This window comes from Camelus dromedarius, chromosome 16, assembly GCF_036321535.1.
Source record: "Camelus dromedarius isolate mCamDro1 chromosome 16, mCamDro1.pat, whole genome shotgun sequence".
Lineage (NCBI taxonomy): Eukaryota > Metazoa > Chordata > Mammalia > Artiodactyla > Camelidae > Camelus > Camelus dromedarius.
Genome location: NC_087451.1, coordinates 57,288,049 through 57,576,406, shown reverse-complemented (window position 1 = coordinate 57,576,406; position 288,358 = coordinate 57,288,049). Strand labels below are relative to the sequence as shown.

Genomic DNA, 288,358 nt, shown 5'->3' with positions numbered 1-288,358 from the left:
TATTAATCAAGTGACCTCAAGTAAATGTGAAATTACAATTGTGGGCATGGTGAGGGTGAAATCCACAATAATGGGAAAGCCTGGAAAGCAGTCAAGAAAGGTCTCCCTGAAGGCTGGGTGTTTTGAGCTGGCATCTGAAGGATGAGTAGGCTTAAATAGATCCAGAGGGTGGAGAGGGAGAAGAGCTTTCCACGTCTCGGGAACAGCAGAAGGCTCTGTCTGTGTGAGGAGGCAGTGGCTCTTTAGAAGAAAGAAAAGCAATGCAGCATGGCTGCAGGCGGAGAGCAGGGAGGGACAAGATTGTGGGGTTATCCACCAACCTGTGCTACCCAGTTCAACCGCTGATCACATGAAATGAGATACACTCTAAGTGGAAAATACACACTGGATTTCAAAGACTTAGGAAAAGTAAAGTATTTCCTTAATTTCTAATATTGTTTATATGTTGAAATGATAGTTTTGATATATTCGATGAAGTATACATATTAAATTTAATTTCACCTTTTTAAAAAATGTGGTTACTAGAAAACTTTTAATTACATATGTGGCTTACATAATATTTTAATTGCACAGCGCTGGTATGGGTGAAAGGTCTTTGCTCTAGAACAACACCAAGTCATTAGACAGTGTTAAGGAGGCTGTCACAATCAGATTTGCATTTTGGGGGAAAAAAAACCACCAGAAACCACTGTCGTCACAAGAATTATATGGACTGTAGTTTTCAGACTACAGTCTGAAAAAGTTGAGGCTGAAAGGTGAAGTAACTTGCTTGAGTTTGCTCCATTAGGAAATGGCAGGACTTGGACGGGACCTACTAATGTAGTGGAGCCCAGTGCAAAATGGCTTCCCAGGGAACTGCAGCCTCCCCACCGGAATACTCTGGAACCCGGGGGCAGCTGGGGGACCCCTGCCCCTTCCCTGCCAGGGACCTCAGAGCATGCCCTGTCTTGCCTGCCTTTTGCTTGAGTCTGCCAGGGACCAAAGGTGACAGCAGAATGAGGGACGTGCTCATTGTCCCATCTGATTTCACTTACAAAACAAACTCAAAGATAAAGCTATTAAAAATTTCGAGCCAATGACCACAGAGCCTTTAATCCCAAGCGTGAGGACTTTCTGTATGCCAGGCCCTGCACAACTGCTCTGATCTCAGGCCCACAAAGCCAGTCCTGCTTAGGGCTCAAACTGCTTTTCCACACTGCTAAATATTTCCCCAGAAATGAGATGCTCCCACCCAGTGCAGCTCTCTCCCAGGACAGAAATAATGGCCCCCGACCCCCACTCCAGACAGGGACCAGCAGTCTAGTCCTTGTCCTTCCACTCTGGGCCTGGAGACTGAGTCCCGCTCCCAGGCGGCCCTTGCAACAGCTGGGCCTCACCCTCCCAGAGACACCTAACCTGGAACGACACCCCCTCGCCGACTCCACGACTCACTCAACACAGAACACGAGAACGAACGTCCCCCAACTTGGCCTGCCATGTGTAAAACATTTTATTCTCCCATGAATCTGTCAGATTAAGATGCCCTGTAGATGAACAGGGTTTCTTAGAGGTCAGAAAGGATGTTCTTTTGAAGTCAAGCAGATTTGGGTCTGAATTTTTCCTGTGCTATTTAGTAGCATTGACACCTTGGACAAATTACTTAACCTCTCTGAGTCTGTTTTCTGATCTGGAAAATGGGATTAATAATCTCTACCTCACAAGGTTGTAAGAAGCAAATGAGAAGGTGCACCGGACGTACAACCACCCCTGGCGCGTAGGGAGCATCAGGAGCTGCCGGCTGCTGCTTTTGATGGTAGCTATTGACACCTGCCTCCTCTTGAAAGGACCCTTGGTCCACTTGCTGTCCCTTGACCACCCCATTGGCAGAGTGGGGAAGGACACCCCGCCCTTCCCTTCCTCAGGCCCCTCCCCTATCCTCCTTGAGGACCATGTTTGAAACAGGACTTCCAGACTCACCTACAGGCTTCTCCCTCATGTCCTGTTGGGGTCCAGCCATGGGTCAGCTCTGTGGTCTGTCGGATCAGCAGTCCCTCTTGAATTTACGCCCAAGCTCCCAATCAAAAAACACCTTCTAAAGCCTCAGTGCATCTATCTGCAGTGGAAAAATAATCTGTTCTTGTCATTGGCTGGTGAGATAGAGCAGGGGTTGGCCTATTTTACAGACAGGCAAACTAAGGTCCAGGTGTGTTGTATGACTTGCACAGGATGCTGCAAGTGAAGGACTGAGATTCAAGGCTCCCTGCTCCCTCCTCTGGCTGTGTCCACTGGGAAGCAGTGCAGGCTAACAGAGCCCACCCACAGGCATGGCGCCCTGAGAGAGGAGGCCTTCAGAGGCACAACCCTCCTTGGAAAAAGTTAGCAGCTACTACTTCAAGGGATAAGAAAAGCCAAACAGTATCTTGGACTGAACAGGCTCACCCAGGCCCAGAGTGTGAGAATTTTATATTTTGCCACACATGAATTCTTTTTTATTGCTCTAGCTTTATCAGTAGGCCTTTTTAATTGTTGAGAGATAATTCTTTACAGGTCTCTTGCATGCAGTTAGTAGAGCATAGGCACTGGCTCTCTGTCTGCATTTGTTCAAGAATGTTTGTATAGTGAAGACCCTTGAAAATTAGAGTTAGTGTCTTTCTTCAGAGCAAAGGGCAGGATTCTTTACTGTCCAGTATAATGAAGATAATGTCTCCCTCTGGAACAAAGGTCAGACAGGCCTACTGCCCATTAGAAAAGATTCTGGTTCCCTAAATGTGGGATTCCTCCTCTGTAAGCTTTCTTTTTTTGGGGGGGGTAAGCTTTTTTATTATTTAAAAAAAACTATTTGCATAGTTTACTTTGAAAAAAAATAGTTTTCATGGCTGAGTGAAGTATTGGGCAAGTGGTCCATAAGGCAGCCTCACAGAGCCTCCTACACACACCTGTGCAGTATGGGGAAGATGGCTGCGAGCTCCTGGTACCCTGGAAAGCCCAGGGGTGTTACATCACTGCTGGGCCTGAATAGCCCTGAGGTTGCAATGAGTGCTCAGAGTGGGACTGAAACCAACAAATATTCCTGTTTCTGTGACTAGCCATTCAGGGACCAGGCAAAAATGACTTGGCTGCTTGCTCCAGGAAATACTTACTCCTGGGAGATAAGACTGTGGACCACTAAATAGTACTGAGCAGACCCTCATGAGTACGCGCTGAGGCAATAAAGAAAAATCCATACTGGCTTCTAGGATTGGAGGCCTAGCTGAAAATTCAGTTTGGGTCTATAAAAAAGATGGCAGCTCTGAGAAGAGAGGGCTGGCAGGTGGTGGGGGTGGGGGTGGGGGACGAGGAATCCTGCTGGGTTGCTTACTTGTGGGTATCGGGTCACAGGCGATTAGCTTAGCTCTCTCTGAACCTCGGTTTCTTCATCGATACCTTGGGTGACAATAATGATTCCATCTATTCTGCTTGTAGGGACAATTCATGGATAGAATATACAAAAACACGTTCTGTGGATGAGAGCTGTGTGTCAGTTTTTGTCATTGCTGGATGGAATCCTGGTGGCCTTAAGAGAAGCCGATTCAGATGAAGGCCTTGAGTGACCACTAGGGGGCGGGAGAGGACGGGGCCGCGGCACCTTCAGGGACAGTTCTGTTTACCAAAGACCCTTCACTCGCGAGCCCCCCTTCCCTCAGCTGTCTCGTTTTCTTCTTGGCGGGGGATGGGTGGGAGGCACTATTGGAGCCATATAATTTTTTTCTTTTGGTCTTGGAATCAACAAGAAGTCTCCCTTGAGAAGGACGTTGACTTTATCTTAGACGGAACTTCCGGTGGTTGAACTACAAGGGTGGGTGAAGAGCAGAGTCCTGGGGCGTTGCACGAGCCGGGGACTGGAGTTTAGGATGAGGGGGACAAGGGCCAGTCCAAGAGCCTAACTTGTTGGGGTTTGTCTCTCCAGCGCCACTACACCACAGAATTCAAGCTGGTGAGAATGCTGAGTGTCTGGGAAGGGGGTGGGGGGGGGCGCCTCCCTGTGGCCTGGCTGCTGCCTTTGTTTCTCTCGTGGTGCGGGTCTTCCTCACTTCAGCAGATCCAGGCCTACTGGCGGCTGAGGAGAGCGCGCCTGAGCGTCCTGCCCCAGCCCAGCCCAGCCCACCTGCTGCCTTAAACTGTGGGGCTCTCCCCGCCCTGATTCATTTCTTCCCCTCTGTATCTATGTGCTGGTTGGTTTCTAGGGTACTTGTTGTTTTTCATTTACAAAGTAATATAATGCTTCTGGTTAAAAAAAAAAAAAAAGTTGAAACCTTATAAGCCTGGAATGTAGAGAATTCATTTTTCCTAGGCACCTCCCGGGAATCCCCAGGGATCTCACAAAGGCAGGGGCTTCTGCCTTGTTCTCTGCCGTGTGCCCAGCACCTGTGACAGACCAGCGCCTGGCCCCTTGGGGGACCCCTCTTTTGGTGAATGGATGAAAAAATTATGAGTGAATGAGCAGTTTGGTATGAATTTTCCAACATTTTTTTCTGTGTATACCAGCATAAATATATTTAGCCAAAAAATGGGCTCATAGCATAAATGTGGTTCTGAACTTCCTTTTTAATTGGACAGTTCCTCGTGGATCCTTCTTCATGTTACTTTCTATCAGGTTTTCTCAGCTTTGGCATGACTGATGTTTGGGGCAGGATCATTCTGTGCTGGGTGCAGCCCTGGGCGCTGTAGGATGTTGAGCAGTATCCCTGGCCTTTACCTGCCAGATGCCAGTAGCACCCTTCCACCTATGATAAAATAAAGGCCTCTAGATGTTGTCCAGATGTCCCCTGCCTGGGGGGAAAAATTGCCCCTGCTGAAGAACAACAGATTTATACAGATCTATCTCGTTTTTTTTGTTTGTTTGTTTGTTTTTTTGGCTGCCTCAGAGTATTCCAGAATGTCACTGTGGAATTTTTTTAGCTAATTTCTCATTGATGCACAGTTGTTTCCAGACCCTTGTAAGGTGCCTACCTGAACACCTGTGTAAGTGTTTCTGCAGGAAGCTTCTAGAAGTAGGGTTGCCAGACTAAAGCAAGGACATGCTTATACCAATCTGTGTCCCTCCTGACAGGGCACCACGAAGCCCACCTCACTCCATGTTTTATGGTGATAGGAACTAAATATTCAGTCTTTGCCAATCTGATGCTATTTATAAGCGATGGCACTTACTTTGTTCTCTGGCCATTCCTTCCAGGAAAATGTTAACAACAGTAGTGACCAAAAGGAACCCCTTCTTGGCTCTGACTTTAGGAGTGAAGTTGGAAAATGTTATCCCATAGATGCAAATGCATACATTTTATATACATATATAAAGTAACTTTCCACATACTCTGCACTGGGGTGTTAGTGTTCTTTTTGATCATAAGGTTGTTTATGTGAGCGCTTTAAAGTTTCCAATTGATGGGACGATTTCGTTTCTACTTTTATTATTTATTTCTAATTTTTTTCCATTGTGGTAAAAAAAATGGGGTTTGTATGTACTTTTTCTTTTGGAATTTATTGAGATTTCCTTTGCAGCTCAAGTCGATTTTTGTATACGTTTATAAACATTCCATTACCCCTAGAACTACACGGAGCAGAGACTCCCCCCAGCTGCATACTCAGGACTTTGAACAATACCTGGTGCAGGGTCGGTGCTCAATGTAAATTTGTTGAATAAGGGAGTGGATGAAGCACCCGTGTAAAGGTGTATTCCTTGCTTGTAACATAACTTCCAATAAACATGATTGTTTTCTTTGTTTTTCAACTATCTGATCTGTTAAGGGCTGAGAGGTAGTTCCACTTGTCTTTTTCCATGCATTTTCAAAAGTTTATGCTTTACATATGTTTTTGAAAATAATAGCTTTATTAAAATATGGCTCACACACCGTAAAATTTACCCCTTTTAAAGTGTACAATTTAGTGGTTTTTAGTGTATCCACAGGGTCGTGCATGCATCTCCACTGTCACATTTCAGAACACTTTCGTCACTACAAAGGGGAGTCTCACGCCCATTAACAGTCACTCTTCATCTCCCCTTGCCTAACCCCTGGCAACCGCTAATTTATTTTCTCTCTCTATGGATTTGCCTATTCTGAACATGTCTTATAAATGGGATGCAATATGTGGCCTTTTGTGTCTGGCTGTTCACACTTGGCATAACATTTTCAAGGTTCATCCATGTGGTAACGTGTGTCACACTTCATTCCTTTTTATTGCTGAATGATAGTCCGTTGTGTGGATGTGTTATATTTGATTTACCCATTCATCAGTTGATGGACATTTGGGTTGTTTCCATCTTTTGGCTATTATGAATTATGCTGCTATGAAGATTCTTGTACAAGTTTTTGTGCAGACATATGATTTTGTTTCTTGAGCAGAGATGTGGAATTGCCGGGTCACAGGACAACTGTATGTTTAACATTTTGAGGAACCACCAAAATGTTCTCCAGAAAGCTGAACCATTTTTACAACCCTACTAACAATGTAAATGGGTTCCAATTTATCTACATCCTTTTCCATACTTGTTATTACCTGTCTTTTAAGTTTAGTCATCCTTGTCAGTGTGAGGAACTCCTGCCTGAGTTCCTGCCTGTGGTTTTGTATTTCCCTAATCACTAATCAGGCTGAGCATGTTTTCATGTGCTCTTTGGCCATTTGTGTATCTTCTTTGGAAAAATGTCTATTCAAATACTTTGCCCATTTTACAATTGGGTTGTCTTTATTGTTGCACTATAAGAGGTTTTTTCCTTTTTTTTCCTTTTCTTTTTTTTAACATATTCTGACACAGGTCCCTTATCAAACATGATTTGCAAATATTTTCTGTTATCCTGTGGGTTGTCTTTTCACTTTCGTGATGCACCTATGTTTTATGTTGTTATTTGGTGCACATTTTATCCCCCTTAGCATTATAAAGAGATCTGCTTTTGCAAGAGTTGATTACACAGGCTTACTGACCCTGGCTAGCTACCAACAAGGGAAAGAAAATGCCAGGCTGTTGAAGAACAGGACATTTTTTTCTTATCCCGCAGCTGGCTTCTTGGTTCCAAGGACACAGCCATACAACAGGGTGTTTTATGTCCCACAACTGCTGCATTGATCCTAAGGACATACCCAGTATCTCTTTCTTTGTTCTCTTTCTCCCGCTGAAGCTTCTGCTTTAGGCCTGAGCACGACATGAGGGAAGAGCCAGTAATAGAAATGACTGACACCACCTAATTGAAGATACCGATGGCAGAGCCTTCCAATGAACGACCCCGTGGCCTGGTCAGGGGCTGGGGCTGTCTCCACTGGCTTCCTGGCCAACAGCTCCCACTCCAGTGTTTTTTTTTCTCCCCTTCTCTCTCTGAGCAATAAAACAGCTCTCTTTCTCTCTCTTTTTTTTTTTTTCACTTTGTCCCTCTGCCTCTACTGATTATTCTTTCTCAGTCAGGGGCAAGAACCCACATGTTGAGGGGGGGCCTGCCCATCCATTTGGTGGGCTTTCTAATTTGGGGTCCCTCTGTCTGCTAACACTTTGTCCCATGTATTTCTTTCTGAGGGGAGCTCAGCTTCGATTTTCAGGTCATGACCTTGGCTTTCTTTTGGTTTGCACATGCCTGTGTATCTTTGCTCATTTCTGATGTGTATACCATTGTTTTCAGCATGTCTCTTCTAAGCAGATGGTCGGCGCTCAGCCAAGGTTTGGTTCCTTCCTTCTCTCTGTCCTCACAAATGTCCCCCCCAAGACCACGCCTCCCTGGAGTAGCCACTGCTGTCACCGGGCTGAGCTCCAGAGTCCAGACCCCACAGAAAGACATGTGTCCTCTCTCAGCACTGCTTCGGAGCCTCACAGCCCTTTCCCTTCCCCCTACTCTCATCGATGGCCCTTGGTGGGGCAGCCACTGAGCTGCCATTCTCCTCAGGTCCATCAGGGGCCGCCCCACTCCAGCCTGAATTCCCTCCAAGAATTTAAGTTTTAATTAATCTGTTCCTCCCAGTCCTCCCAGTCCTCCCAACACCACCTTCGGGCTTAAAGCCCACAGCAGCATTCTCAGTTACTCAAAGAGCCCATCTTTGCAATCACCACTATTTAAGCTGTCCTGTGAGAAACCAGCTGAATGCATTCCACACCTCTGTGCTGAAGTTTCCTCATCTGTAAAATGGGAATAATTTCCCACCTCGCACAGAAATAACATATGCAGTGTTTAGCATGGGGCCTGGCACACAGTATGTGCTAATAAAAGCAAGTCGCTTTACCAAGTCTTCAAAGTCCTACTAATGTCTCTCTCCACAACTCTCCCGAAAGCTCTCCGGGTCATCTGTCCTTTGCTCTCCTGGGCAGTGATGGTGGCGGGGTTCCTTGGGCTGGGATGCCTTTGAAGCAGGTACAAACTTCCCAGGCCACAAAGTCAGGTGTGGGAACATTTTAATTTTCTGTAACCAACTTTAATTTCCATCTCAGTTTTCCATGTTGTATGGTGTGGAAGCATTTTCTTAAAGAATTCAGAGTTTCCTCAAGTCAGTCTTCTTTTTGCCTCCCTTTCTCCCTGGGGTTCCAGCTAGTACTGACAGTAGACAGAGGGCTTCTGATGTTGGTCTCTCTCATTTTCTCTGCTGGTATCTGAAAAGATGGACTCTGGCCCCACAGGCCATCATTTGTTGGTGTCGGTCCTCACTGGCGTCCATCCCTGCTGGTGCCCACACCTGCCAGCATTCACCAAGAGGGCCCATGGTCCATCCAGCCTCCTCTGTCATTGTTTCATCCTGACCTTCAGCCTCTTCTGGACCCAGAGCCCTTTCTCAGCCCCTCCCGTGGGAAACTTGGGGGAGGGGGCTGTCTCAGGCCCTCTCTGTGCTGACACTTCCACCACCAGGTCTACTTACATGTAAATACATGTAGGGTATTCTGTCTGAGAAGGTGCTATCTCCACACCCTCACCCAGGAAGCAAGCCCCCTCCTCCCTGAGCTCTGGCTGCCCCCATTCCAACCCATTCTCTGGGTGGGAAGAGAATGCTCCTTCATGGTTAGTGTTTTTTACTGAGGCAGGGACCTCAGAATTCAAGGCTTAGCTCCATTTTTTTCTGGAACAGCCCTGCCCTGGGGACACCCTCACTGCCATCTGCTTTTGGGCAGGGTGGTAGACATACTAGGAAAGAAGCCTGGATGATATTTCCAAATAGCAGCCAGTCACACCTTTACCCTGGCTTCTGGGTTCTCTGAGTACAGGCTGACGCATGGCCCGCAGCCTCCTAGGAAGTCTTGAGCGCGTGGTGACGTGTAGGGTGGAACCAAAGGTCAGGGCTGGCCCAGGTTTTCTGAAGTTGGTACTCAGCCCTTTTGGAGGGTAGACGAGCCAAAATTCCTGGTCTCAAACAACAGAAAACTTAGTTAACTACAGCCTGAAAGGAATTTTCTGGAAGGATGATGGTGAACCACGGTATCACAAGGGAGGCTGGAGAACCAGGCTTATCAGTTGGGGCTGGGAGGTAAAACCACCGACAGGAGCGCATGAGGATGGGCCCACTGACATCACGGTCACCATTGCCCCCAACGCCAGAGGAGGAACATCTCAGTGGTCCCCACTTCTCCGTGACCCTCGGTCACTGTCCAGGTCCTGGTCAGGAGGGTGCTCTCAGACTGAGTGGCCAGGAGCCCTCTGCGGGGATCTGGGTGAGGGAGTTTGGCCCCACTGGGCTTCCGTAGGGACACCCTGCCTCCTGCCCGTCTAGGGATCCCCACCCCCGGGTTTGAATGCTAAGCAACCAAAAACAACACACGCCATACATCTCTTTTGCATTTGCCAAGAGGCAGTTTCAAACCTGCCTCACCTAGGCAGTCTGATACCTGGAGCGCTGCTTATTTGTACCACTGGGAGAGCGTGCCAAATCTGGTTAAGTCATGTAAACAAACGAAGTGCTTCCAGAGAGTTCCTCCACCAGTCTGTTACCATGGCTAGCGTAGTGGCTAACATTTACTGACCAAGGTCCCAGGCACTGAGCTAAGACCTACGTCCAAGATCTCTTTGGGTCTTAGTTACCGCCATCCTTCCAAGGAGGAAACCATGAGGCCGCGTGGTTTAGTAGCTTTCCCACATTCAAGAAGGAAGACTTGAATGCAGGCAGCCTGTCTTCAGAGCTTGGCTGGGAAGGAGCCCTGCCTTCCACGATCCACTGGAGATAGACATTAAAGCAGTAAACACAGGATTATGTGCATGATTACAGTGAGCCCTGGAAAGGGAAAGAGCAGGGTGGTGGGAGAAAGCAAGACAGAACCCAACAGCTGTGCAGTGGGATGGGGTCGGCAGGGTCCCAGGAAGGTCTCTGTGAAGTGCTTTCAAGCCATGACCCCAAGGACGAAGATTAGCCAAGCAACACAAGGGAAAAGTGGCGACAGTGAGTGCCAAAGGCCTGAGGCAAGAGAGACCTGAATGTGTTTGAGGAATGAAAAGAGGGTCAGTACAGCTGGAAGGGAGAGAGCGGGGCCTCTGGGCAGGAGGCCAAGGCAGCAGGCAGGGTCTCCGTGCTGTCTTCAGCTCCTCCCTCCTCCTCCCTCCTCTGAGGGACTCACCCCCACCTCCAGTCCTCAAGCAAATCCTCCAGTTCTAACCTCCCAGCACGCCCAGAATCTGACTGCTTCTCCCATCTCCACGGTGGCCGCCCTGGTCTCAGTGCTGCAGGGTCCCAGGGCCCCTGTCTCCCTGCTTCTGCCACATTCCTGTATCTATTCTCACCAGCACGAAAGTGATCCTTTTAATCTGTGAGTCAGATCACACCCACCTCGCTTCTCATTTCACACAGAGGAAAAGCCTGAGTTTCACAAAGGTCTGCAAAGCCCTCCATGGTCTGGCCCCTGTGGCCTCCCCGCCGCTCATGGGGCTGCAGTGCGCCAGCCCTGCTGTCTCTCAAGCACCTCAGGCAAGTTCCTGCCTTTGGGCCTTTGCACTGGCTGCTCCCTCAGCCCAGAATGTTCTCCACACACATATCCGTGAGTCTCTCATCATCCAGCAGCCTTGCCCGGGCATGTTCACCTGGTGAACTGGACGGCGAGAGCAGAGATGCACAGCCCTCTACCTGTGTCTCACTTGCTAACAGCCAGCTGGCCCCAGTGAGTCACAGGACAGAGCCTAGAGTAGCAGGAGGGGCACCGGGACCTGAGACAGTGAGGAGGAGGGGAGGGCCAAGAACCAGGGCCCTTGTGCACCTGACCGAGACCCTGTAACTGTTTATATTCAACAAATATTTATTGAGCATTTGCCATGTGGCAAGCCCTGTTCTAGACACTGGGGACACAGCGGCACATAAAGTGACAAGGTCCCTGTCCTTTGGGAGCTTACAGTGTAGAAGCAATGACAACGAACTGGCACAAAGCGCTGTGAAGAAGCAGGAGGCAGGTTAGGGCCTGTCTGAGGCTGAGCGGGCAGGGAGGTCCTTGCTAGTGACAGGTCTGAGTGGAGCCAGGATGGTGGAGAGAGTGAGCCACGTGGATATGTGGGGAAAAAGGTTCAGGGTCAGAGCAACAGCAAGTACAGAGGCTCTGGGGCAGGAGGTGCTGGGTTTGCCTTCAGAGCAGCGGAAGGCCCGGCTCCCAGAGAGTGAGGAAGGAAGTGAGCTTGTGACCATGACCTGGCTGCCATGGGGCTCTCTGGGTCTGATGAGCACCTTGGATTCTACTCCAGGTGTGAAGGGAACTGTCGGAGGGTGGCAAGCAGAGGGCTGAATACATTGTCTAATGGCCACCCTGGAAGGGAGGTGGGGAGCCCCGGGGGGAGGCTGCTGCCATTGTCAAGGAGAGAGTTGGTGGTGTGATGGGGGCCATGACAGGTGGATTTACTGACACATTGGAAGAAAGGGAGGCAGGAGTCAAGGAGGGCTTATGCTTTGGTCTGAACAAGTGGGTAAATGGAGCTGCTATTTGCTTAGATGGGGAGTTCCAGGTAGGGACTCAGTTTTAGCCATAAAATGTCCTCTGGGGGGAGATGATCTTTGGAACCTGGACACAGTGACTGAGGGAGATGTGGGGTCATGGGGGCTCCCATCTTCCCCCATGTGGGGGGAAGCAAGAGGCCGTTAGAGTGTTAGTAGCCACTTTATTCATTTGGCAAAAACTTATTGAGGTGGGGAGGGTATAGCTCAGTGGTAAAGTGCATGCTTAGCATGCACGAGGTCCTGGGTTCAAGCCCCAGTACCTCCATCAAAAATAAATAAATAAACCTAATTACCTCCCCCTGGGAAGAAGGAAAACAAAACCCAAAAAACTTATTGAACACCAAGGATAAGCCAGAGGCTTTTCTGGATGCTGGGGAGACAGCAGAGAAGAGAGACAGTGTTGTCTCTCTGATTTGGTACCTTGCTTTCCAGTGGGGGAGACAGGCAATGAGTAAGCCAACACCTGTAAAAGGTAAGATGGTTTCAGAGAAGGATGCGTGTGACAAGGAAGCTCTGGACAGTGGTGGGCAGTGACTAGGGGAGTCACACCTGGGCAGGATGGTCACCCAGGCAGCCTCAAGGACCAAACCCAGACTCCCCAGGAGGACCCCTTCTCTGCTTGTCTTCTCTGTGTCCCCCAAAGAGGCTGTCGTGTCATGAGGAGGGGAGGAGGGTGCGCAGTGATCCTCAGGGGTCTTTGGGAAGGACTTCTTCCTGCAGGAGGTGTCTCCTGAGGCAGGCTGCCCCTGTGGGAAGGTCCTGGTTATCAGGCTCTGGGAATCCGGAATCTCTGATGGACAGACAGGTAGATGTGGAGGGACATGAGGGCAGAGAACCCGTGAGAGGTGCATGACTGTGACCCCGCAGAGCAGAACTGCCCAGCCCACAGCAAAACTCTTCTCTGTGAGTGTGGAAAGGGGGCTGCTCCCTCTGTACTGGCTTGAGAGTTTCTGCTATGCAAAGAATTTTCTTTGTGTTTCCCGGAGCTTTATCCTGCAAAGAATAGGGGAGTGGAGCATGGCATCTTTGAAGGCTCATAAAACACAGTTTCCATGTCAGTCCTGCCGCTGCAGAGACAGGGGGACCTCAGGGGAGATGTCTGTGTCCTTTGGGAACAGCAAGAAGTTCATACAGGGGAGTGATTTAGGCTGACTAGATTTTGAAGACGCTGACTCAGACAACTGTATGCAAGCTTCAGGGGTGGTTGGGGTCCCTGCAGCAAGTTGGGAGGCTAATATGAGAGCCATGGCAGGGTGCAGAGAAGAGGGGGCAAGATCTGGGAGACATAAGTTCAAATGCACGTGGAGAGCGTGGATCTGGGGCTGAGGGATTGGGGAGATCATGGCCAGTTCTGAGATTTCTAGTTTAAGAGCTTGAGTGAATGACAGATGATGAACTAAATTGCAAACCACAGAAGGAAAAATGATTTGAGGGAGAAAGGATCAGGTTCTGTGTGAGAAGTCTGCCACATGGCTAGAAATATGGATCTGATGTTTAGGAAAGAAGCTGTAGCCATAAATGCTGAGTCAGAAGTTACCAGGGCCTGGAGGGTGTTTGTGGCAGAGACTGCCCAGATGATAACTCTGCCTCTGTACCTTACCTTCTGGGGCCACATGAAAGCACACACAGCTGAGGGGACACACAGCTAGGTCTGGCCAATGGAATGTGAGTGAAGCCGTGAGGCCACTTCCAGCCATGGCCTGGCCACTTCCAGCCATGGCCTGGCCACCTTGGCTGCCAGCCCCCTCCTGGAGGGGTTGGCAGACTTTTCCTGTAAAGGGCCAGATGGTAACTATTTTAGGCCTTGTGAGCCACACAGCCTCCACTGCAACTGCTCAACTCTGCCCTCGTAGCATGAACACAGCTGTGGCAACGTGTAAATGAACAGGTCTGACTGTGTTCCAACACGACACTGTCTACAAAGATGGGCCGAGCCCCACTCTGCCTGCCTCCACTTGCTGCCTGGGTTCTGGTGTCCAGGTCTCCCTCAGAAGCCGTGTGTTGAAAATAGCGCTACCTCGATCTAAGTCCCTGGATGACTGGAAGGAACAGAGGTCCTGAACCCTTCGCACCCTATCCTGCCTTTTATATGAGTGAAAAATAAACTGATAGTGTGTTTAGCAACTGAAATTTGGAGGATTTGTCTCTTACACAAGTTCGTGTTACTTTAAGACAGAAATTGGTCCCAGAAACATGGTTTTGCCGTGATGAAAATCTTCAATGCATGGCATTGGTTTGTGGTCGGGGCAGATGGCGAGGAGCCATCGTCAGGAGCTGGAAAGATGGAGACACAGGCTATGCGATGGCAAAACCTTCGGTGGGACAGTCGCCGGAGGTGAGCAGGCCGGCTGTCCATGGAGCCTGTCCTTCCTGGGAAGAGGCTGTAGAGCAGATGGTCACGGGGAACCTTGGTTGTTACAGGCAGTATTCAGCAAGGTAGCAGAAGATGAGCCCAGGCAAGAATTGGCTGATTTGCAAGCAAAACCGAAATGAAACAGAAAGACTCCAGAAATCTGGGGCCTTGGTTGAAAAGCTGACTGCTTCTAGATGCAAACAGAAGGAAATTCTATTCAACAACCCTTGGAGCAGCCAAGGCCAAGGAAGCCTCAGCCCTGCGCCAGGCAGGTCTGAGTAAGGGGGCGTCCTTCCTGCTGGCCTGAGAGCCTCTGGGACTCTGTCTGTACATTCAAGGAGATGGCCTGAGGGCAGGAAACAAAAAAACCAGTCTGGAAAGCTGTCTCTCAAAATGAATTTTGCCTGTGGTCCCTGGCACCTGAAACTGACCAGAAGCAGAAAGCTAAGGAGCCTTACAGCTTTTGAGAGTCTGTCCTGGCAAATAAGTCAGAAGCCTGACCTAAAAAGAAGTCTCTGACCCTTTGGGCCTTAAAACCACCTTCGGGCCTCAACACTTTCAGCAGTGGAAGCTGCAGGGTGCAGAAGAGAAGCAGTGACCAAGGAGAGTCACTTCCCCCACACCCTCTCCAAATGTGGCCCCCGAGCCTCTGGAGAGGGAGCCAGGGCCGTGGACAATGGGATAGGGCAGACTCTCCCACAGGGCTTTCCTGCGCCTGCCCGTGGGATCTCACAGTTACTGTGATCACAGCCTGCTCTCTGCATCTTCCCTGCTTCTCCTTTTTTTTTTTTTTTTTTTTTTCAGCTGAAATACAGTTAGTTACAGTGTGTCAACTTCTGGAGTACAGCATCATGTTTCAGTCATACATGTATCTACACATACTCATTTTATATTTTTTTCCATTGAAGGTTATTACAAGATATTGAATATAATTCCCTGTGCTGTACAGAAGAAATTTGGTTTTTTAATCTACTTTTATATATAGCAGTTAATATTTGCAAATCTCGAACTCCCAATTTATCCCTTCTCACCTGCTTTCCCCTGGTAACCATAAGATTGTTTACTATGTCTGCGAATCTGTTTCTGTTTTGTAGATGAGTTTATTTGTGTCTTCTTTTTTTCTTTTTCCAGATTCCACATATAAGTGATATCATATGGTATTTTTCTTTCTCTGTCTGGCTTACTTCACTTAGAATAACGATCTCCAGGTCCGTCTATGTTGCTGCAAATGGCTTCCCTGATTCTCCTGATGGTGATGTTGTGTTGTGGATATGCTGGCTGGGCCCTGCCACTGAATTGTGTGTGTGTGTGCGCGCGCGCGTGCTGGGGGCAGGGGAGGGAAGAACACAGATAACTTGTTCTTTTATTTAATTCATTGGTTCCGGATCACAAGGAACCACATGGACCTGGAGAGAGAACTGTGCATCTTCTGGGGGTCCCAGCCTGTGGCCGAGGTTCCCGGAGACAATGAGGCCTGGGGCTCAGCTGTCTCCTGGGAGTGAAAGTGTGCTCCAGGCAGAAGAGGAAGACTGCAATGGCGCTTCAATGACCAGAGGGGCAGCCTGTGCTGGAGACTAGTTATCCGCTCACCCAACCTAACCCCTCTGCTGCCAGGAGCACCCTTAGACCACATCTCCCTCCTTCCCTGCAGTTGGACGTGACTATGGGTGGTGCTATGGACTGAATGTTTGGGTCCCCCCCAAATTCACATGTGGAGATCCTCACCCCCATTGTGATGGTATCAGAAGGTGGGGGCCTTTGGGAAGTGGTTGGGTCATGAGAGTGAAGCCCTCATGAATGGGATTCCTGCCCTTGTAAAAGAGGCCCCAGGGGAGGTTCCCCTGCCCCCACCACCACGTGAGGACAAGCAGGAAGAACCTTCTGTGAACAGGGCAGTGGGTTTTCGCCAGACATCCAATCTGCAGGTGCCTTGATCTTGGACTTGCCAACCTTGAGAACTGTGAGAAATAAGTGTTTCTTGTGTATGAGCCACCCAGTCTGTGGACAAACACAGGTGGAGCTCTGGCCAATGGAAGGCGGTGGAAATGACATCCGTGTCTGTCATAAGAACCCAAGAAACCCTCCACGCCATTCTCCCTGTTCTCTCAGGCCCCTGCCAGGATGTAGATGTCCAAGGCCACCATGGAAGCCACATGGTAAAAAGGAAGGGACTGATCCCTTGGTGACTTTGTGGAAAACAATGCCAGCTGGACTGTATTTGAAGAAAGATACCACTATTGCATTAGGCCCCTGAAACCTTGGGCTTGCGTGTCGGAGCGGCTGGTATCACTGTCACTGACATCGTGTGGGAGCCGTGGGGGCAGAGGAGCCGGTGAAGGGGGAGGGGTGGCATGAGGCAGGACCTTGGGCATCATTGCTGCTCCAAGGGCAGGCGAAGGGGATGTGGCAGCAAAGGAGGCTGAGAGGGAGGTAAGGGGGGAACGACTAGTGGGGCTCCTGGATGAAGAGTAGAGAAGGAGCCTGTTAAGACCCTGTTTTGCAGACGACTCCTGGGTCAGGCACGGGGTTCAAGGATGGCCCTGCATGAGTCCTGGTGTGGGAGATGGGTCACCACAATGCCACATGGTAAATGCTGCCAGAGCAAGATGCAAGGTGGTGGGAGCCCAGGAGAGTGGCTCAGCCCAAGGTGGGGAGAGTGCAGGGCTCTGGGTGAGGGACTTACGTGGAGGTCTTGACTTCTTGGGGTCGTGGGCTCCTCTGAGAACCAGACAAAAGCTAAGGACCTTCTCTCCAGAGCGACTCAGGCCTCAGGCACACACCATGTTGCCCCGGCCTCAGTGCTTGGCCTCAGTGCTTCCATAGACCCCTGGAGGCGGCCAGGAGCCCAGGAAGGAACCCCTGCTAACCTTGATGGACTGCCTCCCGCAGCCCTGCAGGGATCTGTACTTTAAAAGGAGGGAACCGAGATGCCGCGTGGCACCAGCTCAGAGTCACGCAGCGGAAGTGGCAGCACCTGTGATTCTCCTCCTGTTCTTTTTATACGACACGCGGGGCCCTCTTCAGTGATCTGGAGGCGTTGCCACAACAGAAGACACCTGTAGCAAACACGGGAGAGAAACCCACAGCTGCAGACGGGCCAGGCTTTGCTCAGGAGTGGCGCAGACCTGGCTGCATCCGAAGCCCACGGGGCGGGGGAGAGGGGTGGCAGTCCCTGAGGGAGAAGCAGGTCGCTGGGTGACTGGAGCCGAGTCAGCCCGGCAGCTGCGGGTGGCAGGACCCAAGTGTGAGAAGATGCTGCACGTGGCGTGCTCCCTGATGACTCCCCCTCTCCCTGGGCCAAGGGTGGTCAGGGTCCTGGGCTCTGCTGGGCTCTCGGCTGCCCGGTAATTCCATCACTTAGCTTTTGCTCCTGCTGGCTGCACAGGAAGAACAACTCGGGACAGGAAGGACAATGACAGAGGTTCCAAAAGTCACGGAGGGAACTGGAGACAGTTTCCCCCAGCCTGGGGCCTCCCCCTTTGCCCTGTGTGTTCATGTCTAGTTCTCCTGTAACGAAGCACCCCAAACTGGGTGGCTTAACACAGTAGACGTTTATGTCTCACTCTTCTGGAGGCCAGAGTCCTGGATCAAGGGGTCACAGGGCTGAGCTCGCTCTGAACCCTGCGAGACTTGGCTCGTGGCAGCGTCACGCCGGTCTTTCCCTGTGTGTCTATATCACTCTCCTCTTCTTAATGGGACACCAGTCACATCGGAGTACGGGCCCACCTTACTCCAGCGTGACCTCATCCGAGCTAATTACACCTGCAACAAACCTATTTCCAAATGAGGTCACAGTCCGAGGTACTGGGAGTCAGGACTCCAACACGTGATTTGGGGAGCCGCAGTCCAGCCCCACACGCAGTGAGTGAGCTTGTTACCCAAAAACTGGGTCCACCTCTTGGGGGGTGACACAACCAAGCCAAAGACCAGGAGAGGAATTTATTACTTGCAGCAAGTGAGGAGAACATCGGGGTTCGTTCCTAAAGCCGTGTCCCCCTGAACAGCAGAAACTGGGGAAGTTTAAGCTCAGGGTACATGCATATTCATGAAGGGGCTTGGGCGGTCAACAGAGTCCAAGCTTTGGTTGATTGAAGTCACAATGGTCAGAGAGGTCAAGTCATCATCCCTTAGTTTCCAGCTGATCTGGGGGTTGAGCGCTTGAGGCTAGCATTTACCATTGGGACAGAACTGGGAGTCTTTACAACTGACACGTTATCTTTGCTATAGTTACTTCTCCTGCCTGGTAACAGTTGTCTGTTTCTGGATTCTTTTGTCTCCTTGAGATCATTAATTACTAAGGCCTGTTCAGGAACAGCATTGTGGCCAAGCTTGGATCAAAAAATGACTCGGGGCAAAAATGGCTTCTCTTATGTCAAGAAAGTGATGCCTGGTTCTCTTTCTCCAGGGACCCCCTACCCTATCTACTTACAAGTTCACCTTCCTTAACAAGTCCCCACCCTGAACACCCACCCCCAATGCTCATACCCAGAGCCTCCAGTGACAGCAGACCTGGCTGAGATGGGAACCATGGGCGCTTTCACAGCCCATGACTATGCAACACCAGACTGTCCCTTTCAGGATGTTGCTGTGAATACGAGGGAAATGACCTTCCCCCTCAACTCCCCGCCACCCAACCTCAGCAAGATTGCAGTGGTGGCAGGAATCCCATCTCAGGGTCTCAGGATGGTGAAAGGGTGGCACTGGTGCTTTCCTTTCTGGTGGAGAAGGTAAGGAGGGAGCCAGAGCTCCTGGCCAGCTGGGCTCAGCCCTGGGGAGGCAGCAGCAGATCTGGGTGGGGAAGGGGTGCAAAGCTCTTTCAGCCCCAGGGGGGCTCTATCAGGACAACTTAAGACAGGCACTGGGTCTCCTCATGACCACCTCAGGGGCAGGCTCTGCTGGGTCACTCAAGTACCAGTGTTACCATGTGCCACATGCACAAAGCTCTGGTTAGAAACACTCATGGGAGGCAGGGCCCAGGGAGTGGCCCCAACTGGTCTGGGAGAGGTGGGAGCTGTCATTTGGGATGACTATTGAGGAATGAGTTGGGGTCTTGGGGGAAATGTATTCCAGGCAGAGGGGACTGCAAGTCAAAAGAGCGGAGACCTGGAGACTCCTTCAAGGATGCAAATCACTCAGCGGGGCAGGAGGAACGGAGGTGTAGGCTGCGCCGATGAGGCAGAGGAGATAAGTAGGACCAGATGGCAAGAAGTCTTGGACGCAGGAGTCTGGACTGAGTCCTCTAAGCAATGGTGTTGATGGGTTTTAAGCAGCAGAAAGATTCGATCCAATTTATGAATTAGATCGTCCTGGCTGCAGTGGGCAAGCTGGGCACTGGGAGTGATCTGGGATCATCGGCGTGTCCATGGTCATCAGCCACATGAGACGGGAGTGTGGCCATCTGGAGAAGAGAAGAGGCCCAAGGATGCATCTTTAGGAATGTCAGTGCAGAAAGGGAGGGCAGAGGAGGAGGAGCTGGCCAAAGAGAGCACATAAGTGTCTGGAAGCCATAGAAAGTGGTACTCAGAAAGCAGGAAGGCAAACATTTAGGGAAGATGGAGTTGTCACCTGCCTGGGATGCCATACCCAGGAAGTCAAGTGAGGTGAGGACTGAACATATTGTGTGACTTGGCAATGAGGAGATGGTGTGGGTGACAGAACAGTGAGGGAGCCAAAGCTGCCCGCCTGTCGCAGGCCAGGAGGTGGCTGGAATCCTGTCCTTCCTGTGCACTTGCATGGCAGTTATGAGCTGAGAGTGGCCTTCCTGGAGGAGAAGGAAGAGCTACCAGGGTCCAGCTCTCAGCCTGAGCAGGAGCCACAGCTGCTTTGGGACAGTTAGTGCCTCTGAATTCTAAGATGCTGCTCTGTAGCAGCAAAGAGCCTCCAATTGTAACAGTGACTGGTGGCCTACTGCGCACCAGGCACCATGCAGCTTTGTCTGCACAATCTCATCCGGCTCTCGGACTCCTGCACAGAGGTATTATTACCCCCATTTTGCTGAGGTTCGGAGAGGTAAGCGAGTTGAGCAGGAACTGCAGCTGGCTGGGGCTGGCGGGGGTTGGGAGGGTCAAGGGTCAAGGTAGAGAATGGAGGATGTCATCTCACGAGGGGTCCAGTGCTCTGAGAGTGGTAGCAGAGCCATGGCGGTGGGGGAGTGCAGATGGGGGCTCATCTGCAAATCCTTGCCACGGTGGCCTAGACGGCTGTCAGTCAAGGGCCCCAAGTGCTAGACTGGGTCCTATGTGAAGGGTGAGGCATTCAGAATTCGGCACTGAGGAGGCAGCCTTGCCTAGAGGGTGAGGCGGAGGGGGTGCAGCTGGTGGAATCTGTAGCCTGTCGCTCCCTCAGAGCCACCCCCTTGGGGGCTGCCAGCGCGGCTCTGGAACTCGGGGGCATGGACACAGGTGACCTCACACCTGCAAACAACCACAGGGATCACTAACTGCTCTCTACACGGGTATCCTTTTCATCCGGGTGCACAGCCAGGCCACATTCCCAGCTTCCCTTGCAGGTAGGTGAAGCCGTGTGGCTGAGTTCTAGCCCAAGAAATACGACCATTTTCCTGGGACTGCTGCAACTGTAAAGAACGTCCTCATTTGCGTGGATGTCCACACCAAGGCGATCTTGGAAGCCATGTGTTGAAGGTGACAGAGCCCAAGAATTTGAAGAACTTTACCACGGAGAGCTCTGTCCTCAACAGCCAGAACTGGACCCGCCTAGGACTGTGTACGTGAATAAGAAATAAATTCAACTGTGTTTATGTCATTATCATTCCGGCTTGTCTACTGCAGCTTTAACGTTGTCCGCCGAGAATAAGCCAGCCACAAAGCCCTCAGGCCACTGGCTCTCTCCGATTCCATCTCTAGTTCTTCTGACACCTGTTCAGCAGCTCTGGAACTTGAACCTCTTGAAGAGCAGTGCCTACCTCTCTAGTCATAAGCCAAGTCACTTGCCTCGGACAATGGGGCTGTGGTGGTCTGAGGTGCTACCTTGGGGAACCAGGCTCCTGTAAAGCGGTTTGTCCACCCTTGAAGGATGTCTTAATTGCTTCTGCCTGGGATGTGGATCTCGGCTAGGACCAGCTTTCTCCAAAGAGGTGGTACTCTTTGTTTGGATCCTGTTGTGGTCCTATGCCCCAACCAACGCACAAAAGGCACCATAATAGACTCAGAGGTTCAGAGGAGACCGAGGGGGCAGCTCCTGGAGGCCTGTGGCTGCCACGTGAGGCTGGACCTTTCTCCCTGTTGAGGGGCTGGCTACTGTGATGTAAGGATGAGAAGACAGTGATGGAGTTTCCCTCGTCTCTGGAGAACCCTGGGAATATTGGGTATCTTTGACAGTAAGTCTACTCAAACTAGTTAAAACAGAACAAGAAGCCTCTGTTGGAATGACACTGAGGAAAGTCCCAGATAGTGGCAGCAACCAGGGTGTCTCCGAAGACCTCAGAAGCCAGAGTCAGGGGTGCAGTCCCACTGGGCATCCCTCCTTCAGCTGCTCCACCCTCAGCTTCCAGCCCCATCACCTGAGAGAGGACAGCCTCAGCAGAGAAGCCCCAGGAAGGAAGGGGTCTTACCGGTCTGGCTTGACAGTCATGTAGCCAGGAGAATAGGGCTCAGCCTGAGTCAGTCTGACTCTGCAGCCTCGGGCAGGATCTGTGTGGAAGAAATAAAGCTTTGCTTTCATTAAAATTCAGAAATAGCCAGAGGCACCTTTATTCTAAAACCAAAATCTGCAGAGAAGAATAGCGGACTGAATTATTTTCTGCTTAAGCTTTTTTTTCTTAGTGCAACTGACCCTTGAACAACTGGAGTGGAGGTTAGGGGCACCAACCATCTACGAAGTCAAAATTCTTACAGTCGGCCCTCTGTAACTACCGTTCCTCATCTGCGGATTCCACCAACAGCAGATCGCACGGTGCCATGGTTTTTACTATTGAAAAAACCCGAGTATAAGTGGACTAGCACAGTTCAAAGCTATGTTATTCAAGGGTCAACTGTATGTAAAACAAAGGAGTCTAGTATATGGAAAACTATAGCAGGAAAAGAATCTAGCGAGTTTACTGTTTATGTCTGAAGTGATTGACAACCGGGTAATTCATGGACCAGCATTGCATCCTGTACATTCACATTTTATGATTTAACTTGATTATCTAAAAATGCATTTTACAACCTTGATATTTGTAATGATGATGATAGGAATGACATTTTATTGCTTCTAAGTGCCAGGTACAATTCTTAAGTGATTTATAGTTCTTAAATTTTCAAAATAGTCCCATGGGGTAATTATTATCCCATTGTACAGATGAGGAAACTGAGGTACAGAGATATTAAGGATTCTTTTTTATATGGGAAAGACAGATCATGTTTAAAAAAAATAACAACAAGAAATGCTCATCTTTTTTATGTGGCTTGGCCAGACAACACTCAGAGAAAAATCTCTTCTGATGGTGGCCAGAGAAGAGTGTTCTTTAATTGTACTTGGGACCTTGGCCTGATAAGTCAGCTTATTAGGGCTGTGTGGAGTCCATGAGTTCATTAACATGCTTCAGCTTCTCTCATTAGCGCAGAGCAAGCACACTGCTTTCATAAACACAAAACTTCCTTTTTAGGTGAAGAAATTGCTTCATCCATTGTTCCCTTTTAAAGAAGACTAAACAAAAGAGAGTTCTGTAATTGTCATTCTGCACCTCCCATCTCCAGAGGGAAGGCGTACACGTTCTGATTTCACAACTTGTTGTAAGGAAGAGGTGGCGAGGGTTGCTGATCAAAGACAAATGCACCTGGCAGGGAATCCAGCTTGGAAGTTTTAATACCCAGTTCAACACAGCAGCTCCTGGGAGGCCTACATTTGGGAAACACAGGTGTAAGGATAGGCTGGCTCAGAGGCGATGCTGCTCAGGCCAGTGGCTCCTTTGAGGCCACAATGGGCGGCACCCAAGGATGTTCCCCAGGCAGCTGGTGGCCCCTTGCAGGATCCCATTAAATGACTGGAGTGAGATGGGGGCATCTCCCAGCTAAGGGCCAATTACCAGCTACCAACTCAACCAAGGAGTAACTAGAAAACCTTCTTGTATGACCTCCAAGATCCTGACAAGGCTGCGCATGCCCCTAATCTCCCAGTTTACAAAGATTTGAGCTCCATGCAGGTTGTCCCGAAAGTATGAAGTTCAACAAAACACCTGGGATCCCACAGTCACTACACCGAGGTGATGGCAGCCCAGGCAAAGGTGGAGCGCCCCATTTTCTCCACTTGAGAGAGCACCAGGCCTTGTGGCGGCAGAGCACTGAGGGTGCCTCATCAGGATTCTTTGGTTGAAAGCAACAGAAATCCAACATGATGTAACTTAGGCAAAGAAAGAAATTTACTGGAATCCACCAAAAAACTGCAGGGAAGACTTGCTGTCATGCACAGTGGCATGGGGACCCCTCTTCTGTCTTCTCTCAGCTCTGCTGCTCTCTCCCCACATGGTTCCTTCTCTCCCCCTGTAGACTCGGCTCTTCTGCTCATAGGAAACACCCAGAGCTGTGGAGCCCTGTGTCAGCGAGGACTCCAGGATGGCATGGTAGCGGCACTAGGACCACAGGGCTGGAAGAAGAGGAGCAGGAGTCTCCCAGAGAAGGCAGACCAGCAGGTGGATGTGCACCTCACTAAGGAAGCTGTTTTACCAGGGCCACACTCTCTCCTTTGCTGGATTAAGGTCAAGCCCTGCTTGGTTTGACTGAAGCTCATGACTCACAGGCAGCACTACTGCCCCAAGCAAGGGGGAGGGATACAGGGTCTAGTGGGCTCTGGGGCTCCAGCTGGGAGTAGCTGAAAGTAGAAAACAACCCAGATGCCCATCAACTGAAGAATAACAAAATGTAGGCTAAACAACTGAAGGATAAACAAAATGTAGTGCATACAAACAACAAGAATATTGTCCAGCTATAAAAAGGAATGAAGGACCAATACATGCTACAATGTGGAGGAATCTTGGAAACATGGTAAGTGAAAGAAACCAGGCACAAAAGGCCAACATTGTACGATTCCTTCTATAGGAAGTATCCAGAACAGGCAAACCCACTGAGACAGAAAGCAAATCAGTGGTTGCCAGGGGCTCGGGGAGGGAGGTCCAGGGAGTGACTGGAACTAGACAATGATGATGGTTGCACAGCATTGTGAAGGAAACCTGATGTCACTGAGCTGTGCGTTTTAAACTGGTTAAAATGGTAAATGTCATGTGTGTATCAGCACAGTAAGAATAGTAAGAGTAATGGGGGAGGGTATAGCTCAGTGGTAGAGTGAGTGCTTAGCATGCATGAGGTCCTGTGTTGATCCTCAGTACCTCCATTAAAACAAACAAACCTAATTACCCCCCACGCCAAAAAAAAAAAAATAGTAAAAATAAATAGGCCTCCTTCAGACAAATGCCTACAGCATCAAGTATCTGGTGAGGATGTGAGTAGGACTCCAAATGGATTCCCCGCCTGGGGAAGTCGAGGTCCGCAATCCACCAGCCCTGGGACCTGCCACGGGGTGAGTGTGGGGTGGGGGTGCTGGAGGGCCATTTGGCTTGGCTCTCATGTTTCCAGAAGGCCTCACGTGAAGATGTTGGATGTTCCCTCTAAGCAAGGCTGTCCCATGCAGAAGCAGAGAGAGGCACCCGCAAGACTGGAAGGTTCTCACACAGCTTTAAACTGATGCCTGGTTCCTGGACCATCACACTTGCAGGATCTAATACCATTTACAAGTCCTGTCATTACCTGTGCAGAGCACTATTCTAGTGGAGAATATTTTTTCCCCTTAATATATTATAAAAATTTTCAAACATACAGAAATGTTCAGTGAATACCCATCTGGTAGGATATTTTTAAAAGATCCAAGTCTGTATGTTATCAGCGTGTGGTGGGCTGAATGATGGTTCCCAAAGAAGTCAGGTCCTTCACCCTGGATCTGTAGATGTTATCTTCTTTGGCATGAGATTTGATTAAGCTAAGGATTTGGAGATGAGGAGATTATCCTGGATTATTTGGTATTTCGACAAGAGGGAAGCTTTGGGGGATGTTCCCGGAGGAGAAGAGATCGGAGTGATGCTGCTGGGGGCTAGAAGCCCACAGAAGCTGGAAAATGTGAGGAGTGGATTCTCCTGGTAAAAACCAATTTCAGACTTCTGGCCTCCAGAGTGTGAGAGAGAATAAATTTATGTTGTTTTAAGCCACCCAGCTGGTGGTAATTTGTCGCAGCAACCGCAGGAAACTAACACACAATGACAGAGCTATCACTAAACCACAAGTTAAATATTCTACCTTACTGAAAATGAAAAATTAATGTGATTCTTTTGCAAAGCTTCTGACATTTTACAGCACTCAAAACTACATCAATCTTTTTACTTTGGGGGGCAGAGAAGTAAATATTTCATTCCTTGTGTGTGTATGCATCAAATGTAGTCATTTAACAAAAGTAGCATTTAAAACATGATACAGTCTTAGAATCCTATTCTGATATTTGTTGATTTAAAAAAAAACACACTGGGGGCTTTAGAGAAGGAACGTGGTCCTGGGTCCACAGGCCCTGGCTGGTCACTACCTTGTGAGCCTCCTCCAAGCATTCAACTTTGATGCACTGATGGCCATTGCTGGGTGGCCTGTGCGCCACAGGGCCTGGCCAGGCTCCTCCTGCCACATCTGCACCAGTAGCCCAATAAGGACTCTTTCCAGCCGCAGGAGTCACCTACCCTCTGGCCAGCTCTCTCTTGCTCCTCTTGCCCACCACACCTGACTCTCCAGCTCTGCCTCTGCCACCCCCTGGGCAGCAGAGATTGTAGGGTGGAGAGGAGAATCTGGGACACTGCAGGGAAAACCTCCTGCACACTCAAGAGCCAGAACTTCTGCCTTGGGTACATGTTGTTGTCTCCAGCAGATCCTCATGCCCAGAGACTGTTGCAGAAAAATGCGTTACAGCTCAGTTGGGACGGCAACCTAAACCTGGACAATAAACCAAAAAGCACTCAGAGAGGTGGAGAACTCAGGCTTACTACGTTGAGTGAGCACCAAAAAGTTAACACTCCAACCTGTGGAGCCTCTCTATACGTTTACACGGGCCTTTATAGGCTGCCAGTTTTACACTTTGCAACATCATCTGCAAATAAAGTATAACAGAAGTTGACCAACCAGGAACAAGCTTTTAGAAATAGACCAATCAGGAGTGAACTCCATGCAAATAAAGTACTACAAATGGACCAATCAGAAGTGAGAGTAATAACCAATCAGAAGTGAGTGTAATAACCAATCAGAAGTGAAGGAAATAACCAATCAGAAGTGAGCTCAGGGAACCAATAGAATTCTAGGTGTAAGTTAGCCGCTTTAGAGGCAGAAAGGGAGGTAGAGCTTTCTGGCAAATGGAAGTGGACGGTGCTGGGAGGAGAGCAGCGGCCCTGCCTAGGGGTCCTGCCGGTATTTTTATGGGGCTTCCTGCGTCACTAGCAGGAATTTGGAAACCAGGAAAGTGAGTCAAGTCTGGTGGTTTAGAATGGAAACGGAAAGTGCCAGCTCTGCAGAAGCCTGTTTACCAGCCTCGCCTGATGGGCAGCCTCCCAAGCCCCCGGGCATGGTGGGGTTCGCTGGAGGACTCCGCGGGTCTGACTAGCGCTCCAGGTGGTCCTAGTGTATGCCTAAAGGGTGTGTGTGTGTGTGTGTGTGTGTGTGTTTGTGTACACGTACAAGTGTATTGGGTATTTAAGCACATGTGTGTTTGTGTTTAAGTGTGTATGTGTATTTGTGTGTGGGTGTTTTCCTAGGTGGACTGGGGAGCTGGTGACTGGCTAGAAGGTGGAGCGAGGGAAGAGAGTGGGCAGGGATACCTGAAGATGCTTGCCTGGGGACTTGGCACCCGTGATTCTGGGAGAATGATGGACCCGTACTTTGTGATACTGCACAGCTGAGCAGATGTGCCCGCTGTGGTAGTCACACGACTTCAAGTAATCAGGAGGGAAGTCTGGGGCTGACCTCCAAGCTTTCCAAGGAAAAGACCATCACGGCTCAGCAAAGGAGCAAGAGTGTACTGCCCCGTCCAGTCCTGATCTTTGGGGCCCTCTTTGTCCTTGGGTATCCTGGTCCTGGTAACTCACAGACCCTTTTCTATTCCTTGCTGGTCACACTAGGCCCAGAGCAGACACGGTTTCCTGGCATTGATCTCTTACAATCCAGATATTTTCACCTGTGGAGTCCCATCACTGCACTTCTGAAGCCTTGGGGTTGCTCTTCCTAACCCATCTGGGTGGGCTCGGGAAACATTTTCTCTCCTCCAGGCCCTGCTGTGGCCTCCAGCGCCCTGGGGTGGGGGAGGGGTGCTTTCACAGTACCACTTCTAGCATTAGGAGGGCTGTGTGGACCATCCTGATTTTCAGCAGGAGGAAGAGAACTTTCCAGTTGAGTGACAATTAGAAAGGTCTCCCCATTGTGCAGGTAGCCACCAGTGCCGAGTTAATCCCCCTCCCAGCCCCTACTCAGCAGCAGCCCATGTTTAACCACTTCAGGACCAGTGTCTACACCTGGTGACTCTGCTCCATGGAGCTTCAATGTGCTCCCCCGCCCCCCACCCTGACTCTGTTGGAGTCAAAAACAGAGGGGTGACTGACACTAAAACCAGCGTGGGGTGAGGGTCTTTAAACAGCAATGAGGACCAGAAGCTGCTGCAAGGCTGCACAGGGGCCACAGGGATGTGAAGGCAACGGGTCAGGAGTGATAGAGCAAAGGGGATCAGAAACCACCAGCAGTGTGTCAATGAGGGCCTTGCTCAAGAGGGGATGACGAAGTGGGAGCCCAGCAGGAGGGCAGGTCCAGGGCTGGTGAGTTCACAGCCCTTCGACACATGCTGGATGCCCTCCCAAGACACAGGTTGGTTGCTGGTCTCCTCTGTCCGCACCCCCTTTTCCTGGCTCCCCTGGACTCACAAGACAGACTGTAGGTCCATGCATCGGACCATCACACTCAGAAGCAGGGTGATGCAACTTCCTTATCTTTTGCCTCTTTTTTAAAAATGAAACAAACATACAAACAAATAAACAAAAACCCAAGCCAACTTCTTTTGATGTTTTGTTGGCTGAAATTGCTTCATCTGCCCACCATGCTTAACCAATCGTTTGGCAAGAGAATGGAGCCACCACCATTACTTTGGAGTGATTAAAATTCATGCCCACGGGGCTTGGCATGCCCAGCCTTCCTGAAGGTGGTGGCTGCTTCCCTGAAGAGTAGGGTGAACCAACTGGAGTCTATCCAGCAGGAAGAAGTAGGGGGCAGTGGCGTTAGTCAGGCAGCAGCTCCTGCCATAGAGAGAAAGCGGAGGCCTGGGTGTTTAGGAACCACAAGAGCACGAACCAGGGCAACACTTGATGCTGTGGCAGAGTCCCTCATTCACTGGACATTGCTTTGACCACAGCCAACTGTGGCCGAAGGAGACAGGGCCATGTTGATAGTCCTGTCCTAGGTTATTCCATGGACAGAGGACCACTAACACCCTCACGGTGTCACCCCTGGACATGGTTCTGAGTGAGCTTTGTAGAATCATAGTAGGAGGCCAAGGTGTGTAGACCCTGCGCTGGCTGCAGTTTGGGGGAAATTAGACTGTGATAGTGAAGGTGCTGAGGAAGGGTCGAAGGGGGTAGCCAGGGTGGGGGGCTCTCAGGGCTGTGGGTTCCAGGGATTAGGGGCAGCAGCTAGAGGGTTCATGAGCATCTCTGCCACCCACCTCAAAGGTGCCTTCCCAGAGCAGGGGCGGAGGGAAGAGAGAACACCAGCACAGATCTGGGGACCCCCTCAGATGCCAATGGGGACCCCTGGAGACAAATGCTCAGAAAGCACATTGAAGCTGGGTACTGAGTGTGGTTCACTCAGATGAATAATGCTCCCCCCGCCAGATGTTTGTGTCCTGATCCCTGGATCCTGTGAATGTGTTACTTCATACAGTAAAAAGGTCTTTGCAGATGAGATCAAGTTAAAGATCTTGAGATGGGGACAGTGCCTGGATTATCAGGTGGGCCTAGTGGAATCACAAGCATTCTTATTAGAGGGAGGCAGAGGTCAGAGAGGAGAGCAGATGCTGGGCTGCTGGCTTTGAGGATGGAGGAAGGGGACATGAGCCATGGCAGGTAGGTGGCCTCTAGACACTGGAAGACAAGGCAGAGAGGCTCACTGCCTTTGTTTCCTGTGGCTGCTGTAACAGATCACCTCAAATCTCGTGGCCAAAAGAAATTTATTTCTTCCAGTTCTGGAGGCCAGAAGTCTGAAATCAAGGTGTTTCCTACCCAAGGGATAGCTTCAGGATAGGGGCTGAGGGCCAGAAAGACAAAAGTATGACTAGAAGTTTGGACTTTCAGCCCCAACCCGACCTCCCAGGAGGGGAGAGGGGCTGCAGATTGAGTTAATCAGCAGTGGACAATGATTTAGTCAATCATGCCTACATAAAGAACTCTCTGTAAAAACCTATGGGAGATTGTGGAGGGCAGTGCAGGGAGGGGTATGGAAGCCCCTCACACATTCTCTATGCATCTCTCCCATTTGTCCCTGAGATGTATCCTTTATGATAAATTGGTAATATTAAGAAAACTTTCATTGGAAGTCCTAGCCATAGCAATTAGACAAGAAGAAGAAATAAAAGTAATCTAAATTGGAAGAGAAGAAGTAAAATTGTCATTGTGTGGATGACATGAAACCATATATACAAAACCCTAAAGACTCCATACAGAAACTATTAGAGCTGATAAAAGAATTCAGCAGGGTAGCAGGATACAAGGTTAAAATAAAGAAATCAGTTGCATTTCCTTACACTAACAATGAAATAACAGAAAAGGAAAGTAAAGAAACAATCCCTTTTAAAATTGTATCCAAAAAAAAAAAAAACAAAAAAAACTTAGGAATAAATCTGACCAAGGAAGTGAAAGACTTATATGCAGAGAACTCCAAAATATTGACTAAGGGAATTAAAGATGACTTAAAGAAATGGAAAGCTATCCCATGTTCTTGGATTGGAAGAATCAATATTGTTCAAATGACCATACTAACCCAAAGCAATCTACAGATTTAATGCAATCTCTATCAAATTACCCAGGACATATTTCACAGAACTAGAACAAACAATCCTAAAATTTATATGGAATCACAGAAGACCCAGAATTGCCAAAGCATTACTGAAGAAAAAAAAAAAAAAAAGATGAAGCTGGATGAATAACTCTCCTAGACTTCAGACAATACTACAGAGCTACAGTAATCAAAACAGCATGGTACTGGTACAAAAATAGACATATGGATCAATGGAACAGAAAAGAGAGCCCAGAAATAAACCCACAAACTTTTGGTCAATTAATCTTTCACAAAGTAGGCAAGAACATACAATGTAGTAAAGACAGTCTCTTCAGCAAATGGTGTTGGGATAACTGGACAGCTGCATTTAAATCAATGAAGTTAGAACACTGCCTCACACCATACACAAAAATAAAGTCAAAATTGTTTAAAGACTTAAACATAAGACAAGACACTATAAAAAAAAAAAAAACCTCTTAGAAGAAAACATAGGCAAAACATTCTCTGACATAAATTTTAGCAATGTTCTCCTGGGGCAGTCTACCCAGGCAATAGAAATAAAAGCAAAAGTAAACAAGTGGGACCTAATTAAACACACAAGCTTTTGCACAGCAAAGGAAACAATAAGCAAAACAAAATGACAACCTACGGAATGGGAGAAAATAGTTGCAAAAGATGATACTGACAAAGGCTTGATCTTTGTCAGAATATATAAGCAGCTCATGTGACTTAATAATAATAAAAAAAAACCCAATCCAAAAATGAGCAAAAGACCTAACTAAGCAATTTTCCAATGAAGACATACAAATGGCCAATAGGTACATGAAAAATGCACAGTATTGCTTAATTATCTGAGAAATGCAAATCAAAACTACAATGAGGTATCACCTCACACCAGTCAGAGTGGCCATTATTTAAAAGTCCACAAATGATAAATGCTGGAGAGGGTGTGGAAAAAAGGGAACCCTCCTACACTTTTGGTAAGAATGTAGTTTGGTGCAGCCATTATGGAAAACAGTATGGAGATTCCTCAAAAGACTAAAAATAGATTTACCATATGATCCAGCAATCCCACTCCTGGGCATATATCCAGAGGGAAACTTAATTCAAAAAGACACCTGCACCCCAATGTTCATAGCAGCACTATTTACAATAGCCAAGACATGGAAACAACTTAAATGTCCATCAACAGATGACTGGATAAAGAAGTTGAGGTATATTTATACAATGAAATACTACTTTGCCATAAAAAATAATAAAATAATGCCATTTGCAGCAACATGGATGGACCTGGAGATTGTTATTGTAAGTGAAGTAAGCCAGAAAAAGAAAGAAAAATGCTATATGATATCACTTATATGTGAAATCTAAAAAAAAAAAAAAAAGACAAACGAACTTATTTACAAAACAGAAACAGACTCAGAGACATAGAAAACAAACTTATGCCCAGGGACACAAGAGTGGTTCAACATACACAAATCAATCAATGTAATACATCACATCAACAAGAGAAAGGACAAAAACCACATGATCATCTCAATGGATGCAGAAAAAGCATTTGATAAAATTCAACACCCATTTATGGTAAAAACTCACATCAAAGCAGGTATAAAGGGAACATATCTCAGCATAATAAAAGCTATATATGACAAACCTACAGCCAGCATAGTACTCAATGGTGAAAAACTCAAAAGTTTCCCACTAAAATCTGGTACAAGACAAGGCTGCCCACTGTCACCACTCCTATTCAACATAGTCCTGGAAGTCCTAGCCACAGCAATCAGGCAAGAGAGAGAAATAAAAGGCATCCAAATTGGAAAAGAAGAGGTGAAAGTGTCACTATATGCCGATGACATGATACTATATATATAAAACCCTAAAAGGTCCACACAAAAACTACTAGAGCTGATCAAAGAATTCAGCAAGGTAGCAGGTTACAAGATTAATGTTCAAAAATCAGTTGCATTTCTTTACACTAATGATGAATCAACAGAAAAAGAAAGTAAAGAAACAATCCCCTTTAAAATAACACCCAAAGTAATAAAATACCTAGGAATAAATCTAAGCAAGGAGGTGAAAGACTTATATACAGAAAACTATAAAACACTGATTAAGGAAATTAAAGAACTGAAAAAAATGGAAAGATATCCCATGCTCCTGGATTGGAAGAATCAATATTGTTAAAATGGTCATACTGCCCAAGCAAATCTACAGATTTAATGCAATCCCTATCAAATTACCCAGGACATATTTCACAGAACTAGAACAAATCATAATAGAATTTATATGGAACCATCAAAGACCTAGAATTGCCAAAGCATTACTGAAGAAGAAGAAAGAGGCTGGAGGAATAACTCTCCCAGACTTCTATACTATAGAGCTACAGTCATCAAGACAGCATGGTATTGGTACAAAAACAGACATATGGACCTATGGAACAGAATAGATAGCCCAGAAATAAACCTGCAAACTTTTGGTCAACTAATCTTCAACAAAGGAGGCAAGAATATACAATGGAATAAAGACAGTCTCTTCAGCAAATGGTGTTGGGAAAACTGGACAGCAGCATGTAAATCAGTGAAGCTAGAACACTCCCTTACACCGTACACAAAAATAAACTCAAAATGGATCAAAGACTTAAACATAAGACAAGATACAATAAACCTCCTAGAAGAAAACATAGGCAAAACATTATCTGACATACATCTCAAAAATGTTCTTTGAGGGCAGTTGACCCAAACAATAGAAATAAAAGCAAGAATAAACGAATGGGACCTAATGAAACTTACAAGCTTCTGCACAGCAAAGGAAACCATAAGTAAAACAAAACGACAACCTACGGAATGGGAGAAAATATTTGCAAATGAAACTGACAAAGGCTTGATCTCCAGAATATATAAACAGCTCATATGACTTGGTAAGGAAAAACAAACAACCCAATCCAAAAATGGGCAGAAGATCTAAACAAGCAATTCTCCAAGGAAGAAATACAAATGATCAATAGGCACATGAAAAAATGCTAAATATCACTAATTATCAGAGAAATGCAAATCAAAACTATGATGAGGTATCACCTCACACCAGTCAGAATGGCCATTATTCAAAAGTCCACAAATGATAAACGCTGGAGAGGCTATGGAGAAAAGGGAATCCTCCTACACTGCTGGTGGGAATTCAGTTTGGTGCAGCCACTGTGGAAAACAGTATGGAGATTCCTCAAAAGACTAGGAATAGACTTACCGTATGACCCAAGAATCCCACTCCTGGGCATATATCCAGAAGGAACCCTACTTCAAAAAGACACCTGCACCCCAATGTTCATAGCAGCACTATTTACAATAGGCAAGACATGGAAACAGCCTAAATGTCCATCAGCAGATGACTGGATAAAGAGGAAGTGGTATATTTATACAATGGAATACTATTCAGCCATAAAAACCGACAACATAACGCCATTTGCAGTAACATGGATGTCCCTGGAGAATGTCATTCTAAGTGAAGTAAGCCAGAAAGAGAAAGAAAAATACCATATGAGATTGCTCATATGTGGAATCTAAAAAAAAAAAAAAAGAACATAAATACAAAACAGAAACAGGCTCATAGACATAGAATACAAACTTGTGGTTGCCAAGGGGGAGGGGGGTGGGAGGGGACAGACTGGGATTTCAAAATTTGTAGATACTGACAGGCATATGCAGAATAGATAAATAAGATTATACTGTATAGCACAGGGAAATATATACAAGATCTTGTGGTAGCTCACACAACATTGTAAAATGACTATAACTGAATAAAAAAATGTTAAAAAAAAAGAAAACAAACTTATGGCTACTGGGGCAGGGGGGGAAGGGATAAACTGGGAGTTTGAGATTTGCAGATACTAACTAACACATATAAAATAGATAAACAACATGTTCATATTGTACAGCACAGGGAACTATATTCAATATCTTTTAATAACTATGGTGAAAAAGAATATGAAAACGAATATATGCATGTTCATGTATGACTGAAGCGTTATGCTGTACACCAGAAATTGATACAACATTGTAAACTGACTGTATTTCAATAAAAAATACATATATATATATATAAAAGAAAGCTTTCCCTGAGTTCTGTGAATTGTTCTGTTCTAGCAAATTATCCAACCTGAATAAGGGGTTATGGGAACCCCCTGAGTTTGTAGCTGGTTGGTCAGAAGTCCTGGTGGTCCAAGGCTTGTGACTGGCCTCCAAGGTGGTGCCAGTCTGATGGGACTGAGCCCTTACTGTGTGGTACTAACTCCAGGTACTTAGTGTCAGAATGGAATTAAATTGTAGGACCCTCTGCTGGGGTTGGAAGATTAGTTGATGTCGGGAGAAAAACTCACATTTGTGTCAGAAGTGTTCTGTGGGTAGAAACAGATCATAGTCCAGGGTGACTGGGAGGCACAGTGGTGCCTCTTTCTTCTGAGGGTGCTGGCTGCTGCCCTGGTTTGGAGAACCAGACCAGTTCCTGGGCTCGGCTCCCATGCCTTTGAACTGCCCACTGGCGCCCAGTCCATGGAGGTCCTCACAGAACCAGAAGGTGTCCAGTTCAAATCTGAGCAGCCACGTGTTTTAATTTTTAAAATTGTGGTCAGAGACACATAACATAAAATTTACCACTTTAACCATTTTAAACTATACAATTCAGTGACATTTTGTTCATTCATGTTGTCAAGCAACCACCATGACTGTCTGGTTCCAGACCATTTTCATCAGCCTGAAAGGAAACTTCACACCCACTAGCAGTCACTCTCCCATTCCTCCCACTAGTCTGCTTTTTGTCTCTATGCATTTGTTCTGGACTTTCATATAAATGGAAACATATAATATTATGTCTGGCTTCTTTCACTTAGCATAATGTTTTCAAGGTCTATCCGTGTTATAGCATAGACCAATACTTCATCCTGTTTTGTGGCTAATACTGTACCTCATGAATAGATCACAATTTCATATCTGTTCTTGGAGGAACTGGAACAGAGAAGAGCCTCCACACAGGGCAGCTGTATGCCGGGGCTGGGTGAAGACAGCCAGGAGCACAAATGATGCAGAGCTTCAGGGCTGAAGGACAGGGATGGGGGCACTGCAGGGTTCACGCAGCATTGTGCTCTCCCACCCACGGTGAGGGACTGAGGTGCTACAGGGCACTGGGCAGGCAGGCACCAACAGCCGCAGGTGATCGTGGGTGAGGTGACTCATTGTCCAGAGCCCCACATACTCCGTCACTCTCCGTCGCTCGGAAGGATGCTCCATCACCCAGGGAGACAGGCGGTCTCCATCCCATAAGGGAGGCTGCCAGATTGGTGAGCCCCTGTATACCATCTCTAGCATTGAGTCTGCACCCTCTGGGGCTTCCCCACCCCAACAAGGGGCACTAGGACAAGTCTGGCTGCAGAAAGTTGTCTCCTACCTGTGTTACTTGTGAATTCCTTGCCTCAATGTTTTTTCCCTTAGTTGACTTCTCAAATATAAAGTGAAGGACACTTTGCCCTTGGGGAGTACCAGACTGTCTCCCGATTCTGGTCTGTGGTTAGTGGAAGTGTGTGAAAAGACAGGTTCCTTTTGCGAGGGTGGGACAGGCTTCACCAGCCCTCCAAGAGATTCTCATGTGTCCCAGGCTCTGGATTCTCCACAAGACCCTCCTTCAAGTTCATGTCCAGAGGAGGAACATACACTTTCTGCAGACAGGACAAGTCTGCCTTCCAATTATAGCTCCTAAGCTGAGAGTTTATGTCTCCTTCTTATGAACCTATTCAGGAGAACCAACAAGAGTAGTGACTTATTCTGTGAACATTTCATTCATTCATTCAAAGCCTTACCCTCTGCTGCGCACCACAGTAGGCATGGGAGATACAGTAGTGACTGAGACATGGTCCGTGCCCTCAAAGGCCCTGGATTCTGGTTGGAAGACATCTGATCACATTTATGATGAATGAGACTGGTGGGCTGAGCAGGACAGTTTCCCAGGTCAGGGAGTGACTCTTTCTTATTTTTTTGAGAGAAGCAGAGAACTGAACCAAAGCATCATGATTTGGTTACAGACATTTTATCACTCTAGTTTTTTTTTTTTTTTTCATTCATGAGTCAAGAGATAAAAATAATAAACCTGTTTCTGGATATGCTATTGAGGTCTTCCTTCGGTCAGAAGAAAATGTCTTCCCTCGTTAGTCTGTTACGGAAAAGTGTATGCAGATTATATACGGGTGAAAGGAAGAAGTCTATGACTGTGGCGTTATAATAAGCGTGTTGGACTCTGGAATGGTTTCTACAAAAGTTAAGAAGAAACTGCTGAATCGATCGGTATGTGATGACGGCTGGCCTGCTGCCTTTGGGACTATTTTTAGATGTCTCCAGAGAGGGCTTTGAAGGCTGCTGGTGTGCAGATGGTCATGAAGTATGAAGTCCTGGGTGTGAAAGAGGTCGCCTGGGGCAATAGCTTGAAACCCTGGCTGCACCTTCAGAATCACTTGGGAGCTTTTAAAGCTACCACATCTGGCCCCGCTCTGGCGACTCTGATTTAATTAGTGGCATTCAGGTGCTGGTGCTGCTTAAACGTTCCCCAGGTGACTCTAGCATGCAGCCAGTGCTGAAAAAAAAAAAACCCTGGCTGTGGGGGTGGGGGAGCACGGGGGCAGGCTTGACACATCCCTGTGCACAAAATCTGGGGAAAGGAGATGGGGGAGAAGCTGCCAGAGAAGTGGGTGGAAACCAGGACAGTCATATCACAGGAGCCGTGGTCAATAGGGCACATGCTGCAGAGATGGAGAAAAGCGGGGCTTTGTATGTCCTGTAGGGCCATGCCCACCACTGGCAGCTCTAGCCACAGCTTTGTGGGCAGTGATGAGTGGGAAGCTGGATCAGTGTGCTAAGGGTGAGATGTGAATCAGGACTCAGAAGGTGAGAAATTGGACACAGAGAATGCAGACTGACTTTGGAGGTGAGTGCCGTCCGTGGAGGGGAACATGGGGCCGAGGGAATGATTTCGTTGTCTGTCTAGGATGGGAGAGACCTGAGTGTGTCCAGATGCTAACGGAGACGACCCAGTTAAGAGGAGATGGTGAGTGTATGGAGGTGTATTTGGTGGTACCAAGTTCCTTAGGAGAGATGAGGGGAGAGAAGGGTGGGGTCACAACACACCAGTGGCCGCACTGACCTTCAATCCCCGTTGTAACAGGATGGAAGAGGCAGAATACGGGGCTGGGTATGGGGGCGTCTACTCTCAAAGGCCTCGACACATGCCCTCTGGTCACCTCCTCTCTCCCACGAAAGCAGCCTGGTTTTTCTCCGTCTTCTCTCTCCTCCACACAGCAGCCAGCAATGGGCAAACTGGTAGAGGCCTGACCGTCCCCTCTTCCTGGTCCACCGTCTCTCTGTGTGGCTGGGTGTTGGGTCAGGAAGCAGCTTTGACCCCACAGCTGGAAACCTGGGGAGGGAAGACGGGAGGTAGACTGTGCTGAGGCTTCTGGCCTGAGCCGCCTCCTTTTTCTTTTTTTTAATTATTGAATTTTATTTTTTTATTTATCCTTTTTTTGGTGTGGGGGTGTAATTAGGTTTGTTTGTTTGTTTGTTTGTTTTTAGAGGAGATACTGGGGATTGAACCCAGGACCTTGTGCATGCTAAGCATGTGTTTAGTGCTTGAGCTGTATCCTGCCCCTGAGCCTCCTTATTACTGGAGAGTCTGTGTGGTGGCTCAGCACTAAGAATGTGCTAGTCCTGTCGGCCCTTGTCCTTGCATGTGCCCACTCCCTCTTCGGGAATCTGTCATATGGAGAGGGCGAGTCACAGAGTTCGGGCATCAAAACTTCATCCCAACATCCTGGTGCCCTCTGCCCTCTCTCCTGATCCTTGTGTACCTGAGGCCACACTGGGCACTGCCTGGTGGGTGAAACCTGAAGGTATGGAGGGCTGGTCCCCTTGACAGATGTCTCATGCCCCCTCTCCATCTTCCTGCTCACTCCCACTTCCCTGTGCTGCCATGCGGTTGGGAACAGCACCTCCCTGCCCTCAGCCACGAAGCCTGCCCTCTGGGCTCAGCATTAGAGAGGCACCTTCTCCCGGACCCCTCACTGGCAGCAGTCCTCCTAGTGGCTCCTGACAAATGAGCCCTGCCCGTTTTCTGCCCCTGCTCCCTGTCTAGCTGTGTCCCCAACCATTCTGTCATAAAATGGGCAGTAGCTTCCTCCCACCCCTCACCTCAGCTCCTAGGAGGTGTCCAAATACTGACAGTATGTTTTCAGTCTGTGGCAGGTGAAGGCCATGCCCCACCAACAGCTCTCCTCTGGTCTCCCCTTCACTTAGTGCGCCCTGGGCTTATTTCATGTTTTTTTTCTCACATCCCCACCCAACACCTGCCCCAAAGAGAATCCAAAGTGCAAAGGAAACACGTGTTTAAATGGAAGGTAAGATCAGGGCCGCCTTCCTGGTGGTGGTGTAGGCATGGGCCAGAGAGTCTCCCCTCCGAGTCAAGTCCCTCTTGGACTTGTGTGCACCGGCTCCTCTCCAGCCACCCTGGCTCTCTTCCAGGGCCTCAGTTGTTCCATGCTACCTCCCACGTGCTACAGCCTTTGCATGTGCCGTTCCCTCTGGCCCAGCTGCACGATCCACCCTTCATGCTCTGCATCAGCATCACTTCCTCTGGAGGCCCTCCCCTGAACGCTGCTTTAAAGTGGAAACAGGGCTCCTAACCCCCGACGCTCTTTCCTGAATTCGGAACCAGCCAGGTGTTCACAGTCCACTCCAGCTGACTCGCCACCCTTCACAGGTGGAGAGAATGGGCCAGCAAAAGGAAGTTGCCTGGCCCTACTGCCTGCAGTCACGCATCCTGTGTAATCTGTCATTTATATTCCTTTGTGTATTTGTCTGGTATCTGTAACCTACATCAAAATTTCAAATCCATGAAGACAGAGGCCACAACTGTCTTGTTGTCTCCCCGGGTCTAAGTGTGGCAAGGGTCACATACAATAGCATCTTAAAAATATTTGCTGAGTAAATCGTAAATAATCAATCCCCACTTGCTTTGGGTCTGTTGGCCTAAGGTCTGTGGTTGGTGCTTTCCTCCAAGCCCACATTCCGGGACCCTCTGGTGACATCACTGCAGACACAGACTCCAACAGTCCCAGGTGTTCCATCCCAGACTCTACAGGGAACTCTGGCAGCATCCTTTTTTCTGACTCCTGACTTGTCATGAGCTGAGCAGCTGAAACTGGCCCCTACACTGTCCCTGCATGCCTATTCCATTTGTAAATTACTATAACTATCCTCAAAGTTAGTGGCTTCAAATCTTTTATTTGCTCGTGGTTCTGTGGCTCAGGAGTTTGGGCAGGGCACAGCTGGTCTGTTCTTCTGCTCTGTTGTCTGGGATATTCACTCAACCACATTCAGCTGGTAGCTAGGCTGGGCTGGAAGGTCCAAGAAAAGGCATTCACAAGCCTGGTACCATGATGCTTCTCCATGTATCCACGTGCTTCTCTCCAAGCAACTAGCATCTGTTTAATTTCAAATTCCAAATGTTCACTGACGGGATAAAGGAACACAATTGACTTGTGTATGTTAACCTTGTATCCGGCAGCCTGGAGCCTTCTGATAGAGAAGACAGAAGTCCTCACATCCCTGGTCTTTTGTTGTTCCCAACCTTCCCAAATGATCTTCACCTCTTAGAACACTGAAGAGTGCATCACATGTAGAAGGGGTAACTTCTATTTTGTAAAACTTCTGTTTCAGCTGTGCATATGAACATGTGCACTGCATCAAGGAAGAAGAACGCCTTTCTTAGTAGGTGTTGCAGTCAAGGCGTTTGGAAGCCTCTACAGTAGAGGAGTTTTCTTCCCCAAGGATCAGAGATTAGAGTTGGGCTTGGTTCAGCTCAGCCCCTTCTTCAGCACCTGCCTCCTGAAAGCTCGTTCAGTGTCACCAGCCCTTGTCAGTGTCACCAGCCGTCGTGCCCTGCGGGGCAGAGCAAGGCTTCGAGCTGCTGGGTTCAGTTCTCAACTGCTCTGGCCACCCAAAGCCCACTGGGCGTCTTTACGTTGAAACCATCTTGACCCTCAGCTTCTGTCAAAGAGTAAAACAACAAAGAGAACACTCTCCAGGGAAGCAACTGAGTGAGTAGTTTAGGAGGAACTGCAAGGGGCAGGTCATGGTGGCTGTGCTAATTAGGCACTGACCTCTGGCTTTCTGGATCAGGCAGAATGAGCCCACAGGTCTGTACAGAGCTGATTAAAGCAAGTCCCACTGTTCACTGGGCAGGGAAGTCTGCAACGAGGTCCAGCAAGCATCTGGCGTCTGAGTCACTCAAAGCCTGTGGTCCTTTACCAGCCGCAGCGGATCGGAGGAAGTTGTGATGAAAACCGACAGTCAGCTGTATTCTCCTCGGCAAGTTTCCTACGTGGAAAATTTCTCTTTTGGGGCAGCTACCTATTCCTCCTTTCCCCCTACCTTCCCCTCTATACCCTTTCCCACATAACTTTCATTGACTGAAAAAAGGCAGAGGACCATCCCTAGCTCATCCATCAAAGCTCCCACAGAGCCATTTCCCTGCCAGCCAGCAGTCACTTCCAGGAGACAGGCATGGCCCTCATGTCCTCAGGTGTCCATTTCCCTCTCCAGCCTCGGCCCACGAGCAGAGAGCCCGCCGCCCTCTCCCCTGTGTGACAGTAACCTGGGGCCACGTGAGAGTGCTCGGGCTTCTCACCCTCCTGCCCATCATCTTTTTTCCACATCTGATGATCGCCACCTTTCAGAGTCCCATTGCCATGGTCCAGGCTTAAAATTAAGTCCAAACTCCTCACCTCAGCCTATAAGCCCACTAGGGTCCAAGCCCTGCCCACCTTGGCAACCCAGGCCCACCAGCCACTTCTCTCTCTTTCTGGGCTCCAGCCACACCAGCCTTGCCACTGACCTAAGACTCTCCTCACCTCAGTTAGACTCTGATTCTTCTGTTTGACCCACTCCTCCCCTCCTCAGAAGCCTCCTGGCCTCCTGGACTTCTCCCCAGCATGCATCAGCTGTAATTGGGTCCTTGAGCAGACAATGAGCTGTTCTGCACCCTTCTCTCCACCTAGACTGTAAACCTCCTGAGGTCAAAGATTATACCTGGTTTGGATCCTACTGCCTCATACACAGCCTGCCACATAGCAGGCAAGAAATCAATTTTTACTGAGTAAATGATTATTGAATGACACTTGTCTTTCCCTGGGACTGGCCCAGCACCCCCTAAAATTGTCTCAATGTTTAACATGTTGTGAATTGTACAACAATTTACTTTACCACCTAAACCACCTTCCCACCACTGGCCTCAGCATCTGGGGCTCAGTCTTGATCCACACTGGGGGCTGTAGACTTCAACTCATCCCCAAAGCTCTGGCATCACCTGACACCAGCCTCCCTTCCTTCCTTAGGGCTCAGTTTGTGAGATGCTCGCTGTCAAGTTAGGTGAGTTAAAGATCCTCTCCCAGAGACCCCCTTGCCCAGATTCTCCCTGGGGATTGCAGTCATCAGCAAGCCCTATGCAACGAAGCTGGTCACATCTGCCACTGTGCAGAGCACCCTGCCAGCTTCTAAGTACTCATGGAGCCAGTTCAGTCCAGCTTTATCATAGCTCAGTGGTGTCCCACAGAACTGCAGGGATCTCTCAGAATCCTTATCCATCTTTACCTTACATCACACCATCCTGCACATCAACTGACTCTAATTCTAAAAGCAGAAACTAGTTTACAGTGCAGACAAGAACAGGGGCTGCAAAAATAAGACCCCTCACCAGCCAATGGGTCCTGGGAAAGGCCACTGTGGCAGATGCTGTGGATTGCCCTCCCAGAGCCAATCACAAGCCCTTTCTCCCTGGCTGCAAAGCTAGAACCCTCACCTTCCCAGACTCCCTTGTAGCTAGAGGCATGTGGCACAGTCCTGGCCAAAGGGCTGTGGCCAGGAAGCTCTTAGGAAGTCTTCCTTGCCTGAATAAACAGACACTGTTCCAGGGGTTTTGGCCCTTCCCCTCAATTTGGGTCAGGAAGGAGGAAGTATCTAAGGGAGCAGCCATCATCAGATGTTAAGGACAGAAGCCACATGCTGAGGGTGAGAGAAGAGAAAATCTAGGAACCTGGACCCTGAGAATTAGCCAAGCTCCCTTGGACTTCTCACTCTGAGAGAAAATTAAACTCCAATTATTTTAGCCACAGCTGCTCAGGGTTTGTTACCTGCTGCCAAATGCACTCCGAGTTGACCGTTATCTTGACTGCTTATCTTTAACCTTCAAGATCATTGGATTCCACCCACCAAGATGTCCATGCCTGTGCCGGTGCCCCCGTTTATCCAGCAGCTGTGCAGTGATCCACCCACAGTCACCTCCTCTGGACCACTGCCTCAGTTCACCCTCACCGGTGCCAACTGTGGCACTCCCACTGGGGCTTGAGCCCCACGCGGGCTGCCAACCCACGCCAGGCCTTCGTCACCCCCACTGCTGCTGGTGCCTGAGGCTCTGTCGCCAGCTGACTCTGGGTCGCCTGCAAGAGAAATGTGGCCTTCCTGGTTCACAGGGTGGTCCAGGCTTCGGCTCCCCGAGGTGGAGATGGCCCACCCCTCACCTCTGGACTGCCCTGCTAGCACTTTTCTTGGTCTTGTCCCGCAGTAGATTTTCTTGGACATTTTAGTCAGAAAGAATGGCCTGAACAAAGATACACACAGCATGGTACAAAGGGTGACAAACTGTTCTGGTTTGCCCAGGACTAAGGAGCTCCTGGGATGTGGGAGTTTCAGCACTAAAACCAGGCCAGTCCCAGGCAAATCAGGACTACAGGCTGGTCACCCCCATGGGGTGTTTGGAGAACAGCAGTAGTTTGTATCGCTGGGACATGCAAGGTGAGCAGCCAGGCTAGAGAGGAGGTGGGGGCAGATCTTGAGGGCCCCACGGGCCCTTCAGCCCTGGCCAAGAAGGGCTGCTGAAGAGGTTGAGGCAGACGGATAATTTTCGGGGCTTCAGTAACAAAGCATCACAAACTTGGTGGCTTAAGGCAACAGACATTTATTCTGTCTGTTCTGGAGGCCAGAAGTCCTAAATCAAGGTGTCAACGGGGCTGCTTTTTCTCCAAAGGCTTTCTTGCCTCTTGGCCAGGCAGCCCTGGACTCGTGGCAGCATTGCTCCAATCTTCTGCTTCCAGCCTCACATGGCCTTCCCCTCTTCTGTGTCCCAGTCTCCCTCTGCCTTTCTCTGACAAGGACACCTGTCACTGGATTTCTGGCCCTCTTGGATAATCCAGGATGGTCTCATTTCAAGACCCTTAATTCTATCTGTAAAGACCCTTTTCCTAACCAAGGTCACATTCATAGGTTCTGGGCATATCTTTTTTTTTTGTGTGGGGAGGGTGGTGCACCATTCAACCTACTTCAGCAGGGAAGCAACACGTTCAAGTTTGGAATTTGAAAGGGTCACTCTGGAAGCAGAGAAGAGCAAAGTTGAAAGGGGGCTCTTCAGTGGTTAAATGTGACATGGTGGGGGTCTGGGGAGAAGCCAAGGGGTGCATACGTGCAGAGAAGCGTGGTAGCTGTACTGGAGCCCACAGGGCACCTTCCTTCTGCCCCTAAGGCTGCCCACTCGATGCCCATGCATTCTTCAACTGCCACTGTCCAGGTCCCCTTGCATACTCCAGGCCAGAGTTGGCTGATGGGCCCAGGGATGGGTGTGCCCTCCCTTGCCTGTCCTGGGACTAACTGGCCTCCCCCAGGTGTGACTGACACCAGGATGCTCACCCTGCCCTGCAAGCACATGGTCTGCTTGATGGAACCAACTATTCGTTCCTCCAATGTACGTTGGTTGAGTGCAGGCTCTCTGCTGGAACCATGGACCAGACAAAGCCCCTGCCTGCCAGGAGTTCACACACCAGACTGGGTGACAGACGAGGAATAAGTGATTTCAGTACCACATACACTGCACTCGGGTGTTTCACAGGCAATCCCAGGAGGGCCGTGGGCCAGGCTGTACTCACAAAGGGCCTCAAATGTGGACTTTTGACATTATCACCCAAACCAATTTATCACTTACACAGGCACAGACATGCATCCTGACAGGGCTGAATATTTCAACTTTGCCACAGGTTTGGTAACCCAAGCTTTGCTTTTTTTTTTTTTTTGGCTTTGCTTTTTCATTTAAAAAGTTATACCAGGAATCCCCAAAGTGGTTTGGCCTCCCTCAACCTGAGGCCAGGAAGGCCTCTTCAAAGCTAAAAGAATTCAGCACCACCAAACCAGCTTTACAATAAATGTTAAAGGAACTTCTCTAGTCATCAAACCACAAGAAAAGAGAACAAAAAGAAGAAAGGGAAAAAAAAAAAAAAAAGACCTACAAAAGATTGTCTTGGCAGTTTGGGGTCTTTTATGGTTCCAAATAAATTTTGAAGTTGTTTGTTCTAGTTCTGTGAAAAATGTCCTGAGTGTTTTGACAGGGGTTGGATCTGTGGATTGCTTTGGGTAGTACGGCCATTTTGATAATGTTGATTCTTCCAATCCAGAAGCACAGGATATCTTTCCATTTCTTTGTGTCATCTTCAATTTCCTTCATCAATGTTTCACAGTTTTCAGAGTGTAGGTAACCTCCTTGATTAAGTTTATTTCTCGGTATTTTGTTGTCTTTGATGCAATGGAAATATTTATGCCAGTTATAAAAATCTGGCCTTTGAAGTGAAAAAAAAAAAGTGAATGAAGGCAAATGGCAAAATATCCTTCTTTCTTATGGGTGAATTGTATTCCATTACATATATATGCTGCATCTTCTTTACCCATTCATCTATTGATGTGCACTTAGGATGCTTCCATATCTTGGCAATTATAAACAATAATGTTGCTGTTAATAGCAGGGTGTGTGTATCATTTTAAATTAATTCTTATTTTGTGGTTGGCTTTATTCCTTTAATAACTATGTAAGTTTAAAAAACTAAAGCTCTAAATGTTCTTAGAAACAATGAACAGCACATATATGTAAATTTTTAAAAATACGTGCAGTAAAAAAAAAAAAAAGATGCAGCTTCTGAGTCGGACTGGGAAGCAGTGGGCCGGGAGAAGATGGGACCGGCCAGCAGAAGGGAGGGCATCCGTGGCGAGGACATCTGTGAGGGGATAAAGGGAAAGACTGTGGGAAGCTTTTAAAGATCTAAAAAAGCAGTGTGGCCATGACCAGAGTCTGAGAGAAGGAGGAGCAAACGTTAAGACTGGAGAAGTAAACTGAGGAGGAAGTTTGTGGTGGTCCAGGTTAAATCGTCCTGAAGGCGTGGGGAGGCCATCTTTAAGCCATATGTCTTGAAATATTGGTCATTTGGGAAAAGGCCTGTTTCTCAGTCATTGCGCACTTTGTGCTGTTGGAACGGGTAGCAGGGCTGCACCTGGTTCTAGAGATGACGGGCCCCTTGGCTCAGCAGTGCGCAGGTGAACAGGGACTCAGGAGTCCGAGACCTCTTCATTCCCCTCTCATCCAAGAGGAGGAAACAGCGAGGCAGAGGGCTTGGGAGTGTGGAGAGTGGAGCAGCCAGAGGAAGCTTCTAGGGTCAGGGAGGGAGGCCATGTCCCTGCTTGTAGCATTCCTGCTGGACCCCCAGGCCCTTACTCTCCCTTGGCAGAGTGGAGAGGTGGAGCCCCGCAGCCTCCTGTCTTCTTCCCTCCCATGTTTGTCTTGGCTGAGAGCTGCTTGAGGATTTTTGAAGGCTCTTAGGTCAAGGCAGAGCTGGAGGAGTCAGGACATTGGATCACAGAAGAGGGAGCGGGAAGGGGCCGCAGGTCGGGCAGTGGGGGTGCTCAGCCTCAGCACCAAGGCACCTCCCAGTGGGTGAGGGGCTGCCATGGGGCTGAAATCCCTGAGCCCCTCCATACCCACCCACTTCAGGAGGGCACTTGAGGCTCCCAGGTGCCCAGGATTGAGCTGTACCATATGTGTCCCCTGCTCTTGCTGCACGGCACACCCGTGCTTCTGGACACTGGGTCTCACAGCAGGCCCCTTAGGGCCCAGGCAGGGGTGTCAAGGAGGCCTGGCTGGCCCAGAGCACCGGCCAGGCCCCGCCACGGCCAATCCCGTAATTCTCAGACCTTGATTCAGTGCTGCCTCCCCTGAGGCCCAGCGTGGACCCTCTCATGTCCTGCTCTGCACAGATGCTGACAGGTCACGTGTCCCACAGCTGAAGGCCTCCCCCATCCGCCTCCACCATCTGCTGAGGCCCCATAATTATTCCAAAGCCTGATGCAGTCTCACTCCAAGGGGAGAGTTCACACAGCCCTGTAATGTAACCCAGGCCCTAGGTGGCTCGGGCTGGGGGTCCCCAGCTGGGTAATGAACCACCGGCTTTATTGAATTCCCTGACTTGGCTCTGTCTAATCACTGCCTTTAGCCAAGGCAGCCTGGCCTTCTGAGAACCCATCTGAGCACCCTTGCTGAGGACTTCTTTCTCCCCAGCACCCCAATTCCTGCTCCTCAAATCTTCCCTCCCCCACCCAGGTATGTTTAAATGACAAGGGTCAGGTCAGGGAGGCACCCAGGGTTTGGCCTCCCCCTCCATCTTGGAGAAGGCGTGGTTGCCTCAGGTCTGGGGCCCAAGCAGGATAGAACAGAGCGGGCTGCTGGTTTGCCTTTGCTAGGCTGCCCCCGTGGAAGCAGGACTTACAGCTCCCACCATGCAGGGTGGGCGTACCTCCCCTTCCTGAGGTCTGGGCCCCAAGGAGGGAAGGCCTTGGCCAAGGAGGCTGTGCTATGGGCCAGGCCTTTCCAAGGAGAGCTTAGGAAACAGCCTCCTGCTCAGGCTTCAAGACCCAGCCCACATCACATGTGCACAGCAGCAGCCCAGGCATCTCCCTTCCCCTGCCCCCAGCACGTGTAAGGACCCTCAAGACAGCGAGTACTGTTCGTATACTTCTTCACGTCTGTTTTCTGACCAAGATGGTGCCCTCTCTGTGGACAAGGACTGCTGTCCATCTCTATGTATCCAGAAACTAGCACTTAGTAGGAGCTTTAAAAATCGTCAAGTAGGGAGAGAGAGAGGAGACGCTTCAAGAGGTAAGAGGTTTAGTCTGTGCATGAGGGACGTGGCATCTGAGATGCTGGCTTGGTGTCCCCACCACGTGGATGGCCAGTCTCTGGAGGAGAGAGACCCGGCCCATTTGGGAAACCGTGTCAGTCGTGTTGATCTGTCAAGGGTCTAGTGGCTGGGGAGAAGTTCTGCTAAGGGCGAACCTGAGGTCAAGGGCCACCCAGAGTTCATTGTCAGGGCGGCTTCCTGCCAGCTGCACCTAGGGTAGGCCCTGAGCCCATCCTGGAGGGTGTGAAGGGCCGGTCCACGGTCCCTCCACCTTCTGACAGTGGCGGGGCTTCTCTGAGACTAAGTCGGGGCCCAGCCTGCTGTCCTGGGGGGAGGGTGAAAGGCAGGAGACCCTCCCAGGGTCGGCCGACCCAGCCCATCTCTGTGGGCCAATGGTGGGAATGGGCAGTTGAGCCCTTCTTTGTCCCTGGGAAGTTGGTGAGCGTGGGGTCCACTCCACCCTCCAGAGAGGAGTGGGAGGGGGGACAGAGTCAGAGAAGCCAGATCCAGGGATGATTGGGAGGAGGGGCCCAAGAAGGAGGAGACTTCAAAGCGCTCCCAGAACAGCTTATAAACCAGCTGGGCTGGTGGGGCAGCCAGCGGGGGCCTTCCTGGGGAGGCTGGAAGCTTGCATGGGTTGTGCAAAGAGCACTGGACGGGGGTCCGGGAGGGGAGGGCGTGGGCCTCAGGACCCCTGGCGGGCCCTGCCTGGCCTCTCTGTGACTCGGTTTCCTCTCTTGAGTGGCTGAGCTCACAGCAACACCCGGGCTCCCTCCAGGCTGGCCTGAGGGTCAGCCTGACGGTGTGGGCGAAAGTGCTGTGTAGGCGCCAGCCCTGATCAGATGTTATTTATTATTCTGAGCTGTGTTTTGGTGGGAGACTTGGACTGGCTGAGGAGAGCCGAGTGTTCTAGGGCCCTTTCTCCCCAGTGCTGTTTTGAGAGTTCTCAGTGCAGAGTGGCCGGGAGCAGGGGCCCTCGGAGGGAAAGGCCCACGGCTCTTGACGGAGCTGGGCGGAGGTGCAGATACGGTGGACAAGCTCCCCTTGCTTTTCTCACCACCCCTTTCCCCTCCCGACTCTGTGCCCCTGCCCCTCCCCCTCTTCATGGTCTCAAGTGACTCCCCAGAAATCAACCTCTTCTCCCTGGATACTTGTCCTCATGTAATGGGGCTGTGACAATTCCCCCAAGTCCCACTCAGAAATATGTCACTGTCCATTTCCCTTTGTGATATCAAAGGAGGCTGCACAAACCACGTTCATCAAGCCCTGTACTGGGGCCTGGCTCTGAGCAGCTGGAACATGGGTTTATGAAATTACAGGGAATTCAAAGCAGCCGGCGTCGCCCGCTGTCTGGCTTCATTACAGGGACCAGCCTCCGGAGGGAAGTTTATTCCAATAATTTAAAGGATTAGGATCTGACATCCTTCATTAGCTCTTTGACATAAGCAGAAAAGACAAATCTTGCAGAATGACCCACACGACAAGAAGGAATTGGCTCGGGTGGGGAGGAGGCAACACACCGCTGGTGAGGAAGAGGACAAGTCTGCAGGGGGAGAAAGGGGCTGGCTTTTCACCATCGAGCTAGAGGGTCATGTTTACCCTGAAGGGGAGAGTAGGGTAGGGCTCAGCACTTAGTTTCCCCCTCTGTGCAGTGAGAGCACTGTTGGGGGCCCCCCTGGCCCCACCCCATCTACTACCCTTGGGACACAGCGACTCAGTTACCGCTCCCCAAATCCTTTGTGGCTTGGCCTTGAAAAGTTACCTCTCTCTTCTGGGGCTCTGTCTCCCCCCACCTCTCACCCCCTGGAGACTGAGTGACCGACACAAAACCCCAGCCTGCTCACTTTTCCGTGGCATTTTGGATATGAGCCATTTCCTGCCAAGCAAGAGAGAAATTGCCCCCACCCCTTGGCAGCTTCTGGCTCTTTTCCTGGCCCCTCCACAAGTACTGCCTCTGATGTTTCACAAACTTCTTGTCCAGCCTGTAAAGACCAGAGCTGGGCCGCACCTCGACAGCAGTTCTGACAGCTGGGTTTCCAAAGGCCCCCGCAGGCTGGTGTCCCAGATTTAACGGTGGGGTCATGTAGCTGTGTGACACAGGGTGAGTTGCTTAGCCTCTCTGTGTGTCTTTTCCTCAAATCCAAAATGAAGGCCCAGTTTGTTGTGGGGATTAAGTGAGACGATGCACACAGCCTGGCACATGTGACGAGCCCCGTAAATATCAGCAACAAGTGGCCCTGCCCCTGCTCACCGTGGGTGACCTTCTCCTGCGTAGGCGGGGGATGAGAGCTGTCTGGAAGGTGCCTGGCTCTCCCTCAATGCAGCCTTCATGGTCGTTAGCGAGGGCGGCTCGGCTGCCCAGCACCGTCCTGAAACACTGACCACGTAGGTCCTCTTGGAGCCGGGAGTGTGTCAGTCGAGGAGCAGGAATGTGATCCGTCCCGGAGCCGGGGGAGCCGGAGCATATCTGGTATGTGTCTCTGGAATGATTTGGGGAAAATTCACCGAAGTTGGAACTTGAGACGCAAAATTGCCCGGGACATAGAGATAGGAGCTGTCCGTACGCCCCCCACCCAGGGACCTGGTGCTGGGGTGGGAGTTGGCTGACACAGCACAGGCTGCTCAGGCCCGCCCTGGAATGGCCGTGAACTTGTTGTTTTTCCACGTCATTTGCTCTCAGATGTACTATCAGGCCGGGCGATGCTAACCCTGCGGCTGCAGGTCCCTCCTCGTAACAAGCGAGTATGTGTTCTTTGGAGGTGGCAAGGGGAGGAGGGGGCCCCGGCAGAGAGGTGGGGGGAAGGGAAACACGCCTCTCCGTACAGTGAGCTTGCGTGTCCTGGAGCCAGCTCCCCCCAAAGCACATGCCATTTCTGGCCCTTGAAGGGGTTAAAGGCCTCCTGGAGTCAAAAACAAGCAGGTGTCCCACCGTGCCAGATACGCCGCCTAAACTGCTTCCAGCTTTTTTTTTCCTCTTCTGCAACAAGTCTGTGATCAGCCACAGGACAGAGGAGCCAGCAGCCTGCCTGTGACAGGCATCAGGTTAGCTCGCTCCCACTCGGGTGGCGCGCCCAGGACATAAATCCAGGCTCGGGCCCCTGTGCGGCTTCTCTCCCTGCACACTCCGGAGAGGGAGTTCCCGCATCAGAGGCCGCGCAGCCCAGCGGGCTCCACTGACTCGGTGGAGGCAGCCTCGGCAGCGGCAGCCCCAGCGCGGCGAGCAGGCCTGCCGGGTGGGAAGGGCAGGTGTCTGCAGCCCCCAAGGAGCAGGAGGCCCTGGGGGCCCTGGCCCTGGCATCGTCTCAGGGGAGGTCTCTGGCTGCCTCAGACCGCACCATGCGGGCCCCAGGGTGCCGCTGGTTTTGGTCCCTCTGGGGGCAGGTGGCAGTGTTGCTGCTGCTGCTCAGGGTGCCCCCACGAGGCCTGGCACTGCCGCCCATCCGATACTCTCACGCGGGCATCTGCCCCAACGACATGAACCCCAACCTCTGGGTGGATGCCCAGAGCACCTGCAAGCGGGAGTGTGAGATGGACCAGGTGAGTGTGAATCTGGAAGCCTGAGACAAATGGACCACGTGGGTTGTTAGTGAGGGAGAGAGAAAGCTGTGTGGTGGGGACACTCGGGAGTGCCCTGCAGGGCGCAGGCCACATGGAGATAAACAGAGCGTGATGTCCGTCTGACTTTGAGGCCAGGAATAAGAGGAGGGTGTGATGTCCTAGTTTTTTGGGGTCTGGGAATCCTCAGATTCCTGATGCGTGTCGGCTGGGGGCTGCTCTGAGCCAGCACTATGCCGGGCACATCACAGAGACTGGCATGGCTTCTCCACAGCCCGTTGACAGGTGAGAGTGGACTCAGCCACAGCAGTGAGCAGCCTGAGGCTCCACGTCAGGGAGCAGAGCGTGGGCCTGGACACGGCACCTGCCTGACCACAAAGCTGAGGCTTCATCCGGCCTCCAGGCCACCTCCCTGGTGGTTTGGACCCTGCTACTGAGATCAGACCAGGCTGATGGGGAGGGTGGGCAGGACCGGATCTGAATGGACTCTCTGCGGGTCCCTGGGAGGGAAGGGGATTAAGCTTCAACCTGCCAGATTCCTCAGTCCTCCTCGTCAGAGCACCCTGCAGCATTCAGGGCAGACCTGGTTCTAGGACAACTCTCTCCCAGCTCCGGAGGCCAAGAGCCAGCCCTGCCACTTCCCCCAGGGGTGAAGAGCCTGCTAGTACCTGGCATTGCCAGTCTGGCAGCTCCTGGGGCTCAGGCTGGGCTGGGCATTACCAGGGAACATGAAAGACCCTGGTACTCCCTCTGCCAAACACATGTAACCTATGGGAGCACACGCTCGCCCTGGAGAGAGTGGCCTCTACCTCCCACTGGAGTGAGCAACAGGACGCGGAGGGAAGGGGAGGTGAGGGCAGGGAGGGGTGGCAGAGCGTCCCCACCTGGCTGAGGTCAGTTGACTACATTTGCCAGGAAGGCTGTTTCACTGGCACAGCCTGGCCTCATAAATCAGGTGGGGCTCGGGGACAGTGAGACTCTAGCCAATTTCTTATGTCTTGGGAAGAAGGCACCTCTATGGGGCTGGGGATTTAGACATCCAAGGGCACGTTCTGAGCACTGAAGCAAAAACTGTTCCACAGATTCCCTTTAGGTTTCCTGTGCCCAGAAACACCTGCCCCAGCCCCTGCCCCCAAGGTCCCCGCCTCTCATGGACCTCCAAGTTCTGAAGGAGCTTCCCAGCCCAGAGTCTTTAAGGAATTGAAGGACCCTTCGGTAGAGGAGCAGGTTCCCCTGCTGCTCAGCCCCTCCTGCCCTCACCCCTCGCCCCCAGTGGGTCTCTCCCTCTCAGATTGTAGCTCTGAGATCTGTCCTTCCCTGTCCTAGGGCCTCCCTGGTGTGGCCTCAAAGCCTATGCCAAGCAAGGGATGCAAAACAAAGTCCCCATTCTGAGCCACGAGGGGAAAACAGTAAACAAGTTGAACAGGCGGGCTCCACACAGCCCTTAGCTGATGTGGAATGTCAGAGAGGCTGAAGGAAAGTTGGAGCCGCCCGAGGCCAGCCCTGGTGGGAGCAGTGCACAGAGCCACAACCGGGGCGGAGGATTAGGGGCACTGCCCGCCGGCTTGACCAAAACACCGCGTGAAACTCTTGTTTCACGGCCCAGAGCAAGTTGCTAATTTTGAGGAATTAAACTAATGCCTTACGCAGCTCCACAAAAAATTAGAGGGAATTACAGCCTGGTAAGTCCTCACTGACGGCCGTGCTGACCTTTGCCACACAAGGGGACTTTTTTCCTTGTTGATTTCCTTGTGTGACATCCCACGCTTTGGAACTAAGCGCCTGGGTCCAGCACAGCTTACAGTGGCACGACCTGGCATCCAGGGCCTGGCCCTTCCTCTAGGCTTCGGACGAATGTTGCCATCATCAGAGCCGCTGTTCATTATGTCTGTGTGGACAGCCTCGAATAGCTGTCCTACCAGTGTCTGACTTCTCCTTCTTAGCATTTGGGTGACCTCTTCAGAGCCAGGGCATCCCCAGTAGAGAAAAGGCCAAAAGGCAGGCTCATTCATTCCAGCCTAGACCACACTGTGGTAATTATATGATATAACAGAAAAAAATCTCCTTTCAGAACCCCATCCACATGGGGCTTGAAGCCCTCTCCCAGCACCTCCCAGCTCTGTGGACTTAGGGTCGCCTCTCTTAGTCTCTGCATTCTATCTCATCTCATCTCATGGTGGCAGGGAAACTTTCCCTCTTGCAGGATGTGGGCTGCCTCTCCCCACACTAGTGCTGTGTGACCTTGGGCAAGTTACCTAAAATCTCTGTGCCTCAGTTATCATCACCTGTGAAGTAAGGATGATGGTTGTACCCACCTCAGAGACTTGTGATGAGCATTAGATAAGCTGACAGATGTAAGCATTCTTAGAAGAGGGCCTGGCAAGTAGTAAGTGTTATGGATACATTAGCTATTATTATTATCAAAACGTTTTGCTCACGGTGCGTGAGAACATTTTCCTTCCCCTCCCCGGACACCGTGGGGTGGGGTGGGGAAAGCCTGTGCTCTCTTCCTCTCCTCCTCACTCAGGCCTCTCCGTGTGGCTCTCCGCAGGAGTGTGAGACCTATGAGAAGTGCTGCCCCAACGTGTGTGGGACCAAGAGCTGTGTGGCGGCCCGCTACATGGACGTGAAAGGGAAGAAGGGCCCGGTGGGCATGCCCAAGGAGGCCACGTGCGACCACTTCATGTGTCTGCAACAGGGCTCTGAATGTGACATCTGGGACGGCCAGCCCGTGTGCAAGTGCAGAGACCGCTGCGAGAAGGAGCCCAGTTTTACCTGCGCCTCTGACGGCCTCACCTACTATAACCGCTGCTACATGGACGCCGAGGCCTGCTCCAAGGGCATCACCCTGGCCGTTGTCACCTGCCGCTATCACTTCACCTGGCCCAACACCAGCCCCCCACCACCAGAGACCACGGTGCACCCCACCACGGCCTCCCCGGAGACCCCTGGGCTGGACCTGGCGGCCCCAGCTCTGCTCAACCACCCTGCGCACCAGTCGGTCACTGTGGGCGAGACAGTGAGCTTCCTGTGTGACGTGGTGGGTCGGCCCCGGCCTGAGATCACCTGGGAGAAGCAGCTGGAGGATCGGGAGAACGTGGTCATGAGGCCCAACCACGTGCGAGGCAACGTGGTGGTCACCAACATCGCCCAGCTGGTCATTTACAACGCCCAGCTCCAGGACGCCGGCATCTACACGTGCACCGCCCGCAACGCCGCTGGCGTCCTGCGGGCCGACTTCCCGCTGTCGGTGGTCAGGGGGGGTCAGGTTTCGGCCACCGCAGAGAGCAGCCCCAACAGCACGGCTTTCCCCGCAGCCGAGTGCCTGAAGCCCCCTGACAGTGAGGACTGTGGCGAGGAGCAGACCCGCTGGCACTTCGACGCACAGGCCAACAACTGCCTGACCTTCACTTTCGGCCACTGCCACCGCAACCGCAACCACTTTGAGACCTACGAGGCCTGTGTGCTGGCCTGCATGAGCGGGCCGCTGGCCGTGTGCAGCCTGCCCGCCCTGCAGGGGCCCTGCAAGGCCTACACGCCCCGCTGGGCCTACAACAGCCAGTCGGGCCAGTGCCAGTCCTTCGTCTACGGCGGCTGTGAGGGCAACGGCAACAACTTTGAGAGCCGCGAGGCCTGCGAGGAGTCCTGCCCCTTCCCCCGGGGGAACCAGCGCTGCCGGGCCTGTAAGCCCAGGCAGAAGCTCGTCACCAGCTTCTGTCGGAGTGACTTTGTCATCTTGGGCCGAATCTCCGAGCTGACAGAGGAGCCTGACGCGGGGCGCGCCCTGGTGACGGTGGACGAGGTCCTGAAGGACGAGAAGATGGGCCTCAAGTTCCTGGGCCGGGAGCCACTGGAGGTCACTCTGCTCCACGTGGACTGGACCTGCCCCTGCCCCAACGTGACCGTAGGCGAGACACCACTCATCATCATGGGCGAGGTGGACGGCGGCATGGCCACACTGCGGCCCGACAGCTTCGTGGGCGCATCCAGCAGCCGGCGGGTCCGGAAGCTGCGTGAGGTCATGCACAAGAAAACCTGCGATGTCCTCAAGGAATTCCTGGGCTTGCAGTGAAGCCCCCACCCCTCCAGGCCCCTCCCTGACCCTCTCCCACCTACCCACCCATCATGCCCCTCAGTCAGCAAACTGGGCAAGGTCACACTAGACAGTCTTAGGCCAGCAGGGGAATAGCAATCAACGTGTGAGAAAAAGGCCACAGAGAGTCTTAGATCAACTTTTGTTCTTTGGGTTCAGTAACAGTAGGGGCCTGTGTCTTTTTCAGCTGAGGGAGACGAAAGGAGAAGTCAGCAGATGCTTGGGCCTTATAATCTTCTCTTGACTGCCCCCCACCCCCGGCTCTGCCCCTAGCCAGCCTCCAGCCAGGATTCTAGAGGTGGCAGCTGCATGATGGTCACAGGAATAATTGAAGCAGTTGGTTTACAGAAGGGGTAGGTGGGGATAGAAAGGAGGGCCCAGAAATTCACTGGACAAGTTCCCCACAGCCCCCCGGAGCACTGTGAGCAGAACCATCCTTCGTGGTGGGCAGGAAGCAGGAGGCATGGTCCAACCCAGCTCACAGCTTCCCCTGAGTGGAGGGTGCTGGGCTGGTGTCTTCGGGCAGCGTCCAGCCTGTGCTTCTGTCAAGATGGCCCGACAGTGTCCGAGGCCACCTGAGCACCAGCAGAATACATGTTTCTCCTGTTTCTTTCTGGCTTTGTTAATTGGTTTATCGATGATTTATTGATTCAATTCTGTTCAGTCCAACTCAGTGGACATTTTCTGAACACTTACTGGTGCTAAGACCACAGGGAGGTGTTGGTCACTGCCCAGCTCCTAGTGACTGAGCACAAATGTCCAGATCCCAGGGTTCCCCCAGAAGCCGACCCATGGCTGGCCCTCCCAGCTTCAAGAGGTCCCATTCACAGTGTGCTTTCCACTACCACTGGCTTCCTCGAACATAAAGCAGATAGAAGCCCCAGGATCTGTTCTGGTGGGAAGAGAGAGGAAGAGGAAAAGCAGGCAGGGAAGAGGGTTGGTGAAGGAATAAGAAGGGAGGCAGGCCAAGAGGCAGGCTTGGGAAGGAAAAGGAATGTTGCTCGATGCTCCCATCTGGTGGCGGCCTCAGGAGCTGCAGGGACCTGGAGGGAGGCTCTAGGTGTGGCCTGGGATAGCCAGCCGGTTTGGGGATGTGGCAGCTTGTTGATTTCTGTTTCTGGACTTCCTGTGCAGGTCCCGCCACCCCACCACTAGGTAAAGGATTTGGGAAGCCCACAGTCAGCTTTCATCTCCCCCATTCCCTCCTTAGCCCTTCACTCGGTCCATGCCCCTCCGATGCTGAAGAAGGTCGTTGTGGGGCGTTCTCTTTTCTTCCTCAAATGTAGGGGGAAGATACCAATTAAAACCTTGTAGTATCAACAGCCCTTCTTGTGTTTGGGCTAGTGTGTGTGTGTGTGTGTGTGTGTGTGTGTGTGTGTGTGTGTGTAGGGGGTAGTGTCATTTGCTTTGGTGACCTTGCAGGAAGGAAGCCGCCAATGGGAACTTCTTGGGGTGGTGGAGGGACACTGCTAATATTTGGCCCACATTGCAGGTGCTTGCAGCAGCTCTGTGGCTTAGGCACAGGAGAGCTGAGGCCACAGAGGCCAGGTGACTTACCCAAGAACACGGAGGTAGGGAGGTGCGGGCTCAGGCCCAGGTGCTCTAACTTGTATCTCAGTCCCCTATCCTATCATGACAGCATGGTGGGCCAGGGAACACTCCAGGCCCCACTGCTGATGGTGAGTTCAGAGGCACAAAGGTGAAGGAGACGGGGTGGGGGGGGTGGCGTGTCATGGCCAGCCGTGACTCCTTAGGGGGTCTCTGGGGGAGGCTAGGTCCCAAAGCCCTGGGTGCTCGGAGCACATGGCTTGGTTCACAGGCTAGGGCAGCAGCACTTTTGGTCCCTGGGTCTTGTGACTGCTCTCCTCCCTGGAGATGTGTTCAGGAGCCTGCAGCCGGGGAAAGCCCCCAGCTTGTCCATCCCTGAGGCTGTGAGCCAGATGAGCACACACCTGTCCCCTGTTCTCTTCCCTGGCCACAACCCTGAGAAGGAAGCCAGGTCCGGACTGGCTCAGCCCGGCCAATCCCTCCTCAGAGATAATTCCCTGCAGTAAGGAGGGGCCAGGATTGGGAAGACAAGCTGCTCCTTGAAAGAGAAGAGAGGCCAGAGGCGAGGGAGCTTCTCAAATCACCACTGGGAAAAGGCTGAGCACAGAACTTAACCAAGAAGGTGTGAGCACTGGCCACAGGCCCCACCCTGTTCAGGTCAGAGAACCAGGGCGTGAAGACTCAGCTCCTCACCCCACCCCTCAGAGGCCTGGGGACATTCTGTGGCACCTGCTTCTAGGCTGAGGTGCCCCAGTAAATAGCACATCACCTTAGAGCTCCAGGGAGCAAGTGTCCACATGCCAGCACCTGTCACCTCCCCCATCCCCACACTCGCACAGATGTGGGGCTGAGCCCTGTGGCTACCTGGTGGAAGTGTGAGGTTCAGGGGGTCCGATCTCAGGGCTCCCTCTCACCAGCTCACTGCTCACACACAGCCCCAGACTTGGGGTCCCTGTCGCAACTGGCCCCAGCTTGGCAGAGTAGGAAGGCCTCACCCGTGGAGCCTAGGTCTGAATCTGGGCTCTGACAGGTATCTGCTGTCTGTCTGAGCCTTAGTTCCTGCATCTGTAAGACAGAGGGTAAGAAGAACACTTCATGGAGACTGGGGGAGCTCAACCCTATTAACAGTGTCAAACTGAAAAGCCTAGGAAACAGAACCCGGCCCAGATGGCTGCCCCTGGGCCCCCTCTTGGCCCTCAGCAGCTCCCTGGTAGAGAGCAGGGCCTCGGCACCTAAAGCCCTCCCCTGGCCCTCCCTTCTGGGCCTCGGGTTTCATGGGCGCAGTGATCACACAGCTCCAAATATTGTCTCCTGTTGCTCACAGAGTACACCCAAAACTGGCCACCCCACATAGGCTGATTTGGGTTTGGAAAATATGAGGAATGGGTGATACAGAATCCATTATACTTTGGGACCCACCACATGGTATTTATTTTCTGTCCTTGAAACAAAGCCTGCGTCTCTCTCCCTCTCTCTCTCTCTCTCTCTCTCTCTCTCTCTCTCTCTCTCTCTCTCTCTCTCTCTCTCTGTGTCACCCAGACCTTACACAGTAACTAACTTCTGGGAGGTGCTCAGTGCAGGATGAACTGAATTCCCAGGGCCTTGGTTGCCAGGTGACCTAGAGAGGCCACCACACCAGTCTGGGAGATTTGGCCCTGGCTTCGGCCCCAGGACATAGGGGATTGAGCCTTCTTCCAGGTCTGAGGTCAGACTCTCACCTGCTTTCCTGTCTACACTGGACACTCACTCCTCCCCGGCTTGCATCTGTAGGCTCCCTCTCCATCCTCCTCCCCATTCTGGTTCATCTCTCTGTTTGCTTCCAGACCAGGCCTGAGGCCTCCAGGGCAGGACAGCTTGGCTTTTTCCACCCTCTGCCTCCCCCAGCACCTCCAGCCTAGAACACTCCTCTCCATTGTCTGGCCAGCTGCTCCATAGTCTGATGTCACCCTGTGGACAGTGGGGCCAGAGAGCAGGGATCAGGGGCGGAACCTGATGAGGGAATGGGGCTGAATAAATACATAGCCACATGGCGATTTCCTCAGGCTGGGGAGAACGCCCTTGTCCAACTGTCCTATTAGAACATCAGCACTGAGTGGGGGCTACAGCACTATCACCTCTCATCTCCACCACAACTGTGGGAGACAGAATGCTATTTTGTAGGTGAGAAAACTGAGGCTAGAGGGGATAAGAAACTTGCCCAAGATCCCAGAGCAAAGATTTGAACCTAGGCAGTCTGACTTCAAGGCCATTACTGCTCACGCTATGCTGTTTCTCCCAGCATGTGACACATGTGCGCGCACGCGCACACGACTCTGGGCTGAGCAGTGTGGCATCCCATCCCGACCTGAGATATCTCCAAAGAGCCTACCTCCCATCAGCCAAGTGCCTCCCACCCCAGCGCTGACTTCCGATCTTGCGTGTCACACGGTATCTCTATCACACACATGAGCAGTCATGGCCTAGATTCCTGAGCCTACCCGTCCTCCAAGACTCAGCTCCTTGGGGAGCCTCTGCTATCCCCAGGCTGCACAAACACTCCTCTGTGAGTCTGTCTTCCTCTGCACTTGCCCTGATTGCCGGCCAGAGTCACTGCTTAGGGCTCCGGGAGGTCTGTGGGCCCAGCTTACAGAGCTCAAGTGGGATTCGCTGAATGAACAAAGGGTCCTGGCACCCCAGGCCACATGGTGCACTGGACAGCCACAAGGCTGGTAAGGTGCTTCTCTGGGGTGCCCCCTCCTTTTCCCCAGCTCCACTTCCTTCCTGATACCGTCTCCTCCTCCCACCTCCCCAAGGACTCTGAAGTCTCCCTCCTGCTCTGGGAATGTGTGATTAATATAGGCAGGATGGAGGGCAGGGTTCCTGGGTCCTATTCTTGGAGGTGGACTCATTCTGGAATGTGCCCTGAGGTCAAGTGACACTCCTCGATCAAGCTGCGTCAGGAGGAAGGAAGAATAACCCTCCAGCTGGCGTTGCCCTGAGGGGGTGGGTAGGGCAGGCAGGTGGGCAAGTCTACCACCCTCTCCTTCCCACCTCTCTGGCTCCTGAGCCCCCAGGCACTTCTGTTTCAGGTCTGGGTTGGAATCTGTGTCTACACCCCAAATTACCCCAGGACGTGGAACTCCGGCATCCGGGTCTCCAGCAACACCCTGGCCCCCTCAGCCCCACTCAGGTGAGGGGGAAACAGGCCTCACCCCCAGTGCTTCCTGGACTGGACCCTCCCGGGGTGGGGCCTCGTCCCAGAGTGCCTCTTGGGGTGCGGCGAGGTGCCTGGGTATTTTGTGCCCTTTTCAAGTCTTGCGGGCGCTGCAAGAGACCTGACAGGATGAAGCTATACCCATCCTGATCATTTGTTTTCTGTCCTGGTGTGAGGGACGCACCCAGTTCTGTTCCCTTTCTGTGTGCGCAGCCAGGTGGTGGAGACAGGGCTGGGGTACTGGCAAGAACCCTCGGCAGGAGAAAAACATGCTGTCAGAGAGAAGGATGGACATCTGGGTGCCAACAGCTCTGCTCAGGCTCTGTGCGCACTTGTCCTGTTTAATCCTCACAAGGCTCCAGGCTGGATCTTTTACTATCTCGCCATCTGATGGAGCCCGCCCTGGGCTGCAGCGTTCCCGAGGGCTTTGCTCCCCTCTCTACGCCCTGACTGTGCAGGGTGTTTGACGAATACTTGTGGAATGAATGGGTGACTGAATGAAGCCAGCCCAACAGGCCTTATGGAGGTAGAGACGCCCTCGCAGGCATCATTGTACCTGTTTTGCAGAGGCTGGATCTGAATTTAAGTGTTTCAAGGAAATTTGCCCAAGGTGCTAAGGCTGATAAACGGAAGCCAGGATTGAAACCCAGGTCTGACTCCAGTCCCCATATTCTCTCCAGACTGACACATATATTTTAACCATATCAGCTAAAGTCTGCAGACCCCAAATGGCAGTTCTTCTAAGCTTCCATGACTGCCACTTCGGACCGCCCCCTGCCCCCTGGGGGTGCCGAGGCTCTGCAGCCAGCTTATAGAGCTGCACCCCTCATGGTTGTGTAAATGAATTCACATGAAATAAACTATTTTAAAATTCAGTTCCTCAGCTTCACATTTCACGTGGTTAGTGGCACCAAACTGAACAACACAGACACAGACTTTTCCCATCATCACAGAAAATTCTACTGGAAAGCCCTGTTACAAAGGACTAACACGTAATTCTTGTGTTCTCTGGTGAGATCTTGTGCATCTGTTGGGGGCCTGTCGGCAGTGCCCCTGACTCTAAGCTCCTGCCCTACCAGGGACCCTAGGGATTCCTGCTTTTTTCAGGCAGCTGCTGGGTTTGGTCTCATTGATCCTATTGCCACAAGGGCTTTCGGAATTTTGTCTCCAGACTCTGATCTCAGCCTCAAAATCCCCTTACCTTTTCTCCCAGAAGGCTTCTGTAAGCCTTCTTGCAAATAAAGTTCTTAATGTCCTTTCTCAGTGTCCCGGAGTTTCTGACAAGGTATGCAAATGAGTACACACACACCAAGCCCCAGCGCTCGTGGCCCTCAGGGGAAGATGAGTTCACCAAACTTTAAGCTAAACATGATGGAGAGGGGCTGCTGATAGGAAGGCGACAGTAGGGACTATAGGCTATATCCTCCCGTGCCTCAGCACAGTGCTCTGAGGACCACTGCAGAGCTCTGCCACGGGTTATAGCCTACTGGCTGGTCACTTACTCAGAGACACCCGTGCTGCAGCGGCCGTCTTGCTTCTTACATGGAACTGCTGACCAAAGGTCTAAGAATTAGTTATTTTGGCATGGTCATTGCTGTTATAATTAAATTGCATAAGCCTTTTAAAAAAGGCACCAGATATTTTAGGCCTTAGGGTCCCCAAATATCCTTGGTACAGAGGGTAGGGGGCCATGAGGAAAGGCTGGAGTCATGGCAGAGTATATGGGCCCTTGAGTCAAACTATCTGGGCTCAAATACTAGCTATGTGACTGTGGGTAAGTTAACCTTTCATGCCTCAGTATCTTCATCTATAAAATATAGTACCCAGAGTGCCTCCCCAGGAGTGGTCAGCCCTGGGCCTGGTTGCTCCGGTTGGCTGGGGATAATGGCTTTGCATATTTCTGCCCATGGCTGGACAGAACTAGGACATGAGAACAGGTCCCCTCCCCAAAGCTGCCCTTGGACAGCAAAGTAAGAACAGATGCAGTCTCCTCTGCTGACAAAGGCAGAGTCCAGGACAAGGGGAGCCAAGGGGAGAGGAGAGAAGGAGAGAGACACACCCTGGGTTGTGTAGTGGGAAGCAAGCAGAGACAAGTGTAGTGATGGGGTAGAGACGGGGAACCTCTGGGACCTCCATGGAGGCCCCAAGAGCATTTCCCCACCATTCCTTTCTCTAACACCTCACAGCACAGAACTGAGTTCTTACCGATCCCTTTTTTTTCAAGCACTTCTCCCCATCTCAACACACCAAAAAGGGCAACAGAGTAAAAGAGGAAACAGCCTCAGGGTCTTGGTATGAGCAATAACTCAGACCCAAAGGACTCCTCTTAAATCATCACAACCAATCACTTCACCCTGGGACCCTAATAAGAGGAAAAGCCGGTGTTTGTGGATGAGCAGAATGCAGCTTCAGTGAGTCTTACACAGACAGCAACCCATCCCCACCTGAGGCCTCATGGAGGGGGGTACCCTTTACCAATTAGATGCCCTGATGGCAGAGTTAATAATTTCCATCACTAATATCAAACAGCACCTAATATGTGCTCAACATACATTATCTTGTTAAATATTTACCACCCTGTGGGTGTATATTAGTCACCTCCATTTAATATTCTCTGTATTTCAGAGAGGATGAAACTGAGGCTCAGGGAAATTGAATATTTTGCCCAAGGCCCCTGGCCAAGCAGAAAACCAAGCCTAGGTCGGTCTATGTGACCCCAAAGCTCACACATTTAACCACATGTATAATATATTCCACTGCAGATTCAGGAATAGTGAAGTACAATTTTTCTCTCTTTTTCGCTTCCTTCCTTCTCCTTGCTAATCCACCAGGAAGTTTCACTGCCCAGGTTCCTCATGAAAAGGCATTTTTTTTTTGTTTGTTTGTTTGTTTTTTAAAATATGGAACGCTTCACGAATTTGCGTGTCATCCTTGCGCAGGGGCCATGCTAATCTTCTCTGTATCGTTCCAATTTTAGTATATGTGCTGCCGAAGCGAGCACTGAAAAGGCATGTTTAAGGCCAGCTGACCTCCCCTGAGTAAGGCTGATCACATGCGCTTGAGGCTAAGCCACAGGCAGAGAGACAGAAAGTTGGGGGGTGCAAGCCCCTCTCACAGAAGAGGAGAGAGAATTCAAGTTATTCCACGTGGGGAAGAGGATTATGCTTAATGCTTTATGTATTTTATATAATCCTCACACTAACCATAACAAGTAAGATTTCTCAGATAGGAAATCTCAGGCTGAATAGGTTTAACAGGGCACAGCTATTCAAGGGTGAGTTTGGGATTCAGTTTGAAGTCTGACCTCAAGGCCCATATTCTTCTCTTGTTCAGAGCTACTAGGAGTCTTATAGTTGGAGGCTTCATGAAGCCCCTACACTCCTATAGAACATTCTTACTTAGTTCTTAGCAGTTACCAAGGAGTCTGGAGGGAAAATTATAGGGCCTAGACCTCCATCCCTACTGGTGAATTTGGGGTGAGACATGGATCAGACACTGGTGTTTTCTGTTCCAGAGAAAGAGCCATGCTTCATTCAAAGCAGTGATGTTTTCTGAACAGTCTCAGGTCACATGAAGGGGCTTGGCCAGCTTGTGGCAGTATTTTCAGTGGATGACTGAGTGCTCAGCCACAAAGGAAACTTAGGGGAGACTAAGGAAGGGCATTGTCCAGGGAAAGTGACCCGAGGGAAAGTTACTTGTGGCTGCTAATTTCTTGCTTGGATATTATAAAGCTTACCTGCCAAAGCCTCTTTCTTTGATTTATGCTCAAACTGGAAGATATGATAAGCATCCAAAAAGCCAGACTGGAAAACAGAATAGTTGAATTCTGAAAAGACTAGTTACCTTGGCCAGGAGTAGAACATGGTGATGGGGACAGCAGGTGGGAGTGAGCTGGGGGTGCCTGAGTTTGTGCGGTGAACACACACATTCCACTGGACACCAGTTTCTGGGAGGGTACTACTTGCTGTGAATCCTGATAATTATAAAAACAAAAAGAGGTTTTGTCTCTAAAAGTAGGAAAACAAATGACATGACCCCTAGGGGGAGCTTCCGGCCTGAGGAGGATTTCAGGAGAAGCATTAAACCAAAACCATGATGAGAATTAGAGCCGCGCCTGCTGTTCAGCCCCTCCCTCACTACCACTGCTTCTGCCCTGGACTTCTCACCTGCCCTCCCCATCCTACCCCTGGGTCTGAAGAATAAAGAAGTTCTCTCTTTCACAATATTGCTGTGGAAAGCTTGGAACAATGAAAAAAATTACAATGTCCAAAGTCATAGCAGCTTCTCCAAGGAGTAATGGGCTGGCATTAGGGCTTCTAGTTCTGATTTCCACAGCTTTTTTTCCCCAAAAGTTAGCACAGATTCTCCCACTGTGGCCTTACTAGATGAAGAGAAAGGACCAGGACCAAACTTTTCCTCCATCAGGGCTGGGAGTCTGAGGGAGCCCATGCTTCCCCAGGTGACGCATCCTTCATGACTTGATAACTCCTCCTTAATCCGGAATCCCTCAGAGGGACGTGATCTCTCCCCTTTCCTCATACCTCCACATTCTCCTGTGTGTGATTATTTGGGCATGTGTGTTATCTTTTGCTAGAGCATAAGCGCTTGGAAAGACCCTAAATGTTTATATATATCATCAGTTCCTAATGTAGTAGTTGCTCAAAAAATTGTTGAGTGGGTGAACACGGGGCTGTTTTAAATGCTATCTCACTTTGCTTGAGACGGCTCAGCCTGACCCTTTTGCTATCATAAGGACTAGTAGAGCCCAGGACCCAAGACTTCAGGTATATGAAAGGCCTAGAGTTCCTTCTCAGAGGACCTGAGCACCCAGACAGCAGTAGGATGTGGGTACATTAAACTAGCCCATGACCCGCAAACTCATAACCTACTCCCTGCATTTCTGCAGCAGACTCCCTTGCCTAACTGTGCCTGGCAAAGGCTGATAGTAACCTAAGTTTGGGGCTGCTGAGCAAATGACCACTTACAGGACCAGGCCAGTTGTACAGGGAGGAAAGTGGCACAAAGTGCAGTTTATGTAACATCCCTGCGTGATCCTGTGTGGTTCTTTCCTCTTGAGGTCAAGCAAAGGAGCAGTGTAATGTAATGGTTAAGGATGAGGGACTTTGGAAACAGAATTCCACAGTTCAAATCCTGGCTCTACTGGCAGTAACTGTCACAGACTCTGCTTCCCTCTGTAAATGAAATTACAGAGGGTTCTTAGGAAATTTAAGTGAGTTAAAATGTATACATGTTTAGAACAACGTTTTGCACAGAGTAAATACTATAAAATCATGACTTTTTTCATTTTTCAGTTTTATTAGGTAGAATTATTACAGTCTGACTGCACATATACAATATATTGCATGTAAATACATATACACAATATACTGCATGTATTTTTTAAATTTACATTTATGTACTGTTCATTGTTTCTAAGAACATTTAGAGTTTTAGCTTTTTAAACTTACATAGTCATCAAATGAATAAAGCCAACCACAAAATAAGAATGAATTTAAAAAGATACACACACCCTGCTGTTAAAAGCAACATTCTTTATAATTGCCAACATGTAAAGCATCCTAGATGCACATCAATAGATAAATGGATAAAGAAGGTGCAGCATATATATGTAATGGAATACAACTCACCCCTAAGAAAGAAGGATACTTTGCCATTTGTGGCCTTTTGTTCTCTTTTTTTTTCTTTTCACTTCAAAAACCAGAATTTTATAACTGGCATAAACATTTCCATTGCATCAAAAACAGCAAAATACCTAGGAATAAACTTAACCAACGTGGTTACCTACACTCTAAAAACTGTAAAACACTGGTGAAGGAAAATGAAGATGATACAAAGAAATGGAAAGATATCTTGTGCTCTTGGATTGGAAGACTCAAAAATGTTGACTATTATTGTTGAGCTTCTGAGGTTTATTATTTCCTCTGGACTCCTTAAGACTTTTGATGATATCAAAATCATCATCATTCAAATACGTAGCATGCAAGGCACTGGTACCACCACCTACCCTCCTTTAAAGTCTGGAAGGAAGCGCGTAGTCCTCAGGGAAGTGTGATACACCTGGATTAGGGGACTTGTCCTAAGTGTCCAAACTTCTGCAAATCCTCCATCAAGGGGAAGTGATCTCCAAGACGAGTCCCAGGGCAGCATACACACCAGCTCCCTCTTTACCACTCTTTCACCTTTCCCAAACCTGGAGGGGCAGATAGAGGAGACACACCCTAACCCCTTCTCTACCTGCTACCTGACTCTTCTCTGGCAGAGGCTCCTGGGGAGATAAGATCTCGCCTCTGACTCTCTATTCCTTTGTATACAGAACCCAGAAAGTTCTTTGAACTTTTGTGGCTCAGATAATAAATGAGTCTCCTTCCAAAAAACATTTCTTCCTAAGTTACCAAAAAAAAAAAAAGTTTCTTTCGTTTCTTCCAAGCTATTGTAAGATTTGAAAAGATGAAACTTCTCTAGGAAAAACCCTTTGTAGCTATGGGAAAGCTGGGTTGTTCTCAAAGTCTTTAGTTAAAGGGCTTCTAGTGACACCTTAATTTCTAGAAAGGCTGTCCAGGGATTGCAGCTATCTTAAGCATTGGATTGAAATGGTTTAGAGATTCCAATCATGTTTCCTGGAAATAGAAAGGAGTTAGCAGAAAGTAAGTCACCAGGGTTCTACAGAACTTTAGAATGGCAGGTAGTTAACAAAACAAGAAGTGCTCTTTTTGAAAAAAGAGCTCTGAGGTCAGTAGACAGATCTGGATAATCAGAGTGAAAAAACAACAGACATGCTCTTTACAAAACAAACCAAAATCCAATCTTCATCCTTGCCAGAAATGAATCAATAGATAGTGAAGGGGCGGCAAGGAAAAGCCATCTGAAAGGAATACCTGCATTTAGTTCAAAACAGGAAAAGGGACTGTGCCTAGAACTACTGCCCCATGTCACAGGGCATCTGGACTCTGGATTAAATGGACATTTGTAGGGTCCTGTGATTCCATGTCTTGAACCATACTGATTGAAGGAATATCCAGTATTCCCTTCTGTCAGTATCCAGAACTCATCAATTTATACCCCTCTGCTAGACACCAAGCTAGACGGATGCCATGTCTATGTTTGTCCTATTACTTTCTAGCCTAAAGGAAGTACAAAATCAGAATTGTTTTGAATCAGAATTGAGTTTGGGGGAATATCACAACCCAGCTTTCATGCTTGGAAAGAGGCTGTGGTGCCATATTGTCCCAGCTCTCTCATCAGCTCTGAGGAAGGAAGAGAAAAGGAGACTCAGGAGCTGTCAAAGGACATTCGGAGAACCAGTGTTTAAAAATAGCTACAACCTGATGGCTGGGAAGGAAGTTTATGTTTGGCTTTAAGATTTAGTCCAAAAACCATAAAGGCAGTGTCTAGCTTATTTTGTAAGAGTGGTTTTTCCACAATTATTTTTGAAACACTTGAGTGTATAGACAGAAGGGATGCGACCTACAGTATATGCCAAGTTTTGTCTAAAAATATTTTACACCTGTTCTCTGTTCTGCACACTGGTCATATTTTATCAGTGAAGTAAAGTGCTCATAATGCCAGATGAGGAATGTGTTTTTCCTTCCAAGTCCTCAATGTTTTTCCCTTCTGTAAAGCAACCTCCTCTTTTTTTCTACCTGCACTAAAATAAAGCGAGCACCATTATCCAGATAAGATACCTGCCACCAGAGCTACATTTTAACTACTCCTATTCCTGAGCCAGTACTATTTAGGAACAGTCATTTCAGTACTTTCCACAACAGCATGGACACTTTACCAAACATTTTTGGCTGCTTCCAAAAGGCCAGCCAGATTGTATACTGGGTTTAAATCAACTTGCTGATTGTATGAAAAAGAATGCTGAAACACTGGTTTCCCTATCAGCAACTCAAAACTAGAAATACAAACTCAGTGGCATTTATTACTGAAAAATGAATAGAATAGCCTTTAGGATATTACCGTAGAATTTTTACTCAATTTTCTGTTGATGCGAATAACAGACTGGACAACAAAATGTTGAATATAATAAAGACAATTATGGTCTTCATTTACTTTTTTTTTATTTCAAAGGGCAATAAGTGTGGGTAAAATTTTGGACTTCATGGCTTCTAAATACTATAATGCCCTAAAGAACACAATACAATTCTTCATAGCAAGGTGATTAGTTCCTCATAACTCCCTGAGAAAGTGTTTTGATACTGCTGTACCTACTCTTGCAGATGAAGAAACTGTGCCATCAGAGTCAAATGACTTAATATGCTTAAGGAAGGAATTAGACCCATAATTTCCAGTAGCCTCTAGATACAAGCTGTTTCCTGATTAAACGGGTTTTTTCCCCATAAGGTTTGCCTAATTGTAAGAGGATCTCAAAGCTCCACTTACAGACTATATGTATAAAGCAAGTCTTCTAAAATGTAAATCTTAAAACTCAAGTATTTTAAAATGGGTTTTTGTTTACTGTGCAGTTTAAACATGCTCAAAACTAATAGCGACACTAAAGGGAATATAAGTTCATTCATAATAGCTTATGCTTCTAAAATGTGACCACTTCTTATGTTAAACCAAAATATGGTGATCTCTTTCAAGAAAGGCTTTCAGAATCAGGTTGAAATAAGGTCATTTGGTTTCCTTAATGTTTTAAAATAAAAGCAAAAAGACCATTTATCACAACATCTATATATATAGAAATCATGTATTATAAAGACAGTTTTTCAAAGTAACTTAAATCATAGGTACTGGAAACGTGTTGTCGAAGACTATTTTGGTAGCTTACTTGGCCTTTCCTTATCATGTTTATCAATAGCACAGATAAGGAGTGTGTATGAAAATAGCTCCAGGAGGTCAGTGTTTACAATTTTACCTACAAATACTGGGCCCACTGAATCTACAGCCCTTACTCAATCTGAAGGAATCATCCAGTGGTTCCAAAACAAGAGAAGTAATTGACACAACTGAATTAAGGAAATCAACAAAATTAGAGCATTGATATAATGTAATGATTTCTAAAAGCATTTCCAGATAGCCCATGATCATAGTTTATGGCCACCGGAAATATAAAATCTCTCTCTTAAAATACCATCATGACTTCAGAGACGGCTGAGAGTCTTCCACTAGATTCTTTGACACTCTCGTAGAGATTCTACAAATCACGTAGCTGATAACATCAAAAATGGTCTTATTCCAGACTTCAAATAAGATTAGCAACCAATTGAAGGGAATAAAGCATAGAGCTTAAGGCATTAACACTGGAAGCCGACTAAGTTTGAATCCCAAGTCTGCCACTTATTGGCCATGCAATATTAAGCTGTGTCTCAGTCCCCCTTCTTTAAACTAGGTTAGAACTGTGCGTGGCTCATAGTAAGTGATAGATGAGTATTTGTTTCCTGAATGATTTAGAATATTAACACCAAAAAAAGGTTTCAACACAAGTATTGTACAAATTTTCCAATTGTATGCAAACACAGATAGTGATCCTAGGTTCTTTAAACATGAAGATATCTTCATATTTATATATATATATAACACAAAAACTGAAGAACTCTGATCTAGAATGATGTCCTGGGCCAAATTGATTAAGCCTCAGCTCATTGGCATATTAAACAATATAATGGGTTTTATTCAGCAATGTCAATTTTACATCCTTATCTTCTGATACGGCTTTCCCCCTCTTATCTTGCACTAGAACATTGTTATGCTGCTTCTAACAAATTCATGTGTTCTAGTCAAACAAGGATATACATTTGATGTGCCATGCCTATGCTATCTTGTGTAGGGAAACTGCAGAGGAAGGTCTCCAATCAGCATTTTACTTCATTAGCTTAAGTATATGCAAAGAGAGGTACAGTTGACCCTCAGACAACACGGGCTTAAATTGTGTGGGTCCACTTATATGTGGATTTTTTTCAATAGCAAATACTACACTACTGCATGATCTGCAGTTGGTTGAGCCCCCGGTGAAGAACCACAGGCATGGAGGGCGCTCTAAGTCACACGTGGATTTCTTGCTGAGTGAGGGGTCAGCTCCCCTAACCCCTGTGCTGTTCAAGGCTCAACCGTACTTTATTTTCTCTGTATGTTACACAAATTCTTAAATTTAAAAATAACCTAAGTCCTGAAAATTCGTTAAGATTCAATCTCTCAATTAAAATGCAGGTACATAAAACATCTATATGAAAATGAAATTAATACCAATACACATTAGAAAAACACTTTAAACTCAGGGAATCTTTAGTTTCACTTTCGAAAGCTAAGAAGTTAATCACAGTAAATAAAGCTTGTTGTTATCTTAAAGGGAGCATTTTGACCAAAGGCCTGCATTTGCCATCTAATATAGGTTAAAGCTATTCAAAAGAGATTTAACAATACACTTGATTTTAGAAAAGATGGGCAGGAAAGGAATATTCTAAACCCAGAGAGCTATTTTTGGCATCATCTTCTTCACTTATCATTGAGCTATGCAGTTGTAAAGCAGCATTTTGGACACCAGGATAGGGCCATTCAGAGGCTGCTACAATATCCTTAGTTGTAGAAGACACAAAGATGGGTAAGACCTATTAAGGTAATTAACTCATCAGTCAACCAAAAGTCTCCACACAGAGGGTCAAAAGTGTGATGGCACAGTGAGGGAGAAAGATTTGGGACTGAGATGTAAGCTTCTCTAAGATTTTCTAAGGTGTGTTAGACAAAAGCACCTTTAAAAACTTTCCATTCCTAATGAGAAAAAAAGGCACGAAAACAGAGCCTTTGTTCATGCTTTAAAAAAATGAAAAACAATAAAGTCCTCAAGGATACCAACCTCAAATCAACTTTAAATCAACTAATTTTCTTGAAACCAATCAAGATAAAATTGAGTTAAATTTTTTTCAGGCACCAAACTAACGTATGTACCAATATGAAATTTCCCTAAGATTTTTTTTTTTGCACACACATCCCTAAGATTTGAAAGATATTCATACTTACATTAAGCTTAATTATTTAAAATCTGAATTATTAGTTTTAGATTGTTACAAACTCTATTGTGTAGCTATTAGCCAGTTGCCTAATTCTGATTTTCAGGAAAAGTATGTTTACTTGAGACTTTATTTATAAAAAGGCAGTTTTCTCCCAAAGTTAAGCCTGTGATAACTTCACCCAAATCTCCGGCAGAAACTAGTGCTTAAAATCATTATTCTGATGGTTCTCTTACAGCTTTTCGAACTTTGTGATCACAAAAGCATGTAATTGATAGCATACACAGACCAGTCTCTTCCAGTCACTACCCCAATACTTCTTCATAACCTCATTCTGTCCACTAAAGGACAAAGGCCTCACCATGGAGCTGACAGAACAGCTTAGCTGTTACTTCCAGTGCTTGTTTCCTTTAAACTTTTTATTGCTCTAAACTGCATGGGTAACAGACAAAAGGCTTTTGTACACTAGTGTCCAAAAAACCCATTTGAGACCAAATTTATTTCACAAATAACCCAGTGGTTTCTTACTACAAGAGTACAGAGAAAGTTATTTTTTCTTCCAGTTTAAGACAACTTTCTCCCCAATACTATGTCAACAGTGTTATCAATGGACATTTAAAAGTGTAATGATTATTTTACTTTTAAAACTAGTCTCTCCCTTCCAACTCATTTTTCAAAAATTTCTATCCTTAACGACCCACTACAATTGGACACATTATATATTATTAGATGACTAATCTTTGAATGCCCCAAACCAGCAGGTTGGCTATCCACTTGCAAAGACAAAACCAACCAAAAAACGGTATGTAAACTTTTTTTTGCTGGGAAAATGCACACAAATAGTAACATTAGCAACCTGTCCAACTAATCTTGAATTGATTTTAATCAAATTCTCATTACATACAATGACTAAACAAGTGTAAGAATTAGTAAAAACAGACCTAAATCTTCTTTTTAAATAGTTAGATCAGTTGCTTTGTCCAGGCAAGTTTTCTGAGCTATTCATCTCCCACGCAGAAACAGAAAACTGATCTAATGGTCTCTCTCTCCATGTACCTTTCGAATAAATGCTCTCAGTTTACATGAGTGAATTTCATTTCAACACCTCACTCTGTCTTAGATGTCAACATGCTACCACATTTTAAAACTTGCTATAAAATAGAGTTGACTAGCCTTATTTAGCATACCGCCCCTATCATGGGGAGACAAGATGAGGATTGAAGAGAGTTGCTAAAAACAATAAAGCCATCCCAAGCATTGGTCAGGCTAAGGAGTTTTGATAGGACAAGTTTTTATATGGCAAAGTACTATCTGTGCACTGCTTTCTATTATTTTCTGATTCAGTGAGTCAGAACTTTCTGCCTATCAGCATTTACAATTCTCAAATTAGATCTTTGGCAAAGGCTTAAAAACAAAGACCACCATAAACATTTTTAATTTTAAAGAATTTTAATACAAACTTAATATAAACTATTTCAGTCCCTCTTAACATGTAAGACACTGACTCAAAATACTTTTATACCGTTTTTTCAAGTATTGCACAATATAGGTACAAAATTAATATTTACGATTACATTTTCTTCCATAATATATAGCAAAAATCTTTAAACCTTTAACAGAAAATACATTTTTTTGAAAAAGCAAATATTCGTACATTTTAATTCCACCACTAAAGGAATATCCTGTACACAATTTTTAGAATAGTTGATGTCTGTAAGATGGATATTTTACAATTTCAGTAAAAAAAATACAACATGAAGCTGCTGCTGTCACAGATCACTGTAGTAAAAAGATATAAATGCAATACCATGTCGTAGAAACAATATATATATCCTCTGATATTTTACAAACTTTGTACTAAATTAAATTATACAATTAGAAAAGACCAATAAACCCACTTATTAGTGCCAATTTTTTATTAAAAAAAAATCAGCCATGTCCTTGCTATATCTTAAATACTGTAAGAGGCCATATCTGAGAGTATACTTTAAAATATACAGTCAGTATAAAATAACTTTGTGCTTGGTTGGCAATGAAAAACGATGCATGTTTTATTTTTGTAACCAAGCTTGAATGTATCCTGACTATAAGCTTTAAAAAAAATCTCAAGGAGGTTATTTAAAAAAAAAAAAATCCCCCTTGGGCCCGAGCATTTTAACTGGTACGGTACATCTTTCTCTTTTTTTAGTTAGCCATAACAGGCTGGAATTGCTGGTTAGAATACTGCATGTTATTTAAGCTAAAATTCAAGCCATCCACAAAAGACTTCTCGTTGAGGCCTCCGTAGGCCGCAAACACATCAAAGGCATTACTGTACTGGAGAGGACTGAGGTTAAGGGGGCTGTCGCCTGGGAACATTCCACTGGTACTACTACCTTGACCCTGCATGTTAGGAAAAACAAACTCCTTGGCGTTGGGAGAAAGAGCAGAGGTTTTCTGCTGCAGCGGCGGCGGTGGAGGTGGCGGCGGCCGGGAGGGCTGCTGCTGTGGCTGCAGCGGCTGCTGGCTACCCAGGCCAAGCCCATACAGAGAGTGCACTGAGGAGGAGATGGCTTTCTGCTTCAAGAGGTCATTCACGTTCAAGCCGAGGTTGACAGGAGAAGTGCGTGCAACCTTGCTGCGGCCACTATTCTTCATTTTGGTAGAGCCGAACTTGGTGGCAGCAAAAGTGGCAGTGGTAAAGGTTAAAGGCTGAGTGGACCGGGGCATGAAGGTAGGGCTTACAGCAGCAGAGTGACCAAAGGGAGGCGATGGAGAGCTGGACACAGAGGAGGCTGGGTCACTTATGGGCATAAAAACCTGGGCCTCTGGGTTAAAGCTGTTTTTGATCTCCTTATCCAACTCACATCCATTTTCATTATTATCATCCACATAAAGCACTTTCACTGGTCCCTTTTCACCAATTTGGTAGGAAACCTCAAATGGGTCGATCCAAACACTAAGATCCTGCGGCAGATTGCCACGAACATCATCAATGTCCAAACCACTCTCTTTGGATGCTTGTTCAATCACTGGGTCCACTTTTTCCCCTATGTGTATACATCTAAACCCTGATCCTTTGTATGGCTTTTCAGGATACCAGTGCCCTTCATATTTCTTCTTAAGAAGTCTTTCAAGCTCTTCACCAAAAATGTTGACACGTCTCCTGGGAAGCTTATTGTACAGATATGAAATAATAAAATTTAGTGCTACTTGGATTTCAAGCTGCATAGCTGCTATGCCACAAAATTAGGTTTGTGTTTCAATTCCCCTAGACACACACAAAAGTGTTCAGTTTGTGGCAGAGAAACAAATTTTCATTCAAAGTGCTGGTAGTAGATATCCTTCACGTTGAGCGGTCTTGTTCCTTAAAGGAAAAAAAAAAAAAAGCAAACATGTCCAAATAAGATAAATGTAAGTCTCAAAACTTTGTTTTTACCCCCAGATTAATTTCATTTTTGAAAAAGTCTAATAGGCTAGAAAGTCTGAAAAATACAATCAGCACAAAATAAAGGAACATACAATGGAAAATTATTTATTGAAGATCAAAATCTCAAGGGAAAACTTAAGATTTACAGTTAAAACAACTAAAAGAAAACTCTTTTACTTTGTTTCTTGTTAAGAGTTCTAAATAGGAAAAATATTTCCAGAATATACAGAGTATTCCTTTTTTTCTTCCCTCAATTCTTACAAAACTATTTACTGGAAACTACTCATTATCCACACATGTATAAGCTAGTTTTAGAAGTTGGTCTTATTCACCGACTGAGAAGTGAATTCTGTATTTTGGCTCATTTTGTATATATACTGCTTAAATCTACTTTATTGTTAAACATTTCGAAATTTGAGAAGAAAATTTTAATTTTCAAAGTACATTACACTAAAATTAAAGGTACTTAAATACTGAATGAATTGCCATCCTAGTGAACGATAATCATGAACCAAATTATTCTATATAGTTGCCGTTTTAAATATACGAAGAGCACAAAATGTAATAACCGAGCTTCCCTGTGCTTTTCTTTTCAATGTGTATTTTTTCTAAATATGAAAATACCTCCTGAGCACCAAGTATAACAAAAGAATTAACTTTAAAATTCTATTGATTATTCTGTTTAAAGGGCAGTGTTTCTGAGTTTTATCCTGATCTTCAAAACCACCTCCCTCCCTCATGAAAGAGACAGCCGGAGAGGCATGTACGATAAGGTCGACCTTTAAACGTTTGCTGGATCAGCACTGGGTGGGGATAAGAAAAGATCAAGGGCAAACAGAAGGTATTTGCAAAGGGGATCTATGTGTACACTGAGGCTGATTTAAAAGGACATTTAAAAATCAGGTTGGTATTAATCTATTTGTTCCATTTTCCACATTCATGGTGACAAAGGGAAAAGAATACCTGGCTGTCGCCAAACTACAAACACTTTCCAAGCCAAAAGCCTGAGTGCTGGCAAAGGCAGCTAATTAAGCCAAACTGCTTGAAGGTGCAGCCAAGCGAAATTCAGGCTCGGCAGAAGGTAGTTTCAAAGCAACGCCTTAAGATAGGAGCGTGAAGAATTACATAAACAGCCAGTTGGGTCTCATTAGATTTCTGCTCACAGCCCTCGGAGCCCAAGCGCTACAGCAGCAGCAGCAAGAGGAGGAGAAAAAGAGTACAAGTCACCTCCTCCAAGGAGAAGGCGGCCACGAGAAATGGAAAAGCGACCATTCGGGGCCCGGGGGCCCGCGGGGCGTCCGCCGCACCGGGTCAGCCGCTCCCCTCCCCCCGCCGTAACCTGACCCGCCGCTCCCCGCCCCCCCAAGGCTCCTGGGACCCGGCCAGAGCCGGGGGAGCACGGGTTCCCCCGCACCATTTTCGGGCCCGGAGCCACCGGCCCCGCGGAACCCAGCGTTCCCCTCGAGCTTGCCGATACTCCCGGGCGTCCCAACCCCCAAATTCGGTCAGCTAGCCTCGAGCCGTCCTTCCCCGGTCACCCTGCCCGGCCGAGCCCGACGCACCGGCGGGCCCCGCCTCCGGTTCCCAGGCGCGCCGGGGCCCCTCGGAGCCTCCTCGGGCCGGGTGTCAGAAGCCGCTCCCCTCCGCGCCCAGGCCGCGACGCCGCGGTCCCAACCCCAGGGGGCCGACACTCGACGCCGCTGCAGCCCCTCCTCCTCCTAACCCCGCCCGCCGCCCCTCAATACTTACGGGCTGCTTCCACCACAGATCCGGCGGCTGGGCGGAGGAGAAGGGGCGGCAGGGCGGGGACACTGGAGGGTCGGCGGCGGCGAGCGGGCCGGTCCGAGTGCACGTCGACGCCGCCGCGCGGAGGTTGCGGAGGACGAGGGCCTGAGGAGCTCGCCCCTTCTGGCTCGGGTGGCGAGGACGGGGTCAGGCGAGCGCGCTCTCTTTTCCACACAGCCCGGTGCCCAGCCCAGCGACCCCGTAATGTGCCCACTCCACACCGGGCCAGAGCTTTGCTCCTTCTGCCGCGGCGCGCGCCCCGCCTCTCGTTTTATATTCTCCTCCCCGCCCCCATTCCCCTCCCGTAGGGGCGCGCGCGCCCGCCCCGCGTCACACAGCTCCAGGCGCCGTCACCATTCCCCGCCCTCCCACCCCGCACCCGGACCCTCTCCGGCTGGCTCCGCCCCTGCCCTGCCCCCGGACGCCATTGGCCAAGTCTTGCCTGCCCATGTCCTGACGGGAGGTGGAGGGCCGGGTGGTCACGGCCACACCCCTCGGACTCCAGGATGGCCAGTGAACCGACGACCTGGAGTCACTGTGGGCGGGTTAACAGAAAATTTTGGACAGGGATTGGGGGAGAGACGCGCCGGTGAGGGCGACAGAGGTGGGTTGGGGCGGCTGACTCCATCTAGGCGGAGAGCTCCCGGGAGAGGGGCCGGGAGCAAAGCTGGTTGGGGAGAAAGCGGCAGGGGAGAACTGGGAGGAGAGCCCAGGGCTCCGAGAGGGAGGGGAGAGTTTACAAAAGAGTGCCCCAACGGCGTGGGATTGTGGCCGAGGAAATTCCCACTCGTGAACGACCTACCAAGTCGGCCTCCAGTGTGCCCAGGAGAGCCTAGAAAAAGAGCGAACTGTGACAGGGACTCGTGCACCCGATTAATTGAATATTAATCACCTCAAGGGCCTAGGCCAACTGCCATCCGGAGAGAGGCAACTGCAGAACCAAAGCTGCCTGCCAGGCTGGGGGTGGGGAAGGGAGACAACCTGGCCACACCTCCCTCCCAGGTGACAGTTTAACTGCCTCCGCTTCCCACATCAGACCTCCCCGTGCTACCCGGCATCATCTCGGACCTAGGGGTGGCTTAAGACGTTAAGAAGAATCATGTTTTATTCCGAATGTCCCCGTTCAGGCCTCCATGCCAAACTGCGTACGTACCTAAGTATGCATATGCATGTGTGCGTTTCAGGTGCCTACTTTAACATACACATAATAAACACCGTGTCTTGCTGTATTGTACATTTAAGACAATGTTCAATTGAAATATAGACGAGTAAATAGGGAGTGGGGAAAGAGACTCAGAGGAGGCGGGTAAGCACCCTTTTTCACAACCTGCGGCAGAGAAATACAGGAATTTACATTGGGAGTGGAACCCAATGTCAGTCTCAGGCTAAAAATATTACTCACAGGTAGCAACGACGCCTGATTGGCCACGCTTCTCCCTTAGCAACCAGGTGATTGGCTTTCTGGTATCCAGGAGACCGACGTCAAACTCTCACAGGGAAACGCGGAGAGAAAGTCTAGGGGGAGGGAAAGGTAGGAGAGGGAGAAAGAGGAGCAATGAATGAAACGCCGACTGCCTGGCCTTCCCCTCTCCCCTCTCCTCCGCACTCAAGGAGTGCTTCCTGGAAAAACACCGGTTGGGGCGCCGCCTTCCCCTCAAAACGGAGGGGCCTGCGTTCTCAACTTGTTATAAGGATGTTAAACCGCAATTCACCGAGGAGGCGGGTATCTGAGGAGACGGCTCTGTAGACCAGCTGTGCTCCTTGGGCACAAACCCGCTTCATGGGTGCGAAAATCTCGTAGCTTTTTTTTTCCCTCCAACCTGACTCGCTCTCCCTTCCTCCCCCTTTAGAAGGAACCGAACTGAAGAAGGGTATTTCTAAAGTCCCGAAGTGTGTGAGAGAGGGAGGGAAGATGAGTTTGTGAAATAGGCTGAGGGTGGGAGTGGTCAGGTGACCGATTTCTTGTTTATAGTACAGATTCCTAAAACTCAGGCAGCGTTTTTTTTGTTTTTTTAAGGACACAGAAGTTTTACTCAATGACTCTTAAGTTCTGGTTTTTCGGTTGTAAAGGAAGAATGAGATTTGGTTGTGAAAGTATTGAAGCATTTTAAATTAAAATGCCCCTTCATAAAAATTTTTTATATTATTCTGTTCTGTTGTCCTCTTTTTGCTCATTGTGGTTTTTGTTTTCTATAATGAACATTAATTTCATTTGTTTTTAAGAAATGAGTTATTTTTAATTTTATAATTATTTGAGCACAGAAATTGCAAGGATATAGAATATTTGGGGAATGGTTTACCCAGAGAAACACGATTTTTTGTGTGATCCAGAGAATAATTTCTCTTACTATTAAGTAAATAATATTCTGTACCAAACATTCAGAATTGCAGGACCATGAATCAGGCCATGTGTCTTGATTGTAATTTGGAAAATATATCACTATAATTAGAGGATCATATTATGCTTGGCTGAGATTAATGTCTTAACTAAAGATAGATGAATTGTAATTTTGTCAAGCTTATCTATACTTTTCAAGAATTCTTTAAAGGGAAGGCACAAATTCTTTTTCTGAATGCCCCCAATCTATAATCTCAGGTTTAAAATCTGAGAGCTGTCATCTCATAGGTGTTGATTAAATATTAGTAGCAGTAAATAGAATTTTTAAAACAGAAATTTGGATACAAAGCATTTAATGGGTTATTGTTGCTCAGCCCAAGGGTGTGAGAGGGCTTCAAACCAAATATAAACACACACATACACAATGAGGACCCATGACATACTGGAAAACTGAAGAGCAGGTCTTGGGAAATCTGAATTTCACCTGTTTCTATCAACTTTCAGCTCATCTATAAATAGGGCTAGATTCAGTTATCTCCAACAATTCTTTCAATTAAAAAAAATTCCACATTTAAAGCTCAATGCCCCTTAAGTAAATAATTTAGTTCTTTTCATATATAGATTGCAAATAAAAAGAAAAGCAGATTCATATCCTTCCAACATTGCTGGTCACAAGGTATAAAATTCCTGTTATTCAAGTTTTGCTCTTTAAAGGACACTTCATATGACTTATTGCTATTTAACATTTACTTTGGGTTTTTTAAAATATTTTTTTGGTGGGGGTGGGGGCAGGTAATTAGATTTGTTTATTCATTTTCAGAGGAGGTACTGAGGATTGATATTAAGCTTCAGGTGTTATCTTGATCAACAGGTATTTCTCTTTCTGGGCAGGTGATAGTCACTGAAAATCACAGTCCTTGCCTTTCAAGTCCTCCCATTCCACACAGTTTCTAGGGCAGTGCCTTACAATGAAGGTAATGATTGGTAAATGAATAAGTTCCAATATCATGGGAAAACACAGTTCTTGAACGTGTCCTGAATTTTTACATTATTCACCCATATAAACACACACACACCTCACCTGGATTTCTGGGGGAGATGTGTCCTAAACTTTCTAATTCTCATGCTGTTTCCTTGTAAACTGAGACAGGATTATGGAAGAATCATTACCACACAGTGTGTATTTGCTAAGGCTTATTTCAATTCTAGGGAATCAACCTTTTACCTTTATTTGAAAATTAGGCAACATACAAATGTAATGTTATTCATACCATTATGGTTATTCATTTCTTTTAGACAGTCATGCAACATAAACCATAGCATGCACATTTTAAAAATTGTTAATAAGAAACAATTATAAACTAAGCATTGAGTTATTAAAAACCATGGGTGGGGTATAGCTTGGTGGTAGAATGCATGTGCATGAGGTCCTGGGTTCAATACCCAGTACCTCCATTAAATAAATAAATAAACCTAATTACATACCCCCCCAAAAATTTTAAAAGAAAAACAGACTGACAGGTCTTTTAAAAAAAAAAAAAAAACAAGTATACCAATTCTTTCCTAAACCTTTCTCAAAAGAAGGCATGCTCTTAGGACTGAGGAAACCTTTAGTGTAGTTTCCTGCTGCTTCTCATATGGATTAGTAGAGGAGGGTCATACATTCTCCAAGAGTTGGGAATACAGACATTTGTAATTGCAAGATAACTGGATAACACTGAACAAACCCATTTATCTTTGGAACAGGCAATCCACTGAAGCAATTTGATCTGATAGAATATTTTCTTCTTTTTTTTTAAAGTTTTTTTCTTTTTAATATATATTTTTAATGAAGTATAGTCAGTTTACAATGTTGTGTCAATTTCTGGTGTATTAAAGTTTAAGAACAAGGGAAAGTTTAATAGTTACACTGCCATAGACAACAGTGGGCCACACCGGTGAAAGCCTAGAATGTCTTCTTATGACTTGCTTACTCCTTATGATCTTGATGAACAAAAATCCAAACAAAATCTTGAAATTTCTTTCCATTAGCCAAGGATGAGGATTTTGATCTGAGCTAGAGATTATAGTTGCAAATTCTAGGAGTGATACAGTATTCACCACACTCTAAGTACAAAGAACATTTATTAACGTCTCTACAGGGGAGGGTATAGCTCAGTGGTAGAGCGCATGCCTAGCAAGCACAAGGTCCTGGGTTCAATCCCTAGTACCTCTATCCAAAACAAAGTAAATAAATGAAAACCTAATAACCTCCCCCCAAAATAAAAAATGATAAATATTTAAAGTCTGTGAGTTAGTGTTATTACTTTAAATATATGAATTCTAGATTTCATCCATTGCCTACTTTGTAAGGAAAATTGAAAATACCCTATTGTAGTGATACATAAATTTAAACCATAGATTGCATCCGTTATTATGCAGCTCTGCTTAAAATAGAATTTTATAGATAGATAGATAGATAGATAGATAGATAGATAGATAGATAGATAGATATAGATAGATAGATATAAGATAGATAACATGGTCCTGCAATTCTAGATACACATGCACGCACGCGCACACAATTGTAGCAGACACTGTTGCTAGTTCACCCATTTCCCATGCCCTATTCTGTTCCCCTAGTCCGCCTGACTAAAGAGGCCATAGAGCTAAACAGGTATCTTCCCAGCCTTCATTGCAGGGGTGACATTGTGACACTGTTGTGCCAATGAGTCATAAACAAGAATCAGCTGGGATGGTTTCTGAGCAAGCTTTGCTTTGCTTTTCAAAGGAGCTTATTCCAGTTACTACTGCTGCATAACAAACTATCCAAAGCTTGGTGGAATAAAATACCTATTTTACTGTGCTCTTGGATCCTTTAGGTCGGGAAATTCTGACAGGGCACAGGGGGATGGCTTGCCTCTGCTCCGCAATGTCTGAAACTTCAGCTGGCAAGTCTCAAACAATAATAATAATCTGGAGCAGGTTTTTCTAGTAGAACTTTTTCCAGTGATAGAAAGATGCTCTATCTGTTCTGTGTGGTATAGCCACCATCCTGAGTTGGATAGCGTGGATCTGGAAGCTTCTTCGCTTACATGTCTAGCACTTGGGCTGGGATGACCCAAAGGCTAGGCTCAGTTGGCGCTGCTGATTGGGGCTTCTACACATGGCCTCTGAACTCTCCCTGTGGCTTGGGCTTCTCACTGTGTGGCAGCTGGATCTGAGAGGAAGCATCCCAGGAGGACGTTTCTGGAGAGTGAACATTCTAAGGGAGCCACATGGATGCTGTATGACCTTTTATGAACCAGCCTCAGAAGTCATAAAGCACCAATTTTGCCATAGTCTATTGGTTGAAGTAATCATAAGCCTGCCTAGATTCAAGAAGAAAGCCTATAGACCCTCACCTCTCAAGGGAGGAATGTCAGAGAATTTGAGATCATTTTTTAAAAAATCACCTCTAGGACACTTCCACCTTTTCCCTGCCTTAACATGGGTCTGATGCAGGAGCTACAGCAGCCTTCTAATAACCATGAAGAGAACTCAAGATAAACATAGAGATAAGGGCTCTGACTAAATCTAGTAACTACCTAGGTTAGATTTACTTTTTATAAGCCATATTAAACCATTACATCTGAGCATATTCTGAATGAAAATACCAACTTAACACCTTTTAAGGAAATCTGAACTTAGTCCTTAAAAACAAGATATCTTCAAGTCTAAAATGTTGGACTTCTTTATTATTATTAAACCTGGAGATGCTCATTGTAGAAAATTTGGAAAATAGATATAAAGAAAATAGGAATCATTTTTAATGTTACCACACAGTGGTAAGCCATTGAAAGCATCCTGCTGCATTTCTTTTTGAATGAGATTCTGCTGCATATGCAGTTTTGCATCTGCAGTTCACTTAGCATTACACTGTGCCTGTTGTCCCCTGACACTAAGTATTGTCATAATCATCATTGTTAGTGACTGCATCCTATGATTTCGAATAATTTCTTTAATCATTGCTCAGCAATTAGTGAGACTTTTTTTTTTTGTATTGAAAAACAATCATTTAACCAAACATTTCTATATATGAGTCTTTGCATCCTTGATTATTTTCTTGGGATAGTTCTATAAGTGAATTTACTGGGTCAGAGAGAAGGGTTTTTGGTTTTTTTTAATGCATAATACATAATGATCCACTTTCCTGAAAGATTATATTCCTTAATATTCCCAGTGTATAATCATGTCTGTCTCACTACATTTTTTTCTATTCTTGGATAATTTGATAAGTAAAATGTTATCTCCTTGTTTTAATTTGCATTTCTTTGAATATATATGTAGGATAAGCGTATTTTCCCATGTTTATCAGCTCCTTGTATTACTCTTTCAATCAATTTTCTAGCCATGCCTTTTCTCCATGTTTCTATTAGAGAGAGATCTTTGTGTTTTTCTCTTCAATTTGTGTGAGCATCTTGTGTATTATGTGCCAAATATGTGGCTGAACATGATTCTGATCTTAAATTTCACTCTAGAACTTGCTCAGATGTTTTAAACACATGATTTTGATGCCTGTAACCTTGATTTCCAGTCTATTATTTAACTTTTTAACATTCAGCCTGACTCAAAGATTACCAATGAATTTTTTTTTTGAAAAAATGTCAAAACAAAACAGTTCAAGTCATCTTTCCTTGGGGCTCTTTCTCCTTGATCTTTCTGCCACTTTTCATACTGTTTACTGGTAACTCCTTGAAACATTCCCTTTGGACTCTGCATGTTCTTGTATTGACATAGGACGTATCCACCATGGCTCCGATTTCTTAACTATGTCAGCTGTCATCCAGCATAGTGGAAAAATTATGAACATGAAACCAGAGGATATGTATTTGAGTCCTGCTCTGCCAGATATAAGTTGAATCTTAGCCCTCATGTAATAAATAGATGCAATAATTACCCTCTGAGCTGTGAGAACCAAATGAGATGATGCTTGTCAAAGTTCTTTGTGAACTGTAAAACCCTACATAGATGTTCATGTTTTCTTGCTTCCTTCCTCCATCCCTGTCCCCTCCCCACTCCTCTCCTGACCTCTCACTTCTTCCCCTCCTCCTCTTCCTTTGTTTGCTTCTTATGATTGATGAGAATTTGATTCAGCTCAAGTGAGAAAATAAGTGAAATTACTTTTAAACTATAAATAAGTATTATTAACACCCTCTTTTCTCATAAATAACGTCCCCAACCTTCAAAATGTCTCTCAGAATCTCATGCTTTGGTGTTATTTAATTCTTAGGTTACCTAAGTTTCTGTGGTTCTCCTATATTGGATTAATTCCAAGCTTTTTTAGGGCAGGCATCTTGTCGTACGCTTTTTTGTATCTTTGCACGTGAGTTCCATCGTGCCTTGTAGTCAGTCATATAGATTGATTGATAGCTTTGCTATGCACAGTTGCCTAATCCAAAGAAACAACACAGAATATTTGAGAAAGGATAAGTGGTTCCGACTGGCTGGTGTATGGGTTCAGAAAGTGAGAGGAAGCTGAGTGGGCAGAAGACATTACCGAGGGTCTTGTGTTAAGAAATTGAGATTTTGGCCTTTAGTAGATGGGATGATATTGAGTGACTTTTTCCAGCTGGGAAAGGACGTTACTGGAATCCTGTTTGGAACATATCTTATTCAGCTCTGTACCTGAAAGCCTAGTGCAGGGCTTGGCACTCAGGAGTCACCCTGTTACTGTGTATGCAATTGCTTTTATCACTCAATGGGGTATTCTTCAATTTTTTGGTTCTTCTGAAGATAAAATATTTTGTCTTTTAGGGAGGAAATAGACCCTGCCTGTAGTCCAGTATTTCTATCCACTTTGGAACAAAAGAATTCTATGGCAGAGTATAGGCCAAAATCTTTTGGTTTCTGATAAGCCTAAAAACTTTCTGTGGAGAATTCTACTGGGGCTCCAGGAAAGTTGGTTTCTTCTACCTCCACCTTTCCTGTGCTGGGTATTTGTTGTTACTTTAAACAATGTCCACTCACCTTCCTCCAGCACAGTCCTGAGTTTTGTTTGAGCATCCATCCCTCTCCCACTCTCTGTCCATGATCCATGTATTTCCTTTGGGCCCTGCAGTCTAGGCTGAAGACAACTAGAACATGGCATTCTCCTGGCCACTGAGATGGGTTCAAGGATGGCTACTGACTCGTTAGGCCAATCAGAGCCAATAACTCTCAGTTCTGATACTTCTGTTTGAGGTTTTGGAGACAAGTACTCTTTCCCATGAAATAGGTGCCTGAAAGGCTCATATCTGAGTCTTCTGGGGCCATCTTAGTACTATCAGGAGAGAGCTGCCAGAGAATACAACTAGCCTAGGCAAAACATGGAGAAAAATCAGGTCTTGGAAACAGCCTTTGAGCCCCTGTATCACCTCTACGTTTCAGCTACAGGATGTCTAAGCATGAGTTCTCCCAAATTGCAGGGCTTTGTGCTACCACTTTAATTGGGAATGAAAGCCCAGGGAGCAGGAGTGAGGGACAAGGGGAATAAGACAGGGAGGAGGGAAAACAAATCAAGTTTTGCGTTACTGAGCCAGCTGTTGTGAAGAACAATTGTCTTGGATCCCATGGGCCAGTCCCCCAAGAAGCGACATAAACAGTATCCCAGGGTAGTCCATCTGAGAAATAAAAGGGTGAAGAATTGCTACACTGCTTGCTGTCTCCCACTGATCAAAAAATTCATATCATGGCACCCTAATTCTCCCATATTTCCAGGTTTTGTACATTGGAGGCCAAGGAAGGGTCTTGCACCCCAGTATCAACTGGGAGGTCCCTGGACAGGAGGCAAGTGACACAGTATGAGGTGAGGAGCTGTCAAATTGTGTGATGTTAGTTGGAGCCTGTGCAGATCTGGTCACAGCAGTGACAGCTGGAAGGAGAGAAGGTAAGGCCAAGAGAAACTGAGGTGGTGCCTAAGAGGTATCAGATACTCATGAGCTAATAATAAGTTCCTTTTTGGCTAAAACCAGTTGGGGTCAGGTTTGTACATAGGCAATCTTGTGTCCACAACCCCCATCTCCCTATTCCCTGGACTACAGTGGCTCTCACTGTCTAGGGCATTCATTGTGGCATGAAAGTGTGTGCTGCCTTTTTTGTTACTTAACAATCTTGCCTCGGTGGGTGTCCTGTCCTATCTCTCGGAGAGATCTGCGTTGCCAGGAGAGCAGGGAGGTAGGTTCTACTGCCCTGCACCTACGCCGTTCACAGGATGCTTACTAAATATTTGGCTGAACTGACTTTTCAAGTTTTGTAAAATTCAGCATTCTGCTCTTTGATTATTTGCATCCCAATGTGCTTTTCCCAATATACGCTGTTCTTTTAACCTGTTTGGTTAAATTTGGTTAATTTGGTCAGTACTTACACAATGAATCACCAGATGATTTCACATGCTCTGTGGCATTTGGATTCTAAAGTTAAAGTTCTTCTATTCTAAAGGTGGTTAATATGAAAAAAATGTTAAGTAACATGTAGAATAGCTCTAGGAGCTTTGATATTGACCAAAGTAGGAATTCCAGAAGTTGAGAATTGAGAGAATAACCTGAAGGGAATAATTAAATCATAGGGAAAAACTGATACATTAATTAGATGAAAGGTAAAAGTTTGGATAATAAGCTTGATTTAATAGATATCTGTATTCTTGTAGGACTTTCCAAGGATAGATATTCTCAAATGTCCACGGAATAATTTTAAATTGCTTATGTAAAATTGCAAAGAAAATTTCCAAAAGAAGAAAGTTTATGCCACAAGTTGTCTGTAGAACATTAACACTAGAAATTAACAACAAATATAGCAAAAAATCTATTCCCTTGCAATTTAAAAGCACTTTTTGAAATAGCTTTTACATTAAAAAGGAAATCAAAACTGAAATTTCATGTAATTTGTAGTTAAATAGGAAATTTAATCTGAAACGATGATTAAAGTGATGACAATATAATGTGGACACTATATCCCGAATTCTACAGAATGCAGAAAAAGTGATAATTGGAGGAAAATTTATTAACCTAAACACATTTATTAGGACATAAGAAAAACTGAAATGAAGTTATTGAGGCATTCAACTCAGGATGCTAGAAAAAGAGAAGCAAAATAGACTTAAGTAAAGTAGAATTTAAGAATTGCTATTCATTCTTGACAGATACAACAGAAATTGATGAAATAAAAAATAAGCATCAGATGTCTAAAACCAAAAGCTGACGATTGACCAGTAAAACAGATAAAAATTTTACAAGACTGCTTAAGGGAAAAGGACTCAAACTGACAATATTAGAAATAAGAAGAAAACATGATTATAGAAACACAGGTTATTAAAGAATTAAGAGAATATTACATACAACTGGATTAAATCTGGATTAAATTTACAGTTCTCAGGGAAAATATAAATTATCTCTTATCAAACCTAAATGGACCACCAGTAGGAAAAAATTGGAGAAAAAATACGTTAAGATCTACTCACAAAAAGAAAAGAGGCCGGAGTGGCTTTATGGTCTAACAAACTCATGCCATGAAGCTGGCATGAGGCCGATACCATAGCAGACAAGCACCGAACAATAACAAAAAAAGAAAACTGAAGGCTAGATTTGCTTATGAACACAAACTTTAAAAATTTGAAGTGAAATAATAGCAAATTGAATCATTGTATTAAAAGTAATACAAGGATGATTCAACATTAAGATATCTGTTAATACAATTCACTACATTGATACACCAAAGAAGTGGGGAATGATCATTTCAATGGCTACCAAAAAATTTTTTTAAAAAGACTTTGATAAAATCCAGTATCTTTTCATTATCAGAAAAAAAAAAAACCTTTTTTTCCTAAACCAAACTTTTTAAAAGTGAAGTAGAAAGGAAACATCCTTAACTTGATAAAATCTCCACCAGAAACTGACAGCAAATATTACTTAATGATAAAGTATTAAAAGCATTTTCTTGAAAGTCAGGATTGAGCCAAACCGAGTTGGTGCCACCGTTATTATTAAACAACCTGGAGAACCTAGTCATTGTAATAAGATGAGAAAAGGAAATGAGAGGTATACATCAACATGTGAAGAGAGAATATGGCATTGTTTTCCAATGATATGATTATTTATCCAAAACATCTAAGACCAACACCTTAAAAAAATGATTGTGGACTATGAAAGAGTTTAACAAGGTGGTAAATTAGAAAATAAACATCGGGGGAAAAAAATCAATAGCTTTCTTATACAACAGCTATAATAAATTAGGAAATATAACAGAAAAAGAATATAATTTACATTAATTAAAAAACTATAAGTCACTTAGAAACACATTATCGAAAATATGCAGTATTTATAGTGAAGAAAACTATGAAACTTTATTGAAGGACATACAAATATTGAATATGGAGAAACAGTTTATATTCCTGGATGAAATGATTCAGTAATAAAAACATGTTGGTTATTCTTCAAATTAATCCCTATTGACTTCCCTGCAGGACTTTTTGTGAATATACTAATTAAAATCCATCTGGATGAATAAATATACAAAAATCATCAAGAACATTTTGAAATAGAAGAATGATGAAGGGAGTACCTCCTTTTATATTTCAAGACATATAACAAAGATATCAAAGATTTAATAATAAAAACTGTGGTACTGATGTAGGAATAACCAAATGGTTAAGGAAACAAAACAGAGTCCTGAAGGATATCCTATTTAAATAGGAATTTAGTTTATAGTAATGATTGCAATTATAATTTATGGGGGAAAGTAAAATGGGGACAACTGGCTCTCAATTTAAGGGGAAGAAGTTATAATACATCATACATAAAAATTCCAAGTGATTTAAAGATTAAAACATTTTTAAAGTCTATAAATAAGAAACAAATATACAAACCTGTATAAAATCTTGAGTTTGGGAGAAGGCCTGAATCCTAAAAGCCATAAAGAAAAGGTTAACAGATAGACTACAGATAAACAGATTTATCTCTCCATAAAAAGCTTAACAGATAAACATTAAAATCTTTGGTATAACTATAAAAATCATAAACAACGTCAAAAGAGAAATGACCAATTGAGAGAAATTATTTGCACTTTAAGCAAAGAACAAAAGATTAACAATTGTAATATATAAAAAAACTTCTATAAATCAACAACTGAAAGATATATAAACCCATTGGAAATTGACTACAGTAAAATGGAACTAATTCATTGAAGAAAAAAAATACAACTTATTAATAAACAGATAAAATGACACAATCTCACTTATTATTCCATATTATTATATGTAAAACAAAAATGAAAACAATGAGGTATTTTATTTTGTCCACTGGTTTGCTAGAACTTACTAAAAATTCCTAATTGTTAGTGTTGACCAAAGAGTGAGGGAAAGGGCACTCTAATAGGCATTCAAATTGGTTAGATGGATGTGAAATTGAAGCTATTTGTAGTGAGAACAAAAATGCACATGTGTGGTCACTTCACACCAGTCAGAATGGACAGCATTAAAACATCTACAAATAATTAAAGTTGGAGAGGGTGTGGAGAAAAAGGAACCCTTCTACACTGTTGGTCGGAATGTAAATTGGTGCAGCCACTATGAAGAAAAGTATGGAGGTTCTTAAAAAACTAAAAACTGACTTACCATATGATCCAGCAATCCCATTCCTGGGCATGTATCTAGAGAAAAATATAATTTAGAAAGACACATGCAGTGAGGAGGGTATAGCTTAGCAGTAGAGCTCATGCTTAGGGTGCACCAGGCCCTGGATTCAATCCCCTGTACCTCCATTAAAAATAAATAAATAAACCTAATTACCTCCTCCCCTCAAAAAAAAGAAACATGCACTGCAATGTTTATAGCAGCACCATTTACAGCAGCCAAGACACAGAAACAACCCAAATGTCCATTGACAGATGACTTGATAAAAAAGATGTGATATATATACACAATGGAATACTACTCGGCCATAAAAAAGAATAAAATGATGCCATTTGCAGCAACATAAATCGACCTGAAGAACGCCATTCTAAGTGAAGTTAAGCCAGAAAGAGAAGGAAAAATGCCATATGATATCACTTATATGTGGAATCTGAAAAAAGGACACAAATGAACTTATCTACAAAACAGAAACAGACTCACAGACACAAACTCACAGAGAACAAACTTATGGTTACCAGGGGCTAAAGGGGGTGGGAAGGTTTAAATTGGGAACTCAAAAATTGCACCTCTTGGGGAGTGATGGAAATGTTAGCTAACTTGATTGTGGTGGTGGTTTCATGGGTGTGTACATCTATCAAAATTCATCAAATTGTACATCTGAAATACATGTAGTTTACTATACAGGAACCATACCACAATAAAGGTGTTAAAAAATGCACACACTTGTGAGAAAGATGTATCTTTAAAGATACTTACAGCTTAGAATTGCAAAGAAAATGGAAGTAACTTGTGTCTATCAGTTACGGATAGTTGAATCATTCTGACACATCATGTATTTTAAAACTGTTGATGAGGTGGGTCTATAACTGATAACGTACCAGGTATTGGTCTCCATACTTTACATCCACTCAATCCCTACAGAAACCCTATGAGGAACACAGCATCATTTGTGCTGCTTCACAGATAAGGGAGCTGAGGCCCAGTGGGGCAAGTCATTCATCTAAGATCACACAGCTGGTAAGTGGCAGAGCTGGGATTTGAACACCAGTGGTCTGGCTCCAGAGCCTGTGATTTGACTGTAACCCTAAATCAAGCTTCCATATGACTATCTTACACTGGGAAGATAAGCAATCCTCAGAAAAATAATTGAATAAGCTCATCTTTATTGAAAGTGGAAAACATGCTTTGGTGCAGAGGAAAAAGTGGTTATATTTAGTGAGGGGTAGCTATAGGGTGGGGTGAAGGGGCTCTTCACTTAGATTCCATTCTTTATATATTGCTTGAATTTTTCACAGTAAGCAGTTACTTTTGCAATTAAAAATAATATATTAAATATATTTTGACATTATATATTATATGTGATTTATACACTTAAATTGTCTTTATATTTGGGGCTTACTTCTTTATATAGTGTTTGTTTCCAGAAGCCTCAATTCAAACTATTAACTTGCAAAAATGAGAACAGAATGTTCACGCCTCATCTATCTGCCTGCATTCCAAAAGCATTAATTTATCACTTTGGAAGAGGTCAAATTTTATGCATTTTCAAATACCTATTTGTTACAAGAATTTTGTAAATGGTCTGGCTAACAATTTAATGCCTAACATAATCCCTAAAAGAGAGTTTGCCTTTTTGTTCCCAGCATCTGGAGTTCCCTTCCGCAAGCCCTTTGTGAGATGCCATGCTGGTTGCGAGGGGCCACAAGACTAAGCCCCAGGCTAGTTGGGGCTACAGACACATCCCAAGTCAGAAACTGGAGCGCCGTCTTGAGTACCCCTTTTTGCTCATCACGTCCCTATTGCCACCTGCCACGGAGCCCATCTAGTCCATCCAACCGTTCTCCAAGCCCTTCACTGTGCAGCTCTTCCCTGGACCGCTGCACCAGCGTCCTGCTGGCCCTCTTGCCTTCAGCCCTGCCCCCATTGTCAACCTCAGCACAGCTGAGGGATGATGCGTCTTTACAAATACAAAGAGGACATGTTCCCATCCTCCCCACCCAGAGCAGAGTGAACCCAGCAGCGTCTCCCATTTCTCTTAGGAAGAGGACCAAAACCCTCACTGCAGTCTACAAGGCCCTTGGGGGACCTGGTTCCTGCCCGCCCATCCAGCCACAGCCCAGAGCTTGCACAACCTTCCTCCACCCTCTTTTACTTCCTCAAATACGCCAAGTTCTCTCCCACTTTGCTCAGAGCCCTTCTGCCCGGGGCCTCTCACACCCGCCTCCCCTGGCCCTGACCTCATTAGCCTCTACTTAGCTTTCAGCTGTGGCTTCTCTTCTTCAGGGGAAGCTGTCCCAACCATCACTATTAAAGCAAACCCCCTGCTCCTTACCCCCACAACTCCCATGTAGTTATTTACTCACTAGCTGTCTGTAAAACTGTAAGGTCCACAAGGGTAGGAACTGTGTCTATTTTGTTCCCTGTGGTATCCTTGGAAACAAGCATAAGCCTGACTCAAACAGGTGCTCAGTGAGCACTTGAGTGAATGAATGAATGAGTGCGTGAATGAGTAAATGAATGAGTGTGAGGGGAGAGGGTATAGCTCGGTGGTAGAGCACATGCTTAGCATGCACAAGGTCCTGGGTTCAATCCCCAGTGCTTCCATTAAAATAACTAACTAAATAAACCTAATGACCTGCCAAATAAATAAATAAATAAATAAATAAATAAGTGAGCGTGTGGTCCTGCCACCTCTCCAGACAGACTGTGATAAGGCCAAAGTTGCTGTTGGGGCCTGTTGAGACTGTCTTTGTTTGGGAGGTGGGGAAGGCATCACAGAGCAGAAGGAGGCCTTGAAGGGTGGGTATCACTTCGAGGGAAGGGAAGGGTGGGGAAGGGAAAAGGACATTGCAGACTTAGAACCTGCAGAAGCCTGATATAAATGCCACTGTGGTTGTCAGGTCAGAGAAGGGAGAGGCAGAGATAAGGCTGCAATTGTGGGTGAGCTCAGCCTGGGAAGGGCTCCACATACCAAAAAAGGACTTGACCTTTATTCTGCAGGTGACGGGGGAAACTGGGAAGGTTGTTAGGCCATCTTTTCCTGACTCCCTTCCTTTTTCCATCCCTCCTTCCCTGCTCTTCTTCCCTCTGAACACAGGGAACCTCCAAGTGCCAGATAGTAAGCTTTTGGATGGAAATAAAGTAACAAGGAGTTGTCAGGCAATTTCGAACAGACCTCTTTTCCTGGTCCTGTCCCCAGATGTACAAAGCAGAGCTAGAGTAGTAGAAAGAGGGAAAGTCACTCTTCATGGCAACCACCTCTCTAGGTGCCTGGGAGCCCCTGAAGCACCCAGGACCCTAAGCCCCAAGGGTAGAGGCTAGAGGGAGGAGTCGAGAGGGCAGGTGCCCAGCGGTGAGAGTGACAAAGTGATGGGGCCACTGACAAGTGTCTGGGGAGGGTCCCTGAGGGTGTGTCACTTTCCAGTGTTTCTTCTGCACCAGGGCTTTGCCTTAGACAATTGAAGGGTTGAAAGCTGCAACTCCAGGGCTCTGGCCCTGGGGCACAAATAGGTCCCCCCTTGCCCAAAGCTAGGCAAAGCACCTCTCTGAATAAAGCTGGTGAGTAAGGGACATCACGGTGCCACACCTGCCAAATCGGAGGATTTGCAGCCTCAACTTAAAGTTACCTGTGTCCCAGGTAAGGGCATGAGCTCCATCCTGCCTGAGGGGGGTTGGAGAGACAACGTTTCCGAGGGTTCAGACCCCTGCCCTCCTGGCTTTTCCGCAGACATTTCAAATCTTTCAAGATTTCAAAATCATGGGACCTCTTGGCTTCAAAGTTCCCCACCCTGCTGTTTGGGCTTGAATTTATACTTCAGTTCAACAGCATTCATTGAATGCTTGCTGTGAGGAAAGCCCTGTGCTCGGCTCACAGTCATAAAGATGAGTAATTCATGATTCTTACTCTCAGGAGGCTTCCAGTCTAGTGAGGGAAACAGATACAAACAAACTTTTAGAACAATGTAAAGACCTCAGAAGAGGTCAAAAATCTATGGAATCCACCTGACTTTTTACTGTCTTTATGTAACTGCCATATGTGATGCATGACCCAACATTTTATCTTCTGTGCAATCCTTGGGTTTTTCCCTCCAGCACTCTTTTTGAGGTTTTGGGATTGTTTTGCTTTGTTTGACTGCAAAGAAGGTTAGATGTGCTTTAGAGTCGCCTCAAAATTTCCTCTGCATCATCAACAGCTCAGTTTCCCCTGAGTTAGCGAAGCCCTGTGTCCTCCTTACCTGGGAAAGGCAGACCTTTACCAGGTGAGCTGGAAACTGCTGAAGGAAGCAGCCAAGATGTGGCTTCCAAAGAGCAGGCAAGAGGGTCCCTGGCCATAAATATGTCTTTGATAAGGGCCCACAATTTCACTGTTAGAATTTTATTCCTTTGAAGATGCATGAGCCCTGGGAGCAATGATGCCTTAAGTAAATCCTGACCTCTTATCAGCTCTAGTGGGAATGCAGGGAGAGGCAGCCAGCTTTCCAGGCCCACTGTGTTCTCTAGATTTTGAGGTTGTTTCAGTTAGCTACTACTGTGTAATGAACCACAACAAAACTTGGTGCCTTAAAACAATGATTTATTGCATCTCACAGTGCTGTGGGTTGGCCAGTTGGATGGTTCTGTTAGTCTTTCTGGTGATCACTCATGTGACTTTCATCATCTGTCTTGGGCTGGAAGGTCCCACATGGCCTTATTCACAGGTCTGGCAGTTGGTGCTTGTTGTCAGTCCTCCAAGTGGCCTCTCATCCCCCAGTAGATTGACTGAACTTCATCAAGGCATGGTGGTCTCAAGATTATGAGAAGGTGATAGTAGACACTGGAAGATCCCTTTAGGCCTAGGCTCCCAAATTTGCACAACATTATTTCCACCATATTCTATTGGTCAAAAAAGTCATGAGGCCACTCCACATTCAAGGAGATGTCAAAATAGACTTGACCTCTTGGTGGGGAAGCAGAAATATCACATTGTACAGGGGTATAGACAAGGAGGTGTGATTCATGGGGACCATTGTTCTAAACTCTACCAAGAGATCTAAAAGAAGTAAGGTGTAAAGCATTTCCTCAGGACAGCAGGATAGAGGAGCTGTAAGATCTCCTATTCTATTTCCATGATCTTGACTAGAGTTCTGCTATCTTTTGCCAGAAAGGACATAGCCTATAAATCCAGTTCAATTGACTCCATCCAACAACATAGCGCTATTGGACTGACCCTCTTGAGTTGTTAAAGTATGTTCTTTACCACCTCCAGCAATTTGCTGGTAAACTGGATGGGAAGGGTGGGGGAGCCCTGGTTTGTAGCATTTGCCAGTTTCTGTGGTGTAAATACACCTGCCGTGGCTGATTTCAAGCTACTAACGTGACATCACTGAATGAAGAGTTTGGAGTAGATATGCATAATTGATTCTCTGCCCTGTACAAGCCAGGACCACACCTGTTCATTATCTCTGGAATTTTCTAGAAAAAGTGAATACATATTTTAAAAAACCACATACAAAAAACCAAAAAGCATAAACCATTCCTGATGCCAAAATGATAAAATGTATTTAGAAGATGGAGTCTTGTCTTGGAAAGCCGGGAATTCCACAGCTATTAGGCAGGCTGTGGCAACCTTGGCAACTCGATGGGATCTAAACACATCAACACAAAGTGATAACTCTGTGTGGGCATAATAATTTCTGGAAGGGTACACACCTAAGTAGAGTGGTTATTTCTGGAGGTGATGGTGGGTGGAGATGAGGGACCTATCCTGATATATTTCTATACCATTCTCACTTTTTTTTTTAACAGTGAATTGCATCCAATTTATCAACAAACAATTAAAACTGAATAAGCATACATAGACTCACTGAGCTTTACAGACTCTCTGATTCAGGGAAACACAAACCCAGATAAATTAGGGAATTTGCCATGGTCGAGACCAGGACCCGGATCGGCTGACTTCTGACTCAAAATTCTTTTTCGAAAATTTCAGCTGCCCTACTCCAGTTATACGTCAGGAAGAAACTGATAATTCTACCAAAGTTTTGGAGAGCCTTCCCCTGGAATACTGGGCACAGATGGGAAGGCAGACCACTGGGAGTAGCTTCCAGGCTTGGCAGGCCACCACAGGGCAACAGCACAGACCCCCTTGGAGATGCACGTATCGTGTGGCCCCCATAGGAAGTGACTCACTGCTAGTGTCATTTAACAATGAAGTACAGCAAGTTAATAGAAATCCCTGAATCTGTATCATTTGCCTAAAAGATACTTCTGCTCAATTTTGGACTCTCTTCTTGGGAAACTTCATCACTGGTACCAAATCAGTTGTTTGAAAATTCTTTTTTTTTTTTTTTTTTTTTTGAGAGTTTAGTGTTTTTTTTATTTTCTTCCCCCCTTCCTTGTGCCCATTTGCTTAAACGACCTTTAGGCTTCAAGTAAGTAAGTACAAGCCAATCAACTGCAGTATGAAAACAAGCATCAATAAATTCGTGAAAATAACACATAAAGGGCACCCTTATCTTGCAATGGGAGGAGGAGACATTGGCTTTTAAGAAAAGGTCTTGTCTTGTTTGGACGAGTGTGGGAGGAAAGTCAGGGAGGAGGAGTGCTGGCCGACCAAGGCAAATGGGGAACCAAAGGGAAAAAACTCTCTTGGAACAACAACAAAAAAATTCACTGTGATTCAGGCTCTCAGCTCAGAGTCGTGTTCAGGGCCGACTGGGACACAGTTGGATCCCCAGTGGGGAGATTTCTTTTCCCAGGCTGAGCTGGTGCAGAGGGGCCAAACCACCCAAGCACTTGGAGGTGAACCCAGTTCAGCTCAGCATTCATCCTTTTCTGGAAACATTCTGTATTTCCTGCTTCATTTTTAGCCCTGTGGGTGTACACCCTCCTCCTTGTTAGGCTTAAGGCGGGAAGCCCCAGGCAGGGACACTACCCTCCTGCCAGCACCATCCGGGTCCCTGACCCAGAAGTTCTATCTCACTTTTTGCCTCTGAAACTGCTTACTTACCCCTAAAATTCTATTGGTTCCCTGAGCTCACTCCTGATTGGTCCATTTCCCTCACTCCTGATTGGTTATTTCTCTCCCTCCTGATTGGTCCATTTCTACAAAGCTTGTTTCTAATTAGTCAACTTTTGTTAAACCCTATTTGCAGATGATTTTGCAAAGTGTAAATTGGCAGCCTATAAAAGCCTGTGTAAACCTACAGATGGGGTATAGAGTTTGGAGTGTTAACCTGTCTGAGCCTGGTGGCGTAATAAACCTGAGTTTTCCAACTCTCTGAGTGCTGCTTGGTCCCTCCCTGGGATCCAGGTTGCTGTCACAACTGAGCTGTAACACTGAGCTGTAACATATTTTTTCTGCAACAGGCTGAAAGCTCCCTGAGGGTGTTGTCCACTTTTTGTTCATCTTAGTATCTCTTCAAGTGCCTATCCTAGCAGCTCATTCCTGGCAAGCAATCAGTAAAACATGTGCCAGATGAAGGAATCAAATTCAAGATAAGCAATATGTTGGGGATGGACTTGGCTCATTGGTTTTTCAGGGAGCAGTGAGCATGGAGGTTTGGGAGTGGGTAAAAAATAAAAGATTAAAGATGATCAGAAAAGAATGAAATAATGCGATTTGCAGCAACTTGGATGGACCTAGAGATTATCATACTAAATGAAGTAAGTCAAACTGAAAGACAAATATATACCACTTATATGTGCAATCTAAAAAAATGACCCAAATGAACTTATTTAGAAAACAGAAATGGACTCACAAATATGGAAAACAAACATGGTTATCAAAGGGAAAAGGAAGAGTGATAAATGAGGCGTTTGGGAATAGCAGATACAAACTGCTATGTATAAAATTGATAAACAACAAGGTCCTAGGGGTAGTATATTCAATAGCTTGTAATAACCTGTAGTAGAAAAGAATCTGAAAAAGAATATATATATATATATATATATATATATATATATATATATACTGAATCTCTTTGCTGTACACCTGAAACTAACACGACATTGTAAATCAACTATACTTCAATTAAAAAAGAAAAAGAAAAAAGATAATCAGGCTACGTCTCTGCCTCCAAGAGCTCACAAATAAATCCAAGGGACAGACTTCGACATGGATGTGGATTAAGTATCCATTTAGCTCCTTGCCCTGGGACCTATTAATTTCTACAGTTGTGACCAAACTTGAGACTCAGTCTTCTCCTCCTGTCCCTCACTTCCATGGGGCCTCTCCAGCCCAAACAGAGGAGAACAGGGGAATATGGGTGGAAGAAGTGCTGGGTCCACATTGCAGTGGCTGCAAGGGCTGATCTAAGCTCGAACATTCCGTGGAGGTCCCCAGCAACTGAGGACAAGGGCGAAGGCTGAGGCCCAGGGGTAGGGATGGGGCAGGGTGTCCACTCAGAGGTGGGCAGGAGCAGGAGAAGGCAGAAGGTGGGTTCCAGCCAAGGCCCTTGAAGAGTGCCAAAGGTCAGACTGGGGAAATCAAGTTCAGGTGTTGGGTCCAAAGGACAAGAGGAAGGCTGTAAGTGGGAGAGGACCCAGGTGGCCCTGGAATGGAGTGGGAGCAGGCTGGGCAGGAAGTGAGTGTCCTGGAGTGTCTGCACAGGACTTCAGAGGTGCCAGCTGTGAAGACGTGGAAGGCTTAGTCAGCGTGAAGGCTCAGGGCCAGGGCAGACACCTTGTATGTGGCCACAGAGACATTGTCATGTTCCTTGCAACCAAGCCCTCAGAGTAGCCCAGGCCACAGGTAGGGGCGCCCTGGGCCTGGATGGATTCTAAACTTTGCTCTGACCATCAGTCCTGCTCTTTCTTTCCAACAGCTGCATACTGAGAAAAAGACAATGTAAGTGAGCATTTTGTAAAGTTAGTTTTCATTTCCACTTGAAATAGCTGTCTATTCCAAAATTATGTCTGTGTTACCTTTGATGGTAAGATAGATTTTCTTCTATGGAATCATGGTGATGGTTGGAGATAAGTTTTTTGGTTGTTTGAATGGCTTCACTGTGCTAAATTTAAAAGTTGGCAATATTGGTCCCAGATTTATGTAGGAAAATCATAAAGCATCAAATCCCAGGCTGGTTACTTCTGTTCTAAGGAACTGAAATCCTGACCCTGAACCCCAGATCCTGACCACCAAGATACCATCACCATCATCACTGTCATCCTCAGTCTCATTATTAACAACAACATTTGCATAAAACACTGTCCCAACCCTTTGCATAATCCAGTTAACCCCTTCCCTTGTTTTGACATCTTGCCCACCTGCATCTGCCTAATTAATCTGGCTTTGGCCCTCCCTGCTCTGACCTTGGCCGCTGTCAGCTGAACCCTGATGGCTCCCTGACTACAGGTTCATAATCTCTTCCCTGACCAAACTGGAGACTCAGAACCTTGTACTGACTATGTGGTTGGGCTCCTACCAGCCACTGTCAGACCCTCTGAATACTGAGCATCCATCCTGCCGCCCAACTCTGGGACCCCCAAACTAATCCCTCTCCAACTGGACCCTTCCCCACTTACCTACATCTGACCCTCTTGGGCCCTCATTCCACCCTCCCAGCTCTACTGCTTATTTCCGGCTAGAAATGTCCCACCAATGTGTGAATCTTCTGGGTATAACCCTTATCATGCCTCCTCTAAGGAAAGCAAACTTTCAGTCAAATACTACACTTTTGTCCCAGACCTGGAGGTGTTGCTTCACTAACCATCGAGAGGGTATGAAGTGGCACTGCTCTGTGCTTCATCATGTGCACATTTCTGTAACTCTACGAGGTAGATACAATTGTGATCTCCATTTTACAGTTGAGTAAACCAAAGCCCAGAGAGGTAAAGTCACTTGCCCAAAGTCACATGGCTAGTAAGTGGGAGGAATGGGCATTGAATCCAGGTTCTAGAGACCCAGGCTTTAACTGCCACATTGCCTAGCTTTCTCTAAAAGCCTAAAAAGCCCTGGGCTAGAAAGTTTGGAATCAGACAAGTCAAAGAGACTTACGAGTTCCAAGTCTGTGGAAGTCACTAGTGCTCCCAGTCTCTGCTCCTGCATCTCCCATGGTTTTATTAGAATCAACACAAGCTACTTAATATCCAGTGGACACAATTATCACCCCTATCCTTTCCTGCATTAAAAACCCCAGCAACCACAAACGTGTCTCGGTGGGGTCTAGGTGTTTAATTCAGCACTCTGAAAATGTCAGTCACAACAAAGAAGAATAAACCTGCATTACTTGGAAAGCATTTTGCAGCTGATGGAGGAGGTGAATGCAGTGGTTTGAAGCATGGAATCTCACTGCCCAGGTTGAAGTCTGGACTCCCAACAGTGTGTGACTTCAGGCACATTCCTTAACTTCCCCATGCTTGGTTATCTCATCTTTAAGGGGGATGACAATCATAATAGTACCCAACTCATGTGGGATTTTTGGTAATTATAGTTTATCTATCTGTCTATCTGTCTGTCTGTCTATCTATTTATCTATCTATATGTAAAGCCCTTAGAAAAGTGCCACACACACATAAGCTCGTCACAAGGGCGCACTGTTACTAGTCTCTGAGCTAGGAGAACTGGGACATCACCACCCTTCACAGTCAAGGAAATTGACACTCCAGCGAAATGCTCAGTGTCACACGGCTTTTGTGGAGTGGACCCAGAAATGAAGTTCAGAACCTCTGAACCTTGCAAGCTCCTTTATTTCTTCCAGTAATTTCTTATTTCCATTTCTGATGTGATGGCAGTTGGCCCTGATTCCCAGACCACCAATTTCCAACCTCATTAATTAACTCCTGTAAGAGTCAGGCTCCTCCTAACAGGCCATGCTGCCATTCGGAGCAGACGAGACCCCTTCAGCGGCTATCCATCTACTCCTGTGCCCGAGTGCTGCAGAATACGGCAGTCAGTGGGGAGGGCATTTACCTCCATCAGGGGCCTAATTATGCAAATCCCAAACACGGGAAATGAAGGGGAGATTGTGGCCTGACCAGGTCTGATGGGTGAGCTGGCTGGTGTCATCTTTCCTCTGGTACAGACCAGAGGTTTTATCCTGGGAGCAGCTCAGCCACCGTATCTCAGCTGCTGGGTTGCAGGTGCTGGGGCAAAGAAGGCTGAGCGGGGTTAATATCATTCTCAGTGACTCATCCCAGGAGAGGACCTGTGATGGATCATTAAGCTGTCTTGGAACTTATTTCAGGCCCACGCCCCCAGGATGAACGCTCTCAATTTGTTTATCGGGTCTCCAACAATAAGCCACTATTCTCCTTCCCCACAACGCAGTTACACAATCTTTCCCCTCGTGTCTTTCAGCCACCTACTGAAAATCTGTCTGCACTGAGCACACTCCCCACCCCTCTCCCAGATGCCTGCCGGGCGCGTCATGCCCCGTGTCTGACGGGCAGCTCACTGCCTTCTGCCGAGCTTAACTCTGCTCGCCAGGACCCCACCCCACCACCCGCCACCCAGCAACGCAGGCACTTCTCCTGTTTGAGCAGATTTTACTCTTCCCCTACTAAATCTTATCTCCCTCAGTGACTCCACACTGAATTATCCATCTTCCAGTGCCTAAGGAATGTCCTGGGTCTTCCAGTTCCCTTTTGATCTAAGGTTCTTGGGTTGATGTTTTCAAATTATTTAATTTACACACACACACACATAATTCATGTTTCTTATAGAAGAAAGAATACAAATCACTCAAAATTCTGCCACCCAGAAATAATCTCTATAAATATTTTGGGAGTACATTCTTTTCGACCTACCTCCTCACATTCCAAAGTTTACCTCTGTGCCCTTCCTTGCTGGGCACCTCTGATTCGTCCCCTGCCCTGGAAGCATATAGATGCCATTTCTTAATAAGCATCCATGACAGGATAGGATATATCTGTCAACTTGTATGTGGATCTAGATGGTGGAGTCACCTTCCTCGTGGCGTGGGCACAGGTCCAGGTGAGACAGTCCTGCCTGCGTTTCTGCAACAGGCCCTCCTGGTCTCCTGTCCCCTGGGCCCCCCTCCACAGGGCCTCCAGAATGAGCAGACCAAGACACGATCCACATCAGGTCATTCATCTGCTTGCAGCCTTCTGTGGCTTTCCATCACATTCAGTGTGGAATTGGGACTCCTTAGCCTGGTACCAGTGGCTTCTCGTGACACGAGGCTGGCTTGCTCTCCCTGTCTTGTCACTTGCCTCCCCACTGAGCTGTTCCTGCTCCACCTTTGTAGGGCAGTTTGCTCTCCCTAGAGTGGGACTGCTCCTTGCATCCCAGGATCTCTGTATCCGTGGCTTTCTCTGCCTGGAACAAGCTTCCCTTCCCCTTCCTCTGCCTGCATGATTTCAGCCCTTCCTTCAAGACTTAGTTCGAGCACCATCTCCCCAAGAAGACTTCCTTAACCATCTCCTTGCAATCTTGTCCCATCTCAGTTCCTCTGTGAGGACACATCATGTAACCTATAGAACTTGACTCCTGACTGAAAATCTACTGTCCTGTCTGTCTCCCACACTAGACCATAAGTTACATGAAGGCAGGGACTAACCACTGGCCACTAACAAAATGTCTGACTCATAGTCTGTATTCAGTTCAATTTTTTTTTTCCTGACTAGAATGTAGGAGTGAGAAATACACGTGTGGCTGTCCAATGATATTCTTGCTCAGGAGGTGAGCATTTTCACTAGATCCAGGTATAGCATATATTTCAAAATGGATTCAGATACACACACCTAGGATCACAGTGCTTCACATTATATGTAAATTATTCCATATAATCTCATTTCAACCTCACAACAACCACAAGAGACAAGAATTATTTCCATGTTATAGATCAGCAAGATTTAGGGATATGTCAGCATCTTACAAATAGTAAATACAGGATCAGAATTTGAATCAAGATCAAAATCATCCTCATTCTCTGAAGAAATGATTGAGATTCAATTGTCTTTAAGGTTTCTTGGGAGCAGAAATTTGTTTCCCCATCTGGTTCCTTATAATTTAGCTGCCAAGTGATCACAGGTTCACATCCTTCCCGAAGGTAACGAGGGAATTTATGGATAAATCATGGATTGATGGATTATGGCAATGACTTCAGTATCACCACAGGTTGCTCAAGCCTGTCCCTTCCTGTCCTTCATCTCACAAGTTTGATAAAACTTTCTCCAGTTATCTTTCCTTAACCAAACATTGTTGACTCAACTTGAAGAAGTGGAGAATTGTTACCCCACAATGAGCTACCACCAATCCAGGTGACCTAGTTGGTACCTTGACCTGTCTTTAAGATTTTAACAGAAGAACTCTGATACTAAGTGTTCTTTATGGGTGGAAAAGTGCTGTGTTAGACTCTGATTCATTCATTCACTCAAAAAACATTTACAGAGAGCCTAATAATCACAGTTAATAACAGTAGCTAACATTTATTGACGGCTTAATGTGTGAGAGGCACTGCTCTATGCCCTTCACATGTAGTAACTCATTTAATCCTCATTGTTGAAGACTCCCTCAGGTGGGATCTATTATTTTGACAGTTTTATAAGTGAGCAAACCGAAAGACAGAGAGTGTAAGTAACTTGCCGAAGGACACACAGCCTATGGTATATTGCCTCTCTTACCATATACAAGACTCTCTCCCGGCTTTGGGAACATGGAGGTGAGTGTGACAGGCCCTGCCCTCCAGGAACTTATGTGCTCATGCAAAAAAGATATGGAGCAGAGAACTGCAATCCTCTGTGGTCTTCCATGTGTGAGATGAAAAGAGGCATCAGAAAGGGATGTTTGCTGGCTAGCTGAGGACCTCAGAAGTGTCACAGAGGAGGTGACATTTCAGCTGAGTCTTGAAGGACTAGCATCAGTTAAGGAGATCAGAAAGGACGGGGTTTGTTGCAAAGAGCAACGTCTGCAGCAGGGATAGAAGCAGCAAAGCGTGGAGGTAGCAGACAGCGAGATGTTCTGAGGGGCTGGCTCACAGGATCCACAGGGGACTATGGCAAGAAATGGGCCAGAATGGCTGGGTCATGGAGGGTCAAAGGAATCATACTTTATTTTGCAAGAAGCGGAGAGTTATGGGAGGCATTTAAACAAAGGAATGGCATGCTTAGATCTGTGTTATACATATAAGCAATAGGGAAGATGGACAAGTGGGAGAGTCAAAAAAGGAAGCCAGGAAATCAGTCCACCAATTCTTGGTTGGAATCACCCAGGCAAGAAACACAACCCCCAGAAGCAGGCATTGGTTGGAGAAGTATTTTAAGAAGCAGAATCGACAGGACTTGATGGCATCATGCGTCTTGCTTGGGCCTTATGTGAATAGGCTGACATTACCCATGGCAGGAATAAAGGAGGAAGCGCTCACTCATTCATCTGCTTCTTTGTTCAACAGACGACTTGGTCAGAGAGCCAGAACCTAGACCAGGCAGTGGAGATCCAGCAGCCAATCAGCAAAAGCCCGCCCTCGCAAAGTCCACAGTCTACTGGATGAGGTAGACAGGTAAACAGACTGATGACAATACAGAGGGGTGAGAGGGCCACCCACAGAGTTGAGTCCTTGAAGTCTGATGGGGAAGTCTGGACATCAGCCCCACCCCGGACATGACCCAGCCTGGAGGCAGCACTAGTTTCTTCTCTGCCCCTGTGCTGGTCACTCTACCTCCCCTTCACTCGGGTTGTCCAGCCTGGCTTCCCCCGGGGCAAAGGCCAAGGGTCCAGTGGAAATATTTGGGGTTGGCAGGGCTGGAGTCAGGGCACAGCTCCTACTAAGGCAATGCAAAAACAGGGCATCCCAGCATATGAGCCATGTCAATGCCCATCTGGGAAATCCAACAGCCAGATGCCAGTAGGACTAGGTAGAGACCCTTAGTCCAAAGGGTCAGGAAGGGGGAGGCAGAGCCAAGAATTCAGAGTTAGGCAGACATGAGGCCAGAATAAGCCAGAACTCCCAGGATGATTGCCACACACTGGGGAGATTTGCTGTTGGCTGGTAAGCACATGGTGCATGGGTTCTGGGGGCTGGCAGAAGGGTCAGAGGTAGGACACCAAGCAGCATGCCTTTCCTACATGCTGCAGAGAAGTGGCCCAGTCCCCACATGCCGCCCAGCCTCCCAGGTAACCCAGGCCAATTCCTCTGGGCCTGCTGTGGATGCAGTGCGGGAGGCCTGCCGCAGGGGACAGGAGCCTGGAGACAGGCGCCCACTGCACAGACAGCAGGGCCTGTGAGGAAGCTCGTCCCCCCACCTCCTCTCCAATTCCCTCTTCACAAAGGAAAAGGAATGAACAGGGTCAGCAAAAGCCAGAGGCAGCGGTTAAGCTGCCTGTGCAAAGCGGACAGTGCCGGCTCGCCCATTTGGGACATCCCTGGAATCCAGGCCCTGCTCTGAACACTCAGGGCACCTGGACAAGATCAGCCACAGGGTGATAGAGGCGGATAGAGAGGAAAGGAATGGGAGATGAGAGATGCCACCAACAGGACAGGGAGCAGCAAAGGAGAACAAAAGAGATTTGGGAAGGAGGACAGACGTCGTCGAGGCCCTGTTTCCTGTCTCTGCGTCTTCCAGCATGAGTACAGCAGCCTTGTTCCCAACAACGTGGCCCCTTGGCAGGGCAGGGGACTCACAGCCCACCAGCCCCTGCCGGGAGATGACAGCAGGTTGCTGAGCAGGGGAAGCAGAAATCCTGGGGGAAGAGGGCACAGTGAGGGACCAGGCAGCTGGGGCCTGATCAGCGTGGGCTCCTCTTCCATTGATCATGCCTCTTGGCAGCATTTGCATTGATTGATTGTTGCCGTCTCTTCATTTTATTAACTTTAATTTGTAATTGGGTTGGTCAGCAATTGTTCTTCCTGGAGGGTGTAATTAGGATTATAAATAGAGCCAAGTGGAGAGTCTGGACGATCAACAGCGGTGCCCGGGGCCCCCCACCTCCCACCCCTCACCCCCTCCCTCGAGAACCCATCTTCCAACAGTAAGTTTGTTGCTTCATTGTCTCAGGTGGAAAGTGGAGGTCTCAGAGGATCCTCACACTTCACTGGAAGGACTCAGGGCTGATGTTCTGGGGACAAACGAGCCTGGGTATTTGCTGTAGGAGCCTCTTGAATTCAGCGCCCATAGCAGTAAGTCAGTTCCAGAAGTCACATGTCCTGCAGGAAACCTCCCCAGCTGTGGCCTGTGTTCCTTCCCACCTACTTCGTCCAGGCTGGGTCCAATATCCTCAAATCTGCCCTCTCTGTGCCCGTTGTCCAGGCTTCAATTCAGGACAACTTAGTTTTCACAGAGATTATTCCATAGTCCTCTTGCCTGGTCTCTCCAGGTTATGCGTCTCACTTTCTCTAAAGTGTAAGTCTCTCCATGTGTTGCCCCTGCTCACAGGCCTTCCAGGATTCCCCTTAGCAGAGCACAGAGCCTTCCATAATCTGGCCCATCTGACCCCCACACTCCTGCCTGTCTCCAAGACAATCCCAAACATGGCCAGCCCCTCACACCCCTGGGCTTTACACAGGTAGTTCCCTTTTCTTTGACTATCCCTCTGCCTCCTTCACATGGAAAAGTTCTAGCCACCCTGCAAGCCCCAGTTCAAATACCTTCTCCTCAAATGAGTCTCATTGGTCTCCTCCCAACAGAACCCCCCCGGCCCCGCCCCCCGGTCGGCGGAACTCCCACAGGGCCCTATACTCTCTTCTCTAATTGCTCTCTCTCTCTCATCCTTATATGTCCATCATTGTTTGGTCTAATATTTGTCCTCTACTGTCTCGACTCCTATATGTCATTGCGTCCTTCTGGAATTGCAGCTGCATTTTGGGCAGAGATTGTAACTCTGAGATTTTTTTTCTTTAAGGCCCGGATAAGGGCCCGACGTAGATGGTACAGAAAATGTTCTAGTTGATACAGCTGCTCCCGTGCGCATGGGTAAGTGTTCAAACCAGCCCTGTCCACTGGGATTTTCTGTGATGCTGGACATGTCCTATATCTACATTGCCTAACACAGTAGCCACTAAACCACGTGTGTCCATTGAGTACTTGAAATGTGTTTGGTTCAATTAAGAAACTAAAAGTTTAATTTAATTTTATTTTATTAATTTTAATTTAAATAGCCACACATGGTAGACAGTACAGGTTTGGATTAAGCTGATTTAGAGTAAAAGCTAGCCTGAAGAGTCCAACTTGGCACTGCTGTATTACAATCTCTAAATAAAATAAGTGCTAACAGTAATAATAGTAAAGGGTTAACTGGTATTTTGATAGCTCACATTGGGGTGATACTGAGGAGGGAAGCCCCATAAAAAGACCTGCAGGACTCCCAGGCAGGGCCACCACTCTCCTCCCACCACCATCCGGTTCCCTGGCCCAGAGGCTCTATCTCACTTTTTGCCTCTGAAACGACTTACTTACCCCTAAAATTCTATTGGTTTCCTGAACTCACTCCTGATTGGTTATTTCCTTCACTCCTGATTGGTTCATTTCCCTAATTTCTGATTGGTCCATTTGTAGTACTTCATCTGCATGGAGCTCACTCCTGATTGGTTATTTCTCTCCCTCCTGATTGGTCCATTTCTACAAAGTTGTTTCTAATTAGTCAACTTTTGTTATGCCTCATTTGCATATGATGTTGCAAAGTGTAAACTGGCAGCCTATAAAAGCCAGTGTAAACCTACAGAGAAGTGTTACGACCTTGGAGTGTTAACTCTGTAAGGCCAGGTGGTGTAATAAACTTGAGTTTTCCTACTCTCAAAGTGCTGCTGGGTCTCTTTTTGGGATTCAGGTTGCTGTCACAACTGAGCTGTAACACTGGCAATATCTCAGGGTCATCATCCCCCGGTCAAACTTTTGATGGTCTGGGGCCATATCATCTGTGGACTTGATTAAAGCATGCTGAGACTGGCGGGCCTTTGCCAGCAAGTGCGTTCTAAAAATTCAGAACGTTAAAGCGACTAACTGACTCCTAAAATAGTGGTATTTCCCAAGCAGGAGAATGGTTTCTTAGGTATCCTGAGGTCTGAGAGGCATTACAGCCTGAGAGTCTTATGAAGAACTTAATATATGCTGAAGGTGCCGTTTATTGGCTTGGGCCTAAAAACTTCAAAAAGAGCAGAAATAGGACCAGTGTAGCAGATGTGCAGAGGTTGCCTTAAACTCTTGCTCCTGTGGAAGATACTTCTTTTGCATGTACTTTCTTACCTCTTGGCAATTAGCAAAGCATCTGAAAACAAAAAGAAAACTTTATCCTTTCTCTTTGGGCAGCTGCATCATTTGGAGTTAGGGGAGTCCAAAGCTCTCTGGTGACTGATGGCCAGGTGGGACAATGTGACCAGGAGGTGAGAGCTGGGGAGGGACACTGACAGCAAAAAAGCAAAGTTCTCCAACTACATGCTGCCTCCTCCAGCTGTCAGCCCACACCGGTGAAAAGGGAGGACTCGGGAACAGAAGCACCCACCCGCCCCCAGCCTTGGAGAGAAATGTTTTTTTTCCCTGGGCGGGTGGCAGGCAGGGAAATCAGGGTGAGGCTGCCAGTGTGGCAGTAGCTCTGTTTAAAAACATTTTTCATGGGATAGTAAGAGCGGGCAGAGGGAAAATAATTACAGCATTGTAGCCAACAATGCATCTGCTTAAACGCAGGTATAAATAGATCCTTAAGCCCTCCTCTGCTCAGCACAGCCCATTAATCTCAGCCAGGAGCAGCCGCTTTGAGGGGGCAGGGGAATGTTTTCTGGTGAGGCAAGGGGCTCCCTCCCCCTCCCTGGTGCACCAAACCACCTTACAAAAGCTGCTCAGTCCCTAGGGAGGAGAAAAAGCCAATGTAGAACAGGGGAGGGCTGCATTCAAAATCCCTTCTCATTCGTACACTATAAAATGGTACAATCACTTTGGGGAACCATTTGGCCATTTCTTGAAGAGTTAAACATACGCTTATCATGACGACCGAGCAATCCCACTTTTAGGCACTAGTGCAAGAGAAATGAAAACACACAACCACAAAAAGACAAATATACTCGTGTTCATTGCAGCTTTGTTCATGTAGCTGCAACCCACAAACAACCCACATGTCCGAAAACCAAAGAATGGATAAACAGTGTATGATATATCCATATAATGGAATATTAGCAATGTAAGGAATGAACTGCTAATAAACATGATGACATGGATGATTCTCAAACTATTTTGCTAGACGAGAAAAGTCAGACACAAGAGTGCAAGTGGCATAGTAATGTGTGTGACACAGGCACATCTAATCTAGAGGAACAGAAAGTGCGTCAGTGTATGCCTGGGGCCAGTGCAGGGGGGTGATTGACTGGGAAGGGATTGCCGGGGAATCCTAGAGTAATGGAAGTGTACTACACCCCGATTATTGTGGTAGATACACAAGCATATGCATTTATCAACTCATTGACTGGTAGATCTGAAATGAATACATTTTATTGTATATAAAGTGGGTATATTTAATTGTATGTAAATTAGACCTCAGTAGATTTGCAAATATTAACTACTATATATAAAAATCAATGAAAAAAACAAATTTCTTCTGCATAGCACAGGGAGCTATATTCAGTATCTTATAATAACCTTCAATGGAAAAGGAATATGAAAATGAATATATGTATGTGTATGCATGACTGGGACATTATGCTGTACCCTATAAATTGACACATTGTAACTGACAGTACTTCAATAAAAAAATTTTTAAATAAATAAATAATAAATTAGGCCTCAATAAAGTTGATTAAAAAAATAATTCCTTTCCAAGAGCCTTGATGAGGGCCTGGAAGCCCCCATCCTGTCAGAAGTGGCCAGAGGCCAGCCAGCTTTTCCTACGACAGTCTTACTACGAGCAGGCAAGTGTCTTTCCAGAAAGCCCAAAGATCAGGGAAGTCTCCCTCAAGGCCTGGTGATACTGCCAAGCTGGAAAAACGGCTCCCTGGTGCCTTGGAGAAGGCTCCTCTTTGGCCCTTGATCCTTAGAAGGCTGGAATTTCTGGCTGAACAAGAAGGCCTGGGCCCAGTCCCCAGCAGCTTCTTCTCAGCTCCAGGCAGGACGCCTGGCCACTCCTCACACAGGTGACGGCCTGCGCCTGGGGCCCGAGGGCCCTGGCAGGTCCCCGCAGCCTTGCTGGAGGCAGAGGAGGGAAGCGGCAGATGCCCAGCCCATCCTCTGCCCCACTGCCTGTGACCTGTGATGGCAGGGTCTCTGGCTACAGAGCAAGCTCACAGGGGAAGGAAGCAGTGCCCCAGCACTCACCTGACTCTCCAGCCAAGCTCTGGGCCAGGAAGCCTGAGAGTCAGAACTTTACTCTGAGTGGGGATGGTCTAACAGCCCTCAGAGAGGGTCAAGGAGTCGTGGCAGGACAGGGCCTGGAGCTGTGGACTTTGACCTCTTGGTCCAGTGCCCTATCCCCACCTCAGACTGGGCTCCCAGTTACTTGCTGGGGTCGGGTTTTTAAATGGGGCTTGTTCTGAATAAGCGTTCTCCAGGGCAAGGCCTACAAAACAAAGGGACTGTCTGCTGCGCTGGCTGGTGCCCTCGGGGAGCGGGGGCCACTGCTGGCTTGTCAAAGGCAGCTGGCCCCCAGGTGTACACGTTGCCTTTGCCCAGCTGCTGAGCTCAAGGTTCTCCCTTCAGGCCCTCCCAATTGTGCAGTTCAGGGCCCTTGGCGCCCAGCTAATCCTCCATGGGAATCACAGAGACGGTGGGCCTGGCACCTGATTCTGTTCGCTGTGGGATCTGGCCTTCTGGTCCACACGAGGACCTCAGGGGTCCGGGAGCCCCACCTCCTCTGCTCTGTCTGGTTCCATGTCTCTCTCCTTGTCTCTGTCTCTCTGTCGTTCTCTGCCTTTGCCTCCCCTCCCCCATTCCCTGTTGTCACCTGCACCTGTTTTTCCTGCCTTGCTCAGTCTCGCCAATCCACAGGCTGTTTATTCCCAGGGGTCCCCTCCCCTTATCTTCCTGGCAGCTGTTGGCCTTGGCCTGGAGGTACAGAATTAGTTAACTCTTCCTCTCCTCCCACCCCCAGGACTTCCAGTGAACCACCAGCAGCAGAGCACCGAGGACAGCCCAGGGTCAGAGCTTAGGAGGTCTGGGGTCTGGCTTTCACTGCTGTGTGACCCCTGCCACATCATGTGACCATGAGCTGGGCCCTTGCCTCCTGCACCTCAGTTTTATCATCTGTAAAATGAAAGCATCTTACCTTTTTACTATCCCAGCTCTGCACCACCCTCCAATACACATACAAACACACACACACACACTCCATTTTTTTAAAAGTTTAGGGCTATCAAATCATGTTTTTTAGTAGCTGTTAATACAGGAGTAGATTTTGTATGAAACAAAACCAACCAAATCTTCTGAGCAGCATGTCATGTTTTTCATATAAAACAGAATCCCAAATTAGTAATTACTGAATAAATGTGCATTTATCATGTTCTCCATTATAATTCCAGCAAAGAAACTTGACATTTTAGTTAAGCCTGTGTAGCCTTCACACAGACAAATGTTCTATTTCTGCTTGGCTTTTTGAAAAATAAAAATCAGCTCCAGGTCTCTTCCTCCCCTCTCTTTTCAGATCTGGGGTGGAAAGTGGGGAGCCAAGGGTAGGTATCTTTAAGACCCCTTGTATTGCTGGAGTAGGAGGCCCAACTGTGTCTCATTGGCTAGCACATCAGTCACTCATTAGGCACCAGTCCCATTGGTCCTGCCTACCAATGCCTGGCCTCCCATCAGATAACAAAGAAAATGGCCAACAGGACAGGGCTTGGGCCCCAAGACCCGCCTCCACCAACAAGCCCCTCTGCTCCTCACCTGCCAGCCCAACCCACAGGTAAACCTAGAATTCAGAGGAGTGACAGTGGAAGCAGGAAAAAGCCACAGTCATCAGGATTTTCCCAAGGGAAAGAGTCCAGGTGCCTCATCAAGGAGACTACACTTTGGACCTGAGGCTGTTCCCCAGACCATACCAAGGAGTTTAAAGCAAAGATGCAAGGAGAGCCGGTTCCCTTGGCCCTCCTCTCATTCCACCCATGGGCAAACTGAGGACCTGGAGTACTACTTCCTTGTCATTCTCTTTTTCCCTCTGCCCCCCACCTACACCTGCATCCTGGACTCCTATGGAATAGGTCAAAGGGGCTGAGCTGGATGGGGTAAGTCTGGGCCCCATCTAGTGACTTCTGGGTCTATAGCACCTGCTCCTAACTCTGTCCCTAGTGGACCCTCCACCTGATGTCTTAGAGGTGCCTCAAATTCAACCTGCTCACCCCAACCCACTAATCCCCCTTTGATAGGAGGGTTGCTCCTCTGGCTGGGCTCCACAGCTGTGCACCTGGCCACCACTCACCCAAGGCTCTGCCTTCTGACCCAAAGAACCCACCAGCCAGCTGCTCATCACCTCCCTCAGCCCAGGCCTCATGGTAGCCCTCCTAGACCACAGGGGTGGTCCTCCCAGCCTCCCCTAGCCCGACACTGGAGGCAGAGGGTGCCCATTCACTTCATCTGTGACTGATCACTCACTACCTTGAGTGATTTGGTCATACAAAGACTCTGCTTATGTGCAGGAGGCAGAACAGGGAGAAGTGAAAGGGAAAACTAAACTTCTTGGAGGGGGATGGGAAGCCATTCATCAGACTCAGAGATGAGGAGGACCTGGCTCAAGGTCCCTCAGCCGGGCAGAGGCAGAGTGGCATGTTCAGGGGACAGTAACGTTCTCTCTCACCAGGGAAGCTGACCACCACCCCTCCCCACTGGCCCCACTGGATACGGGAGCTTCCATGTGCCCTAACCTTGCACAGTCTTTGACACCTCTGTTTCCTTCCTCATGCAGTCGTGCCCTTCTTCTCTTCCCCCACTTCGAGTTAGCCAGCTGCCCAAGCCCAGCTGAAATGCTGCCTCCTCCAGGAAGCCTTCCCTGAATGCCAGCCCTGGCATACTTCTCTCCATGTCACTCAGTACTCTCAGACTTAGGTTAGAATTATTCCTTTGTGTGTCTCCTTGGAGGAGTGGGACTCAATTTCCTACCTTCATATCCCTAAGAGCACCCTGCACAGTGCCTGGACTGTTGCAGGTGCTCAACAGGTATTTCTGGAATGAATTGTCATGATATTTATATTGCCATTGTAAATGGCTGATGTTGACAGAGCCTTTATTTGAATAAGCCACTGGGCTCAGCATACGAGCCAGGGCACATACGTCCTCAGAATGATTATCTCCAAAATTAGTCCCATTTCACAGGTGGGGACACCAAGCCTCAGGAGACACATAAGGGACTTGTCCTGGTTCTCACTGCTGGAAGGTGGCAGCACTGGAACTCAACCCCTGTGTAGCTGATTCGAAGGCTGAGGTGCAGCCCCATGACTCTTGGTCTCTGTGCTCCGTCTGCCGCCCAGATGATGGTGCACCTGGGCCAGATAAGAAACTGTTGAGGGCCCCAGGTGGCCTTCCAAGCTTCAGTGACACCTGTGGTCCAGGGCCTGGGGACGGAGGCCCCACCAATGTCACAACAGGCTCCACTCAGGCCTGCTTTGCGGATGACCCTGGTGGTTCAGATCCTGCCCTGGAATCCTCAGCCCAGCCAGGTGACAAGAGTTCCCCGCTGGCCCCCTGCCACAGGAACACAAAGTTCTTTTACACACAACCTCTCTTTGTCCCCTGCTGGTGACGGCAAATAGCACAGGCCCAGGGGGAAATGGTAAGGTGGCAGAAGTTTGTCTTGGACGGTGTTTGCAGCCTCTCTGTTCTATTCTCTTTCCACTTGGGGTTTCCTGCTGGCTGAACCCCTCCCCTTGCTGCAGACTGGATGCTGGGGTTTAACTCTTTTATAACCTGGAGTGGCTTAGGGAACGTGAGGCTTTTGGGGAGACTGGGAGCGAAGGTGGGCTTTCTGCTCTGCCCCAGGAACCCGGGCTGACCTACAGCTCATTCCAAACAGAGCCTGTGACTTTTTTTGCCCCTCCAGGGCCCCCAGTCACAAAGTTCAGTGGGACGGTGTTCTCTGTCTCTTGTCTCCCTCACTGGCTCCGAGGCTCTGTGCCAAGGTTCCCAGATACAGGGCTGCACAGCCTCCTGTCCCTGCCACCAGCCCTGTGGCCCCCAGGACAGGCTTGTTCACTTTCACCCCCTCCTGTGCGCTGGGCCTGCCCCAGGCCTTCACGGACATCGGCTCTCTTGATTGGCACAGGAGCCCTGAACTCTCCTCCCTGTTTGATGGATGAAAACTCTGAGGTGCAGAGGGGCTCAGTGAACTGCTGGGGTTTGAACTTTGGTCCCCGTGGCTTCCTTGACCCCCTTTCCACATGCTGCAGCCTGGAGATCAGGCTGCATCCCCCTGAGCAGACACAGAGCCCGACACTTCTGCGGCCCTCAACTGCCCAGCACGCGATGTCCCCAGGGAGCGGAGGCCAGCCAGGCACGAGGGTGAGGGGCTGTCCAGCACTGTGGCTTCGCTCCAGGAACGAGGGCACACCACCCGGGCCGGCTCATCCCTGCTTCTGTGACCAGCCTGAACCTCCACTTTCTCTCTTATGAACCTGTTTCTGGGGATTCTTCTGAGGATTAAACAAGGTAATCCAAGCTGAGTGCTTTGCACAGTGGTCCATGGTAGGTGCTCCAGAAAACCTTGTTGTCACCTGTGACCTGGGTGGGGGCGGGGTGAGGAGGGGACAGTGACGAAACGGCACCGAAACCCACAGGAAGCTTCATCACAGAGACTGACAGCATAGGCAAGGGAAGTAACAAAACAAGAAGAAAAAACTTAGAAATTTTGGCTGAGTAAAAGCAACAGTATAATTACCATCATTTATAAAAAGTTCTTCCCATTAAGGCCTAATTCCCACCAAGCGCAACAATGATTATCTCATTAACTCTGTGTCACATTAACTTTGTTGTAGGTTTTATTTGATTAAAACAGTGAACTCTCCACATGTATGCTCATTCTTCATAGTCTGTGGTTCCTGGAGCACAGTCCTCTGCTGACAACTTTTTCTAAATTAAAAAAGGCACATTTCCAGGGAAGCGTCTTATAAAATTCAGTTACTTTGACTCCCCAGAGCGCAGTGGGGCAGGGTAGAGGGAGAGTTCCAGCTTCCCATCAGCGCCCACCTCGGGATCTGCAAGGGTTGGTGGTGAAAGGTGAATTATGTGTCAATGTTTTAAAACCTCTGGGGGCTTTTGTATTATTTGAATATTCTACTATGTGCATTTGTATTATTTTGTAGTAGTGGAGGGTGCTATTTTTCCCAATACATTGAAAACTCCAATGTTGTTACAGTCAGGATTCTATTTCCCCCACAGGGAGAAAAGCTTGCTCTGTCATATGCACTTAAGCACCTGACATTTTTCTCATTTTCGGATTGGCGTTGCAGCACCCTCCCGCTACTCCTCACCCCTACCTCAACAGAGAAAATCTGCTGGCTGACAGCTCCCAGCTACACCGGGTGATAGCTGAAAATTTCCAACAGGGAAGTGTCATGCTTTGCCAACTCTGGGAAAGGCAGAGTAATTGGCTGGGATCACAGACCTGGGCGATGGTGCAAGAGAAGACAGAGCTGGTTGGGGGAAGGCTCCCCAGAGGCGGGCTGGGCGTCTTCCACGATGTCAGACCAGCGGCATTGCATCAGGCCCTTCAGCCACCCCTCTTACCTCCGAGAGCCCTAGCGTGTGCCTGCTGACCCATAGGAGAGTCTCTGCACCCCACACCGGACCCAAAGTCCCCTTCTCCCAAGGTCAGGTTGTATGTTTGTGGTGGAGGGAGTGCAGGAAGAAAAGCCAGGCCTCCGCCCTCGACTCCAGTGCAGGTGTGGGTGGGGCAGCAAAGGCTCCTGTCGTCATTACAGAAAAGGGAGGCCAGAAGTTCAGGAGAGGGTGCTTCTGCTGTCCTGCCTCCCTGGGGTCTGTGCACACCAGGGACCTGCAGGTGGAGGATGAAACGCCAGGTGGAGATGGATTACTCTGATTCAGACTTGGTCTTCAAGACCAGAGACGAGGGCAAACTTGGATCCTGGAGGACCAGGGTGGGAGGGCCTCAGAGAGAGGAGCCCCTGACAATCGGGTAAGGGAGGCATCTGCCTGTTTCATCCCCTCCCCACTAGCACCCAGATGTAGCCCATGAAAGAGCCCCCAGCCCCCTGCTCCTGGACACCATCCTCCTCCAGGCCTGGCCTCACTCTTGTGATCTTGTGGCTCTGCCTTTTGCTGCTGAACATGGGCCTCGGACAGCTCTGTCCAGCAGAAATATGCCAGCACACATATAACTTAGAATTTTTCTAAAGCCACATCTGGGAAAGTGCAAAAGAAACAGGTAAAATTAATTTTAGGAATAGATTTGCTTAACCCAACAGAGCCAGAATGTTACAGTTTCTGTGTGTAATCAACATAAAAATGAATGAGATTTTATGAATCCTTTTTCTGTAATGTCTCCAAAATCAAGTGTGTAGTTCACTCTTGCAGCACCTCTTGGTGTGGACTAGCTCCATCCCAGGGCCCAGGGGCCATGGGGGCTCGTGCCTGCCACGCTGGGCAGCCCTGGCCTAGGGCTCTCCTTGTGCCCTGCCACTCCCCTCAGGGTTGGTAGCTTGGCCTCCTCAGAGTCCCCAGCTCCAGGCCCTTTTACCTTTCCCTGATCCAGGAGCAAATCAGCCTTTGGGTCTGGGCGCACATCTCTCTTTCCTTTGTTTAACAAGGGAAGGTGGCAGGGAAGCCGAGAGCCCTGGCCTGGGCATCAGAAGGTTCTGCCACTCAGTCTGCTGGGTCGCCTTCCCTCTCTGATCCTCTGTCAGGTGGGGGTTTCCATTAGACTCTCGACTTTCAAGCAGTGGGTTTTCCAAAGTTAATTTTATGCAGGAGCCCAGTGTATACACAGAGGAGAGAGCCACTGGACTGCTCTCTCTGTTTGAAGAGGATGTGGGGTTTGGGCCGTTTCCTCCCGGCTTCGCCCTGGAGGTAACTCCTTGGCCAGGCCCCAGAGTACCAAGGAGGAAAACTCTACCAACAGTCTGCCACTCACATGTCACACAGCATCTTATAAACATGTAAAACTACCCTGTAGGTTGCTTGTGGTCCCATCTATACAGTAAAAATATAAAAACACACATGGGAAAATGCATATCTCTAGTCAGTGGCTTCCTCTGAAGCAGGAGGAAGGAGATGGGCTAGGAATGGCACTTCGGTTCTATTGTCAACATTTAACTTTTTGACCAAAGGAGATCTAAAGAAAATAAAATACAGCAAAATGTTAACATTTGTTCAAGCTTAGTAGTGGATTGTGGCTATCAAAAATATTACCCTGTACTTCTCTGTTGGAAATATTTTATAATTTAAATTTATTTAAAAATTTAAGGAGGGTAAAAATATATAATCTAATGTTATTAAAGCAAATAATTTTTTTCAAATAGTAAAGTAAAATGTAAGTCCCTCCACCCCCCCCCCCATTATCCCTAAGACCCCCTCCACCCTTCCTGCTCAGACAACCCAGGAATCCAGGTGCTGAATTGACCAAGGGTTGGGGTCCTGGAAAGGAGGACCAGAGCCAAGCAGTTATTCAATAAGCAATGAGTGTACCTATGGATATCAGATATGTGGAGGCTCTTGGGGTGATTAAGACCTGACCCCGGTTCAAGAGGAGCCTGAGAGACCTGGCCTAGGTGCTGGAGGTGGGATGGCTGAGGGAAGAGGCCGGAATCTGCCCCCTCCCTGGCTCCCGTGGTTCCCAGTCTAGATTTGGGGGAGCCCCCTCTCCAGTTCTCACTGAAACTCCCCCTCCAATCGCAGCTGGCCACTCCAGTGCACTGTGGATTTCTCTGGACTCATCCAGTCAACTCTGGGGGACACCCCTGGCTCAATCCTTTGAATATCTGTGTTCTCCCCTAAAGCCTGCGCTCCGGCTCCTCCCAGCAGCCCCTCCCCCCTCCAAGTGGGTTAGGAAACTTGCCAAGATCACCTGGCTGGGCTGCGCCTGGGGGAGGCAGAGGGTTGTGGGAGGGCAGCCATGTACCCGGGCCTGTGGGGTTATTTCATTCCAGCAAACAGGTCCTGCTGGTTTGCCATTTGGAGAGTTTGGCCCCAATTCCCATGGGCTGGTTAAATGGTAACTTGTCTTTGGCTGTTTGAGGAAAAGTAACAGAGAAGGAGCCTCCAGCTCGGACGAGGAGCAGTGTGAGGCCAGCGAGCTCTGGGCGCTGCACTACGAGGGAAGCTTCTTTATTTTTTTCTCTTTTATGGACTCTCCGCCTTTCATACATTCTCCTAGATGAGTAAGAGCAAGGAGGAGTGGTGATGGTAATGACAGAGTTCCACAGTCACCCAAGGACTTTCATAGGGAGATTGCTTCACCAATGCCGCTGTGCCCATTTTTCAGAAGGAGCAACAAAGGCCAAGCAGAGTGAGGTCACTATGAGTCACGGGCCTCCCTGGCTCAGTGTGGTGGAGCCAAGAGGCAGAGCAGTCTGGCTGGGGGTTGAGACTCCACCTTATACTCTCTGGTTCTTCCAGCGGGGCCGACTGTCCTTGCCGGCCTTCGACCCCTCCGTTTGTGTGGTCAGGGGGTGGGGCCACAGTCTTCCTTTTGTTCAGCGCCCGCCTGATTACAGAGCTGGGCACACGGATCTCACCTGCCCCCACAACAGCCTTTGCAGGCAGGGCCGGTTTTGCCAACGAGGACACCAAGAGTCAGCAAGATTAGGGCCCTTGTTCAAAGTATTGCAGCCGGTCAGCCCGAGGGAGACCAGGCCTCCAGGCGCCAGCCTGGGATGCAGGCTTGTCTGTGGCTCCCAGACTTGTGCCAGGCCTGCCTCTGCCTCCAGAGAAAGGACCTCAGGCACAGTGTTTCTGGCCTAAGTGGAGGGAGGGGGAGGGCTGGGGCCCACTGGGGTCTGTCTTAGAGTGGACAGTCACTTTGAGAGGAGGCTACCATTTCCCTCTTTCCAGCTGGGTTGGCCTGTCTCGGCCCTGAGACAGTCTGTCTGCTGACTCCGTGGGCGTTGGTGTTCCCAGGGCTTACTGGTGTTGCCCTGGCCATTTCCCATGTAAGGTCCCACCTGTCGCCGTGTGTTCACCTGGTATCAACATTCTAGTGGGAAGAAGGGAGAAGGAGGACCCTCATCCCTGGCTCTCAGTCCCAGGCGGGCAGAGGGACTTCTCTCCAGCTTTTGGAGACCCTGGGGAGACAGGCACCAACTCCCAGAGAGTCTGTGTGAGCCCTAGGGTGCCCAGGGTGGACAGTGCTCCCCAGTTAGTGATTGTGTGCAACAGAGGACAGAGGCCCGGGTCATCCTGGCTCCGCAGGGTATGAGCCGTGACTCCTTTTCCTTCTTGGTTCCCTGGACAAGACACTACCTTCCTCAGAAGGTCTTGTGAAGGTGCAGTGACGTAAGGTGTGTGAAACAGCCTCAGGCGGGCCGAGCACCCAGTGCAAGCCAAGCAGCCTCCTCGCCCACAGCCCCTGGGCATCTCTGTGGTGATTTCAGCCTCTGAGGAGTGGGAGGCCCTGCTTCATCAAGGCCACATGCTGCCATGCTGGGGCCAGAGGTTTTGCTGAGGAATCTGCAGAGGTCAGTGGGAGGCAGGACCCAGGGTCACAGGGCAGGTGGACCAAGGATGGCTGCCCAGGGCAGGCTGCAGCTGGGGCTCTCCTCGCACTGAAGGCTGATAAGTTTCCTCCTGCAAAACCATGTGATACAAATAGGTGCTGGGTTGAGTACACTCAAGTCTGAGCTGGGAACTGAGCCCCAAGGCTGTCCAAAGGCCTGGCTCAGCGAGGATCATCATTTAGCCCGCTCTGGGAGCCTCACTAAGGCCAGAGCCAGTGACCTGGGAAGCTGGGCCCTTCCCCAGTGTGTTCTGGGAGAGGGAGGCTAGGCCGAAGGACGCAGGCTGGAAAGCCCATCACCTGGTTTGGGAGAAGAAACCCTCCTGCCAGGTGCTTTCAAACCTTGACCCAATTTCTCTCTCCTTCAGGAGAGCCAGACTGGGAGAGGGTGTGGTTGGTTTTCCAGGGGCCCAAGTCTGGCCACTACCCAGAACGGGGTCAGGCAGTTCCCGTCTGCTGAGAGAGTGTCACTTAAGTGCAGGTGGGTGCTTAGACCTCTGTCTTGGAAGGGGCGTCCCTTCTCCCTGCGCCTTCTGGACCTCTTGCACGCAGATACTCACCTCCTCCAGGGCACCCCGATGGGTGGCTCTCCCACTCCTGGGACACTAGACTGGGGTTGCTCTTACAGAACCAGTTTGAAGCCAAACACTGGCTTGTTGCATCCCAGTTGAGCAGGGGGCTACAGTGGGGTGAGCACAAGTCAGTTCAAGGCCAAGAAAGGCAAAGGTTCCGTAGGGACCCAAGGGCAGACCATGATGTGTATGCGGCAAGCTCCCCCCATCCTCCCCTGGGCTACAGGGACTACGTGTGTCCTCACAAAGTGACCCAAGGGTCCTTTCTCTTCCTTGTGACTCCTTCATGGCTGTTGGGCAGCACACGCCTTCCTCTCCCTGGCTCTGGGAGGTGAAGGAGGGGGAACAGAGTGAGGGACTGAGGCCTTCCTAATGTGAAGGAGGAGCATTTGGGTCCGACTGGCTGTCTAGAACTCCCTGAAGTGGCCCCTGGTGCTGTGGGAGGTCTACCCTCCCCCTAAGGGAGCCAAGAGCCCTGAGAGGTCCCCTGGGCTAGAAGGTGCCCGGGCACAGGTGTCCAGGTGGAAGATGAGCAAAGTCGGCAGAATGGAGTCCAGAGAACAGGCTGAACCACTGTCGGGGGACAGGCCCCAGCCATTCCCTTGGAGACTGAGAGCCTGAGACAGGTCCTAGACCCCTCAGGGAACAGGCTGAGGGGGGAAAGCCAGTGGGGGATGTGCTGGACAGGCGGCAAGCTCTGTGGGGCCCAAGGCCTATTCCCAGAATTGCCCTCAGCCATGTGGCTGACACCCAGGGAGGCCCTTACCCTGTGTGCTGGGGTGGTACTGCTGGAGAACAGGCCATCCCCCTGGCCAGAGCTTGGGAAAGGAAACGGCCTAGGGCACCTTCTGAACATGCTGTCTGGCCCCTGCCAACAGCCCCTGAGGAGGAGGTAACAAAGAGGAAACCTGACCTTTCTCAGGCCCCACTGCCCTGGCTCACCGAGCGTGGACTCCAGCCCACAGCTCCACCATCTCAGAAAGTCACACCTTCTCCCGCCTTATGCTCCTGACTTGCTGTTGTTGATTTTCCATCATAACCCAGGGTATGATTGGGCCAGTCCCACCTACTTCCTGGGCCTCTGAATCCTTGTCTGCTGACTGAGGTGTGAGACCAGGACACCCTTGAGCCGCCCTCCAGACCCTACAGCCTCCCCATCCATGACCTTCCTCACCAGTACCACCCCTTACCTTCCCTCACCCAAGGGGAGTCGATGGATAACTGTGCCTTCTCCCCATTTTCCAGGCTCCTCTCCTGGATCCCACAGGGGATCTGGCAGTCAGGGAGCTCCCCTGGAAACACTTGAAGTTGCCACTCACCACTTGGATAGGTTTTTCACAGTTGACCATGCACCTATCTGTTATCTGTGATTCCCTTTCATCTTCACTGCAGGGTAAATATTGTTACCTCTATTTTACAGATGAGAAGACTGAGTCTCAGGCCCCGTGGCTTGCTCAAAGCCACCTAGCAAGTCAGGCAGGGCTGGGTTTTGAACCTAAATCTGCATGGGGCCTGGGACTGGGGAGGGTCCAACCCAGCATCATGCGGAGCCCCTGGGTCACCCTCCGCTGTGGGGCTGCAGCGTGAACACCCAGGCACCTCCATTCAGGGCTTGGCTTTGCAGTCAGCTGAGCCTGGTGATGTCAGTGTTGCCATGGAAACCCCTCCCCTGGCGTTGGGCAGGACCAGCCTTCCCTGCGCAGTTTCCCTTTGTGTGGACTTTGCAATGCGTTGCCAAGGCAGTGGGGCCTGCTGGGCGGGTTGGCACGGGGTGGGGAAGGCAGACAAACCCACACTGCATCCCAGCAACTCAGCCCACAGTGCCCTCAGGAGGGAGGGGCTGCGGTCTAGGGCCTTGGGCTGGTGACCAAGGCCATGAAGGTGGTGGGGGCAGGCCTTGCACCCCTGCTTGGGGTCTGGCCTGGCAATAGCCTTTTAGCATGTATAGTGCTGCACTGGGGTCCTGCCACCTCAGGGTCACCTGGGCCAGAGTCTTGTGATAAGGCAAATCCCAGGGCCACTGCAGACCGGCTCGGCTGGGGGTGGAAAATATTTGGGTGTACAGTCAATTCTGAGAACTACCATTTAAGAAAGAATAAGTTTACTGAGCACCTAGCTATGTCAGGCCTTTTGCCTAATTTATTTTGCATAATCCTCTTGCCAACCCTGAGATGGGAAGGTGAAGAGAGGAAATGGGTTTTTGATGGGTCTTTTTAAATCCAGATTTCACAGTGGAAGACACTAAAACTCAGAGAGGTTCAATCTCTTGCCTGCCCACCATCACCCAGCTTGAACGTGGCAGAGTCTAGGTTCAAACCCAAGGGTCCAAGGCCCTACCCTGCGGCCTTCCGGTTGGCCTGGGCTGATGGCACAAGTCAGCAGCCTGGCATCGGTAGCTTCCGTCTCCTACTGGTTTTCCAGGAAGAATCCTAAAGTACCTTTGTAGAGTGGGCCAGCTCTGTCTGAAGCCTCCACTCCCGGATCTAAAAGGGCCTTGAGCCAACAGAGAACCACAAAGCTGGTGCCTCCCCTCCTGCATCTGTGGCTGTCCTGCCCGGTGAGGAAAACCACGTGAGGAAAACCACGCTCTCCCCGTCTCAGCCCTTCCGCCACACCCTCCTCTGTCCCATTGTCTGCCCCAGCCTCCTTGCTCTCTTGAAGGACTCCTGAAGTCCCTGGTCCCTCCCCCAGCCCTGGGGTGGGTGGCCACTGACACACTCCACAGAGATGCCCCCTTATTGGAAGTCTCCAGGAACAGAAACTCCGTGACCTTTGCCTTCCTATGTCCAACCTCCACCCCTCCTGCTTTCTTTGAATATGGGCTCCCCCAGCCTTGTCTGTCTCTTTCTTAACAACCTCTCAGAGTGCTCAAAGGGAAGGAACCTCACACTTTGGTCCTTGGGTTCTATTCTGCTGGTAACTCTGGGAGGAGGCTGAGACCCTGACTGACATCACAGCCCCTGGGTTTGGGGGCTCCTCCTCCTCACCTGCATCTCCTGCACTGAGGGTCAACAAACACCAGTGATGTTGGATGAAGGCTGACCACACGCCAGGAATGCCAGAAATTGCTGCACGGTGAATGGTGCTGGGAACTTCTCAGCCCCGTGCTGGGTGCGCCTACAGCCAGCCAGTGTTCCGGCCCCAACTACTACTGGGCTCTGCTTGTCATTCTTTCATTGAACAAGTATTTCCTGAAGTCTGTGCTACGTACTAGGAAGAATTTAAAAAAAAAAAACCCAAACAAGCCAAAAAAGAATGAAGGGGATTTCAAAAAATCTGAACAACTAAATACCTGTGATCCCTGCCCCCTGAGGAGTACAGTCTAGTTGTAGTCCATGTTTAACATCACTTTGGGACAGAAGGGGAAGATACCTCTAAATACTAACAATGGTCATCTTTAGCTGGTGGCATCATGGGTGACTTTTAATACCTTTGACATGTTTTCCAAACTCTGATCTCTAAGATGTAAGTTATGTAAGCAAGGTTGCCCCAGCAAACATGAGTGTTTCTTGGGATCCTATTAAGAACACGCCATTTACAGTCTCTGGGTCTGGAGGAGGGGTCAGAGGTCAAGTGGTCCAGCCCTTCTCACGGCAAGTGGATAAGGTTCCCCAGCCCCACCTCTGCAGGGAGGGTGGGGCTGCCTGGGCTGAGATTCTGACCTCAGCCTGAGAGTGCAGAGCCAAAGCACCAGGGGACAATGAGTGGGCAATTCCTACCACAGGCCTCTTAACCTCCTCCCTGGGCCAGGGGAGCAGAGGGGAGAGAGGGGTACAGCTTTCCTGAAGGGGAGAGCCACCGATGTGACCTGGCCTCTCCCAGCCTCAGTTTAGTCATCTATAAATGGGGACAACAGTACCTCTTGCACTTGGGTGAATTTGATGAGATAATTGGCCCACAGATACCTGTGAGGCGGGAAACCCCATAAAAAGACTGGCAGGAACCCCAAGCAGGGCCACTACTCTCTTGCCAGCACCATCCAGTTCCCAGGCCCAGAGGCTCTATCTCACTTTTTGCCTCTGAAACAGCTTACTTACCACTAAAATTCTATTGGTTCCCTGAGCTCACTTCTGATTGGTTATTTCCTTCACTCCTGATTGGTTATTACTCTCACTTCTGATTGGTCCATTTCTCTAACTTCTGATTGGCCCATTTGTAGTACTTCATTTGCATGGAGCTCACTCCTGATTGGTTATTTCTCTCACTCCTGATTGGCCTATTTCTACAAAGCTTGTTCCTGGTTGGTCAACTTCTGTTATACTTTATTTGCATATGATGTTGCAAAGTGTAAAACTGGCAGCCTATAAAGGCCTGTGTAAACCTACAGACAGGGTCCAGAGCTTGCAGTGTTAAGTCTTTTGGGCACGTTGTAGTAATAAACGTGAGTTCTCCACCTCCTTGAGTGCTGCTTGGTCTCTCGGGCAGATCCAGTCTGCAGTCACAACTGTGCTGTAACACCGAGCTGTAACATATTTTTTGGCAACAGTTGGAGGGTACCTGGTGTGTAGTAGGTAGTGAGTGGGCGCTGCAGAAGACGTGGAAGAATGCGCAGGCTGGCTGTTTTCCTTTATTGGGTTGGAAACCTCCCCACTTTGGCCTTGAAGTTGTAAAACTTTTATAATCTGGGCGAGAAGCTCTCCCGCCCCTGCGCCCCACATTTTCCAGCACGGGCTGCAATAGAAAATCCAAGGCTGACGCTGTAGTGGTATCCGGCTCCCTGGAAGTTCTCCCAGCGCCCCGAGGCCCAGGCAGCTCTGTCAGGACTGCCACGTCCAGTCCCACCACACCCCAAGCAGCGACCACAGGAATGAAAGGGATTATGGATGTTTTGTGGGGAAATCAAACATTTAAAAAATGTTTGTAAAGGCCAAAAGAAGTCTAGCTGTAGGCTACAATCTGTATTCTCAATTTCAGCGTTAATCTTGCTAAAATGACATCTTTGCATTTAATCGGGGTCTTTCTGGGCAATGAGTTCCTCTAAAAGAGGAGACTATAGACCTTGGCGGTCCTGGAGTCACACAGGCATCCATGTGTCCTGTGCTGACTGACCCTGTCTTCCCCAGTGCATTTTCAGGCACTAGTGGATTTGAGATTTTGGCAATAGTCTGAGGCATTGAGTTTTACCAGCAAAATAGGTGGGGGCCTCTCTGAAAGCAGATACCAGCTGTGCCCTGCATTTGCAGAGAAGGGTTCAGTGCCAGGTTGTGGGCTTATCATTCTGGGGGAGGGAGGTTACAGAAATGCCCCCTCCCCAAGCTGAGTAGATTAGGGTTTGCACCTGCTCTTCCCTTCAAGAATCCCTCCATTTGATTCTCTAACCAACCTTGAACCAGGCCAGGGAGAGATGATTGTGATTCCCGTTGCAAGTGAAGTAATTGAGGCCCATGGAATGATTTACCAGAGGTTGCCCAGGCACTCAGTTCAAGCCCTAGGAACTTGGACCACGTTATAGCAGATTTCCCAAAGGCCGGGTCCTGTCATGTCTCACCCAGGAGACTTTGTACCCATCGTGGCCAGTGGGATTTCTTTCCCTTTGCGAATTTTATTTTATAATCATTACACAAACCCCATGTTAATATCCATGACAAGAGCCCCAAAAGATAATCTGTAACCCACCAACATCTGTTGTATTTCCATGCTTCCCTTCCAATCATTATTCAGAGGAAAATCCTATTTCATTGCCTCTGAGATACGCTTTTTTTCACTTTTCTAAAATATAAATGCGTTTTATAATTGATGTACACACATAATGTGCCTGTATTGGGGGGGGGGGTGTCCAAAAAAGCTCAGTAAAACTCTTGTGTCCTAGAATCAAGGAAATAAGATAGGTCGTTTAAAATCACCTATGTGATTTGCCTCTCACTCTGTTCACTTCTCCGTAGATCTCTCAGCATCAGCAAAACGTTTTAAAGTAAGGACAAGCAGCCTGGACTTGATGAGACCCGGTATTTCATAATCCCTGGCCGGCTGGCCACCCTCACACAGGGCACTTAGGCGATGAGACTAACTTCAACATAAGTCAAAACAGCAGTAGGACATATGTCAGCCACTGCTTATGAATTCCAAGAGGAGAGGGGAAAGAAAGACGCTGACATTTAAGTGAGCACCTACTATACGCCAGCTTTGGGGACTCTGAGGAATGAGGAGGGCTCCTGGCCCCAGACTGCAAAGGAGGGGATGTTTAGCAATTCTGAGGTTTGAATGGCGAAGCTTTCCAAGGGAGAACAGCCCAACCTGCCGTGTTCCCTGAACCTTGAGAATGAATAAACCAGAGTAAGTTTTTTTTTAAAAGCATCTTTAAATTGAAGGTGTCTTGTTAAGCTGCTTGCTTTTAGTTGTCAAGTTACTGGTGGGCACCCTGTGTGCCTCACACCTCAGTCTGAAATGATGAGCTTCAAAGTTTATGGAGAATCAGAATCACCTGGAGGGTAGATTAAACCACAGATCACCAGGCCCCAGCCCAAAAGTGCTGAGCCAGCTGGTCTAGGGTGTGGCTCCAGCTTGCATTTCTAACAAGCTCCCTGTGATGCTGGTGAGCTGATGCACCTGAGGATGACTCGAGGTGCTTTTAAAAATGCTGGTTCCTGGGCCCTCCCCAGGACTCTGGGTGCAGCTTGAGCGGCAGGATTATCAAAGCCTCCCCTACACCCCCACCCGTGATTCTAATGTCCTGACAAGATTGAGAACCACCAGAGATTTATGGCAAAAGCCACCAGGCGTGATTAAGGCTCCTTGGCTTTCATGGACAAACCTCCTTTGTTGTCTTAGCTCGGGGCCTGACAGGCACTGGGTCTCTGAGGGTCAAAGGGAAACTGTCCTCTGCAACCTTACTTCCATATCTGTTTCTTTGAAACCAAGTAAACTGTTTGCTAATGCTGGAAAAAATGTGTAAGCCTATTACCCACGTTTAAATCAGGAGATGTCATAAAACCAAGCCTTCTGGTTCCCCTGGGCGAGCATCTGGGCACGTGGCAGTGTCTGGCTGGAGCTGGGCACAGCCACCGTTTCAGATGGGCACTGCTTGCCAGCCACAGTTCCCATCACTTCCTAGCATGCCAGCTTTTTTTGGCCTCAGATACCCATTGATTTTAGATACTTAGAGCCATTTATACCCCTCCTCTGTTAGTGGGCAGGTGTGAGTGGACAGGTGATCTGGGGGTGGGAACCTAAATTGGTACCTTCCACTGGAGACAGGAAGCCTGGGGAGAGGCTGTGTGTGTGTGTGTGTGTGTGTGTGTGTGTGTGTGTGTGTGTGTCTTTTGGGTGTGTGTTGGCTGTTGGGGAATGAGATTAGGTCCTGCTCTTAGCCTGGAAAATCGGGGCGTAGAGGGAACTAGACCGAAACTCAGGAGACCCAGAATTTAATCCCAGCTCTGTCACCAACTTGCAGGGTGACCCTTGACAGCGAACAACCTCTACCTGTGCCTCAGTTTCGTCACCTGCAAGATGAGAATGTGAGACTTGCTGACACCCTGGGTCCTTCCCACTCTAGGAGCTGGAGAGGAGACTGTCTGAGTCCTACAGCCACGAACTGAGAGGAGGGGGAGGCCCAGGGAGGAGAGATGGCTGGGCCCTGGCTGTGGGCTGGGCAGTAGTGGCTTGTGCCTGTCTCACCACAGGCCTATACCATCCCCTGTTCCCCCAAGCTGGGCTCTCTGTGTCCCCACCTGTGGGCTCAGGCCTGCTCAGATCCCATACCAACTCTAATGTGAGGCACCGTGGGTAGCCAAATGGCCATTCCTGTGACTCTGCCGCCTCCCTGGCTGTGAGGCCTTGGGCAGGTTCCCTAACCTCCCAGAGTCTCAGTGTTCTCTCACGTAAAATGGGCTAGTAACAGGTTGCTGTGAGGAGCAAACAGCTGCAGGAGGGAGCACAGAGCCCTGTGTGTGGTAGGTACTGAGAGTCACCACCACCACCATCGTCACCGTCGTCACCATCGTCACCATCATCAGGAGGAGGTGCTCAGGTTGTACCCTGGGTCCTGTTCATCCCCTGAAATCTCAGTCCCAGCCCCAAGTTGCATCTCCTGATAACTGGGATCCCACTGCCCTCTTAGGTTCCTACTGAGCCTAAGTTCCCTAAAATGGGTTCACCTGGATGGTTCCTCATCTTCCCTGCAGACCGAGGCCCCTGGAATCAGGCTGACCTCCACCCTTAAGCCCAGCCCTACTCTTTCCTTTGCCGGCTGCCCTGTCTCTGTGCCCTGACGCATCCTAGGCATGGAGCCAGACAGCCCACCCCTCACCAGCTGTGTGACTTTGAACCTCTCTGAGATTTTGTCAAATGAGAATACTAACCTCCACTAGACCCTAAGCTCCATGAGGGCAGGGACAGTGTTTATTCACCTGTACATACCCAGAACCTAGTCCAGTGCCTGGCACATAGTAGGTATTCAACAAATATTTGTTGACTCAATGAATGTGTTGGCCTAAGGATTAAATTGAATAATACATGTGGAACATAGAACCAGGTACACAACAGGTGCTACATTAATGTTTGTTGGGTCTGAGTCTCCTAACTCCCTGGGCATCTGTGCTTTCCCCCTTGTCCTTTCTTGTGGCCCCCTTGTTGGGACACATTCCCAGAACTCTGACATGGGTCACAAGTTTATCATACTTGGCTCCCACCTATGCCTTCCCAGCCAATCTCAGCAGTAGGAGCCAGCCCCCAGGGTTTTTCCCACATCCCCTCGGCACCCCATCTAACCTATTGGACTCAAGGACCACCTGGTGCACATTCATTCACTCATTCATCCAACACATTTTATGGAGTGTCTGCAATCATCACCCAACCTCCCCAGACCTCTCCCTAAATTTTGGATTGGACATCTGATGAGTTGCCGGACATCCCTCCATGGACCTGCCACAATGCTGCAAAAAGGCCACATCACACCCACTTCTCCAGGGCTCTCCCAGCTTCTGATGCCCCTGCCCACCTAGCCCCCCAAGACAGAAACCTGGAGCTACCCATGACACTCCCAGCCAGGCTCCCAGGCCTGACAATTTATTTTCTCAACATGTCTCACATCTCATCCCTCCCAGCCTTTTCTAGCTTTGGGATCCCCAGGTTCTCTTTCCTACATTTTTGTCTCCTTACCAGTCTGTCCACCCCCCACTTCTCTTCCTCTTCTCCATCCTCAGGCTGTTGCCTCCAGAGGCTCCATCCCCTGCCTCCACTTTCAATGCCTCCCAATTGCTCTCCTGTCCTTCAAGGCTCCCATAATCCCCGGTCCCTGCCACCTGCCCAGCCTCATGTCCTTCCCTCTCTGTCTCCTGCTTCACTTGGGGGTTGGGGTGGGAGTGGGAGGTCCCCTGCTGACATCATTCTGTTTCTCACCTCCGAGGATCATTCGTGCTACTCTTCTGCCTGGACAGCCTTTGCTTCCTCATCTCATCTCTTACCTGGGAAACCCTTACTCACCTTTCAAAGCCAGTTCAATGTCACCTCCTCCAGGAAAGCTTTTCAGACCCCACCCAGCCAAGATTACAGATCCAGCTCTGTTCCCATATTACCAGTGCATGACTCCATCGGTGTGCTTACGACATTATTTTATAATTATCTGCTTACGTGTCCAGCTTTGCCATTAAATTGTTAGTATGTTGGGGGCAAAGATCATGCTTATTCAGCATGCTACTCTTCTCTGCACAGTGCCTGTCAGAGAGTAACCCTCTTTTCAGATACAATTGCTTTGTAACACATCACCCCACAATTTAGTGGCTTAAAATTGCTATTTTATTTTGTTCATGGTTTTGTGGAGCTGGAATTTGGGAAGGTCTCAGCCAGGCAGTTCTCACTTGGGGTCTGCCGTGGGCTGCAGTCACGCCAAGGTCCCACTAGGCTGGATGCACAAGATGCTGTACACACACAGCTACAGCTGATGCTGGCGGTTGGCTGAGGGCTCTGCTGGGCTTTTGACTAAAGTGCTACATGTAGCCTCTCCAGCCTGGCAGTCTCTGGGTAGTCAGACCTCTTCCCCTAGAGCTAGCATCCCAAGAGAGCCAGAAGAAAGCTGCATGGCCTTTTCTGATCCAGCCTTGGAAGTCAGGCAGTGTCGCTAAGGACAGCCTAGATTCAAGGGGAAGAGACAGAGACCCCACCTTGCAAGGGGATAGTGTTGAAGAATTCGCAGACATGCTTTAAATCCAACATAACGCTCAACATACTTGTTAGAGGGATGGTTGGGTGGATGAATGCCAAATTGCTCCCCACCTGTTCTGTCCTATGGGTACTTAGTTCTTTCTTTCCTTCCTCCTTCTCCTGTACTACCATGACCCCAGCATATATGAGAACTAGCAGGGCAGAGCAGCCTGGTGATAAGAGGGCCAACTGCTAAAAACCCACGGCTCCTGTGGCCTCGGGCCGGTTGCCAGCTGGTGGGAAATGGTGGGGCCAGTCCCTGTCCAGTCCTGGACTTCAGTTTCTCTGCTCAGATAACAAGATGCTGGGCTACATACTCACTAAGACCCTCTGTGCTCTAACTTTAAACACATCCAGACTTTCCCTCTTGCTTTCTGAGAAGGTGACTGGAGGTGGAGTCCAGCCTCCATCCCCAAGGCTGCTCCCAGCCTTTACATTTTTGGGGTTTGTTTCTAAACGACACAGGCACACACACAGTACATTCTGGTGTGAGAAATTCAAATAGTGCAGAAATATACAGAGTAAGATATGAACTTCCCCATGACCTTCCTTTAGGCCCTGCCTCCCTGAGAAGGGGACCACCCCCATGAGTGCGGGGCCCATCTTCATGACCCTTTTAAAGGCATCTACTTCCCTTTACATCGAAGATGCAGAGATAGCCTTGCTGGGGATATTTGGTGTTTTTCCTTTTAACACAAATGAGACCTTACTGTTCATGTTGTTCTGCAACTTGCTCTTTTTCATGTAATTCTGTGTCTCTGACATCTTTCAGTGTCTGAATATGAGTCTAGAATGTGCCACAGTGTGAAGGCTCCGTAGTCCATTTGCCCGTTCTCCTTATTGTCAAACATGTTGGTAGTTTCCAGTCTCTATTATTTCATGCAATCTTGCAATGGACGTCCTGGGGCTGTGCTTGGTGCGGGGGGTGGGGGTTGGGGGGGCCGGCTCGTGGGGCTGTGGAACACTCCATCTCTGCCCAGGGATGCGGAGAGGCTCTTTCCAGGCAAACACACTTCAAATCCTAAGTGCAATACGGAGTTGTGTGGCCTGGGACGCCTCAGTTAGACTCCGAGAACTCAGGGTGGGGCCGACGAACAAAGCGCCCGCCTCCTCCGGGCAGGCGGCCGCGGAGGCAGGAGGGCCAGTCGGACGGCTGGCGGCGGCGCTCCCCGGCCAGGCTCTGGCGCGGTTACGTAACTGGGCCGTTAATGCTGCTTTCCTGGTCGGTGGAACCCAAATTAAAAGAGGAAATTATTCTCCTGATGCTCAACTTGCCTAATCCCCATCTGCCTCTCCCCTGGTCCCCCGCGCTCGCCGAGAGCTCGCGTCTAAGGGTCTTGAACGCGCTCCAGATTTCTAATTTAGTTTGCTTATGCAACCAAAAATATTATGGCCGCGTTTCCTGGGGGTGACTAAATCTTTATTCTGGGCTCCAGGCACTCTAAAAATGGCAGCACCAGCGCCCCGCGCAGCTCGCGCGCGCACCACGCGCCAGCTTTTTTTGGTTCCTCCGAGGCGCGGGCAGCTCTGCAGCCGCGGGGGCCGCAGGCGGGAGAGGCTGCGGGACCGCCCGGAGCCGGGAGGGCCTGGGACGCCCCGGGAGGAAGCGGGGCAGCGCCGCAAGGGCCTGGGGAGCCCGCAGACGCAGGGGACGTTCTTGTCGCAGCCGCCTGGGGTCCTCTCGGAACCTCAGCCTCCTCTCTGGTCTTTTTTTCCTCCGGCTCTGATTCCTGTGCGCAGGCGCGGGCATCATCTTTCCCGCCCGTGCCTTCACCCAGAGATCTGTTGAAAGATGTTTGTTGCGCTACTGTTTATTCCGGAATAGCGAAAAATTGGAAACAACGTTTCTGTCAGCGGGGATCAATCTAGTAAATGAGGGGAACTTCCATAGCTGATAAAAAAAAAAATAATGGGAAGATCAGCCTGTATTGATGTGGATTCGATTAAATTAAAATTAAATTTAAAAAGGCAACTTCTACTTGTGTTTTGTTGGGTTTTTTTTAAGTCATCAGTGTGGAAAGGGAAGGCTACGTTGGGCTGTTGTGGTGATCACTTCCGGGGTGGAGACTGACGTTGGGGACGGGGAGGTGAAAGAGATTTCTGGGTTTTATTTTATTTCTGTAGTTTTAGAATCATAGAAAGAGACTGTGTATTAGCACACACTTTCAAATAATTGTTTTCAATATTATGGAGGAGAGGGGGTGAAGAGCAGAGAGCTTCCCTGACTCCATCTCTGGAAGCAGTGGTCGGATCAGGGGTGGGACTGGCTGGAAAGCCTCTGCTCTCTGCCCGCCCCTGGCTGGGGCTTCAGGATGTCTGACCATTGTGCTCTGAGGTCTTGGGTCCTGGAAGTCTTGGGGCTGAGGACCAGATGGGCATCTGGACTGGCAGAGCAAATGCTGAGAGGCAGAGCACTGGACCGGGAATCAGAAACAGCTTCTAGTCCTGGAGGATTGACTGGATGCCCCGGTCTCCCTTCTGCCCGCTGCTCTGGTGTCCGCTGCCCTGATGGCCAGGCCGCGGCTGGGTGGGAAGAAAGTGTAACGACCTGGCCACCAGCTCTGAGGCTTGGAGCTGAGTGTGAGGCCTCAGCCACTTCTGGAGAAATGTCCCCCAGCTTGGCTTCTCCGGGAAAAGCCTGGGCTCCCTGTGGCCCCAGATGCAGAGGGCAGGATGTGATTCCTAGGCCTAAGACAGGCCCAGGCTGTGTCTGCACAGCACCAATGAGCCAGAGGCATCCACACCATCCCTGAAGAAGCAGCAAGGACACAACAGGCATCCCCAAGTGTGCACTGATTCCACCAGCAAGGTGTTATGTTATCATTTCAGGTTCCACATCAGTCCTGGAAAACCTGTGTGGGACTAACTTAATCATGTTTCTTTACTTCGGGACTTCTCTGGGCCTTTCATCTGCACAGGCACACGGAGCCTCTCCACCAGGTGTACTTTTACCAGAAATAAGTGACTCAGGAGTCCTTTCCTTCCAGAGCCTCTCAGGGGCCTAGAGCACTTCAAACCGACGAGCTAGTGAGGGCAGGAGTCAGGCGGGAGGTGCACCGGCACAGTTTGGGGAAAGCCGGGAGGAGGATGGTTAAGTGTAGGGATGTGGGGGGAGATGGAGCCCACCTCATCTGTGAGAGATTAAAAAAAAGCCAGTCCTGCCAGTGGGGGGCGTGCCTGCCAGGGTAGGCGCGGGGGCCAACGTTAATCTCTTTTCTCAGAGCTTGACTCCCTGCACGACCCCGTGCGTGCACAGACCCAAGGGTGCACACACATCACAAGCTCAAGTACAGGCCTGTACTGCACAGCTCCTCACGTGAGCACGCCCACCCATTCACCCTCCCACATGCCACCTCTCGCACAAGCAGGCTCAGCACACGAGAAGAGTGCATGTCCATGCACACACCCAGGTACACACCCGCACAAACCCTCGTGCCCGCGGGAGCGCACACACAAGAAGGCAGGCACACAAAAAACACCAAGGCGCAAATGGGGCACACGTGTCCCCACCGACGAGTGTAGCACCTTGCACACCGTCACCCACTCATACACACACCGGGGCGAATGTGCAGGTGAATGAGTATGCTGGCCACCTGGAGCCACTCGGGCAGCCTGTACCCAGAGGACACACTTGCATCCGCACACTTGTGCCCTCACACACACGGTGGCTTTTAAGTCCGTAACAGGCTCCCTGCTTCTTCAAGGAAGTGGGGCCAGCGGGGGTGGAGGGAAAATTGTGCTTTAGAGGGAAGCTGAAGGACTCCTAAAGTGCATTTAGCAAAGCAGTTCACAGAAGCATATGTCCTTCGAGTATTTTTATCTTCAGCACTCATGTCTAGCAGAGTCTGGGTGGCTCAGCACTGCGACCAGGAAGGAGGATGAGTGGATGGATTTCAAAGCAGATGGCCTCTGGCTGCAGAGAAAGGATACCCCCTTGCTCCCCCACACCCCCGCCTCACAGCCTGCTCTCCCCCAACCAACTGGGTTCCCCAGAAGCCTGCCCAGGCTGCCCCCTTACCACTGGGAAAACAGCCAGCAGGGCAGATTCCACAGCCCCAACGCGGGTGCCTGGAGAGAGGGTCTGCCAGCCCCCACCCCAACCCAGCCCCACTCTCAGGAGCTCAGCTCTCCAGAGCACTCGGGCCTGACCACCAGCCTTGGGCCTGGGCTGTGGTTGACTGCGGGAGGCACCCCCCTAGTCCCCCAAATGTAGGCATGGATGGTGTTTTCCACTATTCCTGAGCTGGCAGGAGGTCTGGGCATGTGCCCTGGCCCTCTGGCTGGTCACAGATGAGCTGGTGGATTTCAAAAGCTATTGAATCCCTGGGTCCTGACGCACCTGGTTCGCCACCAAGCAGGATCTAGTGCCCATGGATCTGATGTCAGAGGGCGGTCCTGGCAGAGCTCCATCCTGCCTGCCTACAGTAGCGTGGCGGAGCCGACAGAGAGAGGAGCCCCAAAGCCTTGCCTTGTGAATCACAACCGTTTGCTTCACGCTGGGCCAGCAAACATCAGCACCTTCTAAAAAACGATGTTGAAAAAGAATAGCAGCAAGGAAAAATAATCAGGAGTTATTAAGTGAGCCTAGCAGATAAGCAAAACATTATGACCTTGTGTCTATTTTAAAACAGTGCTAAGTGTATTTAGGTAGAGGAAAAAACTGGAACAAAGATCATTATCTTTAGAAATTTATCATTCCACAAATATTTGCTTAGCACCTACTATTTGTCAGATTGTTCCAGGTGCTGGAGTTATAACAGTAAAGAGACAAAACCCTTAGGATCCTACATTCTTGAGAGTTAGCAGACAATAACAAACAACTTAGCTCCACATAGCGCTGGGAAGAGGGCAAGAAGAGGAGATACGGGGCATTGAGGAGCTGCAATGTTTAATAGATTTTATATTTTAAATAGTTTTAGACTTACAGAAAAATTAAGATAGTACAGCGTTCTCCCAAATCCCTCCCCCTGTAGGCACGTTATCCCGTTATTGACAGATTAGATTAGAAGGGTGCGTTTGTAATGATTAATTAATGAACCAACATTATTATTAACTGAAGTCTATTGTTCATTCAGAGTGCCTTAGTTTACCTGATTTTCATTGTCAGCTCCAGGATCCATCAGGACACCACATTATACTCAGGTTTTTTTGTCTCTTTAAGCTCCTCTTGGCTGTGACAGTTTCTTACTTTGTTTTTGAGGACCTTGACAGAACTAGGGAGTCCTGGTCAGGTATATTGTGTTGGGATTTGCCTCATGCTTTTCTCACGATCAGACTAGGGCTGTGGGTTTCCAGGAGCAGGACCACACAGGTCAAGTGCCCTTTCCAACCTATGTCACATCAAGGGAACATACTACGTAAACTTGATTTATGGCTCTTGCTGTTGACCTTGGTCACACGGCTGACTGTAAGGTTTTGTCAGGTTTCTCGACTGTAAAAGCTACTCCCCACTCTGCCCATCTTCCATACTGACCTCTTGGGAAGGACGTCGCTGGGCACAGCCCACACTTAAGGAGTGAAAGTTATGCTTCCCCTCCCCCATTTAGGTGATGTATCAACGTAAATTATTTGGAATTCTTCTGAATGAGAGATTGGTCTCTTCTCCCCCATTTATTAATTTAGCCGACACATTTATAATGGACTTACAGGTATTTATTTTACATTTGGGTTGTAATCCAATACCATTTTATTTTGTTGCTCAAATTGTTCCAGCTTTGGCTGTTGTGAGCCCTTTCGCTGGCTCCTGTGGCCCTTTGACACACCCCTCACCTTTTAAAATTTTTTTTTTAGCATTTCCTTTTTGGCACTACAGGGCGCTCCAGGCTCATCTTGTGTACTTCCTGCCCCAGTCCTAGAATCAGCCATCTCTCCAAGAAACCCTGGATCCTTTGTTGTGGAATGGTGCTAGTAACTGAGATCTGGGTGCTAGGTTTGATCTGTAATTTTTAATGTAGTGGTTAATGAAAGCTTCTCAGAGAAGGTGGTACGTGAGTGAAGAAGGTGAGAACAAGCCATGGAGATACTGGGGGAGGAAGCACTCCAGGAAGAGGAACTGCAAGTGCAAAGGCCCCGAGGCAGGCATGTGTATGGAAGGAACAAGGCGGCCAGCATGGCTGGAGCCAGATGAGAGTTGTGGGAGATGATGTGGGAGAGCTGGGGGAGGTGCAGCCAGTTTAGGAGCCATCCTAAGGGCTGTAGCTTTCCTCAGGTTGACAGGCAAGCGGACAAGTGACACGATCTGTTATTTTTTAATAAGATCACTCTGGCTGTTGTACTTCGAATAGAATGAAGGGAGTCGGCCGACACTACTGTAAAAATCCAATGAGCGGTGATGCTGCTAGATCAGGTAGTAGCAATGGAGGTGGGGGAGGGCTCAGGTTCCCAAGCACAGCTGACAGCATTTCCTGACAAATTGGATGTAGAGTAAGAGCTCAGAGCCTGATCATCTGGAAGGAGGCGGCTGCGATTTGCCCCACTGCGGGGAAGCTGGCGGAGCCTCAGGTCTGGTGGGGTTTAAGGAGCTCACCTTTTGGACACATTAGTTTAAAACGCCATCCGTCCTATCTGGAGTGCAGTGGAGGGGTGGACTGGAGACGTGAAATTTGAACAAGGCCTGCACTGAGATGCTCACTGATTTTAGCCGCTCGGAGCCTCAGGCCATGGATTTGGGCCTGTTCCGGCTGATGCCGTCAGTCCGAGCTGAACGCAGGAGGAGGAGCCAGACCTCGACCATGCAGGGGTGGAGGAGGCCCTGAGGAAAGTGGCCCCAGATCCCGGCAAGGGTTTGGTCAGCTCGCAAAGAACCCTTGGCTTTGCTTTAGACCAGGATTTACCACGCACATCCGGGGCTCCGGACATGGAAATGCCCCAAAGTGGGAATGAGCTTTCTCTCCAGCTGGATGCTCCCCGTTTGGGCCTTGGGAGCCAAATTTCCTTTTTCCTCAGCACCTAGCCTCTGGGCCCCCAGCCAGTCATCAGAATCACTGAGTGAATGAAGGACATACTCTTGAGGGCAGCAGCTCCGGCCTGCCGGGATGTGACAGCAAGAAGTAGCTGGACACCTGAAACAGGAGGGTTGGAGAGAGCAGAAGGGGAGGAAGAGAGGAAGTGGTGGGAAGGAGAGTGGAAATGGGGAGGCTGGCAGCCCTTGCCTCTCCGGACTCCACAGCTTGGTGAGCAGGCAACCGCTGGAAGGCATCCCTGCCCCTCCTCTGCTCTCACCGCCCTCCTCCCCATCCGTGAACGCTGTGGGCTTCACCTTCATGATGGGCACATAGTCAGACCACTTCTCCTCCGTGCCTGCCTCCACCCTGGTCCAGCCCACCACTTTCTTGGGTTTGCGCCTCTATGAGAGCTTTCTTCTGTGTTTGCTTCTACTGTACCTCCTCCTCAGAGCAGCCAGAATGAACCTCTAAACAAAACAAGATCACACCATCCCTTCACAACCCTCACAGGCTTCCACCCCTGGAAGGGAAGGGCCTCCCCTCAGCCCTGCTCAGCCCTCTCCGCTCTCCCATCCTCCCTCCTGTCCCCTCACACTGGCCTCCTCAGTGAGCCCACACAGCAGGGACCTCCCACCTCACAGACAGACAGACACACGCACGTGCACACGCCCGCCTCAGGGCCTCTGCACTTGCTGTGCCCTCTGCTGGTAGACCACTTCCCTTCCTCCAGCTCTGTTCGCTAACGCCACCCCCTCTTCAAGTCTCAGCCCAGATGTCACCTCCTCAGACAGGCCTTCCCTGACCACTTTCTACCATCACTTACTACCCCCTCATCCAGCTTAGTTCTTCTTAATTCTCTTCAATGGGTTTTATGTATATTTAATCTTGTCTCCCCACAAGAATTGTTTTGTCCACCAGTGGATTCCTAGCACCTGGACCAACACCCAGACAAGTAAATGCTTTATAAATATTTGTCAAATAAACTATAATAGCCACTTCTCAACTCCTAGCGTCCCCTAGGGCTCGCTCAGGTCATCCTCGGTTTCAACAACTTGGCTCTCAGAAGTAGAAGTGTTGTGGAAAAATGCGTTACAGCTCAGTTGTGACAGCAACCTGGAACCTCACAAAACACCAAGCAGCACTCCCACAGTTGGAGAACTCATATTTATTACACCAGCAGAAGCACAACAGTTAACACTCCAAACTCTGAAACTTCACTGTACGGTTAAACAGGCCTTTATAGGCCAGTTTTACACGTTGCAACATCATATGCAAATAAAGTATAACAGAAGTTGACCAACCAGGAACAAGCTTTGTAGAAATAGCCCAATCAGGAGTGAGAGAAATAACCAATCAGGAGCGAGGGGAATGGACCAATCAGAAGTGAGAGAAATAACCAATCAGGAGTGAGCACCATGCAAATGAAGTACTACAAATGGGCCAATCAGAAGCCAGGGAAGTGGACCAATCAGAAGTGAGAGTAATAACCAATCAGGAGTGAAGGAAATAACCAATCAGAAGTGAGCTAAGGGAACCAATAGAATTTTAGGGGTAAGTAAGCCGTTTCAGAGGCAAAAAGTGAGATAGAGTCTCTGGGCCAGGGAATTGGATGGTGCTGGCAGGAGAGTAGTTGCCCTGCTTGGGGTTCCTGCTGGTCTTTTTATGGGGCTTCTCGCCTTAGAACTTCTAAGTAGAACCTGCTAAAGATGGGAAGGAAATTCACCAAAACCTCAGCAAAGTCAGTCGCACCCTCCTGCAAATCTTCCACGCCCAGCCCCCAAGGCCTGAAACCTCTGACCTTCCTGGAGCTTCCTCCTCCCCCAGGTCCGCCTTCCGCCGGAGCCAGCCAAGCCCCAGATCCATCAGCTCACCTCTCAAACCCCTCCTCAGCCCGCCTCTTGTCCCGCCTCACTGCCCCGTTGCTTATCAGCTCAAAACCTCCAAAGCTGAGAACCTTTGATCTTGTGTTACAAGCCACTTCCCACGGAGTCTCCTCTGCTTTTAAATTCCTTCTACGGTCCTCAGGATAGTCAAAGTCTGAACTCGTCTCCCTCTGGCCCCACCTCCTCTCCAGCCTTGCCCCCCAGCATCTCATTCCTTTGAGCTCCTGTTGGGGGTGGTCTCAGCCCCAACACCGGAGCCTCCCCATGCTGCCCTCACACCCCTCCTCCTCTCTCCAGCCTTCTTGAATAACTGCAGTTGATTGTGGAACTGCCATCCTGACTTCCCGCTTTGAGTTCTCAGGGCTCTGTCTTGAGTCCTGGTTGCACTGCCAGCCTGCTTCCCTGCTCCGATGTTTGAGGTTCACCGGGAGCAGCTCGGGGTGGGGAGGGGTGGCCAGGGAGATCACCAAGGCTGCTGAGATCTCCAAGGTCTATCCCTGGGCACCACCATTGCCAACCTGGCTCCATGAGGAGGACCTGGGTCTCTGGTCCAAGCCTGACACGGAAGAGCCTCTTAGGAAACATCCACTAACTGGTTGAATGGTTGACTCTAGTAGCTCTAACTGCTTTTTTTCTTTTCTACATTTCTGCATTTTCCAATTTGTAAAAATAAGGTCCATCCCTCAGTTTTTAGAAGGAAAAACAAAAACTAACCTTGAAAAATCATTCTTATTAAAATGTTGATTAAAAAGTGACACTTCCTGTACTTTCCAAAGCTGAAGCAATGCATACCCCGCATCCTGGAATCCCTCCCATGGGCGTACAGAAACGTGTCCCTGTAGTCACAATAGACCAGGACGAGAATGTTCGTGATAGCCAGGAGCTGGAACCTACCCAAATGTCCACCAACAGCAGAATAGGTGAAAACATTGTAATGGAGTCACTTGGTGTGGAGCTGCCCACAGTGAGGACCACTGCCCTATTTATGAGCTAATCTCATATATACTTAAATAAAACATAATATTGAGCAAAAGAAACCAGACACAAAACGGCACATGCTGTAGGGCTCTGTCTGTGGATAGTTACTATTACAGTTTAGAAGCAGCCCTACGGGGCTAGGAGTCAGGAGAAAGTTTAACTCTGGGGACAGTGAGTAAAAGTGTCCCAAGGGGGCTTCTGGGAGCTGGTGACGTGCTATTTTTCCATCTGAGCGCTGGTTCCATAGCTTGCTCGGCTTGTGCAAATTCAGCCAGCTGTACACCTTTGATTTTCGCAATTTTCTGTCTGTATGTTTAACTCCAATTAAAAAGTTAAGGGGTGGGGGGAAGGAATGTATCCTGGAGCAGGTTAAATCCACTTCTCTTTTCTGTCCAAAGGGAGGTGGAATGCAGGTGCTGGGGTCTCTGGTGTGTTTACCTCTCATCGGCACCACCAGAGTCCCTCCCCAGTCTCTTGAGACACCAACCTCTCAGACTCAGAGGGTCTGTTTCCATCAAGCCTAGAGAATGCCCAGAACTCTGGGGTTGGCTCCCAAGGTAAATCCCACCATCAGAATTTAGGACCTAGAAGGAGGCGTCTGGGGGGCTACTGGCTGTCCCTCTGGCCTTGTTCCTCTGGGCCTCTTTGCCACCAGCCACCAGCTGTGAAGCAGGGCTGAGGACAGGGGCCAGGCTTGGTGTGGGAGGTCACAGTGCAGCAGTACGGAATGTCTGGGTCCCTGAGTTCTGTCTGGCTTCCTCTCAGCACCCACCCACCCCTGTGAGGAACAGGCTGGCAGGTGGGGCTGTCTATACTGCGGTGTCCCCATCCCAACCCCCACCCCCAGCAGAGGACAGAGAGCCAGACACCTGCTTCCCCTGCACTCAAGGGCAAGGGAAGCCCAGGGGCCTCACCTGACCTTGCACTTTGTTCCCTGTGGTCACCGCACCAGGGCTCTAGGGATTTGGGTTGCCCCAGTCTGGGACGGGGGACGGCAGAGGGCAGTAATCAGTCCTCACCCTGGGGTGGCAAGGAGCTCAAATCCAGCAGTGCCCTCCGCCATGGCCGGGCGGGCGAGGTTATTTATAACCGTGGGTCACATTACCTCCCGACTTCCAGCTGGGGCCTAGCGATCCACAGTGATTAGCATCTCCCGGGGCCGCCCACTGCGAACAAATAGCCTCTGTGTGTCTCTGGGGCACTGGGCCTCCACACAGGGCCTGCAGAAAGCAAGATGTTGACCCAGAGTCAGGCGCCCCTGGCTCCCTCGGTCAAACCCAGCCACGTTTGAGTTAAGAAGAAGGTGTGAGAAAGACTCAGAACTTCCCTTGTTCCATTGCTTCCCAGGTTGAGAATGTTGGTCTATTCTGGGTGGCAGTTTTGTTTACAATACAGGGCTCCCCAGCATGGGGCTGCCCAGAGGTGTGCCCTCTCCAAAGCCAGTGGGAAAGAGACAGCACTTGTGACGGGACCCACTCCCCCTTGTGTGGTCCTGGGAATCACACAAGACAAACTGCATTCTTCCCAGCAGTGGTTCCTCCTTCCTAGATGGCAACTGAAGCTCAGAGGTAGAAGTAACTGGTCCAAGGTCACACAGCCATCCGTGGCAGGTCCCCTACTGATGGGGAAGTACCTGAATGTCAGACCTCCTGATTATGGCCCAGAGGAGCCATTGTAAAAGGAGGCTGGGGATGGAGAGATTGGCCCATTCATTCAACACATTTTTGCTGAGTGCTTACTAGGTGCCAGTCAGAAATCCTCACCTGATGGAGCGATAGATAATCCAACAGACAGAATCACTGACTCACCAGAGCCTGGGGTCCCTCAATGGAGCCATATTCCAGGCAGCTAACCCAAGGCGGGAGACTGAGTCAGAGGGTGAGAGGGCCAGGCCAAGGGCGTGCTGTGGGACTGCAGCCTTGGGCTGAGCATTTGCTGCAGGCGACCAAGGCCAAGTGAGTCTAACACCCCAAGCTGGTGAAGGCTTTGTCTCCTCAGTGGGAGCCCCACCCCTTAGCTTCAAATGACCTGACACCCAGAGCAGAGGGTGAGGCCTCACACTGCACCCAGTCGTGGTGGTCTTCCTAGGGGCCTAGGACTAGTGAGGAGCAGGGAGGCGCTGAGGCAGGAGTTTGAGGAGGCCGGCAGGGAGGGAGGGCATGCTCTGGATGCTGCCTGCCTTTCCTGCCATGCTCTCACACACTTGGAAGCACTTGGAAGAACTTCAGCTGTGTGATTTGACTATCCCCTGTCCTCTCTGGGGTCTGGCTGCCTGGAGTCCTGTTCTAAGGACTCAGAGATCCTCCACTCTGGGCCGGGCTCAGCCTGCGAGTGTTCCCCTTGCCCAGTGAAGCCCAGGGCACAGGCCAGCGGTGGAGTCAGGAGTGGCCAAGTGGCTGTGCATAGCCAGTGGTGTCCGGCCGCCCACACCGGCGTGGGAGGAAGGGCTGTGCACACATGTTGCCTGTGTGAGTGTGTGAGACACGCTTGTAGCCGCATGTGTACAGGAGTGTGACTTTGTGGGCTGATGGCTGTATAAAACCTGTGCGCAGGAGGGAGTGTACATCTTGGTGTGCTTATGTGAGAGTGGAGAGGAGTTGGTGTGTTTGCAAGTGTGGATTGAGTGTGGGGGAGGTCACTGTGTAGGCCCAGGTGTGTATATGGAGGGCAGTGTGTTGTGTTAAAGGAGTGTCTTAGGGGCCTGGCTTAGCCTGAGGTGTTGGATAAAGGCCTGGAGGGGCTTCTCCCTCACTCTGCAAACCCCCTCTGCCCACATGGTCAGCCTGTGACCTATGGGCCCTGACCAGTCAATGAACTCAGGGTCTGGAAGAGTCAGCGGCTTTTCCAACCTCTTTGCCAAATCAGATGTCAGCACGGAGGCAGGGCAGGAATTGGGGGGTGCGGGCTGGGGAAGGTGGCAGTGACTTTATGACAACTGGCTGCTGGGGAGGAGTGGGGAGCCGAGGCGGCTAGGTGAGGAAACCTGCCCCATTGGCCCCTGTCTGGGGCCAGGCCTGGGGACCCACTCCGGGTGGGGGCAGCAGCCCAGCCCCAGGCTCACGCTCCCCAGGGCCTGTGGCTCCCTTTGTGGGGGCCTCACCGCGAGGTGGGGAGGGGTGCTTTGGAGCTCTGAGCACCCTCCAGGGCTTTCACGTGCAATCCCGTAAGCTCACAGCAACCTCATGAGGTAAGAACTTTACCTCCCAGAGAGGCAAAGGAATGGACTTGTCTGGATCTGGCCTGGAAACATGGGTTGGTGCATTTCCCACTGCACCCCACAGCGGCAGGGGATGGTGGCAGGGTTAGGGTTAGGGCCCTTAAAACCACTCCTCAGCAAAGGCCTTGAAGTTTAGGCATTTGACCTTCTCTGAATCTTCAGACCCGAAGCTTCTCATTCCACCCAAAAGGACCTCCTTCTGGGAGCCCCTCCACATGCTTCTCTACAATCGGGGGGGGGCAGTAGGCATCAATAGCCATGCAGTAGGGCCACCACAAGTGAACAGAAGACTCTCTGAGCACAAGCCAGAGACTGGGCCCTATTTCGAGCAGAATGCCTTGGTCCAGGCCAGGCTGCCTGACTTATGGGGATCAGCCTCGCAATGCTCTTTTGTGGGACGGGAGAGGCCCCAAGATCACAGGCCCTGGGGTGGGCGTGAGCACTGTCTTTGCTCCCAGAGACTGAGATCAATTTTGGGGTGCTATTCTTCAGCCATTTACTAGTTTCTCATAATAATAATAATAATAACTACCCCTGCCTAAGCTTTATAGTTCACAGAGTACTTTCACAAACACTCTCTGATTTAACCTCACACCTGTGCTGTGATGTGGAGTTAATATACCCATTTTATAGAACCTGAAACTGAAGCACAGGAGGGAGGCTCTGCAACTAGTCTCAGATTACATGCCTAGGAAGTAGCAGCCGCCCAGCCTTCCTGAGCCCCTGTCCAGACCCACTCCTTCCACAGCAGCAGCCCTTCCCCGAGGAGCGCAGTGACTGTCCAGCTTCTCCAGGGCAAGCCCGTGTCACCCTCAGTGAGAGCAGACAGTCCACTCTCGTCAACCAGGGCTGTGTGAAGGCTGTTCCCCATCCTCCCCTCCACAAACACGGAGGAGGGGGGCTTGGATGGTGAGGAAGATGTCAGGAAGCAAAGTGACGCTGACAGGAGGGAGCTGGAGACAGGTGCTGAGACAGGTGCTGGGGAGGGTCCCACTCCCCTTGGCACTGGGCCCAGCAGTGGAGAGGAGGGACCAGCAGTTCCTGGAACATCAGCCCGTCGGCCGGGTGCCCAGAGCCTGCTGTTGCCATGTTCTCACTCACTTGTGGCAAAATGAGAAAAAAAAGACAATATGGTAAAGTTTTCATCAGGTTAGATCTACTCAGTCTGAAGACTGTCCTCTCACCTGAGTTGTGTATTTTCAAGTTTGTGTGTTTAAAAGGACTCTTCCTTTGACATTTCCTTTTAACGTCTTTAACTCAGCACAATGAAAAACTGGTGACCTTGTCAGATCCTAAATGGTTCCTTTGGCAATGTTAGTGACCTGAGAAATCCAAAGACTGGGAACCACTTAGCTAGCTCCCAGCTCTTGGTGGGACCTGGCATAGAGGTTGTTTTTTAACTGAGGGATGATATCTGAACAGCTGGGAAAACCCAGGGAGAGACGGGGTTGGGCGGGGTTCCTGCACAGACTCAGCCCCACAGCCCCACAGCCCAGGCATCCCCAGGAAACCTGAGCGGAAGGAACATTTGAGTAACCGTACAGGGAATTCTGAGAAAGGCCTCAGGACCACACACCCTCAGCCTCTTCTGTGACCCTGAGCCAGGGGCAAATGTTCACTTAAACCTCACCCCTGCCTTCCCCAGCCCCCTCAAGGCCGGTTCCAAAATAGCCTGGGCCCTGGAGGAGACGTCATGGGTCTGGCTGCCTGCCCCTCAGAGAGGGCACGTTGGTAATGCCAAGGCCAAATATAGAGGGACACAGGACACTGATGGGGGACTCAGGGCCTGGGGAGCTGAGCCAGCTTCAAGGTGCCTACCCTACACCCTCCCATTCTGAGCCCTGCACCCCCTAAACCTGGGCAGCTGGGAGGCCAGTGTCTCCTGGCTTGGCCGTGCTAGGGATGTGTCCCAACAAGTCGAGACTGGAGCTGGAGGTGGGCCCAAGGGGCGCCGGGCCTGGGCCGGGCGCGAGCATGGAGACGCTGCCTCTGTGTGGGGGTCACACAGCGCTTTTACAAGCATCACTTCCCATAGGTTGCTCCTGAGGGCAGGAGACTCAGGACACACAGCAAGCAGGGTGCCTCCCAGGCAGAAGCACCCCTGCCCTCTGTTCTTCCCAGCTTCCGAAGGAGACCAACGCCATAAACCCGGGGGTGGGAGGCAGAAAAGAGGGCAGGCAGCCAGGCCAAACCCCAATAAACTGCTCATTCAATCGAACTGCAAATAATTAGTCCTGATCACTAAGGCAGCCTCCACCCTCCACTCCCAGGAATTAAAAGTCAAAGGGCAGAGCTGCTGACGCAAATGTCAGGGGAGACATGCGGTTTGGAACAGCTGGGATCCTGCTCCCCGGGCTCTGCCGCCCCAGCGCCCTGGACACAGCACCCCCCAGGCCAGGCCCAGAGAGCCGGCCATTCCCTGCACTCTTGGGGAAGGGGGCTTCACCGCCTTCCCTCTTCCCGGTTCTAAGGTCAACAGTATTTGATTGGAGGTTAATCAGAAATTCCCGTGAGATGGCGTTGCCGAAGCCTGGGGGCTGGGGAGAAGCAGCAGCTCAGCATCTGTGAGCCTCTTCCTTCCCCACCCCTACAAAGGGGGAAGAAACCTCTGCCCCCCCCCCCACCAGGGGGCCAGCTCCCTCAGATTCACTGTGTGTCCCCCTAGGTCAACCCTGCGGCAGCAAGCCCTGAGCAGCTGCCCCGTGGTCTGTGCACCAGTGGTGACCCCCAGCGGTCAGTGCGGGACTTCAACTTGGGCTCCTGCAGACCCAACACTGAAGCCTCAGCCCAGGATAATGGCTAGGGGACTCTGGGGTGCACAAGGTTTAGGGATTTGCTTTTGCTAAGAGGGCTGTTGGCATTTTGGAGGTATTTTTGTATGAGCTGATTTTTCCTAAATGAACTGAGTCTGGATCTTGGCCTAAAGGTCCCACTATTGGCAAATCAGCTTCAGCATGTCTAAGAATGCACTCATCTGCTAGCCCTGAACCTGCCCCTCCTCTGGACTTCCCTGATTCTATTAATAGCACCACCACCCTCCCAGTCCCTCAAGCTCTCAGCCTCCGAGTCATCTTCCTCTCCTCTCCACACAGGGCTGGGTCCTGTCCTGCCACTCCTTAGCCTTCAGGTCACCCCAGCATCTGTCCCCCTGGTACACATTGCGCCTGCCCCAGTTAGTCAGCCTCTCTCTCGAGCCACTGCCATCCTCAACAATGCCACCGGGTCAGATCTGGGTATGTGACCGGCCCTCTCCATTTATTCACTGTGTGACCTTGGGCAAGTTACTTATCTTCTCTGAGCTCAGCTTCCTCAGCTGTAAAATGAGGATAATAACTATAATCCCCACTTCATAAAGCACATGAATTAAATGATAGAATGTACATAAAGACCCCATCATATAGTATATGCTCAATGCACATGAATCATTAGAGAGTCCAACTCCTCCAATTTAAACAAGTAAATTGAGGCCCAGAGGCTGGAATGAGAGCCAATGTCTGGCATTGAGCTCCAGGTGTCCTTTCTTTGCAACTTGCTACAGAGCAGAGGGAGTGGAAGTTCCTGGAGTCTTGGGACTCCTCCACCACCACCCCCATCATCATGTTCTAAACCCAGAACCAAAAGGTCACCTTCTTAGTTCACTGGGCCCATCTGCCTCCTTCAGGGGCAGGTATGCCTGGGTAAGTGTTGGGGTCATGGAGCCACAGCAAATACTTTCTGGGATGAGACAACTGCAGGTCACATCCAGTTGCTGTGAATCAGGGCCACCCATCTGCAAGGTGATGAGTGACGTCCGGCATGTTGGCCTGGCACAGCTGCCTGCCTCTGGGCTGCCGGGAGTGCAGGGCTGTGCGGCCCGCTCGGCAGATGCCCAAAGAGGGCAGGCGCCTCCTCCTGTGACAACCCCGCCCTCACATATCTCTCCACTCACACTCACCCCACCTTCAGTCCCGGGACTTCACATGGGGGTCAGAGGGAGGCAGGCAGGCTGATTCAGCTGGTTTCCCGTCCAGGCAGATGTGCTTAACAGTCGTTCCACCAGTGAGCACCTGGAGCCCACAACCTCATGGAAATTGAAGGTGGGAGCCTTGTTCTGGGAAGAGATTTTCAAAGGGACTTTTCCCCACAAAGCTGCAGCAGCAGCAAGAAAAGCAGATGATCCAGGTTCAAACGTGGGCCTATCCTAAGGCCCCTGGACACCTACTGTCTAAGACAATGGCTCTGGAACAGGGATGGTTTTGCTCCCGAGGACGTTTGCAAAGCCTGGAGACATCTGTGGTTGTTATGACTCACAGGGATGTGTGTGTTGTGCATGCCCTCCCGGCATTTAGTGGGTAGAGGCCAAGGACAGTGCTAAATATCCCACAATGCACAGCACAGGCCACACAACAAAGAATTGTCCAGCCCAATGTCAACAGTGCCTGGGTTGAGAAACCCTGGTCTAAGAGCCATCTGTCTGGTAAGGGAACCCCTGCCTCAGAGCTGCCTTGAAGATTAAGGGAAGCGATGCCCGTGAGGAGCCCAGGACCTGGCCAAGTTCGTGCTCCACGTCTGCAAGGGACCCGTCTTTGCTGAGGCCTTTGTTTGGCCTGGGACACCCTGTTCATGAGCAGAGGTGGAGCGGGCACTTTTTCTGACCGTCTCGTGAGAATTTCCTGAATTGATCTTGGTGTTTCTACCCCACCCAGCCTGGGGCAGAGTTTCTAAAACAATCTGGTGTTCACTCACCAGCCCTCTCAATGAACAGAAGGCAGGCCGTGGAAGGAGAAGGCCACTGCCTCCGCAGTTGAGTTCTGTGGGAACCCGGGTGCTCGCCATTCTGCGCCTCCCGGCCCTCGGTCTCCCTCAGGTCTCCCTGTGATCTGCCCACCCACCCCTTTCACTTCAGTCTTTGAGGCAGAGTGAGGATAGGATAGGAGGTAAAACACACCTGGAGAGGCAGGAAGACTGGCTCAGCCGCAGCCCCGGGCCGAGCCAAGGACCCGCAAGCCCTCCCTGCCGTGCTCTCGGTCGGCATAGCAGCCATGGGGTCGTGTCTTCTCTACAAAAACTGATCCCAGATAAGTCTCCGCCTTCTCCCCTGGTGAACCCAGATCAGAACCCCCACCCTGGCCCCTGAGCTCTGCTTTGCTGGTTTGCCCAGCTCAAGTATAATAGACTATCCGATTATGGCCCGGAGCCGGGTGGAACGGTCAGGTTAGCTGACATAGACAAGACCCTGAGACCCCTTTCTGGCATCACTCATTTGTGGGCTCTGGGGAATCTGGGGGACACGACCACCACCTTCCAAACCTCAGCGATGGCCATAGGCTGAGGCGGGGTAGCGTTTCTGTCTGTGTCTGGAAACCCAGCCAGCCGCTCCAGGACAAGCCCAGACACGCAGCTGTTCTCAAAAAGGAAGCAGCAGCCGTGGGGGAAGGGAGGAGGAAGAGGAAACCCAAGGACTTCAGACTGATGGAGTACAATGACAAGGGCCTAATGAAAGGATCTGTTCTTTGTCTCCAGGTAGGAGCCTGCCTCCTGCCACAGGAATCTCTTCTGGGGAAACATTTTTGTCTTGATTGGAAATTTATTCCTGATGTGTGACATTCTACCTTTTACCTTTTCTTCTAAAGCTTAGCTTTCCTGTGGGTGAGCCGAGGAAACTGTGACTGCCCACCTCCCCCCAATTTCCCCATGCCCCCCTTACTTGGTTTCTTCCCAGGGCTGCTCAGAGACTGCAGGCCACCCTGCCTTCTGCCCATCTTCTCCTGCAGGGGCTGCACAGTCGGGCCTATCGGGCATCCTGCCCGAGGCGTAATCCATCATGAAACTGCTGCCCGGCCTTGGCTGCCCCTCACCAAAAGTTCCTCCCAAGGACCCTCATCCTCTGGCTGTTCCAACCTCCATCAAGCTTTCCTGTCACTTTCTGATGCCACAAACCTTCTGCCATCCTCACCTCCAGAACCAAGCTTCTCTCCCAGGCCCTTCCCTTCCTCAACCAGCTGTGCGCTGGGTGTCCCTGGGTGCGCTGGGTCTGGCCTGTAGCTTTGCACAGGAGGCTGGGCAAGCATGGAGAAGCTCCGAGTGCTGTGTGGATGGTGGGAGCTGTCTCTCTCACCCCAGGGGGGGTGAGGGTCAGAAACTGTATCCCTCTTCTCCAGGTCTGTGGCCACTCCCCTGTTCCCGTCCCCTCCACGTGTGTCCTGACTGGAGCACTGGCTCTGTCTACAGCACCTGAAGGCCATGGAGGAGGTGGCAAGGGTCCTTTACCCTGTGCACTCCCTGGCTCCCTGCCCTCCTCCCCCCAGTGCTGGCCGGCCTCATCTTCCTCTGTGGGGCCCTTGCCTGCCTCCATTAATGCAGTAACATCTCACTCTGCTCCTTCCCCATCAAGAAGATCCACAGCTTCTTGTGACTCTGGTGGTGGTGGTGGGAGGGGTAACAAGCCCTAACGCCCACTCTTTTGCTCCTAATGTTTAGAATCACGGGGACAGAAGGGGATCCTTATCCAGTCCCTTATCATCATATAGACTAGAAAACAGGGCCGGAGAGAAAATGACCAAAGATCATGGCTACTCAGAGCAGCCTGGGACGGGATCTGAGTTCCCTGGCACAAGGCCCAGAGCTTCTGGCTGCCATGTAATTCAGCAAGCCCTCTGAGAGTTAGCCACCACGGTGGTGTGCAGGCCTAGAGGTTTACTCCAGTCACACAAATTCTCTCCCTCTAATCTTCGCCCCCTCCTTTTCTCCTTTTCAGCAGCAGTTATAAAATCCAGGAAATAGATGGGGATTGATGGCCTATAAAGGGCTTAGTTAGCGCTGTGACCTGCTGAGTTATGTAACTCCTATTTATTATCGGCCTTGGATAAGGTTTCTATTGAAGCAACTCACTAAGCTGATTCCATGACATTTCCTTTAGCCCTGCTCAGAAGTGGCAGCAGCAGAAATTCCTCTGCAACTTCAAAGACCAGAAATTGGTGATGTGGAGTCTTTGAAAAATTCCCTTCTTTAATCCTTTGGGCCAGTGTTTCTCTCCCCCATAGCAACCCCTGCTCACCTCAGCAGGGTCCCAGGCTCTAGACCACCTGCCTTCCCCTTGGGTTCCTGGGCTATTAGGCTGCTTGGCTGGGAAGGCTAAGAAAAGGTGTTTTCCCTGCCCCTGGCAAATGAACGGAATGAGAACTCCGGGCTATGAGAACCTAGAGGCAGTCTAACAGAAGAGGTCTAGTCCAATCTCTGCTGTTGGATAACAGCCGCTCTGGGCCTCAGCTGGCTTGTTAGGAAAGTGAACGAATTTACTGCCTTATCTGTACAGTTTGACCCCCTATAGGCACCCTCCTTGATCATGTCTGGCCTGCCTTGCACATGGACAGCTCCGTGAGGATGAAGGGGAGGGATAAGGGGCTGCCAGTCTTTGGAAAGCTCATGCCAGCACAGCGCCACCTTGTGTTCGAAAGGGAGCGGAGCCCAGTGTCTCTGGAGCAAGGCAGTTCTTGTTCATTTCCTGTTCCCCTACCCCTTTTTACTCTGGGAGGGGCAGATACTGGGAAGCCAAGGATCCTCCCTAATCAAGTTAGCATCACCTCTTAGCCCTTCCCTTTCTTCCCCAAGTGATGCCAAAAGGGCCTTAGAGAGAAGCTCTCTGAAGGCTCAGCTGACATTCTACAGCAGACTTTGAGAACTTTCCCCAGGTTTAGGAAGGCTAAGGTGGACACACCCAAGGGAAGTGCAGGACCTGGAGAACTGAGTGTCTACCTTCCTAATTAATACATATGCCTTCCATTCATGGAAGTGATGCCTTGATGCCTCAGGGACTAACTGGTGCATCAAAGCAGTTGTTTTGTACCAAGTGGTGCAGGCTTCACAAATTCTCTCCATTAAGGATCTGACAGAAGGCCACTGGCCCACACAACTCAAACTGCACGTGGCACACATGACCTAGCCTCAAAGAAGGTCACCCTAGGAGACTTAAGAGTTCATCTGAGCCAAGCTCCAGCTTTTACAGATAAAGAAAACTGAAAGTCCAGAGAGAGACGATAGACTTTTGATAGATCAGTGGCAGGGAGAGGCTAGGACCTTTGCTTCCTTATGGAGACTTGGCTTTAAGATGCTGACTTCTGGCTCCCATCATATCACACTAGAGGGGGCCTCTGAAAGAAAGTGCTGTCCCTTTGGGGCCCCAGAAACATTGGCTTTAATATAGGGCGGAATGGTCTGATAAACCCTCAGCTGGGTAAAGCCCAGGATGGGGTCTCTAGATCAGCCAAGGCTTGCCCTGAGGCATCTGCCCAGTTTCTGCTCATCTCCAGCCAGACTCCTCCAGGAAGGGCAAATAGTTGAGATGCCTCTAAGAATCAATACTGGAGTCTTCTAGTGAAGAAGATGCCAAACTTTTGCTCCTAGTTCCTTATTTACAGCCCCAAGCAAACTCTCCAAGACAGAAGTGTGGATTGCCTACAGAATAAAAGCCTGTTTCCACAGAAGCATAACAGGCCAAAACTCAACAGAAGGCCAGCAGCTGAAAATTCACTCCAGGATTTGTCACTTTGTCTAGGCTAGTCAAAGGTAAAGGAAAGAAAGCTTAAGGAGAAAGGACAATAGGAAAAGAAACTGAAGCCTCAGTGGGGGAAGATACAATATTTGTTCACTGCTGAGTAGTACTACTTTACATTATCTCATTTAATCTTTCCAACAATCCCCTGAATAACATACTATTACTATAACACTCCTGATGATGAAATTCAAGCTTTTGAAAGACTGCTCCACTCTCTCTGGGGGTCTCTGCACCTGAGATGGTCAGCAAAAATCTTAATAGATGGAGGTTTGCCTCTTGCTTGGGCAGAGTGATGCTAATCTTCTTAATCATGTAGAAAGCATATAATCCTCCTTGCCACCATACCACACCCTGTTGTGCATCAGATGTTAATATTTTATTCAGTTTTGTATGTCTTCATTCTACTTGTTTATATGCAGTGACTCATTTAATTCTTGTCATAAAGCATTATGAGCAAGATACTGAAAAAAATGTGTTGATGGCATCTAAAAATGTCAAACTTACCGTTATTTTCATGCTTCAGTATGTCCCTCAGTGTGCCTGCACAGGAATGAAATAAATTCTTAGATGGAAAAAGTATGTGTCTCCTTCTGTGTTTAATTTTCAAGGAACACTCCTCTTCCTTAAGTCGGGGAGGGTGGGGCAACAGAGAAAGACAGGCATTCTCTGAAAGGCCCACCAGGCCCAAGGTAACTCTGCTTCCTAATACAGTTCTCTTAAGACAGACAAGGTCTAGATCACTGATAAAAAGGCTGGAAATAAGAACAGTCTGCATTAAGTAAGCACTGAAGAGTTTTCTTCCTGTTTTTATACCACGAAATAGCCAAAGCACATACCACACCAGCATCATTTGTTCAGCTAATGCCTCTAATGGACAAGTCAAGTAATACTTGACTCCACTCTATCACTTTTGTGTCTACTTTCCTCTCTTAGCCAGTCTCCTCGAGGGCATCTTACTCATCTTCACATCCCTGACATCTAGGGGCCTCCAAAGCCAGCTGCTGAGTGCCCAGCAGGGGCAGGCGATATGCTGGTTGCTGTCACATCATTACTCCATTTAGCCACCTACGAGAACACTCTGGAGTGTTACTTGCCTTTTACAGTAAACAGAATAGGTAAGTGACTTGTGAAGGGTCACAAAATTAGGGAGCAGTAGGCTAGGGTTTCAAACCCAGCTCTCCTGACCTCGGATCCAGTACTTTTTGCCCACACACCTGCGGGAGCCTCCAGTGTGGAGTTAATCTGGTTATACTTCCCCGTGAGGACCTTGGGCCTCTACTCGCCTCGGCCAGACCTGTTCACTAATAGGCGAGGCCCCTCCTGTGGCCAGGCCTCTGGATCACCTGAGGAAGATAATATACTCCAGAGTGGCTCTGTGGGTCACCTGTGAATTTATGGAGTAAAGACCTTGAGAAAATTATTAGATGTTATGCAAATACATGCTAGTCACAGCAACTGAAGGGTTATGGCTTTTTTCTATGGAAAAAAAATAGCCTTATTAAGTGAATGGAGATGAAATACTCCCTTTAAGCGTTTAATGTAGCAGTAAGTTCAAAGTACCATGTACTGGTAATAAGTGGCTAAGAAGGAAGAAGCTTTGTGCTCCTGGAAAAGAGATGTTTGTGAACCCAGCTGGGCTGCTCAAGTTCCTCTTAATAAGGCTGCCGGTCCCAATGGAAGGACCAGAATCACAAGGGTAACTGTTCTTCCAAACACACCAGTAAAGTCTGATACTCCTGAGGTGAGAGGAAGAAGGAAACAGTAATTCCCTTTCAGGAATTAGCTCCTTGGTGATTCTGGCCACACCTCCCTCTCCTGGCCTCATTGAGAACTGCAGCTTTTATATGAAGTTGCTGCCCTGTGAGCTTAGGCTTACTGGTCCTCTTCTCCCTTGAGGCCTCAAATCAAATCTTAACTACTTTTGGTCTGTGGTGGGGAGCCAATGTTCTGCTTGGATATAAAAGCAAGGACCCACACTGTCTGGCTCCTTTTGTCCAGTGACGTTCTGATAAATTGGGTTTTCTAAGTTATAATCCAATCCCACCCACCTGATCCCTGGGCCTCATGGGGGATTGGGGCAACCATGGACCTGCAAGCAGGTAGGGCTGGTATCTGTATAGACAACACACCAAGGCAAAGTAGAACCAGGGTCACAGACCCAGAAAAGGTTAGAGCTAGAATTTTTTTAAAGATCACCTGGGTAAACCACCCTCGTCTAACACATGCGAGAACTAAGGTCCAAAGATGCTAAAGCAGCAGTCCTCAACCTGAGCTACACTCACTCACCACACTTCACAGATGCCCACGGCCAGTTCAACAGGTCTGGGGTGGTTTTATGCCTTTGTGGGTGGCTCTGGGGTGCTATGTCCAAGTGAGTGGTCCAGGGGCCCAGGGGGCAGGGCCTGTTCAGGTCTTCTACTGCCTTCTTGGCCTGCTACCACTACGTCTGTAAAGGAAGGCAGTTTAAAAACTGAACTGTATCGATTACCGAATATTTAAGGCATTCTGAGGAGTTCCTTAACTGCAAGACCTTTCCTAATAGCTGGCCACTGCTCAAAGTGGAGCCCATGCTTTCATGATTGCCAGGGCTCTCCTGCCTCCACTGCGTGTGAGAGGCCTGGGGGCTGGATGAGGGAGACCTTGGAGGCTCAGGCAGAACCTCTCCATTAAGGTTGGAAAGGCAGTTTCACCACTGGGTGGGACTGAGCGTGACAGTTCCAGCGAAGAGGACAGGGCTCCTGTCCTGTTCCCCCAAGAAAATTAAAATGAATTATTTGCTGTCCTGTGCTGCTATCCTAGTCTCTCACTAGAGACTGGCTGGATCAGGAATATAACTAAATGAGCCTCAAAAAAAAAAAAAATCAGTTTCCAAAGCAATGGCTTGGCAGGCCCCAAAGGACTCCAAGGGGCAGTTAGGTAAGGTCCTGCAAAGTAGGAATGAGACAGGCTATTAATTCATTTCTGGAGCATCCACCCTCACTGGCTATGACCTTCATCTAGTGGACTGCCCTACTGACATGCCAACCAGGGCTACTATTACTATCCCGTCAGAACCCCACGTCCTGTAAACAAAATACACAGCATGAGACTAAACACACTGCGCTGAACATGAATGCACACTGTGCTACCACATGATTAGGCTTATAATCGTCCTTCCTTCCAGTCTCTCCCAAGCAAATGGATCACAAATAAGCACACCATATTATTAACATCTACATTACAGCCTGCCACTTATTACTGAGTAATCTGGCAAATGGTATACTTGGTATCATGTGTGGGTTGTTACTCAGCACACCCACATTTCTAGAACGCCCTACTGTCTATTACTCATATCTCACTTAAACACGTGAGCCAAGCAAACACGTTCTTCGTGTATTCCTCACTGCTCACCTTTAGCCAATGCCAAATGGCGACAGTCCTGACCCTCAGAATTGACATGTTTGACGGGGAATGATTACTGGACTTTCAAGTAAAAATCAAGTTCAGACCCCTACGAAAGGCAAAAACAAAACACAATGAACCTCATACATGTTTCATATACATATTTATATATATTTCATGTACAAAGTTACATTCTGAACCCCAGGGATTCCATAAAAGAAATAAATACTGAAATAACTACATTGCTAAATGAGCTTTTTTGCTCACAGAAACGAAGGATCAGCCTCTAAGAGACAGCAAGTGGGACAGACACTCTAGAACCCATTTTTCAGATTATAGAGGCAAGTAAAACTCTGAATAAAATGTCTAGGACAAAAAAATTCAGAACATAAAATGGTTAAAATATATTCAAATATTGAGAAATGTATGACAAAATTAATAATAAAAACAATTTTTTAAAAGAAAGAAAAAGACATTTAGTGTTACAAAATAGCATAACCCTGTTAGAAAAGCATTTACGATTTCCACATTTAATTCTCTCTACTCTTCCCTTGTTACAAACTGGGACAAGATAAGTCCCTTTCTCAACATGATCAATTAAGAAGAGCCCAAAATCTGGTTGAGTCCTTTGGTAACAGTCATAACACTCCAAGAAAACAAATATTCAGTTCCACAGCATTTGCAAGACACACATTCTTTAGGACAGTTATATTATGAGACAATCGTTTTGCTTTGTTTTGTCACTAAGGCAGCCTATGTTAAAGGGTCTATTCTCAAACGTAGGTAGACCTTTACAAGAAATGAACAACACAGCAACTGAGAGAATGTATTTTAACCTTTTCTATGCAAACATGCTTCATCTGAAAAGTTATGTGCTGCAAATTTTGTGCTCAAAATGTTTTACACTCTCAACAAGCTGCAGCTACTAAGATATTTATTTCTATTAAAAAATTTTAGATCCACACGAATTAGAGGAAAACACTCTCAACACTGAGTTCCTAAACAATATTCTCCCTTTGCCTCATAGGAATTCTAACCTGCATTTAGCAGTAAGTACTAGGTTGATGTATATGACACTGCCATTTCTGTAGATCAGCAATGTTGAACATCAGCAATTTCACATGGTTCAACATCATACATAACCCAAGCATAACAAAATGAGAAAATTCTCAATATTCCTTATTTCTTCCAATAGGGGTAATTTTTTTTTTTTTTTAACACAGAGAGACCAAGCCAAGGTACTCAAGCCTCTTCACTACTGAAGTGGTAGCTACCGGCAGATTCCACCAACTACTTGCTGCTTGCAAGAAGCTTGTATTTTGGCATTTTCTTCCCAAGGTTACCACCTTGACCAAAGTGAATGTTACAAGAATATAAACCTACTATTGGGGAAAAGGTAAAGCAATCTTAGAAAATATTTAACTGAAATTACAAATATAAAGACAAGCCCTTAAAACAAATTGTACAGGCTTTTCTGTACTCTCTCTAGCCCCTGAAGTTAATTAACAGGGCCACAGATATCTAACAGCTTTAGATAAAATAACTACATACCTATATTCCTTAAGTTAAAGCCAGTAAGTTTAAAAAGAGCAATAAAACACCTATTGTAACATGTTTGCATTTGTCATGTTTAACACCTGATCTCCTAATTTACATTGTCATAGAAACATGTAAAAGACTGAACAGCAAATGGGGCCTGACTCTGGGATGTTTACTTCTTGGGATTAAAATTCCCAAACACTTTGGTGTCTCTTTTGTGGATTTATACAACATTCCCCCAAAATGTTTAATGACATGGGTTTTTTTTTCCTTAAAGTATTGCCGAAAATGACTCAGATTTAAAATAAAATAAAAGTACAGCTTATAAGCTATGCAAAAGTGACCTAAGTTTCGGTGCCCTGAAGAAAAGTGACTAAGTAGCTCAAGCAAAAAATTATCCTTTTCATACAGCTTTTACCAAAACAGTTTTTTCCTTCTAGACATCTGAAGTGGCCACAATTGTACTGTGTACACAATGTGCTTATAGATACATGTGGTCAAGTGGATCCAAAGGCAGATTCAACACATTAAATCCTGTGTATTTTATAATCAAGCCTAATCATTTATATGTTTAAAAGATACTGGTAGTACTTTTTGCAAATATCTTTCCATGACAGTTCAGGAAAAAAGTCCCTGGTCCTTGAGGATGCTCAGACATCTGAGACCTTCGTTGGTTCCTTTTTCTGAAGTAGTCCTTCTGATGACTGGAGGCCTTTATCCAATAAGTTAATACTTTAAAATAGTACTTAAACTTATACTTAGCTTTGCTTAAAGTAATGAATAAGAAATGGTAAATTATACATTTTCAAGAAGTTTGAGAAGGAAAAACTGCAGCAAAATGGCTCTTAAAAACTTACTAAATAAGAAAATCAATTAAATCCAGACTCTGTTTTCTAAGGGGCATTGTGAGTGAAAAGATGTAATGTCAACTTTTACTTTATGCTATTTTGGCTTTGTCTTCTCCTTCATAGTTTTCCTGGCATTTTAATCTCAAAAGGGAACAAAAGCTTAAATGCCATTTACATACAAAATATCAAGTGTTAGTAGTTGTACAGTTTTATACAGAACAAGAGAAAATAGCGTTTCTAATCAAATCTCTCATTCAGTTCGCTAGGCCATACTCCATCCCTACTACAGCTTAACTCTTATTACTGGTAAGAGCAGTCCAAGAACAAGTGGTAAACAAGTTAATTTTTACATGGAAAAAATTCATCCAACGACTACCATCCACTGGTATGAGAAGTCCAAAACACAATTTTTTAAAACAAAACAAAACAAAACACAAAGAAAAAACCTCCCCTTGCAGAAGTGTATCTTCTAAGCCTTATAAATAATAAACCATTCAAACATGTCAGTGTGAAAATGAGTGAGACTAGTCTCCAAAACAAACAAAAAACAAACAATATTCAGAGAAGCAGGCCTCAAACTTAGAGCTCTAATAAGTCAGAAACAAGAAACTTTTATTTAAATAGTGTAGTCTTAATTTCTTTAATATAAAACCCCCCCGGCAAAATCTGATGAAAACAAAGTTTTATATACCATATAAACAAGATTTGTCAGATTTGAAAGTGAAAGTTAATTTACAGTTAGCTTTTAGCCCTCTTGGGACATTTAGATAAATCCTAATAATCCACCTGGTATTAGTTTGTGTCAATTTTACAATACATTGGGAAAAACTACTATTCTACTTAATGGTACAGTTTCATTTATCAAGTGTTTCCATTAATTCCATTATTAGTGACAGCTATAAAGTGACCCCATCAAATGAAGTGAGTGACATTAGCTGTGGCAGAGTAAACCACATCTGGATTGCTTTCTATAATTCACCAGTTTGCAGAAAGTAAACATTCTTTGATTTGTTCATGATATACTGAAATTGCCTATAACACTGGTGCAGTAAAACAGCTAGTTCCTGTATTGTTACTGTCAGACAGATTCTGTAGTATAAAGTTAACAGAAAAAAATGCTCACACATTGTGTGGTGAAACTTATTTCACAACGAGAGCATTAAATAAAGGGGAAAAGGGAAAATAAACCATGCAGAAGAGATGGTTCCCTGTCACCACCTGTTTCCTATGGGTTCACTCACTACCATACATCACTTGCCACACTATCAAGTGACTCCTTTCCGCTTTGGCGACAGAGGGTTCAAGTGGAAGATCCTCTCCAAGAAGCTCTGATTCTCCACCTTCATCACCTGGTAGATGATAAGGAGACTCAGGTTAGGTTAAGCATGGAAGACGCAAGCCGATGTACATCAGACTCATGGTTAGTCCATGAGCAGTATGTGTAAAACTTGTCTGACGCCCGTTTCAGAGAACACAGTAAAAGAAATGCCTTGAGTCAGAATCTTCACTGCTTAACTTCTGAAAAGTACTAGTGAGGATCAATTTCTCATTGTTAAAAATTATTGTAGGATATAAAAACGGAAATAGAACAAAAAAAATCAAATTCAACTTAAAAAAATTAAAATTAATTTACGCTTTAAGGCAAATCTGCTTTTCAGGCTGGATTACCTAGAGTTATTGACAAACCTGGTTAAGCAATTTTTATGTTATTTTTAGGATCCACAATGGAAGGAATTTTTAGTGGAAATGGAAAAAACCATTTAAAGGTTTCATTAAATTACTCCTTAGCATAGTTCCAACTGCCACACTGTACTCGAAAAAAAAAGTTTCAAAAATCACCCTAGCCAAGTGAAATCCATTTCTATAAAGGAATTTGGCAGCAATAATCAATTATTTAAAACACTTTGAAGTGACTTCATTTCTGCTAACACCAGAATCAATCAATTCCTAAATTTAACATTAAAAGCCCTGCCTTAAAAATATGTCAATAAGCCTTTTGCATCAGATATTTTAGTTTATACGGACTACACGTGGCACCCTGTCATTTACATGACTCTAAATTTTATATTCTTTCAGCAAAGCTTTAAAGTATTTGTCTAAATAAATAAACAAACAAACAAATAAATAAATATTTGTCACCAATCTACAACATTATATTCTCCAAAGCCTTGTATTTAGAAACTTTCTGAGTCACTGTGATTTTAGGCCAGACCAAAGGGTCCCTTTATTTACAGCAAATAAATTTACATCACAGTGCTTTACATTTAAAGAGCACCACACTTTCATAAACATCAATTCTCTATTTTCTTTGAACCATCTCTGACCATTCCTTCTTAGATCCCGTCATAAACTCTAATGATTCTTTAAATGGACTATCAAAACAGGGTTCTATCCTAGAACCTCTTCTTCTAGTCCCTACATGTATATTTCTCCTTGAGTGAACTCATCAGCCCTTGTGGATTTTAGCACAACTTCATGCCAAGAGCCTCCAAATCTCTCCCTCCTGAGATATAAAACCCTTAGACCCTAAAGCCCAGTGGACACCCATCTAGGTAACTCCTGGTTTCCATGGGCTTCAAGGTCAGTATGTCCAACAGAACTCATTCCTCTCCCTCCAGATCTGTTGATTCCGTTTGGTAGTCCTTATTTCTGAGTAAACTGTCCATATTTCTCCCTCTGTTAGTTACCAATTCCCCATCATATTGATTATCTAGTCCTGTAACACCATAATTTATTAACATTTTCTATCTCTGTACTGTTCCGTAATTTATTGGAGGGAAGCTTTGATTTGTTTCTATATTTCAAGCTTAAGGCTGACAGCCACAGAGTAGCTAATTAATGTTTATAAAGTGAGAAAATGAACAAATGAAATCAATTTGGTTACAAACAACACTTTATGAAGTATTTTTTATTTCTCCACTTAGCAAGTGAGGAAACTGAGGTTCTGGGAGGTTGAATGATTTGCCCAAGGCCTTCTGACTCCATATTTTATGCTCTTGACATAAACCTCAATATACGACCAAACCCTGCTATTTTTTGATGTTCATTCAAACAAATACATATACCTTGATATAAAAAAAATGGAAGCAGGAAAAAAGAGAAATTTATTAAAAGTCATTTTCCAAGTAAAGAGTTCATAGAAGGGAGAGAGAAGCAAGATGGCAGAGTAGAAGGACGCTTGTAGCTCACCCTCTCCCACAAATACACCAAAATTCACATCTACGGACCCACTCAGCCAACCAGAGCACCTGCGGAACTCCCATAGAACATCTCCCTCTTCGAAAGACAAAGACGCCAAATATCTGGTAGGAGAAAAGGAAAAAAGAAAGAAGAAAAAGCAAAACAGTGCGGGACCGATCCCGCGGGGAGGGATCAGCAAAGGAGGACTGGTGCTCATTCACTGGGGCTCCACTCTCCAACGGAGAGGCCAGCGGGATGGAGGGGGAGCCTCCGAGGCTCAGATCTGCACTGAACACCCCTTGACTGACAGAACTGAGTTAAACGGGCACAAAGGGTCCCCGCGACACCCAGCCCGAGATGCAAGCTGGCAGCTGGGGCTGGGGCAGGCAGCCCGAGCCGGGGAGAGGACTGGGGCAGCTGCACTGAGGCAGCCCCAGGGGACCACAGGGTGCTGTGCGCCGTGGCTCGGAGGGGATACGGAGTAGAACAACCTCAGTCCCACATAAATTGCGAAAAAAGCAAAGCAACAGGGCTGGTGTGCCCTGGGGGGAGGGGTGCCATAGCCTTTGTCTCCTCGGACTGGCGCCGCCATTACTGGCGCTTCTCGCGAGAAGAGAGGTGGGGCGCAGCCACAGCCGCAGTCTCTTCCTGTGCACAGCCCCCGGCCGGGGGCGGGGCCAAGACCTGAATCCACACCCGGGGGCTCCACAACCTCCTAGGCAGGACTGAGACTTGTTTACAACCTGAGGCAGACAGGATCTTTCTGCCCTGGTCCCTCAGAGAACTCGCACCACCAAGACAAATAAGGAGCTGAGATTTGGCATGGAGCAGAGGCAGGGCCGTTCCTCGTTCTTCCCCGAGCCCGCCTTCAGAACGCCAACCCGAGGCAGAGCGGGCAGCGGCACAGAGCAGCGAAGAGACCAGCGCAGGGAAAGGGTGGGCAGCAACCCGCTTTCCTGGCAGGAACGCAGCACCTGACAACGGTGCTGGGAGGGGGTGCAATCTGCTAGCCGACAGCCACTGGGAGCAGCATAGAAGAGGGCGCCAACAGAGGGCCTCTGGAAACAGCAAGCTGAGTTCGCGAAACAGGGCGAAGACACGAAGACCTCTCCATAAAATCATCAAGAGCACACCGTCTCCAGGAGAACTAGATAACTGATACTCCTTAAGCCACAGTGCCAGAGAGATATGAGCACTATGAAGAAGCAGAGGAACCACTCCCAATTAAAAGATAAAGAGAATCCCCTGAAAGCACAATCAAGGAAATAGACATTGATGCCCTACTAGATCAAGATTTCAAAAAAGGACTGATCAAAGTACTGAAGGAACTAAAAGAAATAGTGTTTAGAGATATAAAATATGTCAAAAATGAAATAGAAGCTATAAAGAAGAACCAGGTAGAATTAGTAAACTCATTTGCTGAGATGAGATCTGACCTAAAGGCTGTACAAAGCAGAGGAACGAATAAGTGACCTAGAAGACAGGACAACAGAAAGCACCCAATCAGAACAGCTGAAAGAAAAACAAATAAAAAACAATGAAAACAATATAAGGGACCTATGGGGTAATATAAAGCGTGCCAATCTACACATAATAGGGGTTCCAGAAGAGGAAGAAAGAACAAAGGGAATTGAAAAGGTCTTTGAAGAAATCATGACTGAAAACTTCCCAAACCTAAAGGAATCAGATATCCAACTACAGGAGGCTCAGAGGGTCCCAAACAAGAACCCAAACAGACCCACACCAAGACATTATAATCAAGATGCCCAGAGTCAAGGATAAAGAAATGATCCTAAAGGCAGCAAGAGGAAAACAAAGAGTGAGTTACAAGGGAACCCCCATAAGGCTCTCAGCTGATTTCTCTACATAAACACTACAGGCCAGAAGGGAGTGGCAAGATACACTCAAAGTCCTGAATGAAAAAAAGATGCAGCCTAGGATACTCTATCCAGCAAGGCTATCCTTTAGAATAGAAGGAGAGATAAAGAACTTCACAGACAAGCAAAAACTAAAAGAGTTTAACAACACTAAACCCATGCTAAAAGAAATATTGGCAGGTCTACTCTAAACAGAAAAGAAGCAGGATGCTACAAAAATGAGAAACTCATAACTGGAAAGGAGATAACTGCCATGAATTACAAAAAGAATAAACACAAAATGGTAAAAGAAGACATCTGAATCATTAAGAGTGGGAGAGGGAAGCAAGGAAAGCCATTGTGGAAAACATCATGGAGATCCCTCAAAAGACTAGGAACAGACTTACCATATGACCCAGGAATCCCACTCCTGGGCATACATCCAGAAGTAACCCTACTGACACCTGCAACCCAATGTTCATAGCCACACTATTTACAATAGCCAAGACATGGAAACAGCTTAAATGTCCATCAACAGATGACTGAGTAAAGAAGATGTGGTATATTTATACAATGGAATACTATTCAGCCATAAAAACTGACAACATAGCGCCATTAGCAGCAACATGGATGTTCCTGGAGAATGTCATTCTAAGTGAAGTAAGCCAGAAGGAGAAAGAAGAATACCATATGAGATCACTCATATGAGGAATCTAAAAACAAAACAAAACAAAACAAAACATAAATACAAAACAGAAGCAGACTCACAGACATAGAATACAAACTTGTGGTTGCCAGGGGGGCAGGGGGTGGGAAGGGACAGACTGGGATTTTAAAATGTAGAATAGATAAACAAGAGTATACTGTATAGCACAGGGAAATATAAACAAGATCTTGTAGTAGCTCATAGCGAAAAAAAGATATGACTGAATATATATATGTTCATATATAACTGAAAAATTGTGCTCTACACTAGAATTTGACACAATATTGTAAAATGACTATTACTCAATAAAAGTTAAAAAAAAAAAAAAAGAGTTCATAGAAAACCTCTTAGAAATGACTTATCAGAGTTTCTTATTTGCTGTGGGTGAAAATCCACACCACAGAACTGAGCTCCCAGAACCAATGACTTACCCATTCGGAAGTCAATGTAGCCCTCTCCTCCACTGATGACAAGCATAGACTTCAAGGGCATCTGGTTGCCAGGCTCCTGTGGAGATGGCCCTGCTTTGTCAACTGTCAGATCTGCACCACTACTGGCACTTTGTGGGCTGATGACTTGACCTATTTATATAGAAACAGAGGTGATTGTTACTTATCGCAGACTGGGGTGGGGGAGACTCATTTTTTCTGAATGTTTTCAGAAAGCTAAACAAAAGAGTAAGTATATTTTAATACAACCAATGTTAGAAGGTTCTGCATGATCAGAAAACATCTATAAAGGTCACAAAAGCCCACTCGGAAAACTTAAGTAAAGTCTTTTTTGTACCAAAGCTGGAATAGGTCCAGAATCCAGTACAAGGTCTGTATATGGCTAGGCTGGTCTTAGCTGCTTGCTTCAGACTATTATAATCTACCTTGTTTCATCTAAGGGACAGTGGAAGGGTAAATGTGTTGTGGAAAGAGACAGAAGGGTCCTAAGCTTAAGCCTTATAAGTTTGGATATTCATAATTAATGTTTGAACTGATTTTAAATCCATGGTCTTCCTCATATTTAAGAAAACTACATCTTATTTTTAATTTACCTTATGCAAATAAAAGTTACTGGTAAATATTTCGTTTGTTCTAACATTTAAATTCTAAGGTGGAATTCTTGAGCATGAAATGATAGAGAGAAACCTTGAAATATTATTCACAGAATAATCTCTATGACATTCCTCTTAGAAAGCTTTGAGTGTGGAGTGTTTGTCCTTGCCAGATCTGCTGTCTTTTGGTCAAACTATAGAGATCATGCCTCTACGAGATAGCAGGACACAGTCCCATGATGTGATACACTTCATATAAAATTAATTTATGTTGGACATGGATAGGACAGTTTAATTTATTTCCACAGTGCCTCATGCTGGAGGAAATCAAGACTGCTAGAGATAACTTCTGTTAGTGACTAGTTAGTTCTGCCACAGAAGCAAAAGCACAGTGATACGAAAATAAGATCAACCTGAATGGTTTAATCCTTAGGGCCAACTGGTCAACAAACAACAATGCTGCCAATTCTACTTCCAGATTTTACCCAACAGAAAAGACTTTCCCATGTGCACAAGAAGGACTACTGCCGTATTGTTTTTCACGGTGGGTGGAGGGGGTAGCAGGGGGACCCCAGAGGTCCATTCACAGGAGAATGGATAAAAGATAGCACATTTATTCAGATATTAGAATACCATAGTTAAATGAATGAACTAGACTTTTATGTATAAATATTAACAAATCTCAAAAACAAGAAACAAGTTGCAGAAGTGATGGTTAATTTTACATGTCAACTCGGCTAGGCTATGGTGCCCAGACATTTAGTCAAACTCCAACCCAGATACTGCTATAAAGGGTTTTTTAAAAGATACGATGAACACTGAAATTGGATTTTGAATAAAGCAGATTGCTCTCCATAATGTGGGTGGGCTATCAGTTGAAGGCCTTAGAGAAAAAGATATGTCCCCCAAGGAAAAGGGAATTCTGCCTCCAGGCTGCCTTTAGACTCGAGGTGCAAACATCTGCTCTTTCCTTGGTCTCCAGCCTGCCAACCTGCCCTGCAGATTTCAGACTTGCCAGCCCCCATAATCACATGAACCAATTCCTTAAATTGATCTCACACACATACACACCCTATTGGTTCTGTTTTTCTGTAGAACCCTGACTAATATACTGAGATACGACGATGTCCAGTGTCACACGGTTGGTATAGCAAAGCCAGATTTTAACTTGGTCTAACTCCTAAACTTGCCTCTTACAGGGGGTAAGTTTCAAAACATAGGTCCTGCTTACAAACGGTCAGTAATATCATTTTAGTAGTCTCAATGGATGAGACATTTTTCACTGGACGTCACCACTACCACCTTTCATCGAGATGGTGCTTTATAGTTCCCAAAGCACTTTCATTAGTCTTCACAACAAATGAGGCTGGCAGAGCAGATATTAATCACATCTACTTAGGAAATGAAGAAACAAGTATCAGAGGTTAAGCAACCTGCTCGAGACAACAAGGCAAGTGGCAAGACCCAAATCCCCAGACTCCTAGTCCACTGCTCTTTGCCACAACACTGGTAAAGGTCCGAGAGCACACTTTCTATCTCCTCCTGAATACAGCTTTGATGATAAGGGGCTTCTTTCTAGAGATCTCCTTTATTAGGTCAAAACCATTTTTTGATATTCTGCAGTGACAAAATAATGCCATTGCTTTTCAAAGTAAAGAAGTCTCTTAAATAAAAATCAAGTTTGTTTTGGGTCTGGAAAAGAGATTCCAAACAACTTGAATCAGGTATCACTATAGCACTTTATTCATATTTCCTTTATAGAGCATTTCATGCATTCTATTGGAATTATCTGTAATTCTAGTATTTAGTTTAAAAAAAATCTGATCTGACAATAATTAACAGTTGGCCCTCCATATTCATGGTTCCTTCGTGTTCATAAATCTGCATCCATGGATTCGACCAACCATGGATCTTGCAGTACAGCAGTGTTCACTACTGAAAAAAAAATCTGTGTATAAGTGGATCCGTGCAGTTCAAAGATCAACTGGACATGCAACAGAATAAACTAACTCACCTGGAACTGCCACAAAGAATTTCACAGCATCCCTGTGCCCATGGAAGCAAAGCTGTGCGTGTGCCATTGAACAATATGGTATAAATGTCCCTGGTGTTACTTTATCGCTGTTTTCATCACCATATACACGGATGACACTTCCAGGACGATTTCCCGATGCTCCTGAGGTTTTATTTGCTGCAACAGAAAAACCAAACACTAAATATTATCCCCTAGAAAACAGTAATGATGTAAGAGGTTACTGGTTAATCCTTATATTATCTAAAAGCTACAGCCAGTTGAGATAAAACAATGGCAGCAATGCCAATTCAAGACAAAGCTGGAAAAAAAGATATATAGCATGCTAGTTATTTTTAAGTACCTCAGTAAATGGAGTAGGGGATTTTGCCAGTCTAGCAATAATTAAGTTTACTTTTTAAACACACATATTAATTTAAAAAAAATTTTTTAGTTAACAAAACAGATTTCTTAGGTATGTCTGTTTTATTTTTCAATCCTCATTTTAGAAAACCAACCAGTTATAGAGCTTAAAGTAAAAAAATAGATATTTTTAAAGTAAAAATTTTATAGCTTATCTTCCAATTTTTCTCCTGTCATAAGAGTATCTCCCTTAAGAGATGGTAAAAAGCTGTGCTTAAAAGGATCCAGCAAGTACAACTGAGGAGCTCTTATTTACACCAGACTGATGGGTTTGCTGAATTATTTTAGAATGACCAGACTCACAAAACATCCCCAATTCCATGAGCCAGTAAGTGAATGAAAGAAACATGATTGGTAATAAGAGTACATAATGTAGATTAATGACAGTTTTCAGAGATGTTTTGTGTTTTTTATTGGAAGGAAAACAAAAGTCTGAAAGAAAGTTCAGCTGCAACAAAGGATGATAAATAGACTAAGCTGCTGAGCAGTAGTTTGGTGGCCATGTAACAAACATTAAAAAAACAAACACCTGCGGCAATGCAGTGACTGCAAGTGAATGACATTTAGAACATTCAGGAGGGTATCTAGAGACGTGAGAATGGCCTCACGGGGGCCATGAGAAGCCAGGAAGAAGAGTTTGGTTCAGGATCTGCACTTACCCCTCAGCCCCAGTAAACGTCCCTGGTGAAGGATTACGGCTAAAGTGAGAAAGGAGGAAAGGGGACATGGAGAGGTGCATGACAGGGAGGAGAAGGGTTACTATGAGCCACTCCTCTCAGCATCTTCTATCTGGCAAGCCAGAAGCTCAAAGCTCCTAACTAAATTAACAAAACCCAACTGGGTCTAATACCAAGTAACACACAAAGTTCCTACCAAAGCCTCTGAAGAATAGCTGTGCTCAAAAAGGACAATTTTCTTTACTGTGATTTTGTTTTTCCTAATTATAAAGCAATTCAGTGAATAAGAACTTACTGGGGAGGACTGCCTAAATCCTGTGCAAGTAACTATGCTAAAATGGAACTGTCTTTTATAAAGAACTGAAATGAACTCTGAGGATCCTGGAATCTCTTAGGAGATAAGAAGTAGCCTACACATAGAGATATGTAAGTAACTGCAGAAAATACAGCTGGGATTAAGAAGTTAGGTTCTTTAAAAGCTCCAGATATACCACCATCCAGTCCTCTTCCCTTTCCCTCTAAAAATTCTGAGGTGTTTAACTTATTTTATGAACTTATAGCACTTGTTTTCAGACCATTCCCTGCCCATGAATTTTTAACACAGAAACACTTATTTAATGAATGATCAATGTAATGGAACATAACATGAAAAACGTAATGTAGACTTTGTTCACAGGAATAATAGCAGAGCATAATATAAAAAACATACAATGTACATTTTGTTCACACTCTTTTCAAATACAGGATAGATAGCCTGTCTCCAACATAAGGAAGGGCTGGCTGACTTCCTAAGAAACTTCTCCCACAACTTTTTCCAAACCTCAATAAGCCAAACGGAATATCCTGAACTAACTGCCACAGAGATAATGAAAAATTACTGGGTAATTAGGTTGTGTTTCTAGATACTGGTATAATAAAGCTGAAAGAAAAATGGACTTCAACCATTACTTAAAAGATGAAATAGGACTGTGATCCCTGAAACGAAAAAAAGAGTTTCTCACAAATTATAAATATTGGTCCTGATACATTTGCTTGAGTTTGTAAGTTTCACAGAAAGAGTGAAGGAACAATAGTTCTTTGCCATCAGCTTGATTTTCTGAATTACCATAGATTTGCCAATAACTAAACTCTCCTTCTACCTGAATTCCACACGATTATTCCCTGCAACTCCCCTATTTGCACTGTGACAGTTAGCTAAAAATGTACTTACTTTCTGTCAATGGGATGGAGATAATGACACCATTTCCCGTCCCCACCCACAATCGATTGCACGACACCATAAGAGCTGTGATCCTCACAAAAGAGAAGCCCAGTTTTCCAGTACCTATAAAGCAGGAGAGAAAACATTTTATTGAGAAACTAGAGTAGATGATATTTATCTTCCAAGCCCTTCAGAGTGTCTGCATTAATATAAAACAGGAAATGTGACCAGAGCTAGATGGGTGTTTCCTGAAGGTGCACATCAATCAAGGCAAACTCTCATCTGGCTTTATCACCTATCTGACAATTCAAGGTTAACAAAAAAAAGGAAATTCTAAAAGTGGCTGGCATTACATTATCATTCAGAAGGAAGATACTATGGATCAGGAAATACAGAGGATTTAGTTAGGGAGCTGCAAAACCAAACCGAACAAACCAAAACAAACAAAAAAACTCAACAAAAACAGAATTTTACTAGATTGGGAAATCAAATGCCCTTCCATTTGATAAGCTGAAGGAGTTCTGGCTTGCCTTAAATATCTTTGCATAGGTAAGAAAAGACTTTGCTAGTAAAACCTACACTCTTTCCTTGTTTACATATTTGGATCTAAAGCAATTTAGAAATTTTAGGATACCATATGCATACAATTTAGGGAGAATAAATGTACTTTTTAATTTTAAGTGAATTTTTTAACTGATCTTATTTTCAGGGATTTGAGAGGCAAAACAGATTTAAGACACAGAGCACTTAGTCACTCGCAAGTTCTACTTACCAGAAATGGGAGTATGACCATAGAATCACAGTGTTAGAAGGAACCTTAAATACTATTCAGTCTAAGCTAGAGATCTTTAACCTATGGTCAAAGTATACTGCTGAAATTAGCTTGTGACTATGTATATATATCTCTGATTCTAGGGAGAGGTCACATAGCTATCATCAGGTTTTCTGAGGGCAACAGTTCTAAAAAGGTTAAAAAACCACGGATGTAGTCCAACTTCTCTTCACAGAGAAATGCTTCATGACAGCCCTAACAGTCATATAGCACTGGACTGGGACACTGCCAAGGACACTGCAAGGAACAAGCCAGAGATAGCTCCTGCCCTTCCTGGGGCGTAAGGTCTGTGGAGGAGAAAGACAGTAAACAAGAATCACATGATGCTGGTACAACCACAGTAATGATAAGCCATGAAGAAAAAGTATGAGAGGACCTAAATCAAACTGGGAGATCAGGAAAGGTCTCTTCTGGATGTGACATGTAAGCTATGACCTGAAAGCCAAGTAAAAAGGGACTAAGAAAAACAACTCAGGCAGATGATACAGCACATGTGAGGGCCTTGAAGTGGGAAGGAACTTGAGTTTTCAGTCAGTGTGGGCAGAATACAGTGAGCAAGGAGAGTGGTCCAGACCATTTAAGTCCTTCTAGTAATGTCACAAAATGTCACCTCACCTAAAGGCACAAATATTCTAAAAGTGGCTGGCATTACATAAGTGGAAGCATGTCACGGTGACATCTGCACACTGATTACTATGCAGAAAACTGATTGGAGTGAAGACAGGGAGACCAATTAAGAGGTTCATGGTTATCCAGCTGGGCAAAGGACAGTGACCTGGCATACGGGGATAGTGGTAGAGATAAAGATGTAACTGATTAAACATATTTTAGGGGAAGACTTGACAGTTCCTGGTGATGGATCAGATGTGGGGAATAAGAGAGGTCAATCCCAGGTTCCCATCAAGAACCACACAGTAGATGGAGCATCTGCCTGACACTTTCAGGGATAAAAGCTCACTATTCCTGAGGCAACTTATTCATTGGGTCCACCCAGCATTTAAGACCATTAAAAATAAAACATTTTATTTAGTTGACAAAGATAAAATGCTTTGGAAGCTTACCTAGCATTTTGCTTACATAAGGCTCAATATCCACATCCTGCAGATGTTGATAAGTGTGTGCATGATAGAGACGAAGTGTGGAATCCAAACGAATGGAGACCCACACGCCATCACCCACCCAGGCAAGCTGCCGCACTTGGCTTTCCTTCCGGGGGTGTGCATCAAATGATTTCTAGGAAAGATTGTTCAATTACAGTGTTAACTTTATTATGTTGGGGTTTGTGTTTAAAAACCGTGCTAATTTGCATAAGAATTTGACAGATTATATATTAAAAGAGGAGTCTAAATATTGTTTACTCTTATGTACCCAACTGCTATTATCCTAGAGTGCAGAACAAAATGAAGAACTATACACACCACACACACATACATACATGTAAGAAACACAGCTGAAAAATAAACACTAAATGGTTAACTTTGGAGCTTCTAGGATTGGGAATAGGATTTAGGACAAAGGGATAAGAACTTTCACCTTAAAGTTTTCCTGATGTTTTTCTTTTTAAAAACAACTAGAATAAATTTACGTATTATAACTTTGCTTAAGAAAACAATGCTAAGAGTTTTCTGTTTTTACAACAAATTCCCACTGCAATCTTATTCCTCAATCTGTAACACATATATGGATTTGCCTGGATACATATGGAGTGGGGGAGAATTGGGGAGTCGTCCTCCTAAACAATCTATACATAACTAAACATTTCAAGAATGACGTGTTCAAATAATATGTATCTATGGATACTTAGACACACATTTAGACATTCATGTGTGAATCCTTCCTTAAAAAAACAGACAAAAAAAACCCCAAAACCCCCTAAAACAACTACTTCCCATCCTCATCGTCAAAAACAGGAAGAGAGGTAAAGTAACACAGAAAGCTGAAAAGTCAGTGTATCACTGAAGTTTCCTTAATACACAGAATCAGAAGACAATTTCTGAAGAAGCTGAAAATAATTAGTCTGAGGGTCTTCAGGTAATACAAATTCAGTAAGTACAGAAAACATGGGTTAACTTGCCTCTATTTTCATAGCCTTCGGCTGAACTACATAGATTTTGTTCCTATAGCCACACCAAACTTTGTCATGTACCACAGTCATGCATCGGATGGAATGGTGAGGTCGTCCAAGGTCTAGCAAGTGATAGTTTGACAAATCCCACTGCCCATCTTTAAAATAAGAAATAGATTATTAGTTCATGCATACCACCCTTTACTCAATCTTAACTCAAGAAACATTCTATTTGGGTGTGTAAGTGAATTTATTGATGAAGCACTCTCAAATACCATGTATTCAGTCTATCTTTATTTGCAGAGATTGAGTTATCTTGTTCTATAAACTGCAAAGTTGGAAGAGACCTCAAAGATCATCTGATCCAACCTATCACTCAGTACCTGGACCTCCATGCTCTCAACAGCAGTGATGTGATAAATCAGTAATAAGCTACCAGTTTATAATATTTTAAGAATTAGAATGGATTTGAGGTTATTTGGGGGATAATCTCTCACTCACTTGCATTTTGATGTACTTTCCTGGGTAAAAGTCAGGGGCAACTCACTGCTCACAGTTTAGGAATTATACATACTAATTTTAGTGATAACAGAAATACAAAGGAGAACCAACCACTGGAAGCTGCTTTGCTTGAACAATTTGAGTGAGAGAAAACATATTGTCTCACAAAGCAGCTGTTCCATTTTCAGAAAGTTTTAATTATCTGAAAAACACTCCCCATATCTAGTCTGCCTCCTTGTATGTAATCACCCATCAGACTATAGTCTTCCCAATGGAAGCACAGAATAAATCCAATCCCACTTCATTGCTACTGCCCTATGTCTTCTCCTTTCAAAACCAAGCATCCTTGGCCTGTGTTTTGTACACACCATATTTATGGACCCTTCGCCCTAACTCCATTTTGTGCAGGTCCATTTAACATTGTCTTTCTACCAGAGTGGAGCAGGGTTATCACCAGCCTTGTTCTGACACTAATTTGTATGAGGCTCAGGACATTAACTAACTCATACTGAATTTGACATCAACCTTTCGGTAATTCTTACTCTTCAGACATATCTACTCCACCTACTCTTCTGAACTCAAATGTAGGACTTTACATTTAACCTTGTTTTATTCTGTCAATATAACATTGGGTTAAGTTTATCAAAACATTTATTATTCCATTTTTTCTAGGCTCTTCTACTCACTAGCTGAGTAACCACAAACAAGTGACTAAAACACTCTGTGCCCCAGTTTCCTCATCTATAAATGAGGATGACAATAGAATTTTCCTCCTAAATTCAGATAAAATGTGTAAAGGGGCTAAACAAGGTAAAACAGAGGCCTTTCTTTTTGTTATGGAGTCATTAACCAGCAATGTCTAGGCACCTAAGTATCATCTTCCCTGATCTATCAACCTAGTAGGTAGGGAAGGAAGTATCACTTTTGGTTGATCTATGTACCAAAGAGTAATGAAGTGAAACATGCTCAATTTCCTTAATTTAATTCATTCAAGGCAGTTTTCTGACATCACCACCCTTCTGTCTATAGATGGTAGGAATACTAATTTAAAGGGAAAAAATATAAATAATGTGACATGAAAATGATTAAACCTTACTCAATTAAAAATTCTTTTAAAAAATATTCCAAATATAAGTGGATACAAATTATTTTTTAAATGCTGGACAGAAGAAAATAAATCTCACTAAATTTCTTCTAATTGAATAAGTATATGAATGAAAAATAAATGCCTCCATATCACATTATTTTAGACGACCATGAGGACTACTTGCTTATTATGGTAAACAGATTTTCACTGAGGTATACTATTAACGTATGGCTCCAGGCAAGCACTCACATATTTACTGACATCATACATGGTTAGTATTCAGTTTAAACCTTTATTCTTTCTCCTATTAAGTATCACTTCTTTAAAACATAAGAAGCCAATCTGCTTGAAAATGCTCTTGCAACAACTTAGTGCACATTATATGTTCATAACTCACCAACTCCTCTGTGAAAGATTGCAAGGGTACCATCAGCCAGGGCCACTAACACAATTCCTTTCACGTGTCTGCAAACAGGAAAAGGGATTTCAGAACTCTCCTTTCGGGAACAGGAAAGGCACCACATGCTACTGAACTAGTTCAGAGGTTCCTAGAAGGCCAGTCCGTGATACGTGAGGAGCTTACAAGAACCTAAGTGGACACACGCTTTTCTTCACTGAGAACGTCTCGCTATGAAAATAGTAGCTGAACTAAATAAACAGCACATGACTGAGCTGTTTCACTTTCTAGCCCAAGTTCCTCCCCTCATCGCAGACTGTCAACAAAAGGTCCACAGACCAGAGACACACACCTTGAGTGGAACTAACAGAGTCAGCTCTGTGAACTTAAGAGACAAACTGACTTTTGATAGTAAACATATAGAAAAGAACTAGTAAATCAATGCCCCAGTCAACATATTCACAAAGTATAAAGCATATTCTAAAACAAATATAAATTATTGAATATTAATAGGCTTCTCCCCCAAGGTAGTCTCCGTACGGTGAGGAATCAACCTGGCAAGTTTTCTCTTCTATTTAAAGTTCTCTGGTTTACTTTCCAGTTAGAGTTTCAATCTTACTCATAAAGAGGGTTAAAAAAAAAAATCTGAGTACTGATTTAGTTATGAAGTACATGTTAACTTTAATAGTCTTAAAATCTAGTTTATACCAAAGTACTTATTTTTAAAAGGAAGAATTTCTAAAATAAAACTTACACAATACTGAGAATCGAATCTTTAAGTTTAATAGAATGGAGACATTTCCTCCACTGGGCTACAGATGAATGGACATACAAACTGCAAGAACAAAATCAAGACTGGTAAGGCATAGAGAACATCACGCAGTTGCTTATACCTAATAATGAACACAAAGTTCCCTCAGGAGGAAAGAAGAGCAACATAAAAATCTGAGGCAAAAAAGACGACCAGAGTAAGGGGAGACCTACGGCAGAGGAATAAGCTGCAAACAAACACACGAAGAGTGAAGAGCCAGAACCAGTGCATGGTTGGTTAGTTTCAGGTTACCCCACGCTTCAGAAGCTTACTTTTCTACTACACTATCTAGAACTTTCTGAAAGACAAGAGTGGTTTATATCAGGGATCGGCAAACTACAGCCCATCCATCTACCTGTCTCAGCACAGTCTACAAGCTAAAAACGGTCTTCACATTTTTAAATGGTTGGTAAAAATCAAAAGGAGAATATTCCATGACATATAGAGTCGTATGAAATTCAGTGTTCATAAATAAAGTCTTACTGGAACATGGCCACACCAGTTCACTTACGTATTGCCAATGCAATGGCTGCTTCTGCACCACGACAGCAAAGCTGAGGAGCTGCTACACAGATCATATGGTCACAAAGCCTAACGTGTTTCTTATCTGACCCTTCACAGAAAAAGCCTGCCAAACCTTCATTTTGTAGATGCCACTAGTGACCCTGCTTACCCTTGGAAACGCACAATTTTGTAAGACTCCCCACATTACTACAAAGTGAACAAAAGATACAATGTTCATTATCATCTCCTAAGCTTTCAGACTGTAATTTGTGCTGGTTTTCCTAATAACTCTGCTAAGAAGTCATATTTAAAATTGGGCCTTCCTGCAGTCTAGGGGTTAGTTTAATCCCTGGTATTCCTTGAACACACTCTAGCCTACATAAACCTTCTATGCATCAGTAATTCTCCGTTTCTTGTTGTTCAGGACCTCCTGTTTCCAGATCACCCAGATTTTAAAGTTTTTTCTGCCTCTTCCTCCAAGAATATTATATAAAGGGAACATTCTGTGACAAACACATGGTTTACCAATCAGAACCAATGCAAGTCCAAGTCCAGCTTATGACATAGTTGCAACATAACCTCAAAACTGTGTATATATAAAATTCTTCACTTTAATAAGCATTTTTTGCTTGTATTTGTATGTACCACATTTTATGTATCTTCTGATTTTAAAAGCAAAAGTAAAAGATAAGATTTCTGATATTAAAAGAGTTGGTACCTACCAGCCATTCTGAGCTCCAAGCCACATAGTTGGTAAAAGGCTACTCATTTTCTGGGCTTCTTCCCTCACCAGGTCTTGTTCATTTGGCAATACTGATAACTGATCTTTATATGCATCTGAGTCATTACTGGAAAAGGTGGGACAAAAGGGAAAAAAATCTTAATATGTTTAGTTACAGTTTTCAGGGATAGATCATTTCTTTATTTTAGTTTACAGTTAAAAATAAAACACTAAAATTCCAATAAAGCCAAAGTTAAATGCTTATATTAAACATTTCAACAAGAAAGGAAAAGAAGGAAAGCAGACAGGCAGGCAAGACAGAGAGAGAAGGAAGGAAGGAAGGAAGGAAGGAAGGAAGGAAGGAAGGAACGAAGGAACGAAGGAAGGAAGGAAGGAAGGATAATATATATATGTAGTTCAGCAATTGTACCAGAAATAATTATCAACATACTACGAGGCCCAAGGTACAGGTAAGGGAATTAAGGCAAGGTAATGAAATATAGCCATTAATACCCAGACTATAGTTAAGGTTCTCTCTTAAAGTTATTTTGAATTCTATGAGTTTCTTCCACAGGAGAGGAGGAAGGATGGCCCCTTTGTGAATAAAGGAAGGTGAATTATAAAGAATTTTCAAAAATAAGTTAATGAGCTGAAACATGATTGTACTCTATCCCAAACATTCTTTCTTTTGGATTGCCAGAGGACACTTAGTGAAAAATATATAAGTGGGCGATCAAACTCAAAACAAACAAATCAGTAAGTCTAAAAAGATGACTTTATTCTTAAATTAACATTTAAATGTTAATAAACACTTGGTTGCTCTCTTCACTATGAGGAAGAATACTAAATTGCTAAATTCTCCAGTTTAGACAGATCCTCAGTCAGCTTTCTATAAGGCCTAGAGAAGACAAGAGAAACTATTAAAGAATTTGCTAAATGGGCCTAGATTAACCTACTTTTTGAAGGAAAAGCCTAAGACAAATTGTTTTCTAATAAAATGTTTGTAGGAAAACTGAATTCAAAAGGTCATTCAAACCCACATGGGAAATTTAAATAACCAGTTTTGCTGACAGTGTGGAGTGAGAGTAAGGGTAGGGATTAAAATGGCAAAGAGTTATTCATAAAATGGAAGACAGTGAGTGCAACAATTTTTTTAAAATCATACCAGAGAAGAAAGTGACTGGGAAGATTCTGACTAATATACTTTATAGGCAAGATTTTTTTTAAGTTGGAAGGAATAAAGAAAAAATGAGGGGAAAATATGTCCAGAGAGAATGCAGTAGAAGAAATAGATGAAGACCTACTGGAAATAAGTAATAACATCGAAATCTGCCACAACAATGTCAATGAGTGGGAATATTTTGGCTGCTTGAGATCATTTTGGGTCCTTTTATGTGTGCACTTATCTGGTTTTCTAAGTTGTTAACCCATGTGTATACCTTGACTGATACACTGGTGAGAGGTCTTCTGGGATTTGAACTCCCAAAGGATCTGTAAAAACATGCTCCGTGTACACGCCAGCTTGGGCGCTGTCCACAGTATCTTCAGCTGACCCTGAATTGCCTTCTGTGGCTTCAGTTGCTTCTTCTGCTGTTGGAACATTTTCATCAGCCTCACTATTTTCTGCTTCCTTTTCTACAAAATAAATAAAACATGCAAATTATTCCAAGTCTGAGCTTTTCTCTCAATAATTTCCCCCAAACAAACCCCTCCTCTAAAAACTTCCACTCCACCAACCCCTTCTCCACACTATATAATGAAATTGAGAATTCTTGATTTCATTTAACATTCATTACAGCATCTTCTTTCAACCTCTTTCATCCTTGTTACTTTAAGATCTAAGTAAAGTCCTTAATGAGGCATCTGCAACAGGCGCAGGCTCTATACAGATGGTATCTAAGGAGGACAGGTATACCTGGTGGTTTTTCCATCACTGGAGAAGTTCCATTGGTACTAGGGGAAGTGGCAGCTGCTGTCACACCTTCTGCAGAGCAACCAACCACCGTGATGCCTCCAAACAGGCTGTCTGTCTCTGCTGAACTATTACTTGTCATGCTTCCACATAAAGACGCTTTGTCTACCTGTCCAGATTCTGAAAGCTCTTCTCCTGCAGGGTAGTCCGTTTCTCGTGCTCCTGAAAAACAAGATAAACCTTCTTTCAATAGCTAAGTAAACTCCTATAAATAGCATTTTCTCCTATAGGAGAAAACTATAGGTTTGAAATAAGAGTGTGAATGTAGGACACATAGCTATTCAAATATACTGCCAAGATGGTCAATTTAAATTTTATTTAAACTAATTAAATTTCAATTCACAAATTGAGAAAGTAGCTTAAAAAATTAAGATAATACTCTTATTAATACAAGCACAAGTAAACATGAAAATGTCAGAAATGACACTTCTCTTCTTACTATGAGCTCTTCAGCAGCCACCAATTGAGGTTAAAAACAACAAAATCTAAGTATATCTGACAAGTCAGTGAAAAAAAATGTTTAATAATCAAGATTACTATTTGAAACATCAACTTTCACCACTATTAAAAATTAATACACCCAAGGTATATACAGTGCCTTAAGATATTAGTTAACACATTTAAAAACTAAGCATTTACCATATAAAGGTTAAATCTCTTCAGTTCCCTTTATTTAGAAAGCTGTTTTTACTCTTATCACATAAAAAACTTTATTACAGTAAAATATACATACATATATACTACATAATATTTGCCATTTTAAAACCATTTTTAAGTATACAATACAGTGGCATTAATTACATTCACAGAGTTGTGCAGCCATCACAGCTATCTATGTCCAAAACTCTTCCATCACCCCACACAGAAAACCTGCATCCATTAAACAATAACTCTCTGCTCCCCGAGCCCCTGCCTCTGGTAGTCTCTAACTTACTTCTGTCTTTATGAATCTGCTCTAGACAGCTCATATAAGTAGAATCATACAATATTTGTCGGGGTTAGTCTGCTTTGCATAAATGTTTGCAAGGTTAATCTGTATTATGGCATATATTAGAATCTCTTCCCTTCTTATGGATGAGTAATATTCCACTGTGTAGATATATCATAAACCTCTTTAATTTTTAAACCAATGTTTTAACATCATATAACACTTAATCCAGAACTTTAGAAGGCCTTACCTTACTAATCAATGTAAATAGCCCCTTGCCCTCTGCCTCCTATGCATCTTCTCACATTACCATTGCTTTATTTTCTTCACAGCAACTGAAAATATCTAGCTTAGTGATTTGTTTCTACTTTATTTTTGGTCTTCACCAATTAGAACATCAACTCCACAAGAGAGCTGTGCACAACTGTATCACCAGGAACCAATCAGCTCCTGCCAGGAAGGAGAAGTGGACAGTGGGAAGAGAGGAGCACAGGTCACTCTTACCTGGTACGCTTGCTATACACAGAACATGAGAGTTGCAAACAGTGAAACTGTCTAGGATGTTGCCTGGTTGAACAGCATCAATAATGATAACTTTTGTAGCTGAATGAGTGCTGGTACAGATCCAGATCAGACTAGATAATTCTTCTTGATTTTTTAACTCTTTTTGCTGTTCCTGCATAGGCAAAGTAAGGAAAATGAATGTTTAAAATGATATGTATGTATAAATATTTATATGGCTGTGCTGTTACAGCAAAGGCCAATACTATTTCAAGTTTATTTCCAGATAACCAGCTTTCAATAATAATTAGAAGACTAAAAACTAACAGTTAAAGCACATCAGTGAAAAAAAAACATTGTATATCTTGACTGTGATGGCTCTTACCTGGGTGCATACATTTGTCAAAACTCTCTGAATTATACCTATTCCGAGTGTACACTTTATTATATGTAAAATATACCTCAGTAAACTGATTTAAAAGGTGGGGGGGTGGTGAGGAGTAAGCAAGGGCACAGTAAGTAATGGACCCAGAAGTCAGTTTTAGATTAAAGAGCTAAACTAATAGTCTCAGAAACCAGGTCAAACATGAGTGCACACACTTACCTTAAGTTCCTGATCTAACTTGTCTAAACTACTCTGAGATGCACTTCGCTGTTTAGTGCCTTCTATGTCCAAACCAGCGACATCCTTGTAAAATACACTTGCTCCAACAACAGAACCGCCGTCTCTAGTCTTCCCACCCGATAAATTGACTCCAACAGCACACCACAGCTTTTTTGGGTTTAAACAGAAAAATGGTATTAAGTCATTTTCTTTCTAAAACTACATAGAAGTTTTCACATTTCTTTAAAAACATCTAATGATTACAAATAGAGATCTCTAATGTCCAAAGATCTCTAGTATAAAACTACAAAATGGACAATAACCTTGCCCACAGAAATAGAATTTAAATGTTTTTGGTTTTTTAAAAAAAATTGAACCACAGTTTAAGTAATACTACCTTTAACTTCAAAATTAATTTACCTTCATTGATGTATCTTTTTCATCTAGAGGTCTGAGATAGACAGGCACAGGTAAATTTTTCATCTTATTTTCCCCTTGTCCATTGGTTACCTAACAATTGGGGAGGGGAGAGAAAGACACACTGGTAAGACTCATCAGAAGTGAACTTACAGAACCACTGAGACATAGGCAAGCGGTGCTGTTACATATTTACTCTTTCAAATCAAGTTCCATTTAATTTTGTCATTCTTATTTGAAAAATAAGCACAAAATCAAATGGCAATTAGAGAAAATAAGATGCTATGGGAGCTCAGAAAAGATACACTACTTCATGCAGCTGTTAGTGCCTGTATGTTTGTGGGACTGAGTGTGTGTGGGCACGCGTGCCTGTGTCTGAGGTAGGGAACACGGAATGCACAAGTTCCTGACGACCTAAACTGAGCATTAAGTTAACTTTGAAAGGTTCCATGACAATGGCGTCTTAAAAAATTTTAAACAATAGATGCTGTTTTTTTTTTTTTAATGAACTCTTCAAATATTAAAACAGAACAGGATATCTCAAGTCCCATGCGCTCCTCCTATTGACCCCTCTCCCTCCTCACAGACTCAGGGGCATTTCTTCTGACCTGCAGGGCTCTAGAAAACAGCCTGAAAACCACTGCCCTCAACACTTCTCTAAACATGGGCCATATCCATGCAGCTTGAAACGAGCGGGTCTGGGATGTGTATTTCGAGTCTTTCACGCTCGGGCACACTCTGCTCCCCCTGCATCTCCTGCTAGATGCTCTTACCATGTTCACACGTTACCTGCTTGTACTTCTGAGGCAGACTCCAGCCAAAAGCCTGCACTCTACCATCTGCCTTCTGAACGTGCGCCTTCACCTGACGATACTGTTCTCTCTTTTGTTCTCTGCGCGAGGCTAAACTAGCTTCAGTTCTAAGAGGAAAGGAAATTTCCCTTTTTAGTTAAGTGAATATAACATCAGCTCATCTCCCCTACTCTGCTAAAACAGCAAAAATAACAAGAAAACATTACTTTGGCATCAGACACTTTACAGACACTGTATAATTTAATGTTAACGCCTCTGAGATATGTTACTTTACTTCAAGGTAGCCAAGTTACAGGAATAGTTTCTTTATAGACATATCCAAACACTCATAGCTAATCTGATAAGGGGTAAGAATATTCCGAACTATTAAGTTATTTAGGGCATAAACCCTAGTCTCAAAAATACTTACTCTTCACTTAGGAAATCAAAGGCTTTGGACTTATCCCCAGGGAGTTGAGATAAGGTGCTGCTTCTTTTCTTGACTGAAGGAGTAACATGAGAAGTGGGTGCATTGTATTTCAAATTAACAGGTGGTTCGGGCTTCTTAGCAGTGTTACTTGAGGAGCTGAAAAGTCGGCTGAAGCTAAAATGAAAATAAGAGGATGTGTGCGTGAGTGCATGTGTGTATGTATTACACGCACAGTGAAGAACAATCTATAATTTTCTACAAATTCCAGCGAGCTTTTATGAGGCAATGAGTGAGAGACAGGCAAAAAGGTTGTAGTCACACTACAACCTTAGCAGTAACAAACAGCCAAACTCAGACATTCAAGAAAGTGAAACTATTGCTTAGAATGGCAGATCTTGTTCTTTAATTAGCAATTCTCATAATGAAAGGAAGAAGCTCTTAAGTATAGGGAACTTCTTGTAATGAAGAAATAAAATAAGATGGTTCCTTTAGCCAGCTCCTACTTGGTGCAATATAACAGTGGTTGTTAAACAGCAAGGTTATAGCTGCATAGTTTGGACAGAAGCTTAGTAAGCCAATTCTAAAAACTGTCATAATAAAGTACTAGAAAATCTATTACTATTTTAACACACATCTTAATACATTTTCTTAAACCTTAATTTAAATAACAATTTTTACATTTACTCAAAAAAAAAAATCGTTTCTATTAAATAGCTGATTCACCAAAGAGGGGTAAGTTTTAAGCACAGTACTTCTGGCACAAACATAGTTCAACTCCAAAACACACACTTAAACACTGCTCAAACCCCACAAACAAAAACACTAATTCTTTACTTTATAAAGTTCCTTACAATCACACAACCAGTGAATCAGTAACTTACTTAATGGGGAATCTAGGAAATTAACAACTCTAAGAATAATTCCCCATTATTTTATTTAATTTAGCAGAAGATTCCACCAAATGCATAAGCAACGTGATGCAGCTTACAACAGTATGATTTTTTTTTGTCCTCAAGAACAGCCTTACCGAGCTGGCACACTACATACCAAAAAGAAAAAGTTCAGTTTAGCTATATACCCTAAATTTAAGAAAGAAAGTAAGAAGACACAAAATTATTCTTGAAAATAAATTTTACTCTAATCTTCTTGTCTGAAAGTACTGTCTAATGTCATTATGTGTTTTTAGATACTTACAACTGCCAAATGCTTGACCTTTTTTTTTCCTGCATGGCTGGATTTTCTCTTGATGCTCTATAAGGAAAGGGAAATAGGCAAAGAGGGAAGGAGAGCAGGGATGGAGAGATAGGGAGGGAGAAGGGAAGGGGAGGAGGAGGGAGAGAGAGAGAGAGGGGAGGGAGGGAAAGAAGGAAAAAAAATGTGTTATTAGTGAGGCATTCCAGCTTTCTATCTGAAGAACAAGGGACCCAAGAAGTCCATGAAACACACAGAGGAGAGGCAACAAGTTCAGTTATTTTGATCTATCATGTGTCAGTCAGTCCATTAAGGCCAAAACAACTAATGTAAATAAATACCATCCCTCCTGCAAGGAGCACAGTCTATTGATAGAGACAAGATTGTCATCTGTGCTGGACAGACAGCCAACAAGCCTGAATATTAATATTCAAATTTTTTATTGAAGCGATATCCCTCAACTCTCCCTTTTATCAAAATACTGCCTTATAAATCCTTGTCTCTATATAAAGGCGTCATTCATCTAATATTTCCAGATCTCAAAAACTAGTTCTGATGGGCCATTCTTCCATCACTGGAAAGCTGAACAGGATAAAAAATAAACTGCATTGACAGGTAATTCAACAAAAAAAATTTTTGTAAAGCATTCTAAACTGATTTAGTAAGACTGTAAGAATTCTGCCATCACTATCAGAGCCCCCTTCTGACTTCTTTTATTTTTTATTTTATTTTTTAACATTTTTTATTGATTTATAATCATTTTGCAATGTTGTATCAAATTCCAGTGGAAAGCACAATTTTGCAGTTCTACATGAACATATATATATTCATTGTCACGTTTTTTTTCTCCATGAGCTACTGTAAGATCTTGTATATATTTCCCTGTGCTATACAGTATAATCTTGTTTATCTATTCTACAATTTTGAAATCCCAGTCTATCTCTTCCCACCCTCCGCCCCCTTGGCAACCACAAGATTGTATTCTATGTCTATGAGTCTATTTCTGTTTTGTATTTTTTTTTTTTAAGATTTCCACATATGAGCGATCTCATATGGTATTTTTCTTTCTCTTTCTGGCTTACTTCACTTAGAATGACATTCTCCAGGGACATCCATGTTGCTGCAAATGGCGTTATGTTGTCGGTTTTTATGGCTAAGTAGTATTCCATTGTATAAATATACCACTTCTTCTTTATCCAGTCATCCGTTGATGGACATTTAGGCTGTCTCCATGTCCTGGCTATTGTAAATAGTGAGGCTATGAACATTGGGGTGCAGGTGTCATCCTGAAGTAGGGTTCCTTCTGGATATATGCCCAGGAGCGGGATTCCTGGGTCATATAGTAAGTCTATTCCTAGTCTTTCGAGGAATCTCCATACTGTTTTCCACAGTGGCTGCACCAAACTGCATTCCCACCAGCAGTGTAGGAGGGTTCCCCTTTCTCCACAGCCTCTCCAGCATTTGTCATTTGTGGATTTTTGAATGATGGCCATTCTGACTGGTGTGAGGTGGTATCTTTTTGTAGTTTTGATTTGCATTTCACTGATAATTAGTGACACAGAGCATTTTTTCATGTGCCTATTGATCATTTGTATGTCCTCTTTAGAGATATTTTATTTTTTTAATACTAAATTTAAAACATCTTCTAATTCACTGGAGAATGCTAAAAGAAAGCTACCATTTTTTTCACTTGTTGACTATCATTTGGCTGCTAGAATTAAAAATAGTAATTAAAAGTGGAGCCTGCCTATATGCCTCATTTTTTAATATATTTATTATTTATTTAATACCCTTTAAAAGCTGGAAATAAGAATATACTTATTAGTACATTAGTTTCTTTGTCCAACAAATAAATATTAGAACACTGATCTTCCTTCTTAGCAGCTATAAGCAATTAGAATTTTTACATACTGTAACTTTGCTATGCAATACATTTCATTCATTAGTATAAAGTAAATGATTTAATTATAAAGAAATAAAAGCTAGGTGTTAGAAAATATGTTCATAAACTTTAAAACAGTATGTCACTGTGCTCTGTTGTTAGTAGATCTGGTGGGACAATCCAAACTCAAAAATATGGGCAAATTAGGGGGCATCTAATTCATAAATTTCTCAAGTAATTTTAATTCTAAAATTAAAGTAAGGCATGCTGTTACTGAGGATGTGACCGTTAGATGGCAGCATTACATGATATTTAAGATCCAACTGACAAAGATGTCAATGGAAGTTTCATTTTGCATGAATAGTCAGAAAGGGGGAAAAATCAGGAGTTATTTTACATGAAGACAATGAGTAAAAATGATTGATTTCCTATTTAATATACGAAATTTTTATCTCTTCCTGATATTATTGCAAAAGTAGTGTCAATTTCTACATTCCTTTGAAAAATGATTGTTGAAAGAAATTTTCACATGTTGAACTATGGGAAGTCATTCTTGTTTAAACATAATTTAACTCAAATTTTATGCTAACTAAAGCCTGTTTGTGATCTATCAAACATATTGTACATCTGCTTTAATTATTAAACAAAAGGGTGCAATGACCAGAAGTCAAGAATGTCCATGTTTAAAATAAAGGTTAAATGCCTTCTTTTCCTAAGACATCAAAGCTGGTACTCCTTCAGTGGAAAAACTTCCCTTTCCAGGTAACAAAGCCATACTGGCTTCCTGTGTACACGTGGATCTGGGTTTTTTTGAAACCTTGAAGGAATGTATCACTCATTTGTCTGATGTTCTTTGTTCTGACAAGACATAAAACTATGCTGAAAACCATGCTTCTCTGGAGCAGTTCCTCAGAGTTATCTAAAAGGCTGTCTCCTGAGGTACTGTTTTCAGTCTTGCTCAAATAAAACTCTTTTCTGTTCCTATTAAGATTGTTTTTTGATTATTTTTGTCAACAGACCAGCATTTAAGTAATCACAATAGCTTTTTAGAGGTTGTGGGACAGACAATTCTCCAAGAGCCACCACTGGCTCAAAAGGCACCCACTTTGATCACACTCTGTTATTAACTGCCAGTATTTCTTTAGATCTCTCCTAGTACACAGGGCAAGGGCCTTGGACCCCCAAGACAGGATTCTAGTTCTGAATGAAGAATTATTCAAACCTAGGAAACAGTAAGTAGAAAAACACCAGAGGTACTTCTCATACAAACCGAATCATCTCTGTCCATCGAACAGCTTCCTGAAGCTCCATCAGCCTCTCTTTATACTGGTTTCTCTCCATTAGAACTCGGGCCATTTCTACTCTAGTAAACCGCTTCCTCTGGGCTGTGGGAATATCACTCTATAATGAGAAGAAGGCTACAGATCACTCAGGGAGCCTATGTCGGTTTTAGTGTTAGCTCAGACTTAAGCAAGTCTTTAAGATTTTAACATTCCTTAATTTTTGTAATCTAATGGGTAACTTAAAGATAGCCTTATAAAAATAAAATCAACAAAGAGATTTAAATAATTACTTACGCGTGAAAAGAAGTAGACAATTTAATTTCTGAATATAAATACACAAATTTGAACATATTATAAAGGAAATACAGAGAACAGAGCAGATTTTGAACAAAACCAAGAAAGCTGTTATCTCCACAGATTTAATATGCTCACCTGGAAGTGTTGTTTTCACAACAATATTTTAAATTTATGTTCTATAGCAAATGCTGGTTATTCAGAAATTAGTTTCAAGTTAGTACCAGCAGAGGTTCATTTATCTCAAACTACCAATCCGGGGGGGGAGGGTATAGCACAGTGGTAGAGTGCATGCCTAGCGAGCACGAGGTCCTCGGTTCAATCCCCAGCACCACCATTAAAAAGAAATACATGAACAAATAAACCTAATTACCTCCCCCTCAACAATAAATAAACTGAAAGAGTTTAAAAAAAAAACAAAACACCAATCCATATACACATACAACTAGTGTAAAGAGTAAACTTACTGGCCAAGGTACTCAATGCTATGCATCACTAAAACACCAAAAGAAACGTGAGATGGTGACAGCAGCGTTAACCAGAATTATTCTTAGAGAGAATGGGGATGTTAAGCATGGTAAGATCCCAAAAGGGAATGCTCAAGTCAAGTTCCTTCTACTGCTGATTTCTATAGGCTGTTCAGGAGGGAAAGGCTGGCTGAGCTGCAGGGCTTTCGTTTTGCTGAGTGTAGTATGCACATTTTGAATCAAAGCTGAAAGGCACAAGACTGTAAGAAAGAGGCTGAACTTAGCTTAGCCCTCAGCAGTCTCCTCCTTCGTCCTCCTGCCACAGAATTTAACCTCTCGTTAAAAAAAAACTCAAACAACAAATGATCAAAGGATTTTGAGTTTGCAACACAGCAATCTCACTACTAGATTCCCTGTAAAACCCTGGAAATCCCCTGGAAAAACCAAGAGCCTAGCACTATAATGTTCAAAACAACAGCATTGCTTGTGGTAGTAAATAGCTGAAAACAACCTAAATATTCATTAACAGGAAAACAGATGCATAGATTGTAGCACATTCATGTAATGGGATATTATAAAGCAGTGAACGTGAAGGAACTACAGCACTGTGTACTACAGTACAGGTGAACATCAAAAACCTAACACTGAGAAGAAGCAAGTCTCCAAGACTAAATACACAGAAAACACAAAAAGAATGAAAATTAAATACCTTGTAAAGATACGTGTATGTGTGGTCTGATAACTTTTTTTTTAAGTTAAGAAAACAATAAATACAGGAGAATAGTTTCCTCTGGAGGAAAAATGAGCACACCATATGTACCTAGAAAGCTTAGCATATGGATACCATGTGGGAGCATGACGTATCCTATTCGTGACTACAAACATGATTTTGACTTTTCCCCCCCCCATCTTTATAATGCTATATCTAAAGCCTAATTAACAAGGTTTCTCCGAAATACTAACATGTGGTAAGGCAAGAAAATAAGTCCAAAATCATAAACCTACATCATCATCCTCTTTTGCTTTTTGCCTTGCATCTTCAGCTTCTGCACGAGCTCTAGTGGAGGGAAAAAAAATCAAAACATGTTATCTTGAGTTAATTTCACCATTTTAAAAAATAAAAAAAAGTCAAAAATTTTAACTACCATGAAATGATTACTTTCCTTTTTCCAAAGAGAGTATTTAGCTGCCTTCATTTAGGGGAATGTTATCATAGCACTGTTCTCAGAAAACCAGGTATTAAAGCTGGGTAAAGGAAAATAATGAATGTTTATAATTCCCTGATTAGCAATATTTGAACAGTTCTAACTTTTTCACATCATTACATCCACAAAAAATTATAATATTCAATAAATGGAAGGGTCTGCTCACAGCGGAGGCAGTCAGCCAAGCAGTTCACCCTACCCTAGGCAGCTCTGTGCCCTTTGTGACTTGAGAGGACTACAGGCATCAGTCTCAGGGTTACACCTCTAACTGCTGTGGCATGCTGGAAAAGACTGCTTGGTTTAGAACAACATAGTGGAAACTTACTTCCTAAGCTCTTCCTCCAATTCTTTGTTCTTTTCCTCTAGCTTCATTTTGGCTTGTTTCACAGCCTCCAGCTCCCCTTGCAGCACATCTTTTTCACAGGTCAGTTCATCCACTTTTGCTATCAAATCATTCTTGACTACATTCAATGCATTTCTAAGAAACACATAGTTCAAGTGCACCATTACAAAAAAATATTCTAACTCACAGATTACTTCTCTTGTAGACTAAAGTGAACTATACAATCATAAAGCTAAATAATAATCAAATATTTTAAAGGTATTCTACCTGATGCTGTTTGTAGATAAAGGTAAAAAAGAAAAAAATCCACAAAGCAATGGTCTAAGTTTTTACACCTCCCACTTATCAAACAAAGAATAAATGTATAAAGCAAGGCAGATCACCTAATTATAAAAAAAGTCAGAATTAAGTAAGATTAAAGCTTTAACAAATAGTATAAGGGTAGTGTTGTTAATAAGCTCTAAAAAATATTATCTAATCAATAAAGTAAAATTAATTCTTGATTCTACATTTAATAATTAATCAGAAAAAAGCCTAAACTTGAAAACAAAAAATCAAGATCTAGTTCCTTCTGGGTATAGTGGGCACAGGACCTCATTACAGCTGCCTTCTGTTTTGGATATATACAGAAGTTCCAAAGTTGCTCTGACACAGCAAATTAACAAAGGGGCCTGATCTGCTCTTCCACATGGCTCAGTCCCCATCACACTAAACAAAACTCCAGAGTGTTTGAGAGCCTAAGACGTCACAAGTTGCACCTGAGACCCTGCAACTGTGGAGGACAGTGCTGAAGAGGAAGACTGGTATAGATCAAAACATTTATACAGAAATAACAGAAGCCCCAAGAGGAGAGATAAGAAAACAGAAATCCCAGAGGAGGGAGCAAAAACCACAAAGGACACAACCAGAAGATTAAGAGAAAGGCATGGATACTTGTAGGGTAAAAAGGAGATCAAAATCTGTTTCTGAAAAAAACAGAGCAATGAAACATACCTATCAGTGAGATAAGGTCCCATTAACTATTTGTGTACGTGTGCACATACAAGCCCATACGCAGAGAAGGGGAAGGAGATGGGGTAGTGAGACTGCATTTGTGCTGTATTAAATTAAAGAAGTGCCACTGATTTGATGAGAAGAAAATTCAGTATCTGTTCCCTGTTAAAATTTTGTAAATACTTACTTGGTTTCCAATAGTTGTGTATTTTCTAATATAAGATTCTCAACTTCACGACCCATTCCTATCAAAGAAAAAAGATTAAAAAGTTTGAAAATAAATTTATCAAAATCATATAAACTTACAGTAAGCTATAGTCACAAACTTAATTTTATAAATTTTACCTGTCCTTTAATAATCTCATTTTGTCTATAATTTCATTTGACATATCTAATTGTACGGACTATAAAATTATAATTATCTACCAAAAACAAAGCTAAAGATTTTGTAGCCAATTCTTTATAACTGTTAGTCTGTATTTTGTTTCTCATAGACAGTATTTCAAAGGAATAAAGACTTTTCTGCCAAATATTTTAAAAAGCAGCAGTATTTATGGGGAAAAAAGAATAGCATTAATATAGATCAAAAACTGTTTCCAAATCACATCTGATATGGTAGGCCTTTGCCTAAAAACTAGGTCTTAACAGAGAACAGGCAGAAATAAGAAAGACTGAACTCCAATGCAGATGAAACCTTACCAAAGAAATTATGGTCTTAAAGCCCATGCATTCCATGTAAAGCAAAAACAAAGAACAAGAAATGTTTTATATAAGAAACAGCACGAAAATTGATCATTAATCTGTAAGTTTTATGCATGATATGAAAAACATCTGAAATCACAATGTTATGATTTAAGGCATAATGATGTGCAAAAGACAGAAATTAAGATGATGTCTTTCATTCATAAGGATGCTCTGGTAAGTTATACCTTAACAAATGCTTTACCAATACTTTGTCAAAATAAAATCGAATATAGAGTAAAAAATCCCAGATCAATACTATAAGGTTTCTTCAAAGTGCCACCTCTGTTTAGTTGTTAATTTATAGAACTGTGCCTAATAATTTAATGAGTCCTATAAGGTAGGTTAATGTTGGAAAATCACATACAATGGAAGAAGTAATACATAAAACACACCCCTAAGAAGGGAAGAAAATATTTCAAAAGAAAACAACATAAGATAAAGAAGTTACCATGTCCACTTATTTTCAAAAAGAGGTAATATTTCAGATGACTTAAAGATAATTTAAACCAAAACCAACCTAGGAATGCTAAAAATTCAATGCTCACATACGGACTCATATTTTATATATTATAAATTGTAATTATCTCAAATATTCTCAAAGAACAGGGTACTTCTACCATGAAGAATAGATATTAGAGACAGTAGCTTATTTAATCATCTATGTATTCTCTAAAAACTGAAAATAAAGACAAACTGAAAAAATTTCCAAATTTCAATTCAAAAAAGAATTTTGGCAAGATACGTGAAATACTTTATTTAAATATTAGTGTTAACTTTTCAATAAAGCTATAGAGTCAGAGGAAACAGGGTTGAGGTTGGCTGAAAGAAAGTTTATATAACGACTATGTTTGCTAAACTCTCAAGCACATAGGCACATACGCATAAAAGCTGAAAATATGTGCAGGGCAAAATAATAATAATAATAATTGAGCAGAAAAAAATAATGAGAAAGCATTAAATGAGAACAGCGGCCAAGAACACCTAGCTTTAAAAGGCAGTAATAATAAAGTATTTAAAAGCATACACACCAGAATATTCCCCTGGGTAAGCAGCCCAAGAGAAAACATGAATGAGAATCTCAATTAGATTGTTTTCAGAAAGCAAGATCTACACTCATTTATTTCAAAATGAGAGAGAGAAGCCAATAAAATTGAAAAGATATAAAGAAACCAAACACAATACAGTATATTATAAACAGGGAAAAAATGTTGAAATATGTACTCTATGGAAATTATATCCTATAATGTAGTTTCTTAAGTTTACACATTCCCAGTGAGGAGTTCTCTTAAAATCTAGTGTATAAATGTAACGTGATCAATAGGACTGCCTCAAATTTTCACTTTGAAATGTGTCAATAAAAACTGGTAACTGTTAAGAAAAACATAATATGAAGTGGCCCTGCTCCGATTCAAGATTCAACTAAGGATAAACTTAGGTCTAATGAGCAAAAACCTGTCTGATAGTTTTTAAAGTAATAGGCATCTCATTTGCATTTTAGCAATGATTCTCAAGCTAGGTCCCATAAATGGGCTTCTGAATTATCTGTTAATTCCTTGAGAAAGTATGCACAATTTAATCTATTTCTGTAGGTATGTTTTTTCAAAAGTACACTAGTCTCTTACAAATTCTCCTATAAAGGAGTTTTAATTCCAAAAGATAAAGAAGCATAGATTTAGAGGTGAAACAAAACTGTTAGAGCAATCCATTCACTTAGTTGCTGTGCTAAGTGCCAAAGACTCCACAATTAGCAAAAGTCATAGTTATCTTCACCACATTGAGCTTACAAGGAGACAGGTACATTAAAAATTACAGTGAAGTATGAAGAGTGGCCTAATAAGGTGCAGTGCCATGGGAATATATTTCTAGACAACTGAGCTTTAACTAGGGGATCAAGGCAGAATTCCTCGGAGAGGATGTGCCACTTAATCAAAGACAAGAAAGGGATAACAGAGATACATAGTTGTTTTTTTTTTTTTTAAAGCAAAGAAGCAAACAATCCTTCATGACTGGTTGTGAAGAGAGATTAAAGCAGCAGAACTGAGCTGATGGTGAGGTCATTCATTGAATTATTATGTGTTGGTGTAAAGAACAGCCTTGGAAGACAGGACAACATAGATGTTGATAAACTCAGCTTTAGGTATATGAACTATGAAGCTCTTCAAATCATCTTAGAGGTGTCTAGTGGGCTGTCTGGAAGTCTGGGGATCCAGAAAAAAAGTCTTGGATGGAGATAAAAATCTTTGGGGCAATTAGCCATGAAAACAACAAAGAACAAGAGCTAAGATTTCCCAAACATGGGAGAAGGCCTGAACTAGGGAAATCTGAAAGATAAGCCAGAGAAAGCAGATCTTGCAAAGAAGACTAAAGAGGAATAGTCAGAGGCAGGAAAGAATACAGGGAAGTCACAGAAACCCAGCAAAGATAGTTTTAAAGACAAATGATATTTGAAAAGTCACGTGAGATAAGTGAGCAGAACTTCTGGATATAGCAAATAAGAAGGTTGCTTCAGGGAAGGTTAGTGCGGGGCAGAATGCCAGACTGCAGTCTGCAGAGGTGCAAGTGGGACAGTGGAAATCCTGCTAGTTAAACGCAACCACACTTAAGAAGTCTTTTTCCTACTGGTGTATCACAAGTATCTAAATAGTGCTAGGCACACAACAGACAACTACTTCGTTGATACTGCCGCATAAAAGTATGACTAGAAATGGGAGGAGAATGAGTGATATACAGTGGGAAGGTACTAAAGATACGGGGTCAGAGGTGGGAAGTGTTTTTTTTTTTAAATGGAAGTGACCTGAACATATTTAAATGGTAACAGGAAGAAGTTAGTAAAAATAGTGAAGTTGAAAATACAGAATTTAATCAAGAGAAAGAAAAAGATCACTGAAAACAAGAAAGTCAAGGGATTAGATGCTGATCAAGTTAAAGGACAAGCTGTGGGGGGTTATCCCTTTTAAATTATTAAAACTGGAAAAAAAGTAATCTAAATACTGAGTATACGTACGACTGCAAAAACAAGAGAATAGTTTTACAACAACATAGCATTAGAAAAATATATAGTAATTTATAGAAATGGACTATGTACTTATTTATCAATCAAAGATCAGTTAAGGAACGTTGGGGAACAATTTTGCTAGTTTAACTACTTTCCATTTCTTGAGTATTGTACCTCAATTGCTATCAGTGAACTGAACAGAAGAGAAGCCAAGGGACAACTATATGCCTGGAGATTTCATTTAATATCTTTGACCAAGAAATATTCATGTAGGCATAAATCTCTATACTTAATGTAATATATTAAAATCTAATATGGAACATTCTAGAGATAAATGTATCAATATCTGCAATAGGGAAAAGACAGTAGTTTACAATCTATTTCTTATTTTCAAAGTGGAAAGGAAGCCAGAGTATCAGAATTTTGCTTTTAACCTATTTATTATGCTTAATTTTCTGACTTAAAAGAATGGACGCTTTCAGAAAATATTTGATTTAAATGAACACAATGATTTCTAAGTACTAAGTGGCTTCTTAACGCTTTACAAAAAAGTTTGGGGCCAACAACATCAATAATGGTATTATTCAATATTGGATAAGGCAGCAGAGTATACAAACTAAATTTAAAAAGCACTTCATTCTAGTTAAATACAAAGGGAATGCATGCAGGAATTTTGGGGGGATGATGTATATTGTTTCTGCTGGTGTTAAACAACTATGCATTTGTCAAAACCAAGAATTCACCAAAAGAGTGAATTTTACTGTATATAAATTTGAATATAAGTTTAAACATTTGAAAATTCTTCTTTTTCTTTTTTTCCCCAGTTTCAGTTTTATTAGGTATAATTATTACAGTCTGACTGCACATATACATTATATTGCATGTAAATACATATATACAATATACTGCACATTTTGTTTTAGTTTACATATATATACTGATCATTGTTTCTAAGAACAGATTAGAGCTTTAGCTTTTTAAACTTACATAGTTGTCAAAGCAATAAACCCAACCACAAAATAAGAATCAGCAGAATGTGGTAATCCAATTATAAAGGACAGTCAAATGTGCTTACACATATTCAAGAAATCAATCATCTAAGTTATAAATAATAAGTAGTTCATTTGTGTCCTTATTTTTTATCATCTTTTTTTAGATTCCACTTATAAGTGATATCATACGGCATTTTTCTTTCTCTCTGAAGCCCACATCGCTTAGAATGATGATCTTCAGGTCTATTCATGTCGCTGCAAATGGTATTATTCTTTTTTATGGCTGAGTAGTGTTCCTTTGTATACATGTGCCACTTCTTTATCCAGTCATGTGTTGATGGACATTTGGTTGTTTCCATGTCTTGGCTATTGTAAATAGTACTGCTATGAACACTGGGGTGCATGCATCTTTTTAAATTATATTACTCTCCAGGTATATGTCCTAGAGTGGGATTGCTGGAATACATGGCAAGTCTATTTTTGGTTTTTTAAGGAACCTCCGTACTGTCCTCCATTATGGCTGCACCAATCTACACTCCAACTAATAGTGTAGGAGGGCTCCCTTTTCTCCACATCCTCTCCAGCATCTCTCCTTTGTAGATGTTTCAACGATGGCCATTCTGGCTGGTGTAGGGTGATACCTCACTGTAGTTTTGATCTGCATTTCTCTGGCAGTTAGCAATGATGAGCATTTTTTCATGTGCCTATTGGCCAATTGTATGTCTTCATTGGAGAAATGCTTGTTTAGCTCTTATGTCTCTTTTTGGACTGGGTTGCTTGTTTTTTCGATATTAAGGTGTATGAGCCATTTGTATGTTTTAGAAATTAGTCCCTTGTCAGTTGCATCATTTGCAAATATTTTCTCACATTCTGTAGGCTACCTTTTCGTTTTGTTGATGATATCCTTAGCTGTACAAAAGCTTTTCAGTTTAATTAGATCCCATTTGTTTATTTTTGCTTTTATTTTCATTACTCCAGGAGCTGGTTCAAAAACTGCGAGTGTTCTGCCTATGTTTTCCTCTAGAAGTTTAATAGTATCTCATCTTAAATTTAGGTCTTTAATCCATTTTGAGTTTACTTTTGTATATGGTGTTAGAAAATGTTCTAATTTCAATCTTTTACAGGTAGCTGTTCAGTTTTTCCAGCACCACTTATTGAAAAGACTGTCTTTTATCCACTGTATATTCTTGCCTCCTTTGGCGTAGATTAATTGACCATAAGTGTGTGGGTTTATTTCTGGACTTTTTATCCTGTTACATTGATATATGAGTCTGTTTTTGTGGCATTACCATACTGTTTTGATTACTGCAGCTTTGTAGTATAGTCTGAAGTCAGGGAGTGTAATTCCCCTAGCTCCATTCTTCTTTTTCAAGATTGTTTTGGCTATTTGGGTTCTTCTGTGTTTCCATACAAATTTTAACATTTTTATTCCAGCTCTGTGAAGAATGTCACTGGCAATTTGATAGGGACTGTACTGAATCTGTAAATTGCCTTGGGTGGTATGGCCATTTTAACAGTACTGATTTTTCCAATCCAAGAACAGTGTATCTTTCCATTTGTTTATGTCATCTTCAATTTCCTTCATCAGTGTCTTATAGTTTTCAGTACATAGGTCTTATGCCTCCTTGGGTAGGTTTGTACCTAGGTATTTTATTCTTTTTGGTGCAATGGTAAATGGTATTATTTCCTTAATTTTCCTTTCTGCTATTTCATTGTTAGTGTATAGAAATGCAACTGATTCCTATATATTAATTTTGTATTCTGCAACTTTACCAAATTCATTGATGAGTTCTAGTAGTTTTCTGCTCACTTCTTCAAGGTTTTCTATGTCATCTGGAAACAGTGACAGTTTTACTTCTTCGTTTCCAATTTGGACTCCTTTTATTTCTTTTTCTTCTCTGATTGTGATGGCTAAGACTTCAAAAATTATGTTGAATAAAAGTGGTGAGAGTGGGCATCCTTGTCTTGTTCCTGATCTTAGAGGAAACGCTTTCAGCTTTTCCCCGTTAAATATGATGGTAGCTGTGGGTTTGTCATATATAGCCTTTTTTATGTTGAGGTATGTTGCATCTATGCCCACTTTCTGGAGAGTTTTGATCATAAATGGATGTTGAATTTTATAAAAAGCTTTCTCTGCATCTATTGAAATTATCATATGGTTTTCATTCTTCAGTTTCTTAATATTGGTGTATCATGTTTATTGATTTGTGGATACTGAAAAATCCCTGCATACCTGGGATAAATTCTACTCGATCATGCTGTATAATCCTTTTAATGCATTGTTGGAATCAATTTGCTAGTATTTTGTTGCAGATTTTTGCATCCATGTTCATAAGTGATATTGGCCTATAATTTTCCTTTTGGTGATATCTTTGTCTGGTTTTGGTATCAGCATGATGATGGCCTCATAGAATGAGTTTGGAAGTGTTCCTTCGTCTGCAATTTTTCTGGAATAGTTTCATAAGGATAGGTGTTAACTCTTCTCTAAATGTTTGGTAGAATTCACCTGTAAAGCCATCTTGGTCCTGGACTTCTGTTTGTTGGGAGGGTTTTAGTTACTGATTCAATTTCAGTACTGGTAATTGGTCTATTCATATAGTCCATTTCTTCCTGGTTTAGTCTTGGCAAATTGTATCTTTCTAAGAAATTGTCCATTTCTTCTACATTGTCCTTTTTGTTGGTGTGTATTTGCTCATAATATCCTCTTATGATTCCTTGTATTTCTGTAGTGTCAGTTGTAACTTCTCCTTTTTCATCTCTGATTTTATTAATTTGGGCCCTCTCCCTTTTTTTATTGATGAGTCTGACCAAAGGCTTATCAATTTTGTTTATCTTTTCAAAGAATCAGCCTTTAGTTTCACTGATCTTTTCTATTGTTTGTTAGTCTCTATTTCATTTATTTCTGCTCTAATTTTTATGATTTCTTTTCTTCTACTAACTTTGGGGTTTGTTTGTTCTTCTTCCTCCAGCTGCTTTAGGTGTAAGGTTAGGCTGTTTACTTGCGATTGTTCTTGTTTCCTGAGGTAGGCTTGTATTGCTATAAACTTCCCTCTGAGAACTGCTTTTGCTGCGTCCCAGAAGTTTTGGATCATTGTGCTTTCATTTTCATTTGTCTCAAAGTACTTTTTTTATCTCCTCTTTGATTTCTTCCATGATCCACTGGTTGTTTAGTAGCATACTGTTTAGCCTTCACATGTTTGCGGGTTTTTTTCTTATAGTTGATTTCTAACCTTATAGCATTGTGGTTGGAAAAGATCCTTGGTATGATTCCAATTTTCTTAAATTCCTGAGGCTAGCTATGTGGGCCAGCATGTGGTCAGTTCTGGAGAATGTTCCATGTGCACCTGAGAAGAATGTATACTCTGTTGTTTTCGGATGGAATGCTCTATAGATATCAATTAGGTCCATCTGGTGTAATGTGTTATTTAGGGCCTGTATTTCCTTATTGATTTTCAGTGTGGATGATCTGTCCATTGATGTAAGTGGGGTGTTAAGGTCCCCCACTATTACAGTTATTGTCTATTTCTCTTTTTACGTCTGTTAACAATTACCTTACATATTGAGGTGCTTCTATGTTGGGTGCATATATATTTACAATTGTTACATTATCGTCTTGGATTAATCCCTGAAGCATTATGTAGTGTCCTTCTTTGGCTCTTTAAACAGTCTTTATTTTACAATCTATTTTGTCTGATATAAGTATTGCTACTCCAGCTTTCTTTTGATTTCCATTTGCATGGAATATCTTTTTCCATCCCCTTACTTTCAACCTGCATGTGTCTCTAGCTCTGAAGTGGGTCTCTTGTAGACAGCATATATATGGGTCTTGCTTTTTTTACCCATTCAGCCAGTCTGTGTCTTTTGGCTGGGGCATTTAATCCATTTACATTTAAGGTAATTATTGATAGGTGTGCTCTTACTGCCTTTTGTTAATTGTTTTGAGTTTGTTTTTGTAGATCTTGCCCCCTACCCCCTTTCTTCTTTTTGTTCTCTTTTCTTGTGCTTTGATGACTAGAGAAGTTCCTTTAACATTTGTTGTAAAGCTGATCTGGAGGTGCTGAATTCTTTTAGCTTTTATTTACTTGTGAAACTTTTGCTTTCTCCATCAAATCTGAATGAGAGCCTTGCTGGATAGAATATTCTTGGCTCTAAGTTTTCTCCCTTCACTTATTTCTAACATTTTTTTGCATTTGCCTCTCAGTTTTGCCAGGGAGTCTGGCAAATCTTTAAAGGAACTTTTCATGCATAATTTAATGTTAACAAAGCTAGAATATAAATTTAAATGTAAAAATGGAGTGTTCCTTAAGATCTTTTAGCCTTTCTTGAGAAATACAAACTAATTCAATTGCTTCCAATGTTTTATTTAGACTTTAATGGTGGGAGTCTATGTCTAACTCAGAATAATTTTATTTATATACTTTCAATCTCTCTTACTTTAGATTAAGAGTTTGAGCTCTATTTACACAGAACTTGTATTTCCTTCAAAAAATACTTCTGTCAAAGACATAACTGGTAATCAATAAATTTATCATAAATGAATGCAAGCAACACCTCTCTATATTCACAAGAACTGACAAACAGCACCTTTTGAGCACAGTGTAGTCTGTATGATAATTACAGTAAGAGATACAAAAAAGGCTTGGAAACCAGAATCTATTTCAAAGGCATAGATTATTTAATACTATGAACTTTTCAATTTCTATAAGGTTTTAAGTTATAAGAAAGGCACACCAAAGCAACTGACATAAGTCAGATTCATGTAATTATTGTTGAAAGGAACTTCAGAGACCACCTAGAGCAAGAGCAAACTTTTTCTGTAAAGGGCCAGACGGTGAATATTTTAGGCTTTGTAAACTACATGATCTCCGTGCAGATAACTTAACTCTGCTGTTGTGGTGTAAAAGTAACTATAGACAATATATAAACAAATGAGTGTGGCTGTGTCCCAGTTAAACTTTATTTGTACACATTGGAAGTGAGCTGGATTTGGTCCATAAGCTGCAGTGTCCAATCCCTGAACTCTTTCTTTTTATACACAAAGAAACTAAGGCCAAGAGAGGTTAAACTATTTGACAAAGGTCACCAGATAAATAGTGGAAGGGTAAATGCAGTATTTGTTTCAAACCAGGTATTCTTCAACAACACAAACTCTAAAATGATTACATTTCTCAAAGAGTTAACATAGAATGTTCTATGAAATCTCAGAAAAATCAAGTGTTGTAATTTCTTATGTAAGGTCAAAAGAATTTAATGAAATGTATTTAAGCCATGAAGTAGCAATCCATCAATCCATACCTATACATTTACGTACACACACATACACACATATATATAAAATCACTGTTTCTTTTTTTTAATCATATAATTGTAACTTTAAAAAATTTTTTATTGTTTTTAACTGAAGTATAGTCAGTTTACAATATTGTGTCAATTTCTGGTATACAGCACAATGTTTCAGTCAAACATATACACACCTACTTGTTTTCATATTCTTTTCACTATATGTTACAAGATACTGAATATAATTCCCTGTGCTAAACAGTATAAATTTGTTGTTTATATATTTTATATTCAGTAGTTAGTATCCGCAGATTTTTTTAATCTATTTTTTTATTGAGGTATAGTCAGTTTTACAATGTTGTGTCAATTTCTGGTGTATAGCACAATGCTTCAGTCACACATGAATATACATATATTCATTTTCATATTCTTTTTCACCATAAGCTACTACAAGATATCGAATATAGTTCCCTGTGCTATACAGTATAAACTTATTGTTTATATATTTTATATATAGTAGGTAATATCTGCAAATCTTGAACTCTCAATTTGTATCCCTTTCCACCACTTTTCCCCCTGGTAACCGTAAGTTTATTTTTTTTCCCCTTCCTTTCCTTTTGTAAAACATTTTCAATCTTTGTTGTTGGGGTTTTTCTTAACACATGAATTTTATTTACTTTTATTATTTATTTGTTTTAATGTACAACATATATATACATATGTGTGTGAATATATATAATGGATGTAAGTAAATGTATTTTTTAAACATTTTTTATTTAGTTATAGTCATTTTACAATGTTGTGTCAAATTCCAGTGTAGAGCACAATTTTTCAGTTATACATGAACAAACATATATTCATTGTCACATTTTTTTTCCACTGTGAGCTACTACAAGATCTTGTATGTACTTCCCTGTGCTATACAGTATAATCTTGTTTATCTATTCTACATATGCCTGTCAGTATCTACAAATTTTGAACTCCCAGTCTGTCCCTTCCCAACCTCCTCCCCCTTGGCAACCACAAGTTTGTACTCTATGTCTGAGTCTGTTTCTGCTTTGTATTTATGTTTTGTTTTTTTTTCATTTTTTAAAGATTCCACATATGAGCAATCTCATATGGTATTTTTCTTTCTCTTTCTGGCTTACTTCACTTAGAATGACATTCTTCAGGGACACCCTTGTTGCTGCAAATGGCGTTATGTTGTCGGTTTTTATGGCTGAGTAGTATTCCATTGTATAAATATACCACTTCTTCTTTATCCAGTCATCCGTTGACGGACATTTAGGCTATTTCCATGTCTTGGGTATTGTCAATAGGGCTGCTATGAACATTGGGGTGCAGGTGTCATCCTGAAATAGGGTTCCTTCTGGATATATGCCCAAGAGTGGGATTCCTGGGTCATATGGTAAGTCTATTCCTAGTCTTTTGAGGAATCTCCATACTGTTTTCCACAGTGGCTGCACCAAACTGCATTCCCACCAGCAGTGTAGGAGGGTACCCTTTTCTCCACAGCCTCTCCAGCATTTGTCATTTGTGGACTTTTGAATGATGGCCATTCTGACTGGTGTGAGGTGATACCTCATTGTAGTTTTGATTTGCATTTCTCTGATAATTAGTGACACAGAGCATTTTTTCACGTGCCTATTGATCATTTGTATGTCTTCCTTGGAGAATTGTTTGTTTAGGTCTTCTGCCCATTTTTGGATTGGGTTGTTTGTTTTTTCTTATTAAGTCGTATGAGCTGCTTATATATTCTGGAGATCAAGCCTTTGTCGGTTTCATTTGCAAAAATTTTCTCCCTTTCTGTAGGCTGTCGCTTTGTTTTACTTATGGTTTCCTTTGCTGTGCAGAAGCTTGTATGTTTCATTAGGTCCCTTGTTTATTCTTGCTTTTATCAATCTTTGTTGTTTTATAAAATCAATTTATTTAAATTTTTATTTGTTGGGGGAGGTGGTTAAGGTTTACTTATTTACTTCTTTAAATGGAGATACTGGGGATTGAATCCAGTGCCTCGTGAATGCTAAGCATGCATTCTACCACTAAGCTATACCCTACCCCCCATAAGTTTGTTTTCTATGTTATCATTGTGTTTCTCATGTGTAATACTGTTCTCAGAATACAGGGATTCAATAAATTGTGTTACATGAATTCAAAATACAAATTAAAATGCAATTCAATTTTAGGCACACTCATATGTGAAAATACTTTCATTTAAAACTTTCATGATCTCAAAGAACACGTTTCTATTAATTACTTAAAAGTGCAGTAACTCTGCACCACTGGGCAGTCAGAGACATTGTAAAGAAATCTTCAATTAGATCATTTTAAAAAAAACCTCTCTTTAAAACAATATGATTCTACTTCAGATGAACTATCATACCTAGTAAATCTGCTCCTTCATCCACATCTCCAATTAGGCCTGAACCAGCTGAAGACAGTTCTTCAAAGAGAGATTCTGTATTGCGATCAAAAGCTTTATTCTCTATGCCTTTGGTAGGAGTGCTATGCAACAAAAACAACAAAACCAAATCAACAATTATAACAAAGACGTTTTTATCAGTGCAAAATGAATACAAAAGGCTAAGTTACATAGGAATTTTTTTACCTGAAATTTAATATAAATTCTTATTTAACAAGATTTCTCAGAGGGTTCCTAAGAAATTTCCATTAAACTCCATAGAGAGAAGTGAAGAAATTACAGAATGTTTTTGTGGTGAGATCCTAGCAAACACAAAGAATAAATGGCAGCTAACAGAAAGCATAACTCTGCACTGTATCAGGCAGTCTAAGTGCTTTCACAGATTACCTTATAAAACAAAACGTTCATACCCACTCTAAAAAGCGGTTGCTGCTATTATCCCAATTTTATAGAAGAGGAAACTAAAAAGGCTGATGAATTTGCTAAGATCATCCTGCAAATGAGTGAAAGAGGCAGAATTCAAACCCAGGCAGCCAGGCTTCAGAATCCATAATCTTAACTCTGTGTGTGTGTGTGTGTGTGTGTGTGTGTGTGTGTGTGTGTGTGTGTGTATACTGTCTCTGTATAAATTGGCATGGTATCTATTAAAATTTAATATGCAAATACCTACTTGACCCAAGAATTTGATGTCCAAAAAATCCCTACAAAAATCCTGTCACAAGAAGGCAATTATGTATGTAAAATGATGGTCAGAGCAGTATTTTCACAGTAGCAAAAGTTGAAACGCCCTAAGTGATCATTAATAAGATGCAGAAGAAATAAGTTATGGATACAAATAAAAGTTTAAAATTTTAATTTTATAGTTAAAAATATTAAAATAGAGCTTTCCAAACAAACAAACTAAAGTGCATTTTAAAAGGCAAGTTGCAGAGCTCTGGTCAAGATGGCGGAGTGGTAGGCCCAGGAGCTTGCCGCTCCTTGCAACTACAACAAAACCACAACTGAATGCCAAACAACCATCAAAAAAAAAAGACTGGAACCTAGCAGAAAAGATCTTCTGCAACTGGAAACATAAAAAGGGAACCACAGCAGGACAGTAGGAGGGGCGTGCTCGGGATATAATTGGGCCCCATACCCCCCGGGTGGGCAACCCACAAGCTGAAGAATAGTTAAGTTGCAGAGGCCCTCCCACAGGAGTGAGAGCTCTAATCCCTACATCAGTCTCCCCAGACCGGGTTCTAGCATTGGGAAGAGAAGGGAACACCAGGATATCTGGTTTTGAAGGCTTGGCTCCAGGAGCTCCACAGGACTGGAGGAAACAGAGACTCCATTCACTTGAGAAGCGTACACGGAAACTCACATGCACCAGGTCCAAGCACAGAGGCAGTGATTTCATAGGAACCTGCGCCAGACCAGCCTGCTGGATTTGGAGGGTCTCCTGGGGGTGTGGGGGATGGCTGCGGCTCACTCAAGGGACATAAAAGCTGGTGGCGGACATTCTAGGAGTGTTAATCTACATGAGCTTTCCGGGAGGCTGACATCTTGATTGGATCATGAGCACAAAGACCTAGCCCCACCCAACAGGCAGCAGGGAAGCCTCAGGCCAAACAACATACAGGGTGGGAACACAGCCCCACCCATCATCAGACTTCCTAAGCCACAAAGGCCTCCTACCCACCAGAGGTCCATGACCAAGCTTCACCCAGCAGTGGGCAGGCACTGGCTCCTCCTGCCAGGAAACCTGCATAAGCCTTTAGTCCAACCTCATCCACCAGGGACAGATACTAGAAGTAAGAAAACAACAATCCCAAAACCTGTGGAAGGAATCTACAAACACAGAGAAAGATAGACGATATGAGGTGGCAAAGGAATATCTCCCAGGCCAAGGCACAAAATAAAATCCCAGAAGAAGAAATAAGTGATGAGGAGATTGGAAATTTACCTGAGAAAGACTTTTAAGTAATGATGGTGAAGATGTTTAGAGAACTCAAGAAGAGTATACATGCATAGAGTGAAGTTTTCAGCAAAAAGTTGGAAAATATAAATACCCAAACAGAGCTGAAGAATAAAATCACTGAAATGAACAATATACTGGAAGGAATGAAGAATAAATGAAGCAGAACAGATCAGTGAACTAGAAGACAGATTAGTGGAAATCACTACTTCAGAACATAAAAAATAAAAAGGAATGAGGATAGTTTAAGAGAACGCTGGGACAACATGAAGCACTCTTATATTCACATTATAGGGGCCCCATAAAGAGAAGAGAGAGAGAGAAAAGACCTGGGAACATTTTTGGAGAGATAATAACTGAAAACTTCCCCAACTTGGGAAAGGAAACAGTCACCCAAGTCCTGGAAGAGCAGAGAGTACCACACAGAATCAACCCAAAGAGGAACACACCAAGATACATAGACATCAAACAGACAAAAACTAAGGATAAGGAGAAAATATTAAAATTAGCAAGAGAAAAGCAACAAATAACATACAAGGGAACTCCTAAAAGGTTATCAGCTGATTTTTCAGCACAAACTCTACAGGCCAGAAGGGAGTGGCACGATATATTTAAAGTGATGCAAGGGGGAAACTTACAACCAAGAATACTCTATCCAGCAAGGCTCTCATTCATACTTGATGGAGAAATCAAAAGCTTCACAGATAAACAAAAGCTAAAAAGATTTCAGCACCACCAAACCAGCTTTACAACAAATGCTAAAGAACCTTCTCTAGTCATCAAACCATAAGAAAAGAGAACAAAATGAAGAAAGAGAAAAGAGAGAGAGACCTACAAAAGATTGCTTTGGCTGTTTGGGGTCTTTTGTGGCTTCTTATAAATTTTGGAATTGCTTGTTCTAGTTCTGGGAAGAATGTCGCGAGTATTTTGATAGGGGTTGCGTTGGGTCTGTGGATTGCTTTGGGTAGTGTAGCCATTTTGATAGTGTTGATTCTTCCAATCCAAGAGCACAAGAAATCTTTCCACTTCTTTGTGTCATTTTGGTTTTCAGAGTATAGGTAACCTCCTTGGCTAAGTTTATTTCTCGGTATTTTGTTGTTTTTGATGTAATGGAAATGTCTCTGCCAGTTATAAAATTCTGGGTTTTGAAGTAAAAAAAAAAAAAAAAAAAAAAAGATGAAGGGCTAACAAATGGCAAAATATCCTTCTTTTTTAATGGGTGACTTGTATACCATTTATTTATATATATATATATATATATATATATATATATATATATATATATATTTATACACACACACACATGCTGCATCTCCATTACCTATTCAACTATTGATGTGCACTTAGGTTGCTTCCATATCTTGGTAATTATAAATAACGTTGCTGTTAATAGCAGGGTGTATGTATCTTTTTGAGTTAATTCTTATTTTGTGTTGGCTTTATACCTTTGATAACTATGTAAGTTTAAAAAGCTAAAGCTCTAAACGTTCTTAGAAACAATGAACAGTACATATATATATATATATATGTTAAAAAATATATGTGCAGTTAAAAAAAATCTATAAAGCCATGAAAGACATAGAAGAAAAACTTAAAAGACATATTACTAAATGACAGAAGCCAGTCTGAAAAGGCTACAAACTATACGATTCCAACCAAATGACATTCTGGAAAAGGCAAAGCTACAGAAATAATAAAAAGATCCTGGTTTCCAGGGGTTTGAGGAGAGGGAGGGAGAGAGGAATGAATAGATGGAGCATAAGGGATTTTTAAGGCAATGAAATTATTCTGTATGACACTACAGTGGTAGCTATATGTCATTATGCATTTATCAAAGCCCATAGAATGTACAACATCAATAGTGAACCCTAATGTAAACTATGGAGTTTGGTTGATAATAATGTGCCCATGTTGGTTCATCGATTGTACCAAATATCCCTCACTGATGAGGGATGTTGAGGGTAGGGTAGTATATATGTGTGGGTAGGGAGGGCTATGTGCGAACTCTGCACTTTCTGCTCAATTCTGTTGTGAACTTGAAACTGCTCTAAAAGAATAAAGTCTATTAAAAACTGAAAAAAAAAAAAGGCAAGTTGCAATACAGTATGTATAAAAAAGCCCTTTTTACAGGGTTGTAGAGGAGAATGGGGAAATGTACATGTTTGCATATTAATGTTATAGTAATAGCAAAAAATCTGTACAGGATTTCCAGTTAAACATGTTGGACATAGTCATTTTTCACCCAATTATTCAGAAATGCAACTAAAATGACAGCAAAGGAATTCTAAAGGTATATGCCCACAAAGACATGGGGAATAGAAAAAGATCTAAGAAAGCAGATAAAATGTGAACAAAATTCTGTAAGATGGAAAACAGATGGGCAAACGGTAGAAACTGATTAAACTGATTCAACAGAGAAGAAAAAGCTGAAACTTAAGCCATTAGTGTGTAAGGAGGAAGTCAGTATGCTGCCAGAATCCCTGAAGGGCCCACGAATTGAAGAAATCAGAAATCTGCAGAGAGAGGTGTAAAAGAGGGACTATAAGATAGAGGGATGGGATGAAAAGATAGCACAAGAAGTAGTATGAGACCTAAATCCAATCCTCCAGAACAGTGAGACCTCCCTTCTCCCAGCATTGCTCCAAAAACAATGAAAGCCAAGGTTAAACGTTGTACGCAGAAAACTGAAGAATCAGTATCATTTATTTAAGTATGAGCAAAACAGCCACAGAGGACTAGGTATTCGAAGAATGTCTCTATCATAAAATTAAGAGCCCAAAACAAATGGACTATGATGGGGCACTCAGAGTAAAAGGAGACAAGGATTGTAGACAGCAGCAAAAACTTTAAAAAAAAAAAAATCTTCTTTTAAAATAACAAATGTTGCATCCATAAGAGAATTATAGGATGTTATAAAAAGCAATCATCCAAGAAAAATAAAAAGATTTTAGGGAAAAAAAATTAATGAGGGTTGAAAGATAAAGTTGAAGAAATCATCCAGAAATTAGAACTAAAACTGAAGAGATAGGAAAAAAAAGGGGAACAGGGAATTATGAGGGTTAGTCCAGGATGTTCAGTATGTTCAATCGGTATTCCACAGAGAAAGAAGAGACAACAAAATGGAGAAATAAAAAGAAAATTTAGAACTGGGAAATATGAATTTCCAGATAAAAGGACTTATGCAGATACAAAAGAAGATCCCTATATCAAACACAACATCACGAATTTTTAAAAAGGAAAACAGAACAGGGATAAAGAGAAATCCTAAAAACTTAGAAAAAGAATATACAAAAAAGCAAGAAACCAAATGGCATCACTCCAAACTCAACATGATGATGAAGCAATGTCTTCACAATTCTGCAGACTTTCCAACCTAGAATTCTGTACCCAGCTAAACTATCATGTCTTTATATGATATTTATCACGTTCAGGTTCTCAAAAACTTACTTCCCACACAGCCTTTGCCAAGAAAGAAAGAATATGTTCTGTCAAAACAAAGGCATTAATCAGGAAACAAGATGACATGTGTCCAGGAAACAGAAGACAGAACAGAGGAGAGAGGTGAAAAGAATCCCCAGGATGACAGTGAGAGCAAATTCCAGGACCAGCGCAAACATCATAAAGTCTAGATTGGAGAACAGGAATAGAAGACATCAGGAGAGAGTGTGCCAGGAAACTGGTTTCATGTTTGGCCATTTTGAGAATGTTTATGTTTATGATTTGTAGGGCATCCGTCAATGAATTAGTGATAGGTATGTAGAAGTCTAAGCAAAACAAACAAAACCAACCAAAAAACCCCTGACACTTTACTAAATTAAAGAAAAACAAAGTTGTAAAAGAAAGGAAATGTAATCAGTATATTCTGTGGCTAGGCTGTTAAGTATTTACATAATCATAATGATATAATCAATGAGTCTTAATGTAACAAAAACAGATACAATTATATTGGGAGGATGAAAGGAAAGGCGGTGGTTTAAGCGCTCTAAAGTCTTCCATTATAAAGTCAACAGCTAGTATTGCAATGTTTTTAAACCAGTGCTTCTCATTTGATCCTCAGAATACAAAAGATGGTTTGAGTGACTATTTTCTCAATTATCTCAAAGAAAGTACATAGCTAGTACTGTTCTAAACGCACAGGAGTGGAGATAATTCATTATATACAAGGAGCACCTTAGGGCATTAGGACTTAATTTACTCATAAAATCCCAACTGAGAAAGAGAGGGACTAAGGGAAAAAGCGTAAGGATGTGATTTAGATACTTGAAGATAAATACCCAAAGAGAACTGAGAAGTGATAGAGACTGACTCTTGGGAGTGGGAATGACATGTTGGTAGGGGCAAGGGACTAGTATTGCCCTTCATATTTTGTATTGCCTTTGACCTTAACAGTGCATACATGCATTAGTCTAATAAAAGTGTTTTTTATTTTTAAAAAGAGGTTTAGAATGATAAAAGCACACAAATGATAATACGTAGCTGTATCTCCTAGGTTTAGGAGAGAATGGATAAGAAGCAAATTTCACTTTCTACACTCTGCTTTGTTTAATTTATTAAACAAACAATTAAGGAAAAATATTTTAACAGGACACGGCCTTTGAAATCAGAGAGTCCTAGATTAAATCCCAGCTCCGCCTCCTGCTAGTTCAGTAATCTTGGACAAGTTACCATACAATTCTGAGCTTCCTTCCAACAGGGGTGAAGACAGCTACCTAACAAGGTTATAATTAAGATAAAATTATATATAAAATAATGATGGTGATAAAATTAGCTAACATTTATTGAACCGGGCACTTGCCAATGATTTAACATGTATTAAGACACTTATTCTTCACAACCATCTGAGGTATTATAATTCCCTTTTACGGATGAGGAAACTTACCTCAGATTCAAATCCAAGTCAGGATTTGAACGCACATAGTCTTATTCTAAGCTCATGCTTTTTAACCACTATTGCATACTGCACAATGTCTAGCAGTGATCAATAAATGGCATATTTTTATGGTCATTGTTAATTAATTAAAAAAATTGTCTATTAGAAATTAAAAGGCAGTAGCTCCTGTGTGACATTCTTGAACATCAATATATTTCAGATGACCTTCATTAAGATGACAAATAATCATTCTCTTCTCACCACTAAACAGCCTACCCATGTGGAATGAGACTAATTTCTTCCAATAGTAAGATCATTACAGTTTTGAAGGGAAGACATTCTCTTCTTCCTGATCTGGGGAAAGGAATAAAGTTTGCTCAAATTATTACTTTTCTCAATTTTGCTTCTATGTTTTCTAAGTTGTAGAAAGTATGGAATACTCCTTATCCATCTTTTTTTCCCCCGCATCCTTCCACATGCTCCTAGTTCCTGATGCCACAGAGGTAACATTTCATAAAACATTTTAAGCATGTACAATATCCAGATTCAAGATTCGAAAACCAAAATATAATATCAGTATTTCTTCAGCAAAATATTTGAATGCATTTTGTCTGGTCAGAGACCAGAAGACAATGGGTACTTCTGGGAGAGGGAAAAGATGTCCTTTCTAACATTTACAGTACCTTGAGCCTTTATATCCACTGAGATCTTTGTCCATATCCAACTCAGGAGTGGACTCGATGATTGCCTGAACTTCTGACTTCTCTTCATTTTCAGCAGAGCCTTGGGAAATGACAAAATGACATAAAAATAATGCACATAACACATACTGTCCCTCGTATGAAAATCCTGTTGCTTTTATGATTGTAAATATATCATTTCACCATAAAATTTTTTTAAAGAGTTGATTCTAGGAAACATAATCTTAGATAAAATGTCATATATACAATTAATAGTAAATCCAAGAAACCAATAAATAACCAAAGAAAGTTTTCATTTTTGCTTCTTTCTGGCTATCCCCAGCCATAACTCACTGTTTTCATTCTATTTAAGGTGTGGAATACAGAGAAATTAAAAACATAGCCTAATGACCTAAGGCAGGGACTGTCCTTCTGTCTTTCAGGCACTCCAACCTGCCAATCCCCCCATCCCAATTTTTCTCTCCAAAACTTTATTTAATCATCACCTCTTTTAAGCTAATTTAAAATTGAGTACAATTTTATAAATCTACAGCAACAACACCCCAAACGTGTATCTTCTCACACCCACATCATCTGGATTTATTGAATACTTTGCCAGTAAATAAAGAACTAGGGTCACTTACCTGTTGACACATTTCTAGTTTCTTGGGCTACCTGTACTTCAATGTGCTTGCTGATCTCTGACTTTTCTGGGATATCTGCAGCCTTTATAAATCCTTCATTATCTTCATTTAAGGGAGTATCAGTAGGAATTGCTGCCACATCTGAAGCAGCTGTTGATGCTGGAGTGGTAGCTTTAGATCCTCCTTGGCTAACATCAGAAAGTTCATCCTACAAATAAATGTAATTAGGGAAAAATGTTTAATGAGTACTTTATTTTAAATTATTTTTAAAATGGGTTAAGAAATAAATTTGAGAGAAAATGTTATTTTTTAAAAAGTCAGTGATTACCAAAGGAAATCAATAAATAATCTCTGCAGATTATTTTCAAGTAATTGGGAAATGTTTAAGTAATCATATTTTTCCAGACATACATAGGACTCTTCTAAATAGAAAATCTGAAGATAAAAAGTAGATTGGCAGTAGTAACAATAAAAGTATACAATAATGTCACCAGAGTTCGTAACAACAGTTCTAATTTGTACAATCATTTGATAATAAAGACCTATTTCAAACACCTAGAGTATGTACTGTGTCATAGCTACTCTAAAACAGCAATGAAATAAGATTCTTAATCTCAGGGTAGAGTTTTGTAAACAGCGTTCTTAAAACATGTGGTATCCAGGTCATTTGAAGTGCTTGTAAAAAGGACAGATTCTAAGTCCAAGTCCAGGCTTTAGGCAATAAGATCAGGAAACCTGCATTTTAACAAACAATCCAGATGACTTACATACTCATTAAAATTTGGTAACTACTATTATAGAGTCCACAGATAGGCTTCAAGAGGTACATGCCCAGACTGAAAATTTATGCAAAAATCTTTGTATAATGAATTTTTCTAGGAAAAGAATCTACGAATTTTATCAGATTTTCAAAGGGGTTTGTGACTCCAAAATAATTAAAAACAGCTATCCAATGGCCACCAATAATGAGGCAGCTCTTTAGAGCAAAGTACCCACCTCCCAAAAAAGAGAATCTGACAAAATGTTTACTACTAGTAATAATAATAATGATGATGATGGTGGTGGTGGTGGTGGTGGTGATGATGACTAGGGTGAATTTAGTGAATTTACCGCATGTATAATTTTGGATAAGTTATATATTCTTTCTATACCTATCTGTATATCTGTGTATCTGTACATCTATATCTCATTTGTAAAACAGAGATAATAGCACCTAATTCATTACATTATTCTAACCTTTTCTATAGAAAGACTTAGCAACATGTTCACACATACTGTTTAAAATGTTGGCTATTTATTCCAATTTATAACAATACATTATGCACAACTTTGAAAATTTCACAATGCATGCTTCTGGCCTAAGACAAAAATATATATATATAAACATATTAAGTTGTGCTATGGTGGGAGATGATTTTAGTGATATTTGTCATCTCTCTGTAAATTTTTATTTTTTAATTTTTAAAGAACATTGTTAAAAATACATTATAGCTATAAAAATAATAGAATAGAATCCAAGCAATTAAAAACAACTAACGCAATAATACCAATCTTACACTGAGAAACTTCGGTTATTTTAAGTGCTGAGAAGTAAGAGGGTGTTCAAATTCAAGTTTAAAACTCTATTTAAGAGTAAGAAAACATTTTTTGGCTTATAGTCAACTTACACATGTTATGATGAACAGCAACTACAATGAAAGTAACCATACTTGGAGAACTTACCCATCAACTAAAACTTGGTTTTACAACATTAAAATGTTTTCATCTCCAGCATTATCTTCTCTTAATATTTTAATTTACTAACATACATTTTGATGTACCACAAATTTCACTACCAAGAGTGGCTGAACTAATACAAATCAATTATCAGATGAGAACACAGGTTATGGAAAATACATATATATTTGCCACAGCAAATCGAGAGCTCTTTATTCCTTCAATAAATAGTCCTCCCATCCCCATTCACTCTTCATCTCTATCCTAGGCTTTCAGGGTTTTTTTTTTCCCCTTTGTTTTTGTTTTTAATGATGAGGAATGTATAAAGTCACAGAATGTGACCCAGTATGGCGTTACTCATTAAGAGTCTTGAGCCTAGCTCTACTGTGGGCTTGAGCTCTAACACATAGATAAAACCCAAATGTTTGCTGAAGAACTTCATCCTAGTAAATTTTTGCTAGTCTCATTTTCTGACAGTTTATATTGTATTGGACTTGTATAATGGTTGGTCGGCTACTGATTATTTATTGCTCATTATCATTATAAGAATATATATATATCTCCCATGACAGATAATGATCCATTTACTAAAAACAAGTCTTGGAGATTCTGAATCTAGCAAAATAAATAAATAAACAAACAAACAAACAAACAGTAGATCCATGTTAGCATAAAATACTTAGAATGAATTTTCAATGACATAGGAAAATGCTACATTAAATTGGAAAAAAATATGTATACTTTTTAAAGAAATAATCAGAGATGTATAGAGGATATCATCTATAACAGCAAAAAACAGCAAAATAACTTAAATGCTGCAAAATAGGAAATTAAGTAAATTATAGTACATTTATACAAAATCCTATGCAGCAACCAAAAAAATTGTATTTTAGAAGAATATCTACTGAGATGGAAAATATTCAAAATATTTAGCAAAGAGACTGGGGATCAAAACAGTTCTATACAGTATAATCAACTAAAAAATACGGCTAGAAAAAGGTCTGTTAGGACCTACATGACAATTTTAATAGTAGTTGCCAATGGGTAGATGGTTAATGAGTGACTTTCACTTTCAATTTGCCCTCGTTAGCATTTTTTTAATATATATATATGTATGGGTGGGAGGGGATAAATTTGGGAGTCTGAGATTTACAAATGTTAGTCACTATATATAAAAATAGATTTTAAAAAGTTTCTTTCATATAACATAGAGAACTATGTTCAATATCTTGTAATAATCTTTAATGAAAAAAATATGAAAACGAATATATGTATGTATATGCATGACTGGGACATTGTGCTTAGTACACCAGAAATTGACACACTGTAATTGACTGTACTTCAATAAAATATGTATGTGTGTGTGTGTGTGGTTTTAAGTAGAAAGAAATTATAAAAATCAGAATATAAATCCATATATCAAGTATGGTCTCAAAAACAATTTCTTTTAAGTGTATAAAGTGACTAGAAATGGTAGTAAAAAAAAATTTTCCTGTTTATAATACTTTTCTGTTTCCAAATTTAACAGTAGACATGTACCACTCTTACGACAAAGGGAAAAGGTAAATAAGATCTAAACAAATTTGAATTAGTATAACTAGATGAACTTCTTTCAATTTGTTGGGACGTTTTGAGAAAAAGAAAACCATTCATACTATCCATTCTTTATTGCTTGTGTTTAAATTGATTACCTGCAGTGCAATACACTATCTCCATACTCCTAATAAAATTAGCTGAATTATACACCCAACTATTTTCTTCTGTGCATCTCAAATACAGGACTGACTTCCAGTGGGAAGAAAGATAAACATAAATAGTTCGGTTCTCTGTAAACTCCTTTTCTCTTAAAATTAAAAGACAAAATTATTGACTATTAATTACCCTGAGCTGGTGATTGGCACCTAATTTAAAAGTAGCTGATTAAAGTTTAGTCAAGCAAACCAGCTTGTTAGGAGTTGAGTCAGGAAAACCAACAAGAACATTCCTGGAGCCAAAAACAGCTATAGTGAAGACAACTTGAAGTCAGCCTGAGTACCACTCTCTTGGTCTTTGTTTTGATGTGTACTCTGGTTAATAGAAAAAATAAAAGTGTATTATTTTGGTTCGTCTACCAGCCTTGTTAATTCATATTTATGTTACCATATATATGAATTCTCACCCTTTAAAGGTTTAAAATATAAATTATATTTAAAAATTAATATAAAATACAGTCCAGGCTCCTGATGAATAGTATTGATAGACAGCACTTAAACCCATCAAGACTATGGATTCAGAAAGTCCCAGAGAATATCACGTTCATCTATAATGACGAAATGATACACCTCTGAAGGTATCTGAAAAACAAATAATTTGAGGTTGATCTTGATCTTGCCATTTATTACTTAATAAATTAAAAGTTCACAATGTAAAGAGTCTGGCAAAAGCCCTCTTCCCCACATTCACTTGTGGATCTGAAATAAAGTAACCAGGAGAGAGCTGAACCTAACAGGAAAAGGACTGTGACACCTTAGGGGATCTCAAGGTTTAGGGCTACAATGAAGCGGTAAATTAGTATATGCTTAGAATAAGATGGTATTTTAAAATTTGTCCTAGGCTATCCAAATAACATGAGATTTACTGATCTGTAACTTATTTCCCTTTTATACTTTTACCACATAAAAATATTTTACACACATTGAAATAGCTCACTGTGTGGGCTGTACTTCTGACAACTGGATCCCAGGATAGAGCATGAGAGTTGAGGAAGGAAAAGCTCTGAATTTTAGGGACTAGTTTTCAAAAGAAGTATTTTTCTTGGTTCCCAGGCAGTGGTGACATAAATGTCCTAAGATTAGCAGGAAGTAACTGAGACATCAAGTTTCTGCTATAGTGTTTGACCGAGGGCACAATATTCTTACATTGTATCTCCTATGGAAGAAAGTATGAAATTCTCTAACAATGCCGCCAAAAAAAGCAGAAGGAAGAAAGACAAGTCTAAACATTAACCTGTTAAAACATAAAATGTATCACTTTTGGTCAACAGTAAGGTCATAAGACATCACGTGCAGAACAAGGGAAAATCTTTACTAGGCCCTAAATGGAAACTGGAAGCATTTATAAGAATTAATTATTCAACATAAAGTTATAGGGGAGGTACATGCTATTATTCCATATGTAATCTGTGGCTTCTGGAGACCTCCAACTCCTATTTTATGCTGGTCATGTCCCAGCACTGGGGTACTGTTTTAGCTAACAGTCTTGACTACAAATGCTGCCTTATTTATCTGAAGACCACTAGCCTACCAATTTCCAAATGCCTGATGTCATTAAGAAATCCTCTTCAATGGCACGTGGGTGCCAAACATGGAGACTTACAGGATTGCCAAGTTTCTTTCTGACAGACTTATTTATTTTGTAACCCCATTCTCACCCTTTCACTCTTTAAGAAACGGTCAGATTGTAGGCTGTGCCTGTCGCTGGAGAATGCCCACAAAACCAAGGGACATGACTGGAGAATCCAGTGCTACAGGTACAAAGATTGAATGGCACTCCTGTGCAACAAAACAGAAAATAACAAGGGCTAGTGAGGTGTAGAGGGAAATTAGGACCCTTGTGTACCATTGGTGGGGTTGTAAAATGGTGCAACTGCTAAGGAAAACAGTATGGAGTTTCCTTATAAAATTAAAAATAGAACTACTATATGATCTAGCACTACCCTTTTTGGGGTATCTAACCAAACAACTTGAAAGCAGGGATTCAAAGAGATATTTGTACACCCATGTCCACAGCAGCACTATTCATAATAGCCAAGAGGTAGAAGCAACCCAAATATCCATTAAGGGATGATGGATAAACAAAATGTGGTGTACATATGTACAATGGAATTTTATGCAGCCTTAAAAGTAAAGAAATCCTGTCACGTGCTACAACATGAACCTTGAGGACATTAGGCTAAGTGAAATAAGCCAGTCACAATAAGACAAATATTATGATTCCACTTATATGAGGTATTTAAAGTAATCAAACTCATAGAAACACTGAGCAAAGTGGTAGTTACCAAGGCTGAACGGAAGGGAGAAAGGGGAAGTTGTTGTTTAATGGGGACGGAGTTTCAGATGTGCAAAACAAAAAAGTTACAGAGATCTGTTTCATAATGTGAATACTCTTAATACTACTGAACCGTACACTTAAAAAATGATTAAGATGGTAAATTTTATGTTATTTTTTTTAATTGAACAAAAAGAGAAATAGGTGTCATTACTTTTAGCTTCACTTGAGATACCACAGTAAAAACAATCTAGTCTTTGTGCTGTTTTCCTACGGGTTTCAGACATCAGGCTAGAAGTCTGTACGCCTTTATAAAAGACTTTCAGTTGTTCCATTCATCAAAAGCCTCAGCCTTGTATAGATACACATGTCATGTGTTATCTGGCATTGCCCCATTGCTATTTATGTTCAGATAAACTATAAAGTAAGTTCACAACTATGAAAATAAATTATCTCATCAAGGACAACTTAGAAATGTGTTTTTCTAAGTAGTGTTTTCCTAAGTAGCCTGCCTGACTTCATCTGAAATAAACTGAATAACGGGGTAAGTAACTGTTACATAAATTTGTCTTTTAGCTTCAAAGATTTTATGTAATGTAACTACATACTAATGTAATTAATGTAAGGAAACAAAATTACAGAAGGTAACTAGCCCCATGGAACCCCCATATAACACTTATCAGCTTATACTTTAATTTCTTTGCTTACATTTCTTTCACCCCAAGTAAAAGTTAAATTTTCAAAGAAGCAGTTTAAACACTCTTCTGATTTACAACTCTATGGCATAACAGAATCACAATATTCTCTGTGTACATGTAATTTCTGGAGAGCTTCATAACTATAATTTGATTCCTAGAAGAGTCTGTGACCCAAAGAAACACTAGGAACCACTACTCTAGACACATTTAGATGAAATAGGTGTAGATACTGTGGGTCCAAAAAAATTCAGTCTATTAAAGGAGAGGCATGGATGCCCCACCTCGAAGGATATTTCTAAAAAAGACACTGTTTCACTGCCATAGACCTACTGAAAGGCTTAACCTGCTTAACCCTGGCCTAGTGGGTAGAAGAAAGTCTTATTTAGTCTTTATATCCCCAGTGCTTAGCTTATCAAGCCTGACATGAAGTAGGCTCTCAAAAGATGTTTGCTGATGAAGCTGAGTGGTGCCCTGACTGGAGCTGAAGAAATCTGTTCAACTAGCGAGGCAGCCCATGGTAAAATGATATATACTAGGCTGTCTCCAGGACACATACAAGTTATATACATTCTACCCTGAGGAAGGCATTTGTGTAAAACATACTGGCTTTCTTACTTAGAGCTGAATAAATGGAAATAGGCTGAATTTCCATAGGATTTATTTACATTTTCTAATTTCAAACTGTTGGCTTTAGAAAAGATTACAGTAAACCCTAGCAACCACTGTAGAAGACATAATTTTCTTTTGCATATCAGTGAATAACATCAGTAGTTTTCTAAACTGAGCCACTGATGTCTTGAGAATAGCAGTTGAGGAAGTAACCAAAAGTTAATCATTTTCATTTACTTTTTGCAAAATGTTTTTTAACCTCATTCTCACCTCCTATTCTATAGCCTTCAGGACTACTGCTGAACTGGGAAGAAGGAAAGATTATAAAAAAGAAAAACAAATCATGTATTTACTAGGTGTTAGCAAATTTCTAAGTACCTTTGACTTGTACTATCTCTCAGGATAACAAGACCTATTTCTCTATTATCTACTATGTTAAAATGAAGGTTTGGGGGTTTTGTTTTGTTTTGACTTAAAATCATCACCTTTAAGCCTCTGTTTTAAGCAGTATCATGAATCAGAGGCCATCACTTGGATTTTGTCTTACCTTATACTTTATCAATAAGCAGCTCATCACTTAACCCTTTTTTCTATTCACACAGCTGTGTGAAATCTCCCTGAAATTTATCCTAATCATCTTGGATAATTAACATGATAAATATTCCAGTTTAGCATACTTGGAAACATTGAATGCACCCTTCTTCCCCACTCCCATCTCATTTCTGAAACTGTTAGATAACACTAATAATCAAAGGGTAACCAAGATTCAGATATTTTTTCACAAAAACATCTACTTACTCATAGTTTTCTTTCTTTCTCTACACTTACCCCCTTTGAGACAAAAGTGTTTCTCTTAAATACAAAGCAACTTCAAATTTTAAATATTCTTAGTCTGGAAATTCATCAAAGTCTTTTTGAAAGTTTAAAATACAGCTGCCAGGTCTGTTAATTCCCGCAAATGAACAAGGCATAATTTCATTTTTTTATTTCTTTCTTTTTACTGAAATATAATTGACTTACAATATTATACTAGTTTCAGGTATAGTGGTTCGATATTTTTATACATTACAAAATGATCACCACAGTAAGTCTGAGTACCATCTGTCATCCATCATGTTACCATACCGGTAGTTCAAAATTACTGTATGAAGTCATACATTATTATTAACTATATTTCCTAAGCTATATATTACATCCCTGTGAGTTCTTTATTTCATGAGCTTTAAGTCTGTACTTCTTAATCTCCCTCACCTATTTCACTCATCACTCCACTCACCACCCCCAGCAACTACCAATTTGTTCTCTGTATCTGAGTCTGTTTCTGTTTTGTTATATTCGTTCATTTTGTTTTTTAGGTTCCCCATTTAAGTGAAGTCATATGGTTATTTGTCTTTCCCTCTCTGACTTATTTCAATTAGCATAATACCCTCTACGTCCATCCATGTTGTCATAAATGGCAAGATATCATTCTTTTCTAGTGGTTGGGTAATATTCCATTTAATATACCACAGCATAATTTACTTTATAGAAACCAAATGGCCTCTAACTTAATATTTGTTTATATGATCTATGATCCAGGATTCTCATCTTTAACTCTTCTCAACTATCATTTCATCAAAGCTATGTAAATTACTGCATGGCACTCTCTAAATAAAAATGAAAGATTATGAACATACATTTTTAAATAAGAAAAGCAAGCTGCAGGAAATACTTAGAGCATAAACTCAATTATCTTACAAAGACATACATGAGTATGTACTATCTTTGTGCATATGTAAAGAAAAGGGTCTGAAGGTTACACCAACTATTCACAGTGACTGGGAAGGAAGGAATGGAATTTAGAGTTGAAGAACCTACATTTTTACTCTAGATTCTTTGATATTATGATTGTGAAACAATATTAATATAATTTTTAAAGAAATCATTAAGCCTGCTTTATAAAATATATGGACTGAGCACCTTTACAACATCTCTATCATCTGGCATTGTGCCTGATCCAGGAGGCATCAATGTTTTTTTAATGCAAAAAGCAAGGTAATTTTTCTTCAACAGGAAATATTTAGGCTATTTTAACCTATTTCAAGAGCTTGTTTAAACATTAAATATCAACAGTACATAATACTCATGTGCCAATTATTTCAAAAGAAGTCACATCAGAAATATAAGCTACAAATACCATCATTTTAAAATAGTATTATTTATCTAAAGTTTTCCAATTTTCATTTTGAACATAGCCTCTCAGTCAACACAACCTAATAAATATGCCAAAAAGGAAAAAAATCTCATTTATAAATTACTCACTAATAAACAACTAATTCCAGCTCCTCTTCTCCAAGCAAGAGTTAAAAGGGGAAAAAGAATATATCTTACCATTTCATTTGTCAGTTACACCTCAATAAAGATGAATGAGAATGGGAAAGTACCAAAACACTATGAAGAGTAACTCTTCACTCCCTTTCCCCTTCAAACCCCAAAAGTCATCTGTGAATGATTCTTCAAGTTACCAGATGAGACTGTATGTGAGAGGAAAGGTTTACAAATAAAAATTGAAGTTACAGAAGAAATTCCGTATCCTCTGTCACAAGCAGAAACAATGCAAAATATGACAACATACAATCCATTTTTCTTAAAATTCTATTTTTATTTTACCCTACTATGAACATTAATATAAAAATCCAAAAGGAGGTAATATAGAATACAAACCAATGGAAAAAACCAACAAAAGCATCAAAGAAGAAAGGGCTTACAAGCAATCACTCTCCAAGCAATAAGCACATTTAGTGCCTAGATCTAGGTTCCTAAATACCTTTCTCCAATAAATGGAACCAATTACACAGCTGGGGCAAGGAAAATATAAGAGCCCAGAGCATCCAGGGGTGCCAGGACAGAAGGCAGGCAAAAGAGCATGGGCATGTCGAAAGGGTATAGGATGACTCCTAAAAGAGAGCCGAAGCTGGAAAAAGTTGAACAAAAAGTAAGTAAGAGCATTGGATAGGATAACCTACAGAATAAAATAAATACCCATGAGTCAAACAAGGAAGGAAGGGAGGGAGGGAGGGAGCAGATAGCTCTCCCTTCCAAAAGAATTTCAGTTAGTAGATGCAGGATGAGGAAAATACAAAATAACCATTAGAACACTACAGTAATAGTTGTTGGTAAGATCCACTGATGGACACTAAAATCAGTGAATCAGAGTTTGAGGAGAAACAGGATATTTGCAGTTGCAAAGTATATCCACCAAGATATTTATTAATTAAATTATAAAGGGGAAAATGGTGACTATACAGTGGAGAAATCCAACACACACCAGCTGAACCAAGCAGGCAAGGTTAACATCACCACTAAGGCATACTGCTTCTGTAGTATTCTTGCCAAAAATATAGCCTCAATCTTACCACGGGAAATCATCAGAGAAGCCAACACTGAGAGAGATTCTACAAAATAACTAACCAGTACTCTTCAAGCCTGAAGGTCATTAAAGATAAGGAAAGGCTGAGGAACTGTCACATATGAGAAGAGACTGAGGAAACATAATTCAATGCAATGTGGGATCCTGGATTGGATCCTGGAACAAAAAAAAAACAGTAGTGGGAAAACTGGCAAAATATGAATACCAGTCTATAGTTTATGTTAATTCCTTAGTTTTGATAATTTTACCACTGTCACTTAACATTGGTGAGTGACGGGTATAGTTCCCTCTGTACTATTTTTACAACTTTCCTGTAAGTCTAAAATATTTCAAAATGAAAAGCAAAAACAAAACCAAAAACGGAGAGCTTTATTTTGAAGTTTAAAATTATACATGCATTTTATAATAGGGATCTTTAATTACAGAAGATACAGGAATAAGGTTTATTAACTACTACAGAGATTCAAGCTTGGGAAAACTAAAGAAACAGGAACAATTTAAGACTTAATCACAAGTGCAGGAGGATGGAAAATTCTTCTAAACAAGAATGCTGGCTCGGTTCAGACATTTCCTGTTCTGTATGCTAAGCACATCCCCTAAAGAATACAGCACACTTTGACCACTGGCTTTACATACCAAACCCTGCAAACAAGACCTCCTCACAGAAGTCCCACTGAAGTATTTCGAGTCATATGGTTTCAAAAAAATCTTTAAAAATTTCACAAGTAAGTACCAATCCAATTGCTTTTTTAGCTAAAATTGTTTTTCCTCAGTTCTAAAAGTCACATTCTACTTATAATCAACAACATAGGAGACTCTTCAAAGGAAAAAAATAATGCTTTGGGGAAGTATATATACATGCATGTGCATATACTACTCACACACACATGACTTGTGCAGGTGCATATATGCACATAGGTGTATATATATACATATACATGTGTACATGTGAAACTAGACAGAATCTACGAAATCATTGCAAAGTGATACCAACCAAGGTCTAGAAGACAGCATGAAAATTTTATGTATCGGACATTTTAAATAATATTTAAAGCACTCTGCTCTCTCTCTTTCCATATTTGGGCACAAGGAAGAGATATCTGAACTCTAAACTTGTAAAGCAATGAAGAACTTATACAACACTGTACAGCTACCATCCCTTTGGCAAGAACTTTGGCAAATCTATCAAAATCTTAAATACATGCTTTAATCCAGCAATCCCACTTACAGGAATCATAAACACATACAAAATTATGCACAAGGTTATTAACCACAGCGTTGCTTGTAATAGCAAAAGACTACGAAAAACTGAAGTATCCCATCAATAAAGCAGATTTTAATGGCAGGTGGGATATGTGATCCCTTTCTGTCAGCACTTCCTCTACAATTCTGATGTATCATTTATCTTTCTTCACTCCCTTGCTTTCAGTTTCTTTTTCTACTAGACCCTTCCTCTAAGCATTAAAACAACTCAGTGTCTCCCGTTCTAAGAGTACTTTCCCCTTCACCCTGCCAACTCAAGATATCCTTTCACTTTTCTCCCATAACCACCTTTCTTGAGTAATCTACACTTCCTGTTACCTCCTTTCATGATTCACATTCACTCCTGTTAATGGTCCTGCAACTCAAACTGCTCAAACCTACACCTACAAATTTACAAATTCAGTCCTCATCCTACTTGACTTCTCCATACCAGCTGACTCTGCTAACAACTCTTTCCATTCTAAAGCTCTTTTGCTGCTTGACTTCCAGGGCTGATCTCTCCTCTCTGCCACTATAACCCCTTCCTCTCCAGCTAAGGCCCTTCTTTCCCTGTACATCTTCTGCCTCTCCATTCCAGATTGTTCCCCCCACCCCCATATCAATGCTGCCTTCCTCACCTGCTAAGGCTCTGACATCCTATGCCTGGCACCTTTCCTTAAGGAGGCCCTCCGTCATTCTGTTCAGTCTGACACCCCCAAGCCGGATGCCCCTCTGCAGGGATGACCTTAATAGTGCTGAGGCCCTGACTCTCCTACACCAGGCTATCCTCACATAGATACATTCCTAGCCTTGCTCAGGTTGTGATACCTACTTTACCCCGCCCCATACCACCCTGTGGATGCTCACCTTGTTCTGCCCTAGGTACCTAGCAGCTTTAGGACTCAACTGTGCAGAAAGGAAAGAGGAAGGGCAGATAATGCAATACTACACCATCTTAATAATTACAGTGTTACAGTAAGTCATGCATTATCTAGCAGGCCAAGTTCTTGTTTTTATTGTTCTTTAGGACTATTGTGTTATTCTTGGCCTTTTTTTCTCCAATTTCTTCTTTATTTACAGCTTGTTCATGAATATAATTCAGCTGGATGAACAACCTTACCTTAACATTATTGCTCATTTCCAGCCTTAGCATTTTTATAATATACTTTCAACAGAAAATGTCATTTAATATAAGAAGTTGTTTTTTTACCAATTTCACTAGAAGCCCCCAGTAAAAATTTTCTATTAATGATGCAATATAAAACTCCTCTGCTCTCTGCCTTAAACTGATCTCTAAACTAAATTTATGAGAACCACTAACAAGGTACCAGGTGAGGCTTCATGTAATCTGTGGCATTTAGATTGGCCTTGAAAGAGAGTATTTTTACAGGTGGTAACCTAAGCAGGATACAAATACATATGTGGGAAAACTATATAGAAAAGCAATTGGATGTAAAGGTGTGGAGTTCAGGAAAGGGGTCAAGGTTGGAGATTCAAACTTGTGAACACTGATGGGTGGTTGGCATTTACAGACATGAACTTGAGCTACTAAGATTAAGTAGAGGGTTCAACTTTAAGGCCTAGAGAACTCTTAACTTTTAGAGGTCCAAAACCAGCAATGGAAAAGAACCTTTGAAGAAAACCAGTGAGTCGGAGAGACAGAGAGAGACAAAAAGAAAAAGACAAAGAGTAGGATCCCAGGAGCAAATTGAAGAAAGCATTTCAAGAAGCAGAAAGTATTCAAATGTGTCAAATGCTGCTACAAGGTAAGGTGGGAATGAGAAGTTTCCATCATATTTAGAAAGATGGATGTTTTGGGTAACCCTGAAGACACACTGGTACAGTACAAAGGACTGAAAGCCTCAGAGGAACTGGATGAAGAGGGGGGGAAAAAACCAAAAATGTTTCTTGAACATGCCAAAGTTTGTCCCCACCTCAGGGTCTTTACAAATGCTATTTGATCGCCCTGAAACACATATTCCTCTAGACCTTTCCATGCACCTGTACATACTTCATGTCAGGGTACAAGTCACCACCTCCAAGAGGTCTTCCTTCATCACTCTAAAATAAGCACCCCTCCCTACTAATTACTCTCTAGCCCCTTCCTTTGCTTTTTAAAAACAGTACATAATAGTACTTGAAAGTCTGATTTCATCTGTTTGTTTGTCCATTTCCCCCCAGAAGAATACAATAAATAAAAGAATAATATGTATAAATACTTATTCTTAAGAAGAACTCCTATATTTTTCTAGTTGCATCAGTCCTGGCAGATTTTGCAGTACATTTATCCCTCAGTATCTGCACGGGATTGGCTCTAGGACCCCCTGCAGATACCAAAATCCGCAGATGCTCGTCTTCTCTATAAAATGGTATAGCATACCTGAAGAAATAACGTTATTGACTACAACTCTCTCACAGTGAGAAATCTGCAAGAAAGCAACAGAGAGGGTGCATAACTTTACAATCACTGGCAAATTCCCCTTACTGCCGTTCTTCTACCAAAGTGTCCTACAGTTCTGGTTTCTTGGTTATAACCCATCATGTGCTTTTCTCACAACACATTTTCACCTTAACCTTATTGCACAGAAAAGTTATGCTAGTAAAATTAATATTAATTATAATTCTTACCTTCAATGTTTCATAACAAAGGCAAAGCATACTCTAAATATAGCTAGGTCATCCTCAAAGTTATCAGAAAAGGGAAAACTAAAGAACACCTTACATTAGACATCTAGTCTAGTTCCCATCAGACACGGAAACCAAGATTAGTGTGTATGTACAATGCAATCCAAGGAAACTCTAAACTCCCGACTCCCAGGTTTGTTTTTGTAAAGTTAGAGAAAGATATCTGATTAATAACAAGGCTTAGGTAAATAGTAAAATATTTCCTAATTACGAGACATAATTTACAAAAAAGACTTTTACCATTTTGTAATGTACTATTTCATTCCCAGAAATCTTTATCTTTGAGCCTTTATCTCATTAGTAGCTCCATGTCCAGAGTAGAGACAGACTGGATTTTATTTTTAAAAAACTCTCTGGGGAATATTTGTCTTAGTATTTGTAGGGAGAAAACAAAAAAAAACCTTCCATGTTTAAATCCATATTAATAACCTGTTAATCAGTTTATAGTTTATCAATAGAGTTCTGTCACAGCATGTCACTGGATTAAATAACAAGAGAATTATAACAATCTTCTCTTTAAGGTATCTTTTTGGGTGGATTAAAATATAGTTACCATACGGTATACATTTTTAATGTATTAGAAGTATCCCTCCTACTTAATTTTGTTTTGGGAAAGGGACACAGCAAGTAGGCGACTAAGGGATGGGTGTTTTAGAAGATCTATTATACCAACAGGCAGGCTAAAAAAGCCAGTGTGGCTGTGGGAGTAAAGAGTGAGAGAATCTCCTAGTGACAATGAGCAGCTGTATAATTATGTTCTATTAAATTGAGCAAAAGGAAAGGAGAAGGGAAAAAAAGTGAGGTCAGACTACAGTTAAAAATACTTTTCAGTGGGAGAAAAGCTATAAAATATTTATTGACTGCTTACTGTTTCAAGCACATTTCAAAGGTCAGTGGAATGATTCTAAATGCTTCTACCTACCAGAGCTCAGAAACATTTATATTATCCCAAAAGAGTCTGTCTAACATCTAAAACAAATAATTTATTCAATAAACATGTTCTGAGTGACCACTATATGCTAGGCACTTTTCTAAGTGCTAGGTATACAGCAGTAAATAAACCATATGGATTTTATGTTCTTAATGGAAAGGAAAAGACAAAATAAAGAAGTAAATGACTTAGTATTTTAAAAGTATTTTAAAAATTTCGTAAGAGCTATCTTTAAGTACTTAAACCAAAATAAGTACTTTGGCAAAAAAGAAAACAGAAAAAGGAGATAGGATGTAAGTAATTCAGTTGTATTCACTGTAGGTAGCCTGTTTGTTTTACCACAGAGCAGACTTTCTAATGTAACAAGTTTCTTTTATAATCAATATTTCCTTTATAAATATTCCACCTTGTAAGATACAAACTATAACTTCAAATATTTTGAATTATTAGTGTATCTCCATTCTTAGAATATATTATTGTTTATATTTATAACTTATTTGATGACAAGTTCTTGGTTAAGAAAATAATCTATAATGAGCCAGACCTTTTTAGCTATACACAATGTACTTTCGGATATTGTTTTATGAAGGTTTTTGAGGAAGGTACCATGTTCTTTTTTTTTTTTTTTTTTTTTAAGTGAAGTCCTAGTAAATTGTGAAGGTTCCAAGAGTGAAGCAGGGATTTCAAGTTCAATGATTTTCAATTTAAAATACAGAATTACTTTCACTGGTCACCCCATCTTAAATTCATTATAATGTAGCCTAAATCAAATAGAAATTTTGGTCATTAGTATCATTAGTATGCTAATCAAGAAATAACAATGCTTGACTTTGTTTTCCTATATAACTTGAAAAAGAATAATAAAAACTAAAACTCTTTGGGATGAGCTCATTTCCAATTAAAAAAAGGCAGTTTTATAAACTAAAATGTATACATACTATTTCATTATGTTCTGGTTGTCTAGTACCTCAACTTGGATAAAAAAGCTTATAAAACATAAGTTGAAGATTTTCAGAGAACAAAGCTTACCTTCAGGCTGGTATGAGAACGTGGTTGACTTAATTCCTGAAATTTCCATTGCTCTGATCCAGGGGTCTCTCCGCCTTTCTGAGTGTCAGGTGTAAGCAGTCCATCTCCAGCAGGTAACGGGAAAATGCCTAATGATATAGGGCGTTCTTTTCTATTTGGGGAGGGGAGAAAAAATTAAGCATTAATTAATCTTTAACTTTTATTTATCATGACTGTAATTAATAAGCCTGAGCTGTCATTGCTTTAGAATCATCATTCTTAAATAATACTGTTTGCCTATCTGAACAAGTAGACTCATCAGAGAGAAAGCACAGAGTCTCAGAAGTTAAATTAGCCCCAAAAAATCAACTAAGAAAAGTAGTAAGAAAGAGTTTAAGAAATCTTTTAAGTTCTGAAGAGTTCCTTGCCCAAGAAGCAGTCTGTGGTGTGGTTTCACAGCAGGAAGAGCTGCTATGTTTTCACTCAAACTTAGGTCAGCCCTAGGGGAACTTGCAAACTCCTTCTTTAGAACTGACTCCAATCCCTGCTTATAGACTTCCCAATTCCTCACACACCAGTAAGAATTTACCCAAGCCTCTTCAGAGTATGTCTTTTCTGCCTAGAGGAAAATCAATATATCATCTAAGTTAGAGCTGATTAAATGGTAAAAGGAACATGTGGACCAAAAAATGTTGCCTGCCATTCCAGTATACAAATGTTGCCAGCCATCAAGCCATTAGCCACTGCAGCTACCCTGATGGTATGCCCTCAGGGGAATTCAGAATGGAGAAACTGAATTCAGGAACTGGCCCTAGATAGTTAAGATGCGTATCACAGAAATAATTTCAATGAACCCAGATTCTTGCATCTTCCTATACATAGAAAAGCACTGAAATCATTAACTTGAGATGTCTGTTTTTTGTGATTAGCAGTAATCTTTTGATGTTTCATTATAGGTTTTTCCCCACTCATCAAAAACTCCTATACATCCTGGTTCCTCCCTTACCTCTTTGGAACAGTTCCTCAGAGCTATCTGAGTGGCTGCCTTCTTGGGCTATGGTCCTTAGTAATGTCCCCCAGTAAAACATAATTCTCACCTTTTAGGTTGTACAGGTTTTTTCAGTTGACAAACTCAAGAGTTTTATCCCCTAAAGTAGGAAAGCTGTATTTTTCTACAAAACCAACATATGAGTTCCTTTCTATCACAATACATAAGAAAACAACTGTCAGTTTTTCCAAACACAGAGGCCAAAAAATTCTATGAAAGACTGTAGAGTTTCCAATGCTTTGTGGGAAATTTTAATGAACAAGAGTTTCAATTTTAATAATAATAGAATTTTAACAAGAATCTTTTGTTGATGCAAAGGATTTTTAGAGGGTAGAAACAAGCCTACTAACGGGTCATCCTGGGTCATTAATTCAAATGGAAACTGGCAAGAAAGGAGAGACACCAAAGGTTTAGGGCCTCCTGGAACCTTAGCACTACTGGTAAAAATGTAAGAAGAGAAACATTGAGGTTATAAATAGAAGTGGGAAAATATTAAGCTTTGCTAAATAAGTCTTTTATTCTGTTAAGCTCCTTTTTTTTTTTTTTTTTTTTTTGGTGTGTAAGCTCATTTTTATACCAAGAAACTTAAGCTACTTTTGAAATGTGCCCTCACTTAACACAAAGGGTACATGCTTTCATTGCTTAATAATAATCAGAAAGGATTAGTACAACTGTCAAACACCTTCTTATAGATTAGGTGAAGCAAAGGGGTTGGTTTTATTAAAGTTGTATGCACAAAGGAAACAGAATAGGACTTGTCCCTATCACCAGTAATTGCTCATCACTTCTTCACACTTGGGGTACTTTTCCTATTTGATTTGGGAGGAAAATTCAAATGCAGGGAAGCAGCTCAACAAAAGGCTAGATTTTAAAACCAAATCAAAGTTTATTTCTACAAGCTGCCAGAACAACCAAATAACAAAGTAGTCAGCTATTCTGTTAATACCAGTTATTCCCAACTGCTGGTTCAGCAAAGTTTCCATAAGTCCATGGCAAAAAGAGGCATTATTTATTATATCCTTATCAGATAATATGGAACACATTATACACATACATGTTTCCACATATCACAGAACATGCTCTTTCTTGAGAATAACTCACACTTCCTACATTTAATCTGCTTCTTTGATTTTAAAATGCCCTTTCTTTCATCAAATGATGGTGACAATGACTGAAAATTAGATTTTTTGTTAATGTTTGAAAATGACAAAATAAAAAGTTATTGACCTAATGTTTATCCCCCAATTTGGAAAGAACGTATTTTGGGAACTGAAGATCTAACGGTCTAAGATCTACGAGTTTACTTACTTACTTTTTAACATATCTTAATGACTTAAGCAAAAAAGTGACCAGGAATTTAATCAGATAGAATTTAATGAAAAGCTCTCTAACTCAAAAGGCAAAGAAAAGATAATACAGACTTCATTCAAATCCATCACAGTGCCAGCAGCAGTCAAAATACAGGCCAGTCATGAGAATTATCTTCCTTTATGAAAGACAACACAATCATTTTCACACATGTCAAATACTGAGTAAGTGTAAGACTACTGAGGGAAGGAGCTGGCCATGAATCCAAGTTTTTCTTTCCAACTCCTGTTAACTAGTAAATCTACAATCCAAAATATAAGTAGAATTCAAACCTTTATATTGTTTTTATTTATCCTTCAGAAACTCCTCTCTAGGGAGGGAAATTTTCTTTAGAGTCTCATAGCTATCTGTCAAGAGGGTCAATGGTGCTCTCTGTTACATTGTTCCAACTCTGGAAAAATAATATTACTATACACATAAGACATGGGGGAAGGGAAGAGGACATGTAATTATGCAATTTAATCAGAATCCTACTTTCAAAAGGAGACCCTAAAAACAGAACATCAGCCCTGTACTATGTTGGTACATACGTTTGATCCTCTATATAGTAAATGTTTCAGCAAAACCCACAGAAGAAACCAAAGAATGAAATACGTGTAGAAAAATATCAAGTGGCAAATTTAAACCCCAGGTGTTTCAATATGCTATTACTGTCTAGAAACAAAGCTATCACCAGCTGTCAGAATCCTTGTTATATATTTTTTTGATTGCCTTAGTTCCATATATCCATTTTTAAGTTGGTTATTTAAATGTTACCTTATGTGCATAAATCATTTCACAAATATGTTTTGAAACAGCTTTTTGGTTGTATTCCCATTTAAAAGAAATAGTCATTCATAGAATCTACTATATATGTGTATTATAAAGGGCAGTAAAAAAGATTACATTTGTTCAACACCTACCACATGGCAAGCATTGAGATGATTTATTTACATTATCTCACTTTATCTTCATAAGGAAACAGGGTTTATTTTCTCTGTTTTCAGATTAGGAAAAGTAATGCTCAGAGACTTTGGGCACTAGTAATCAGCAGAGATGGGATTCAAAGTTAGATCTGTTTGACTCTAAGACCTATGTACTTCGAACTACCTACTTCTTGACAATTAAATCTTAATATTGAAAACTTTGTTATCTTTCTTCAATCAGATCAACAACTTTTATATCAAGGAACTTTTAAAACTTAATTATAAGTTATTTTTACTAATAAAATAGCTAAAGCTCAAATAGTTTTTGCTAAAATGAGGTAAATATAAGTGACTATAAAAATTATTTACTCATTTAATTTACACTGTATCTTGCAACTGATTAAATACACAATAATCACCTCACTTGATTTTTAAAATGACCCAATGGGATAAGAACCTCAGAGGAAGAAACTCGGGCACGAAGATTAAGCAACTTGCCAAAGGTCCCACAGCTGACTTGTGGCAGAGCATTTGTACCCAGGCCCACCAACTCCAAACCTCTTATCCACTGCACAACACTGCATGGCACAGCATGGCACTGGCTTCTCAAATGCAACTGAAACCTAAGACTGCCCTTTAAAATCAGTCTTATTTTAACAGTCTATATATTCTTGAGTTAAGCTATTTTTAATTTTCTAAAAAATCTACGTATATATATATACACACAAATCTTTTATGTACTAAAATATACAGAAGTAATAAGATTGCTCCCGATTTTTATAAAACCAGGAAAGAAAATAACCAAGTACCTAGTTTTAGACCATAGATGAAATTTAATTTCTAGATCTTTAACTAATGTTGAACATGAACAGACCTACAAATAAGAAAGAACACACTGAGTGAATTTACTACTTTAATTCATCTTAATTTATCTAAATTCACAATTAGGAGTTCAGTATTTAAAGCAAACATTTAAATAATAAAAGCTATACACTATGAACCCTCACTTAAAACCATGCACAAAGCAAAAATCTCAACAAATCAAGACAGTTTTAGTTTGATGAATTAGAAAACAAAAGAAACCAAAACCTTCAACCTCTAGAATGTATAAGATGGTTCTTAGAGCGTGCAGGAGAGTGAACAGCAGAAAAGCTACAAAGATTAATGACTACCCCCACAAGCAGGCATGGGTATTTGTCACACAAGTCTACAAAGAAAGGGCAACATCTGACATAACAATAGTGAATAGGCTTTGCAGAGCTTTCACAACTTTGATGTGTAAATAATAGGGGGAAATGCATTCCTTGCCCTAAAAGGTTTAAATCCTTTTACTTTAAAATACATTTTGTTTTAGGAGGAAAATATTTAAATTGTCAGTTCCCATAAGCTGCTACCAAAAACTGCAAAAAGGATGGCTAAACCTCCAGCAGTCAAAGGATAATCAGAACAAAATAAACACCTATGGCCTGTGTCTAATCAACTACAAGTTCCAATATAAAAGATATTTGCTCCTAAACGCTTAGATGCCAAACGAAGGGGTGGTATAAACTTGGATATGATTCTCTAATCCTGCTCTCCCTTTACTCTTTGAAAGCTGCTTAAAACCACACTGACCTTGTACTTGTGTATAAGTACAATCTGAAAATCCTTTTCTTATGTCGGTGATTTCCAAACACAAAGCCGTATCCCTAAGTGGCAGCCCATAAATTACTATAAATAAGAACAGAAAACCTAGCTTCAGGCCATTTTCCATTGTCTCAATCTGCAACAGAAACGGTTACAAAGCAGACCCGTGAAGCTAAAAATTCAAGAAAAACCAACTAAACAGGGACTTCTAAGAGAGACTGGAGTACCTGAGTATCCTTGGTAGGTTCTGCGTCAGAGCTGGCACTCCGGTAGAAATAGAAAAGTGCACAAGCAGCAAAACAGAGAGAGATACTAAGATAGCAGAATTAATGACCACCGCCCCGCCAACAAAGCCAAACACAAACAGCAGCATGCATCCAGGACTCATGGCGCTGTGCTGGCATGGTGAAACACCCGGACCAGGAGGCCTACACGGGGGCCAGAGGGGTATCTTTGTAGTGAGGATCTGTCATTCAGCTGCTGCCACAAAAACAATGCCATCAGCAGCAGCTTTCCACTTCATCCTGCAGCAGCTCCGGAGCGATGGCGTCATCCCGCTCTCCCCACCTCATAACCATAGAGCTGCTGCTCCTAGCATTTATGCAGCAATCCAGAGCGACAGCCAGCCTATTAACTATTTTCCTCTCCACTAAGAGTCCTGGCTTAGCTCATTGGCTACAATGCTTGGAGATCTACATAATTTATTCACACTCCTACAGCAGTCTAACTAACAGAAGTCTAGCTAACCCTTTCAAATGTGCCTCTCTGTAGCAAAAAGGACTTTAAACCAATTATACAGGAGAAAAGAAAATTTTTCAGCATCCTCACAAATCAGAAAAACTTAAAACTAGTGTAATCTCCATTAAGTACTATGAAACAATAAAAATACCTCGATATGTTGCTTATATGGCATGGCTCACAATTTACCTTTTCAATAGTGAAGGCTGTTCTGTGTTTCTATGCTATTCTCTCGTATAGCATTCCAACTACAGTAGAAAGCTTTTGAATCAGCCGAACTATTGTTCCAGGATTAAAGAACAGGGAGAACCAGAAACAAACAGATGATTTATTTCGCTTTTTCTCCAAGCAAAAATGCGTAATTAAAAAAAAAAAAGCTTACCTAATTCTACTATAAGCTGCAGACTCTAGTTGATCACTCCCTGAGAGCTGATGAAGTTTTGTTCTTTCTAAGTGTTCCATGTAATTATGGATCATCTATTTTGAAGAAAGAAAAGAATATACAAAATTTTAAGACTAATACCTGGAATAAAAACATACTATTTTAACAAGGGAAATATTGTAATATAAAATTTCTTTATTTATCAGACTACCCATAGTTCCATGTAAAAGAATATTAAGAACGAAAGTTTCCTTTAATGGCAAAGGAATATGCAAATGATTACATTTAAGCATGCTAATATCTGCAAAATTAGCCAATGTCTTGCTTAGCATAGCAAAAATCTTTTTTTTTCTACAATATGTGATGCTATTAAATAATTTTGACACAAATAACACAAAACAGGATACAGACATTGTGAAGGAGTTGACAAGAGATTACTAATTACTAAAAGTGGCAGGGTATTTGAGAAATCCATTACAAAAATGGGAAACAACAAAGAAATTAACATGAAACTTGAGAAGAAGCCATACCTTAATTTTTTCCATTGTACAAAAGATCCACAGACTAAGATTATTTAAGATTTAATTTAATACCAAGATGTTTATTTCTTTTACCTACAGATTTAGTTGAAAGAATGCTAAAACAGTCTCTCCTTTGTTTGACTGTTAATTACTAGAATCATTACTTCATATAATCATACATAATAAAAGTAGCAAATTAAAACAAATGAAAAATCAGAGCACTTTGAATGACTCTTAGATAAGGAAACTTAAGACAGACCAAGCTAAATGTAGAAGCGAAAACTTCAAAAATATCAAGTACACAAACTTGATAGTTCCATGTAAAAGAATATTTTACCGAATAAAATATTAACTACACAAGAAATTCTACAGTCCTATTTGATTTTTTATAATCTAAAGTTTCACTTTTAAGAAACCTAAATCTGACATTAAAACATCTAAAATTCAACAAGTTTCAATCATAAAATCAAAAAGCCTTTGCTAAATACTGACATGATATGAATAGGAAAAAACAAGAGAAGTTATGTTAGCAATTTAAAGGAATGTAAATACCAAGAGTAGGCAAGAAAAGGTGACTGTCTTTCTTGGAAATATTCCTTGAAGTCTTAAAACTATAGCATGGAATAGCCTTGAAGGTCGCTAAACTTTCGTTGTATGAAGATGGGTTTTATTCTCAATATAACTTAAAATATGTATTGTAGCATATTAAAAGGAAAACTACTCCTTGGTTAAGTTTATTTCTAGGTATTTTGTTGTGATGCAACGGAAATGTTTATGCCAGTTATAAAATTCTGGTTTTGGAAGTGAAAAAAAAAGTGAATGAAGGGCTGCAAATGACAAAATACCCTTCTTTTTTATGGGTGAGTTGTATTTCATTGCATATATACGCTACATCTTCTTTATCGAACATTCATCCATTGATGTGTACTTAAGGATGCTTCCATATCTTGACAATTATCAATAATATTGCTGTTAATACTGGGGTGTATGTATCTTTTTGCATTAATGTTTTTGTTTTTCTCGGGTATATGCCCAGGAGTGGAATTGCTTAGCCATATGGTGGTTCTATTTTTAGGTTTCTGACAATGTACAAGGGTTCCCTTTTCTCCACATCCTTGTCGACATTTGTTATTTGTGTTCTTTTTGATGATAGCCATGCTGACAGGTGTGAGATGGTGTCTCACTGTGATTCTGATTTGCATTTCCCTGATATTGGTCGTGTTGGGCAACTTTTCTTGTTCCTGTTTGGCCATCTGCATTTTCTCTTTTTGAAAAATGTCTGTTCAGTTCTTCTGCCCATATTTTAAATGGTTTGGTTGGTTGTTTACTTTTTAATTAAAGTACAGCTGATTTAAAATGTTGTATTAGTTTCTGGTGTACAGCATGGATGGACTTGGAGGGCATTATGCTAAGTGAAATAAGTCAGACAGAGGAAGAAAAATACTGTAAGATAGCACTTACATGTGGAATCTAAAAAAATACAACAAACTACTGAATATAACAGAAAAGAAACAGACTCATAGATGTAGAGAAGGAATTAGTGGTTACCAGTGGGAAGAGGGGAGGGGAGGGACAAGACGGAGGTGGCAGAACTAAGAGGTACAAACTATCACGTATAAAATAAGCTACAAGGATGTATTGTACAACATGGGGAATACAGCCAATATTTTAGAATAACTATAAATGGAGTATAACCTTTAAAACTTCATGAATCACTATATTGTATACCTATAACATATAATATTGTACATCAACTATACTTCAATTTTAAAAATATGACATTGTAAAATAAATAAATAATGGTTTTAAATGAGTAATTTTGCAAATTCAAAAAAAGGGAAAACTACTGAAATGAACAAAGTTTTCAACAAAAATTTTAAATTTATTTTTTAAAAGTATGCTTTTCTTGTGAAAATGTTACTTGGCATGGATGCATGTACAAAAATGAAGAGTTATATAAATCAACTTGAAAGTGTTATTTACTTCAAATAAAAAGCTGAACTCTGATGCATGAATTAAGATGGATAACTATATCAAATCAAACATAAAAAATCAATCAGGCTGTCCCCCAATTAAAACTAGACCAGATAAGATAGAATCACGTGGACATGGTGTGTGAAAGTATTTTAAAATTTTTTAAGTTTACATATTTCAAATTTTAAATTAAAGATTTTAGAAAATCTAAGTTGAATTCTCAGTAATATGAATTTGATTAGTTCAAATGGAGGAATATAAGTTTCTTTAAGCATTCAAATGAATAGAAACTTCCTCTAGAATGCTTTTATAGTAATCTGTATTCAATATAGGAATAAAAAGAATTATAAATAAAATGCAAAGATATAGAATGAGTTTTACCCCAAAGTTCATCTTATATATTCTTGTCTTAAATGATTAAATTTAATTTTTTTTTAACTTTAGGAAATGGTGAATTCCAAACCTTCTTCAAATCACTGACCCCAAGTCATCTGAATACATTTGCAGATACAGTATTCTGACTTTCCAAAATGGCCTACATAATGAAATTGGTTTCAACCCAATTAAACTAGCACTTAACAGGAGAGAATAACAACAACAAAATGGCAGCTAATATTTATTAAGCACCAACTACAAATCAGCCAATGCATGTACAGCTATTGTTTTATTTAATCCTCACAACAATATTATGATTTTTCTAAATAAACTCCAGCTTAAGGAGGTTAAAATAACTTGCCCAATTTGACCAGCTAGTTAATGATTAACTGTGTTCTAACTGTGTTAGTTAGTTGGCTGTGGGGCCACAACTCAGGTCCATCTGACTCAGTCATCAGAGCAGTTAAGCATTAAAGGACTCATGGTGTGTCTGCCCTTTTGGTCAATTCTCGAGGCAGGCAATAGGCTCTTTGTCCTTTCTTCCTCACACCCACAAGAAAACCCCACACCCTAAAGCATTTCCTGACATCTGAAATAAAATATGCACTATATTCTATACACACATGAAAAAAGTAGAAAAAAACACACTGTACATAAAAATCTAAATTTTAATTATAGGGCTTCACAGAGTAGCTCTGGTTTAAAAAAAAAAAAAAAAAAAGTGAGTGGGAGGGCAGGTTCAGTGCTGCCAGACACAAAAGAGAAGTAAGTGAGTAAAATAGGACATGCTTTAGACATGCTATTGTTGGGTCCACCAGCCCCAATCCTCCTGATCTCAAAACTGCAACTCTCAATTTTCTCAGGTATGTACATTAATTCACACATATTCAGGAGCCAATTCAGGAAAAAATTGCTGGAGTCACAGAGAAGGATCCCAAGCATACTGCTTGGAATGTCCCAATTCCCCTCCCACCTAGAGAAATCTTCACAGCAGAGGTTGACTGTCAGCTTTGTCTAGAACTGAAAAGCAAAGGCAATAGTTATTAGAAAAACAAGGCAAAAATAGAGGTTTTGGAGACAAGTGGCATGAATCTCTTTAATTGTGTGGGCCTTGAATCTTTCTATATGAAAGATTCAAGAATCCTGTATGTTTATCTGCAAAGCCACTATTCTTAAAGTGGCTGAGATGCCATAAAACAAACAGGCACAGAGTATTTTCCAGTGCATTTAACACCCATGTGTTCCATAACCTGAAAGCATTATTGAAAATTCAGGTAACGGAATCAGGCAGACCTAGGCTCAAACGAGTCACATACTAGCATGGCATATGGGACAAATCACTTCATCTTCTCTTTCTAAGCTTCCACCTGTAAAATGGGGGTGGATGATTAAGAGTTTGGATAGAGAATGAGATGAGAATGCACTTAAACACTCCCTGATGTAAGACCAGGGCTCAGGTTTTGGTGATTAATATAAGAATATGTACACATGTGAACTAAGTCCCTAATAATTACTTGATGTTTATATTTCCTCCACCGCCCTCCTTAAGGTATGTCTTCTTTTAAGCAAATTCAGTAATGTGTGTAAAATTTTGGATTTGATTAGAGAACAGTTATTCGCATTACAAAAAGAGCCAGAGATTTCCCTTAAGCAGCAAACAATATGATTGATAAAAGTGCTACTTTTTTGTATCCCTATAATAAAGGTTACCTTAGAAGCAATAGTGGAAAGATTAAGGTTAAATCCTTCAGGCTTCCTTTCCCTGAAGGTTTTCAGAATTTACCTTTAAAGGACACCTAGTTCTTTAGCATTGGATGGCTATTTATAATTGCTAATTGAATTATATTTCTAGTACAGATGTATAAATACAGAAAAATGTGGGCTAGAATAGAACAGACCCATATTTCAAAGCAGCCATATCTGTATTATAAAAACCTTCCTTGAGGCAGACTGAAATAGAGGGAGCCTATCAGTGCAGAGGATAAAAGCTGCTTATGACTGAGGGAGCAGATCCTATGAAAATGCTACATGCAAGATCTGCCTTGATGACTAGACAGGCTCAACTTTCTGACTTGGTATTTAAGATTTTCCTGAGATCTTTTTTCCTTCTTTGACTGTCCTTCTCAGAAGGCACAGAAGTAGAAAAATTATTATATCTCTTCATTTGAAATTAAGACATCAGGTATTTTTTTCCTGTTGGAACATATTTTTACTTTATTCATTTCACTAATACATATGAGAGGTAATGTGAAATTTCACTTTACAATGATTTTTTAAAGAATGCATATATTTTATACATATTTCAATAATTTAACAATCCTCAATTATTACAAAGGTTAAAACATCAATAAAAAAACCAAAATGATTATTCATTATTCATCACTATCAATTATTTATGGCACATAAACATATCCCCCCCAAAACATGTTTGTAATCAGCCTTGATAAGCACTATTAAAATAGGGCATCGTTCAGGCACTGAAATCAATGAACCAACAATAGGCTTTTAACAATCAATTGTTTTTTAACAGTCTTAATATCCACCATAATACCATCTTATTAAAATGTGGTTATTTTTTACATAGTGAAAGGGCTGCTGTGTAAGCTGTTCCTGTCTTCCCAGAGCTCTATGGTACCAGCACTCCATGGCCAACCTTTCTCCTCTACCACTGAATGCCAATTCTGTGATACCATTCATGCTTCCTGTGTGGCTATGGAAGCTAAGACAGTAATAATCAAACCTCATATGTCAGGAAGAAATTCCAACTCCCCAAGAAAGTGTTAAGCACATTACTCTCCAAAGTAAGTGAAACTGAGTACAGCGGGGTTTTATACTCCTTAAAAGCAACAATACAGGTCCCAACCTGGGGCAGGATAACAGATCAGCCACATTAGTGAAAGGAAAATGGAAGCTGAAGACTAGAACCATCTGTATCGTGGGAAAGACTGGACTAGAAAGGGGAAAAAAGACCAATTATCTTTTTCAGTAACAAATAATGCATAAGTCTATTTAGGTATATGAAACCCAGAATGACCATGATACACAAAAACAATTTTCACATTAAAGAGAGAGAAAGAAACAAAGGCAACATATAAAAGAATGACAGAAAATCATAAAAAGAAGGTTAAAAAACCCTCAAAACATCTTCTAACTTGCTTTGGAGAGATTATGTGCTACAGTTGTTAATTTAAAATAGTGAAATTTGGGGAGGGTATAGCTCAGTGTTAGAGCATGTGCTTAGCATGCACAAGGTCCTGAGTTCAATCCCTAGAATCTCCATAAAAAAATTAAATAAACAAATAAACCTAATTACCTCACCCTAAAACAAAACAAGTAAGTAAAATACTGAAATTTCATGCAGAAAACCTGTTTTAGAGTCATTTTAACACAATTTTTGTTTGTTATTTGTTACAATCTTAATGCAAATAAGTCCTTTATACTGTATTATTTATTATACGTAGAGATTCTGACCAATAATTAACCAACCCATCATTTCCCAACTGATAGCAAAATAAATTAAATCAATTCTCTCATATTAGAATCATGTACACTTTTATTATGCACATATAAGCTTTTACTTAACCAGACAAAGAAATAACTGCCTTAATAATTATTCTGCGGCACACTAATTTACCACATGAAAAGTTAATTCCAGATAAAAGACATTAAAAGTCAACATTTGGTAATTAAGTAAATGACACACGAAATTTAGTATCTTCTGGAAATAATCCCCAAGAATTATACCAGCTGGTTTTCAAAGAAAAAGTCAGACATAAGGTTAATTTCTTTATCTCAACATTAGCATAGTAAGAACAACCCAGAAACCCACCTCAGTGTGTCTCTGATGTAATGCATTATATTCCTTCTTCAGTTCTGCTTCTCTTTCTTCAAGTCTGCTAACTGAAATTAAAATACATACACTTAATCAAAACAAAATATAAGAAATTTACTTGAAAATTCTATCTTTAAAACTTGGAATGGGTCATCCATAATCCTGGGCAACTTTAGGACTCATTGCTCCATATGAAATTCTTCACAAAGCTAGTGACCTCGTTTCATCATCCTTAATAAAACTTTTGGAGAGCGGATAAACTGGATTAAAAAAAAAAATCTGATTGCTTCTCCTAACACGCATAGGTTTATCAGGTCATCTCCCCCAAAACAGGTTTTTAACATGATATGAAATCACCTCTTTAAAAAAAACTTTACAAATCACCTCATAGAAGTTTTAACCTGGGATTGGGGCCCAAATCATTGGATTCTAACATTATTCCAGCTCTTTTTCACTACTGAGCAGTATGTGAAAATGTCACTGTTTCCAAGTACTTTTTCTGCTTTTCAGGGACTCATCCTCTTTTATTTAGCTCCCTCTGCTGATGGAGTTTATGAGTAGCACTAATTTGGGGTAGAGCTCACAGAGCACAGCTTTATGATGCTTTCTTTAAAAAAACAAAGTTTTAGATCCTGAGATACAGAATGTCACGACAGAATTTCACAGGAAAGAATGGTATCAGAGAGGAATGATTCTGAGACAAGATGGAATCCAAGCAGGACCACGAAGAAACTACAGTACCCCAGATAAATGGTGATGAGTACAGCAGGCACTGTTACCACAGAGAAGGAAACACAAAACCATGCAGGTGGAGAGGCAGAGGGGAGACCAGCCAGCCTGGAGGAGCCCATACTGGCTAAGGAGCAGTGGGAGACAGTTGGCTGGGGAGAAATAAGGCTGCTGCTAAAGGAGCTTGTCAAGATACCGTTTAAGTCCATCTGAAAGCAAGAGAGTAGCTGGAAATGTTCTCTTGGTTATAAGGGTCAGCTAGCCACAAACAAGCCAGGCAAAGTGTAAGTGACAGCCTATGACAGTGTTGGCTGGCTACAGAAGTAATTACTACGAACAGCATACACATGAATGTTTTCATATGCCTAATATTAACACACCAGACACCACACCACTTAACACAACTTGTGCTGCCTGGTAAACTCATCTTTGGCTTGTGTAGTTTTACTTGCCACCTTTGTTTAAATATCTTGAAAATATGCGACTAATCACGAAAACTATAGCTCTGACTTTTGATTTGTTTCTAATTGAGCCTATGTGTTGGCTCATTAAATCTACCACAGTGAATAAACACACTACCGCACCCATAGAGCCATACTTTATGGTGCCAGGCAAGACTTGAGTACATGTTCCGCTCATCTTATCCTGTGGCTGTAAGCAGTAAAAAAGCAAACTTGCAAGGCAGCTGTTTTGTGGTAACACAATAGATATTGAAGCCATGATAATTTTTAGTGACTCTTCTGTGATTCTTATTTAAAAACAAGCATAATGCCAAAGCAACTGGGTGAACTTTAAGTATTTTTAATTGTTCATCTGTGTGAATCAAGATTTTCTTGGCACTGTGGAACCAAAACAAAAAATTGAAGGCTGAGGCTAAAATAAAATTGCAAGTATCATCCACAACTCTCAATTTCAAATTTGTGTTCAACAGTAGAGCCTAATTATTCTTGTCAACTGCGTTTATATGAATTCATAAAACAAATCTGTATCACCATCATCACCATTATTAACAGCTAACATTGTATGGTACCTGCTATATACCATGCACTGACCTGTGTACTTTATATAAAGTAATTTGAGCCAGATATTCTTCTTATGTTGAAAGTTTATAATATTCATTTTAGAGATAAGGAAAATGAAGCAAATAGAGATTAAGTAACCTGCCCAAATCCACACAGCTAGTAAATGGTAAAATTAGGAGCCTATGTCCAGAATCTGTTTTTAATTACCACGCTACTCTGCCTCTCAAGAAATACTCCTTTTAATCTGTTTTATATATTGGAATCTATCTCAAAATTTCATTCAGGGAAAAAAAGTATAGAGAGTACTATTCCTTTTTCACCTGAAACAAAAAACTCTGTCTTTATGGAAAAACCTAATCACAGATAACAACTCAAAGGTATCAAACTGCCAAGTAAAACATGTACCCAACTTTTCTAATCATCATGAAATGCATATTAAAACCAAAATGCAACACTACTACATACCTGTCAGAATAGCTAAAATGAAAAACAGTACACCGAGTGCTGGTAAGGAATTTTCATACACTGCTGGTAGGAGTATAAATTGGTACACCCAATTTGAAAACTGTTTGGCAAGATTTAATAAAGTTGATTATTTGCCAACCGTATGACAAAACAAGTTCATTGCCAGGAAAAATGTATATGTATCCACCAAAAAGGCATTTAAACAATATTCAAAGCACCATTATGTGTTCTCCAACCTGGAAAAAACCCAAATGTCCATCAACAGAAGAATGGATAAATATTCCTGTGCCAGAATATTATATAAAAAATGAAAATGAACAAATTATTGCTGCATACAAGATCATGAACAAATCACACAAATAGGATACTGAGAAAAAAGAAGCAGAAGCAAAAAAAATACAAAGTTCAAATACATACAGGACAAATTTTAAACTAATCTAATGTGTTAGAAGTCAGGACAGTGGTTACTTTTGGGGAGGGTTTATGACCTGATGAATGACCTGATGAATTTACTAAGTATACAGCCTGCCCCACCCCGAATCCAAACATAATGTGTGCCCATTCACACAAGCTCCTTCCTTGGCTTGAATACTCATCATTCTTTACGTCCTGCAACAACTCCTATGAATTCAACATATAGCACAGGGTTTAAACAGACTATTCAGAACCACTACAAATAAGCTGTGCTGATTCATCATTAAAATGAACAGGGAGATGAACAAAAATGTTACCAGACTGGGGAATTATAGAAAGAAATAAAAAATGATTAGCATCAGCAGAGGATAAATTGGAATTATTCTTTTGAAGGTCATGTTAGTATATTAAAATAAGCAATGTGTATATCCTTTGACCGATTATTACTATTCTTATTTATCCTACAGAAACACACCAATGCCAAAAGATATGAAAATGGATATTCTATGGAATGCATCTTATAATAACTCCATATATAATGGAAACTCCTTGCATATATGTCATTAGCTGGTTGATGAAGTGAATTATAATAGTCATATGGTAGACTGCAATACAGTGACTTTGCTACTTCTAAGTTATGTTATCTTGGGTACATTAACCCCTCTCGGCCTCAGTTTCCTTATTTATAATTGAAGAATAATGCTTATAATATCAGAGCTGACATTAGGATTGAGGGTGAGTTAATGATTGTAAAGGGTTTAGAACAGAGCCTGGCACGCACACGTTTTTCAAATACAACAATTAAAGTTACTGTTAACATGAATGCAGTATTAGCTATATGTACTGACATGATTGTGCCTAGAACTCAATGGAAGGATGCTGAATATTGTTATATGTGAAAATAAAAAATATAAAGTAATGTATAATATGATGCCAATATGATATCTACAAAGCCAAAACTGAACTGATTTTTCTCTCCCAAACCTGCTCTTTCCCATAATCTTACTCGCACAGAAATCTTGCAGTTATCTTTTTGCTCTTCTCTTTTCCCCACATTGCTATCTGTCGACAAATTCTGTCCATTTTACCTTCAAATTTAATCGAGTCTGACAACTTTTAACCACCTCTATCAATCCCACTTTGATCTAAGACATCATCTCTTGCCTGGATTATTACAATTATCTCCTGACTGGTGTCTCTGCTCTAGCCTTTGCTCCCCTGTATTCTCAAAGTAATAGCCTAGGTGGAGTCAGATAGTGACTGCTCAAAATCCTTCAATGGTGAGGGAGGGAGGAAGGAATGAAAGAAGGGAGGGAGGGAAGAATCCTTAGAATGGACTATAAGACCCTCCAAGACCTGATGTGCCAAGCCACACCACCCTTTGTTCCCATGGAGAATTCCTGTCTCCTGATTCAACTGCTAGGAACTGAGTTGTGTCCTCCCCAAATTCATATGTTGAAGCCCTAACCAATGTAACTGTATTTGTAGAAAGGGCCTTTAAGACGGTAACTGAGATTAAATGAGATTGTAAAGATGGGGTCCTAATCCAACAGGACTAGTGTCCTTTTATAAGAGATATCAGAGCTCTTTCTCCCCAGACAGGCAAAGAGAAAAGGCTGTGTGAGAACACAAAGAGAAGGCGGCCACTGGCAAGCCAGGAAGAGAGGTCTCAGAAGAAACCAAACCTGCCAGCACTTTCCAGCCTTTAGAACTGTGAGAAAATCAATTTCTGTAATTTTTCTGAAAGTCTGTAGTATTTTGTTATGGCAGCCCTAGCAGACTAACACAAGAAGTATCATTAAGTTAACCTTGGAAATAAGCTTTTATACAAGATGTTTATCAAGTGACTTGGGACAGACAGCTGGGCTTGTAGCACAAAGAAACAGGCCCTGCCGGGTGGGGGGAGGGGGAGGTGTTGGGATGGCTGATAGCTCAGTGGTAGAGGGCTTGTTTAGCATGCACGAGGTCCTGGGTTCAATCCCCAGTACCTCCATTAAAAAAAAAGAAGAAAGAAATTAAAAGGAGAAAAAAAAAACTTAAGAAAAAAAAAAAAGAAACAGGCCCTGACTTTATGACAGCTTGCTAATCAATGCTGGGTTTGTGTAGCTTTGTTGTAATGTACTACTTAATCTCAAGAGAGTAGGAAAGAAGACAAAGCCCCAAAATACCACTAACTGCCAAAAAATTTCTATATTTACCTAAATGAACATGACCATTGTTCAAACTGGCTTAGATTTATCTACAAAAATTTCTTAAATTTCTATTAATCACTCTGTTCCCTTAAGCAGGTTGGATTATTTCTATCCATAATTCCTTAACCCTCCATTCACAGCTTTCTAACCCATTAGATTTATGTTCTACTTATTTCCAGTTGGCATCAAAGCATCAATTTGTGCCTCAAAAATAAATGATAAACTATCAATCTATTCTCAAACCACCCCTTTCACATTATATTTACTAATCTCACAGAAATTATCTATGAGATAACTGTATTATTTCTTAGCAATCCCATATTATACAAAAAAGGGCGTTTAGCATATGCAAACTACATATGATTACACATGACTTGTCCCTTACTGTTATTTTTTTAAATAGATTTTATTTTTAGAGCAATTTTAGATTCACATCAAAACTGAGAAAAAGTACAGAGTTTCCATATACCTCTGCCCCACACATCAACATGTTCCCCCACTATCTACATCCCACACCAGAGTAGTACATATATTATAATCAATGAACCTATATTGACACATCATTATCACCCAAACACTAAATTTTACACTAGAATTAAATCTTGGTGTTGAATATTCTATACATTTGGACAAATATATAATAATATGTATCCACCATCGTAGTTTCATACAGAGTAGTTTCACTTTTCTTAAAAATTCTCTCTTCTCTACCTATTCATCCCTCCCTCCCTTTTAACCATGGCAAGGACTAATCTTTTTACTTTCTCTATACTTTTGCCTTTTTCAGAACACCACATATTTGTAATCACAATGTATGTAGCCTTTTCAGATTGGCTTCTCTTACTTAGAAATATGTACTTGAGGTTCCTCTGTGTCCTTCCATGGCTTGATAGCTTACTGTTTTTTAGCACTGAATAATATTCCATTGTACGAATACATCACAGTTCATTCCTGTTATTTTCATAAATGCTGCAGTCTTAAAATTATAAGCCTTAAATGCTCATCAACTCATCTAAGCACTAGAGTTAATTTTCCTCATCTACAAAATGAGATTTTAAGATATTTTCAGTATTGCTTTATATTACAGATTTCTTTTTTCCAATATTACAGATTTCTATGCTGACAGATGACTTCCATCTTTACAGTTTCTGATACAAAATAAATCACAAGTATGCTTAAATCAAGCTCTCTCTCAGCTTTTTGTATATTTTACCTGTTACGCTATTTAATACAGTAGTATTTTATTTTTTCAGGCAGCAAAAGATCCAGGCTAAAAACAGAACATATTCACCTCAAAATACATGACAACACTGCAGTTTACTGTAGCCTATTATTTTTTATTAGTATGATGCATCACTACTGTACTCTGATTTTTACCTCTCTTCTACAACTATGCTTTATAAGACCTAAGTAAAAACCCTCAACTGCTTAAAAATAATTTTAAAAATTTTCACAAATACACCAACCACTCAAATACTGAAAGACATCTGCACTGAAGTGAAATCATTTGCAAAAAGATAAAACTGTTTAAAACAGATTATTCTTGAACCTATTTTTATTTAAAAGCACAATAGAAAAATCTCTATAATTAAACTATTTCCCATTCTATATGCTTCCAAGTACTCCCTTTTTAGTGTGAAATGTTTTAAATCTAATTACACTAAGCTGGTAAAGCCAAAAGAGATGGAAATAAGTGAAAGACAACTAACAAAGGACAACTGATCATCTGAAAACTAATGAATAAAACAACTAGTAATATAACTTTACATAAGGCATTTCCCATGACAATATTATTATTTCATAAAAGTGAAACACATGATATATTGCTTATTTCCTTGTCACATTCATTTTCACTATTTTACACACCTACAGAAGATTTTTTTAGTAGGTTTATGGCAAATTACCATATGATATGATTACATTTACTATTTAACTTAGGAATGAGTCTCGTGAGTGTACAAAAATAAAATCTGGAACAGCTGTATTTAAGAAATATTTTATTTCATTATCATAGACCTATATGTCTGTACTATTTAGTCAAGACTAGAGTCTTTCCTAGAATAGTACACTTAATTTACTCATAAAATCTGGATGGCAAAAAATCTCTCTCCAAAACGTATTACGTGTTCAATGTCTCATTCCAATTGCAGGTTTTCCTTGGGCCAGAAAAGACCTTTAGCCCATAAACACCTATACTATGTTAGCAAAACCTAACCAGTCAGAAATTGACATCCTTCTAAAAAGGAAGTTTCAACACGTTTTTATTAATCACCTTCTTAAAAATTTTTTTGTTCATGTAATCTTAGCAAGTATTTTAATCAGGCCTGAGTACTATCCTATAATTTATCAGTCACAGCTACTTAAAACACTCCACCCATCCCAAATTTTAAAATAAAAGCAGACAGGGGACTTTAATATCCCATATACATCAATGAATAGATTATCCAGACAAAAAATAGGTCATCCAGACCATTCCTACTGAGGAAACATTGAGCTTAATTGACACATTTGATCGGATGAACTTATTAGTTATATACAGAACATTCTATCCAAAAACTGCAGAACACACATCTTTTCAAGTGCACATAAAACAATCTCCAGGACAGATCACAGGCCAGGCCACAAGACAAGTCTCAATAAATTTAAGACTAAAACTGTATCAAGCATCTTCTCCAACCACAACACTATGAGATTAGAAGTCAACTACAAGAAAAAAACTACAAATAATACAAACACGTGAAAGCTAAACAACAGGCCACTATGCAATCAATGGACCAATGAAGAAATTTAAAAAATTACCTTGAGACAAATGAAAATGGAAACACAATGTTCCAAAATCTATGGAACAGAGCAAAAGTAGTTCAAAGAAGGAAATTCAAGGATCAAGAAAAATCTCCAAAAAAAATCTAACTTTACACCTAAAGGAACTAGAAAAAGAAAAACAAAGCCCAAAATTAAGAGAAATAAGGAAAAATAAAGATCAGAGTGGAAATAAATGAAAAAGAGAAAAAAATAGAAAACATCAATGAAACTAAAACTTGGCTCTTTGAAAAGATAAACAAACTTAATAAAGCTTTAGCCAGACTCATCAAGCAAAAGAGAAGGCTCAAACAAATAAAATCAGAAATGAAGCAGAAGTTACAACAGATACCACTGAAAGATAAACAATCATAAGTGAGTATTACAAACAATTATAAACCAACAAGTTAGACAACCATAAGAAATGGATAAATTCCTAGAAATATATAATCCTCCAAGACTGAATATGGAAGAACTAGGAAATCTGAACAGACCAATTACTAGTAATGAAATTGAATCAGTAATTTAAAAACTTCCAACAAACAAAAAGTCCAGGACCAAATGGCTTCCCAGGGGAATTTTACCAAACATTTCAAGAAGAGTTAATAACCTAATCCTTCTCAAACTGCTGCAAAAAACTGAAGAGAAAGGAATGCTTTGAAACTCATTCTATGAGGCCAGCATTACTGTGGCATCAAAACAAGACAAACACACCACAAAAAAAGAGAAAACTATAGGACAATATCCCTCATGAACATAGATGCAGAAATCTTCAACAAAATATTAAAAAACCAAACTCAAGAATACAATTGGAAAAAAAAAAACAACACAATGATTAACCCACACTTATTCCAGGGATACAAGGACAGTTCAATATACACAAACCAATCAATGTGATATATCACATTAATAAAACAATAAAAACACATGACACATCTCATTAGATGCAGAAAAAGCATGACAAAATTCAACATCCATTTATGATTAAAAAACTGTCGTATATTTATACAACTGAATACTATTCAGCCAAATGACAACATAAAGCCATTTGCAGCAGCATGGATGTCCCTGGAGAATGTCATTCTAAGGGAAGTTAGCCAGAAAAAAAAGAAAAATACCATATGAGATCGCTCATATGTGGAATCTAGAAAAAAAAAAAAGAGAGAGAGAGAACATAAATACAAAACAGAAACAGACTCATAGACATAGAATACAAACTTGTGGTTGCCAGGGGGAGGGGGGTGGGAAAGGACAGACTGGGAGTTCGAAATTTATAGATACTGACAGGCATATGCAGAATAGATAAACAAGATTATACTGTATAGCACAGGGAAATATATACAAGATCTTGCAGTAGCTCACAGCAAAAAAGAATGTGACAATGAATATATGTATGTTCATGTATAACTGAAAAATTGTGCTCCACACTGGAAACTGACACATTGTAAACTGACTATAACTCACTTCAAAAAAAAAAAAAAAAAAACCGTCAACACAGTTGGTATAGAGGAAACATACCTCAACACAATAAAGGCCATATATGACAAATCCACAGCTAACATCATACTTGATGGTGTAAAGGTGAAAGGCTTTCCTCTAAGATCAGGATCAAGACAAGGATATCCACTTTCACCATTTTTATTCAACGTAGTATTAGAAGTCCTAGTCACAGCAATCAGACAAGAAAAAGAAATAAAAGGTATCCAAATTGGAAAGAAGTGAAACTTCTTTTGGAAGAAAGGCATCCAATTGGCAGAAGTGAAACTGTCAGTATTTGCAGATGGCATGATACTATATATAGAAAACCCACCAAAAAACTATGAGAATAAATGAATTCAGTAAAGTTGCAGGATACAAAATTAATATACAGAAATCTAACAGAAATACACTAACAATGAACTATCAGAAGGAGAAATTAAGTAAACAATCCCATTTAAAATCATATCAAAAATAATAAAATACCTAGGAATAAATTTAACCCAGAAGGTAAAAGATCTGTACTCTGAAAACTCTAAGAATGTGAAGACAACACAAATAAATGTAAAGATATACTGTGCTCGTGGATTGGAAGAATAATGTTACAATGTCCATACTACCCAAAACAATCTACAGATTCAATGCAATCCCTATCAAAATACGGTGTTTTTCACAGATTAGAACAAATAACCCTCAAATTTGTATGTAGCCACATAAGATCCCAAAGAACTAGAAAAATCTTGAGGAAGAATAATAAAGCTGAGGTGTCATGTTCCCTAAGTTCAAACTATACAACAAAGCTATAGTAATCAAAACAGTATGGTACTAGCACAGAAACAGACATATAGCTCAAAAGAATAGAAAGAATACAGAACCCAGAAGTTAATTCACATTTATATAGTAACACTAACCTATGACAAAGGAGCCAAGCATATGCAACAGGGAAAAAAGAGTCTCTTCAATAAATGATGTTGGGAAAACTGGACAGCTACATGTAAAAAAATGAAACTAGAACATTTTATTACATCATATACAAAAATTAACTCAACATGGTTTAAAGACTTAATTGTAATACCTGAAACCAAAAACTCCTAGAAGAAAACACAGGCACTATGCTCTTTGACATTGATCTTAACAATTTTGGGAGGATCTATCTCTTCAGACAATGGCAACAAAAGCATAAATTAGCAAATGGAACTACATCAAACTGAAAAAGCTTTTGTACAGGGAAGGAAACCATCAACAAAACAAAAAGGTAAGCTACTGAATGGGAGAAGATAATGGCAAATGATATGGCAGATAAGGGGTTAATATCCAAAATACAAAGAACTCATATAACACAGCATCAAAAGCCCAAACAATTTGATTTTAAAAAAGAGCTAAGGACCTGAACAGACATTTTTCCAAAGAAGACATACTGATGGTCAAAAGGCACATGAAATGATGCTCAGCATCACTAATCATCACAGAAATGCAAATCAAAATCACAGTGAGACATCATCTCACACCTGTCAGAATGGCTATTATCAAAAACAGAAGAAATAACATGTAATGGAGAGGGATGCAGAGAAAGGGGAACCCTTGTGTACCATTGGTGGTAATGTAAATTGGTACAGCCACTATGGAAAACAGTATGGAGGTTCCTCAAGAAATAAAAAAGACAGAACTACCATATGATCCAGTAATCCACTTCTGGGTATTCATCTGAAGAAAATGAAAACAGTAATTCAGAGCATTGTTTACAATAGCCAAGATATGGAAGCAACCTAAGTGTTCAACTTATAGATGAATGAATAAAGAACATGTAAGAAAGTATAATAGAAAGAGAGAGAGGAAAGAAAAGAAAAGAAAAGAAAAGAAAAGAAAAGAAAAGAAAAGAAAAGAAAAGAAGAAAAGAAAAGAAAAGAGAAAAGAAAGAAAAGGAAAAGAAAAGAAAGAGAAAGAAAGAAAGAAAGAAAGGAAAGAAAGGAAAGAAAGGAAAGAAAGGAAAGAAAGAAAGAAAGAAAGAAAGAAAGAAAGAACGAACAAGACATATACAGTGGAATATTGCTCAGCCATAAAAAGAATGAAGTCTTGTCATTTGTGACAACATGAATAAAACTACAAGGCTATTACGCTAAGTGAAATAAGGCAGACAGAGAAAGACAAGTACCATATAATCTCACTTATACGTGAAATCCAAAAAACAAAACAAATACAACAAAATAGAAATACACTCATAGAAAGGGGAGGGTATAACTCAAGCAGAAGAGCATGTGCTTAGCAACCATGAGGTACTAGGTTCAATTCCCAGTACCTTCATTATAAACAAACAAACAAACAAACCTAATTACCTACACCCCTCAGAAATAAAAGAAAATATTTTTAAAAAAATACACTCATAGATACAGAGAACAAAACTACTGGTTGCCAGACGGGAGGGTAGTAAGGGGGAGTGAAATAGGTGAAAGGGAAAGAGGTACAAACTTCCGGTTATAAAATAAGTAAGTCACGGGGATGTAATTACAACACAGAGAATACTATCAATAATATTTTAACAATTTTGTATAGTGACAACTGATAGTGGTGATTATTTCATGATATATAAAAATACAAAATCATTATGCTGTATACCTGAAACAAATATAATATTTTGAGATAATTATACTTAAAATTAAAATGTTTTTTTTAAAAAGCAGACAATTATCTTGTGGTTAAAATGACTATATAAATGAGATTTTTTTTTTTAATGACTGGGTACTAGGGATTGGACCCAGGACTTTTTTAATGGAGGTACTGGGGATTGAACTCAGAACCTCGGGCATGCTAAGCATGTACTCTCCCACTGAGCTATACCCACCGACTTTATTTTGTTCTATTTTTGAGATTTAAATCTGTAGAAATGATAATCAGCTTCTCTAGCATAAGTATTGTACACATCCATCTTTCTCTCCACTCCAGTACAACTACTTGAATCTACTTACTTGAGGTTCTTAAATGATTTATTTCTCTATCACGTTAAAATTAAACAGATTTGTTCTTGTGTATAGTTATACCCAGATGTATTATATGAATCAAAATAAGAACAGTAATATATTACCAATTATTAGTAGACAACCTTATTCAAAAGAATATGATTCAAAGACAGTCAAATGTTAAGGTATCCATTTCCCCACTTACGAACTAGTAACTAAACAAGGCAGGATGCCAATGAGAAACCCAACGGATATCTTCCCTAAGTGGCTGTTCATTATATTCAACTCTACAAAACTATGCAGACTTTCAGACAACCAGGTTAGCGTTTTGGCTGTTTCTAATTCTGAAATCAGCAGGATAAATGGGCAATTAAGGGGGGTGGGGGTGGTCACAAAGTATAGTATATGCACATAATGGAATTCAGCCTTAAAAATGAATGAAGTACTGATGTATGCTGCAACATGGATTTACCTTATGCTAAGTTAAAGCCAGTCACAAGAGACCATATATTGTATGATTCGAGTTATAGGTGAATTCATAGAGACAGGAAGTGGATGAGTGGTTTTCCAGGGGCTGGGGGGAAAATCAGGAATGAGAAATGAGTGCTAAAAGGCATGGTGCTTCTTTTTGGAATAATAAAAATGTCCTGGAATTAGAGTGGTGATGGTTGTACAACTTTATGAATATACTAAAAACCATGGAACTGTATACTCTAAAATGCTGGATTTTATGGTGAGTGAATTATATTTTTTTTAAAGAAGCAGGGAGTTATTCAAAACTTATCTCAACATAAGCATCAGAAAATTACATCTTAATAATAACCTATTTTGTAGAAGAAAAAGTCAGGAAGTCAACAGAACAAAACGAAAATCTCAACACTTAATGTTTGTAAATGTGTGTTGAATAAATGAACGACAATTCAGTGAAGAGCTGTAAAGCAATAATAAAAATTAAGCCAGAATAACTTTAAGTTATTTAAAAGTCAAATGAGAGTACAAATCATAAATGTTCTATTTTCATTAAAGTCTCCTCACCTTCTCTTCCTCAGATTCTTCACAGGAAAAAGGTTAGGCAGATGGTTGCTAAGCTTTAGGTACATTTCCCTCCCTCGCCACTTGAGCAAATCGTGTACCATCTACTAAGACTGTTAAGCTGAGGCAAACACCGGCCAGATATTAACCAAAGCAGTTTCTCTTTATTTTGGGACACAGAGCTAGACCACATATCCCAGCCTCTACAAGTGAGCTTCTGACTCAGTTATATAGCCAATAAAGTAGAAATCAAAGCTATGTGTGCATGCTTAGGCCTGGTCCAACAAAGACCTTCCACACACAATCCTCCATTGTCTTTTCCCTTCCTCCAACTCAGTGTAGGTGAACATGACAAACCTGAAACAAGGAGCAAGTGGGAAAGGGCCTGTGTCTCCAAAGGAGCCACCCATATATCAGAAACATCCAATTTAAACTTTACACGAACAGGAAATAACATAACATTTGAGTCATTACATAAGTTTTTTGTGGTTTGTTTGCTACAACAAGTAGAGGTATGCTAACCATATATTAGCTTATAAGCATGCATTTAAAACTCTCTTAAAAGGCATTCTATATTATCAAAAGTGTGTTACTCCATGCTGCTTAAGAACAGTTTATGTCTTGACACAACACTGTAAACTGACTATATTTCAACTTAAAAAAAAAAAACATGTTTTTGTTATTCTGTATGATTTTCTGAATATTATTTTGGCAATTATTCTCTCTAACATAACATCTCCAGCAAGGACCTTGACAGAAACTTTCCATATTTCATGTTTTCTTTATCTGTACTGTGATTCCAAATATTAGTATTATCTTTTTAGGTATATGAGTTAACCACCAAGATCATATAACACAAATTCAGAACCTCTCTTAAAATACTACTTACATCTGCACAACAGCATAGTCAATTGCCTCAGTTTTCTCAAGGCCTAAGTCACATAAGATGGTATGGTGTTTAACTGAAAAGTACCTTTAAATGCTGGGAAGAACCGTATCTTCAAAGTCCGGAATGCCACTAAGTAATTAGTCAGGGAAAAAAGAGAGGGAAGGGAAAAGTGGGGAAAAAAGGCCCATCTGGGCAAAGATGATAGACATCCCCGAAAACCTCAAGTACCATAAAGTTAACCTATGCTTACATTGCTGTATTATATCTGAAGTGTTTAAACAAGAAATTGTTTCTTGTTTAATAGTTCCCATGTGAAACTGAATCTCAAAAATGATCTCAGGAAAACTCCTAAAATCATAACATTTTACTCATCAAACTAGCCACAACCTGAGGTTTACTTGAAATAAACAAGATTCTGTTGATCCTTCCTATCTCAAAACAACAGATAACCAATCTGCCAATTTTTTAAGCTGCTAATATTCTAGAGGAGAAAAAAAATCAAACAAATCAAGGCATCAAAAGAGAAAAAAGGGAGAGGAAGGGCAAGAAAAAAGAAGAGTCAAAAGAATAAATGTTCAAAATGTTCCCCTTGTAATAGCTAATGAAGATACTTCAGCCTCATTTTAAATGCTCTTTCTTTCCATTCATCCTTCCAAAGAGCACGAGGATATGATTCAGGCAGGAAGAGCCACCTGCTCTACCTGCTCAAAATCAGAGCTTACCTCCTTAGATTGATGGCCTTTGCCAAGTTTGGAACACCTTCCATCTCTGCTGTCTTCTGCCCCATCAGACTGCTGATAGGCCTACGGGGGGAAGAAAGAGAAACAGACCTGCTAGAACGCCATATCCAACTCATTATTTGCCTTCTCTAAAGGAATCATCAGTTCTTACTATTCAAAGAAGGCAGATAATCCAACTGGTACTTGGCCTCAGAAGATTGATGTTTGTCTTCCAGAATCTTTTCCTTAAACAATTTAGCATCAAAAGTCTCAACAGGCAAGCAAGAATCAAATGCTCACTTAAGAGCAAACAAATCTCAGACAACCACATCAAAACAGTAATAAAAACCTCTGCTCTGCCAATTAAGTCCTTCACCATGTCTTCACCATGACAGATGTTATATGCCACCTAAAGTCTCTCTGTAGGAAGAGTCCAAGCTTTCCCTCAGCACATATTCCTGTGTATCAACCTTCATGGTCAAGAAATACTTCCGCATAATCAACCAAAACCAACAAATTCATTTTCTGATTTGCTCTCCCAAAATTACAGAAAAACAACTTGATATCTTCCTTACTCATTCCTTTGTGTTTGAAGAGTAACCATGTCACTCATGTTTATTCTGTTCTCTAAGCTAAATCACCATCAATCCTTTAACCCTTCCCCATAAAATTAATTTTCCCTGTAACCTTTAGATCTAGGTATTAATTATGAACTACAACCTTAAGGTTCTCAAAAGACAACACTAGACTACAGAAATGAAGAGTCCAAATACAGATAATAAAACATAAAACAGACCTGAAGACCACGGAGATACTACCTAATAGAGCATAAGTTAATAAAATATTAGTGTTTGCATAAATTATCTTGTGCCTAATTGCTTTCCCTCTCATATATAGGCTTTTTAAAAAAACTCTTTATTAAATATACAGATATTCTTAATACTGCAAAGAACCAGATTCAAGTCAAATGAACTAAAATACTTAGTTTATATACAATGTATTTTATTTTTGTCATTTTTTTAAAAATCAGGAGATACAAATCTGAAACTCCAAAAGCTGCCTTATTAAGAAATGTGCTTTCAACAAAAAAATACAAATCAGTTATCTACTTTCATCATTTTAAAATTAATGTAAAAGGGGACTGCTTATTGACGAGATGATTAAAAGGGAAAAAGTGACCACTTAGAGTATTACTGAAATTCTGAGAATATTAACATTCTGTGCTAAATTTCAAAGTACAGTAAAGGGACTGATAAAGCTTTTTATTGGCCTAAAGGTATTTTTTTTAATGATTTAAAAAATAGTGACAAAATATTTAGGCCCTCCCAACTATTAACTTTGGTATGAAACCATACATGGTAACTAAAAAAGATTATTTTTCTTCGATGTTGTGAAAATTCTCAATTTACCAACCATATAAGTAACAGAGAGATCTTGCTTGCAAATTATTTCCAGATTTGAAGTCTATTTTAAGCCATTCATCCATTTAAAATTAAAATTTAAAAATATGTTAATAATTATACTATGTTCCCATATTTTCTGTCTAGTGATATGCTACTTCTTACGTCCAAGAAATAAGGAGAGTTTTTCCTTCCAACAATAGTGTTTCAAGGTAAAGGCCTGAAGGTCTTTTACTAGACTAAAATCTTTGTTGTTGTTGTTGTTAGACTAAAATCTTGATACTAAATTTTAAAAGCAAATGAATGTTATAACAGGGGATGGGAAGAATAGAAAGATCAGAGTAGAAGGCTCCACCACAAACGTCTTCAGTTGTCAAAAATCTTTCTCCTTTAATTTTGAAAAATGGATTTTCATTCAAAGGAACAAAAGACAGATTCAGAGAAGATTATTTAAGTAGCTTAAAATCACTGGCATCTAAATCTTGCCATCTTCTCTACAATTCAAGGGAATCAAGGAAAAGTTCATCTCTTGTTTACAAACTCAAGTAACTTGAGGACAGCAGAATTTTCCCAAGAGAGAATCAAATAAATAGTTCTATATCAGCTCTGAGTGCTAATATATTGTAAATAACAATTCAAATTCTTAAGTTATGATCAATAAAATGGAATTTGCTACTAATTCTTACTTCTCCAATTCTGTTCACACTAAAAATGGCCAAACACTATTAAATACCAAGAACCACTAAAAAAAAAAGGTTCACGTTCCTTGACCTGCTTCTGTAAATATGCCCTAAGAAAATTACCAAAAGAGGGAAGTCCATAGGTGTGAAAAAATATTCACTGTAATATGATTCACTACATTGGAAAAAATGTCCAATCAACCAAGAGAAGCTTTTTGAGGTTTTTTTTTTTTAATTCACCTATATTCATTCCTTCATTCCACAAAGGATTTGATATAGTTTATAAGAACATATCATAAAAATTCATCATGTATGTGTAAAATGTGGATCAAGGAAAAAAACATTATGAATATGACAACCAAGTAAGACCCCAACCAGTTGTTACAGCTGTATTTCAAAGTTTGTTCTCGGTTTCTGAGTAGCCAAGGTCAAAAGAGAAGTGGCTATTCTCACTAGAGAAAAGGAGAAAGCATAGTTTCTCGGGGAAAACAAGAATTGTTAAAAGATGGCATAGCTTCTGGATGATGGGTGTAGGCAGACATTTAAAAAATAACAATTAGAGATTACACTACACAGTAAGGAAAATACTTATGATAATGTTAAAAAAAGGATACAAAATTTTATATACACTCTAACTGCAGTAATATAAAAGCACAGTACATGCGGAAAAGACTAGAAGGTCATACACATAACCTTTCCTCCCACACACAAAACTATGATTTCTTTGACTATAATGACCATATCATATTCCTCTGTGCCAAAGCCATACCTCAAGGCTGAATACTAGGCAGATAGTAGTAGTCTAATATTTTTAACTATATTAAAATGTCTATATTTACTTGAATTAATTGAGATAGTACTTGGCTTTACAAGAATAGAAATAATCAATATATAACAGAAATAATGAATATAAAAAATATTTTCTGACAAAGGACCCATTACTGCCACAATATGAATGGCAGGGTTGATTATAGACACCTTACATAGCTGAAAGCACCAACAGGCTTTTCTCAATCCACAAGTTCCTTATTCTACTCTGTATGTATTTCAGATTCTTCCTCAAGGCTTACAAGATGTTAACTACCAAGCAGTGTTACTAATATTCCCAGAAAAGAAATAATATGTGGCACCTTTCAAAATTCTTTATTCATGTTTGAAAAGCCAAATATATTCCTTACGTAGCTTAAATTTTGAGAAGAGAGTAATCAGAAACCTCCAAAATAAAATATCAGAAAATTTAAACAAAATTTTTATAGACTCAATTTTTCAACATTATGAAATCATACCACAATCTGATAGATTTCATACTATCAAAAGCTATAGCGTGCCTTTTAATTCAGTTCCTATTTCTTGAATTTTTCGTTTCTCAAATAGCAAGTAACTACAACCAAAATTTCCTCTTTTAACATAAGAAGTGGTCTCAAAGCAGAACTTGAACTTTTACTGTGGCTACTTTTTAAAAGGGATATGCCCTAAACCATGTCAATCAGAATCCACAGTCTTTTAAAATTAAAGACTCTTACTATATTATACAAACAAAACATGGAAATCAGACAAGATTTTGTGTCATATGGCATCGTATGGCAGTCAAAATAGCACTAAACTGAAAAAACTGCATCTATCCCTGCTCTCTCTAGGTACCATCATCAGCAATTTCTTTGGCCTTAAACAAATGCTTATTTAAAAACAGATGTTTGAAACACCAAAAAACACTCTTAAAACACTTAAAAAGTTTGAAAAAATAGATGTTAGGTTACAGTCACTATAATAAAATCACTATTTAGTCTTTAAAATACAAAACAGTAGAATTAAGATTAAATAGTCCATGTGGGGAGGGTAGCTCAGTGGCAGAGTGCATTGCTTAATGTGCACAAGGTCCTGGGTTCAATCCCCAGTACCTCCATTAAAATAAACAAACAACCGAACAAACCCAATCCCCCACTCAAAATAAAACCCAAATTTTTTTAAATATGTATTAAACAGTCCAGATATTGCTTCCTATTACACAAAAAAGAATTAATAAATTCTGACATATATCCATTTAAATTTGTTTTCATCTCTGGAAAAAAATATATTCCTAGTCTCAGTTTTCCAATAGGATAGGGCATAGATGATTCTTAGAGATTTTCTCCTACCACCACCTTTTTAAAAAAATAAGAAGCTTTGATTCACACCAAAGATTTTGGGCAGGGAAAACCTAAGGCAGTAAAATGAAAAAAGTTAAAAAAAAAAAAAAAAAAAAAGTCAAACTATTCCCTCACCCCTGCCAAATTTTTTAGATGTAAAGAGAGAAGAGAACAATTAGATGGAAAAGAGAAAAAGATTCCAAGGTATCAAAGGAGAAGTGAGTAAGTTCTAAACTATTAATAAAAAGAGACTCATAATAGCCTCAGCTCATGGACCAAGAGATTCATCAGCTTTGTGCATCTGAATGGTCAATTTTGATTAACCACAGCTTTAAATTCTTACTGTTATTTAGACAACAAGATTTATTTCAAAATGGGATAGCAGACACCTACTGGGAGAAATTCCTGGAGGGATATTATATTAATAACAAAAATTAAGTTTTCTGATCAAATTTAGCTCAAGACCGTATCTAATACTTGGTGAAAAATTTTCTCATCCCCTCTGTATTTTTTAAAGTGACACCTTATTTTTAAAAAGTATTTTGAATTAAAATGGAAAAACGATAATTTGAGAGAATGGATACCAAAGAACATGAGAATTCCAAAAAGGGTAGCTATGACTCACTGGACTGGATAACAATCTTAATTAAGAAACTACTATATCAAGTACAAGGTAATTCTTCTTTTAATATCTTCCTTTTATATCGGCAGCTTATTAAATGCATAAGAAGATTCTAGACAAGGAGTCCTTTCTAAGATAAAAGAAAATTTCCTTATCCAAAACTTGATACTCCTCAGAAATCAAGAGGTAAATTTAGTAAGGTAAAACTATAATAAGAGGTTGGTTCTGTCACAAACGCACCTTTAGTACTTGGTTCCAAAATACTATATAGTCCCTGATACGAAGTTAGGATTAAAATATTATCTCCAATAGCTATTTTTTCTCATCCTTTGAGTAGAGAATGCTCAACTCTTGAAATGTACCAAAAGCTTGCAACTGCTACAAGACGGTGTCCTTAGATGAGTGGTACTCAGGGTACTGTGAGTCCAACAATTTGTTAGTGTATGCAATGTGGAGTCCATCATACAGCTCTCTAAGACTTCAAATTTCTACAGTAGAATCAGAAATCACTCGATGTATCCAATGTTAAAAAACCAAAGATACAGCACTCTAGCTATCCACAAGCCTAAAAAGAACAAAGACATGACACATGCTCATTCTGTCTCACTCTAGTTGGCTTATCCTCAGCTCCCTTCTATGACATCTGCTTAAACTCCAGATTCCCAGTGATTCTAGGTTTAGCTTCATTAGGCCCTTCCAGAGGCCTAAAGGGAACCAGTCAGTTATCATACAAACTCTAAACCTGGTAGTGAAGGTTATCCTTCATAAATGCCAATCCCTTTACAGCAGGTCTCACTATGTAGCCTTAATGTGTGATGTGGAAAGAGTGACTGCTGGCCATCTCTTGCTCCCAAGGATTCTAAAGTTTACAATCTTGGAATGGAAAACTGGAGAGTGACTTGCCTGCCTGAATCAAACATGAAAATATGTCACGAAGTTTCTGTTTCGAATTTTGACTTAATTCGGTCCCCTTTCATTAGCCAAAAAGGGGAAAGTATCCTTGGGATTTGAAACAATTAAGTATTTTTGAATCAAGAATAATATATGAAATTATGTTTAAAATGAAATGATTTTGAAAAAACAACATTCTATTCCCTAAACACCACAGTTTTCCACTAGAAAAGCATGAAAAAGAGAATTCAGTTATTTTTTCATACATACTTCAAAGCTAGATTTTCTCTTACATTTTAAAATTTGAAAGCATTACGGAAACCAACGGAATTTTGTGTAGCTGATCAAAATTAGAAGAAATAATCCACATGAACACACTCTAGATCCTGCATAATGGATACAGCATAATGTTAACTACTATACAATGTAAATTACAAACAAAAGCTTGAGAGGCTAAATTGAAGAAGAGAGTCTTACAGGTATCTGATTTAGTCATTTCTGCAGACATGGGTACCACATGAAAATGTGAACAAAAAAGAACACAACCTCGTTTCCAGGTCTTATTCTTGAGTCTGGGGTGACAATTCCAAGCATATATTTGAAACCCTAGTCAAATGTCAGCTTGAGTCATTCCATTTTTTTAACATGCTTTACTTACTCTGGTCAGCATAGTTTTTCGCTTTGAGTTCAAGTTGTCTTGTTTGAGATTCTAAAGATTCCACCCTGGTCTGTAAATCCTTTTTCTCCTGTTCTTGAGAGTCTTCAAATTCAATGAATTTCTAATAAAGAAGAAAAATATATTATTTGCACTAGATAAATGAAATTTTTAAAATTAGGCACTAACTACCTAAAAAGATCTCAGAATCATGAATTTAGGTTGATTTTTTAGTTTTCTCTATAAAAACTAAGTTTTAAAATCTTCAAATATAGAAGGAAAAAAGTGACAAAATAATTTGTTTAAAGTGTTTCCACATCATAAGAGGCATTCCAAAGAAAATACAAATATGTACTCCAAATATATAAATCCTTAAAATAAAAAATAATAAACAAATAAATGAATAAAAAGTGAAAAGAAAAATGAAAATACATATATATAAATCCTTTAACTCAAATAGTATACTTGCATATTCATCCAAGTTTAACATACAATTTTTACATAATTTTGTATATAACATGTATAATAGAGAACTAAAGAATAATGGAATATGAATAAATTTATGTTAAATGATTATCTGATTAATGAACAGTCTTCTAGATTACCTGAACCACGGAGTTTAAATTCCTAAAAGCACATAGCAGAAATATCTCCACCAATCAAATTTAATTTACTAAAACTGTTCTCATCATGGAGATTATCATTAAATCTAATCATTAAATGTCAGTCCTAATCTTGTTTTTAAAATTGTTTTATCTGCATTGTTTGACAATGATCACTCACTACTCCTTAAAGCTTTTTTTTTTTCCGATTTGGTTTTTTCCTTGTTTCCCTTCCACTTGACTAACTGCTCCTTATTGGTCTTCTTTGTTGGTTCTTCCTCTTGTCTCCAACTACTTAACATTAGCAAGCTCAGTCCCTGGACAATTTTTTGTTTGTTGTTTACTCTTATTCCCTGGTGATCTTACCGAGTTTCACAACTTTAAATACTAACTAAATGCTGGATATTTCCAAATTTCTAGCCCAATCTCTAGCTCAGACCTGAACTCCAGTTTCGTAATGTCCAACTGCTTCCTGGACAACTTCATTTGACCATCTAATAAGAACCTTAAACTTAACATGTCAAAGCTAGCTCCTCGGGGTCTTACCTAACTTATTATATTACTTTGATCAGTTGCTCAAGCCCAAAACTTCGGTGTCAGCCCTCACTCTACTCTTTCTCTAATACTTCATATCCAATTCAACAGCAAATCTACCTGCAGATCTGACCACTTTTCATCATGTCCATCCTGGTCTGGGCCACCATTATCTAGTGCCTGGATGAATGCAATTAGCAATAGCCTCCTAACTGGTCTCCTTACTTCCCACCCTTGCCCCTCTACAATGTATTTTCCATGCAGTAGTTAGGGTGACTCTTTTAAAAAATCAGAATGCTTACATTATCCCAAAGTCCTTACCATAGCCCTCCAGGACCAATACAATCTACCATCCTCAAACGTCTTTGACATCATCTTCTACTACTCTTCCTCCCTGTCTCCCCCACCTCTTTTACATACTCTGATTCAAGCCTCCTTGCAGTTCCTCTAACATAAGCCTTTGCACTTGCTTCCTACTGCCTGGAATTATCTTCCCGCAGATATCCAAATGGCTTGTTCCCTCCTGACCTCCTTAAAATCTTTGCTCTAATGTCAGCTTCTTACTAACACTTTCTTTGGCCATCATATTTAAATCATCATATTGGCTACTGCCTACTTCCCTTTCTGCTTTTCTCTACAGCACTTATCTCAATCTAACATACTATATATTAGTAATTTATCTTATTTATTATCTGCCTTGTCTCACCGGAATGTAGGTTCCATAAGGGCAGGGGTTTGTTGTTGTGTTCCCAGTGCAAAGAATGAAGATGACACATAAGCAAGTACTCAAATATTTGTTAAATAAATGAATGAATAAATAAATGAAAAAAGCTTTCAGAATAAAAACCTAAAACCCATATAGAAAAGTGTACAGTTCACAAACTTAGTTTTTTAGTTTTAATATGAAATTTTCAATTATCTACTTTATCTGTCTTATCACTGTAGTAGACATTGTTTTCAATAACTGTAGTAGACATTGTTTTTTTGGCTGCACACTGTCTTCCTTTGAGGAACTTCCCTAGTTTCATGCTAATTCTATCATGTCCATGCAATTCAACTGGTAAGGACTCCATCTCCCTAGGGGTGGTTGTATGAGTGGTAGTGGTTAGAGTCCTCTCTGGGACATTTGTCAGTTTTTAGGAAGAACACTACCTCTCTTCCTCTGGAATTGCAAACTCTAAGAATCTAGAGGGTTTAAGCTACAGACGGACATTTTTTTTTAACATGTAGAAAGAGCATGCCTGAGAACAAAGCCAATGTAAAGTAAAACAAAGGACAAGGAGGGAAAAAAAAAAAAACCCTAATTAAAGATACTGTTTGAGTCCAAGATTCAGTAGTTACTGAGGCCAGCATTTCCCAATTGTTTTATTTTTTCAGTTACATAAACAAATACATTCTACTTGATATGAGCTTGAGTTGATTTCTAGAAGCTAAAAGCAATCTAGTATATTCATATACTTTCCCTCAAGAGCCATTTGATTTCCTCATGTTATCAGCCAGTATTTTCTTTATCTTCGAAGCGTAAAACCTACAACCTCTGAAATACTGATTCCTAATCATTTGGGAGTTCATAGACCACTTGGGAATTTGATACAACCAATAACCATGTTTCTCCAGAAGTAATGCCCTCACTCACGTCAAATACTGCCTGTCTTTCTCAGGGGCTTAGAGACCCTTTAAGACCTTCCACAAACTGCACATTTAGCACTCTTGCCCTCTACCTTTTTATGAAAATTTTTCATCTTTGTGAGGTTTCTGAGAAGCCTCAAACAGTTATTTATTTTACAGAATATTAATCTAAAAACAACATATAAAGAAGGAACAAAAGTTATAGTAAATATAAGAAAAGAGGTAAACTTAACAAATTCATTCATTTATTCAGGAAATGTGTACTGACTACTTAGTTAGACAACTTACTATGTGCCAGGCACATGGAACATGACTGTGAGTACCACACTATCCCCGCCTTCCAAGACTGTTGACTGGCTACAAACTGAATGTAGGCAGATGATACAAAGGATACACTGAACAGAAAAGCACCACTACATAACAGGATGTTACTAACAAAGTCTGAGTAAGTTATTTCAATATTTTGTCTGGGGACATAAGCAAAGACAAAGAATTAATTTTTTTAATGTAATTATTTTTTAGCCTATCTTGAAAATGATGCTCCCTTGCTTGGCCAACTGAACTGCCATATCTGCGCAAGTAACCAGAAATTAATAGGCTTGTGTGCTACAGACAAAACGCTGTTTTAAAGAACATACAGCAGAGTTTACTAAGTAACAGTTAAAATGCTGTGCTACTGAACTCCTAACAAAAACTTTTACCACTAACAGACTGGCACTTGCCAAGGGCAAGGGGAAGGGGTGAAGAAAATAGGTGAAGGTAGTCAAAGGGTACAGATTTCCCCTTCAAAGTCCTGGGAGTGTAACAAACTACATGGTAATAACTACAGTTAACAACACTACTGTATTGTATATTTTTGAAAGGTGCTAAGAAAGTAGATTTTTAAAGTTCTTACCATAACCCTGCCCCCGCCAAAAAAAACTGCATGTGATGTGATGACAATGTGGTAACCTTTTTGTGGTAATCATTTTGCAATATACACACTATTCAAATCATTACATTGTATACCTTAAACTTACACAATGTTATATGTCAATTATTTCTCAATAAAATTAGGACAAAATCCAACTTTTTTTCCCTGCCTTTTCAGAACTGCTTTCTGAATGATGGAAGAAATATTATCACAGTCACACAGCTTCACGTCTGCTTTGTTTCTTAGTGACCCAGTTTGGCTTCATAAGGGCATGAATAATCTATAACTATTTAGTAATCACTACTATACGCTTACTCCACAAGCAGACTTACACCCAGTTCAATTTTTTTTTCACATTTTATTATGACTTAAGCAAATATCACCTTAAGTAAACAGACCAAAAGAAAAAGGGACTTTTTTTTTCCAAACAGTCAATCTTAAGCTTTTTGGAATCAAACTTCTTTGAGAATCTTATGAAAATAAACCTTTTCCCAGGAAGAAAAATATATGAAACAAACTATGCATTCAATTTCAGTGCATCTTCAAACTCTGTAAGAAATTTAAAAATGATTTTCCTCCATTACAAAAATTATAAATTTTGATTTTTTAAAAAATAATTTTTAAAAACTCTCTCTGTTCTTGAAAAATATCAATTTTATTATCTTGTAATGGAGATGTTGGGGATTGAACCCAGGAGAACTGAGCATACACACTCTATTATACACACTGAGCTATTTCCTTCCCACCCTCCCATGAAAAATCCCAATTTATTTATTTATTTATTTATTTATTTATTTATTTATTTATTTTTAGAAAAACAAAATACTATTTTAATTAACTGCCTTTTGTCCTCCATTTTTCTGCTATATATTCTTTTTTTTTCTTCTTTTTTTTTTTGTTTTTTGGTTTTTTTTTTATTTACAACATTGTATTAGTTTCTGGTATATGGCATAGTGATTCAGTTACTACAGGCCACTGAATATAGTTCCCTGTGCTATACAATAGGACCTTGCTGTTTATCTATTCTGTACACAGTAGTTTGTATCAGCCAATCCGAAACTCCCAGTTTATCCCTCCCTCCCTTTCTCCTCTGGTAACCGTAAGTTTGTTTTCTATGTCTATGGCTCTCTTTCTGTTTGTAAATAAGTTTGTGTCTTTTTTTTTTTTTAAGGTTCCACATATAAGTATAAGTGATATATGATACTTGTCTTTCTCTGTTTGACTTACTTCACTTAGTATGACCATCTCTAGGTCCATCCATGTTGCTGTAAATGACATTATTTTAATTCTTTTTATGGTTCAGTAGTGCTCCATTATGTGTGAACGTGTGTGTATACAGACACACATTTTCTTTATCCATTCCTCTTTTGAAGGACATTTAGGTTGCTTCCATGTCTTGGTTATTGTAAATAGTGATTCTATGAACACTGGGGTGCATGTGTCTTTTTGGATTACAATCTTCTCCAGATATATGCCCAGGAGTGGGATTGCTGGATCATACATTAGTTTTGTAAGGAACCTCCATACTGTTCCCCAGAGTGGCTGCACCAGTTTACATTCCCACCAAAAGTGTAGGAGGGTTCCTTTTTCCCCCACACCCTTTCCAGCATTTATTTTTAGACTTTCTGATAATGGCCATTCTGACTGGTATGAAGTGGCACGTCACTGTGGATTTGATCTGCATTTCTTGAACAATTTGTGCTGTTGAGTATCTTTTCATGTGTCTGTTGGCCATTTGTATGTCTTCTGTGGAGAAATGTCATTTAGATTTCCTGTCCATTTTTTGATTAGGTTGTTTGTTTGTTTGTTTTGATATTGAGCTGTGTGACCTGCTTGTATATTTTGGAAATTAATACCTTGTCAGCTGCATCATTTGCAAATATTTTCTCCCATTCCATAGGTTGTCTTTTTGTTTTGCTTATGGTTTCCCTTGCTGTGTGAAAACTCTTAAGTTTAATTAGGTCCCATTTGTTTATTTTTGCTTTTATTTCCATTACTCTAGGAGTTGGCTCAAAAAAAATATTGCTGCAATTTATGCCAGTGTTCTACCTATCTTTTCCTCTAGGAGTTTTATAGAGTCAGGTCTTACACTTAGGTCTTTAAGCCATTTTGAGTTTAAGAAAAATCCCAGTTTTAAATGTGTATTAAATCTTGGTTTGGGATTGTATAGATGCTGCCCTCATTTAAAATGCTAATCACTAATGTACAACAAAAGTAAATTTTCCTCAGGCATGATAAGGCATGTTAACAGATCACACAGGGTACTGAGAGCCTAGGAGGAGAAATACTTCTTAATAGCCTTCAAAGAGTAATCAAGAACAAGTAACAAATGACTGAAATTTTCTAAATTGTTACACCCAGGAAAAATACTTGTCAAATAGGCTAATTCTGAGCTATTGTTTTGTGAAATATCCCTGACAACATAAATAACCTTGGGAACATAAGTTGTTATAGGGTAGAGTAGCTCAGAAACAGAACACTGATAATTAGTACAGAAAACTTCAGAAAATGGCCTAATTCTATATGGCACTTAACAACAATGTGAAAGTAAGAAATACTGATATAAAAATTTAAGAAAAAGAAAACTGGAATAGAAATAGAGAAGGTGCCATGAAATTCAATCAGATGCCAAAATAGAACTGTTGGCAGAAAAAGGTTTGGATCCATGGTCCTAAAAGGGGAGTCCTTTTTCCTAGATGTGGGTTAGGGGTAGAACATAAAGGAGTTAGTGAGAACTGTTTCTTTTTTCTGTATCTAATCCTCTCAAACTATAGTGAAAATAAGTAGGCAATAGGTGGTATGAATCATACTTTAAAAAAAAAAAAAAAAAAGTTCTCCAACAAGGCTTTCTACTTCTCTTCTATGCTCAGAGATCCTAGGTGAGCTAGTAGCACATATGAGTACTGCTGAATCTCTTTGTAGCTTTGTGGTTTACAGACATGTCCGGCTCCTGTTTTAATGACTTGTTAATTTACTTCAGAGAAGCATGTCCGCTTTCTACTCCTGTATTTTCAACTTAACACACAAACTGAGATAACATAATAATAGGAACATATCTCATTCTGTCACTTTTTAACCAAAAAAAAAAAAAAAGGTTGTCACAATTAAATTAAATAAAACCACACTTATTTACAATGACTCTTCTCCAGACACCAGCAGAAGTACAGAATAGGAAGATAGTATAAAGATATTTATTACAAATTACTAAGTAATGACATTCATAAGCTATACTCTTAAATAACATATTAACCAAAAACTAAAACTCTTTATACACCCAAGCAATCCAAGCACTTACTTCATGCCAGCCATCAAAGAAACACAATAAACAGTTATCAACATAACATGCTGAGTGTTACAACAGCAGCAAGCATAAGGGGCAGCAGAAACATAGAAAAATAAGTAATTAAACATGCTTTTTTCAAAAAAGAAAAGCCATTTCAGCTGACTCTAAAAGAAACAGTTTATCTGATGAGGTGGGGTAAAGTCAGTTCACGCAAAGGTAACAGCACATGCGGACACAGAGGCATAAAGATCATGGCATGCCCATGGAAATACAATTTGGAATTGAAATGTCAGTAAATGATATTAAGGGTAAACCATTATCCAAAGAATAAATTGGGAGTCTCTTCTTTGATTCACAAAGGGAGTAAGAGGGCAAATAAGATTCCATTCATTCGCCCATCCTTTCAACACACAACTTGAGTCCCAACTGTTCTAATCATTCTAAGGTGCTGGGAATGTAGTAGATTACAAGACTGCCCTGATTCCAATGCTCCACTGCTTGAAATCTGGTAGAAGAAAATAGACATTAAACATGGGTAACTACCAAAAGATTGATTTGCAAAGATTAGTAATCCAATAGTTGCTTGATCTGAGGTAATGCTGATAAGGGATGGCTGGTATTTGTTACTACCTAAGTGACACCAACATGGGATAACAACACAACCTTCGTTTACAACTCAGTCTCAAACTTGTATATGACATGATTGTTGCAAGGCCTTCCTAAAAAAAGGAGTTAACATTTCAAATTCTGAATACCAAATGAGACTTAAAAATCACATTCAAGTTCACACACAATGCAACCACACTGTAATGTGTGTAAACCACATATGACACAAGAAATAGCACAAGATATCAGAAAAGTGTTTAATGGGGAACTAACTTCGTATGACTCTGGGAAGACATTCCTGAGACATTTAAAGTGAGACCTGAAGGATAAAAAGAAAAAGTTTATAAGTAAAGAGCAAAAAGTTCATCAAGTGAAAGAGGTCCAGAATGACCAAGCTTAAAGACAATGACCTGAGATGAGGATGAAAAATAGACAAGGAATAAATCATACAAGACCTTACAGGATAACTTGATCACATGAAGGATGCTGAACTTCACTCATACTTTGAAAAGCTTAGTCTGTGAGGATATGGAGAACGGACTGTGTGGAGATAGGAACAAGTGTTTGAAGGGAGACCAAAGGTTACCACAGTAGCCCAAACCAAAAATGATTGCATGCAGTAGCAGTAAGGATGGAGAGTTGAGAATGAAATCAATATATCTTGGAGGTAAAATACACAGGACTGATGACTGAATGAAGGAGAGGAGAGGAGAAAAGGAAAGCAAAGGGGAAAATCTAAATTTCTGCTATGTCCAATGAGGGGGATGGTGGTATCACTTATTCATCATAAACAGATGGGGGAGAGGTATGGGTAATATAATTGAATTGATTTTTAATACCAAAGTGAGCCACCTGTGAGGTACTCAAGTGCACCGTATGTAATATTTATTTGTAAATAAGGTATCTCATTATTTGGAATGCAACTGGTACAACACATGTGGAGGTTAGCAATGTGGATCAAAGTCCTTAAAGAGTGTTACTTTTATCATACTTTAAAAGCCTTGATATATAACATTATATATAGTGTGATCCTAGTTTTATAAACTGGAGGAATAGGCAAAAAAAGCTCTGAAAGTGTATATTAAAATGACTGTTTAGCAGTGGTGAGATTTAAGATGATTTTATCTTTTAATAGCCTTATTCTTAAGCAGTCTAAAGTTACTGATTTTTTTTCTTTTTACAGTAAATATGGATTATTTACACATTCTAAAATAATAAAGGAAAGGGATCAATTGGTGAAGATGGCAGAGTGGTAGGACCATGAGTTCGCCTCTCCTCGCAACTACAACGAAACCACAAGTGAATGCTAAACAACCATCGAAAAAAGACTGGAACCTAGCAAAAAGGATCTCTGCCACTAGAAACATAAAGAGAGAATCACAACAGGACAGCAGGAGGGGTGTGCTCACAATATAATTGGGCCCCATACTCCCTAGGTGGGCAACCCACACCCCCTAGGTGGGCAACCCACAAGCTGAAGAATAGTTAAGTTGCAGAGGCCCTCCCACAGGAGTGAAGCTCTAAGCCCCATGTCAGGCTCCACAGACTAGGTTCCTGCACTGGGAGAAGGAGACCCCAGGCCATCTGGTTTTGAAGGCCAGCGGGGCTTGGCCCCAAAAGCCCCATGGGGCTCGGGGAAAGGGAGACTCCATTCGCTTGGGAAGCATACACGGAATCTCATGTGCACCAGGTCCAAGGGCAGAGGCAATGATTTCATAGGAACCTAGGCCAGGCCTGCCTGCTGGATTTGGAGAGTCTCCTGGGGATGAGGGGGATGGCTACGGCTCACCCAAGGGACATAAGAGCTAGTGGCAGACATTCCAGGAGTGTTATCTACATGAGCTTTCCTGGAGGCTGAAGTCTTGATTGGATCATTAGCACCAAGACCTAGCCCCACCCAACAGCCTGTAGGGGAGCCTCAGGCCAAACAACATACTGGGTGGGAACACAGGAACACAGCCCCACCCATCAGTAGACTTCCTAAGCCACAAAGGCCTCTAGACAGGCCATACCCACAAGAAGTCCAGGACCAAGCTTCACCCAGCAGTGGGCAGGCACCAGCTTCTCCTGCCAGGAAACCTGCATAAGCCTCTAGTCCAGCCTCATCCACCAGGGGCAGATACCAGAAATAAGAAAACAACAATCCCAAAGCCTGTGGAAGGAATTGACAAACACAGAGAAAAAACAGACAATATGAGGCAACAAAGGAATTATTTCCCAGGCCAAGGCACAAAGATAAAATCCCAGGAGAAGAAATAAGTGATAAGGAAATAGGCAATTTATCTAAGAAAGAGTTTAAAATAATGATGGCCAAGATACTCAGAGAACTCAAGAGGAGTATAGATGCAAAGAGCGAAGTTTTTAGCAAAGAGTTGGAAAATATAAAGATTACCCAGATTTGAAGAATAAAAACACTGAAATGAGTAACACACTAGAAGGAACCAAGAATAGACTAAATGAGGCAGAAGAACGGATCAGTGAGCTAGAAGACAGATTAGTGGAAATCACTACTGCAGAACAGAAAAAAGAATGAAAAGAAATGAGGATGGTTTAAGAGAACGCTGGGACAACATGAAGGGCACTAATATTCACATTACAGGGATCCTAGAAAGAGAAGAGAGAGAGAAAGGACGTGAGAAAATTTTTGGAGAGATAATCACTGAAAACTTCCCCGATTGGGAAAGGAAACAGTCATCCAAGTCCAGAAAGTGCAGAGTATCACACAGGATCAACCCATAGAGGAACACACCAAGGCACATAGTCATCCAACATTAAGGATAAGGAGAAAATATTAAAATCAGCAAGAGAAAAGCATCAAATAACACACAAGGGAACTCCCATAAGGTTATCAGCTAATTTTTCAGCAGAAACTCTATAGGCCAGAAGGGAGTGGCACAATATATTTAGTGATGAAAGGGAAAAACCTACAACCAAGAATATTCTATCCAGCAAGGCTCTCATTCAGATTTAAAGGAGAAACCAAAAGCTTCACAGATAAACAAAAGCTAAAAGATTTCAGCACTACCAAACCAGCTTTACAACAAATGTTAAAGGACTTTCTCTAGTCATCAAACCATAAATAAAGAGAAAAAGGAAAGGGAGAGAGAGAGAGGGGAAAAAAAGGCCTACAAAAGATTGCTTTGGCAATTCGCGGACTTTTATGGTTCCATATAAATTTTGGAATTGTTTGTTCCAGTTCTGCAAAAAATGTTGTGAGTATTTTGACAGGGGTTGCAATGGATCTGTAGATTGCTTTGGGTAGTATGGCCATTTTGATAATGTTGATTCTTTCAATTCAAGAGCACAATATATCTTTCCATTTCTTTGTATCATCTTCAATTTCCTTCATCAGTGTTTTACAGTTTTCAGAGTACAGATAACCTCCTTTGTAAGTTTATTTCTAGGTATTTTGTTGTTTTTGATGCAATGGAAATGTTTATGCCAGTTATAAAATTCTGGTTTTGAAAGTGCAAACAAAAAAAAAAAAAGGTGAATGAAAGGCTGTGCAAATGGCAAAACATCCTTCTTTTTTACGGATGAGTTGTATTTTCCATTGTACATATATGCTACATCTTCTTTATCTATTCATCTATTGATGTGCACTTGGGATGCTTCCATGTCTTGGCAATTATTAATAATGCTGCTGTTAATAGTGGGGTGTCCATATCTTTTTGAATTAATGTCTTTGTTTTTCTCGGGTATATGCCCAGGAGTGGAATTGCTTAGCCATATGGTGGTTCTGTCTTTGGGTTTTTGAGAAACCTCCATATTGTTTTCCATGGTGGCTGCACCAATTTGCATTTCCACCAACAGTGTACAAAGGTTCCCTTTTCTCCACATCCTTGCCAACATTTGTTATTTGGGTTCTTTTTGACGATGGTCATGCTGACAGGTGTGAGATGGTGCCTCATTGTGATTTTAATTTGCATTTCCCTGATATTGGTCATGTTGGGCAGCTTTTCTTGTTCCTGTTGGCAATCTGCATTTCCTCTTTTTGAAAAATGTCTGTTCAGTTCTTCTACCCATATTTTAAATGGTTTGTTTCTTTGTTTGCTTTTTAACTGAAGTACAGTTGATTTAAAATGTATTTCTGATGTACAGCATGGATGGACTTGGAGGGGATTATGCTAAGTGAAATAACTCAGACAGAGAAAGACAAATACTGTAAGATAGCACTTACATGTGGAATCTAAAAAAATACAACAAACTAGTGAATATAATAGAAAAGAAACAGACTCACAGATGTAGAGAAGAAACTAGTGGTTACCAGTGGGGAGAGGGAAGGAGGAGGGGCAAGACGGAGGTGGGAGAACTAAGAGGTACAAACTGTCAGGTATAAAATGAGCTACAAGGATGTATTGCACAACATGGAGAATATAGCCAATATTTGACAGTAACTATAAATGGAGTATAACCTTTAAAAATTATGAATCAGTATATTGTATACCTGTAACATATAATATCATACATCAACTATACTTCAATTTAAAAAATATCACATTGTAAAATAAATACATAAAGTTTAAAAAAAGTCTCGGGAGAGTGGGGTAAGAGCCCATGAATGGGCTTTTTTAGCATGTGTTATAAATACATCTTCACTAGATAACCCTTTCCCCCTGTCAATAACTAATAGGCCAGCAACAAATGTAACTCTCCAGACAGAATTCTCCTGGGAGCAACTAGACACTGGGAAAAAAAAAAAAAAAAGCAGTAAACAAGACAGGCTCATGTCAGGATCTAAAAAGAACAAGCTTTGTGATGAAGCAAAATGGTTTCAAGTCCAGATGGCTTCCAGGAGCTGTTTCGCCCCACTATTCTGGGGGAAAAAAACAAATGATTACTTTGAAAAGACAAGCTTCCTAAGTTAAAAACAAACAAACCAATAGATTGTTGCTTATTGGAGAAAGATGCCAAGAGACAGAAAACAAGAAAAACAAAAACAAGAAAACAAAAACACAACTTTTAAAATAGTAACTTTGACACAGTAGCTGTCTAAAAAATACCACCAAAAAAAGACTGACTTACTGCTAAGCATCTACCAAGATATTCTCCTCCTCCACTCATCTATGCTCCATTATATTAAATAACTGTTAAACTCAGCTCAGCTAAATGAAACTGTTTTTCAATATTGTATCTTTTAAGAAATAAGAGGAGGACAAACCATATTATTAAACAATCTCTGAGGTATGTGATTCCTCCACCCCCCCCCCACAAATCCAAAATGCAGAACATTTTCTAATACAAATCATTCAGTTTCTTCAAAACTAAGTAACAAGGTGGGGGGAAAAGAAGAACAGTTACAGGTTAAGAGATGCTAAGAGACATATTAAACCAAGTATAAATATATGGACCATCTTATTTCAGTCTTAATTGAAACAACCAGATATAAAACATTTATGAGACAACTGGGGAAATGTGAACACTTATTAAATATTAAATATTATTAAGGAATAATCATTTATAGGTTTTAAGTATGATAATATTTGTTTTTTTTAAACTCTATCTTTTAGAGACACACTGGTATATAGTCTTTTGATCTGCCTTAAAATTATGGTGGAGGAGATGCTGAGGGGAAGTGGGGAGGGACAGATGAAACAATATTGGCTTGATACTGATAACCATTATAGTTGACTGTGGTTACATGAGAGTTATTATATTCTACTTTAATATTTGAGCATTTCCATAGTAAAAAGGTAATAAATAACAAAATAGAATTATTTATGAAATCTAAAGTAATATGACAAAACTTTATAATAAGCACTTCCTATCATTAAAAATCAAATAAATATGCACAAAGTGGCATGTACAAGGATATTCACTGAAGCGTTATTTCTAACAGTTCAAAACTGGAAGATAACTTCAATGTCCACCAACAGTAGATAAGTAAATTATGATAGATCCAAGCTATAGAAACTATGTAATTAGAGAACTGGAGTGAGGGTAAGCTGAAAACAGGGGGGATGATTGGGAGTTTAAAAGCACTAGTTATTAATGTCCCTAGTAGGGGACAGAACAGCCAGGTGGCCCTCCCTGCCCACCCATACAGAAAATAGGAAGTTTGTTTTCTGAATAAACTCAGTAAGAGAGATTCTGGACTAGGGGAGGGATGCCAGGCACAGTCAGGTGCCAAATGAAAACAGAGGAACTAAATGAAAATCTGTATACCAGACAGTAATACTGGCAGCTCCCTTTCAGTTCCTGCCCTCAGAAGCTCCAACCTGAAAAAGAAAGACCTAATATCAGGGTTAAAAAAAGGTGGGTGGGGTGGGGACAGTACTCTGAGGAAACAGGCAAAGCAGGGAACAAATAAAAGCTAAAATGAATATACTGAGACCAAAGAAAAGTTACTGCCTCCATGAAACCAGAACACTATACTATTTTTAAAAAGAAGTGGAGGGGAGGGAGAACAAAAACGAGGAAGAGTTCTTAGAAATTATGAAAGTATGAATTACAGAATCTAGCACTTATCCTGTCTTTCTTTAGGGTAACCAAACAGTTGTTAAGGAGAAAGTTTTCCTTTATAAAAAAATGAAATTAATAAATGCTGAATGAATAGTTGAGTTAGAACCATTTCCCAAACCTTCATGGAGTAACATAGAATATCCAGTCACTATTCAGACTTTTCTGGTTGTCTTTATGCTTTTATAGGCAGGATCCAAAAAAAGTCCTTATGCTGCATTGGATGATACATCTCTTAGGGTCTCTTTTAAACTAAAGGTTCCCCAGTTCTTTTCATCCAGTGGTCTTAGCAGCCATTGATGATCCTATAAGGGAATTCTATAAAGTCATTACAAAGTGTAATTTAGATCTAACCAGACACAGGTTGTTGCCAGTTATGAGTAATGAAATTGAATAGGCAATTCACAGGGAAGGAAAGTAGAACTATCAGCAAATGTAAGAAAATAAGCTCAACCACACTAGAAATATGAGAAAAGCAAATTAAAACAAGAGGTTATTTCATACCCATCAGACCAGCAACAGAAACCGGAAAGTCTGACAGTATCGAATGTTGGCAAAGATAAAGGAAAAGAACTCTTATACACTACTAGTGGCAATATAAATCACTGAACCCCTTTGACAAGCAGTGTGGCTTGTTTAAGTTAAGTTTACAAATATTTATCTTATTAAAACTTGGCATCTTTATTTCTAAAGTATGTATCTTTGATGCAGCCACTACAGAAAACAGTATGGAGATTCCAGAAAAAATGAAGAATAGAACTACCATACAACCTAGTTATTCCACTTCTGGGTATTTATCCAAAGGACATGAAAACACTAATTTGAAAAGATAGATGCAGCATTATTTACAATAGCCAAGATATGGAAATAACCTAAGTGTCCATCGATGGAGGAATGGGTAAAAAAGATGTGGTATATATAATGGAATACTACTTAGCCATAAAAAAGAATGAAATCCTGCCATTTACAACAACTTAGATGGATTTTGAGGGTATTATGCTAAGTGCAATAAAGTCAGACAGAGAAAGACACTGTATTTTACTCATGTGTAGAATCTAAAATGAAAACAAATGAACAAGCAAAATAAAATAAAAACAAACTCATAGAAATAGAGAACAGATTAATGGTTACTAGAAGGAAAGGAGATTGGAGGTGGGTGCAATGGGTGAAGGGAGTCAATTGTATGGTGATGAATGGTAACTAGACTTGTGGTGATCACTCTGTAAGTATATACAGATCTTGAACTATAATGCTGTGTACCTGAAACTTTTTAAATTAAAAAATAGATTAATAAAGCCTATATCTTTGAGAAGCTCTTAGACATGCACTGAATGCTACTACTATTCAAAGTTTGTAGTACATAATGTACTAAAATATAGGAAATAACTCAAAACGTTCACCAACTTGAAGAATGGTTAGTGATATATTCATATGATGGAACACAGCAGTTAAAATAAAAGAAGTATATATCATCATGGACAGATGTAAAACAAACAACTGAGTAGACAAAGCAAACTGCAAAATTATATGAAAATGCAATAGGATTTAAAAACAAATATTTATCCCAAAAATGATTCCAAAGCAATATTCTACATAGTTTATAGATATACATATATGTACTGAATGTCTAAAACTAAGCAATAGAAGAATGACACCAAACATACAGGTCACCTTTGTGTGACCAGGTCTCCTTCTATTACCGCTTCTCTCTCAGAAGGTGACTTTACCTTTGTCTCTAATGTTCTGTATCTTTTACTTAAGGTAAATATTTTAAGTAGAAATAAACTGCTCATATTTTCCCTGAGTAATGTGTAGACGGATTATTTTTTACATTAATCTCTCTAATCTTCTATTATTTTACTTAATCTTTTTTTTTTTTAATGAAGTTCTTGTGCTTCTAGTAAATATGTTTGAGTTTCTTGTAAGCAATGGTTCTTCATCTTGGGGTTGAGGGGAGAGTGAGAATGTTATAATCACAAATACCCTGAGAGGTCTTTTCCAAATATATAGGCCCAACGTAGCAGCACTTCTTACAAACCAGTCTAACACATCTATAGGGGTGTGGGTGGGAGGGTTTAAAGACTGATTATTTGGAAACCCTCCCCCAGGTGGTTGAGGGTACTTTCTACTGCAGTGAGAAGTCAGGAAGGGCAGCTGAACCCAGGATGGGTCCTGACTTTCAAACTCCCCTTGAGGCCTCAAACCAATTCCTAACTATCCTCTACCTACAGGTGGTTACGATCCAACTGCTCATATGGACAAAGAAAGATATCCAAGACATCTTACAAATTAAAAATAAAACCATGCTACAACATACTACATACATTATGATTTCATTAATTTAAAATATACTCATATACAAAAAGGTATCTGAAAGAATGTAATGAAAGCCATTAATTGTGAGGTCTCTCTAACAGACAGGATTCTAGAAGCATTTCGGCAATGCTTCTGTTTTGTTTTGTTTTTGCTTTGTTTTTTTCACAAAGAGCATGTACTTTGTAAACAAGAAAAAATAAGTAAATAAAAACAAATAAAACCATTAGATGAAACAATAGCCAAACAAGTACAGCATGTGAAAGAATTTTACTCACTGCCCAAAATATCATCCCTAATTGTATAAATGCAGTAAGAATACGACCATTTATTCAACATGAGCTTCACTATTCTTGCATCTGTGTATTTTATATTCCTTATAGTCCTGTGACTGATCACCACAGCAAATAGAGAACAATTCATTTTCTACTGCCTTACCCAAAAACACGAGAAAGAGAAACTCACTGGCCTATGATGCAGGCTATCAAGCAGGAACTGATTACCACACTGATAAAGACTGAAAAAGTATAAAACCATGAAGTCAGCTGCATCAGCCAAGTAATGCTTTACTAAATTCATCACACAGTTTTGTGCTTCTATAGGTCAATATTTTACATTTCTGACATTAATTTACAATCTTGACAGTGTGGTTTATTTCAACACCTGACTCTGTTATGAAAATATTCTTCTATTAATAAAAAAAATTCAGAAAATGTCATCCTGGAAAAAACTAATATATTATTGAAGAAAATTTAGAAATGGATAATCATTTCTTTCCAGTTTTTTTTAATGTTTAATGGAAATTTTCCAACATGCATAAAAATGGAGAGAATAATATAATAAAACCCCAACATATCATCACCAAATTTCAACATTTACCAGTATATGGTGAATCTTATTTTATTTGTACTCTTCCTCTTTCCCCACAACAAACCTCAGCATCATGTGACTGCATTATAAATACATTAGTATGTATTAAAGATACATTTTAAATATATATAGATATGTGTGTATGACCATCTTGTTGCCTTGACTGAAGATCAATGGCTTCCTACTAAAATACAATCTTAGTCACAACCCAAACTCCACCTTGGCCCACAAAGCCCTGTGAGTGATCAGCTCCTCCATGTCTCTCCTACCTCCTTCCCTCCCTTTCCTGTAGACTGCCTGACTCTTCATTTTAGAGTACTTGCATACCTTACAGCCTCACTTTCTTTGCCTAGAACACTTCTCTGGTGGTCTCCTCAACCTTCATGTCACAACTGAAATGTCATGTCTCCAGTAGCATTCCCTGACTATACTATCAAAGAGTGGATAGGCTCATTACGTTAGCTTTTCACATACAATTTTAATTGACAGGTGCCCATATATGAGTTTTTTAAGGATTAAATTTATACTACTGAAACTTGAGTTATAAAATTAGAATTCTGTCTTGTTAAAAGCAAAATATTTCCAAATGTTAAAAAAAAAAAATAAACAAGCAAACAAACAAAATACCCATACATAAAAATGTATCAGAACAACAATGGTTTATCTGAATGGTTACGAAAAAAAGCATTCAACAAAATTCAATATCCTTTCATAATGAAAACACTCTACAAATGAGAACAGAAAGGAACTCCTTCAACCTGATAAAGAGCATCTACAAAAACCCCTCAACGAACATCACACTTAATAGTTAAAGATTGAATGCTTTCTCCCTAAGATCAGGAGAAAAAACAAAAATTTCACTCCTGCCGGGTCTATTCATTATTGTACTGGAGGTTCTAGTCAGGGCAATTAGGCAAGAAAATGAAATAAAAGGCATCCACACTGAAAAGAAAGAAGTAAAACCACCTCTATTCACAGATATGATATTGCATATAAAAAATTCTAAGAAATCCATGAAAAAAATATTAGAACTAAGTTGCAGGATACAAGATCAATATACAAAAATGAAGTACACTCTAAACACTTGCAAAGAACAATCAGAAAATGAAATTAAAAGAAACTAACACAGCATTGTAAATCAACTATACTCCAATTAAAAAAAATGAAATTAAAGAAACAATTTCATTTACAACAGCATCAAAAAGAACAAAATATTTAGAAATAAATCTTACTGAAAAAGTGCAAAAATGTATCATCTGACAACTATAAAACTTTGTTAAAAAATTAAAGATCTAAATAAACAGAAATAAACCCTCATATTTATAGTCAATTGATTTTCAACAAAGGTGCCAATTAGGAAAGAATAGTCTCATCAACAATGCTGCTGGGACAACTGGATATCCACCCTGAAGGAATTAAACTGGACTCCATATACTAAAAATCACTCAAAACGGATCAAACACTTAAATGTAAGTTAAAACTATAATACTCTTAGAAGAAAAATGAGTGTAAATTTTTTGTGACATCGGACTAGCCAATGGTTTCTTAAATATACACCAAGAACACAGGCAATCAAGAAAAATAATAAACTGAACTTCATCAAAATTTAAAACTTTTGTGCTTCAAAAGACATCATCAAGAAAGTAAAAAGAGAAGGGGGAAGATAATAGCTCAACTGGTAGACAGCATGCCTAGCATGCATGAACTCCTGGGTTCAATCCCCCGTACCTCCTCTAAAAATAAGTAGGTAAGCCTAATTCAACAAATAAATAAATCCACCACCTCTCACAAGAAAGTAAAAAGACAACCCACAGAATGGGAGAAAATATTAGCAAATCAAAACTCCGATGAGACTCATATGTACATGTAACAGAATATTCAGCCTTAAAAAGGAATGAAATTATGATACATGCTACAAAACGGATGAGCCCTGAAAATATGCGAAGTGAAATTGGTCAGACGTAAAAGGGCAAATAATATATGATTTCACTTACATGAGATTCCTAGAACAGATAAATTCATTCCAACAGAGACAGAATGGTGGTGTCAAATAAAATGTAACTTTTTGTTGGTAAGAATCATCATTCTGAATCAGTATGAATCATGATTATAAACCACACTACGTTATAGTCTGTGATGCCTTCAAGATAAAAAGCCACATTTTACAACACAGTCTTTTACTTTCTGATTTCTGATTAGCTATTCAATCTTAAAAATAAATGTTATATTTTGTAATGCTCTGAATACATCACACTTTCAAATCTCTCGTACTTTGGCTCAGTGACACAGCTAAACGCCACCCTGCCTCTGAAGCATCCCACAGGTTGAGTTAGGCTTCTTAGCACCTTGTACATACATTACTTGTTAAGCAGAGCAACAAATGAGTAGGTAATTTCTGTCAAATGTTTCCCAAATCAAATTACATCAAACAAGTACAAGTACACTATCTTCATAGAAGAACCATAGACAAACAATAGTCTTTTTAAAAGGTTACTTTTCTGGTTTTACAGAAGCCTATTTATTTGATTTCACACCTCTGTGCAACCTGTTTTAACTTTTTAAAAGGTATTTGTTCTTGAATAGGTAGTAGTTAACAAAAAATGAGGCTAGGACAGCAGGTAACTGAAAGAAAATTCAAACTGAGGATTTGATAATTAAAATTAGAAAGTTTATTTATACCATAAGAACCTAGAAAAGCCTTTTAATCAATATAGATTTCAATGCCTAAGAAATAAATGTTTACTATTCTTCAGAATGAATTTTTCTTCAAAAATCATGTTGCTTTACTAACCACTGTATTTGTTACTATACTACTGCTATATATTAATTAGAAATGTCTACCAAAAGATTGTAAACAAAATAGTTAAAATTAAGCTTTGGCACTTAACTTTCATTTGTGTGGAAAATTTATTCAGATGTACGAACTTATTTCTCAACCAGCAAAACTGAGAAACAAATATTTGTGGCTAAAATAAATAAAAACACAATAGAAAGCCAGTATTATGTCAAAAACAATTCAAGAATCATGAAGTAATCCCTACCATACTTTTGACAACAGTTCCAAAGTCCCAAAGATCTTAATATTTCAATTTTTAAATGCCTAAATAATTCTAGGATATCTACTATATATAGGACAATATAAGTAAAGTGTCTGCAATATCTCTACTCAAAATAAGTCAGTTTTTCTGTATATGCCTAGGTCATAGGACTTAAAGAAGAACTTTTTGGATGTTTTAGGATAACTTGGCACCAACAGTAAGGGCAATAACTTGAATGCACAAAAGAGAACTTTAGTTAGGCTTTGCAATTTAACCTTTAGCATACTTATCCATCCATCCATCCAACCAACAAACATCTATTAAATACCTACTGCATCCCAGTAGTTTAGTGGGAGAATTAAATAAAGCAATCGGTTAGTTTTGATACAATATTGAAAGTGAAAGAGAGGGGAAGGACAGTAAACTGTGGGAAGACATAAAATGGGTACAATCCATTGAAATCTGAAAGATGAGTAATGTTAGCCAGGCAACAGAAGAGAAAGAGAATTCCAAGCAAAGAGGCAGCTTTTAAGAAGGCCTGGAAAGACTGTTTTTTGCATAATGAACTCAAAGTGTTCAGCATGGCTCTAAAGGGAAAAAAATTAATCTGATAAAATAAGAAGCAGCCAGATTATGAGGCTTTGTATGTTAGGAACTTTAGTCCTTTCAAGAACTATAGAAAGAGCCACTAAAGGCTTTTAAGTGTGGAAATGATCTGATTAGATTTCCATTTTGGAGAGATCTGGGTACAGTGTGATAGAATTTTGTAGTCTGGCAATCCTGGAAGCAGATAAACCAGTTATGAAACAGTTTTAGTTGTCCATTCATTTATTCAGAAATATTCAATGGGTACTTCCTATATGCCAAACCTGGTATTCAGTGTGAATGACACAAAGTTCCAGCCCCCCACAGGAGTAAAACTGATTTTCAGACTAATAAAAATGGATTTGAAAGAAGTAAAGACATTCTAGATGTATTTAAAAGTTGGAAGCAAATGAAGGTAGCAATTGGGATGAAGGAGAGAGAAGAATTAAGAATGGTGACCATGGCCACCTCTCTCATTCCCTCATCTTCGGAGATGGCCCGTACTCTGTCTATGGAGTGTGTATCTACTTTCACTTTAACCTGAGCAACCAACCCCCAAACCTTATGGCCTTTCTCTCACCTTTTGAAACAGCCTACATTCTATGCAGTATGTATCTCTCTAAATAAATCTACCTTTACTCAAAAAAAGAAAGAATGGTGACCACGTATCTGGCCAGGTAGGTAGTGGTATCACGAAGACTGGAAACAGGGGATGAGCAGGCTTGGGAGATAAGTGCAGTTTTGGACATGCTGGGAGACATTCAGGTCCAGTAAACACCAGAAACTCCAGAGAGAGATCTGGCCTTAAGAGGCTGCTCTTAATAGGACATCAGCTCCATGAAGGAAAGAATCTTGTCTGTTTTACTCACCACTGTATCCCCAACAGACACAGTACCAGGTACATAGTTGGCACTCAATAAATATCTGTTAAATGAGTAAGACATACATTTTGAAATAGTCAATAAATGGTAACTGAACGGTTAGGAATGGATAATATGAACTAGGCAGTGTGCAGAGTGAGAACATAAGAGGATTTGAGAAAAAGCACCAAGGAACACCAAAGCTAACAAGTGTAAGAAGAATCCACAGAGTGGTCAGATAAGTAAGAGGAAAACCAAGAGATTTCAAAGTCAGAGAACTAAAATACAATATGCTTCTTACAGGAGTGACCAAGAATCAAATGTTGTTCAGAAGTATGAGAAGGAGTAAGTCAGAAAATAGAAGAAATGGATTTATGAGGGCTACCCACTTTCGTGAATTTTCAAGAATATGAATAGGAGAAATTCTGACTATTATGCATAAAGTATCATGTTTAAATAATTACTCCTATGAGATGAACTATTTTCTGCATGGGCACCTTACCCTTATATAAGCTTGTTTGTTCCATTTAAAGTGCCTGCCTCTTTACTTTTTACCTCATCACCTTTTTTATTTCCTGTGTAACATCTATCACAATCTGTTATTAGCAGGTTTGTTTCTTCTTTATTACAACATAAACTCTAAGAAAGCAAGGGCTACCTTTCCTTGTATACTTTATTTGTGGCCACATTCCCAGAGCCTAGAACAGTGCCTGGCATAGAAAGTATTTGTTTTTTCTGATCATTCATGAGTCCTCTTATCCTTCTATCTACCTAGGGGACTGGGATAGGGTAGAACTAGAAGAGCATGGAGTTTCCTCTCAGCCCTTAAAAAAATAACTGCAGGAAGAGCAAGGGAAAAATACATTTTAAAGGACAATAACAAAATTCAGAATCACAAATATCCTAGACCCATACCCTGCAGGGAATCCTACCAGCAGGACCTGAAGTTACAAGGGAAAAATGCTCAGGCTCTATAATTTTAGTGGTGCAGGTAAGCAGTCAGAAACAAGGTATCCTGGAAAAAATTAATAAACTGAAAAAAAAAGTTACTACAGAAAACATTAAACATAGGGTAGTTTCTCATTTTCTGTATCTGTAGATAAGTAACGAATGAATCTAGGTAATGGATATATAGACAGTCAACATACTCCTCATTTTTCTGTATGTTCAAATATTTTCCTAATAAAAAGCTGGGGAAGGGAGGGGTATATTTACTGAAAAAGTTTACTGATCTTTTAAAAAATATTTTAAACTTCCTAATAATAATTCTACATCTTCAACTTGGAAACTTCTCTATTGTACTGATTAATATGTAAATCTTAATGGTTTAGTTCAAACAGTTTTGGCCAACTAAGCCAAACTACTTGACACAAGAATTCCTAAGTGCATTCTACAGTCTTGCATTCAAACTAATAACTAAATATCACCAGCCAAAATTTCAGCATGAATTAAAAATTTACACACGTTTCTAAATATCATCTTTTTGAACAGACACTTAGCATATATTACTAAACTGCGTCCATGTTGATGTTTTTATCTCAACCTAATTATTTAGGTAACAGTTGTATTATGAGTGCTGAGCACAGCAAAAAAATTAAAAAAAGGTGTTTTTAAAATAACTCAGCCATTAGTCAATGGAACAAAAGAACACATATTTGGCTACATTCTTATACTACCTCTCCTGGGAACCAAAGATTCCATGTTAAGTGTGCAGTGTGTAGTTAAAGGTAGGCTAAGGAATCCAACACGCAGGAACCAAACTTAGGCACAGAACTGCATCAGTGACCTATGGCATATACATTACAGTAATCTAGTGGGTAGTCCTTGCTCTGCTAAATCCATCCTGGTACCTGCCCCATTTTGATAGTCTCTTTTGTGATTTTAACTAAGTAAAAATGTGAAATGTCACTATCATAAGGACACACAAATGGTATCTCACTTAGATACCTAAACTCATAAATCTCTGAGAGCAAAGGTTAAGTTGTCTTAATAACTAAACAATGGTTAATTAACTGATTACCATTTCAAAATGGAACAATCCCACTGACACACACCACCACCCCCACACTCCCCTATAGAAAAAACAGATTGCTGATTTCAGAAAGTGTCTGGAAACAGGGAATGACTAGGGGCAAGGACATATCTATTCTCACTGTGGGCAGTGTGAAGCTTATTCAAATAGTTCAGCAAGAAAAAATAATGGCATTTTTTTCAATATAAAAATATGTATTTTTAAGAGTGTTTTAAAATGTATTGGTTTTATGTACAAAATAATTTAGGTAATACAGAGATCAACAAAGTGTATTTTAAGCATTCTAAAGTGTATTTTAAGCATTCTGAAACAGGTGTGAAGAAATTATGACCAAAAAAATTCCAAAAAGCCACTGACCCTTGCTCCAGCTGAACCAAGAGAGAAATTAAGTCAGCACCTGAGTCAATCCTTGGACCAAAAATCCTCAGTTCACTGAAGATTCCACAAGACACCAGTTTAAAAAACCATTTAACAGGTGCTACAGAGGGACCTGACTTTTTAAAAATATTTGAAAACTTTATGTCAATCGTTAACACCCAATGTAGTCAACTAGCAACTTGTTCTCTTGTACTAACAGATCATTTGCGCATATGAATAAACTACCACTCCATTTTAGTGAAATAAAACCTACTTAATAGCAACAGGACACTAGAGTAACAGAATTAAGGCTAAAAATCTGAAGAATCATCATAATTACTAATTTAAACAACAACTGTGTTAAAGGCACAAAATAAACTTAATGTTGAAGCAAAACTGGAATTTCCACTTCTTAAATCCTCATTAACCACAATCAACAAATATAAGCTATAAATATGCAAAATTACTCTTCACTCCTGTCTTTATACAGAATAGAAAGACTTCAAATTTTCCTTTTTAAGTGATAATTAAAGAGATGAACTTTCATTATAAATTATTTTGCAAATAAAATTAGCTTCAACACTTTTGATTATAATATTTTTATGAATGAATGAGAACTATAACATCAAATTTCAAAAATGAATATCAATGCCTGCTTTCCTGACCACAAATCTTATCACTCACTCCCATGTTCATACACTACCAAAGAAAACAACTTGATTGCTGTCTTCATAAAAAAAAAAAAAAACATCAATTTTGTTACTACTTTAACTGCTGATTCATTGGGAGAAAGTTCATTAGAAAATTCTCAGTAATATCTCTCACCTCTGCATTTAACCACTTCAATTTTTTTAGACAAAAGCCACAGAAAAGCAGTCACAAAAACCACATAATCCCAACATCTTCTCAGTAAAGATATTCTCTCTTCAGTCCATTTTCTTCATGTATGCTTGTCATGCGAGGAGGATGAAAAGGGCACATCTTCATTTTTATGGGCAATCTCCCTCAACCCAATAAAAAACTCTCACTTTAAAACTAAATTCCTAAGAAAAAGTTTCCTTTAACTCATTTGCTTACTTCTGGAAAGTTGTTTTTTGGTTTTTCATTTTTTTAATCACTCAAAGCAAATAATGTCTATTTTAAAAGAATCAGAACTTGTGTAAATAAAAACATAAAAAAGTACTAGTATACTCTCCCCAAGAATAACATCTCTCTCCAGATCATTTTCTCTCTAGATTTTTTTTTAATCACTGATGTACAGATGAATTGTTCATAGATTCACAAGGCTTACTCTGAATAGAATAGACAAGAAAAGTCTGGCTGAAGAAGTGAAATTTAAGCTAAGCCAAAAGTGAGGAGCTAGCCAGAGTGAAACTCTGAGCAAAAAGCATTCTAGGCCAAGGGAACAGCATGGGCCAAGGTATCAGACAGGACTTGGTAAAGAAATGGAAACAAATATATACGGCAGCAGCAAGTAGCCCAAAGAGAAGAGTGGTAAGCAATAAAATGATAGACTTCTTGATTAGCATTTGAAACTGGTTACAAAGCTATCTAAAATCAGCCCTCTGGGTTATTTTTATAGACTCACAAACCCAGTAAGTAGGCTGGTAAACTCCACACAAAAAATTTTAAATAAGAGCAAAGAAAAAAGACAGAAAGTATTCAAATTAAGTAATATTATAATAAAGATTAAATTTCTGATTCCTTGCTGAGAGTTCCTGCAAACAAGAGATTATAGCACTTCACACCTTTTAAAATATTCTCACCATTTATATACCCTCCTAAATTTCCACAAAAGTGCTCAGGATTTACTTTACACTTTCTGGTGATGGTCAACTTCCATGCTTGCAAATACTCTTGCTGTAAATACCCTGAGGCACTTTTGCTATAATAGCAGACTCTTAGTCTCCATATTAAAGGCCACAAACAAAGCACTCACAGAAAATTAAACACAGAATTCACTTCTGCATATTGACCTAAGAGAGACTGAATTTCTAAGTACTGGATAAGATCTGGCTTACAGTCTTACATGAGGATTGATAACAAGATGGTTTTACGTTTGTGGTCTGGAAGTTGGGCTATCTAGCATTTCATCAATGTTCTCTATTCTAAAGTTATGGCCCTTTGCCCAAAGGTTTCATTATAGAGAATTTATGTAGACATATTTGAAAAGACATAAATTACAAACAAAGTCATTGGATAATCTGTTTTTTAAAAGTCATTTACTTAAGAAATTAATATACAATCCAGAGCCTAGCAGCTTAAGTTAGTTTTGTTTTCTGATTCTGCAACCTGTGGCAGATGGTTCTCTTGGCACGTGTGACTCTGGCACTTTGCCCATGTTTACATGGACTGACAGGAGTTTAAGGCCAAAGGGAGCCATTTCTTTTACCCATGGTGATAGGTCATGCTGGGCCTGCTCCTCACCTGTATGTATACTTAGTTAATTCCACAGTCTTTCCATATACATCCACACACTGGCAAGGGTCTGTCTGAGCCCTGAAGACATATAACATGTCATCTCAAGAGTAGTACATGACCTCTGTTCTATAAACAGTGCTAATAAACTAGTGGAAATTGGGGAGGGTATAGCCTAGCACGCACAAGGTCCTGGGTTCAATCCCCAGTGCCCCTGTTAAATAAATAAGTAAATAAACCTAATTACCTCCTCTCATCAAAAATAGTAAAAATTTATAAACTAGTGAAAATTGTGATTCCATTCTTAGTTTTTTTTTCAACCCTTCCTTCCCTATATACTTGGAAATATTCTTGAAATAAAGTTAATTTTGTTTGGTAAATCAATGGCATTTTTGAGACAAACATCACAAAATCAGAATTAAAAATCATCACTACAGTCAAGGTTAAAAAAGAAAAAAAAACATTATTTGACCCGGTATAAACGTTTAAAAAAAAAGTATACTTGCCAAAAAGTTCAAATGTTGGTACCATTTAGTGTTAGAAAATGAGCTGCTAAACAAATCCTAAAAACTTCAAGTGTTTTTGAGACAGCATGTCGTTCCTTCGATAATTACTTAGCTTCCTTCAATTACCATGTATTTAGCCAGGTGAGCTAGATGATCAGCAAACAAAGATGAATAGAACACTTCGCCTGCACTAGGTAAGTTGCACAGAAATAATGCCAGCACACCCTGAAAGCTAAAAATCCTTGACTGTCTTAAGAAGTCACTTGCACTCCAGAGCTTCAAAAGGTTCACAGACTCAAGGTGAGGGCACCGAGGTCACACTGCTGAGGTGCTAAAATCAAAAGCCGGCCAAGTGCACCTGTAAACTGCAGTCTTTGAAAAGGGTTGCTAACAGTCACCTACACCTCCTCAACCCGCCCCCACCCTGCCCCCGTCCGATTTATAAATAAACGGAGGGTTTTTTAAGGGAACTGTCCAAGGTTACCACCTGACAAGGGGGAATGCTCTGATGTGGGATACCAATAAAATCAAACTCCATACTCTTCATATTCACAGAGTACTGTTTGCTATACAACATCTAAGTGTTGACAAAGTGTCAACCAAGGCACATGAAGCATAAAATAAAACCTCTTTCTCAATAGGGTTGAAACGTCAATAAGAAACTGACCGAAAGAGGGAGATCTCTAACTTCCCAAAGCAGTAACCCTCAGGAAAGGTACTGGAACCAGCGGAAGTTACATATCCAAGACAGAAGTGTTTAAATGCGTGTCGTCCCCCCGTCCCCAGCCCCCGCCCATGGTAAAAGTTTGAACCGCCATCTGACTATCCCACGGTGGTGGGAAACTTCCCAATACTACAAGAGGCAAGCAGACACCCTAAAATCTCCGCCTTCAGCCAACCCCAGGTGCCCTCAAGCCAGGCTGTGGCTTCCTCCACGGGCCTCGCCTCCCCCATCTCACTCCCTTCTGGACACTTGCTAGCTTGCCTCTGTGCCCAGCACCGGCCGGGGGTCCCGGGACCCCGCAGCCGCCGGGCTCAGTCCGGTGGGCCTCGGCCTCAGGCCTGCCCCCAGGAAGCCAGCGCGCCTCTCCTCCCGAGCCGGACCGCGACCTCGGCCCTTGGGCCCGGGTCGCGGCCCTGGCCCCCCGCCCGTCGGCCGGCCCTCACCTCCTCGGCGTGCTTGCGCAGCGCCTTCTCTCGCTCGTACTGGGTGATGAGCTGCTCGTTGTCGTCCCGCAGCAGCTCCAGCTCCACCTGGTGCTCCTGGTCCTGCGCGAACACCGAGTCCAGGTTCTCCAGCACGGCCACCACCAGTGGCATCAGCTCCTTGACCACCTCCTCGTCGTAGCGACCGATGAGCCGCTCGAACTCGCGGTAGATGGAGCCAGCCAGGCCGGACACCCGCTCCGACATCACGGCCCCGGAACCGCCGGGCTCCTCCTGATACACCACACCGTCCTCCAGCTCCATGTTGGCGGGCGGGCAGGCGGCCCGGGGCGTCGCCGGCTGAGGGGGCGGCACGGGCCCGCACGGGACGGGTACGTCTGGGACTGGGGCTGGGGCTGGGCCCGGCGGGGTGGGGGCCCGGGCCGGAGGAGGGGAGGGGTAAAGTGAGCGCACTCAGCCCAACCGCCGCTGCACCAACTGCCAGGGCAGCCGGGCCGCGCGCGCCACACGTCACCCGCGGGGCGGGACCCGCGTCGCATCGACCCGTTGGGCGGGGCCCCGCGGGAGGCCAGGCGCGGCCGGGGGCGGGGCCAATGAGTCACCCTGCGCCGGCGGAGGCGGCGTGGCGTCAACACTCGGCGCCGCGCGGGCGTTGCGTACACCAATGGAAAAGACTGCGAGAGGAGAGTGGCGAGAGTTGCCCTCCACGGGCTGGATCTGCTGGGCGGATCCCAAAGGAAAGGGAGGGGTTCTGGAACAGTGACTAATAGTCTAGAATTAACGTAGCTAAAATTTTGTTATTTTTTAAGCTCACGAAGGGCTTTCTCATTTGTTCCTTACATCAGGCTTCGTATGGTAGACGTTTGGCCTTCGTTTCAGACGAGGAAAAGTAGGCCTAGAGAAGTTACGGTTCACCCAAGGTCACGCAGCTAGAACGGGAAGGAGACTGATCAGGGACTCAAACCAGTTCTTGAGAAAAACGGAGAGGGAAAGCTACCTTAACAAACTCTGCCTCAGTGATAAGGTGTTCTCGAATAGGATAGGATTATTTGGGGATAAAGAGGAGTAGCCTTAAACAGAGGAAGTGCAAAGTATCCTGGAGAAGGGTAAAACTTAACGCCACATCGTGCACAATGCAGTTTCTCTGCTTCTCCCTGGCAACTTGGAATTTCCTGGCTCCAGCCACCCTCCTTTCCTCTATTCTGGAAGCGGGGCGGGGCGGGGTGTTATGGGGGTTGGGCAGTGGAGGAGGAAAGAGGTGGTGTCACTGGATTGAATAAGTCTGAGGGTATGTGAGTTCTCTGGCGCCTGGGAAAGAATCACGTGTGGGGAATGACACAACACCCAAACCTCAGGCGGGCTGAGTCAAGGATCACTTCCTGGTGTTCTCTTTTAGCCTCTGCAAATGGGGCAGAAGACACTCCCTAAAGTCCCTATCTCCGGAGCAGGTGACTCAGTAGTACTGTGGTCTCGACTCCTGTAAGAATAGAACCAGGGAAGACAGGACTTGGATGAAGAAGGCTTTAGTGGGGGAATCGGCTACCTCCCAGGATCATAAATACCCTCAACTTGGTGTTTACGAGTTGAAGTTCTCCCTACCAAGCACGAACTAGTCCTCCAAAGTCTTCCAATCTAGACTCAACAAGACCCACATAAGCAGTATGCAGCTTGGGCAAGGGCCAACCTATACACTCAGAAGGACAGAAATGAAAGTACTAAGCCT

The 288,358-nt window shown here is 42.6% G+C and overlaps 4 protein-coding genes and 1 non-coding gene across 11 annotated transcripts in view; 1 reads left to right on the top strand and 4 right to left on the bottom strand.

The window, feature by feature from the left end:
- Positions 1-1,996, bottom strand: part of ANKRD40CL (ANKRD40 C-terminal like) — a 4,421-nt gene extending 2,425 nt beyond the window's left edge. The window contains exon 1 of one of the 2 annotated variants that reach the window (XM_064494908.1): positions 1,940-1,996. In XM_064494908.1, the coding sequence (XP_064350978.1) occupies positions 1,940-1,996 (57 nt within the window). The remainder of the gene's footprint in view (positions 1-1,939) is intronic. The other variant, XM_031469622.2, reaches the window with a different exon arrangement.
- Positions 1,997-49,673: 47,677 nt separating this feature from the next.
- WFIKKN2 (WAP, follistatin/kazal, immunoglobulin, kunitz and netrin domain containing 2) lies at positions 49,674-56,323 on the top strand. 2 transcript variants are annotated; one of them, XM_010990318.3, is made up of 2 exons: positions 49,674-49,826; positions 53,463-56,323. In XM_010990318.3, the coding sequence occupies exon 2, from the start codon at positions 53,532-53,534 to the stop codon at positions 54,981-54,983; it is 1,452 nt and encodes a 483-aa protein (XP_010988620.1). In that variant the 5' UTR covers positions 49,674-49,826; positions 53,463-53,531; the 3' UTR covers positions 54,984-56,323. The 2 variants fall into 2 exon arrangements, with proteins under 2 accessions (XP_010988620.1, XP_010988618.1); XM_010990316.3 differs by lacking the exon at positions 49,674-49,826 and adding an exon at positions 50,359-50,893.
- Positions 56,324-62,639: 6,316 nt separating this feature from the next.
- Positions 62,640-62,746, bottom strand: LOC116158051 (U6 spliceosomal RNA). The gene has a single exon (XR_004142277.1). It is a non-coding gene; the product is annotated as a U6 spliceosomal RNA (small nuclear RNA).
- A 9,402-nt stretch (positions 62,747-72,148) lies between these two features.
- Positions 72,149-76,192, bottom strand: TOB1 (transducer of ERBB2, 1). Its single transcript, XM_031469615.2, has 2 exons — positions 75,877-76,192; positions 72,149-74,064 (listed from the first exon to the last, which is right to left on the bottom strand). Exon 2 carries the CDS (start codon positions 73,926-73,928, stop codon positions 72,903-72,905), a length of 1,026 nt encoding a protein of 341 aa, XP_031325475.1. The 5' UTR covers positions 73,929-74,064; positions 75,877-76,192; the 3' UTR covers positions 72,149-72,902.
- A 77,976-nt stretch (positions 76,193-154,168) lies between these two features.
- Positions 154,169-287,113, bottom strand: SPAG9 (sperm associated antigen 9). 5 transcript variants are annotated; one of them, XM_064496073.1, is made up of 30 exons: positions 286,636-287,113; positions 258,467-258,587; positions 237,396-237,466; positions 230,697-230,791; positions 224,651-224,801; positions 208,306-208,513; positions 207,665-207,764; positions 200,119-200,240; positions 187,912-187,969; positions 186,714-186,866; positions 186,189-186,240; positions 184,410-184,540; positions 181,261-181,317; positions 180,067-180,240; positions 179,635-179,764; positions 178,849-178,938; positions 178,429-178,596; positions 177,828-177,999; positions 176,339-176,557; positions 175,863-176,058; positions 174,425-174,550; positions 173,142-173,222; positions 172,388-172,455; positions 170,412-170,560; positions 169,399-169,570; positions 167,515-167,628; positions 166,287-166,325; positions 165,208-165,384; positions 162,583-162,732; positions 154,169-157,758 (listed from the first exon to the last, which is right to left on the bottom strand). In XM_064496073.1, exons 1-30 carry the CDS (start codon positions 286,936-286,938, stop codon positions 157,643-157,645), a joined length of 3,963 nt encoding a protein of 1,320 aa, XP_064352143.1. In that variant the 5' UTR covers positions 286,939-287,113; the 3' UTR covers positions 154,169-157,642. The 5 variants fall into 5 exon arrangements, with proteins under 5 accessions (XP_064352143.1, XP_010988622.3, XP_064352146.1 ...); XM_010990320.3 differs by lacking the exon at positions 166,287-166,325; XM_064496076.1 differs by lacking the exons at positions 258,467-258,587; positions 286,636-287,113 and adding an exon at positions 252,093-252,111.
- Between the last annotated feature and the right edge of the window lie 1,245 nt (positions 287,114-288,358).

Bases quoted from the DNA above. Each gene is read 5' to 3' on its own strand.
- WFIKKN2 (XM_010990316.3), top strand. From the start codon at position 50,693: ATGCGGGCCCCAGGGTGCCGCTGGTTTTGGTCCCTCTGGGGGCAGGTG. The intron at 50,894-53,462 runs GTGAGTGTGAAT...GGCTCTCCGCAG, and splicing joins GGGAGTGTGAGATGGACCAG to GAGTGTGAGACCTATGAGAA.
- TOB1 (XM_031469615.2), bottom strand. From the start codon at position 73,928: ATGCAGCTTGAAATCCAAGTAGCACTAAATTTTATTATTTCATATCTG.
- SPAG9 (XM_064496073.1), bottom strand. From the start codon at position 286,938: ATGGAGCTGGAGGACGGTGTGGTGTATCAGGAGGAGCCCGGCGGTTCC. The intron at 179,765-180,066 runs GTAAGTATTTTT...CTTTCCTCTTAG, and splicing joins TTTGATTTCCTAAGTGAAGA to AACTGAAGCTAGTTTAGCCT. The intron at 176,059-176,338 runs GTATACCTGTCC...TTTATTTTGTAG, and splicing joins AGTGATGGAAAAACCACCAG to AAAAGGAAGCAGAAAATAGT.